The 255956-nt window shown below is 40.0% G+C and overlaps 5 protein-coding genes across 30 annotated transcripts; 2 read left to right on the top strand and 3 right to left on the bottom strand.

Moving 5' to 3' along the window:
* Positions 1-28796: 28796 nt before the first annotated feature.
* On the top strand, positions 28797-37427 carry OLFML1 (olfactomedin like 1). Its single transcript, XM_005531580.3, has 3 exons — positions 28797-29172; positions 31032-31320; positions 35047-37427. Exons 1-3 carry the CDS (start codon positions 29047-29049, stop codon positions 35823-35825), a joined length of 1194 nt encoding a protein of 397 aa, XP_005531637.1. The 5' UTR covers positions 28797-29046; the 3' UTR covers positions 35826-37427.
* A 15646-nt stretch (positions 37428-53073) lies between these two features.
* PPFIBP2 (PPFIB scaffold protein 2) lies at positions 53074-151636 on the top strand. Of its 18 annotated transcripts, XM_088057257.1 has the most exons (30): positions 53074-53149; positions 71079-71176; positions 86265-86479; positions 107808-107897; positions 113094-113207; positions 121209-121340; positions 125733-125912; positions 127280-127372; positions 130042-130150; positions 132121-132153; positions 133872-133933; positions 134450-134525; positions 135167-135264; positions 135461-135525; positions 135772-135840; positions 136269-136329; positions 137842-137883; positions 139706-139853; positions 141134-141166; positions 141771-141909; positions 142553-142681; positions 143158-143308; positions 143469-143580; positions 144799-144887; positions 145547-145669; positions 146496-146618; positions 147403-147591; positions 147987-148157; positions 149713-149778; positions 150437-151636. In XM_088057257.1, exons 2-30 carry the CDS (start codon positions 71110-71112, stop codon positions 150506-150508), a joined length of 3051 nt encoding a protein of 1016 aa, XP_087913383.1. In that variant the 5' UTR covers positions 53074-53149; positions 71079-71109; the 3' UTR covers positions 150509-151636. The 18 variants fall into 18 exon arrangements, with proteins under 18 accessions (XP_087913383.1, XP_087913366.1, XP_087913365.1 ...); XM_088057240.1 differs by lacking the exon at positions 125733-125912 and having other exon boundaries at positions 53076-53149; positions 139709-139853; XM_088057239.1 differs by lacking the exon at positions 125733-125912 and having other exon boundaries at positions 53076-53149.
* A 141-nt stretch (positions 151637-151777) lies between these two features.
* Positions 151778-159030, bottom strand: CYB5R2 (cytochrome b5 reductase 2). The gene is made up of 9 exons (XM_005531573.3): positions 158910-159030; positions 158674-158820; positions 157971-158043; positions 156803-156909; positions 155676-155805; positions 154852-154935; positions 154249-154334; positions 153588-153687; positions 151778-152642 (listed from the first exon to the last, which is right to left on the bottom strand). Exons 1-9 carry the CDS (start codon positions 158922-158924, stop codon positions 152470-152472), a joined length of 915 nt encoding a protein of 304 aa, XP_005531630.1. The 5' UTR covers positions 158925-159030; the 3' UTR covers positions 151778-152469.
* Positions 159031-159857: 827 nt separating this feature from the next.
* On the bottom strand, positions 159858-167623 carry LOC102108472 (uncharacterized). 8 transcript variants are annotated; one of them, XM_088058429.1, is made up of 7 exons: positions 167368-167623; positions 167174-167240; positions 166588-166729; positions 166137-166241; positions 164326-164406; positions 163469-163636; positions 159858-163242 (listed from the first exon to the last, which is right to left on the bottom strand). In XM_088058429.1, the coding sequence occupies exons 3-7, from the start codon at positions 166640-166642 to the stop codon at positions 163211-163213; spliced, it is 441 nt and encodes a 146-aa protein (XP_087914555.1). In that variant the 5' UTR covers positions 166643-166729; positions 167174-167240; positions 167368-167623; the 3' UTR covers positions 159858-163210. The 8 variants fall into 8 exon arrangements, 5 of the variants coding, with proteins under 5 accessions (XP_087914555.1, XP_087914554.1, XP_087914556.1 ...); XM_088058428.1 differs by having other exon boundaries at positions 167174-167236; XM_088058430.1 differs by having other exon boundaries at positions 163587-163683; positions 167174-167307; positions 167418-167623.
* Positions 167624-186406: 18783 nt separating this feature from the next.
* FAR1 (fatty acyl-CoA reductase 1) lies at positions 186407-220330 on the bottom strand. Of its 2 annotated transcripts, none has more exons than XM_014260234.2 (12): positions 220248-220330; positions 209365-209559; positions 205727-205902; positions 204194-204373; positions 202315-202492; positions 201733-201777; positions 201506-201624; positions 200975-201042; positions 199283-199454; positions 192688-192817; positions 191303-191430; positions 186407-189343 (listed from the first exon to the last, which is right to left on the bottom strand). In XM_014260234.2, the coding sequence occupies exons 2-12, from the start codon at positions 209551-209553 to the stop codon at positions 189181-189183; spliced, it is 1548 nt and encodes a 515-aa protein (XP_014115709.1). In that variant the 5' UTR covers positions 209554-209559; positions 220248-220330; the 3' UTR covers positions 186407-189180. The 2 variants fall into 2 exon arrangements, with proteins under 2 accessions (XP_014115709.1, XP_005531629.1); XM_005531572.3 differs by lacking the exon at positions 220248-220330 and adding an exon at positions 217877-218117.
* Positions 220331-255956: the final 35626 nt, after the last annotated feature.

Below are 255956 nucleotides of genomic sequence, written 5' to 3'. Positions count from 1 at the left end.
AAAAATCCCCAATAATTTATAACAGCTTTGAGAACAGCTAGAACAGGAAAATGCTAACTACATTCCTGTTCTCGCTGGTGAACAGAACTTAAGGCATTTATTCCTGCCTCTGAGAAGAAAGTTGTTAAGAACATCTCTAATTTTTTTAAATTTACATGGATTTCAATTGATTTTATTTCTGATTCTTAGTGCACTTCTTCCTTTTGGGGTTTTTTTTTTGTGGCAAAATTGAACGAACACTGGTGGAATCCAGTGGTGATGGAAGGCATATTAACTGCAGCTGACACTAGAAATAGTACAGGGAAGCAAAGGCAGTGGCTGAATTATGCCAGATGAAAAAACACAGTGCTTTGGTAATACATCTCAAGATATGTGCCATATATACATATATATATATATATGGTAGCAGTTTATTTATCTCACTGTGTTTTAATTTTCACATTTACATCGTTCAATCTCCCAGTTCAAGTTCAGCAGTTTGATCAGGCAGTTGAAATTCCGTGTTGGCAAGAGGTGGGAAAAGTTTTTGCAGATGGTTTAGAAAGCTTCTCTGCAGGGACCAGATGTGGCAGATTGTACCAAATAGTCAAACACAGAACCATCTCCCACTGTAGGAATTCTCCTTATGTGGTGCTTCCCTTCAAAATGAGAACAGTCAAACCTTTCCTCATAAAAAAAATTATCCAATGTAACACACAGAACCTGCTCAGCAACTACCAAATTATTCTGGGACTTGTTACTGAAATTAAAAAAAAATATCAAGGCACTGCTGAACCTTGTGATGGTAGAGATAAATCTTTCCAAAGTTAAAAGTAGAGAAAGAGCCAATGGAAAGAAGAATAAGGAGGGAAATGAAGGATGCTCAGTGCTTGCTGACTTGTGTTTTAAACAGTACAAAATGATTTGACTACAACACAGCACTAACACCAGTGCAGTCTTAAGGGGCATAAATACAGATAATTATATAAATTTGCAATTGCCATAAATTGAAAGGAGAAAAAAAAACCCCTTGATGCAGGAAGGAATTATAACTTGATTTATCAGGATTAATTTAAATAAAAGTAGGAGTAGAGTTTAATGCTGCTGTGGAGTAGCTCTCTCAAAAGCTCACAGAAAAAATCACTCCCTAAAGAGGCTGTGGAGTTTATGTGGGAGGGGAATCAGGGAAGTCTCTTGCAAACTTGCAGGAGAAGACTTGCAGAAGGTTGCTGCCCTTCAAAATAAAGATCTCAAATTCCACTTCAGCTGCAGCAGCCTCGTGGTTCCAGCGTGCCCTGGGAGCTCTGTGGGATGCTGGAAGCACACGAGGACAGATGTTCAGAGCATCCCCATCTCTGTGGCTTTTTAGAGGATCTCCTGAAAGAGTTCAGATCGTTCATCCTGCCTGGATCTCTGCTGATCCAGAAACCACGAAGTTTTTACTGGTTCTGCCCTGAAAAAAAGGTCAAATTCCCACCAAATCCCTTACAGTCATTTTTAATGACTCCAATTTTTTAATGATGTGATTTTTAATGATGGAATGATGACACAAATTTCACCACTGCAAAACAGGCCTTATTACAATGACTCAGTTCAAAACCCCAAAAAAAGCAAAAATACATGAATTTTTCATCTAAAAGTATTTTGAGCTGTTTTGATGGTGGGTTATTTTGCAAGGACTACAATAAATATACCATAATTACAGACATCTGTAAGAATGCTGCAAGTCCTGCCCACCAGCACTGGGCACAGCTTTTTCCAGCAGAGTCAAATGCAAAAAGAAATCTCTGTATTTGAGTCAATGGGAAATCACAAATCTCAGCCCAGAGCAGGCAACCAGAAATTAGTTTTGGGTCATCAGCTTATTTAAAAATCCAGCAGGTTCCAATTATTTAATGCTTTACATTGATTTAAAAAAAAAAAAAAGTCAGTGAGAATCCCTTGCACAAAATTCCAGCTTTATCCAGGAGAGAGTGAAGTGCAAATGCCTGACAGTATTTCAAGAAGGATTTGTCAAAAAAAGGGAAAAGCTTTCCCTTTGCTTCAAACAAACCTTTTCTCAAAAGCTGCCAACATGTTCTAATGAAAACAAAATAGAATTTCAAGCACTGCTGTGACAGGACCATAACTCAAGATGATACAGATAAATTGGATAAATCATATGAAATTAGGGATATGACATTCTGTGAAGATAATAAGTGGTTGTGGAACTGTTAACACTTTGTGCTCCAAAGCTGAGCTAAAATCTCACTCTGCTGAGAATTCCTGTCTCAATATATCTTCATTTTACTTGTGAAAAATCAAGACAGAAATATTTTGCTACTCGATTAGATCATTAAAATTCTATTAGATCATTAAAATAAAAGTGCTTCCAAGCTAGAACTGGTATTATGGAGGGTCAATTGATTTTGCCTTTACAATTTGCATGTTTTAGGCTTATTTGTTGTTTATTTCGGCAACAAGCAGTAGCTGGATGAAGCAAGTCACAAACTGCTTAATTTATTTCTCTTCTTTTCCCCAAAAAAAGCACAAGGCATGGCCTGAGCTGGTTCCCACTCTGCCTAAATACTTGGATTTTTCATCTGTGTTCACTGGTGTCAACCCACAACTCTCTTGCCTTTTCTCAACAACGTGAAGACCAAGTGGAAACCCAGAAACACTTTAATTGTATTAAATGAGATGCACCACGTAATTCATGGCAATCAAATGCAAAACCAGGTAAAAATTCATCATTTACTCAGCAGTATCTAAAGGGTTTCAGCACTGGTGAGACACATTGAGTGAAACAGACTGAAAGCTTCAGCACATACCAATTTTTCCATTGTGACAAAGGCTTTTTCTGCCCCTGATGATGATTCCACATGATATAAAGTCCTTTTCATTTCCCCCATTTAAGTCTCTTTTATTCAACACTACAGAAGGAATTCTTTTCTGCTTGGTTTTCCATCAGCCTGAGGGGTTTTGGAGGATCATAACTACTGAGATTATTAATCAGACAATGCTATTTACAGACACGAAGACTGAGCTGCTCCACTGCTGCAGCACAATTACTGGAAATCTGAAACTGGAATTTAATAATCTGAATTACTGGAAATCTGAAACTGGAATTTGATAATCTGAATTACTGGAAATCTGAAACTGGAATTTAATAATCTGAATTACTGGAAATCTGAAGCAGTGTGATGGATTTCTATTGCACTGCACAGCCTTGCTCAGTAATGCTTCTATGGAGACTGCTTCATATCAAAAAATGGTATAAAACTGTGGGTTTCCTCTGTGAAATCGAATAATTGTGCTCCAAAACCCATACCTAGGGTCAGAAGGAACCCAGCATCATTTTCCTTCATTTGAACTCTCTTTCACTCAAGTGTCTAGAATTTTGGATCTTAACCATTCATGTCCCACTTTATTTTCAATGTTTGAAAAGTCAGAGTTGGAGCTCTGACTTGCTATTTCTGTCTTGGATGTATTATTTGGGAATATAAATCCAGAGAAAATAAAATTATTCCCTAATATGATGCTCCTTTGCCTTTACATTTCTTCCTCATAATCGCTTCAGGCTTCAGAGGTGGCAATACCAGGAAGAGGTAATGATTGTTCCAGGTAAGGAATTAGGATCAGGAAGAGAGAAATTCCAAAGAAAGATGGATTTCAAAGCTGTGTGATTGAGTGGGAAGCTGAAAAACCTCTTTTCAGGGATGTCAGTGTCCCTTTGGTCCCAACAGCTGCCCTTTACTTTGTGCACAATAATCCCATTATTGGGGCTTTTGGAACTCGTGCAAGGGTGATGGTGCACAGTTTTATTAAAATTGATAACAAGTGTAAGAACAAGCCCCAAACTCCTCTCATTATCCTTCAGTGCTCATTTGAATTGTTACTCCTCGAGAAGAGATTGGGCTTGCATAAGCAAGCAGTTCTAATTAATGCCAGCTATTTCACAATTAAACAGCAGTAAAAGCAGTACTTTACATCAGTAGTTTAATAATGCTGAGAACTCTGCTGATCCTATTCTAGATCTGGAGAAAATCAGGTGTGGACACTGGAGGGATTGGGCAGACCTGGCTACCAGGAGCTGCATGGAAATCTTGGGCTCTGAATTAACCTGAGGGTTCAGATTCAAAGCAAACTCAGAGGTTGTGGCAATCACCACGAGAACATCACTGGCACAAATAAAGCCTGGAGAGTCCAAAAGCACAAAGATGAGGCCACAGTGTTTGTAATGTGCGTGCAGCCCTGACCTGGAGGGACCAAAATAGCACAGTTCACCTGCAGCTTGCAAAAAATAAAAATAAAATATCCAGAATCACTAATTAGGAGAGAGTCACAGAGCATATTTGCAGTAATAACCTGAAAGAGAATGGCCAGTATGGATTTCAAAGGGAAAATTTTTCTGCACAAAGACGGTTATAAAAGGTTTTGGAGCTGATTATGGCAGCTCATTCAAACTGTTTGATATTCAAAAGGCATTTGATGGCACATCTCCTGCTGAAAGCCATAGGAAAAATAAATTTGGGTCACATAGAAGGAAATATCCCACGGTGAGGACTAATTGCATTCATCTTTTATTTATGCATGGAAACCTCATAAAACATTCCCTACCCCAGTGACATCCAAAGACTTTCCAGACTGAGCTATATTTAGGGCTCTGCTCTGCTCCCTGGAGAGGGAGGTTCTGCCACGCTCTAGGATCTGGCTCACTAAAGATCCTCAAATCCTAAGAGCAGAGGGACTGTAATAAAAAATGTAAATTAATGGAGTTCCACATTAATAACCCATCACATCTTTCTGTCCACTCTTGCCTGACAGATAATAACATTTTTTTGGGCAGACATGGATTTTTTATCCTTTTTACCCAAAGCAGGGTTGGGTTTCAGGAGCTGGCTGTGTGCAGGTGCTCCAAGCCATGACTTAGCAGCATCACTCCACGTTCCAGCTCCAGTGACCCCATCCTTGTGCATCCTGAGCACAATTCCAGGCATTCCAATGTCATTCCCCCTCTCAGGAATCACTTTAACCACGGGTGGCCTCTGCTTCAGTCCTGTTCTTTCATTTTTCTGCTTCCCCCTGCAACCTGGCTGCTCCTGCACCGTCTCACATCCTGCTGAATTTGGCATTTTCCTAAGGATCAATGCCACAGAGAACGAGAGGAAAAAATTCCGTCCTTTTCCTTGTTCCATACCACAGATTATGAACGTGAAGGGCCGTGGGAGAGTGAAAGCAACTCCACTCTCAGAAAGAATTCCGAGCACTAAAACTTCTTCCAAACCATTTCACAGGAGATGAGCTTTTATTTGCAGACAAATGAATTTCTGAGTGATTTCATCAAAGAACAAAACAGCTGCTGCGTATTAATGCTGGGACACTTTTAATTTGGGCATTTTGAAAGGCCTTGATTTTTTGATTTTTTGATTTTTTTTTTTAAATGAAAATTTGAAACGGAATTTCAGAAGAATAAATTTTACAATAAATAAGCAAACAAATAAAAAACAACAAATAAACAAGTAAACACATACATACATAAATAAAATTAATAAAATAAATAAATAAAATAAATAAATAAATAAATAATAAAATAAATAAAATAAATAAAATAAATAAAATAAATAAATTAAATAAATAAATAAAATAATATAAATAAATCAATAAAATAAAATAAAACAAAATAAATAAAATAAATAAATAAATATAATAAATGAAATAAATTAAATAAATAAAATAAATAAATAAATAAATAAATAAAATAAAATAAATAAAATAAGTAAAATAAATAAAATAAATAAAATAAATAATATAAATAAAAAAATAAAATAAAATAAATAAAATATATAATATAAATAAAAAAGATAAAATAAAATAAAATAAATAAAATAAGTAAAATAAATAAAATAAATAAAATAAATGAAAAAAAATAAATAAAATAAATAAAATTAACCATGAAGTATGTCATTGCTATGCTAATAAATTTATATGCACAAGCCTGCTGGTTGGCTCTCAGGCCACCTGGCATGGGCTGGCTCGTGTCACACTGCTCATGTCCCTTCCCTGCCAAGCCAGGCTGAGTTCAGATGGCAGATTGGGAGGGCATCTGCCCAGCACTGATTCCTGAATCCTGCCTCCATCCTCTTTGGGAAAGTGTGAGAGAGCTCAGGCCAGAAGGGAGCAAAAAGGGTGACAATAGAGAAAATAATAACATGATGAACAGTGAAGTTCCTGTCATATATCTATATATATTAAATATATATGTGGATATATAATAAATAAATAAATAAATAAATAAATAATAATATATAATATATAGAGAATATATAGAATATATAGAATACATATACATACATATATTTGTACATATATTATATATGTTGCAAATAATAATATTATATATTATTACATATATTATATATGTAATAGATATAATAATAGATATAATATATAATTATATACTATAATTATAGATATTATTATAATTATAGATATTATATATTATTTTATATTATATATTATATAATATATATTTTATATGCATTAGAAAATAATATTCTGACATATATCTACATATATATGTAGATATATTATATATGTTACAAATAATAATATTATTTGTATAATATAATATTCGTATTTATAATATTTGTATAATATAATATTTGTATTTATAATATTTCATATTATATATAATAGATAAAATATATAATTATATATTATAAGTGTATCTATTATTATAATTATATTATATCTTTTTTATATTATAATTATTAAAATAAAATATTATGCATTAAATATTATACATTATACATTATACAATATATATTATATATTATACATTATACAATACATATAATATATAATATATAATATATAATATATAATATATTGTATATTATATATTATATATTATATATTATATATTATATATTATGTATTATATATTATATATTATATATTATATATTGTATTTTATATATTATATATTATATATTATATTATATTTTATATTTTATATTTTATATATTTATATATTTGTATATTTATATTCATATTAGGAAATAATATTCTGATAAACACTGCTTAATTTAGTGAGAATCAATATATCCTGAGTGCTGTTGAACTGAAAAAATGGTTCTTTGTAGATCAATACCAACAGCAGGTATTCTATACATATCTAAGCACTGCTAATTGAAATAGAGGTTGCACAGGAGCCAATGGCTCAGTCAGTTTGGGGCCTAAAAATTTCCTTTTCTTGTGTCACGAGGAAGGCTTGGAAAAGGAACAGTGGCCACACAGCAGTTTTCCTTCTTTGCTTCCTCACCTAAGAGTTTTATGAAGGTATTTTTAAGGAAATGAGGGAACAGTCAGCCAAGAGCACCAAATCTGCTGCACCAGTTCTGTTGGTGCAAGTTATTGTGTCTTTTGGCATAAAAAACAAGGCATGAAGCTCCCTTAGCCTAAGAAGGAAGTCCTAAAGTTGAGCCAAGCCTGGTTTTAAACCGTAGAAACATTTTCTTGTTCGCTGAAGGTCAGGAAAATATTTCAGGCAGCTTTTATCCCTCTGCAAAAGCTGTGAATGCTGCTTGTGCCTGCTCTAAGGGAGAAAAGCTGAATGGGACAGGAAGAGAACGGGATGCTGCTTCTTAATTTTGGCTGCCTACAAACCCAGCCAGGATCCAGCTGTAGACTTTGAACATAAAGCACTGAGCTTTATGAGATATCCTCACAACCACGAAATGCTTCTTCACCTCTGCCTTTGAAACAAGCACCTGTAAGGATCTCCAAACTCTCACACAGCTCTTGGATCTGATTCTATTATAGCCTCTTGCAACAGCAGATAAAACAGCTCATAACAGGGCTGGAGCAAGAGCATTCAGCACATTTCAGCCCACTGGTATTATTTAAGTTCCAGATAAATTTTACTCTCAACAATTAAATCTTGCTGTTTGTTTTAATTAAACGTTCTCTTTGTTCATTAAGCGAGGTTAAAGAATTACTTCATTTATCAGAGCCCAGCAAAGGATTTTTCCCATGCTAACAGCCCTAATCTTCTGTCTCTTTAGGAACTATTTTTGCTTTTCAATGCTTTCTGTTGAGCTTTTCAAAAGCACTGACTTCAAACCCTTCCCTTCTGCATCCATCTTTCTGCATATATCAAACACTGCACACACACAGAATGATCAGCTCATTCACAAACCCTGAACATCCTGAAAGCTTTCCCTACCACAACTGGAGCCCCAAGAGCCTGCAGGATAAACTCTACAATCCCTAAATGAGAAAAAGGATCTCCTGGCTGGAATTGGTGCATCCAGCCCTTGGTGAATGATCCCAAGATCTCATCCAGAAATCAGGTAATTATTGCTGCTCTGCATGGGCTGCAGTGAGGAATTAGGGGATCAGGCATCTCTGGGATTGAAGATTCCTGGGAAACCTGCCAACAACCCCTTCCTGCAGGACTGCTCCTCACCCAGCTCTTTCATTCTGACAAGTTTTCTAATTGCTGCTCTGTGACCCTGCTCAGTTTTCTGCAACAACTGGGATGGTGACATTAGCATAAAACACCTCTACTAACAAGACCAATATTCAAAGGTTATTTCTTTTGTCTTGTGACACATCACAGGTTATTGCTGCTTCCTTTTCCTGCACTGGCAGAATACTGGCAGTGACTTCAAAATTCCCAACTTTCCTGCAAAGTGCCCTTAAAAAGCAGAGCACAGAGGGGGCTCCTGCTCTCTGCTGCACTCATTTACACCAAGGGATGCAAAATAACAAATGACAGCCAAAAAATTGTTAAAAAATTGTTAAAAAAGCTAACAAATTGCTCAAGTTTGCAGATCTCTCCTTCTCCAGAAAAGGAAAGAAAAGAAACTTCATGTAACTAAATCTCATCTCCATTTATACTGAAGTGAGGGTTCCTAAAAGAGCCTTGCAAAATTATCTGGAGAAGGATGGATGAGGTGCACTGGAAGTGGATTTGTAAATAGCAGGAGAGTAGTTTTGTCTTGATCATCTCAATCTTTAATCATAAAACAGATTTTTATTTTTTTATGTTCATGCTGAAATTCACAGGAAACTTTGCTACCAAATTTTTCCTGTATCAGAATTCTTTTGTTTTCTGTAGGTTTTCCTGTGTACCCTTCAAATCCACAAATATTTCATATTGCAAGGGTAAGAGGGACAAGCTTACAAAACTTAATAAGCAAAATCAATTAATTCAACTTGACTGTACAAGAATATGAAGTCAACTGTCTTACTTAAATCATTGTAATATCAAAACCAAGAGGAAAAAAACCCTCACAGGATCAGGGTGGTATAGCAGATTTAGCATAGAAAACAGTGAAAAGGCAAAATATTCAGTTTTTAATGATGTTCCTAGAACCTCTCATGAAATTTTGGTCCCAATCACGTGACTGAAGGTTTTGCTGCAAACTTGGCTGAGTCCAGATTTGATTTTCCCTGTTTTCTTTCTCCTCCCTTTTACCTTTTACCCAGAAAAGAGAAATATTCACAGTAATTCCTTGATGGCGAGCACTTCAAAGGATGAATATCTACTGAAGATATACAACAAGGAATTTATTTTTTTTTTAATTATAAAAAAAAAGTGTAGAATTTTCTGGAAGTGTGAAAATAAAACTACTTAAGCATATGACAACATTGCCCATTTAGCCTGATAAATATTCTGGAGAAGAACTAACACAATCCAGTGACACAGACTTTAAATTAAAAATATAAAAAATGAAATACCTCAGCATGAAATAATGAACACTGCAGCTCCATCCAATACATGTTATCTAAGATTTAACTTCTTCAGGAGAACTCAGCATGCATGACCTTTAAAAAATCAACTTATAAATACTAATTGGGGTAAGCTGTATAGACATGTATGTCTGCTGTGATGAAAATAACCTTCCCAACCAAATCCTGATGCAGTCTTCCCTCATTTCAGATTTTCATACCTTGGGATATGCCCCAATCCTTCTTCAAATGAGGCTCTATCATGTTGGTAGGTTTGAGATACAGCAGAAATAGGTGGCAACAAAACCCACCATTATTTAATTTAAACAATTTCATGATCTGCCCTCTCAGCTTTCAGTCTCATATAACAATTCTCTGAGATTCTGTGATTTAAGGGAGAAAAAAATTTCTTGTGACTGGAAACCCAAAACCATTAAAGAAGACAAGGGTAGCATGAGCTCTTTCTGCCTAAAAAATATGTTTGTCTTTTTTTCTTTTTAATCACACCCTAACAAACTACAATAACTCTGCTATAGCCAGGTCACAGTGTGAGTTGTTTCAGGAATATTGATGTCCAAAATTTTCCTAAGAGATCTAGAGATCTCAGGAAAAAAAAAAAAAAAAAGAGGTGATATAAATAACAACTAAAACTACATAGTAACCTTTTTTTTTAATGGCAACGTTTGGTCCATGATAATCTATCAATGAAATAATGATAAACTTTGTGGGCAGAGAAAGAAAATCTCTTTTCTTAGGCCAATTAGCAAAGTTCAAAAAGCCAGGCTGGGCAGAGATGGATGAGCATTGCTTGTTTACTTCTCCAAATGCACCAGCTCCCCCTGCAAGATTTCCCCCTCGATGAATGGTTTCATTAGCAGTGATGATTTCATCAGTTTGGCACCTGTCTGTTCCATGCACTGCCAGCAAAGCCTCTCCAGGCACCAAGGGAAGACTCTGGCCCTGGAGCAACCACTTAAACCAATCTGTCATTTTTTTGTTTCTATGGCAACATGCATCTGGCTGCTTTCCCGAGCTGATAGCCGAGTTACCCTCCCAGTCATGTTCCTCGATTTTATCTCTCTTAAGCACTGTAAAGACATCTCACTCTCATGCTCACCTGTTTGGGAGAAATTCTGGTTTGCCTGTCAGTCCTGGCTGCTGTTGGCTCAGCCTTGATGGAGTTTGCAGATCTTCTTTTGGCTGACAGCTCCAGCCCATCACACAAACCCCACACAAGGCAGCTCCTGCCCTCTCATCTGGCTCAGCCTGACAAACCCCATCCATTCTGCTGCCTCAGTTTGTCAAAGGTCTTCCAGGGCACTGAAACTCTGTACTTCTTAATAACTGCAGGCCCTCCATTTTCAATTTCAAGTGCTGCACATCTTTTTGGTTAATGAACTTTTTCTCTGCCTCCTACACTGACATATTCTCCAACCAATACCTATCCCAAAAAGCCAGGTTAGTCTGGGGAAGCCTCTTGGCATATCAACCAAAATATGTTCCAATACCCAAGGAACCAAATGCATCCATTCAATTCCTTACTGTCAGTCTGAAAATTTACCCCAATATTTCATTGATTTTCCTGTTTGCTATAGTTGCTAATGTGTCAAGAGGGATATTTTCTTACCATTTCCATGCCTTATGGTAACACCTCTTAAATACACTCTTGGAATCATCTGAGCTAATTCCCATTAATTTATTTCCTGCACAACTGACCACAGCAGGTCCTTGTCCAGGACCTTCCTGCAACAGACCAAGAAAAAAGCTTTCAAATAAAAATCAGCTGACAGACCAGTCCTTGTTACTCCCAGTGCCAAATGAAAGTTGCTGTCCTGTTCGTATAAATTTGAAGAACCTCTCACTTTGGTCTTTCTGTGCCCATCATGACAAAAAATGAAGAAATCTTCTGCACTTTAAAAATTCTGCCAGTGGCACAGGAACATTTCCTCCATCAGAAAGGGTACAGTGTCCCCAGGAGGGAGCCTGCAAACCATGGATCCTAGATGCTGCTGCATTAAAGGTTAAAAACTGTGAGCATAATCATGATGCAGCTTTTCCTAAGTGTACATTCTTTATGTATTTCCTCAAAATGAATACTTTAAACAGCACCCTGGCTTCACCTTCAAAATTCAAAGCAGTTTTCTCCTGCATCAGCAGAGGGAAAGGTGGGCTTCCCTCGTCTCACCAAAGTGCAGCTTATTGCAGAGGCCCTTGTGACTATGAAGAAAAAAATCTTGATTTCACCACGACTTTAAAACACAAAATCCATCATATTGGCAGTAGGTGAGAGTACAAAATGGGTGTATTGAATAGTTCAGCTCTCCTCTGCAATACTTACAGCTCCTTCCTCTGAAGTCTATCAGAAAGTGCTTCAGAGCTCCTTAAACAAAACCTTCCTTGGTTTGATTAATTAGGGCAGGCAGAACTCTCTTACAAGTCTAGTATTGTGTCTTAATTAATTGCTTAATGTTTCTTTTGCCTTGGGAAATTTGATTAATGGTCTTCCAATCAAACATCTGGTCATACACAGAAGCAATCACTTACCCCTCTAATGGAGTGAACAGGTCAGAAAGGCTGGGGATGGTGCAGATAAGGTTGGTCCTGCACTCAGAGTCCATTTTAGGGGATTTTCAGAAAAATTCCTTCCTGGCCTTGCTGAGGAAACCGGTTCTGTCCTTGTTTGCAGGTGTAAATCAGCGTAACATTCAACAAAACATCCCCCCACACTCAATTTTGCCTTTTCAGAGCTGGTGCTACCTGCTCCCTCAAACCAGGAACAAACCAAAAAATGAAAAACCCCACATTCTTCAAGCTTGGCTGATCCCAACCCTCTCTTAAGGATTTTCTGTCTCTGCCATCCTGATTTCTTTTCCCTCAGCCAGCCATGCCATTCCTATTATTTTTCTGTGGAGAAAGAGCACCGAGCTCTCACGGCGCTTGAGGAAAAATCCGCGGGCTTGTGTGACCACACGGAATTCTCCCCCCTCCCCAAAACCCTGCCAGTGTAGCTCAGACCCCCTCAGGCAGTGAGTTTTACACTTTCAGCCAAGCAGGAGCCATTTCTGCCCAGTTCAGCCCCAAAGTTTCCAGCAGGATCCGTGGCCCGGCGTGGGAACCGCGCGGAAAATCCCGCGGCGAGGTTCCGTGGGGTGGGAGAGAGCGCCGAGCTTGTGAGGTGAAAAGAGTCCACAAAGAGCTCACAGTGGCACCAGCCTGCTCAGAACAGCTTCCAGAACACCTTCAGTCTCTCAAAAACAGTTTCTACCCTTAAACTGCAGCTCTAATTCCTGTAATTTTGAAGCGTTTCTACAGGGACGTTAAATGTTCAGGGTTTTTTTGCCAAGAAAGTATAAAAAAATAAATAGAAAATTAAATTGTAACATTTTGTGGGTTTATTTAAACTTGGGCATCTTGGACAAATCACCTTGAATTAGGAATTCAGTGTTTACATACTAGTTTATAAAATGGGATTTGAGGGTTAAGTATTGGGCTCTAGTTTGCAAATTAAAAGTGATTTTAATAAATATCCCAGTCACTAAACTTGCTCCTAATACTTCCAGATGCTTGTGGAAAAAACAAAAGGACTTTCAAACTCAGAGAAAGATGAAATTAAACTGAAATAAATTTTCTTCTCCTACACATATTATATGACATTGCTCACAATTAATATCCATAGAGTATTTGGAGGTCCCTGGCTATAAAGGCACATGGTGCATTTTTGTACAACTTATTGTGGTTATTAAACACCACGTGAGACTCAAAAAACCCAACATTTTCTGGTACAAATTACTCTTGGGAACGTTGTTAAGCCTTCAGCTTCTCAAGAAATGGGTTGTGTTTGTACCTAGAACAGTGAAAAGAATCAAAAGCAGAGATCAGTGCTTGACTCAGCAGCATCAGTGCACTCCTGTCTGTTCCAGGCCAGGCACTGAAAAGCACCACTCCCTTAATGGGTGGTTCCAAGTGCCCCCCAGGCACAAATATTTAACAATTTATAGAGATGCATTTCCAAAATCCTATTTTAAGCAGCTCTGTGGGAGCTGTTCTGGGTACAGGAAGGCACCTTCGTCTTGTGAGGCTGCAAATCTGAGAAAGTCATCAACAAATGAGAAAGATAAGGTCATTGTTGGAATCAGGACAAAATGAAGAGTAAGAGGTGCTGCCTGAGGTAATGGCTGTTCAGCTATTTAGAGTGCTTTCCATTGACAGTGCCCATTTTTTATCCTCCTGACTCGAAGAAGCCAAATGACAAAATACTCATTTGAGTTAGTCGGTGAGAAATCGTGTCTGAGGCACTCAGGACAGAAAATTTCCTGTGTTGATTTTAGCCCAAATTAGTTTGAAGGACATCTGGGAGGTAAACCATCATCAGGATACATCCCATAATGGACACTCTGATTTATCAACACTGGCAGAAAAAAGAGTTTGGAGATTTGTGGTGACATTTTAAAAAGCAAGAGGAGAAAGCAGCTATTCTTCCTGGCTCGCTTCAGCCAGTAAAGAACTGATCCTATAAATATTGTGATAAATGAATGCAAAGAATTAAATTTTGCCTAATACCTGGGTGGACTTCCATGTTGTTTCACTAAGTAAAATAATACATTGTATGCAATATAAAAATGGAGCTGCTGAATGCCTTTTGAATTTCCTGCTGGTAATTTTTATTGTCAAAACTTTGCATAATACAACTTCCACTGAACAGCAGCAGGACGCAGCTTTTAACTGGAATTGTTGGTTATGTGTTTAGCAAAGGGTGAATTATTCTGCTTATTTATTATTCAGATTAAGTCTTCTAGAAACATTTCCTATTCTATTAATTAATAATTTGAAAGCTACTCGATGCAGAAAGCTGTGAAGAGACAGCTTTTTTAAATTTGATTGTTTCGCGTGCAGAATGTAAAACGCAATTGCAGAAGAGCACATTTTTTTGCTGAGATATGAACAAGCAACCCTGCTACTCATCACCTCTGCTGTGCAGAGCTATTCCTACTTTGTCCTGGCTAGCAGCAATTTACAGGATCCAGAATTAAAATAATCTAAACACTAACATGTAGCGGATCAAATTCCGTCCAGATTATTTCATATTTCTCCACAGCCTGGCTGAAGTACACGGGCAAAAGCTGGCAAATTAGCTAACATTGTTGTAGTTACAATAGCCTGAGGATATGAGCCAGGCAAGATTTATTGGGAGACATGATACCTTTTATTACATCAAGGGATGCAGCTGGAAAAAAAAAGACAAGCGAGGCTTCCAAAGACACCAAGATAAATTCTGAATTATTAGCGTGCACATTGGTGCACATTGGGCCAAGCAGGCAGAGTTTAAAAGCCACAGAACACGGATCTGTGTGCAGATTTAGTCCTTTTTTTGTTTTACTGCAGGATTCCTGTATTTCAGAAATCTCTGAGAGGGCAGAGCTACGTCAGATGGATTATAATCTGTTCTGGGAGAAGCGAGGTTCCTCAGCCCCCATGGGCAGTGCTGAGAATTAAAAGCCACAATCTGTCCAGCTCCCTCTGTTCACCAGTGGTAATTAAACAGACCCTCACAATCTGTATTTTCTCCACAATATTTTGCATACAATGAAGGCTCTGTTAAAATGAGTTTATCAAGACGTGTTTGCCTTCTATTTATAGTTTCTTTCTTTCAGTACCCAGGAGCTCACGCTGGAGACTGATGTTTGAGGTTACAACAAACTCTTTGAGAATTGTAAACTGGCAGTCATTCCTGACATTAGGACAGATGCACCAGAATTACATTCTCCTCACTATTTTCTGACAGTATAAAAGGTATGCCAACTTATAAATAAAAGATTTAAGCACGCTTGCAATTGCAAAATTTATGACTGCTCCTGCAAGCGTGTGTGGTCCAGTGGAATTCAACTCCCTGAATCAATCTTTTACAAAAACACAATAAACTTCCTTCAGGCAAGAGAGCTGTTTGGCTTTTTTTTTTTTATTTATGAGCATATAGTTAATATTACAAGCAGCTATGAAAAAGGAAGAAAAGGGAAATTGAAACATGTGACATTCCAAAAGAGATAAGCACAAATCTCAAAAAGAGGCTTTTAAAATTCAATTGGAGGGCCATTCCATGTTGGGTACTGCTCAGGAAGCTTGCTGTCCTTGGATAACCAGACTTTTATACCGTCACAATTATGTAGTTTATAGCCACCAACACTCTCTGCCATTCCATTTCTGGATGCATCACTCCTGAGCCCTTCATTTGAATACAAAAGCATAATAATATGTTTAATTTTTTATTCAAAAATAATAATTTCTTTTTGAATAAAAAGTGATGTGGACAAGTTTTCCCAGGCTCTCTGATTTGGCTCCCAGGACTCTGAAGGGCTGGGGGAGGCTGCAGCAGGGGAGCAGCACAGACATTAAAGCCTCCTGAGCACACTGCACCACCTCAAAGCCAAAAGGAAACTTTGAACTCCAGCCAAAAGGAAAATAAGCCTGAAAGAGGTGCCAGATGGGAGTGTTTGCCAACTTTTAGGCGGTTCTTTACTTAAAAATACAATTCCATGCAACGACTGTTTACCCTGAGGCTCTAGATCCAGCACAAACTGTCTGCATGCTGTTCTGTATTAAACCACTCTGTGTTCTCTCAAACCAGAGACCCACCACTGTGCACATGAATCCGTGATAAAGGACCCTATTTCCCGAATAACTAATCCCCAATTAACCCCTGAAATCTGCAATGCTGTGCTGAAGCCAGAAGAATCCCATTCTCGTGTCGTGCCTGGCTGTGTCCTCAACTCTGAGGCTGCAGGACTTTCCCCCCCTGCCACTCCCACTGAATCCCATCTGATACAAGCAACAGCAGCACTGCCAGCCCACATATGTCACAACCTGGGAAAAAAAAGGGGTTTTACAGCTGTTCTACAGCATCAAGGATGCTGCTGCACAGAATGGAAGTACATCATACTAATGGTTTACTTGTGTGTTTCTCACTGAGCATAAACTGGCGCTTGCTACCCAGAGGAATCACCCTAGGTGTTCTGGAGTGGGTTGAAATTCCTTTCCAAGAATTAGTCTGTGCAAAAGTCCTGCTGGGCAAACTGATTTTTTTCCATGTGCATTTTTCCATTTTGCCTATATTGGGTTAGATTACAGAGGATGGGGAATTTCTCCTGGGATGGTGTGCATTGAGGAGAGGTAATTGGGATAGCACAGCTTGTGAAGCTTTGGAGCAGTAAGAATAAAGGCGAATGTTCTGTTTGTACCACTAGCACAGTAAAATCTTTACATGGCTTTTAAAGTTTATTAGCCTGGTTGTAGACAGAAAAACTAGGTAATTAGGTAGGTAAAAAAGACTCTCAAGTGTACAATTGTGTTCCAAATAACTACAAGTCCCATTATAGCACTCAGTGGTCTGTGGCATCTCTCATCCAAGGTGTATTTCACCTTCCATGTTTAGGACTGAAATGCAGTAACTGTGAAAAACACAACTGCTTAGTAATGCCAAGAAACCAGGTAAGGTTTAGAGGGAGAAAGGAAAATGGCTTTCAACTCAATGCCAGCTTCAAAAAGAGAGAAATTATCCAGAGCTCACTTTTACCAGACCATCCAGCTGGAGCCACATTCCATGTTTTTCCATGGATCTGTAATTACTGCTGTACTGACCCCCCAGAGTCATCCAAGAGCTCTCTCTTGCCATGCCACACCAGCCCCTAATTGTCACAAATGGTTCAGGACAGCCTGTGGGTGTGCATATCCCCACACAATTCAGCTGCAGTTCTCCCCATTCCTGTTCAGCCTGGGTTTGGGGCTGTGTTTGCACCCCAGGTCCCAGCCCAGCTGGGCAGGTGCCCTGAATGGGCTCACAGAGCCAGCCCCAGAAACACAACTCCAGTTTTCCATACCAGGGATGGGTGTCCTGTAATGGACTTTTAGATTTGGGTTCTTTTTCCCCTTGAACTGAAGATTGATGAGAGGGAGGCAGTTTTCTCTTGTCTGGTCTCAGTTGTTTATTCTTTTCTTATCAGCATTACAAGGTACAAGGAGCTGAGTGCACTAGGATAGAAAAGGGTAAAATGGCCAACAAAGATCTTCTTCAAGGTCTTTTATATGTCCATTTACCCAATTAACAGATGCCAACTAAATTATTTTTCTTAGTGACCCAATGGCCCAACACCTGTGTGCTGCACTGTGACATTTTCTATCCAATCACTTATTACCACCCAAAAACCTCCAGGAGAAGAACATGAAGAAGAAAGAAGAAGGACAAGAGACAACACCCTAAATCCTCCATCTTATCTCCTGTTCTCTAAACTACTTTTTCACCCAGTGATTTAAGAAAACTTTCTAATCCACACACTCACACTTTTCCTATCTAACTTTAACATCTGTTCTCATGTATCACCATGAAAACATGCTCATGAATTTCATATTATACGAAATTCAGTGTTTCTTTGGATCTTAGAACTAAATATTAGAAACAAGGGCACGCACTCTGTATTCCAGACTCCAACAATGGGTTTTAAGAGGCAAGGCTCTCAGTTCCTGTCCCTATGTGCTCTCAGAAACTGCTCCTCTTCCCATTTCAAATTCAAATTAACTCAATTTGTGGATGGTTTTGGTCTTTTTTGGTAAATCAGAGCAGAAGAGAGGAGAAACAATGAAATCCATGACCCGTGACAAGTGAGAAGTCACAACACCAGAGGTCCAGTGCCTCTTGCCTCCCTCCTGGGACAAGGATCTGCCCATCCTAAACTGGAGCAGCTGCTGGGCCAAGGCTGAGATCTCACAACCAGGGCACACAGGCAGCATAAACCATCACCAAGAACTTGATGCCCCTTGGCTGTATATGCAAGAATTTGCAGCAATCCTGTTCAACTGCTGACAGTGCCTGCACCACATTCCTGGTTTTTTTTACCACTTGGCAGAGCTCTCTGCATGCATCACAATACAGAGAGGGCACAGGTTTGGCCATCTGGCCCTAGATGTCAAACTGAGACATGTTCCAGTGGCAGCATCTGGTTGTTCCACAAAAAGCAGTGTGTTTGCAGCTTTGGGCCTGCTGCTCAGTAGGGCTACAGATGCATTATCTGGGCTGCCAGGTCTCCTTGCATTGCTTTCTTATAAGTCACCTTTAAATCTCTATTTTATTTTTATTTTTTTGTTTGTTTGTAAGACTCTGGTGGAGAGTATTTGTTTTTTAAAGGTTTAATAAGGAGCCATGTGGAACATAGACTGACAGGAAATGTGTGGTCCTGCATGGAGGCAGGAACAGGCAGGCTGAGAGCCTAATCTATAATTAACAGGCCATGGCACATCCTCAGCTCTGTGACAACAATGCCCCTTAGGAGGAAAATACATGTGGCAAAAGGTGGCACACAAGGATATCATTCAGAAAAATTACAAATATATCTGTGCCTTCTAATGCCTGGCACGTGCCGAACACGGAGGAAATTGTGGTATTTCCTTAGGAGGCATTTCCAGTAGAAGAAAACACGAAGCCCAGAATTAAAGATTGAGCTCTCCTTCTGTAAAGCCTCTGCAGAAAAGCCCTGCAGGATTTCTTCCTGCATCCTGGGCCACTTCATTCGGTGTGACATTAGTAAATGACAGATGTGCTTCAGAGTTTGAAGGACCAGAAACCAGACTGTACTGAAGGCCAGGAAGAAAGTCACAAAAAATAAGCTAGTGGCCAAATCTGATGTGTCACTTTTATGCCATGTGAGGCAGCGACACCTTTTTAAATCTCCTCTCAGGCAGACACACAGAGAGAGTTTTTCAGAGGATCTAAAAGAATTTACCTTATACCCGTATATGTATTAGAGTATACCTGGTACCTGTACATGCATTAACACAGGCCATAATTCATGTCCTGACACTAACACAGCCCAAAATTCACATTTTCACACTGTCACACACACACATTCTCTGCTAACTCTGCCACGAGTGCAGGGATTGCTTGCCCAGCTCAAATTCAGTTTCTCCAAATCAGCCCAGCTGTGTTCCTGGGCCCAGGACAGCGACAGTGACAATTCCACAGGGACAATTCCAGTCCTTCTGCCAGGGGCAGGAGTGCTCAGGGCAGACAGCGAGGCTGTGGCTGAACCTTTGGGTGAGATGCTCCCATGTCCTGCACAGAAAAAGGGAATGATATCTCACTCAAGCCTGAAAGATGCAGCAGTGAGCAGGCTCCCAAGTGTCAGGAATAAATACATCCCACTGGAGGACTAGGCTGATTCAAGTGCAGAAAAGATATCTCCCCCAAGTACAGATGCTGCTTGTCCTCTGCTGCAGAGAATCACAGCAGGAATTTTATGTTTGAACATATGGACGAGTTAGTCATGCCCTATCTACTCAGAGAAACAAACAGAGCCAGGTTGGATAGCTTGCAGGGCAGAACAGCTTTTCCTTTTTAATTTTTATTTTTTTTTCTCCTATAACCCAGTAAAAGGCCACAATGGTGGCACTGGATTTCTATTTTAATCAGTTAACAGAAACAGTTTCTGATTGTCTGGCCAACTGAGGGCTAGAGAGATGGAAAATTTTACCCTGTGTTATCTATTGCTGAATGGATTCGGTCCTTTCCAGCCTTCCTCCTAAGACAAGGGTGGGTTTTTGCTTTTTTCAGCACTCTGTAAGTTGCATATTTTCATGACAAGACTGGAATGTTTCCAGCAGAAACTCACATTTCAAACCACACAAATTCAGCGTGCACTGAGCCCTGCCAGGTGAAAGGGAACAGACCTAATCCACTCAATACAGCACTGGGAAATGTTGTAGACTGTGCACAGAAATGTGTGACCTTTCTCCTGGATGGAGATAATTAATTTTGGAGATATGACAAAGCCTGGGGAATGGAGTCAGTGCAACAATAGTAGCACTGCTAAACAACAAGCTGACTTCTAAAGAAGAATTAAAGAAATGGTTATCTATTATTCATGACAACTTAACTTGTTTATATCCTTTCCAGGCAGCAGAGTGCATCTGCTTTATTATCCACCATAAACTGGCACCAGGACTGTTTCATCTGATACACCAACTTTCAAATGTGATAGTGCTAACCTCAGAGAGAGCAAACAGGCCAAACAAAATCCATCTCCTGCATATATCTCATGCTTAGAGTTCACTGCATTTGTCTGGAAGAGGCTCTCTAATCTGGAGTCTTCTGTGAAAGTCTTATTTTCTATTCACTTTCAGAGGCTGGGTGCAGCAGAACACACTGAATGAAAATATGGCAGTGTCTTGATCTGGTGGGGTTTTGAGAAATGCCAGTTTGAAAATCTGTACATCTGAATGCTTCAGTGGACACACCCTTTCCTGACCTGCAGCTTGTCTGCCAGGAGATTTCCTGAACTCAGATTAATCTGCCTCAAAAAAAACATCCTCTCCTCTTATTTACATTTTTTTGGGGCTTATTAGCTGACATGCCCCTGCTTTGCACTGTAGTTACTAAGTTTATTTTGCTTAGGTTCTCTGGCATGCATCAAGGATAATTTTGCCAACCAACAAATGGGTTGGCAGAAATAAAAGTTGGAAATAAAAAAGATTGCAATGATGAAATTTATTTCTGGGACCAGATGAGAGAGACACAGAGATCTATACTTGTAGATCACTGTTTAAAGTCAGATATGTCTCTTTGGCTCAGTTCCTGGATGCAATTCTTTATTTTGAATTTGTCCAGAGAAGCTATTCTTAGACAGTGTAAAAATTTAACAAATCTTTCCAGAAGTAGAAATCTCAAGACTCCTGTGTAGAAAATTGAGAACACAACAGGCCTTGTTAATCTTACCTTCAGACCAGGATCTGGGTGATGGCAAGCAGATATAAATAACAAGAAAAAATACCAGATATTTTCTTCTTTTATCACATTTTGATTTTTCTTTAGAAGTTTTGGGTTTTTTTGTTTTTTTTTATTTTAAAGTACCCCTTGCTTTTAAGTGTGACTCTGGAGCTCAGGCTTGGCCTGTCTCCCCTTGTAGGACTCTTTTGTATTGGTAATGTGAAAAAAAGCAGCACAATGAATTTCACCCACCCTCATCAACTCCTGCACGGCCCCTTCAGGGCCTGTTCTGTCCTAGTTCCCCGAGTCCATAGACGTTTTCCTATCTTTTAGGGTTTGGGCAGATTTAATTGGACACTTGCTAGCACAGCTCCATCCCACTCAGCTCGAGCTTCTGGTGCTGCAGCCACCGCCGAAACCTCTGAACGTGTCAGCAGCAAGCACTCAGAAATTCAGAGCAAGTCCCTTAACTTTGCTCTTCTTGATGGCAAAACAAGATTTCAGGAGGACCTGGATGATTTTCTCTCCTTTCTCAAACACTTCTGCTGCTGTGTTCCCCCACACAATGATGTCATCAATGTACTGCAGATGTTCTGGAGCCTCACCCTTTTCCAGGGCAGCCTGGATCAGTCCATGGCAGATGGTGGGGCTGTGCTTCCACCCCTGGGGCAGTCGGTTCCAGGTGTACTGCACTCCCCTCCGTGTGAAGGCAAACTGAGGCCTGCATTCTGCTGCCAGGGGAATGGAGAAAAATGCATTGGCAATGTCAATAGTGGCGTACCACTTCGCTGCCTTGGACTCCAGCTCGTACTGGAGCTCCAGCATGTCTGGTACGGCAGCGCTCAGCGGTGGAGTCACTTCATTCAATGCACGATAGTCCACAGTCAGTCTCCATTCTCTGTCAGACTTGTGCACAGGCCAGATGGGGCTGTTGAAGGGTGAGTGGGTTTTGCTGACCACCCCTTGGCTCTCCAGCTCTCGGATCATCTTGTGGATGGGGATCACAGCATCTCGATTTGTCCTATACTGCCGGCGGTGCACTGTCGAGGTGGCAATTGGTACTTGTTGTTCTTTCACCTTCAGGAGTCCTACTGCAGATGGGTTCTCTGATAGTCCAGGCAAGGTGTTCAATTGCTTAATGTCCTCTGCCTCCACAGCAGCTATTCCAAAACCCACCTGAATCCTTTTGGGTCTTTAAAATACCCACTTCGGAGGTAGTCTATGCCCAAAATGCATGGGGCGTCTGGGCCAGTCACAATGGGGTGTTTCTTCCACTCATTTCCAGTCAGGCTCACATCAGCTTCCACTAAAGTAAAGTCCTGTGATCCCCCTGTCACACCAGCAGCACAAACTGATTCTGCCCCCACATGTCTTGATGGGATTAATGTGCACTGTGCACCAGTTTCGACCAAAACCTCGTATTTTTGTGGTTTTGACGTGCCAGCCCACTACCGAAATCTCTGAAGGTGTCAGCAGCAACCACTCAGAAATTGAGAGCAGGAGCAGGGTTTTGGTTTGAAACCAGGAAACCTGAGAGTCCTGAACTCTCTGCTGCAGTACCAGAGCACATCACCCTGCTACAAACTCTCTCCACACCTGCCACTGACCCACGAACATTTGCATTATTCATCGTCACTAAACGTGTTCCTTCCACCAGCTGGTGGCATTTAGTCAGCTCAGAGGGAGAGTTACTTGCTAAGTTTTAACAGCTTTCCCTGGATTGCACAGAGCCCTGCTTGGTTCTTTTCAACACTTAAGGACAGGTTATGAATTTATTTCTTTGGTGCAACAATAAATGAAACGATGCTACGTGATGAAATGTTACCTTGTCAGTGTTTCCTCCCCCCCCAAAAAAAACCCAACACAAATAATAAAAAACCCCTGAAAAAATAACATCCTAGGCATTCAAAGTTCAAAAATCATCTTTTCAGCTTTTCAGAAGTCATGCCTCACACCTCAAAGGCCTGTTTGAAAAACAAACATAACCAAAAAGCCACACCAGGCATTCTCAACTGAAATGAGTTGGGCAAATGTCATAATCATTTCCTGTAAATACTCTGAATTTAAAGCAATGGCATTTTGACTACTGCACTCCTGTGAATAGGTTTAATGAACGTGAACATTCAAGCAAAACGAATTTTAGTGACAATATTCATGAGCGGATTCCACACTGGCAAACAAGCCAAAAGCAGCGAAAATTTTAATATTGGTTTATATTGAATTGAGTAATTCAAAGTTTATTCAGTTCTGAGGTTGTACAAATTTAAGTTTTAAGCTACTAGGAATTGTCTTTGATCAAGAGAACTGGGATTCTGGGTTTGGCAACAATCAAACAAACAAACCATTCGAAGTAACTGCACAGGGTTGATTTTTATGCCAGGCTATTTCATGATCCGTGTCCAGATGAAGTTCCCTGGGTTATTTTAGGAGTTATAGGGGGCTTATAGAGAAGATGGGAACAGGCTTTTCAGTAGGGCCTGGAGCAATGGGACAAGGGACAATGGTTTTAAATTAAAAGAGGGTAGATTCAGAGCAGATACAGGAAATAAATATTGTAAACTGTGCGTGATGAAACTGGCACAGGTTACCCAGAGAAGTGGTGGATGCCCCATCCCTGGGAAGGGGCTCTGAGCAGCCTGAGGATGTCTCTGCTCATTGCAGGGGGTTTCACTTGATGCCTTCAGTTTCAGCTTTCCTGTTTGCAGCCCCTGCACTGCATTGCTGTGTGAGCTGAACTCCACACAAAGTGTTCAAGTTCTCCTCACAGCTCAGGCACACACAACAATCCTTCTCCAGCCCCACAACCAAGGACACCGTGGCAGCTCCGGGCCCAAAAAGCACAAGCAGCAGCGAATTGAGGAGAGCAATCTGGGAGGATGGGACTGCATCACCTGCAGCTGCAATTGGGCAATTAACCCCAATGTGGAAATGGAGCAGAACCTATCAAAGTGTGAAACTCCTGAGCCAGGGCCCATCTTGGGTCCGTCTTGGGTGGATCCTCAGCCAGGCTCTTGCCCTGCCCAAGCTGCATCCTCTGAAAACCTCTTTAATAAATCCCCACTTTATTCCTTTAACTCTGCCCAGCCCCTTTTCCAGGGAGCCTCTCACCCCACTGAGCTCTGAAGCTCCTTTCCAACACAAAGTATTCCATGATTCTACCATTTAACCAACCCCAACAATAAATCTACACGAATAAAGCACAGCTTTATTTACGATTTCATTCATGGAGCAGGTCCTGAAGCCACCACTCATTTTTCCTGCAGGTGCTGGGTCCCAGGGAGCTCTGGCATTCCCAGTTTGGGGTGGCACAGACCCCAAACACGGCATTCCTAAAGCCTGGGAGCAGCTTTCCATCCTCCCAGCTCACAACACCCTGTTGTGTCTCCTTCCGAGCCTTTGGAATTTTGTGTTCCAGCCGAGTTTTCCTTTCAATTCCCAGAGCTTGGGAGCCGCCTAGTGGAATCCTCTGATGAGTCCCAAAATTCTGCCAATCCTTATCTCTGCATCCCTGGCTGATCCCACTCCCAGCCCTGTTTTTACATAAGGACCTCTCTTGGACTTCCTGTGTTTGTCTTTTTTTTTTACAAGAAATGGGGCTCGCTTTCTAAGGGATAAAACCGAAGGGAAAACAAACCCCAAAAAAGTAAATAGAAATAAAAATAAAAATAAAAATAAATAATAAAAAAGGCAGAACTGGAATTAAGTGTTGATTTCCCTCTGTGACAAAGATCTTTTCTACCCTCCCAGGCCTCAGCATTAGACCGGTAGTAACAAGGAACTTGGTTCTGCAGACCCAAATCTTAGCAAAATTAGAAAATACAGAGGTAGACCGTGACACTCTCTATAATATTCATCTAAAGCATCAGGCTGATTCACCAGCATCAAAACCTACCAAAACAGGCAGCTGCAAACTAAACAAAATTGCAATCACAAACAAAACCCCACATGGGCACACAAGCACTGGGGTACCACTGATGCATCAGGCTCAGCAGCAATTCTCCTGATGCAGGTGGGCACAAAATCACTAGAAAGCTCTGAATCAGACTCTGATTTTGCCTTTTCATCTATTATTGCTTTGCATGCTGAGGTTAATTAGAGATGAGAAACATAATTAACCTTGTTTTAAGCCAGTGTGTAGTTTGGGAGTAAAATCAGGAGTATCTGTGGCATGCTTGGATCTGAGTGATGGCACTGGGGACTTCCCTCTTGTTTCCAGGGCTGTAATAACACAGGGCACAGCTTTAGGAGAGCATCCATGGCTCAGGAAAAGACAAGGAGAAAGGATGAGGGAGCCTGGGAGTCAGGAGTGCTCCCAAAGCTCAAAAAGAAAAGTTTTGTGATTCCTGGGAGGAGCTGAGACACCAGAGCGGGACCAGGGGAAAAAGAACCTGATTTATTGTGGCATTTCTCTAGTGTTACCACCTGAAATGACAGAAAGAAACTGACTTATGAAAAAAAAAACCAACAAAAACAACAAAACACAGAATGCAATCATAGGAGTCAAATAATATCTTAAGGAAATGTCATTTCCCCCCCCCCCCCAAATCAAGTACATGCTCTGAACTGATTTCAACATTGCTTTTAAAACACAAAAAGCTCCATCCAGCATCTGAAATCAAAACCACAAACACAGATGGAGAGGAAAATGCCTACTTTTCATTTGAAAATATCTAACAGCTGTCAAAACAGACACCAAATGGTAAAAATGTGGAATAAATGCAGCAAAGAAGCAGCATTGACAAGCAAAGGATAACATTTCAGCTGGAGACAGAACAAGAACAGTGAAAAGGCATATGCACCTACATCTATACACTTATTTCCTCTTAGAGGTTTGAGAATTCTTTTTAGAGATTTCCAATTCAAGGGAGCATTGGTCATGACAAAAAAAGAGTTCCTTGAGTTAAAAGCAAACTTTTTGCTCTGTTAGAGTGTAATATCCTGTGCACTGAGACCAATGTCTTGCCAGGCATGCCAAACAATCCTGCTTTAAATCACCATCAGACATGTGTATATTTATTTGTTTCTTTGTTTGTTTGCTTGTTATACAGATAATATGTAGCTGGAAAGAAAAAAAACAAAACAAAACAACATTTCTGTATATATCTAGGCTGAACAGAAGATGAAAACAACAACCAAAGCAAAAGAAATGTAAAAAAAAGTGAAGACTTAAGCAGATCTGTAGCCTGCCTTTCCAAAGCTGTGCATGGGACCTGTTGGAGTCTGAAACACAGAGTGTGTGCCCTTTGTGGCTCACTTTGCCTTTGAAGGCACAAAATGGCCCTGAACTACTCAGTTCTTTTATCTTTACACTTCTCCAATTAACAATAGACATGTAAATTATTTTTCTTAGTGACCCAATGACCCAACACCTGTGAGCTGCACTGTGACATTTTCTATCCAATCATTTACTGCTACCCAAAAACCTCTGGAAGAACATGAAGAAGAAGGAAGAAGGAAAAGAAACAACACTCTAAACTCTCCATCTTCTCTTTTCTAAACTATTTTAAACTCTAAACTTTACCTTTTTCACCCAGTGACTTAAAAGAACTCTCTAATCCACACACTCACACTTGTAGCTTTTCTATCCAACTTTAACAGTTGTTTTCATGTAACACCATGAAAACATGCCCATAAATTTCATGTTGTATGAAATTCAGTGTTCTCCTGGATCAGAGCCAAGGGCACACGCTCTGTGTCTCAGACTCCAACAGGGACCTGGACCATGTTTGCCCTTTCCCACAAGATCACAGTTTAACAAGCATGGAAATGCCTCAGTTGTAGAAATCCTTGGAAGCTTCTGGTTTTCTGTGCTGATTCTAAGCTGTGGGTGATTCTGAGAAATGATTCTAAGAAATGATTGAGCAGCTCCACAGAATCCAGCTCCATGTGCAGAATTGTACCAGCTTATCCAGCAGCTTTTTTTACCTTTCAGCTTATTTTACCTTTCAGATCATTTTCCCTGTCTTAAGATAAAGGAAAGAAATTATTTATCTATATCTTGGCCTCTAGTTATGCGTTCTTGAAAGGAGGTTTGGAATTTGAATTCCAAATTCTCGTCTCCCAGTCATTACCTGTGGCAGGCACAGGACTCAGAGAACAACTCTGAAGGATTCCAGGTTCACCTCAGAGGTTAGAAAAAGGAATTTTTTTCCTTATGTTGATCTTCCCTGTTGTTGTGCCTGATTATTCTGTGGAAAAGAAGACAGCATGTGATGTCAAGCTGTTCCACAGGACAGAACCAAGGAAACACAGACTTGCCAAGGTGTCTGCTCTCAGTGTGAGCTCTCTGTCCCCTCGAGCAGGAGCTCTGGAATAATCTCACAGGACTGAAAAATCAAATATTAAACTCTCTGTGCACCACTGACTGTGCCTGTAAGTAGGAGCTGGCAAACTGTGTGCCCCTCTTAGGGTTAAGCAATACTAAAATACAGAATCAAAAAAACAAATTTCACTTGGGTGAAATCTGCTTGCAAAGCACACACAGCTACAGTGCAAAAATCAAACACAGGGAGGAAAAAATCAGCTGTGACACAGGCACACTCCTGAATTCTGCAATCAGTCACATGCTTGCACACGAGGCAGTCAGAAAGAAAAAGAAAGCTTGGTAAATGTGAGGAGGAAAAAGAAAAATATAAAAAACTAGAAAAAGAAAAATTGGGGAGGGAAAGGGGAAGAGAAGAGGTGGAGAATTCTGAGTAACAGCTTGGCTTCAGATACAAAGGGAGCTTTCTAAGCTCCTGACACGTGGTTTTCCAGCAAATAGAGTGTTAGCATGGCCATGGGTTTTTCCAAACAAGGCATTCAGTCAGGAAAATGATGACATCAAATAATGATGCAATAACGAGGCAAATTGCTTCAAATGCATTAGGCTCATGGAAGTTAATTATAATTAATTTTGAAGTCAGACTAAGTAGAATTATTGTTTCAAAAGAAGGTGTTTGTCATGGACCCCACTAAACAGACACAGAGCTGTGTTAAGGGTATGGATTTAAGCTGGAAAAGCACTGCCAAGGGAAAAAAAAAGTAGAAGGAACCTTTTTTAAAAAATAAATTATTTTAAAAGTAATTTTACCTCTGTTTTGCAGCCCTAAACAGGGTGAACAGTGGAAGTGAAACCAATTTCTTCAGCTGGTTTTACAGCCACAGCCACTGAGCACCAGAGCTCCCTGTGAAGGGCTGGCTCCACGGGCTGGGAGTCCACTCTGACTTGCACACAGGAAAGCAGATGGGAGGAGAAAGGAGGGGAAAATAAATTACTTTTATTTGTATTTATTAAATTTGGCCTACAGGCTCGATGTGACTCAGTGCTGAACATCTGGGACCGATCACAGGATCACAAACTGAGCAGGAGTCATCTGGCTCCTCAGAAATAAACACATCCAGTCCCTCTGCCACAACGTTACTTCCTTATTGATAAAATGCAACAGCCATTTTAAGTCCTTTTAATCTCTCCAGCCACAGTTTTTTTTAACTTCTTAGAGGTTTTTAGCATTGTTTTTTTCACTTCAGATGATGGCAAATTGCGTTTGACCTTGGACTGGCGGCGTTTGGGATTGCCCACAGAACCAATTCACCGCTTTCCTCCAGAATTCCCTGGCACAATGGTGGCCTTGCAAGTGCATTTTTGGCTGATTGCATCCCTGGTGAGCAGCGTGGCAGCAGCACAGTCCCTGCTGCAGGATGCAGCCCTGCTGAGCTACATTGACCAGCGTTTTCTGGCTCTGGAGGTACGTGCCTGATGAACCCTTCTGCGGCTAAAGAGGTTTGGAAATGTGTGGATGTTCCCAGCCCAGGGCAGTCTGGACCATGCACCAAATCAGGAGGGTGAATTTCCAGCTTTTCACTCATGAATGAGTAAAAAAAAATCCTTGCTAAAACTTTAACTGCAAAGTTCCCAACTCACCCCATCGTTTTTTGCAGGATATAATTTCATAATATTATTTTTCTATTCTGTTATCATTTGTATTTTTTTTTTTTTTTTCTATTACACCGGTGAATTTAGCTTAAAATTCAAATGTTTATGTAGTAGTGTCACAGGCCACCCTAGGGAGCACTACAAACATATTGTCACATATTCAGGTGTTTATTAACAAGGAGATGGAAATGTAGCAGATATTTTTCCTATCTGCAGGTATCCCTGCCTGGAAGGGTAGTTTAAGACACATTCTTGCAAGCCAGAAGTGTATCTGCACCTTAAATAAACCTTTAATATCTGGGAGACTGAAATGCAGTCCTTTCAATTCCCTGAATTCCTTTCAATTTCTTATATAAATGCCCCACTTCTTGCTTCTTCCTCTGCAGTAAAAAGCTACCAGTACTGCAGAACACACAATATTGGTGTGCTATAACCATATATTGCTTATTTGAAATTATTGACGTGTCCCTGGCTCCTGGCTTGCGCTGGCAGACTTAGAGAGGAGCTCGACTTGCCTGATTTCACCTCCCTTTTTGTACAAAGCCCTCATTAGTCTTATCTTCTCAGCACAGAAGGAGCAGAAGGATTAACCTGATATTCTCTTCCCATTGTGCAGACAGAGATTTACATTTTCTTTGCCACTCCAGGAGAAACTTCACCTGGCAACTTCTATTCCACTAAAAAATGGGGGAACCCATTTGGTGTAAGGGCCACAAAAGGAACAGGACAAAGAGTGAGGCAGATGCTGAAGACAGCACCTGAAATCATTTAAAATGAAAGTTTTGTAGGAAGTCATTTAGCAGCTTCCTGGGGATTTATGGCCTTGTGTGAATGCGGCAGAGAGGAGGTGGAAACCACAAAGAAGGCACAGCTCACAGAGCAAACCAAAGATCTGCTCAGGTTTCTCATCTTCCCAAAGTGCCAGCTGGGCTACTCTTTTCAGGACACCTCTGAAGCAGCTGAGTTGCAGCAGAGAAACCACATTATTTACCTTTGAAAACACTGATAATATGAATTTAGGTGTAAAGAAATAGTTCTTTGGCTTTCTTTGTTTGTTTTGTTGCTGTTGTTTGGTTTTGTTGTTGTTGTTATGCATTTTTTTTTTAACACAGCCAATAATTTATTTTTTTTTTTTTAAAAAAGAAACAACACAAAACTACCTCAAACATAGAATTTTGGTATTTTCATTTTCACCTTTCAGTGGGTGAAAAATTGCCACACTAGATTCTGCCTCTGTCACGAGAGGTGTGTTCATGTGAAGTGTTCATGGCTATAATTTCCTGCAGAAAACCCTTTGAGAGTGCTTCAGCAGTGCTCCCACAGGAGGAGTTCCTGAAAGTTTTTTGGGAAGCAAAAGTCATCAGAGATCATGAGCCTTTAATTATCCCTGGCTGCTTCCATCAGAGCACTTTTCTTTAGGCAGCAAAACGAAGTATCTGGCTGTCAGTAACCATGTTGAGGTTAAAAATGTGGATTTTTGTCCAGATTCTAGGATTTTGCAGCAGTTTGAGATGTTCTGCTGGCACAGACACCCAGCCAGGACTGGGGTTGGGGTGGGTGGGTGCAGGGGCACTGGGAGGGAGCAGCACGGGGTTTAAAGTACGAGTGAGGCTGTGATGTACGCGGAATATCCACGTCTATCCGCGTGTTCTTCCCGTGTTCCCACTCAAGAGGAGGCTGGAGAAATGCAACCAAGACCTGCTGGAGTACGTGGAGGAATTCAGAGAGTTTTCCAAGGCGCTGCTGTCCCGCCTGGCAGCGCTGAAGGCTGGCAAGGCTGAGCTCGGGGGGCAAGTGGAGACTCTGCTGTCCAGGGTGGAGAGGGCACAGAGGGACATCGACTACCTGGGATCTGCCGCGGCTTCCAACGCCTGCCTGGAGGTGCACCAGGACCTGCTGGAACAGCAGCTGCTGGAAGAGGCAGAGGAGAAAAAGAGGATCAAACTCATGCTTAACGCAAGTAAGAGTGTCTTGATGGGACATTGGTGGCTGGGACAGAGATTGATGAGAGAGAGGCATTTTGCTCTTGCTCAGACTTGGTTGTTTATTCTTTAATCTGTGTTACATATATACAGGATACAAGGAGCTGAGTGCACTAATACAGAAAGGTGCAAAATGGCCAACAAAGATCTTCTTCAAGGTCTTTTATATGTCTATTTATATATATTTATATATATTTATATGTCTATATATTTACCCAATTAACAAATGCCCAGTAAATTATTTTTATTATAATTTTCTAATTGTGATACATCATAATATATAAAACATTAATATATATCATAATTACTTATATGTACAGTATATAATAATACTAATTATTAATAAATATATCTAAAATATATATAAAAATATAAATAAATAAATAAATAAATTTAAATATATATTATAAAATATATAAATCTATTACTAATTATATATATTATATGTTTTATATATTATATATAATATATAATATATTATGTATAGAATATTATAATATAATTTATTATATATAATATATTATATATAATATATTATGTATAGAATATTATAATATAATTTATTATATATAATATATTATATATAATGTAATATATTAATATATTATTATATTACTAATAATTATTGAAATAAAAAATTTATAATATGAGTTATAGTATTATAATTGATTTTATTATAATATTAATAAAAAGAATGTATAATACATATTATATATTCGTATATATAATAATTATTTCCAATTATTTTCCCAATAACCCAACACCTGTGAGCTGCACTGCAGCACTTTTTATCCAATCACTCATTGCTACCCAAAAACCCTCAGAAGAAGAGGAAGAAGGAAAGAGACAACACCCTAAATCCTCCATCTTCTCTTCTGTTCTCTAAACTGGTTTAAACCCCAAACTTTAACTTTTTCACTCAGTGACTTAAGAAAACTCTCTAATTTACACACTCACACTTCTAGATTTCTATTTAACAGTTGTTTTCAGGATGTTGTATGAAATTCAGTGTTTTTTTGGATGTCAGAGCCAGCTATCAGAGATAAAGGCACACACTCTGTGCCTCTGACTCCAACATAAAATCAGTTTATTTCTTGGCTCTGAGCCATCCCACGTGTCCATGCTGACACAGGGAGAACAGATTTTGGTTACAGATTATTGCAAGGGGCTCTGGGCCGTGTAAATAGACTTATAAAACCCATGTATATGCAAAAATAATGTATGGGAGAAGGAAGGAGGAAAACACAGTTCAAATATTTACTTTGCAGGAATTCTACTGTGTATCAAATTAATTCTCCAGAAGTTACTTTTTGTTATAAAATAAGGTAAAATCCTCTGAAGGTGTGCTCTTGTAAAGCCCCAGAAAAACCCATTTCTGAGTACTGCAGCTGTACTAAGGAATTAATGGTGGTCTTTGCTTTTTGGACTAAGCAGGGCCAAAAACCTCAACTCAAAAGTAAATTTTTTACTTTTTAATTAATTTTTTAATTAAAAAAATCACTTTAGTTTGAAAATGAGGTGTTATGGTAGCCAGCATGAAGAATATATGCACAATCTATAGTTTTTATTTTTTTAAACAAATGACATTTTGTACTTATCTTCACCTTAAAAGGTTGTGGTACAGGCATATTTAATTTAATAGGTATTATAGGCATATTTAAAGCAGTCTGTTTTCATAGTAGTAAGAAATGAAGAGCAAACAATAAGAAATACAAACTGTAATTTTTTAAAAGTCCGTGAGAGAACTTTAGCATCATCAATTACACAGTTCCACTGACTTCAGCAGAATTAGGCTGATTTAATTTTACACATAAGATTCCAATTTCTTCCTCGAACTTTTCAAGGCAGATGCTTACAGAAGCAATCACCTATTCTGCTCCTGAGCTCTCCTCACACTCCACAATTCAGTGCTCTGAATATCAATAGTTTCTGTTTTCCATTTAGAGAACTTTTGAGCATTTTAGGCATTTTTTTCAGGGAGGAAAAAAAAAACTGGGGATTTTTAAATTGACTGTGTGTGGTTAGGGCACTTTGAAAATTGTATCTTTCTGAGACTTTCAGCTGGGAAAAATTACTTTCCACTTTCCTTAGTTGGAAATTATTACTTTTAACTTTATTGTAGCAGCTCATAGCAACTTTATTTTCAATTTGTTCTCTACTGTCGGTACTAGTCAGATGCTTTTCCCATTGAATTTGATGGCAAAAGTATTCCCTCTGCAGGTTTTTCAGCACTTAGAAAAAATTGGAAGATCCTCAGCTCTAGAAAACAGAAGCAGCTCTGCTTCTATGCTGTTCATATCTTAAACAGACTCTGTGATTATTTTTGCTGAGCCACTTCACAAATCTAGCAGAAAAGAGTTAAGTCCAGCTTTGTTACTGGGCTTGGATCAAGTTTGCACAGAGAATAACAATCAGACAAAAATCTGGTTATTTCCCCTGCAGAGGAAGATGCTGCTAAGGCTGCCTGGGCTTTTTGATTCAGAAGCTTTAATTCCTTTTTTTTTTTAATCTATCTAACCAATAAATGTTAGATTTGAGAAAGCTCTCGTGGCTTGCTCAGGGAAGGCACTTCCAGAGTGAGGACTCCCAGGGAAAAAACCCCACTCTGTAGCAGCAATCTCCAAAAGCTTTGATTAGAGGGTATCAGTGCCCACAAATGACATAAAAATTGCTTTCTACAGGCAGCTGCACTCTTGCCACTGGCTTCAACAGGTTCATATCAGGCCAAATAAGGGGGCTGCTTTTGCTTTCTCCATTTCATCTGCTGCCAGAACTTCCTGCCTCAGAGCTTTGTTTGTCCTGTTTACTGAGATGGCTGCACTCCACTGAAAGCAATTCTTCAAACTTCAAATGCTGAGCCTCCTAATTTATGGGTGCCTGTGGTAAACAAGCTGGTTAATATGTTTTGCAATAGTTGTTGGTTTAGGTGTTTTTTTTTTTTTCCTGGAAAGGATGCTGCTTGATGAAGATCTCAGAGCATAAATGCCTGAGTCCTCACAGGCTCGGTGCTTTCTGGTCTGAAACATCCCTGCAGAGTGCACACAAAATGTAAATTATTAAAATTAATTAAGTTATTAGAGCAGCCACTCGCTCTGCTGCCTCATTCCTTTGAGTGCAGGTGCTGCCAGGGGGAATGGGAAGATAGCCCAGTGGTTTTGCTTTCTGTTATTCTGAACTGTTTTTATTCCTATTTATACTATAAATGCATAAGAAGGAGGTTACCTGAAGACCAGTCCTGAAACAAAAATATTATATATGTGGATAATGGATTTTAATCTGTATGCCTCCAAAAAGAAATAAATCTGATTACTTTACTGTTGGATCTAAACCAGAAGTCAGTTCTCTGAAGTAAAAATTACAGCCCTGTAAAAGGACAGACAAGGATAATCACAAAATCACTAGCTGTGCTCTTGGCCTCCTCTCAGACACAAAAATATCCAAATGTTTTGGATAACACTGGTGTAATAGAACACAACCTAACACTTTATAGGTAGATGAAGACACCACAGCTTTCTTAGCAGCAATATATCAAATAAAGCTATTTTCAGCACCATTTACCACAGCCACGCTGCTGACACCTTTACTGATATATTGCCTCTGGCCTTAGAGATGAATTAAAAGGAAACTAAGTAATTCAAAGAAACTAGAAAATTTACAGATATTCTAATTATCTTTTTTCTTTGCCTTTGGGTATTTCTTTGCAGGTTGTGACCACGTGCTTGCAGGCATTAGGTCCCTAAAGGTGGTTAAGAAGACTGGAGGAAAGCACGGCTCCTGGATGAAAGATCCCGGCAGAAAGCACGCCAAGATTTACTTATTGAGCGGCTCTGTAAATAACGTGTTTTGGGAATTTGCAAACATCATGGCTTTCATGGAAAGCAACCAGACCCTGAAGGCTCGCAGAGTCCCCTTGCCACTGCCCTGGGAAGGAACTGGCCACGTCATCCACCAGGGTTTCCTCTTCTACCACAGACACGGCTCCTTGAACGAGATCATCAAATTCCACATCCAGAGAAGAAGCGTCGCCCACCAGATGCTGCTGCCGGGGGCTGGGAGGATTCCTGCCTACCAGCTCTCTCCACAGACAAAAATAGACCTGGCTGTGGATGAGCAGGGGCTGTGGGCCCTCCACGCAGAGCCAGAGACCGGGGGAAACATCGTCATCACCAAAATCAACCCCGCGGCCATGGCGGTGGAGCACAGCTGGGACTCGCCCTGCAGCAGCGAGGGTGCTGAGGCAGCTTTCATGGCCTGCAACGCCCTCCACGTGGTCTACAACTCTCCTTCTGGAGGCTCCTCCCGCATCCAGTGCGTTTATGATGTTCTGGGAGCTCCAGGTGTCCCCCTAAAGCCAGGACTGCATTTCCCGAAGCGCCAGGGCGGCCACTCCAGCGTGCACTACAATCCGAAGGAAAGGCAGCTCTTTGCTTGGGGTGATGGATCCCAGATCGTTTACAAGCTTCACACCGAGCAAAAAGCTTAGGAATCTTTAAAACAAAAAGTTAAAACCTTCAGCAGCTTTTCAAGTAGATCTGAAAGCCACCAGTCCCAGGCCAACACAGCCATTAATGTGTTTTGAAATTACATTATTCCCATCTGTTACAACTTTCATCCATTTTACATAACTTAAGGATTATGTACCCCAGTAATCTTAATTCTGAATTGAGAATGTATGAAGATTCCATTAATATAAATACCGCACGTGCACAAGCTCCCTACCCCCACCCCCCAAGGCACAAATTAAAGTCTAAGGTTAATTAAAAAAAAAAAAAATACCCCATTTCTGACAGGTTCTCCTCCTACTGAAAATGTTTTCTGCTTCAACACCATGGATATTGAATCAGAAATCCTTCCTGTCCAAAACAGTTTGTCAACCTTCACAGCTCTGAAGATCACAGAAATCCCTCTGGCGAGCAATATGAAATCAAACACTTTCAGGACACTAGCTAGAAGTTTTAACAGGAGAGGTTCATTATCCCACAAAATGTAGGAATAGACACCCCCACAAACATGGCTTACATTTAACATAAAACTCATTAAACCTGTTCCTATTCATTGAACTTCTAGAGTTCATGGAAACTCCACATTTCTTATCCACGTAGCTGTATCCACTGTTGATCCTGCCAGATATTCACTTTTATCAGCTCCAAGTTGCCACTTCTCAGCATTTTTTTGAGCAGACCACTGTTAGTGTGTCGGAAGGAATGTTCTAGGTGAGCTGCTCTGTATCACACACTGCTTTTAAAGGCTCTGCATGTCACCCTTAGGTGGTTTTCTCATCAGGTCTCTTTCAGCACCTACCTGTGAGGCATTTTCCCCAATGTTTCAAGTCACTTTTGTTGATTATAGCAGCTTTCTCATCCTATCCTCCAGGAAAAGGTGGCTCAGATGAGTGCAACAGGTGAGGGCATGGCACTGCTCAGCCCTGGGTTTGAGAGTCACAGATAAACCCCAGGTGTTTTTGTCTCAAAAATAATGTTAAATAATATTAAAAAAAAAATATACTGTGAAATACAGGTATAGACTATTTTTTATATATTTTAATGACAGCTGCATTTGTCTAATAGCAAACAAACAAGGAAACACACCAAAAAAATTCCTCTCCCCCCAAAAAAACCACAAATAATGGTGCTTAAAAAGCAATCCACAGCTTTTCCTACATCCTACAGAAAACCCAGTGTGTTCATTACACTGAGAGAGCTGCTGTTCTGCTTAAAAATATCTTCCAGAAAGCAGCCAAACATCAGGGAATGGTTCTGAAAAGGAGTTCCAGAGCACAATTAGGAGTGTACAGAGTGCTGGGCTGCACCAGTGCTACTCTGCCTTCAGCAAAAGGAACTTCATCAGTCCAAGCCCTCTAATTAGTGAGTGGAGCTCTGTTTCTGTGTCACTGCAGACACAGGAGGCACAGCCACAGCCATCCTGGGGCTGGAAGGGAGGTGGGCTGCCACTGTGGGACCCTGGGATAAAGGCAATACTTGCCCCTTTTATTCCTCTTCTGTAAAATTACAAAATGCAAAATGGCATCAGCCACCTCTGGAATGCTGTGAGAACTTCTACTGGGAAGGATGTGTGACTCTCTTTATTTAAGAAATAAAGCCTCTGGATGTAAATATGGGTTGAGTCTGCTTTTTAGGAAAGGGGTTCTTGGGATGTGGGTGTGTGCCACGTGATTGCAGAGCAGAGAAAGCCCACACCGCTGTTCCAGAGAAAGATTTTAATGTGAAATCCTCAAAAGTTTGGGCAGGGTCATGTCCCTGCATGCTCCTGTGCATGGAGCCCCAGGGGACAGGGCAGGACAGGAGCTGGCATCCTCTGGGCCTCTGTGCCAGCACCACACCAGGAATCTGTGGGAGACCACTGAGGAAAGCTCCTCACTCCTGGAGGTGGAGGCAGGGGAGCATTTTCCAGTCTGAGCTTGGCCTTTGCTCTATTTTATAGTTTTAGGATGAACTTTCCAGCTGCTTTGGTTTCTCCCACTCTCCGTGGGTATTTTGGGTCCCATTCCCGCGCTCATCCGGGAGTTTCACCGCGGACATTTCACCACGGCTGGGACCAAGACAAAAAGCACCTCCTCTCACCTCAGCACTGCTCCCACTCTTGCTGGAGCAGAGCACAGAGCAGGCTGCTGGTCCTGCAGCACGGAACAGGCTGGGGAACGGGCTGTGGGTTGGGGCAGCACACGGATTTCCTGGGCTGCAGCGTCTCTGGGCTTGCAGCATCGCTGACACAGCTGAGGGAGTCACGTCTGTGGGTATGGTCTGCTCTGCTGATCAGGGAACGTCCTTGTAAGAAAAGGACAGCAGCCATTCTCCTCCAGCTTCCTGCTGATGTCTTGAATAGATGTATTCATGATAAATGTATGATTTCATTAATTTTCGTAAGTGATAGCACACAAGCAGATTATTTTTGAGAAAGTCAGAAGAGACATTTGGTTAACTCCCAGATGACAAAGGGCAAAAAATAAAAGACTGTCTGTTCAGCAGCTGAAAGGAAAGAATGACAAATATCTGAACTGAATAATCTGCTCCAAGACAGCAGTCTCCAAAAGGCGAGGACAAAGGACTGTCAGGAGCAGGAGACAGCCATGACAAGACTGCATGAAAGAGGGCATTGACTTCCAGTGCAGGTAGATGCTCTGATTGTTACCATGGAAATGGAATTGCTACAAGGGGATGAACACAGAGGAGTCTTCATGAGGAACAAAAAAACCGCAAATGAGTTTATGACCTCTACCTTCACCATCTAGATAGCATCCATTACTCTCCTTGTTATTCAAGTCCTTTTATGCTGCACTTTCTCCATGTGCTCATTTCTCCTGAGCCACTGGCTTTTGGCTGCTTCAGGTCCTCACCCTCCTCTAGAGGGGAATTCTACACCCTCTGCTCTGACAGCAGGATCATTACCCTCCCAACAAAAGCAGCCCTCCTCGGAGCTCTGGCTGGGATGGAATCCCTCTCCTCCTCACTGGCACTACAGTCACCTCATCCTTTTCCTGCACAAAGTCCTGACTGCCCCTTGCCACGGTGGCCTCCAGTGACAGATGCTCCTCATTCCCCCTGCCCTCCATTCCTTCTGCCAGCTCTTCCACAGAAAGGTGGCTCAGGTCAGGGTAATCTGCAATGATTGCACCCTGTTTGCACTTGGAGCAGTCAGAATTACCACAGACAGAAAGGTTTTCTGCTTTCTCCGTTAATTGACACCCGTGTGATGGATTTAAGCTTTCTGTGCTTTCTTATTTGGGTTTTGTGGGTACCAAGGACCACAGCAACTTACCAGAAGAGCAGAGTGATGCTGGGAGCATGCCAGTTTAACTGGGCTTATTTTTACAGTGCCCATCAGAGATAAGCTTTGTTTGTCAGAAAATAACCTTCCTGTCTCTTGCTCTTCTTCATTCCCACCTGGATCTGGAGGATGAGAGCCCCTTTTAGTATTCACCCAAGCAGCCCCCATATCAGAAAAACACACACTAAATGTTTGTAACAGGAGAGTTTATCACTAAAAAATGCAGCTGCTGCCTGCCTGCTGTCTCCCTGCTCTGTCACCACACATGTTTTTCCCCCTGTGCTGTTTCCCAGCCAGCTGCAGGACACAGAAGTTGCAAAACCAAAACAATTAAAATACAGCTCTCCTAATACTGAAGGAACAGCTCCTCCTGAAGGCAGAAATCAGGACCTGTGGCTTTTCCAGTTGGTTGGAATTTTCTGTGGGTTTGCATATAAGAAGGCAACATTTTATTAGACTTCCACCATACTTTTTTTCCCAGAAAAAGGAATGTACTGAATCCCAGCATCAGTAAAGCTGGAAAAGATCTCTGAGTCCAAACTTTGACCAGGTGCCACGACACCTCCAGGGATGGAGGCTCCCCCACCTCCCTGGGCAGCCCCTTCCAGTGTCCAGCCACCTTTCTGTTGGTGATATCTGGATATTGCTGCCTTCTTCCCTGCTGCTCCTGCTGGCAACGTAAGCCATGGATGTCATTTGTTTGGGAATTTGTTATTGTAAAATTTATCAAAAAGCCCTTGTTACTTTAAATCCCTGTTAAAAATAATTTGGAGCAGGTAAAAACTTGATGTGGAAAAGGTTAATAAAAGAACATTTTTAACTGTTCCCTCTGCAAATTTCTTGCAGATAACTATCTGCTTTTCCTTCTTATTTAGGGCTGACTTCTCCATGGGACTGACCCCATCCAGTGAGTCAGTTCCCACTCCATGATTACAGGACTGGGGCTCCTCTTTTGGCTTTTTGAACTGTTACTTAAGAGTAGGAGAACAAAGAGGGGGAAAAAAAAAATCTGTGGAAAATGTTTTATTTTATAAACCTTTAGAAGTACCTCAAGAAGTAAATCTGAGGTGGCTAATTTTTGAGAGCTGCTACAGACTCTGACCTGGTTTTTTATTTCCCAAAGCTATCTTCATTCAACTAATCTGAAAACTAATGCTGAAAAGATAGGGAATTTTTGGGAGCAGCTGTAGAAATACACACTTTAGGATGTGTGCAAAGAAAAATCCACCTATGTTAAACCTACACAGTCTGTGTAGGTTATTCTGACCTTGGGTAGGGGGAAAAACATGGTTGGATTTACCTGTAACACTCATCTGAATTCAAAATAAAACCACAGCCATGTGAAGTGCTGCTGTCATTTCTGGCTTTACCAGATCAGTTTTTAGGGAGAAATTTCACTCAAACTGTGAACTCAAAAACTTGGTACCCACTGAGGTATTCCCTCACTCCCTGTCATGAGGAGGGCAGTGACATCTCTAATGAACACAGACAGAGGCTCCACTTTTTGCTGCCTTGAGTCCCTGCAGTCAAACCAACAAGTCCAATTTCTCAGTAACAACTCAACTTTTGGCCTGCTCATTTCTATCCAAAATTAATCTGAAAAACAGGCAGAAAAAAAAAAAAAATAAAAGGAAAGGGAGATAACTCAGTGAGGGCAAGAGCAAAGAGCTGCACTTAGGCAGGAATGATTTTCACAGTTCCAGAAGAACCCCAAGCTTCCAAACAAATATTGCAATGCAGTAAATCAGAGAAGAGCTGGTTCCCCACCTCACCCATGGACAGAAATAAATCAAACTGCACTCAGGTTGGACACTGGACAATTGTCTGTCTGCAAGGCCCTGGCACAGACCTGCTGACCCCAGAAATTTCCAGTGACAGAGGACTAACAATTTCCACTGGCTTGAGCAACCTTGCATTTTGTCAGGGGATTGATTGTTGCAGACAGGTAGAGATATTATAAAAGAAGGGCCTTATAAAATATGGTTCATATGCTGTTCTAGCTAAAAATCATAAGAATGAAGGCAGTTAACACAACAGCCTGTTCTTGGAGAGAAAAATAAGTTGCACCTGTGATAGCAAAAGGTCTGTCTCATGAGAATCCACAAAAAAAATATGTAAACATCTATAAATAGAAGTCTCAACACATCCACACCTTTAAACAATGAATTTAGTGGCAAGGAAACTTCTGGTCAATGGGAGTTAAGCATAAAAAACTGTATAAAAGTGAGTTCTGTGAATAAAGAATTGGCTTTTCTAGAGCAATCTTTCTGTATTTGTACATGGGACACTCTGGCTGTGTGATCTGATGTGGCACTCATTTGCCTTTGAAATATGATTGGCATAAAATCATTGAAAAATGGAACATTTTATAGCTCTTATCTGGGTCCCTTTTCCTTTATTTGTGATACCTGAGGTTAGAAATAATATTTTCATTAGGACATCCAAGTAAACATCCCTTTAATAGAGGATTATTGCACTAGCTTGTTCTGTGACCTCAGTGTTAGCCACAATTTTCTTATTCTTAATTAGCAGGAAAAGGAAAGACTCCAACATGTGAACATTAATTGCCAATGCAATGAGTTAGATCATGAACTTCTTATATATTTTTCTTTGCTAGAATTAATCCTCTATATAGAATTTTTTGGGAGCAGGACTGGTCTTGTATTTTGTACTTCTCATGTAATTCCTGAAACTCTTTATAATTATGAACAAATACCCAGGCAGAATTAAGTGATTTTGTGGGCTTTTTCAATATAGATTTTTCAGGCCATTCAATTTAAACAACACGTGTGCTTTATCAGAATATTGAATTTAAACAATTCCTATGACTAATGGCTTTTTGTTTTAAAGGCTTTACAGCGCTGTAAAATCACTGTCCATTTTCTTCAGCTGAGGATTAGGAGATAAAGTTCATCATTTCTTGTGCCCCTTCTGGGTTTGAAACCTGCTCCATGCAGAGGGATGGCTCTCCTCAGAAGAGCTACAAAGATTTATTTTGGCTTTATGCTGGCAGGGCGTTTTCCCAAAAATCAATTTTAACGTGTCTGGAAGCTGCATCCTGCTCCAGTGCCAGCCCTGCAGTGCCACGAGTACAGCTGGGAGAAACAGCTTTGGCAGAGGAGGAACCAAACCTGATGTAAAGCCTTAGCTCCTCTTTATACAGATGCCAGAAAATGAGGAAAATCTCTGAAATCAGGTATTTCAGTGCCATCCATGGTCACCTCTGCAGAGTGTGCAGGACTTGTGTCACTGTGCAGAACACAGCCTCCTGCAAGGACCTCTAAAAAGTTCTATTTCAGCTTTCTAGCAAAAAGAGGAATTCTGCTGAGTGCTATCAATTGCTTGTTTACTCCCCCATTTTCAGAGCTGAGTACACCCAGGAAAAATAAATTTCTTATTGGGTTGTTTGGCCATAAAATGCAAATATAAATTTTCTGGATTAATGACAGCAGCAAAGCCAAAAATGTATTGCTCTAAGTTTAAAGAACTTGCAAACAAACTGAAACAACCCCCAGGGTACCCTGAATCCTTTTGTTTTTCCTTGTGGCATTGGTATCATAAGAAAAACAACATTTTCACATTCTGACTGCATATTTGTTACATTCCTAGTCAGCCCTGTGAACAAATAACTTCTTACTAAATTTCAAAGAAATATTTAAGTCGTGGTTGGTAATTAATGAGAATTACAGAATCATTAAGGCTGGACAAGACCTCCAGGGTCATCAGCTTTTCACCAAACACTGCTGTGTCAATAAAGCCACAGCACCAAGCGCTTTTAAATATACACTTTGAATAAATCTCTTCCTCCTCAAGTTTTAACTCAAAACAATGTTTGTTTTATTAACCAACAGGTATGAAGATCATACTTTTTTCCATCCTAACAATTCAAAATATGTTGGCAATGGTCATATGATTATATGTTTATGTTTTGATGTTTGGAAAACAGAAGAGATCTGATTTTTTTTTAATTTGAGTACTCCCCACCCACCTTCTGCAATATAAACCTCGATAGATTTATCAGTCAGGGCACAGCACTGACATCCAGCTGGGACAATGAAGTTGCAATTTTTATATTAGATATGATTTTACTGACTCCCTCTAACAGAGGAAGAGGGCAAGGAAGGTGCTGCTTATCACATCCACAAGTAAAATTTTTGGTGAAATATTTATATTAACGTTTTCTGACACGACTCACAACACCAAATTAACTTGAACACCGTAAATGTCAGTAGCCATAAACATTGCTTTTCATTTCAGCCCTGCTTGTGTCCAAAATAAAAGAGTTTGTGGGGTTTTTTTGGTGAGGAAATCCAACCTCACATGACTGACCAGAAAAACAGCAAGGAATGCTCATAAACAAGATGATTTTTATCTCATAAAAAAGGTATTTTCTTTAAAGGAATGTGCTGTGTACACAGAAATAGGACCATGATATCTGAGTGATGCACAAGCAAAGCAAAGCAGAAGCTGAATTCCTGTCCTTATTTATTCCATTTCTTCAGAGAAACAAATATTCCATCTGTGTACAGCTGCACTGGGGAAAGCCAGTTTTATGGTTTGGGTTTTATGGTGAGCTAGGCTTTAGGAACCCAGGAGATTATTTTTTTTAAAAAAAAAAGTGAACTTCTTAAATATTTCAGAAAAAAAAAAAAAACCAGAAAAACAATCTTAAGATCTTAAAAGCAGCAAAAAAATAATTTACAACAGCAAAAAATGTATCAAGAGCAGAGCACTTCTAGTGAAAGAAATATCAGAGCCACAATAAAGATGACTGACCATCATTATTTCCTGTTCAGAGAGGATCTATTGGGAGACAGAACCCCCCAACTATTTAATAATATTACAAGTCAAAGAGTGCATGAAGAAGCTGCAAAGAATAAAATAAATCATTATGATAACACACAATAAAAAATAAATTTAAGATTGGATCTGTGTAAAGAAAATTAAGCTGCAAATTACCTGAAAATTCTGGCTAAGAGCCCAAATGTCAACATTTACAGTGCTCATAAATATATTTTTCTAGGATTAATTGTGTTTTTAGTTGAGCTAACAAAGCATGGCAAAGCAAAGTTTTGGTTTTCAAACAGAGACAAGTTTATTTAAGGCTTATGTAGCTGCAATCAGCATGAAATCACGAGAGGATTCCGAGGGCATTGTGAAACACAGATTTGCTCAGAGTCACTCAGAACTGCAGCTGTGGCACTGAAATTGAGCAAAAAACAACTTTTCTGAGAGAGTTTGTGCTGGAATTAACTTGGTTCCCCACCAGCTCCAGTCCCAAGGAGGTAAAATGTGAATAAATGTGAATAAATGTGAATAAATGTGATTAAATGTCAATAAATGTCAATAAATGTCAATAAATGTGCCTCTACCTCCCAAGGTGTAGTCCAGTTTCTAAGCTGGTTAATTTTAAGAAAATATAAATATATAAATTTTAAGAAAGTACAAATATATAAATAACAAGATATTTTCCTGGTTACTTTTAACTTGTGATGGAGTAGAGTGATCAGGATGTGGAAATGTTTAAAAAACATGTTTATATATATATTTTTTTATAATAAAAAACATGTTTACAGCTCAAAGGCAGGGCAAAGGGAAGAGACTCTTTGGGCTTAAAAAAAAAGGAGCAAAAAAAAGGAAAAAAGAAACTTTAATAGTGAAGAACTGCTGAAAACCTGCTGGGTGAACAAAACAGGACTTAGGTGCCAAATCAAATCTTAGAATTATTAATCAGAATGCCTATTTTTATTGTCTATTATTATGTATTATATTTCTTATCATATTATATACATTATTATATATGTTATATATAATAATATAATATCTTATTATTTTTATTATATATATTTTTATGGGATTACAGTTACTTTAACATTTGTTTAGTTTCATTAATGGATACTTCTGTTTAGATTTACAGTTTGGATACTTTATTTTCATAATACATTTTTATGAATCAAGATATTTCAGGACATTATTGATTATTTTCATGGGTTTACTAAAAGAATATTTCAGTTTTATTTGGTGTTTTATAATTTTTTCTTTTATTTGAGGCTTGACTTTTATTTTACTGACTTTGATGTTTTTATGTTGGGTTTTTTTGTGTTCTTTTGGTTTGTTTTTTCCTTTGGAGAGAGGGACAATTTATATATATATATATAAATTTATATATTTATAAATATTTATCATTATATTTATATAAATATTAATATATTTATATTATACATTATTTTATTAATATTTATTGTATTTCATATTACTTATATTAATTTTAATATATAATAATTACATTAATTATTATTTACAATTATATATAATATTAATTACATTAAGTATTATATACATTTTATATAATATGTTATATATAATATATAGTATATACTATATTATATATAGTATATATAATATTATATTAATATATTATTATCGATAATATACATAATAAAATAATAATATATATATTTTATTTTATATAAATAAATCTATAATGATATGTATAATTTTACATATATAATTATATATATTATAAATATAATAATATATAATATAATATAATATAATATAATAATACAAATACATTATATTAATATATATAATTATATATATATTACATATATAATTATATATAATATATTATATATTTATTATTATATATTATTTTTATTCATTATATGTTATATTAATTATATTCTTTATAATATGTAATAATAGGATCATTGTAATGTATCATAATTACATTAATCATTATATATATTTATAATTTATATTAATATATTGTTATCTATAATATATAATAATAAAATAATCATATAAATATGTTTATTTTTATATATAAATAAATATATGATAATATAATGTAGACATATTATTAGAACATATAAATTATGTTATATACAATATAATACAATATAATATATATAATATATTTATTATTATATATTATTTTTATTATTCATTATATGTTATATTTATTAATATATTAAGATATTAATTATATGTTATATTAATTAACATTAGTTAATATGTTATATTAATTGTATTAGCATATAATTAATATGTTTCATATAAATATTTGTATATATATAAATAAATATATATATTATATATATTTATTATTATTTATATATAAATAAATATATGATAATATAATGTTGACATATTAGAAAAACATATAAATATTATATACAATATAATACGATATATTATATACAATGTATATATATTATATATATAATATATTATATTATATACAACATAATGCAAAAATATTTATAATATATCTATATCAATATATCTATCTATAGTGTATTATAACATTATATTAATATACACATATAATAGACATAGTAATATTGTTATTATATATATATATAATTATGAAAAATAATAACGATTGTGTAATGACATTGTGATCATGTTTCTGAATATTTGACGGTGCCCAAAGCCCTGCACCTTGCCCTGCAGAGCTCAGGCCTGTGAGGCTGAGCTGAGTGTGGGGTTGGATAAAGGGGCTCAGGCTGATCCTGATCCTTCTGTCCCTTCTCAGCACCCAGGTCACAGCCAGGGCTGTCCCAGCTCTGTCCCCAACCAAATACACCCAGAGAGGCTCCCTGGGACAGGGGCTGGGCAGAGTTAAAGGAATAAAGTGGGGATTTAATCAAAACCCTTCAGAGGATGCAGCTTGGGCAGTGCAAGAGCCTGGCTGAGGATCCACCCAAGATGGACCCAAGATGGGCCCTGGCTCAGGAGTTTCACACTTTGATAGGTTCTGCTCCATTTCCACATTGGGGTTAATTGCCCAATTGCAGCTGCAGGTGATGCAGTCCCATCCTCCCAGATTGCTCTCCTCAATTCGCTGCTGCTTGTGCTTTTTGGGCCCGGAGCTGCCACGGTGTCCTTGGTTGTGGGGCTGGAGAAGGATTGTTGTGTGTGCCTGAGCTGTGAGGAGAACTTGAACACTTTGTGTGGAGTTCAGCTCACACAGCAATGCAGTGCAGGGGCTGCAAATAGGAAAGCTGAAACTGAAGGCATCAAGTGAAACCCCCCTGCAATGAGCAGAGACATCCTCAGGCTGCTCAGAGCCCCTTCCCAGGGATGGGGCATCCACCACTTCTCTGGGTACCCTGTGCCAGTTTCATCACGCACAGTTTACAATATTTATTTCCTGTTATTTTGTGTGAGAACAGCCACCACCCTGCCACACCGAGCCGAGCAGGGACAGCACCAGGGGGGGACAGCACACAGAGACCCAGCCTGGCTCCTGCCTCCAGGCTTGCAGGTGTGAAAACCTTCAAAAAGTTCACATATTTTTATATAGAATTTAAAAGTTTAATAGAAGGACAATTAGGAGATAAAAATAAAATATACAGACACAGTCAGGTGTCTCTGCATTCAGCCCAGAGAGCACACCTCACTAACAAAGGATTGTCCCTTAAAAACAGAACCCTACTACATATCCATAAATTCTCATACACAATATAAACATTCCTCTGAAGTTCTGGATGTTTCTTTGTTTAGTTTTTAACTTGCCCTCTTCCCAATAAATCAGTTTTCTTGGCTCATTCCCTGATAACAGAAATTCAATAAATTCCTCCCCCAGAGATCTGGTCACTGCTGTCCTCATCTGGATAAGATAATTTAAGAATAGAGGGGGGTCTCTGACCATCTTTTTCAGTCTTTGGGTTATACAAAAAAATAGTTTTTGCTTTAATACTATGCCATAGCTCAACACATACCACTATTTCTAAGTTTCATCAATAACAGAAATAGAAGGAACTATATTAATACTGCAAAGTTTTCTAACCTTATACAAATAACATTTATATTTATATAAATTTATTTTATAAATTTATTTAATAACCTTATTAATACTATACATAATAATATAATATGTATTATTATAAATTATTTATTTAATAACCATTTATGTAATAACCTTATTGATACACATAATAATAATAATAAATGTATTATTATAAATTATTTATTTAATAACCATTTATTTAATAACCTTATTGATATTATACATAATAATATAATATGTATTATTATAAATTATTTATTTAATAACCAGTTATTTAATAACCGTATTGATACACATAATAATAATATAATATGTATTATTATAAATTATTTATTTAATAATCATTTATTTAATAACCTTATTGATATGATACATAATAATATAATATGTATTATTATAAACCATTTATTTAATAACCTTATTGATACACATAATAATAACATAATATGTATTATTATAAATTATTTATTTAATAACCAGTTATTTAATAACCTTATTGATATGATACATAATAATATAATGTGTATTATTATAAATTATTTATTTAATAACCAGTTATTTAATAACCTTATACAAATATCATTTTAATATTTGCGAAAAGCCAATAATATAATATGTATCTATAACACAGGGAAGCTGAACTCAGAGTTTTCCTGCTGTTATGGCCTCTCCTGATGTTTGAAGGTACGGGATTTTGTGTGTCTTTTTTAAAATAAGAAACACCTTTTTTTTAAAAAAAAAAGAAAAAAAAACAAGAAAACGTGGCTGGGAGGTTTCCTGAAGAGATAATAGATAAAATTTCCAGTCAAGAAACAAGTTAAGAACACCTTTTGTAGCTCACAAGTCTCTCCAGGATGTTTTCTTTCTAAATCCAGGGATTTAAAGGCTGGACACGAGGTGGCGCCAAGTCCTCGTGGGAACATCTCCCAAATTTTGGTAATTCCACCTGTCTCAGGTGAGTCCCAGCTACAGCAAACAACATTAATGGCTCGCTTAAATGTTTTTAAAAATGCTGAGAGAAAGGCACAATACCTTCCTGAAAGGGTTTTTCAAGGACTGCGCGTGTCAATGAAAACTTCTGGAATAAAAAGAGAATATTGGGGGGAAAAAAACCCACCCAAACTGCTCAGTAAGTATGGATCTCTCTGGTAAACCTATCTATATATTAAGGAATATTTTTAAGTGTACCTTATCTGTCCTCTATAAAACCTCTATATCGTGTGTTCTGATAAATGATGACAGAAGAAAAATAAATTTTAAAAGCTCTGTTTTCATATCAAGTAGCTGTAGCTATCCTGCAAAATCTCAATATTCTATTTTCTAAATGCAGAATTTCTACTTTTATGTAGGAGAAAAACATCTTTACTCAAGCTCTCAACTTGAATGTTCCAGATTAATTCCACCAAACAAAATAAACCAAGGGCATACCTTAACCATTTAAAAAAGGTTTCCAAAGGGTAAGAGAAGGTTGTGCCAGAGGAAATTGGTAACGTGACTGGCCACAAATCTCTGCTGAAGATAAAGCAGGTTACACTTTCCAGTGAGACATAATGGATTATGGAGTCCAGAGGGAGGGATTCTCCAACACATTATTTCCTGTTTACAGCTGATTTATCCCCATTTATGTGAAAGGAAAAGCTTTTCAGTGGGTGAGTTTGTGGTTTGGTTTTTTTTCAGAACCAAGAGATTAGGCAGTATTGCAGCTTTCAGAGCTCTGAATTACAATGTTTATTTGTTGTTTCACAGCCTGCAGTCTGTGAGGACTGTGATTTGGGGGCAGCAGTGAAACCATACTGTGACCAACCTTTCATAGTCCTGGAGTAAAGATTTCATAAAGAAGGACGTGAGATCTTGTGAGAACTCTTGAGCAAATTGATACTAAAAGATCCCAGTGCTCGGGGCTGAATTTAGACTACTTTAGTTGCAACTAATTTACCCTCCATTATAAACAGGAAAATTTACAGCTTTATAAAAACCTTTCAGCAAATACAACAGCAATTTGGAACACACTGCAAAGTGATGTAGCAAAAGATGATTTATATTTTTTTTCCTGCCTTAGAAGCATGAGTTTCTATCTGGGGAGCACAGATGTTCAGAACCTTCATCTCAGAGTCTGGTTTGGCCCTTAACCTTCAGGTTTGGTACCATTTTACCACTTTTTTCACAATCCAGTAACGGGACAAGCAGCACAGGGAAAGAACATCAGCCCAAGCAGCATTCAGGCACAGCTGCAGGATCAGGAACCTGGCCTAAACTAAAACTCAGCATTGTCAAAGTGACCCATAACGTGGCTGTGACGAGAGAAGCTCTCTCAGCTCTGCTCAGTAAGTTTCAACAGCATTAAAAATAAACCCTGATGATTAAATCTCAATAAGATAAAGCCACAGGTGGGATCTCCCAGGTGGGATCTCACAGATAACTCTGCTTTTTGAGATGGTTGGTGAGGCTGTGCTCTGCTTTGGGGCTCCTAACTTGTTTTTCTCATAGGTCTTTTCCGAGAAGGATGACTCTGCTCCCCCTGAATAAACCCCATTGTTACACAAGAGAGGCAAAGGCCTCACACAATGCCAGCTTTGTGGCAGTCGTGGCTCTGCACCACTGCAGCAAAGACACAGGGCACTCTCATTGAAGGGACACCTCTGGAATGGGAATTAGCCAGGAGGCCAGCAGAGCTGAGGGAGCGCTCCTGGAACCCCCAAACAGAGAGAGGTGCAGAGTTAAGCCACTCATTACAGCGGTATCAAACGGGATAGACAGCAGCAGCAAGCCAGAGCGAGCCCAGAATTAAGATCCTCTCTGCTTTCTGCAGAGCATTACGTCAAGCAATAAAGAAGCAGGGCTGTAAAATCCTGAGCCATGAACAGACAGAGGCTTGTGCTCCTTGCTCAGCCTTCCCAAGGGAGGGGCAGCAAGTGCAGCCTCCCCATCCCTTCTCCTGCACAGGGACAAGGCTGTGCTCAGCCTCCCTCTGCCAGGAAAACCCTGCAGAACAGCGTGTGCTTGGCAATTCCAGGCCAGGAATCACCAGCCCTGCACCACCCAGCTCCCAGGTGCTGCTCCTGTGCTGTGGAAAGCTGGCCAGACACCTGTCCTAGAGCTCCAGGGAGCTGGGAAAAAGGAGGGGAAACTGGGCTGGTTTCACCTGAGCTTTGTCCAGATCGTTCTAAATTCTGACTCTTTCCCAAGTGCTTTGGCAATACTCAACAGTGCTGCCCAGTAATTGTTGGTATCAGTGTTATGAAAGACACAAATGTTATCAAGCAGTGTAATTTTCAGCACTCCTCTAAATGACCTATTTAAGGGGACTGCCTCAAAGTTGAGAGGAAAGGCGAGAAATGTTCAAAAGCCGAATTAATACGCAGCCCGTGGATTCTTGCCAGTTTAAATTATTCTTTAGCGTGTTCAGAGATGTTTCAAAGGCGTTCTGCTTCACTCTCTCCCACCTTGGGCATGTCTGCTCTGTAGGTGAGGCCCAATCCTTTATCTGGAATGTGATTCATAGCCTTGGTGTTTTCGTGTAAGTTTAAAGCAAAACTGAAATAATATCTAATTCTTCCCAAGGTCAGAGAAGTGGCTCAGGGAACAAGTTTTAACACATGGGAAGATTATCCAAGGCAAAAAGAGATTCTGAAACTGAGGAGAAGCATTGTAAGTAACGAAATTAAGTTAAAGCAAGGTGTGTATTAGACATGCTTAAACTATTTAGGTGAAAGACATCATCATCACAGGAGGAAGACAGAAAACTGCGGTGCCCAAAATACAGCCAGTCCGCACAGAGCGAAAAGTGCGCGTTAATTGCGTTGTTAATGAATCTGGAATCTCTTTATCTCACTTTCTGCTAAGGAATTCCTTTTGTTCAGGCAGCTCCGTGGAGAGCTGACATCCCCAGGAGCACTCAGCTGTGAAACAGCACAGGTGACTCCTTTGGGCAACAAAAACCTTTTTATTAGATTTTTGCTCCAAGTGAGCAGGGAGCTCCCAAATAACCAAAACTCTGTGTTTCCAAGAGTGACCCAGGAACCTCCAGAGACAGAAGAAAAGCCACACTTCATGAGTGTGTTTTTGTTTAACATTTGTGTACTTGGAGCCTCCCTGCACCGGAGATTTTTCGGTGATAAACAGATCATTAGAGGGTTAATTTTAAATTTTAAGCAGGGGGTGATATCAGATAGTTATAACAATATAAACCTCACATGCTGTTATTTTACTGAGGGAATTAAAGCAGGAAAGAAGCTCTTTAAGTAGAGAAACCCCTGATTTTGGTGTAAATCAGCGTTTTTCTCAGTTAATACCACGATGCCTGAGCGTAACATGGAAAATCCCCGGCGGGTGGGAAAACGCCCCCCCCCCCCAAAAAAAAAAAAACAGAAAACCGAACAACCAAAAGAGCGGAGTTTTGGTTCCGGCAGTGAGGATGAGGATGGGGAATGGTGCGTGGAGAATTCCCGGAGCGCAGGAATTCCCTGGAGCACCTGCCCGCACGGGGGGGCCGGAGCGCCGGCACCGGGGGCGGCCCCGAGCGCCGCTGGAGACGGGATCGGGATAAAGGATCAGGGATAAAGGATCAGGGATAAAGGATCAGGGATAAAGGATCAGGGATAAAGGATCAGGGATAAAGGATCAGGGACAAAGGAGAAAGGATCAGGGGCCGGGATAAGGGATCGGGATCGGGATAAGGGATCAGGGACAAAGGAGAAAGGATCAGGGACCGGGATAAGGGATCAGGGACAAAGGATCGGGGTAAGGGATCGGGATAAGGGAAAAAGGATCAGGGACCGGGATAAAGGATCGGGATAAGGGATCGGGATAAAGGATCAGGGATCGGGATAAGGAGTCTGGATAAGGGATCAGGTATCGGGATAAAGGATATGGGATCGGGATAAGTGATCAGGATAAAGGATCGGGGATCGGGATAAGGGATCAGAAGCGGCTGCGGCCGCACGAACCCTCGGTGCGGGAGGCGGCGGAGCGCGGTCCCGGCTGGCCCGGAGGCACCACCAGGAGGAGGATCGGGATCAGGAGGAGGATCGGGATCAGGAAGAAGATCAGGAGGAGGATCAGGATCAGGTCAGGCAGGGCTCGGCGGCTCCGGGCTGTTCCAGCGGGGCAGCTCCTGTTGCTGCTCCATCCCGCGGGGCTCCGCAGGGACAGCGCCTCCTGCCAGGGAAATATTCCTTGTCCTTGCGGCCAGCAGAGCTCCGGAACCCGAGTGAGGCTGGCAGGTCGGTAAATAAAGCCATTTACTGCCCTGGGGCAGGGGGCTCAGCAATGACACCCCTCCGAGTGGGAGCCTCCCCTCCCCGGGCTCTGATAATTAACTATTAAATAAATAGTGCGGGGTGGCACAAGGGTGGGAAAAGGGCTGACTTGTTAATTAACTATTAAATAAATAGTGCGGGGTGGCACGGGGTGGGAAGAGGGTTGATTTGTTAATTAACTATTAAATAAATAGTGCGGGGTGGCACAAGGGTGGGAAAAGGGCTGACTTGTTAATTAACTATTAAATAAATAGTGCGGGGTGCCACGGGGTGGGAAAAGGGCTGCTTTGATAATTAGTTATTAAATAAATAGTGCGGGGTGGCGGGGGGTGGGAAGAGGGTTGATTTGATAATTAACTCATATATAATATGAGTTAATATATATAATATATAATTAAATGAAGCGGGGTGGGCTGCCTAGCGGGTGCTGAGGATACAGCAGCTGGAAGGTGAGGCTGGCTGCTGGAGCAGTGCAGGGATGAGGGAGTGAGGAGATGATCCCCAGTCCCACAGGCACGGCTCTGCTGGGATAAAAACACCTCCTCCAACATCTGCCAGGAGGATTAGGAAGCTCCTCGGTGTGGGACAGGTCAGAATGTGCGGCCAGGGAGCTTTGCCAGCACCACACTTTGGATTCCCACTGCCAAAAAGTCGCTGGCAGTCTCAGGGTTTTGATTTTGAGGTTGTGGAAGGAGTGGGGATGGCTGAGGGGAGCTTTTCTGGGCTTGTGCTGTTCCTTTTTTTAAAAAAGGAATGTGTGAACAAGTGCATGGAGGACTTTGTTCTGAAACTTGTATGGAAATGCGGAAAGAACAGGTGGGGAAGCAGAATTCCAGCAGAATTCCAGCTTTCCATGTTTGTTTATGGACTTTCTCTGTGCTCCTGATTTTTTACTTGCACCTGCTGTACGAACTTGTTTAAAACAAATGAATCTTTATGCTTTTCTCCACCTTTCTAATGGAGAAATACTTGGAGTAGAGCTCGGTATATCAGGAAAGTGAAAGGTCAAACCGGGACAAACAGAAGCAAATGTGTGTGGGTTGTTGTTTTTTAAATGAGATGGGTTTTCTACCCACTTGCTCATGATTGCAGCTGAGAACAATCATAAAGGCCGCTTGAAAGAAGCCCAGTGTAAGTTAAAGCAGAGGGAGAACTCAAAAGAACCTCAGCCTTGTCATGAGCACAGGTACCAGAATATGAGAAAAAAACAAACAACAAACATGTGAAAATAATAACAATAAAATTTATAATATATAAAATAATTTTAAGTCCCCTGTAAGAAGATTTAAGCTGAGGGATGACTCAAGAGTGCTGAGGTTGGTTTTTTTCTGTTGTAGAGACTCATGATTTGTCTGGAACTCTTCTGAGCTAATGTTAGCATCGTTTTTGAAAACTTAAATGCTTTATTTGCCTAAGCCAGGTAGCAATCAAGTGTCTTGACAAAACATCCCGCAGCTTATCTGTCACTCATCAGGGACTCTGCCCTGTGGAAAGCCCAAATTAAAGGGAGGGGGCAGAAACTGCTGGATCTGTGTGACTGGAACGTGGTAGGAAATGGGCTTGGGAGCGTTGTTCCCTGATCCCAGCTTCCCTGGCAGCTTTCATCTCCCACCCCAGGAAGCAGGGGAATAATCCCAGGGCACTGCTGCTCCCATCCTGAGTGCACTCCAGCAGCCCCATCCACACCAGGAGGAGCAGGGAAGACACAAGGAGGTAGGGGAGGAACAGGTAAAGATGAGATAATAAGAGCTCTGTTCCCCTCACTCATCCTCTATCTGATCTCACTTCATCCAGCAGTGTGGCAAAGTGCTCAGGGGTGTGTGGAGACACAGGGAGGATGTTTTGGTGCAGGCACAGAAGTGCTCAGAGGTGTGTGGAGGCACAGGGAGGATGTTCTGGTGCAGGCACAGAGAACAGAAGTGCTCAGGGGTGTGTGGAGACACAGGGAGGATGTTTTGGTGTAGGCACAGAGAACAGAAGTGCCCAGGTGTGTGTGGAGACACAGGGAGGATGTTTTGGTGCAGGCACAGAGCACAGAAGTGTTTTCAGGGCTCTTGAATCTGTTCTCCCATTTTCCTGTTGGGATTTCTCCAGACAGACCATGCAGGCTCTGAGGCACCAAAATGTGACTCTGTGTGGCAGAGAGAGTTTGAATGGAGGATGGGAAGAGAACAGATGGACAAGAGGAGAGTGGAGACCTCAATGCTCAGCTTCCCTCAACACTCTGGAAAGGCAGAGGGACAATGTCCTATGAGCACAAAGTGAAAATGAAGCAGAGAACAGGAGACAGTGAGCCATCTCTTTGTTATTCTGTGTGCAGCTCTGCTTCCAGCCCTCATTTACCCAACTTGGCTCCTGTTTGCCCCTTCCTGGTCTCTCTCCTCAAAACAAACTCCCACAAAACCCTACAAGGCACTCATCCCCAGACACTGCTCTCACTCTCAGCAGCCTGCTGAGGCACACCAGGAGCTCAGCTCCTTTTCCCTACAGCCAAGGATTTGTTTGAGCTCAGGCAGCCTTGACCTGGTAGGATTAGCAAAGGTCTGTGCTCACACAGGTAGAGCAGGGCCTCAACAGGGCTCTGCTTCTTAGCAAAAAATCCACCTTCCTCCTGCTCCCTTCCCCAGAAAAGACATTTACAGCAACAGGAGGAAACCTCCTCCTTGCTTTACAAGTCTGTAATGTGATGGTTTAGTTTATCAAAGCAGAGAGTGATGAATAAGGAAATGTGTTTTAGGATAATGATCACTCAGTATAGGTGCAAGACACTCTATACAAAGAAAGGCTTTTCTGTCTTTTCCAGAGACACCCAATGGTGTGGAAATAGCAATGCAGCAGAAGGTGGCATTGTTTAGGGCAGTCAGAAGTCACTTTTCTGTCCCTGAAGTTGCACCATTGCAGTCTCTGGAGGTGTTTATCATTTGCTGCCTCATCCCCAGAGATCACTTCAACCTCTTTAGGTACAACCTTGAAAACCTCACAAGCTGCCTCTTCAGAGGGTTTAGCAGCAGGGGATGTCTCTGGAGGAACTCTTGATCAGTCACCAGAGTTCTGCAGATGTGTATGAAATACCTGTGTCAATATATATGAAATAACTGTCTCAGTCAATGCCCTGAGAACTGCAGAGCTCGAGCAGTAAATTCAGCTCTTTGAAGTTTTCCCCAGTTTGCTTTTGCCTGTTGAGTGCTGTCAGCTCCCCTCTTGTTCTGAAGCTGCTGGAGCTGAGTCCCACCTCTGCTCAGTGTGTTCTTTGACTTTGTCTAAGCACCAGCTCTGAGGTGATGCCTTGGATAGCCTGTGGCAGGTTGAATTTCTCCCTGTCACACCTTTACAACATTTCACTTCTTTTACATAGATGCACATTAAGCCACAAAATATTGGTGTTTTTTTTTCCTTGTAGCTGGATGCCTCTATGTGTTTTAGTGTGGCATTTTTATTTCAAGCCTCTCTGACCTTGTAACATTACAGTCACCTCTTTTGTTTCCTTCCTCACGTGTTTATTCGCTATAAAACCATTTCTCAGTAGCACTTTGCTCTTATCTTGCAATTCACTGATGCAGAGAACAAAGCAGTTCAATTACAAGGATAATTTCTTTCTGAAACAAACATTAAAAGGTAAATCCTGGTGGCACTGTTGCCAGTCTAGGTCAATTTGTGTTTATAATCTTGTGTATCTGCCAAGTTCCAATGCAGTGGTTTAGAGGACTCTGATAACCTGTAAAGCAAGATTTTATGGCTCCTGTGTGGTTCACTAGTATTTCTGCAAAACCTGTGACCTGCTGAGGGGGAAGAGCTGTTATTTTCATACTGATCAAAAAGGAAAATTTGTGTCTTCAAATGCCTAAGACAGGGCATTATTTCTCTGTCAGATCATCAGCAAACACATGGGGAACCACCAGTGTGTTTCTCAACTCTGTGTATGTGACATATAAAATACATTCTGTGTTTCTCTGCTTAGTCGAATCTTCCAGTTAAATCTGAAGTAACTGAGGCTGAAAGCTGAGGATTGAACCCAGGTTAAAACAGAGCACTTTATAGAGGGGCAGAGATGAGAAACCTGATGTGTGTGTCTTTCAAGGGATGGTAAATAATGGATCTGCAGCTATGAACTGGTGGTTGCTTTACCAGCAAGGAAATGGTGATTAACTGATGATGCTTTCCTGAAGCAGATGTGACTTTGGAGAAAAACAGATGAGCTGATCCTCCTTCAAGGAAACCTTGAGTTAGTTTGGAGGGGTGAAATCAGACTGAATGAAAAAAGCCAGGTCCAAAGGATGCCTCTGACACCAGCCTTGCTCTTTTCATGGGAGCAACACAAAGTGCATGAATATTCACAGAGAATCTGCTGCTTTGCTCCTCACACTCTGTAAAATCAACAGGTTGAGTGCCAGTTAAAGTAATTAGTGAAGATAAATCTAAGCTGTTGCATTTTAATCTGGATTTCCAGCACTTCCAGTATGGGAACTCCTGTTTTACCTCATCCTCTTCTGGAAACAAGTCTGGCTGGTCTCTGCATTCAGAGGTGACTTAGCTGGGGTTGCCTCCTTTCTTCTCTATGTACTGCTCAGACAAGGAAAAAAAGTAATTTTATTTCCAATTTGCGCTATTTCCAACCCAAACTTTATTTCAGAAATCTCATTTGGAAGGGGGGAGATATTTGCCAAGTGCCTCTTGAATGTGGTGAATGATATTTTTATTCCTCCCCAGTGCAGATGGTAGCATCTGCCTTAATAAAGCATAATCAGAACATCTGAGTCTAATGGCATTGCAGTAAGATTTATGGGTGTATTTCTGGGATGATCATAAGCTAATGAACATAATCCAGTCAGCTCCCAAACAGAAGAATTCTGATGTTTCAGGCCAGACAGAAAAAAACAAAAATCTCCAGCAAAGACCTTGGATAGGCAGGGAATAAGCACAAAGCACCTACAAAAGTAGGATATGTCCTTTTCTGTTCATTACACCTGGAGAGAAGGAAAAGCAAAATCAGTGAAGTCAATATTTTCTTTCTTTGAAGTAATCTTCTGTAAATAAAATAAAAGTATACATACAGTAAGTAAAAGTACACTTACAAAATGTATTAGTACAGATTGTATTAAACTTATATTAAATTTCAGTCACAGGCATCATAAAGAATTAGTTAAATATCTCTTGAATTAAACTATTCTTCAATTTCTGAATGCATGCAAAGTAGAAACTTTACCTGAAACTGTAAAGTGCAATTTTCAGTCTGCTCTGGCAGGCTTTACATGCATAAAAAGAAAATCATATTAGAACCTTTGTCTCTAAAAGAAGGGAAAGTTGTAAAGTTTTTTTGTGCAAGGTTTGCTCTGGCCTGTTTTGCAGAGCAGTGAAAATACTGAACAACCCTCACTGGTTACTCTGCCCAGTGTCTGCTACATTTCAGAATAATCCTAAATCAGGCTAAGGATTAGAAAACTATTTCAAGAATTGTGGTCCAAATCTGTTTTGCCTTGATTGCCTTCTCCATTTTAATTAGGAACTTGTTAGCATCTTCAGTTTCCTCTGCAGACTGGGAAGTGCAGCTGGCTCTCATTTAACAGGAAAAAGGCAGATTTTAGAAAACTGCTTTTCCACTTTTATTTTTTTTCTTTTTTTTTAGCCTGGGGAGAGGAGTTTGTGTTCAGAGTAAATGGTTTGTTACAAAAGGAATTCATACTCTGAAATTTAGCTGGGATTCACCAGCCATTTGTAGTTTTTATTTAATCAAAGCTTCTGATTATCCAGGACTAATTGCAAATGGGAGCAGCAGCTGCTCACTTCCTTTGGCAACTCTGATTTGGGCACTTAGAAAAAGAGTTTCCAAATTAGGAGAGACTGATAAAAGTGCCATGCTAGGCAGAATGCCCAGTTTGCCAGGCAGAACGTTCAGAAATATCACTTCTCTGTAAATATATTTTATTTGCTTTTCTTAACTGAGGAGTAAACAGAAGTCTTACATGTACATGTTTACAGCACAGCCCTGAAGCAAAATTTACCCTCATCAATAAACACTAACAAAGCAAAATACCCCTTATCAATAAATAAAGTAATAGAAGGAAAAAAATTCTTCATGACAGAACTGTATTTTGGTGTTTGCCAGCATGACCATATCCTTCTTTTCAAGTTGGAATACAGGATCTGTATTATTTTGGAATTAATGAAACTGTCTCGAATATTTCCACTTGGAGGTTTGAAAACAACTGAAACAAAGGGGACTAAATCTCTCTTTTATAATAGCAAATCAAATTTTCCTTGCAAATTTAATGGAAGAGTACAAAGATGCCACAATTACTGATATGGGAGCAGACTTTGATCCATTTTCTGGAAAATTAAATAAACTGCAGAAACTGATAGTGAATTCTGATTCCCTTTTCTCTCCTGAAACAGAAGCAAAAGATAAGGTTATCCAGCAGATGGTCATTTCAATACTACAGTCTTTTGTCTGCATTTTTGATTATTTTTTTGCATTATTTTGTATTTTGATTAATTATTGTATTATTTTGATTTTGATGCAAGTGGCCCCAAATGCAAGAAACTTCTGAGAAACTTTTCATGCAGGCAAATCAGCTGGTAGCTGCTGGGGATTAAAGGACTTTGCAAGTCATTAGCCTGAAATAATTTCATTTTGTGGCTCTATTAATAAACAGGTCAAATAAAGGCCTTGTTATCAAGCATTAAAATCCATGATTAAGTTCTTACCTCAGGAAAATCCAGGGGTGTACTCACAGAGCAAATATGAGTAGCAGGACTTCCAAATAGTTGTAAAAAGCTGCTCTGAGTCTTAACTGTGGAGCAGGACAGGATTTGTGGAAGCCTGACAGTCAGAATGTCCCCAGGATTTGACACAGGATTTCTGTCATTTTGGAATTTCTGTCAAATTTTAGGATTTCTGGCCTTGCCATGAGGACATCCAGGCTCTCTAAAATAATGTGAGACTCCTTTTTTATTATAATATTATTCATAATAATGAATAATTTCATTATAAAACTCATAATAATGTAATTCTCTTTCATTTTTCTGCTATGTCAGTACAAAGGTGTCTATTTATTTCAGAGGCAGTAAAATGTGACTAAATTTATAACAACATATTGTTTTGTCTACAGTTATATTCTGGCATCTGTAATTTTGCTATTTATTTCAACCAGAAGAAAGAGTTCTTCTTGGGACTGGAATTAACATGGAGTACGATTTTAGGTAAATTTTTTGGCAAATCCCTTTGTGTCATTGCTCAAGTAGTTAAATACTTATCAAAACACTTCTGTGGAAAAGAATCCAGAGAAATCTTGTGTATTTTCATTGTAATGGTTGAACTTGTGGGTTTTTCATGCCCTAAAAGTAATGGGAATTCAGAGAACAGAAGGTATCCTTTTTAAATACACCCCAGTTATGGATTATGCTGGCAGCATCACATACTTTAGCTGTAAATATGTGTATAAAACCCAGAATATGCATATAAAACCCAGAATATGCATATAAATGTATGTATATATATAAATGTGTATATATATGTATATACAGAATATGTCTATAAATGTGTATATATATATGTATATACAGAATATGTATATAAATGTGTATATATATATGTATATACAGAATATGTATATAAAACCCAGAATACATGTATGAAACCCAGAATATGCATATAAAACTCAGAATATGTATATAAATACATGTATATATATATATGCATATACAGAATATGTATACAAAACCCAGAATATGTATATAAATGTATATATATGTATATACAGAATATGTATATAAAACCCAGAATACATGTATAAAACCCAGAATATGTATATAAAACCCGGAATATGCATATAAAACTCAGAATATGTATATAAATGTATGTATATATATATATAAAAATGTTTATATATATATGTATATACAGAATATGTGTATAAAACCAAGATTATGCATATAAAACCCAGAATATGCATATAAATGTATGTGTAGATACATATAAAAATGTATATATATGTATGTACAAAATATGCATATAAAACTGAGATTATGCATATAAAACCCAGATTATGCATATAAAACCCAGAATATGCATATAAATGTATGTGTATATACATATAAAAATGTATATATATATGTATATACAGAATTTGCATATAAAACTGAGATTATGCATATAAAACCCAGAATATGTGTATAAAACCCAGAATATGTGTATAAAACCCAGAATATGTATATAAAACCCAGAAGAGCACTGAGTTTGTGACCAGATCTGTTCCTAGGTTGAGCTCTTGCAATCAGTTGATTTGCAGAACTTCCAAAATCTTTCTGAATCGGGTGTTTTAGCAAACCTGAGAGCCAAAATGAGTGAGCTGGAATATTCACAGACTCCTAAATTCAAAAGGCTCTTAAATTGTACTGAGCAATGGAACTGGGGCTTTGATTTTTCTCATCTCTTTCTTGGTCCCTCATATCATGTATAATAAATAAGGAGAAATTTGCATTGATGTGGCTTACCCTTGATAAGATGATTCGACATGGAAACATATTCATTTTACATTTGTATATTATTTTAGATATGTATATTTATATTTTTTAAAAAATTATCTTTTATTATATTTTTTTCAATTTTAGGTAAATTTGTGTTTCTGTCAGCAAATCCAGCTCATCAGGGAGGTCTGTGTATCTTGTCACACACCCATTGTCACCTTCTGATTCCAGGGCCTAATCTCTCTCCAGGCACCTTGGTATTCACTTTTCTTCCAGGTTCTACTGGGAAAAAAACAAGGATTTAGGGTGTTGTGACCTTCTTGCCACCTGTAATAATGCAATAATTCAGCTGGGGGATGCCACGGGTTTCTCTCACCTCTGTGAATTGTAAACGTATTAAATGTTGCTCTTGGATGTCCAGTCACTCTTCTGTCTGTCTTGCAGCATTGCCCATCTGTATAATGCCTTTTTTTTTTCAGTTTATTTTATTTTTTACTCATGCTACTCCACTAAGAATGGAAATCAGTTGTGAGAGGAGGCTGGGATTTAAAACTCAGCTGTGGCACAGGGTTTGATAAAGGCACACTCTTAGTGCTGGCCAGTTCTGCAGCTCTGAGTAATGGAGGAGCAAAACCAACAAAAGATGTCATTTAAAACCCAGCTGAAGGATCTTTTTGCCTCTTGGTTGTGATGTCCAGCTGTAGGAATGACGAGTCACTTGCAGAATTGTCCTGTTAAAGTTTAGGGCTTGATGTGATCAGTGATCCCAGGGGGAACTTAAATCAAAGTTAAAGTAGCTCCTTGAGGAGAAGGAGGTGCCACTGAGAGAGGGCACAAAGAATGCAGAATTTACAGGCCACAGGGACTTGGGGCAGAATTCCCAAGGTAAGGAAGGAAGCAACAAATCCAGAGCATCAGCTGGTGCCACTCTGCTCTGTGTTGGTCTCGTGCACACCAGGTGAAATAACCTGTCTGGGAACAACAGCTGAACCTGTCCTTCAGGCAGAAAAAGAGGGAAAACTTGAAGACAGCTCATTCTCCCAAAGATATTTTCAATAATCTTCAGGGAACAATCCATATCAGGAATGTTTTTATTTATAAGCCCAGGCTTTAAACTGGCACAGCTGTTAAAATTTATATTTTTGTTGATGTGCTGAGTAATGTGGGACATGGTGCTTTTCCCTAATCCATTTGCTGCTCCCAGTTTAGTGCTTTTGATCCAAGTGGATTCAATTTTGTTGAATTTGCTGTTTTCTAGCAGAAGGATGTTTTTCTTCTCTTTGTTTCCCACAGACACTTTCCTCAAAATAGCTACTGAGGCTTCAATTTATACAGAAGTGCTTGATGCTGTCAGTTCCTGTTAGCATGAATTCAGCACATTTGTACCCACAGATGCAGGTTCTATTAAACCAGCCTAGTGATGTTTCCTGTTATTTATAAATTGCTGCACAGAGTGTTTCCAAGGGGGAAAAATACTCTTATGAAAATGAATTTTGCAAAGTCAAAAAAGTTGATTTTTTTTTGTGTACATTTTTAGCCTTTACATCTAAAGCTGAGTTTGGGCTTCACAAGAACTTTCATGTCACATTTGTAAAGCTGAGGGAAGTTCAGGACAGAGCTTTATAACCAGAGTAACCCAAGAGGAGGTCGTTTTGTAATAATAAATATTTAAAAAATATTTTATCTTCATGGTGTCAGTGTTGAGCTGTTCCTCTGTGCAGTCTGACCCAGACCTCAGGTTTTTTCACCTTGGATACCTTGTGGGTGAGAATTGCCTCTTTGGATTGCAGGAACTCACTTTTCTAAGGCATCAGCCTGAGGTTCTGCTGCAGGAAACACATCTCAGGTACCTCAGCACCCACTGGTGCCAATCCCTTCCCTGCTCCTCACCTATTCCAGTGCCTGCCCACCTCAGGGAGCATTTCTCTCCACTCCTCTCAGCCCCCCGAGGTGAGCTGGTTTTGGAAAGATTGGTGCCTTTTGCTCTGCGTGGAAACATTGGAATCACCTCTCGATTCTTTCACGGTGTTTTACCAAAAACCAGAAACACCCTGAGCCTTAGATGAGTCCTGGAGCATCCCAAGGGCTGCAGGGGCTCCAGCAGCTCTGCCTGAGCAGCGTTTATTCCTTGTTGGCAAGGCAGCTGATGGCCACAACCATGCTCTTGGAGCATCAACCAACCCAGGAAAAGGAGAAGATTTGGAAATTGCACCCCCCTGCATTTCTTTGAGATTTAACATCTTCTGGCCCCGTGTTAGCACTGCCTAAATTTTATCTCATTTGTCTAAATTATCAGGAGTTTCACAGAGGCAAGCTTTGAAAATTTTGCTTATCATGATCTACCTAATCTCTGTCCATTTCTATCCAGAGTTTGTCCTCTGCTTTACCCTAGGGCAGAATTAATTTGTGCACGAATTCTGTGCTTGCTTTAGTTATAACTCCTCACCTTCCAATTTACCAGGGCATGAATTTACCTTCACGTCACAGGGGTGGGGAGAAGGTGTGGTCTGAGCACTTTCCCAGGCACTGGAGCTGCATTTATGTAACCTCAAAGATCTCATTCAAATGCTGACCTTCGTGGAAGAAAATTCCGAGCTGTGACCTTGAGGCCAGAGAGGTTGGGAAGGAAAATGAAAAAAACACAGTTGATTTGAAATGTTGACACTTTGAGGATCTAACTTTTCTTAGTTGTAAAACTCTCTGAACTGGATGTGAACAGCAATACCAAATCTGGCTTTTGTATGTGTTTATTTCAAGAGCAGAAATGTTCATATTTTGGCTCAGAAGCTTTCCTTTTGTGTGTTTTATCAGGTTCAGCTGAAGTTTATATTCAAACCATTCATTGTCTTGCTTATTTATTTTTTTTTAATTTTAACTAGCTAGCAGCTGAAACTAGTTAGATGACAGAGAAGTGAACTAAAATAATCATATATATAAGTATATATATATCATAAATACTTTTTGGACTTAATACAGTAACAATTAATACAATTTTGGTTTTAAATTTTGGCAAAGTCAAAAGCTACAGTTTTCCTTTATACTGTGTATAACACTGAAAACTTCATATATCTAATAACAATACAACAATAAATAGATCTGATAAAAATAAAGGGTGAAGGGCTTTTTTAAGCTTTTCTGGCCAAAGTTGAAAGCAGCAGTGAGGAATGAAGGGCTTCCTGCAGTTGCTGGAAGTGTTAGAGCTCCCTTTGCCATCCTGCCAGCATCAGCTGTTCTGTGTGAGGATGAGACTTTGTGCAAACATGAGTCAGGAAATTTGCTTGTGGGACAGTAGGAATTGGAACTCGATATGCAGCAGGCCTGTGGAGGAGTTGCTATGAGGTGATTTGTGTTTTAAAGCATTGAGGATCACTCAGATCTAGAGTTTTTTAAAGGGAGCTTTCTTTTTTCCTTCACCCTCTGTTCCCCCCAAAAACTGAAATTCAGACTTGTATTCCCAAACTTAATGGGTTTATTTTTGAAAAGAGATGCTTGTCTTTGACTTTGTCTCTTCATAATGCAGTAAGTTTAACTGTGCTCCGTTCCCTTCAGATTTTAAATCAAATCATTTAGCATCTTCTGTTTAAAAGCACCATTGCTTTATGCTTGTGGCTCTGGCTTTCATCAGTGACACACAAATCTGGTGGTTTTGCAGTGCCAAGGTACTGGGCTTCACTTCTCCCCTCAAACAAGGACCCCCAGCAGCATTTTGGATAGAGACTTCAGCAGTTCTGCCACCTACCTGAAATAAATTTGCTGTCAGGTCTTTGCTCAACTCTGGCTAATCTGTATTTCTCTTTAGAGCTGCCCATTCTGCCTTAGTGTGAGCACTTCATACTTTCCAGCTGAAAATAAACTTGGGCTCTTTTTCCATTCCTACTCTAGCTATTCTTAAAACCCCTCTGAAATAGCCTTGATTTTATTTATTACAGAATGGGTAAACAATGAAAGAAGGGGGTTTTTACCTTTCTGCCTATTCCAGTGAAACATATGGAGGGAAAATAGAGCAAGTAGTGTCTGTATTAAGCAATAAATGAAATTTAAGCTAGAACCATGGAATGGTTTGGGTTGGAAAGGACCACAAAAGTCATCTGGTTCCACCCTCCCTGCCATGGGCAGGGGATGCCTTCCTCTATCCCAGGCTGCTCAGAGCCCCATCCCACCTAACCTTGGACATTTCCAGGGATCCAGGGGCAGCCACAGCTTCTTTGGGCTGCCTGTGCCTCCCCATCCTCACAGGGAACAATTTCTTCCCAATTTTGAAAGCAAACCTGCCTTCCTTCAGCTTAAGCCTTCTACCCCTTGTTGTGTCACTCCCACCCTTGAGAAGAGCTCCTCTCCAGCTCTCTTTTAACCCCTGCAGACGCTGGAAAACTGCTGGAAGGTCTCCCTGAAGCCTCCTCTGCTCCAGGCTGAGCAGCCCCAGCTCTCTCAGCTGTCAGATTCACAGGATTTGTGGCTGGAGAGCCCTGGATCCCACATGAGGAGCATTCCTCAGGCAGTGCTTCCATCAGGAGTGATTCTGTTCCCTGGGTTGTTAGCTGGGACTGAGGATTATCTTCAATTAGAGACTTACAGCAGGTTCTGTGGGGCCAGGATCCAAACATGAGTTTATAGCTTTTGTCACTGCTGGTGCCGTGAGCTGGAGGGATGAGTCAGTGGCTGTGCTCCTGTCTGCGTGCTGCTCAGAGGGAAAGGAAGGTGGGAAAGAGAGAGGGTGGAAGTTGGGAACATTTCTGCATTCCAGGGCAGGAGTCATCCTGCAGCTGGAGGAAAGCTTGGAGGACTTCTGAGCTTACCCAAAGCACTTGTTATTTCATTGTGCCTTTAGGTACAGAGCAATACTCAAATCTGAGTATTTAAATGGTTTGCAAACATGTATTTGTTCACCCTAGGAAGAAAAGGTGGTGGTTAATTATTATGTGTGCCTGCTAAATGTAAGAGGAGTTCATGGGCCACAAACAAGATCTGGATTTCTGGAGTTTCTGTCAAAAACCACTCCCCTTGTAATTGATAAAGTTGGGAACCTCGTTATTATGAGCAACCTTGGGAAAACATCTGAGTTGCCTAAAATTCCTGTTGTACATATTCTTATCTCTGGGTAGCTGCTGGTTCAAGCCAGCCATGAAAGATTCAAATTTAATTAAGGCTTTTCATAATTCTGAAGGGCATCTTGCTCACAGTGAATATGTCTGTTAAATATTATGTTCCTTTTGGACACAATAAGTCATAGTTTTACATAGAGAATATAGGTTAAGAAATTTGCAATGGACATTGGCTCTGAGCACAACAGTTCTACCAGAGATTTTTGCATTTTATTTGAAATGCAAATCTCAGATGAGGACCTAGAGTGTAAAACTAGCTTAGCAAAACAAATTTCAGAAATTCAGACCAGTTTGCTCTGTCTGCACTTCCTGGAAGATCTCATTACTCAGGCAGTTGTAACAAACAGGGTTGCAATATCTCTGTGGGCTGGGCTCTAAATTAGTATGAGCGTGTGGCTTAGAAGGGATGATAATAATTTAGACTTATGTCTGCTTAACAGTAAAACTTTGGCTATTCATAGCAAGGAATTTTTACTGATCAGGCCAAAAAGTAAATTCTTTTCCTCCTAGAGACCTGAAAAGGTGAGTAGCCTGGTTCTTCTATTTTTCTGGCATAGGAATTAATCTAATAAATCCTAAATTTGATGATATTGAAGCTTGTGTTGTAATGTGAGAGGTAGCTTTTGTTCAGTCCTTGCCAAAGCTGAAAAAAAACTTGGTTTTTTTTAAAATATATATATATTTACATAAGTAAATAAGTCATGGTGTTCTGCATCTGTTGATGTCATTCAGGAATGGAAACTGTAAAAAAGATTTGTGATTAAAATACCAGCAAATAGACGGATCCTCTTTGAGGGACTGTTACAAGTGTGTTCTCATTTAATAATGTTTTAAAAAGAATCCACAGCTGGAGATATTTCTGTAGAATTAGATCAGCAATGGTAGCTGAAAGCCCAGGAGATCTAACAAGCTCTTTTCAGAAGAGCCAAACTGTAAGAAGGGAGTGTCTGGGAAAGTGAGACTTGCCTGCAGCACAAGCAACAGGTCTGTCTAGAAAAAAAAGATGTCAAGCAAGTAATATTACATTATCTCTGCACAGCAAAGAACGCTGCTTTTATTAATGAATCCTTCTTTGATCAGCAGGTTTTGTGCAGCCAGGCAGCAAATTCACGGTGGCTACAGGTGGGAAAAGGGGCTGGCTGTGGAGGCAGGGTGGAGATGGGAGATTTACTTCTGGTGGAGGTTTCCAGCAAAAGTTTCTGGCTTCTGCCAAGGTTTTGACTGGAGGGTTTTTGCCAAGTGAATTTCTGAGTTTGTAATGCAGGGTATCAGCGTTTTCTGTACCTTTCTCACCACCTCAAGTGATGAGGTGACATCTCATCTGTCAGATGTTCACAAGGAATGTGCTCCTGCATTTCTTGTTTGAGCAGCCCACGGAGCATCAGCTTTCATCACAAACAAGAGTGCAACCTAGAAATATAAACTCTGCTCTATATTTAGCACTTTTCACTCCTTTTCTGCCTTCTAATTCTGAGCCAGAAACCTGCTGCCCTGATTTCCCAGCACAGCTGGTGGCCCTGGGTTCCTGGGGGAGATGCTGGTGGCAGCAGGAAGCCTCAGTGGCCCTCTGGCACCTGTTGGATGTAGGTGGATTTCCTGTGGCTGAGGTGATTATTCCTCATGGTATGGCTGCTTTGAACCACAGGAAATACTGCAAGGATTGGGATTATTGCAGCTGAGAGGTTTCTGGTGGCAACAGAAGATGGAATCCTCCCAAAAAACCAACAAGTGGAAGCAGCAGGGTCAGGGGGAATGTCTGGAAAGCTCACGTGTGAAAGGAAGCACTCTGAAATTTTAAGTTTGTATCAGCTGATTAATGACTTTCCAGATTATTCTGAGCACAATTTGCATTATTTCCAGTGCCATTAAATGAAATACTTGGGTGACACGCACTTTGGTTAAATTTAGCATTGCTTGTAGTTAAAAGATGATTTTGACAAAAAAAAAAAAAAACTAAAAAAACAAACCCAAGGGGCCAAAACCACGCATTCATTTAAATTAATTGTAGCCTTGGGTGGCACTAAAGATGAGGCATTCTCACATTGCTCTTCAGATCAATGTGATCTGAAGTTAAACCCTGCCTTACCCACTGTGACAAGCCATAAATGGCAGAGTTCAGACTGGAGCATTGCAATTTCTGACTCATCCCTGCATCTGTCACTCTGGATCCTGGGGTTATCTACATTAACTGGAGCCAACAGAGGATGCTGATAACCCAGAGCTTCTTAATAAATCAACTTTCTCTTGTGTATGTGGAGAAAAGCCCATCATGTCTCAGGATTCTTAGTTTTCAAGGGAAGAAAATAACTTGGATGGTACAAATTTTCGTCGTAATATTTATTTCAGTCCAAACTACTTGAACTTTTAGCACCAGTAATCCCATGATAAACAGGTATTTCAGCAGCACAGGGACAACAGGCCCCACAAACAAAGGTTTTTACATTGCCTTTGCAGGCTGAGTTTATTTATTAGGATTATTTGAATTATTTGAAGGATCTCTCTCTCATCAGACAGGTGTCTTTTGTGATAGCTGTTAAAATTGAGCCAATTTCAAACCCCAGCTGTTACAAGAAAGAAGGCTGGATACCAAAGGGACCGAATTTCAGCCTTCATGGGATAGAAATCCGAGTTCTGTGTGCCTGTGTGGGCTGTGAGAGCGGCACGAGCACGGTGCCAATAACACACAACACCCAGGAGCTGTCCCTGCTCCTCGCCCTGTGGCACTGCTCTCGTGCTTCAGCCATCAAGTGATGTGCACAAGGGCTTTATTCCAGAGGGGATTTTTCCTCTGGCAGTGAAATGGACTGCATAAATTCTTCTCCCCTTCCAAATGTCATCTGTTGGCAGCAGCAGCTGCTGCTTGGCTTGAAGAGTCCAGCGGCACCAGCTCACAAGCAGAGACTCACTCTGGAGGATATTTCTCTTTATTTTTGTTATCCCTAATGTCAGATGGCAACATGAATGCATTTAATCCTGTCTTAAAGTAGCAGCAGCAACTTCAGAGAGCTCATACCCGGGACATTTTGGCTGTTGGAACAGAAAGAATTGGATTTTCAGTGTCACAAAAGAGGGGGTGGAAAGATGGAATGGGGATATAGAAAGGAGGAGTAAAAACTATTTTGGAACTTTCTTTGCTCTTAAGGCAAAAAACCAAAAAGCAGAGCTCCTACTTATATTACTTATATATATTTATATAATATACTTATATTTACTTATATTTACTTATATAGACTCATATAATATACTTATATATACTTATATACTTATATATACTCATATTATATACTTATATATACTTATATCATATACTTATACTCATATAATGTACTTATATATACTTATATATACTTATAATTCTATATTTACTATTAATATTTATATAAGTATATTTACTTATAAGTATATTATACTTATATACTTATATTTACTTATATAATATACTTACATATACTTATATAATATACTTATATATACTTATATATACTTATATATACTTATAATTATATATTTACTATTAATATTTATATAATATAAGTATATTTACTTATAAGTATATTATATAATATCCTTATATTTACTTATATTTACTTATATATACTTATATAATATACTTATATTTACTTATATATACTTATATAATATACTTGTATATACTTATATATACTTATACATACTTATATAATATGCTTATATATACTTATATATACTTATAATTATATATTTACTATTAATATTTATATAATATAAGTATATTTACTTATAAGTATATTATACTTATATAATATACTTATATTTACTTATATATACTTATATAATATACTTATAATTATATATTTACTATTAATATTTATATAATATAAGTATATTTACTTATATTATACTTATAAGATTTCTGCTTATAGGCTAGATGTGTTTTGCCCCATGTCTTCATTCCCTCACTGAACCTCAGCCAATCCTCATTTTTTCCCCACTGAGGAAAAGGATGAAATGCACTGGACTTTGACTCTAGGAAATCCTTGTTAAGGATGAGGGGCAGGAGAATCTCAGGCTTTTAGTACTGGAAATTCTTTGGGGTTTTTCTTTAATTTGCATTTGATTGTTTTAGTAAAATCTCTTTGAAGCAATGAATCAGAGCTCCCAAGTCACCAGTCAAGAATAGGAATTGTTAGTTTTCTATTTACTGGGCTGTATTTTTCTATCCCTAGGCTGCATTACCAAGCTCTAGCGTGGATTTTGTTTGTGTAAGCTAATGTATAATGTGCACAGTGAAATATATTTTGCCATCAGGCTATTTAGTGTAAGAAATATGGTTTCTTCTGTCTTTTCAGTAGAGGGAGTAAAGACCTGAGGAAATCCCAGATGATGGCTTCTGATGCCAGTCATATGCTGGAAGCAGCTTTGGAGCAGATGGATGACATCATTGCAGGTACAGCAATGCTTCTTTCACACCATCCTACCCTGAGATTTAACTAGGTTTAGTTTTTAATAATTATCCTCAATTTATCAAGTTATCTGACATGCACATTTCACTATTCACACTCTGGTTCAATATGTGAAATATGAATTCAAGCTATGTGGAGGAAACTGGAATTAAAACAAAGGAAGTAAAATAAACCCTACAATTTCCCCTCAGACAGGTGAGTATTGAAATAAGAGAGATTTACTTTGCTTTAATTCTCTGTGGTAACTTAAACACATCCTCAGCCACATGGTAACATTATATATTTCATATGTTAGATTCTTATTTATTTATTTTATATATATATATATATAAAATATTTATATATTATAATATATATTATTTTATAGTATATATATTATTTGTATATTATTTATATAAATATTAGTATTTATATATATAAAATATATTATATTTGCAATATATTATTTATATATTATTTATATAAATATTAGTATTTATAAAAAATATATATTTATCATATATATTATTTATATAAATATAATATATATTATATTATATATAATATAGATAATATATTATATATACTATTTGTATATTATTTATATAAATATTAGTATTTATATATAAAATATATTATATTTGCAATATATTATTTATATATTATTTATATAAATATTAGTATTTATAAAAATATATATTATATTTATAATATATATTATTTATATAAATATATTATATATTATATTATATATAATATAGATAATATATTATTTATATATATTATTTGTATATTATTCATATAAATATTAGTATTTATATATATAAAATATATTATATTTGCAATATATTATTTATATAAATATTATATATTATATTATATATAATATAGATATTTTTATATATTTATTTCCATTTTTATATAACATAAATAAATTAATTAATATTTATTATTTATATATATAATTACATTTATATTTATTATTTTATATATATTAATAATTTGCTCTTCTTGCTGCATTTGTGCTGCTCCTTGATCCTCCTCCTGCTCCTCCAGGAAAGCTTTCTGTCCAGAGACTGATATGGGGCTCCAAATGCCATCACCAGGCTGGGTCATTATCCAGGATTTTTAGTTTAAACAATCACCAGGATTTGTTTTTTACATCCTCATATGAGTCTTTGCTTTATTCAAAATGTTCAAGCTTTAGCAGTCTGCTGAGATACACGGAATTGTGAACATGAACGTGGGGATAGAAATAACTGGAATGACTTTCCACACTGATGGAAAAAACTCTAGGCAAATAAGAAAAATCCCACATTTATTTCCTTGTCCTGAATGCAAAACCTTATTCTAAAGTTTCCAAGACTGAATCTTATTCCAAGATTTCAAACAACAGAAGTTAACTGGGATTTTATTTTCCCACACCTAACAGAAGACACGGATAGGGAAGCACTGAGCTTCCCTCAGAGGCGTAAGGAGAGAATAAACAAAGCATAATTCATAAAGCAGGAAAATGCAACAGTTTTTAGGCACTGCAAGGCCAGGGATGTGATGGAAGCTGTCCTCAGGAATCACCTGTGCACACATGGAGCTCCCTGTCTCCCTTCTGGCGTGATTTATTCTCTGCACACTCTGCAGAGCTCACGGGTGCACTGATGGTCCCACCCTTCAAAAAAACCCAGAGAATGAAAAAAGAGCCACTGGATTTAAATTGATTTTCAGATTCAACAGTATTTTTTTTGTGTGTTTGCTTTTTTCCCCCAGGAGCTCTCAGTTGGGAGCCAGGTCCTGGTTTATGACAAGAGGTGTTCAGTGCTGGGTGTTTTTTCATGGTCTGGAAAGACAGCCTCATAATATGTGGCATAACTGATTAAATAGCAACATATGACAGCCTAAGAAAATCAAATTTTTTTCCTAAGTTTTGTGCCAGAAAAATAATTGAGGCCAGAGGACAGCTTTCATTTTTGTTGGATGATTGCTTTCAATATACCTTTCCCCTCTTATTCTTCAGATTGCTCGTGCTGCATCATTCCAGGGTTTAATCTTGATAAATAAGGAATAGAATTAAATTTCTCCAGGCTTTCAAGTGACATCACTTTTACCCCCATCTCTTGCCTGTCCTGGCAAGTGATGGGGGTAAAAAAAGGTAAAAAAGTAAAAAAATTTTTGAGTTTAAAAAAAGGTAAAAAAACCCTTTTTTTAAACTCAAAAAAACTCAGGTGTGCCAGTGGAATGTGGAGTTTATTTATGGGCAGCCTCTTCAGGAGAGCTGAATTTGTGACTTTGCATTAATTATCTTTCCAGTCTCATGTCCAATGCATAACATGGAAAACAGGCTTGAATAAAGATATCTAATGGGAGAATAAAGATATCTCATGGGAGAATAAAGATATCTAATGGGAGAATAAAGATATCTCATGGGAGAATAAAGATATCTAATGGGAGAATAAAGATATCTCATGGGAGAATAAAGATATCTCATGGGAGAATAAAGATATCTAATGGGAGAATAAAGATATCTCATGGGAGAATAAAGATATCTAATGGGAGAATAAAGATATCTCATGGGAGAAGAAACAAAATATTTCCCAGGAAATGCATCTGTGTGGCCTCATCGATGTTAATTAAATGCTTCCCGTATGATTTCAGAGTTATATCTACCTGTACTAATAAAGAAACATTTTGATTTATTCTTTTACTTAGGAAAAAACCTCAGTTCTTTGGAAAGGTTGTTTACCTTATTTCTTTATTATTTTCCTTTGTAGGAATGGATAAACCTTTTTAAGACAGGTTAAGTCTGTTGTCACTCTCCTCTAGCCAATGTTCTGTGTGTTCCAGGACAATTTCTTTCAATATTCTGGCATGACTGAAGGACCAAGTAGATCTGCTGAATATATTGAATATAGCTGTTATCCCAATTTGTCTGAAACTGAGGAACAGGATGATTATTCAAGTTTGATTCTCCCTAATTCAATCCAGCAAGCTTCTGTATGCAATTTGGGCAGAGACTGGAAAACAGGAATGGCCTCTTGTCCTGTATGGTGAGAGATAAAAAAATCAGGTAAAAATCCCCCTTGAAAGGATGAGTGTACTGAACCAAACCAGGAATGAGATTTCCTCAAATATGGGAAAAATCATCTCTACAAATGTAGCTGCTCTTAGAGCTGACAGGAAACAGCAAAAAATAAAAATCAATTGTAAAGAGTTGTGCTATTTCAGTTCCCTGTCCCCAGATTCTGGGGACATCTCCAGGATTCAAAGACCCAGGTTAAACTTTGTGGCTGATGTAAACTCAGGCAGCTGATAAAAAAAAGATGTTTTCTTTTGCAACGAGGCCTGAGTGAGAACTGGGAGAGCCACACGCTTCTCTTGGCCTCAGAAACCTCATCCTGAGGCACAAAATCAGCATTAATCCCATTTTAGAGAACTGAGAAGTCCAGAGGTGTATATCTGACATTGCTTAACTTTTGGAGCTTGAGTATAAATATATATATATATATATATATATATATATATATATATATATATGCACATGCAAAACCAGCACCCTCTCTCTTTCATCAGCCCTCATTTCTTTGCTTTATTATCATTAAAATATTGGGTTGTGGCCTTGTCCTTTAGGGGAATATAGAACAAGAACTATATGCAAATATATATTACAAGTATTTACAGATTTGCAATATATATATATATGTATGAAAATATATATTACAAGTATTTACAGCTTTGCTATATTTATATTTATATTTATATTTATATTTATATTTATATTTATATTTATATTTATATTTATATTTATATTTATATTTATATTCATATTTATATTTATATTTATAATTATATTCATATTCATGTTTATATTTATATTTATATTTCTTTTTATATTTTTTATTTTTATATTTATATTTATATTTATATCTATATTTATATTTATATTTATATTTATATTTATATTTGTGTTTATATTTTATGTTTATATTTATGTTTAATTTATACAAATATTTATATATATGTATATTTATATGTATATTTATATGTATATTTATATGTATATTTATATGTATATGTATATCTATATCTATATCTATATCTATATCTATATCTATATCTATATCTATATCTATATCTATATCTATACAAATATTTATACAAATATTTATACAAATATTTATATTTATGCAAATGTTTCTATTTATATTTATACAAATATTTATACAAATACATATTAGAAATATTTACAGATTTGCACTTTTAGCCTTCCAGTCCCAGAAGTGCCAGCCCTTGCTCCAAGAGGTAACATCTCCACTCCTGATTTTGATTTATTCAGCCAAGGAGCCCCCACTGCAGCCTGTGCTCGTTCTCAGTGCAACACAAAACCTATTAGTGCTCAGACTGCACCAGGGGGGAGGATTGGGAGGCAAGATTAACAAATTGAATTTCACTGATCAAATTTGACAGATAGGTCAGTGTTCCCAAGCCTTTTCTGCCTGGGTACATCTGCACTGATAACCCGCCCTCGTAGCTATAGAAATTAGGCACGCTGAATGATTAGTCTTATTTGACTAAAATAGCAAAAAGGGCTAATGTGATTGTCAATGCACATCACTTATCCATTAGCTGGAGTGGCTTGCACTCCAAACAGAGGCTTCCTCTAAAGAAAGCACCAAATAGCAGATCCATCTCCTCATTCTTCATTTAAGGTGCATGACTTTGGCATTGGCTCCCTCTGAGCTTTAAACAAATCCTTGCTTCTCCTTTTATTCAGCTTGTACCCTTTATTAAAATGTGTTTCTTTATAGAGCATTTTTGGTTATTCTTCTTTGTAATATATCACAACAAAGTAATTAGTTTTCATTTTGCAATTATTTTTTATAAAACTGCTTCTCTCCGACATCGATTTTTAAATCCATTATTTCCCTCTGTGATTAGTGATCATTAATTGCAAGGGCTAAAACCTCCCATCACAATATAGCTTGCTGCAGAATCTCTTCAAATTCACCAAGTCATCAGTGTAATTACTGAGTTCCCTTTTACCCAGAGCTCCTGCAATTATTGCTCACTGGAAAAATAATGAGAAAGTTCAAGGTGTTATCACAGGGGTCTGTACTAATATTTCAGTATTAGCACAGAAAGATTAAAAAAGGAAATACAATTAAAAAGTTGTCCAAGGGGTATTCATGTTTGAATTCCCTTTTGGGCTGGCAGAATGTTGGTGCTCAGTTCATGGCTTTGGCTGCTGTGTTAGAAACCCAACCACAACTTCCCCCAGCCTTGCAGGGAAAGGCACCTCCAGAGGAAATTGTTCTGAAGAGATAAACAGGCTTTTAGTTCAAGTTTAATGCATTTTCCTCATGGGATTTGCCAGCCAGAATTTGAAGGAGGAGCTGCTTGTGGGGATTATTAAATCACCTCTGCTAAGTGATTAGAATGTGGATTCTAAACAAAAAAACCACGCTGACACTCGTTTGAGCTCCTTGGGATGGGCTTTGGCTTGTGTGGAATAAAGTTTGCACCGAGTTCCTGGACACATAAAAATAAAGCACAATATTTCCTGGTGTTCTCATCCCTCAGCCCTGGATAGCCACATGTCATCACAGGACTCACCCAGCCCCACAGCACCTTAGAGAAGAGGATGGACACCTCTTCTGCTTCAGGAGGGATTGAAATCACCCACACAGATTGCATTTAATCCTAATTTTTGTGTGTGCTGGGGAGGTGCTGCTGGGTCTCTTTTGAAGTCCATGCTGGGTGACATGCAGCTGCTGGGCACAGCTGGGACTGTGCAGAATGGCTGGAAAATAACTTCTATTTTTCCTCTCCACTTTGTACAGTCCCAGACGGTTCTGGACTTTTATCACTTAAATCCTATTCAGGGCTCACAATACTTTCAAATTCAAAGTTTGGTTCCTCCAGCAAAGGTGGACTTTATATTTTATAATTAGATTTTATATTAGATTTTATAATTGTAATAGGACTCTTTGTGGAGTTTCACTTCAGAGCACTGAAGTGGTTGTAGTTAAAATAACAATCAGCAAAACAGAACTATTTAAATATCAAGCAATTTCCTTCACTGTAGATCAGAGTAAATGGACAGCAACATTTGCAGTGGTTTTCTTGTATTTCCTAAATAATTCCAATTGTGTTAAAAGGCTGTGCTTCAGTTATGATCAGTGTATTTTCTTTTTATTTTCTGCTATTTTTCAATCAATTATTAAGGCTATTATTTTTCTGAGCAAAAGAAATAATATCTAATATCTAATAGTATCTAATAGTATCTAATAATATCTAATAATATCTAATAATATCTAATAATATCTAATAATGTCTAATAGATATTATATAATATCTATTATATAATATCTATAATATGATATCTATAATATATAATATATAATATATAATGTATAATATATAATGTATAATATATCATATATAATATATAATATATAATATTATATACTATATTTTATATAGTATATAATGTATATTATATGATATAGTATAAAAATTATATTATATTATATTATATTATATTATATTATATTATATTATATATAATTTATAATATATAAAATATAATATGCAATATATAATATAAATAGAAAAATAATCTAGAGCACTTGTTTCTCTTGTTACTGCTATGCATTAGGCAAGGTGAGCATTTGGGAAGTTAGAATATTTTGGCTTTTTTAACCATTAACTACAGTGTGTTTATGCATAGATCTTGAAGCAATAGAGATATAAAAAAGGAAATTGCATAGAAAATTGCTTGAAATGAGGTCTTTGATGGAGGAATACATAACTTCCTCTCATAACAGTTCCAGAAAATCATGTGTCAAGAATGATGAGGGCTTGGGGGGAAGGGACAGATAAAAATTGTGTTTGACCTATAAGCATCCAGGGTACTAAAGGTAAAAATATAAAAGCTTAACAAAATATTTATGGTTTATAATTTGTGGGGCTTTTTTTAATAACACTAAAAATTTGTTTAAGGTGCTGGCATTTATCTGCAGATACTTGACTTCGGAAAAGCTGATTATTTAAATCCTCAGATATCAACAATAACCTATTTAGGGCAATTAAAGGTATTTTAAACATTTGAAAATAGAGCAGTTGATTGTTGTTCTATTTACTCAACTCCTCATTTTCCATGTCAGCTCTCTGTGGCCTCACTTTTAATTCTGTTAACACTACCTAAAACAAATGTGCAGGCTTGGACAACCATCACAGCCACTTGTTACTACACCCAGCTATTTATTAAGGTTTTTATATGTGTGTAGCCTTTGGGTTAAACCCTTGCAGAAGTATCCAAGTGCATTTTTGATCTGTGTTTTAGAAGCCTGTGAAAATCAGGGCGTGCTGTGCCCGTGCAGCCCTGGCCCCTGGTCCCTTCCCCAGGGTTGCCAGAGCAATCTGACCTCTGGAATTTCCTCAATTTTGAGAGTTTCACTTGGCAGGAGGTCACTCCAGCTGTCCCCAAACACACTTCCCATTCTCACTTTCTCACAATCCCAGGGCTCTGAGCACAGCAGAGACTCAAATCTTGTTTGCAGGACCCTGGGTTCCCTCTGTAAACAGAGCAGCACTGCAAAATTTACACAGCTGGAAGCACTGAGAGCATCTTTCCTACAAAAGTCTGATCATCATCTAAAAAATCAGCTGTTTAAAGCTGTTTTCTGTGAGGCAGAGTGGTCCTTTGAAGGTCCAAGTCAAACTGATTTGCTGATCAATTTGGTATTTTACTCCCCTTGCATGTGTTTCTGCCTTTCCAGCAGACAACAAAATTAGGAGTTTTCTTGAAAATGGGAGTTAAAACTAGTTCAAAATGGAAAAAAAAATACTTACAGTTTAAATATGCAACTTGAAATTCTTTATTTCTGATACTATTTTTTCTATTTTTTTTAGTAGAAAAGAGCAAAAGTAGTGTCCTAGACACCTATACCAGCTCCCCAAACTGCAATAATTCATTGCATTTAAACCAAATAAACTCCATGCACCATTTCTGCTAGAGCTGAGTTTTGAGGAAGGGCTGAATAGAAACAGGAACATAAATATCTGCAGACACAATGTGTGGCAAAGAAAGGCAGCTAAACCATGATGGCCAAAACCCCAGGACTGAAAATCTGAGGCACAGAGGTCCTTTTGTAGTTGGTGTGATGTGATCTGTCCTTCATGAGTCAGTTGTCAGTGAACAGATTTCTAAGATTTAAATTTAAAGGAGTTTGATATCATTAAATTCAAAATCACGTCTTGTTCTGTTCTTATTTTAATCTAATGAAATTGATTTGAGGGTCTTTTTAAAAATGAAATCAGTGTGATCTTCATGAAACAAGTTTCCTTCATTTCCTCACAAACTGAATGCTCTTACTTCTGCTTATTACAAACAATTACAGATTTTTGTGCTAGAAACACTCTTTTACTTAGGCTGCTGCTTTCACTGGCCCTAAACACACTCCTTTTTTATGTGTAATTAGAAAAAAAACAAAGAGAGAAAATTCTTGCAATTATTTTTTAGTTCTTGAATAAATAATTATATATTTAATAATATCTATTATTATATATTTAATCATATATTTAATAATATTTAATTATATGTTTATATATTAATATGTTATATCTTGAAATACATTATATCTTGAAAAAAAATCATATAATAAATAATTCTTGGTCCTGTTTTCCCTGTACAATGAAGGCTCAGCCTCAAATTTCCATCACAGCTGCATAATCCATCCTCTTTTTTTTTTCCACCAGGTTGTTTAGCTTGTGTTTCTGGACAGGAGAGACTTCTTTTGTTGTAGCTGTCCCTAAAAGTGCTGCACATCACAGCTCAGGCTCTGGAAGCCTGTAGGAAAGAAGTCTGAGCAATTACACCCACAATTTGCATAAATAATTGTAGAGAGCTCTTGGAAATTGTCTCAAAGATTGCAGGAGTGATTGTAGGCAGAGCTGAGCTGGGTGAAGCTCTCATCTCAATGTGGCCATCGGTGTTTCCAGGCTTGGAAATTTTTTCCTGCTCATCCAGCTTTAATGGTTGCCTTCCCCTGTAGTTAAAAGATCTAAAAGCAGAGATTTGAGGGGAATAATGTGAGCTGTGATTCAAAACAGGCTGTTTGTGATGTGTTCTGCATCACAGTGGGAGAAGAGAGGCTGGTGTGAGCTCTCTCCTCACTCCTTTTGCAGGAGGCTGAGGAAAGAGGAGGCTGAAATATGGCCTGTCCAGCCCTCACTGCTAGTTTGCATAAATTCACATTTTCAAGGCTGTCTTCCTGAGAAAAAGAAAGCTGTGCTTCAAAGAAAATTACACTTTGTAGTCTTGAAGGAGAGGGGAAGAACTTGGACAACCTATATGCTGACTGAGTAAAAATTCAGGTAAAAATGTGTTCTCTAGCTCTGTAATGATTGACTGGCAGGCCAGAGGAAATGTGTGTTTATAACTTTATTCTAACCACCCTTGGTCAGATGTCAGAATTGTCACTCTTCAATAGTTCAGCTTTATAGAAAGTCATCCTTACCCAGCAGAGATGTAGTTTTTGGTGTTTGCTCTGGGTTATTTGTTGGGTTTTTGCTGGTTTCTGATCTAAAGGAACCAGCTCTCTTCAGAAAATCTCTTTTTAACTGCTGATAGTTGAGTTGTGCATTACCTGGAATTTTTTTTTTTTTTAATCCAGCGAGTTTGAGAGTGAAGAAATGAAAAGGATGAATGCAGGGGATGAGAAGTGAAGATGCAAGGGGAAAGTGAGAGATCAGACACTGCTAGGAGAGATGGAAGCTGTGTGATGGATGAATGCAAACAGCTGAGGGGAGGGGATTTTCAAACTGGCTTTTGCCTCTTTTTTTACTTGTGCTTAGTAACTTATTTTTGCAAGCTACTGGCAGCGCTGTTTTCTGAATAGGTTATGTATTTGCCCAAAAGGAAAGCTTCTTTGAAGCCACTCTGCTAATTGCAAGGAACTCTGGAAGAAAAATGTGCTTGTACGGTCAGGGTGTAAGAAATGCGTAACTTAAAAGTTGTTTTGCTTGTTTTATTACTTATTTTATTCTTTCTGCCTACACATAATGTGCAGCTGCCTTTAAACTCCACTTACAGTTTGGGGAGGCCAGGAGTGAGTGACTTGGAATGTCTTAGTTTCAACTCTTCCTTCCTCCTCATTTCTTTCCTTCTTCTTTCTTTGCTCCTTCTTTATTTCCTTCTTCTTTCCTTCTTCTTTCTTTCTTTTCTTTCTTTCTTTCTTTCTTTCTTTCTTTCTTTCTTTCTTTCTTTCTTTCTTTCTTTCTTTCTTTCTTTCTTTCTTTCTTTCTTTCTTTCTTTCTTTTTTTCTTTCTTTCTTACTTTCTTTCTTTCTTTCTTTCTTTCTTTCTTTCTTTCTTCTTTCTTTCTTTCTTCTTTCTTTCTTTCTTTCTTTCTTTCTTTCTTTCTTTCTTTCTTTCTTTCTTTCTTTCTTCTTTCTTTCTTTCTCTTTCTTTCTCTTTCTTTCTTTCTTTCTTTCTTTCTTTCTCTTACTTTCTTTCCTTCTTTCTTTCTTTTCCTTCTTCTTTCTTTCCTCCATTCTTTCCTTCTTTCTTTTCTCCTTTCTTTCCTCCTTTCTTTCCTCCTTCTTTCTTTCCTTCTTCTTTCTTTCCTTCTTTCTTTCCTTCTTCTTTCTTTCCTTCTTCTTTCTTTCCTCCTTCTTTCTTTCTTCCTTCTTTCCTTCCTTCTTCTTTCCTTCTTCTTCCTTTCCTCCTTCTTTCTTCCCTCCTCCTTTCTTTCCTCCTCCTTTCCTGGTGAATAACTGTGTCCCAGCAGTACCCTGGGAAACCGTGGTGTTGGGTATTATATAAACATCATGACAAAAGATTCCCCTGTGTCCTGTTTACCCTTGGGAAAAGGAGTGAGGTACAGGAAGACTTGCTCAAGAAAAAAAACGAGTCCTTTTGCAAGAGATCAGACCTGCACTCATTTTTCCTGAGTATTGATAAAATTCTGATGTTTGAACTGCATTCTTCCCCTCCTCAATTATCTACAACAAACCTACAGACACATGAAGAGCTGTTAATGTTAGAGAATGCTGGTAACAAATAATTTTGTGTGGCACCTCCTTTTCTTTTTATTTCCATTAATCTGCAAGGACATCCACATTCTTACTGTCTGCTGCTGAAACTTTGTGTACTTTGCAGCATGATGATGTCAAGGTTTGAAGCAATGTAAAGAAATGCAATTATTTACTCCCACACACTTCTGTTTTCCAGGGTGTGTTCTTGTCCTCCTGGTGAGCAGTGCCATCCTACTTAACATGAAACTACATGGAAAGCAAATAAGAGAAGCAAGCCTGTGATTCATTTGAATTTTAGCAGTAAATCAGGAAGTTTTCTGAATTAAAATGCTGAGTTGGGCTCGGTATTTCTGCATTTTCTAGTACAAAGTGCATTATTTGCTGCATTCAAAGGAGTTCTCCATTTCCCCTTGCAGCCAGGAGAATTTGCATGTTAGCAAACCATTTCTCAAGTAATTCAGCATTTTGCTAAGTGTGAGGATGCAGAGGATTGTGCCAGTCTGAGCTGTCAGTGGAAGAGCCTGGGATAACTCAAGGATCCAGATGGAGAATGCCCAGCCTCAAGAAATCACAGAATTCCTGGCTGGCTCTGCCTGTGCTCCAGCACTTCGGAAATTTTATCCTGTAGAGAATTCATTTCTTAAAGGTGTCAGTGCACGTGTGAGGTGTTTTCCCTGGTGTTCTGATAGAGGCAAATCAAATAAAATCAAATAAAGGCAGGATGGACTGTGGGAATGTCACTGGCAGGGAATTTCCTGACCTAACCTGGGATTATTTTCGGTGGAAGGTCGATGTTGCCAGGAATGTTGTGGTGATGATAATGCAGGGATTGAGGCAAGAGAGTCACTTGGACTGGGGAACAAAGATGCTGTGCTGGAAAAAGTTCCAGTGCTGCATTTGATGGAGGTGTATATCTGAATATATCAACCACCTCCTGCAATCACCTGAACTCCTGAACAATTGTTTTAAATTTTATTCATTTATTTAGATTTTATTTAGCTTGCCTTTTATTTCACACCTGGAGTATCGGTTGTGGGCCTGTGAGTTTATGTGGTTTTGTTTGGATAGTGTGGAATTTTGTTTGGGTTTTTTTTTTTCTCTTGTCTATAAATAAAAAAATATTCATAGAAATAACATGAAAAAAAAAAAAATCGATAGCAGAATGCTCCTTTCAGTTTTTCCCATTCCATAAATATTTTAAATTGCCAGTTCATTGAAGGGGCAGCCACCAGAGCTGATTATGAAATAGCTTTGAATTCTGCCTGATTTTCTAGGGTGAAATGTCCTAGCTAAGCAAAAAGTGAATATTGGCATAGAGTTTTCTGAAAGAAGGAGTGAGGAATGGCACAGTAACCAAGGAATCAATGCTACTTAAGCAGTCAGTGTCATATATCAGTTTGTGTGGGCATCTCTCAGAATGCAATAAACCCCCGTGGCTGAAGGAAAAGATGTAATTGGTCGTACTCTGCAAACGGAATTTGGAAATCTGCTATTTTTAGCTTAATAGTTTAGTATTAATCTGCATTAGGAGATAGATAAACAGAAACAAGCTGGCCTGAGGAGCTGAGGAGCACAGGAACACGTAAGAAAATATCATTTAGAGCTTGGAGAACACAAGCCCTGCAAGGCAGCCGGTTGATCCTGCCCTCCAAAGGAAACAATTCCGGAAGCCAAGGTCGGTTCACGGGGTGAGGTTGTCTCGTGTGGCAGCCTTTGGAGCACAGGATATTGAAGAAACTTTATCTTGGACCTGGTCTTAGCCAGAAATTAAGATGAGAATCTTGAGCTCCAGGTATTAAAATAAACTCGTAAGCAGCGGAAGTCAACAGGCTCAAAGGGAATATTCTGGGTCTGGAAAGAGATGAAGGGAATATGAAATGTTCCAGTAGGGAAAAGGACTGTAGCTTTAGCAAAATAAATAAAGAAAAATCCTGCTACAGAGCCTTGCAAAATTTCCAGGGAGGGCTTTTCATTATTTAAAACAGCCAGGGAAAAAACCCCACATGGATTATGGATATGGATAGAATATATTCTTTCTATATCTATCCATCTATCTATTTATCTATCTATCTATTTATCTATTTATCTATTTATCTATCTATCTATCATCTATCTATCTATCTATCTATCTATCTATCTATCTATCTATCTCTCATCTATCTATCTAATCTATCTATCTACCTATCCATCTATCTATCCATCTATTTATCTATTTATCTATCTATCCATCTATTTATCTATTTATCTAATATACCTATGAATATCACAGATATTAGAGAATAACATAGAATATATAATATATAATATCATGTAATATATTGTATAATATCTGTATAATAGCTATAATATCATAGGATATATTATAATATATATAATATCATAGGATATATTATAGAATATATATCATCTATTCTATCAATAGAATATATTATGAATATAGATAAATATATTGTGGATATAGTAGAATTCAAGCCATACAATTTTTTGCAAAGACATGACAGACTGCTTTGGATCAGGTTTTTGAAGAAAACCTGGTCAATATAATTGAAATTTTCCCAAAAGCTGCGAGTAAAATTAAAAATTCACTAAATGAGAGAGTATTGTCTTTGTTCAAAAACATGAACATGGGGAATAAAATTAGCATTAAATCATCAATTAGCATTAAATCATCAATTAGCAGTTTGGTTAAAAGCTATTTTAGGTGCAGAAGTTGTTTCTGTTCCTAGGACCCACAGTGCTGGTGAATTCATGAGATGTGAAATGAAACACTGGGTTCAAACACAGTTTGCAATGCCCAGATCATGGTGGATAAATGACCACAGCAGGCAAACTAACACTGATTAATGGGAGGCAGTGTGAATTCAAGGAGAAAATCTGAATTCCTTGTACATTTGTGCATCACATTAGATACATCTGCTCAGGGGAAAAATAAACCTGGATTATTTTCCAAGATCCAGTGAAGCTTTTTTGTTCCTTTCTTTACTAACGTGCTAAACTGTGTTAAATGCAGGAGTAAAAGGAATAACAGCAAGGAGATTATTAAAATCCCCTTGTGTACATCAATTTATAGTTTTCTAATGAATGCTAAATGCTGTGTGGAGCCAGTACAATGTGAATGAACAAAAACCTAAGAAAATTTCCTATTAAGTCAAACAGGAAGAAGAATTATGATTGTTTATGCCAGAGAGAACATGAGTGAAGACATGTGTACAATTATGTACAGGAGGCAATGAATTGTAAATAAAAACTTTGTAAAGTTGAACAAATAGAAGTTTTCTACCTGACTGATTCTTAAAGACACAAAAGCAGATTAAATGAAATCAAGATCTGAAATTCAGGACTGAGGAGAGATTATTTTAGTGTGAAACACACAGGGTACTAGGACAAGAACTTTTGGAGATACTAGAGTTTGTATTATTTATAATTCTTCCACAAGTGAGTTATGGGGGGTTTTGTGCCTATTCTTGTTGAGATAAATAATATTGGTGTTGGAGGACTGGCAGGAGAGTGACACTGCAATTTTGAGAGCTTTTTTGTAATTTCTAGTGCCAGGAAAGTTTGATTTGCCTTTTTTATTGCTAACTTTTGTGGTGTTGCTCACCATGGGAGAGTTCTAAACCTGCCCGTGGTCATTTATATTTTTCTAGCTCTGGTAACATAATCTATTTTGATCCCAGCTTCTTGTCCAAGCCCTGCCATCAGTCATCCTTACATTGCTTAGCTGTGTGGGGACTTGGAGTGATGTAGCTGAGAAGTTAGTGACATCTCATGGTAACTGTGGAAAATTACAGCTGATCTGGGACAAACTTTGGGATTTCTGGTTTGGACACGGCAAATGTCATCTAGGTCAAAATTCTTTTTTGATGTGCATGTACTCACCTCTCGCATTTCATTCTCCAGATTTCGTGGTTTATCTGGAGGCTAATTCAGGTTCAATTCAGGTTTTCAGCCTAGAGTGAAACTTGCCAGTCTGAAGTCCAGCTATTGTAGAGTGTGACGCCTGTTAATTTCCCACCCATGAAGCAATTACATCATTATCTCTCCTCATTTTGTGTTCTTTCAGGCACAAAGTCAGCCACAGAATATGCTAATGGTGGTTATGGCATCGTGTCACCCGCTCCATCCGTGTACCTGGGCACCTTCCAAATCTTGCACCTCCTGGAAGATCTGAAGATGGCCCTGGAGATGCTGGAGGACCCCCAGGAGAAGGAGGCACTGAGGAACCAAATCCCAGGGGCCACAGCAGTGTGTCTGAGGGAGTGGTTTGAGGAGAACCTGGTGAGTTGTTACTCCAGCTTTTCCATTCTGGCTGCAAACAGGGTCTGCTCAAGTGTTTTTATAGTTGAATTATTTTTATAATGACTGAAATCTGAGTACTCAGGAAGCTGCAGGGGGTGGTGAGCAGTAATAGCTGAGGATATCACTGCTTTATGTGCTGATTTCTGAAGGAATGCAGATATAGAAGAAGTTGATAAAATACTTTATTTTGTCCTTTGGGGAGAGAAGAAATAGTAAAAATGAAGTACAAAAAGAGTTACTTTTTCTGTGCTTTTTGGTGGGTTTTTTTTTTTATTTGGTTTGCTTTGCTTCACTCTTTGCTGGAGATCACAAACTTAAAACTCTTTACAGAACTTCTAATTTTCAAACTGCCAGTTTAGAATAGAGCAGCACTGAGTGCTGGAGGGAAGATCCAGCCTGGATGATCCTCCTTTCCTTTTCCTTGCTATCCCAAACCCCCCAATCCAGCAGGCAGTGGGGCTGAAGGCAGGGATTGATGCTGAAGGGGAGGCATTCCTGCTGGGATGGATGGGGAATAAACCCCTGGCTCCACTGGGAAAGACTGAAGTTCACCAGGTGAGGAGCACATCCCGAGGCAGAAGAGCCTCACTGGATGGAAAAGGAAGAGAAACACAACATTCCCTTTCCCCAAACCTGTGTTGCCAGGGACTGGTGGGTTCCCCACCAGTAAAACCTGCTTCCCCAGCTTCAGTTTCCTGGATTAATGCTTTTTCTTTTTCTTTTTCTTTTTCTTTTTCTTTTTTCTTTTTCTTTTTCTTTTTCTTTTTCTTTTTCTTTTTCTTTTTCTTTTTCTTTTTCTTTTTCTTTTTCTTTTTCTTCTTCTTCTTCTTCTTTTTCTTTTTCTTTTTCTTTTTCTTCTTCTTCTTCTTCTTCTTCTTCTTCTTCTTCTTTTTCTTTTTCTTTTTCTTTTTCTTTTTCTTTTTCTTCTTCTTCTTCTTCTTCTTCTTCTTCTTCTTCTTCTTCTTTTTCTTTTTCTTTTTCTTTTTCTTTTTCTTTTTCTTTTTCTTTTTTTCTTCTGGCTTTGTTGGTGCACATGACTTTCCTGGAGCTTTTCTGGAGCTCAGGTTTGGTGTTTACACCTGCTGTGGCTCTGTTCACACTCTGCAGCTGGAAAATCCTCTTTGGGCCCATGTGAGACAAAGGAGACAGAGTTTGGTACCAGCTTAATTTGGATTTAAATTTAATTTGGATTTAAAGCATTACATTTTGGATTTAAGCATCCTCAGGCCAGCTCTTGGTGAATGCTTGCCTCAGCAGAAATTGTAATGATTTTTCTAATCTCTATGATAGCTAAGAGATGAGTTTAGTGCATAAAAGACAAATTTTCAGAGCTGTTCACAGCAAAATTGGACCTGTATGAAGATCAGCATTGATTTGACAAAGCAATGGGGCAGTCTGGATTCAGAACCAAGAAAACAGGGGAGATGTGGTTTGGAGTATCTCTAGTGCAGCTTGTAGAGATGACTGGTTTTAAAATAATTCACACTGCTCTGCATGGAGGGAGGGTAGTGTGTTGTTGTTGCTGTGATTGTTATTTGAAAATGGATAGTGATTTTATGTATTTAAAGACCTTTCTTATATTTCTTTAAATACAAGAATTTGAAATATAAATATTTAAATATACTTATATTTAAATGTAAATAATTTTCAAGCATTCATATAATTTCTGTGGAAGAACTGTGATAAATTTCAGCTCATTTCAGCCAAATGGAATATGTATTTCATGGACTGAAATTTCCTTCTTTCCATCCCAGAGCTGTGAAATATAACAATGTGTGTTGTGTGTCAGGACAGCTGAGGCAGAGAGTTCTAAAGAATGAGGATTCTGCATCTCAGTGAATCCATTCACTCTGGAAGCCTCAAAAGGAGTTTGGGGATGGTTTCTCTGTGAAATTCTGGGGTATCATTAAAAGAATCCTCCCTGAGGTGTGGCACATTCTCCAGTGGAATGTGTTCTCCTGAGCCTTCTATCTAAAGTGCAGGCTGTAAGTGAGCACAGAGATTTGGGGTTAGTTTGAATTGTACATAACCCAGGGTTTCATATCAGCAGCAGTAATTGAATGGCAGCAAACCTTGTTTGTGAAATTCAGGTGAAAAACAGCGAATGCTGAAATGATTCCTCTGAGATTTTATTGTTTAGAGCTGTTGCAGGTCAAATAACAGCCATAGATGTTATGTGATTAATATAAGTGACTATATTGAATATATTATAATATATTATATGTAATTATAATATATATATAAAATATTTATATTTGTATAAATATTTCTATATTTTATATGTTATATATGTAAAAAATATATAATATAATATAATATAATATAATATAATATAATATAATATAATATAATATAATATAACAAATATAATATAATATAATATAATATAATATAATATAATATAATATAATATAATATAATATAATATAAATATTTATGTATGTATAGATATCAATATATTATATATATTATACATACGAATATATTATATGTTTAATATATATTAAATCATATGTATTATATAATATATATTATATAATATATGTATAAATATTCATGTATGTATAACTATTTATATATTAAATATATTATATATAAAAATATATATAGAAATTATATCTATAATATATAAACATACGCATAAATATTTATGTATATATAAAAATATGTATATATAAAATATATAAATATATAAATATTTATAAAGTATATATTTTATATAAATATATAAAATACATATTATACAACGTGTATATAAAAATGTATAATGTATCATATATATTATATATAATATTATGATTTAGATTATATTATATATTATTTAATTATTAATATAAATATAAGTGATTTTCTTCTGTGGGTGATTAATTCCACATCTCTTTATTTTTGGGGTCCATGCACTTTCCTTTGAAGCTGGAGAGCTGCTCTAGCATTTCACTGGACAGGTTCAGAGACTACAGCAATTGCTTTTTTTCTAATATTTTACTCAGATGGGCCCCAAAAACATTCCCAACTTCCCCTGATTAGGCAGACATTAGAAACTAAAGATACAAAAAGCCATTTCATGGCTTTGAAAGCAGATAATTATGCTTTTTTCAAGAAAAGTGTGTTATTCTCCATCACTTCAGTGTGTGGTTGAAAATTGTATTAAAAATCATTTCAGCTGCCATGGCTAATCAAGAACACAAACAATGTATTCTAATGCATTCATTCTAATGGAATAGAAATGGAAATTCTAATGGAAAGGGGCAGGATTTGGGATTGCAGCTCAGAGGAAAGTGGCTGAATCCTCTTTCTTTCTGTGCTGTTTTTATTGGAATTGCATCTAGAAACCAGAGATCAGAGAGGAAAATAACCTCTGCAGAATGTTGTCCCTTGGCCTCACGACTCAGGTAGCTTTGGAGCTCTGGGAATTTCCACTTAATGTGCTGAACTGCACCTCAAATAAATGAGTAAAGGCTGTGGAGTTCAGCCAGGGGTTTATCAGTGGTCAGTCAGGAAGTTTCTGTGGTGATTATGGATATTACAGCTGGGCTCACCCTCCTTCAGGCCCATAGCACCAAAGCCTGGAATTTATCAGGAATCAAATATCACCAAGTGGTGCTTCTGATTAATTTGTTTTTTAACCACTTTTAACTTTTATATTCTTTGTTCCATCTGCTCTAGGTGTGAATACTAAAGATGTGGGAAAATTTAGACATGGTTAGAATAGGAAAAGTTCAGGAATCATGTTTTATATCTGATATTACCTTCCCTTTTAACTCCTTTGAGAGCAGATGCTTAATTCTATTTCGTTATGGAGCCATTGGTGATTTGGTGCTTCCTTTAAGACAGAGGCATCTGTTGAACTAAAGGTGTTCTTTGTGAAAAGGCAATTTTTTTTTTGTATTTTCTGTGGTCTGGGGTCTGTGAACAATTCAGGTTCTGGGTTCACAGAAGAACTGGACACAGTGACTGTGCTGTCCCTGCTTCGAGACAGATGGAACAGGTTTGACAAAGTGAGCAATGAATTTAAAAAGATTCTGTGCTGCATAGAATGAAGATTTTATAGCTGCTGTAGCTGCACAAATCTTTTGACAAACCTAAAATGGAGGAAAACGTGATTAATTATAGACTTTTAACCATTTAAGGATTGCATTAAAAACTTTTACCTCAAAGAGAACATCTGAAGTGTTTTACATGGCTTTATGATTGAAAATTCTTTGGCCTTAAAAACAACACCAAGACCTGGAGATTATCTGGGAGAGTTCATACAAAACAAATTTGTGGAGAGTGTCAGTGTTTCTTGTTAAATATTTCAGTATTGCCAGTGACCACGTGAGCTATCACAAAGCAGATAGTAATTTCAGCATTAAAAATTAACTGCTGCAGGGACAATTTGTGAGCTACAAGGGAATGTATTTAGTTACAGTCTCATAACCCTAAATGAAGTTCCATGCTGTTCATTCTGGGTTTTATTCTATATCCACCTCTATGGAATCCTTTTCTGGGTAAAGAGGAACATTTGTGTCCTTAAAATGGACCTTAAGCCTCATTTTCAGGATGGCAAAACATGATTTTCCTCCTAGGGGAACATGTATATTTAAAACAAATCATCATGTAGCTTTACATAATGAGCCTTAAAATGCCAGTTCTTGAAAACTCAGTAGTATTTTCCTGATTGCTCAAAGGTTTTTTGGAAGCTTGACTCTGAAAATCTTTCTAAATATTCTCAATCTGAGGAAATGAAAGGAGAGCAGAAGAAATAAAGGGACTTGGGGTAGAGGCAGTTTTTAATAGAATGTGATTTGCCTTATGATATGTGCTGTGTTCTGTTTCTTTTGAAGATCTGTTCTTTAGTGGTAAAACCAGAGACTTTTTAGCAGAAACAGGATAAATTCCTTACAGTCCTGATTGCTATTTGTTCATAATTAACGTTTCAAGAAGATTGCTTCCACTGAGGATTAAAACCAAGGAATATTTTTCCCCAGTATCTTCACAAAGACTTGAATTAAAGCTCAGTTCAGAACTCTGACTTGATGGAGCTTGTGGAGTTTTGAAGTCACTTCAAAGTTTTATTTTAAGCATGTGTTAAAGTGCTCTACTGAAACCTAATCACCAGCCTCTCTATTTCACTTGTGTCCAAGATTCATTCCACAGGGCTGTGCTTCCAGAAGAAAGGCAGAAAATGACTGAGTTCAGGGCACTTCCATGCATTTGAAAACACGCTTTCATAAAAGTATCAATAGCATTTTTCAGCAGCAGCTGAGTGGGAAGGGAATGAGCAACACCAGATAAAGGCAGGGTATTTATCTGCTGGTAGATCTGACTGCAGAACTCGGCTGCTGGAGATATTTATAGCTGGATCTCCCCTCTGCCAAGGAATATTAACACGTGTTACGTTGAAAAGGGAGCAGCAGAGCCTGCTTGGGACAGCCTAGAGAAGCAGTCATTCCGTAAGAATTTGTGTTTATTTTTGCCAGCCTGAAACATGAGATGGGTTCTGTTTTCTGGGGAGGACACGGGGCTGGAAGTTGAATATCCCAGCCCTCGCAGGGCTGCAGTGAGGTGAACTGATGATGCAAGGAAGGCCTGAACTGGAAAATCTGGCTCTCTCAGAGTTCCCCAAGTGTTTCAGAGCAATCCACAGCACCCCAGAGCCAGCAGAGAAGTGCCCTTCATGTGTTCAGTCATTTATGAGTGCTAGAGAGAGCCTTGGAGACACTGCAGCTGCACAGAGCTTGCATGGAACTTTTCTAAACCAACCAACATTCTAAAATGTTTCTAAACATTTTTTCCAGTGTTCTGGGGCTGCTTTGTCTGGGACCCAGCCCCATCACCTCTGACTGCTCACTGTAGCAGCCCTCAGAAGTAAGAAGGTCTCCTGTACATGAAGAACTATGAGTAGTTTAAAAGAGTTTTGCAGTGGATAGAACTGACTTAGATCCCTCTCTAAAAATGTCATTTTCTTTCTCCCTGGTAATGATCAGTAATGTTTAACAGAGCCAGCTTAAAGCACAGTGACCAGAAGTGCTTGAACAGGACTGAGTTATGGCCTGAGGCTGATGGAGCAGAGGTGATATTCCTGCTGCAACAGCAGGATTTACGTATTTTATGTAAGTTTTCCAAGATTTCAAGGTAGATATGTGAAGTTTGCCCTCAGGTGCAATCCTCAGCTACGTGGCCTATCCACACCTTGATGCTGTCAGTGGAATACTCCATAGGAAGCCACGATTTTGTACAGAAACTGCACATTTTCCTTCAAAAATAGGATTTCTTCTGTTCCACTTGTGCAAGTCTCATTCAGCTCTTGGCTTCATCACCTTCCTTTGCACTGAGTGGCTGAATATCCCATCAGTTCATTTTCCTTTTGTGTCTGAAGAAATGCACAGAGCCCCTTTTCCATCCTGATCTCCCACTAGAATCTCCAGCTGCATTCATTTTCACTGATTTAAATGTTACACACTGTATTCATTTAGCAAACATTAGTGCATAAATGTCTTGTTTGAGTGGAGCTAAAGGAAACGTTGGAAAATGTTTTCCATAATTAGCAGAGAGATTGGTAAGAGATAATTGTTTCCTTAAACAATGGTGCTGACAGAGAAGGTGTAGAGGCTGCCTAGAGAAACTGGAGACAAAATTCAGTTTTAAAAGGTCCCTGTGTTGATTTAGAGGCTTTATTTGAATAAATTTTGAAGTATTTCTCTATGTAACCCCTATTCACATTTCACTAGTCTGACCTATTGAAATTTGCTAAATCTAATCAGTTGTGACAAACACAGCAAGATTGTATCCACAACAAAGTTATTTCATTTTCTTTTGGATTAGTATGCTAATAACATGAAACTAAATATTTTTTCAACCTTTGTGACCATTCAAAAATGGGAAAAAAACCCTCTTATTTTGGACATATTGTCTAAATTTTCTAATTGTCTAAATTGTATGTTTGCACCCTATTCTTTTCCAGAAGTTGGAAACAATGTGCTTAACTTTCCTCAGTAATGAAATACTTACCAAAAAAATTAAAATAATTTATATATAATAAAATAATTTAAAATATCTATCTATAAATTTTGATTATTTTGATTTATGTTATTTATATTTTATTATTATATATTATAAATATATAAATATTTATATACAATGAAATAATTTTGTAATATAAATAATTGTATATTCCTTATCAGAAATAAGGATTTGTAAATTTTATATTTGTACAATATTTACAAAATCTGTAAATTTTGTGTATCTGCAGTTTATGCTATTTTGGGAGGGCTTTTTTTACTATTTTTTCCATTCTGAAATTTAAAAGAGAAAAGTCTGATGCTCGTCATAGCGAGGAGAGGCAAACTGTTATATATAAAAATATTATATATTAATATTATGATACATTATTATTAATATTATTATAATATATTAATATTAATATATTAATATTAATATATTAATATATTAAATATTACTATATTAAATATTATATAAATGTTATATAAATACCTGGTGTGTGTGCAAATATTTGGTAAATATCCTGTTCCAAATGTCTCATATTTATTTATTTATTGCAGGTTTAGCAGTTTCAGCAGAGCTTTGAAGCATTTGAGACAGGAAACTAAACCTGACCCATTATAATGTGTTGTGTGGTGGGATGAAAATAAGTATCTTTAATTATTTTCTTTGTGTATCAGTGTACTCTGCACACAACTGGGGAAAGCGTTCACGGTGATGTTGATGGTCTGTTAAATATAAAATATTTTTTAGATTTGATGTGAAAACAGAGAACTCAGCCTTGTTCTCTTCTAAATAAGTTTCACTCAAAAAAAAAGAATAAAAAGGCAGAGTTCTTGTAGAACTTGGGCTGGACAAAGTATTCCAGCACAGGCTGAGGAATGTGTGAAAGTGCCAAGAATGTGCAGGAGTCTGTGGATGTGTTAACAGACAGCAAGCTCATCCCAGAGCCAGCAGTGCATTCCTTGTGCCAAGGAAAGGGAGCTGCTTATTGCTGGAGCTGTGACCAGAGGGAATTCCCAGTGCTGGGAATGTGGGATATGGGAATGGCTCCAGGGATGGCAGAACCTGCTGCAAGAATTACCAAGGTGCAATAAGGGTGAGGGTTACCACGGGGAACTAACTAATCACCATCTAAATCTCTTTCACTCCAAGTCAAGTCCAATTCTTGATTTTAATCAAAGAATTAAGGCATTAGGATTGAGTGCATTTATGCTGGGAAAGCATTATTTGTTTGTGCATCTGCAAAATGTTATTTCTTGCCTGTTTCCCAGGATATTGTGTATTTTTCTTTAATTATCACAAGCAAAGCAAACATGCTCATCTACAGAATGCAGGGTATTTTTTTAACCTTGTTCCAAGAGTTTCTTCTTTCTCTGTCACGTAGGCATTATCAGTCAGTCAAGCAATTAAGATCCTAAGACAAATTTTCTTGCTGGAAATATTTCATCTAGATTCCTGAAGCCATTTTTGCCATGAAAAAGGGATTTCTTCCTCCATTGTCTTCTGCACAAATGGCCTGGGTTTCTTCATACACAGCTATTCCCATATTTTCTCCCTCTTTTTTCGCTCTGAAGCTCTCACATTTTTCTGCACACGAGAATGACGCATGTGAATTGGCTGAAAATATTTTCCCTTTTAAGATCTGGTCGTAATCCTTTTGTTTTCAAAGCAGCCCAGACACCAGGACTGGGGGAGGGGAAAAAATGAAAGTGCAGAGGAAGAGATGTAGGAAAAGTTGATAATAATTCTTGGGAACGAGTAAATTTTTGTGGCATGTCCATCCTCCCTGGGCCCCCCTGATGAGGCTGGGAGGATGCAAACCCAGACATTTCATTTCTTGGACTAAGAGAGTTCTTGTAGTGTTTTTAGGGGCTGGTGGGGTTTGAAACCAGAACAATCTACGAGCTATTGATGAAAAGAAAGACCTGGAGAACTGCTCTGATTCCTCCTGTTCCTTTGCCCTCTAATTTTCCAGAAGATTCAGAGGCAATAGAAGAACACAATTGGCCATTTGCATCTGTGATGCACCAAAACCTGTATTTTATCACAAATAAAAAGTAAAATTGCTAAATTTTTTAGTGTCAATAGGGCCCTAGCTGGGTGGGAGAAAGAGAGGGAAAAGTGGTGGAAAAGAAAACAGCTCTGTGCTTCTTCAGCTCAGTGTTGGTAGAAGAGGGAAAACACCAGACAGGACCTTTCCCTCCACAGTTCAAATAGGATTTCTGGATGTTTTTTTGCCTCTTCATAGACAGGAATGGAGGGACATGAGAAGCTTTGCTGCTTTCAGTTTCAAAGCTCTTGCAGCGTGTTTACTACTTAAAAGAGGCTTCAAGCCTTGCTTGGAGTGCCTGACATGCTGACTAAAAGTCATGGCTCATTTATCTGAGTGGGTTTGTGGGTCATGTATCAGCACAAAAGCTCCTGGGCTGGCACCTCTGCTGTTCTGCAAAGGGAGTTTTTAGTCCAATCAATTTAGTTTTCTATGGAAGTATGGAACTGGTGAATAAAGCCTGATGGGTTCTCATGCAGCTTATGGAGTACATAAACTCTGCTAACTTGAAATATTTTACTGCCCTACGTGGCATTTGTGTTGCCATGATGTGTGTGTGTTCTTCCATTTTTGGAGACAGCACTGGAGAAAACACAATTTGATGGGGGTGAGAGAGCAAAAGCTGGATCAGTCTCACTCTGGGGTAACACTTGAGGCTGGTGGTTCTGCAGTGGAAGCCAGGGGGCTTCTTCTTTGTTTTTTAGCTCTCCACTGAACCAGAAACTGGTGCTCAGTGAAGAGCTGCACACAGACATGGATTTCCTGAAAATAAGAAAAAACATACAGCCGATGAAACAATCCTGAGGTTGCAACTCTTTTTCCTTATTTTCACACTGCCCAGAGGAGCTAACCTGCTTTCCCAGTGAAATGGAAGAGCATTCCAAGCAAATCTGGGGCAAGTGATTTACATTCAGCTGGCTTCTGAGAGTTTCAGGCCAAAGCTCAAGCAGGATGTAAAGTTCAGTGTGTGCAGGTGACAGCGAGCATGTGACTGTCTGGAATGTATGCTGTCAACATTCTGGCTGATAAGATGCAGAAAATTCAGACACTCACCTTTTAATCAGGAAGAATGACTAGCAGAAATCAAGACGCCTTTTCATGAACTCCAGCACAAGTGACGAGGCAGAAGTAAGGTATGTTGTCATTTTTAATCCTTTTAAAAGGAGAAATGGACACTGCCCTACATGCAGATGCCACACTGGGGCACTAGGAAGTTTAGTAACACAGTATTTCTGTAGTTTTTAAAATAAAAAACCACAATCATTGGTTGATAAAGTGCGGTGGAATGTTTTGAGAGAGCTATTTCCTTCTTCCCTGAATAAGGCTGAGATGGGAGTCTCAGAGCCAGTGCTTTGGAATGGATGAAATGTGGGACTCCAGGCACCATAGTGATGATACCGTGGGAGATGCAATGCTGAGAGACAAAGTTTGATCTATTTCCTAATCTCCATAATTAGATAACAGGTTTCTTTTGGGGGAAAAAAAATGCTTTATATCTTTGTGCATTCATGTTTAATGTCGAGACAAATTCTATTCAGTCTCCAGCTTCCTCCACGGAGGCTGTCATGAACTGGGGAATGTACTCTACTAGGTATTAAAATTTATTTTAATGCATTGTTGCTAATGCATTAAGATTTTTTTGCCAGATAGTGTGAGCTATTCAAGAAATAACTGTTCCCATCCACTTTCAGACAGCATAAGAAAAGTATATTCTATGCTCAGGGCGGCCCAAGTCAGATCTGTCTCGTAGCATTGCTTTTGGAAATGGACATTTTTTTTCTGCTCACATTTACTGGTGATTTTAGGTATCCCAGCACCTTTAGCAAACCTGTAGCACTGCCTTGCCAAAAATTATCATGTTTTTCTTGTCATGTGACTTTAAGAAGAGATAATAAATATGAAGGGAACTGAAAGCTTCAGTTTATATCCTTCCCTCTTACTTTGTGTTGTGGGAGGTTCTCAAAAGAGCTCCTTCAGGTCAAAAGGACCAAGAGTGGCTGAAATATTAAAAACCCACATCGCCTTGAAGAAATTTTGTCACGTATCTGTGACTCCCCCAGTCTGGAAGGGGGCAGGTGCCTGAGCTAGGCAGGTCCCTGTAGGAAAGGCTTTTTACAGCTTCAGGCTTTGTGTCCTTTGTGAGTAACGTGGGCAGCTTTGACGCTGCCTCTTCCAACCCTTCTTTGCTGCTCCCTGAGCCCAGGGCAGGATCTGAAGGCAGTGAGGAGATGAGCAAATGTTCTGGGATGAGCACGAAGATTCCTTGGGGGCGGCTGCCTTTGGGTCCCAAGAGGACAAGAGCCCAAGCTGTCCTCGTGCGTGTGACAATCGGCTCAACTGCCGTAACAATTCTGCCTCGCTCAAGGCCAAAGCCACTTTGAACTAGAGGGAGAAACAGCACTGGAAACTGAAGTTTGTTGGGAAAAATGAGAAGTTATGGATAACTGCTGTGTGGAGGCACTAGAGGACACCGCAATTACAGGCAGCACTTCAAACTTCCCTTCTTGCCAGAGCGTTGCGTTGCACACGCGTTTATCTCGGTGTTGCAAGTTTGAAAAGTTGCCATGCTGTGAGATTTCAGCTTCAGCAGGAGCAGACAAAGATCTTGGAAGGGTATCATCATCCTCTGCTAGGATGGAAAATCGCCTCTTTGGCAATAGCAGTATTTTATGGGATCATTATCTTATTCGCAGGATTGTCCTTGAATTCCTCCCCTTTTATAATGTCTTTTGAGAGGACAGGCGAGTAATTCAAAGAGCAGAACTTATTTTTAGGTTTAGTCTGAGCCTGAAATAAACTGAGAAGGCTGAGTAGTGTTACGATAAACAGGGAGTAGAACAGAGACAGGAAATAGGGGGTCTTTGGTAATGAGTTCCAGCCACTCTTGAAACAGAAAGCCAGAGAAAGAATTACTTGAGAATAGTTTCTCAGTGACAGCTTAATAATTTTTAGCTTGTTATTCAACATTAAAGGGGAACAGTTCCTGCAGTTTTATGCTGTTCTTGAAAGATCCTTTTTTAAAGATCATTTAGCAAGTTATCTTTTCGGTGTTTTCAGGGTTGCATTGTTCGTGCTGCTAAGCGATCTGCTGTTTAAAAAAACCAGATGTTTGGGGGGGAGCCTGAAGTTTATACAGTTCTGTGTTATATATACACATCTGTGAGAAGCCTTTGGGATAAGGCTGTGGGACAGGGGCAGGGGATTCAGCTGAAAATATGAGCAGGCATTGAAGATTTCAGAAGTTGAGGGTTGAAAGGAGAAGAAATCACAGCTACATCCTGTAGAACAAAGCAGAGCGCTTGCTTCCAAAAGTTTCCTTTAACCCTGGGAATGTGACTGCTGAGATGGGCCCAAAGCATGGATGCTGAGATTGATATTTACAAGCACTTCACGTGGCTAAAGAGGGTAAGTGATTTGCCGGGCTTTGTTTTCACTTTCTAAACGCACGTTTGGCAAAATCTTGGTGAGGATTCTCTGCCGTGAGAAAGGAAACTCATTCAGCGCCTCAGACTTTAAATGGTGTGAGTTTCCTCATGAGAAGTGAATTAAAGACGTGCCTCGGTGGAGGAGGAGGAGGAGGCTTAGGGAGGGGGGAAGAAAATCAGCTGTCTTTGTCTTTAAAAATGAAACTCTAGGATCAAACTTGGAGCAAATGGCAATAGATTCTGGCAAGTGCTTGTGCCTTCCGGGGATTGCAGTGCAACAAAACAAATCCCGCATGGTAACGTATAGCAAAAGAAAGGAAAGACTCCCATGTCGTGCTTTAAAGGGAAAGGTTTTCTGCACCAGCTCTTCCCTTAAGAGAATCTTCATCGGGGTAACTCTGGGAGACCTTTCGGGATGCCTTTGTCTCGGGTAAAAATGGTGCTGGTTTTCTTCTGTGCCTGTTATTCTGCTAAAAATATGTGGTTGTTTTTTAAAAAAGTTAATTTTGTTGATGAGCTGCCCAGACAGAGATTAACTGCATGAAATTGTTTTTGTCTTCCTTTTCTTTTTGGGTTTTTTTTAGAAGAAAAAGCGGGTTTGTGCAGTTCTCTCATCACTTTGAAAAAAAAAAAATCACTTTGTTTCTGTCAGCTTTTAGGTTTTATATTTTAAATATTTATTTTTTAGTGTTAGAAAAATCCATGAATGTGTGACTACATCCCTCAGGACAGGCTGGGTTTTAAACTAGAATATGGATTTACTTGTGAGTCACGAAGGAAGCACATTCTCTCTTTATTCTTTTAAAATCTGCTCTAACCTGTGTGTGTTTTTCCTGCAAATTCTGTCTATATGTATACACACATAAATACTTCTATTAATTTCTTTTAGAATGATCTCTTGGGTTTTTGCTGGCTGTATAAACAAAAAATAGCTGTCAATTCTAATGTAAAATGTGATTAGGAATGTTTATTTTGGGTAGTTTCTTGAATAAGTGTAAAATATTAATATTAATATTAAAACATTAATGGTGTGTCAGCCTTTAATGAGACTGAGATTTAACGAGAATCCTGAAGTTAATTTACCAAATATTTGCATCAGATTCTGGAAACTTTCACATTTCTGGAGTGTGTCTGTGGAGGGGATTAAATGGGAAGTGAGTGGATAGTGAGGAGACAACAGGAAGTAGCTGCTGGTAACTTTATGCTATTAGTCTAACCTGTGCTCTGTGCAGTTAAAGCTAATTACCTCTTTAAAAAAAATATATCTCGAGCTCACATATTAATTTGCTATTTAAATGAGGTTACAGATATGGACTGTCTGCCTCTCCTGCTTCCAGAAATTTCATTTCTGTAAAGACAGATTTGCTAACAAAAAGGTTAATGAGGTCTGCTGCCATCAGCCTGTGGGCTGTGTTCGGAAAGGATGTTCAAAGGTGGCACAAGATTTTACAGGAATTAATAACGCTCCTGCTGCTGTTGTGTGTAATTCCCTTTCTCTCAGGTACATAAAGCAGAATATCAATACTGCTGCTTCTCCTTGCAAGCTCTTTAAAGGGGTGAAGCAGGACTGAAAGGGATCCTGCACTGTTCCCAGGAGAATTTAAGCTGTCTGCTCCCAGATTCCTTGGAGAAGTGATTTAGAAACCAAAAAAGCTGCATCAATCAAAGTTGTTCATTCAATTGTCCCATCCAAGAGTCCCAGGGTCTGGCCCTGAATGTTACAGCACATAAAGATTCCAGTTCCTGCAAGCATAAACTGTTGCTCTTTGGCTGATAATAAAATTAGGAGTTGCTTTCAGAGTAACACACGGCATTTAACAGAGAAAAACTGCAACAGACTTCCACAAAGCCTTGGCCAAGTATGCCAGAGCTGGCTCGAATTTGAGCATTAGCAGAAATCACTTCAGAGACCCAGATGGGTTTTGATGTTGCAGGGTTTGGCTGGGCTGGCTTTGTGTGGTATCTGTGGCTCAGGCTGGGTTGGGGCAGCAAACAGAAGCAAAAATCACGAGATCCAGGCAGGCAAGACAACAGATACAGCTGCTGTTTTTGGATGCTAAGGACAGAGGGCCTGGTTTTAAGCAGTAACAAAATGTGGAGAGCAGCACCTTGCAGCAGCAGCAGCAGGGGAAAAAGCATTATTTAACTCCAACTGGATAAATCTGGCACATTTCAGTTCTTCCCATTGCACTTCATTGGTGTCAGCAGGACCTGTGGGCCAAGAATGGCCAGAGGGATGGACAAAGTGGGCAACAAAACCTGAGAGCAGGTGGGCAGAGCCAAGGAAGGAGGATAGGGAAAATTCCTTGTGTATAAACATCATGCTTCTAAATTCACAGCTTGGGCAGCAGCACAGTCAGAAATCACTGGTGGGTAGCCTGGGGAAAGTGTTTTGCAGGTAATTAATGCTGGGTTCCTTCACAGGGCCTGAGTGTGGATCTCTGAAAAGTTTCTGTTGCAAACTAAGGGACCTGAGATGGCCCCACTACATGAAAGTGTCTGGTTTTTAACAAATATTCTTTTGTTCTCCCAAGGGATTCGGGATTCACGTGCAATTTTGTGTTATCCTGATATTTTATTCTTATCTTCCCACCCTTAATTGGAAGACACCATTCCAAATAAAAACAGCACAACCCACATTTTGGTACATAGACATGTAGTTATAGCCCAAAATGATTAATATAAATGCTAATATTCAATGCAAGCAGCGCAGCACAGAGATGATGGCTGGCCTGAAATTTGTGTTATGTTGGTTTCATGCCTTCTTTTTTTCCTGGAGGAGATTATTAACCTGTACCAGCAAGAGGCTGAGTGATCAAACCCATGATGTAGCCATTAAATTCAAGATATTGAAGGTGAAACTCGTGACTTCTGTAAGGATATTTTCTTTTAAGACACATAACTGTATAGAGGGAAAAAATGAGTATTAGTTTTTAGAAAAAATATCCAGATAAAATAAAAATATTTGTTTAAAATTCATTTGGTGTAAGGACTACCAAAATTTACCTAACTCTGTCTTTCCACAGCTTCAGACTGTGCACTGTCAGCTTTTTCCAAGTGACTGCCACTTTCATTCCACCAACCAGTAACAATGGCAAATAAAAAACCCTGCTGTTGATTTACTAATTGCCTTCAGATGAAAGGCAAGAATTATAGATCCAGAAATCATGTCCCAGCCTTTTCCTCCTCCTCTCAGGTAGCTGAGAATGCCCAGGGGTGTGTATCTGAGGTAGCACTAACAAGACAAGAGATTAAATTTGTATTGCATCCATAGTCAGATGCAAATAAAAATGTTTTCTGTGTAAGCTGCTCACTCACCACTCGTTGCAGTACAACTCCTTGTGACTCAGAACATCATTCTAGAGAGCAAAAACAGCACTACAGAAGTGGAAAGACCACGCACTCCTAAATATTGTGACTGAAATAGGCTGGGAAGAGTCTGCAGTGTGAATTTTCCAGCTCTGAGGTGCTGACTGGCTGCACTCTGCTGGCCCTACTCCTTCCTTTCAGCTTCCAAACTTCAGAAAAAGCCACCAAATCAAGCATGTCCCTCATCTTCCCCATTAATACAAGTATTATCATTGCCACAGGCATCCTATTCAATTATCAGTGGGCTGAAGGTGGTTTATGTGGCTAAGGAAGAGAGGAGGGTTATGATATAATCTGTCTCCTCAGAGAGGAGGGTGACTTGCTGAAAAAGCTCCCAAATCACCACTTTAGCCGACTGCCAGCTTTCTTTTCCCAGCTCCTCCCCAGCCCAGGGTGAATCCGTGGTGTTTGTGACAGATTTCTGAGTCACAGCTTGCTGACCAGCTTCAGGAGTTGGTGGGGTTAGGATTAAAATTGGCTGTGTTGGAGATTCTTGGTGCTGAAAAGGCACACACGAGGAGAACATCAACTGAACAACGTTTCTTGCCATATCCTTTGATACTTTTACTGATTTATCCCCATTTTATATCAAAGCTATTGAATTGTTCTCCAAAGTCTGATCTTTTTCTTCATGTGTGTCACATGAGAAGGAAAATTCAATTCCTTTTCTTGGAAGGGGACTCAGTAATGACTGGACCATGCAAGTGATACTTAGAACTTCCCAGCAACTTTCCAATATTATTTTCATATTAAATCAGGGAGCAGATTCCAAAGAGAGATTTGGAAAATAAAAATGAAGAACCTAAAGCAGGTGATGGAACACTTTTTGACCAGAAAAAGAAAAATTAAAAGGAAAAAGTTATTTTTCTTTTCTTTCTCTAGAACTGTGAGAAACAGCTGATTTGGAACTGTTCCAGGAAATGTTTTATGTTAATATCTTTTGCCATCTGATGGGCACTAAAGTATAATCAAAATTGCTAAGGAGACTGTAATACAGGTGCTCCAAAAAACTGTTTTGCAGCTCCTGGCTTCCTGTGCACTTTTTCAGTGGGTAAATCCTGGCTGGATGTCCTGACAGGGAGGACAGGACACTGTCACCAGTGGTGTTCCCTGGGGATCAGAGTTGGACCCAGCGCTGTTGGGTGCCTTTATTGATGATCTGGACAAGGGGATTGAGTGCACCCACAGCAAGTACCAGGGTAACACCTAGCTGGGTGGGAGAGTTGATCTGCTGGAGGGAGGAAGGCTCTGCAGAAGGATTTGGATGGGCTGGAGGGAGGAAGGCCCTGCTGAGGGATCGGGATGGGCTGGAGGGAGGGAAGGCTCTGCAGAGGGATCTGGGCAGGCTGGAGGGAGGAAGGCTCTGCAGAGGGATCTGGGCAGGCTGGAGGGAGGAAGGCCCTGCAGAGGGATCTGGGCAGGCTGGAGGGAGGAAGGCTCTGCAGAGGGATCTGGGCAGGCTGGAGGGAGGAAGGCTCTGCAGAGGGATCTGGGCAGGCTGGAGGGATGGGCTGAGGCCAGTGGTGTGAGGTTCAACAAGGCCAAGTTCTGGATGCTGTCCTTGGGCCACAACAACCCCATGGGGCACTACAGGCTGGGGGAGAGTGGCTGGACAGTGGCCAGAGAAAAGGACCCGAGGGCTGAGAGTGACTGAACATGAGCCAGCTGTGCCCAGGTGGCCAAGAAGGCCGATGGCATCAGAAATACTGTCCCCAAAGGACAGTGATTGTCCCCCTGTCCTGGGCACTGCTGAGGCCACGCCTCGAGTGCTACCAGCAGCACCCAGGCCTCGGTGCTGCGTTCCAAAAAATGTACACTGCAGACCCTTCCCAGCCTATTTCAGTCAACAACATTCAGAAGTGCATGTTCTTTCCACCCCTGTAGTCCTCTCTTTGGTCTAGAATTGTGTTCTGTGTCCAGTTCAGGAGGCCATCGGGGGCTGGAGCAAGTCCAGGGAAGGGCAGCGGAGCTGGGAGGGGCTGGAGGGTGAAAGCCCCGTGAGGAGCAGCTGAGGGAGCTGGGGGTGTTGAGGCTGGAGAAAAGGAGGCTCAGGGGGGACCTTGTCACCCTCTAGAATGGGCTGACAGGAGCGGGGAGCCAGGTGGGGATCGGCCTCTCCTCCCAGACAGTGGCTCAGGATGAGAGAAACGGCCATGAGAGGTTTAAATTTGATGTTGGGGAAAATTTCATCACAGAAAGGGTTGTGAAACACGGGAACAGACTGCCCAGGGAAATGGTGGAGACACCATCCCAGGCAGAGTTCAAAATACATGTAGATGTGGTACTTGAGGATGTGGTTTAATGGTAAAATTAGTGGTGGTGCTGGCTGGACTCGATCTTAAAACTCTTTCCCAGCCCTAAGAATTCTGTGATTCCTGTAGGCAAAGTATTTATGGCATGCAGCTGATTTTTTTTTATCTGCAGTGGTTCTGCCATCAGCATATTTTTAGGTACCTTGCCTTTCCTTCTACTTTGTTATCATGTGTTATCATAAACATTTTTACACAGTTTGTGCAATCTCTCTCATTCTTCCATTGTAAGAGGCATTGTTAACATATTTGGCTTAGAATTTGTCAAGCTCAGGTAACAATTTTTGGTCTTTCATGCTGGATCTTCTGAAATAGCAGCTTTGCAGGAAGTCTTGCAGGTTCAGGACTTTTGGACCTGTGTAAACACATGACCAGTGTTTATTTGTTGTTTGTGAGTTCGTAAAGCAGCTGGAAATCATCTCTGGTCTCGTGTCTTTTGTGCTACGGGTCCTGTGCTCAATTGCTGCTGATTTTAATGTGTGTAAAAGATCCATCTTTCTCAGTTCCTCCTCAGTCCTGGCTCTCACAACTGCAGAATGCACTCCAGCCATCCACAGATGGCCTTGCCTCATGTTACACTGTTTTATCTTGTCTTTATCCACGCCAGAATTACCGAGTCTCAAACAACTGCTGCACGTCAATCAGACACTTTTATTTAGCAGGTCATTTTTCTGTCCTCTGTGCTTTCCTCTGTTTATCTGAGGCCTTTCTGGCTGACCTCACACCTGCATATTTAGAGCCATTTCTGTGAGGTCTGGAACCTTAGTTGTGCTTATTATGAACTGGTGAAAAAATTGTGATAAAAGTATATTTTGAGTGGAGTTAACGCGTTCATCTTTTGATGATGAAGGCTGGTTGGTGAGGTGTGGAGTGAGCACCTGCACATTCTGTTTTCACTGTTCCTGCTGACCCCTGAAACAGGAAAAAAAACCTGAGATTATTGAATTTAGAGGTGATTCTATTTAAGGCAGCTATGCTAAAGGGCACAATTAAAACATAAGAGCCAAATGCATAGGAAAAGAGTATAAATAATAGCATGCAAGGCAGTGCAGACCTGCTCAAAGTTACACATTTAAGCAGAAACAAAGAGTAAAAGCAGAATGAGGAACAGGCAGACAGCTAAATAAAAGCATTTTAAAAGGATCTGGAAGTTATGGGGACCAGGCTGAAAATATATGAATTTTACTGTGTGGTTAACATGGAAAGAAATATGGCCTGAGAATCTGTGAAAAGGTTTTACCACTCCAGGCAGTTTCAGATGGAACACTCTGTCTCCTCCTAGGCACTTCATTTCAAAAGAAGTTGGGAAATAGTTGGTGAAGAGGAACCAAAAGAAAGCAACAAAACAAATCTTGAAAAATTAACCTATGAGGAAAAGACAGAAGAACTCGTATTTTCCTTCACAGCTTGAAGAGGGACTAATTAGAGATGTAGAGATAATCTTCAAATATATAAAAAATCTCTGAGGTGAACGGAAGGACCTAATTTTTAATTCATAGTGGTGTGACAACCATGAAGTTGAAGAGATGATTCAGGTTAGGCACGCAGAAAAATGCTCTGATGATGGGTAGGTAAGAGGTAGATGGAGAAGCTGTGAATTCCATCTCTGGAGCTCTTTAGAAGAAGACAAAACAAGAATATTGCAAATGACCATCGGCCCTAGGACAGAATAGTGAGCCAGGTGATCGCTTGAGCCATCTTTCAGCCCTCTTTGTTGGTGCTACTGTGATTCAATTTCTTTTAAAATAATCAGACAAGGGTGCTCAGCTTCTCTCATATTTTATATCTTATATCTAACATATGTTATTCAGCACTTCATGGCTGGAAAAGTGCCTTTTGATTGGATACAAATTTGATTTATTGATTTAACTAGCACCGTTTTTATTTTCAGCATCTGCTTTAGGGTTGGGCTTGTTGGCCTCGGTATAGATCAAGAATTTAAATATGAAAATGTAATTATTAATAATTAATATATATTAAACAATATATGTATTTATTCAATAATATATAATAATTATAATTATAATTATATAATTGTATAATTATATAATATAGTATAGAATTATGCATAATAAATAATATATATTAACTAATAATTAAATTAAATAATATTAAAATTTATTTATTTATTTATTTATTTATTTAATTAATTGTTGACTAAAAAATAAAATATCTGTTCTCAAAAGTTGAGTTGAAAAAGGAAAGGACAGCTGGGGAGGAGGATTATAATCTTTTAATTTGTATTATAATTTGAAGGCAGCTCCTTGGGAAGCCAGGCTGGCTGTTGTGTTCCCTGGCAGAAATGCAGCTCCTGCACTGGAGCTGGGACCAAATCAACCTCTGGGTGTTCAGGGTACCTCTGATGCTCTGAGCAAACATTCCCATGTTTTAATGTGCAGGATCAATATAGGAGACTCTTCTAAACTTAAATCTGCAGATGGCTTTTAAATTGTGGTATTTCTATATGAAATATTGAAATTCATAGGAAATGGGACATAACAATTAAGGACAGGCCATGTTTTAAAAGGTTTTGCTCCCTAGAGCCATTTAGAAATCCACCAATAAGTGATTGGTGATAAGAATTTGATTCTGATAAGAATTTGATTCTGATAAGAATTTGATCATTTAAGTCAGTTTTTAATTGCTAACAAAAGCCTTCTAATTTTCTTTCAGTAATTTCCAGGAATAACACACCCATAGCAATTTTTACCACTTGAAACTAAATACAAGATGCATTGACTTTGGCAAAAGACTGTGGAGACTAGATATTTCAAATTAAATGGGTTTTGTTTTGGTAAGATGGTATTTTCCATTGAAATTTTCATTTCTAGGAAATATCAGTCTATTCATTTACCACTCTTGAATGCTGGAAACGAGAAATTATTCAAAATACAGCTAAAAAAAAAGGTACATTCTTAATGTACATTAATTAAATAATTAATTTTAATTAATTAATAATTAATTATTTAATATAGTATGTACATTATATTAATGTACATTAAGTACAGGGTTAATACATATGAAATAAACAGTTCTGGTCTATACACACATTTTTTTCTAGATTTTTTTGAGTTGTACAAGCTACTTAATGTACAAAACTTTCATTAACTGTTGCTTGAAATTTGAGCTGTATAAATTCTCACAGCACTTTGTTTTTTTCCTCCCAGTCACAGGTGAACCATCATCCACCCAATAATGAAACTTATCAAGAAAGGTTGGCACGATTAGAAGGTGATAAAGAGTCTCTCATCCTGCAGGTATGTCCAAAAGAGACAAGAACATTGCAATGTTGATCTCCAGTGCATAAAAGCTGAAGTGGCAGAGTATTTCCTGTGAAACAAATGCCAAGTGTAACTGATATTTAACCAGGAATTAATTTGCAATCTGTATAATCCCTCTAAATGATCTCATGGCAGGGTAACCTGTACAGGAGAGGGATGGAGCAGCAGTAAAAGGGGAGAAGGGGATGACAAAGGGGTTAAAAATAACTCTGTCCCAGGCCCCTGCTGAGATGGTGGCTCTCATCCCAGGTTTGCTAGGTTGTGCCTCTTTTCTAGCTTTGGAGTGGCACCATTTTTAATGAATCAGAAGACTGCCAGGAGGACAGAACTGGTATTTTTTCTGTTTATATGCTGCACCAAAATTGTTCTCATTGTTGAAAAGCTCAAGGGGAAGGGAAAGAAAGAAAATTTGACAGTAAAATGCATGCCTGAGCTCTTCTAGGTTTCCTGTTTCTCAGTTTACCAAGCCTTTTTCAAAGAGATCCCGTGGAAGTTCTCCTGGAGAAAACACATCTTGCACAACTTAAATAATTATTTTTTTCTGTGTATTCTTGCCAGTACTAAACTGCACATTCTGTGCTTTTTAAAAACTGAAGATGGAGATTATTTAAATGGCATTTGCATATTTCCCTTCATGCTTTCAAATGCATAAGCAGATATATTTCTATCAAACAAAAGTGCAGGGTGTTGGGTGGGTGCTCTCCCTGCTTTCAGTCCCAGGTTTCTGTAAACTTGTTTTATCCTGTACCTTCTGCTCACACTTGTGTTCGTTTACAGAGCAGGAGCCTCACTGCTGTTGTTAAATAAACAATAAATGTTTTGAGACACAAGCTTTGGCATGGTTGGATATATTTTTATTTTTTTCATTATTGTTGAACTAGATTGCTGTTTACCAAATTTAGGGGAAAAAAAACCCACCTGGCTGTGAGACAATCTTCTGGTTGGAATTTTAGCATGTGCCACAGATTCTCTTTACAGCTGATATTCATTGTAATATCTTTTGTATTTTATTTTATATTTATATTTACTATAACATCTTTTATATTTTTATTTTAATTTCATATTTTTATTTTATATTTTTATTTTATATTTATATTTATTATAACATATTTTATATTCTTATTTTTCATTTATAGTTCCATTTTATCTTTGTATTTATTATAACATATTTATTTTTATTTTTATTTTATATTTTTATTTTGTTTTATATATATAATTATTATAACATCTTTTATATTTTAATTTTAATTTCATATTTTTATTTTATATTTTTATTTTATATTTATATTTATTATAACTTATTTTATATTCTTATTTTTCTTTTATAGTTTCATTTTATCTTTGTATTTATTATAACATATTTTATATTTTTATTTTTATTTTATATTTTTATTTTGTTTTATATATATATATTTATTATAACATCTTTTATATTTTAATTTTAATTTCATATTTTTATTTTTATTTTACACTTTTATTTTATTTTATATTTATATTTATTATTACATATTTTATATTTTAATTTTAATTCCATATTTTAATTTTTATTTTATATTTTAATCTTATTTTATATTTATATTTATTATTACATCTTTCATATTTTTTATATTTTATATTTTTATATTTATATTTATTATTACATCTTTCATATTTTTGTTTTATATTTATACTTATTATAACATCTTTTATATTTTTATTTCTATTTCATATTTTTATTTTATATTTATACTTATGATAACATCTTTTATATTTTTATTTCTATCACATATTTTTATTTTATATTTATATTTATTATAACATCTTTTACTGACCAGTGGTTGTTAACACTAAAATCTTGCTTCTATTAGTAACAGCAAGCAACTTTTCACTCTGTACATTCATGTTTTGAATGCATGAGCAGCTCCTGAGTGCAGAGACAGTCAGGAGGGCAAATCCAGCTGTTCCCTCCAGAGGTGAGGGTGGAACTGGAGCTCCCGTGGCTGTGAGGTTCTCCTTCATTCCTGATGTTTCTGTGCAGTGCTGTGACCTGAGCATCAGCCCTGGTGAGCTGAGGAGCCCTGCAGGATGTCCCAGCCCCAGGATGTGCTCTCCTTCTCTTCCTCCAGCACATCTCCAGGAATGATTTCCTCATCCCTGCAGGATGTCCCAGCCCCAGGATGTGCTCTCCTTCTCTTCCTCCAGCACATCTCCAGGAATGATTTGCTCTCCCTCTCTTCCTCCTGAACATCTCCAGGAATGGTTTGATTTCCTCATCCCTGCAGCCTGTCCCAGCCTCAGGATGTATTCTCCTTCTCTTCCTCCTGAACATCTCCAGGAATGATTTGATTTCCTCATCCCTGCAGCCTGTCCCAGCCCCAGGATGTATTCTCCTTCTCTTCCTCCTGCACATCTCCAGGAATGCAGGAATGATTTCTTCATCCCTGCAGCCTGTCCCAGCCCTAGGATGTGCTCTCCCTCTCTTCCTCCTGCACATCTCCAGGAATGATTTCCTCATCCCCACAAACAGGGATGCAGCCAGACAAATGCACAAAACACAGGAATTTGTGACACGCTTTGGGACCTGCCCAGAGGGGTTTTCTGGAAGGAATAGAGCAAAATCAGAGCTGGAAAATGTCCCTCTTGCATTTCACTCCCGTCACTTCCACCCCCATCAAACCCAAAGGCTCAGTCAATATTAATGGATTTTCCTCCATGTCTGTGGAGCTGCAGAACACCCCAGGCAAACAGGACAGACTAAAACCTCAGTCTGGAAGATGAGCATCAACAACAGCCAAGATGCCAAGGTGGAGCTGGGCTTAGGACCTGGTTTACACCAGTTCTTCTGTCCAGACACCCAAAGCTGAGGAGCACAGACCAGCCCCAAGCTGAGGTTCTGTGGCCTGAGGGACTGTGCTGGGACAAACCTGGCTGACCTTTGGCAGGAGGGATGAGAAAGGAAGGGAACAGAGCTCCTCTGCCCTGTGGCTCATGCTGAGTTGCACCAGCAGCTACAATCTGGGGGGAAGATGAGGCTGGGAGCGCTCCAGGCTTCCCTCAGACTTACAAACCTTTCTAACACTCGATTTGTAGCTAAATGTTCAATGCCTCTCACTTTTGCAGCAAATACATCACCTGCAGGCTGAGCCTGGCAGGTGTTGCCCTCCTAAGGCAAGCTGGAATTGTCAGCGTAGCTTAAACTGGGATTTTGTTCTGGGTGCAGCCTCTGGGCTCCTTGAAGAGTCTGGCAGAGGGGAAAATATGAGCTCCAAGTGGCTGATGGAACACCCAACACGTGCTTCTAAAGCTCTGTTCTTCACTAAATTCCCTTGCAGGTCACATATAACATCCAGAGTTTTCCCTCCAGTTGTTAATGGTATTTAAACCTGAGCTGATGCTCTAAATAAAGCTGGTTTTCTTTCTCTGGAACTTGCATCAAGGAGAGAATTTGGTTTGTTTCTCCGTGCCTTCTGAGGGTTTTTTGTGTCTTATCCCTCATTTAAGGGGAACAAAACAAAGTGGAGAAGCAACAGATTTCCCTGCAGGGAATTCTCCTGCCCCAGCTTGGATGTGTCCCCCTGCCATGTGCCTCCACCCATCCTCCCTAGCACCTCTCACCCCGAGTTCAGCTGTGCTCTGAGCCAGTTACTTCAATAGAGAAAAAAAAATAAGCAGTATTTTCCTTTTCTTTCTTTTTTCCTCTGTGATTCTTTCCCAGGCATGCTTGGCATCGTGTCTGCAGGCAAAAGAAATGCAGATCTCTCCCTCTGCAGCTTCCCTGAAGTGAACTCGATTGTCCACTGGGTTTTAGACATGCTTAAAAGTTCCATTTCCACACACTGCACATTTTTATTATGTTTTATTAATAAAGGTGTTGTAGGGTTGGATGTGAGAGAATATATAAGTTTATTTTAGTACATTTCCTTCAAAATGGAGTTTAAACACCTTAGGCTCCTTTGTTTGTTGGTTTTAGATATTTAGATAATATTAGATTTATTATTATCTATAATATATATAAATATTACATAATATTTCTGACTCATCAAGGCTTTTATATAAAGAAATAGTTAAAATGAATATACAAAATTTATGTTCTTCTTAGCATAAAAATTATCACTGGGGTTTTTTTTTATATCTTTCTAATGTTGTCCTGGGTGCAATTTTTTCTTTTTATTGCAAGATTTGGGCTTGTTTTAGATATTTTTTCTAGAATCATCAAGGTTTTTATATAAATAAATAGTCAAAATGAATATACAGAGTGCTAGTTCTTCTTAACATAAGAATTATCACTGGGGCTTTTCCCATGTCTTTCCAATATTGTCCTGGGTGCAGTTTCTTCTGCTTTGCAAAAAGCTGCTGGGCTTTTTTTATTGTATTGTATTATATTAAATTTTATATGTTTCTATTTCTATTTATTATATTTATTTCTAATTATTTATAATATTTATTTCTAATTATTTTATTTATTTATCATGTTTATTCTGGCACTCCCTTCTCTGTACCACCATTCCCACAGTTCTTTATTGTTTCTTTTCCTGGGGTTCATTGTCTGTGTCTCCCTGCTTTTGCTGTCATGTTTTGGTTTGCCAAAGCCTGGGAATTTTTGTTGGAATAGAACTTTGCCACAGCTAAAATTTGCCTTTTACTCATTGCATTCTTTATAGCTGCAGAACTCTTTATTGATAGGGAAGGATCAACAGAGTTTTGTTTTTGGAAGAAGTAAATTAATTGGTTGGGTTGGGAGCTAGAAGTTTTCCTGCTTATCTGTTTTAGGGAGTGAAATGCCAGCAGAACCCGAAATGGCGATGCCTGCTCCAAAACCACATGAAATATTTCCTGTATCCTCCGTTCTTGTTTGCTCCTTTCCAATTTTCCAGACTTTTGCACGAAGGGACCCAGGCTACCAGTGGGAAGCATTCCATCTCTTCTTGAAATGCCCTTTCTTTTTTAGATCAAAACAAAACTGTTGCAGGGGAGGGGAGCTGGGAGGGCGGGGTTGGAGCAAAATTGAGGTAAGGCAGCAAAAACTCTGTCTTGGTAGAGCAGGTTGCTGCAGTGCAAGAAAACATTAAAGCACTGAGGGCTTTGGAAGGGAACTTCTTGTCAAAACGTGCATTTGGATGTTATATGCATAAGGTAATTGAAACTTATTTACAGTCAGTTCAGCAGCACTGTGCTTCTCCTCTCCAATTACAGGTGAGTGTTCTCACAGACCAGGTGGAAGCTCAAGGAGAGAAAATCCGGGACTTAGAAATCTGTCTTGAGGGGCATCAGTTGAAGCTGAATGCTACAGAAGAAATGCTCCAACAGGTAAAAATCTGGATTGGAGAGCTTCCTGCACGACCTCCTCCAGCTCTGGGGTGAGCACACATGGTCAGCTCGGCTGCCTGTGTGACAAAAGGATAAAACAGGGAGAAAATTTTAAAAAAAAAAAGCTTCTTTTATTGTTCTCCTCCTGCTTTGCACTTCTCCCCCACCCCACCACTCCAATAAATGTTTCTTTGTTTTCCTGTTGCAGAAAAGTTTTACTGGCTGGTTGCATAATGCCGTACGTGGCAGCATGTGAAATGAAAGTATTGTGTCTTATTTGAACTGTGCTTATTTGGACATGGCTGAGTAACTGGTTAGACAGGTTAAATGGATCTAATACATGTAGCAGTTCTGGAATTAAGAGGCTTTATTTAAATGACTTCTGTTTTCCTATGGCTTTGGAGTTGAACAAGCAGCAATTTGGAATGTATTGCTGTATCAAGTCGTGTTCTATAACCATTTTCGCTTCACTTTGCAGCTTTCCCCTTACTTTGATATGAGAAAAAATTTTTAGTATGTAAGGTCATTTTTTCTTTATTTCAATCAACATTTTCGGGCTGTGTGATTCCATTTTTGCTTTTTGATGTTCTCCATTGAGGGAGCAGAGCAAATGATAAATTAAATACCTTACAGAACTTGCAGGTCTGTTGATGCCAAAGGTCCTTCCCTGTGCAATTTTCTGTTGTTACAGATGCAGATCATCCACTGTTAATGCACATAGATACCAAAAAGAGATTTGAAACTGTAAATAAGCCTCAAAAAATCTATGCCAGAAACTTTTAGGATAGATGCTGCTCTCTATGAGCCTAGCTCTTCTCCCCACACAAATATTTTGTGTTATAAATTTGCTATTTTAGTCCATGTGATATACACAAGCCTTTCTCTGAACTCATCCAAGCTTTAAATTATGATAAGGATCCTTGTGCATATGTATGTAAACAGCAGCAGTTTCTATAAGGTAACATTGCAACCTAAACATTTTAAATGATAATTCTCAGAGGCTCTTAAAGAAAACCTTCCATCTCACACTGTCCAAAATGCTTCCAGCTGGGAAAGGTGGTGTTCTGAGGAGACACCTAAAAATGCAAACAGCGAGTGCCTGTAGTTCTCCAGTGAGATCTGAAGTGAAACTCCAAGAACAGTGATTATTTAAGTGGTGAAAATCTGTTTTCACACTCCAGGAAAGCATTCACAACAGAGTGCAGCATCTTCCTGCTCCAATCTAAAGCTGCCCCGTGACTTCTGCTAAAACTGTTTAGTCTCCCTCTGACTTAAAATTTTTTGCCTAGATAGTCTTCTGAGGAAGCTGTGAATTTAAAGCCTTATTTGCCAGAACACTGAGGCATCTGAAAATAGAATATGATGTTGCATGAACGTTGCCATTTCAGTGAAAATCTTTGCATCTGCTCGTCTGGCACGAACGGCTAACAAAGCTGATCCTGAAGGGATAAAGGTGATAAAGTGAAAAGGCTCTACCAGAGCTAAAGAAGTCAGAGAACCTCCAGATTTGTCTAAAATAAGCCTCAAATCTGAATTTTGGTGATAATTTCAATCTGAATTTGCTGTAGCTGTTGTTTCTCCCAGCAGACAGTGGGATATGGGAAACCCAAGTCAGACCTGTCAGCAGTCAGAGAAATTGAACATTTATTGTCTCAGCAGAGGATCCCATTTAACATCATTCATTCTGAAGGTTCTCTTCTCAATTCATCTTGTTGAAGAGATTATCCTCCATGGGGGATGAGCTGAGATTTGGGCAGAAGAGAATGACCTGCTCAAGGGGTGATTATGACATTCATGTAAGATATGTGGCCAGTGGACTTTCCTGCAGATAATTTGTCAGAGCTAGAGTGAGTGTGTGGCCTCAGGAGCTTAAATAGATGGATCAGTCAGGTTTGGGGGAGAGTTGAGCTCAGATCTCCTCAGCCAGCAGCTGCTGCTGGTGTCCTGCTTTTCAGAATGACTTCTAGAACCCTCTCAGGAGGGGATGTAGTGTAAATTCAGGTTTATTTCATGGCTCTGCTTCCTTATTTACAATATATTGAACTCCACTGATTTTTGTCTTTGTGAACATAAGTCAGCTGCTCCCTCTAAGTGGAAAATGGAACAATAGAGATTAAAAAAAAAAAAAAAAAGCCCTGTCTTTTTAATTTCAAGAACTATAAGAAGAGTGATTCATAATTAATTCTGTGCAAAAAAAAAAACTATGCTTCAATTAAAAAAAAAATCATCAGCTTTAAGATAACCTAATGATGGTATCTGGAAGTTCCACAGCAGAAAGGGTATCTAAGTAGTGCAAAGTAGTTTTTGCTGAATCTGTGCTAGCAGAGACTTGTCAGGGTGGGGTTGCTGGCAAAAAATCCTTCTGGCTTATGATTTATGCACAGTTGTTTTGAACCCTGCTGCAAAGCAATCATGGAACCACTTCTGAAACAGCACCTGAAGTAAAAGTTACACAAATAACATAAAGTGGCTGTTTTGGGTGGGCATCCTGGATGGGGAGCAGCAGCAAGAGAGGAGAAAGCCTCATGCTCCTTTCATCCTTCTCCCTCCTCCTGACCTTGTGGTTTCTGCAAACTGATCTGAGACTCAGCAAAGCTGGGAGAAAAAATCAACTTTAGTTTTTTGGTTGTTTTTAGTTTTTTGATGGTGCTCTGGTGATGGCTGAGTCCAGCAGCTCACAGGACAAGTCACGGTGTGCCAGAAGGGCTTTCAGCTCACTGATTATGGAATCCCAGCCAAGGAAAATGGAGCTCAGCAGCATTTGAGGATCCTGAGGGAGAAATGCCCTGGTGTGCACAGCCACAGGGATGCTCAGTGGCACCAAACACCTCATTTCACTTTTGTAAGGACACTTCTGCCGCCACAGGTTGTAATGAACAAAAGTCGCTCTCCACCTTGAAGGTGTCTGCGTTTTCTTCCTTCCAAAACACCAAAACGAAGCAGGCCTTTTCACAACTCATGAAAGCCAGTGGCCAAACATTCATTTGGTCCTGAAGCATGATTCAGGTTTGGGCCAAGAAACAAGGTCACTCCTCACAGTGTAACAGAAGATTTTCTGGAATATGGCTGGGAGCAAGACACAGGTTTAATCTTCCAGTGGGGAGTCTGTCCTGCCACTGCTGGCCTGTGTGAGCACCTGCCTTTCCCCTCAGCACATTGTAATGGAGATGTCCAGGAGTAAAATTAAAAAACCTCCTAGAGTTATCCTAGGAAAGCAATTTATGCTGTGACAGTCCATTTCCAGAATAGCAGCTGCTTTAAGCTGTAAAGTTACAGCAAGTTTTAGAGAGCAATGATGTGTGTGTTTGTGTCTTGTTGGAAGTCACTTTGTGGCATTACTAAGAACTTTCCTCCAGCCCATTTTAAGAAATAAATGTATTTTTTGGAGAGGAGAGAGAGCCTTGGGCAGAATCTCCTATCAACATGCTGTAGGATTGGAAAGCAGAAGTCATTTTTTGCTCCATGAAGTTGCCTGAACTGTCCCATAGCAGAGAGTACCAGGCATGCCCAACACAGACACATCAGTGCTGTGGAATCCCTGCTGCCAGCTGTGTCCTGGCCAGCTGAAAAGGGAACCTCCTGCACAAGCACCTTCCACCTCCACAGCTCCTTTCCCTGCATTCCTTGGCAATTACCACGAGCAGTTCCAGTTTGTTACCTCTTTGCTATCCCACAGCTGCATTTTATTTATTTAACAGATTGTGATTTCCATTGAAGCTCTCTGGCATGAGGGACAGCAGTTTGCTGTCCTTGCTGTACCTGACCTGAACCACATCCTAGATGTGCTCTGACCGTGTCTTTGTGCCTTCCAAATAATTTCTGACACAACCTAGGGGATTCTGGATGGTTTTGTTGTGTGAATTCAATCGTGTCTTCAAGTGAATTCTCTTGAAAGGTACGAAGGGCTTGGTTTTAGGATTCTCTGTGTCTATTAAAAAACCACACATAAAACCTGAAATGTTTGGTGCAAACAGGAGTGGGTCTCTGTTCTCCTGTCATTTTATGGCCCACTTGTGCCTGGGTGAGAGGGCCAGAGGAAGGTGTGCCAGACAGCAGAGAACCTTTTAAAAAACCTGATGAAAAGAATGCGGGGAGGAGCTGTGTCAGAGTAGGAACTGGATCCAACACAGTGCAGCTTGTACCTGCCCTGGTTTTGCAGTTGTCTCCTGCTCAGAGGAGCCAGAATCCTGTCTTGGTTGCAGGGTATGAATCTGCTGTGTATCTGTTTGCTCCTCAGGAGCTCTGCTGGCTGGCAAAAACCATTCCTTCAACTTTCAGTTGCCTGAGTTATCTGATCTTAGACGAATTTCAGCACTTGTTTATAGCACGGGGGAGCTTCTTGCCAGCAGCTGGCTCGGTGTTTCAGATTTTGAAGTGAGCTCTGGTCGAGCTCTGAGGTTTTCAGAGCTCCCAAGCTGTGCAGATTTATCTCTCCAGGTGAGCCTCCCCCTGCTTTGCTCTCTCACAGTTAACGTGGGCAGGAATCTGCTCCTCAGGGCTGCCCAAGCTGGCAGGGCTGTGGCAAAGCTCTGTCCTTAACCATAAAATGGGCAAATGATGGATTGGAGGGCTGTAATTCCCTGCCTGCTGCTGCCTTGCACCATTTCATGGTGGTTGCACACGTACATCGCTCTCAGCTGTGTTTCCAGCTAAGCAAATATCTTATTTCTGCCACAGCTGACACACAGCCCTTGAGAAGTGCAGCCCTCATTGGGGCTGCTTCTGCTTGCATTTTGCTTCCCAGGTAGGTGGTTTGGTCTGTCTGTGTCTCTCAAGGCTTTTAATAAGGGGTGAAAAGTAAGGAATTTTTCAAATGTTGTATTTTGTACAAGTGCAAAATGGGATCTTTGGGTTTGTTGGGGGTTTTTTTCTCCCCCTCCTCACTTGACTAAAATCTCACTTACGGTTTCTCAATCAGTGCATGGCATGATTGTTTCTGTTTTGTGGAGAGTTAAATATCCTGGAATTTTCTGTGCTCACAGCTGAGAGCCCAAAATATTGTACTTGAAAACTCCTCTTTTCAAGCTATTTTTGCCACGTTACGTTTCATAAACTGCTTTATAAGAATTATATATTCGCAAGACAACTAAATGTGGGAGTGAGCTATTCAGCATGTGCTACAGCTTCATTGGGAATATTGGAAAAGTTGATTAAGTATCTTAGAAATCTCTACAGTGTGAGTTTTAAGAAGTGTGTTGTGTTTGGAAATAGTTTGCTGTTCTTTGATGTGTCTGGCACACGTATATCATCGCTTCTGCACGCCTCCTCACTTTTTAAAGTTAAAAGCTGAGTTTAGAAAAAGGACTTCAGGAAGGTAAATTACACTTACATAGTAAAGTGTAATTTTAAATTTTAAATTTTGCCATTTTGAGACTAAAAACAAGTGTCTTGTTTCTAAAGAAGAGTCCCTAGTATGTGTTCTATATCTGTTCTATTTCTCAGCTAAGATCCTCCTAAAGCTGCTACAGCCTAAATTGCCATTTTGCCTGTCTTATATTATCTTTTTTTTTTTGCTTTCAAACCAATAACATAAATTTGTATTTTCCTTTCTTGCAATTGCATATTTATTCTGGCTGAATTCAAGTTGCATCATACCGCTGAAATACACTATAATTTCTCTGTAACAAAATGGTTCACATTCTTAATGAGCTGTTCACTGTGAGCATCTGCTTGAGGATGAAAATAATTGCTTCCAGATGTTCCTGTTTCAAGAGGAGACATTTACTTTAAAGGGCACTTGCTTTCAAAGCAGAAGTTGGGTCCTGTGGATGAGGGAGGAATTGTCAGCTGTTTTAAATCACTGCAGCTCCATTGAAAACAAACCAGGGCTGCTTCGCTGCTCTGCCTATTTTAAGTCACGAGGTCCATGCCAGTTCACCCCAGCTGAGAATCTGATCCCCCCCAGCTTCAGAGCAAATTGTAAAATTTCATTTGAGCTGATTTAAAAACAAAACAAAGCCAGGCAGCTGCCTTGGTGCTGGCTTGTTCCAGGTGCTGGCTCCGTGTTCACACAGAGCTCCTGAGCTCGGGGTGAGAGGAGTGAGGGTGCATTGCTCTCCACTGCATAACTGAGGGTAATTTAGGGGTCTGGAGGAAAAACAAGGAGTAAAGCCAGATGGTGCACTCAAAGGATAGATCTTTTGTTTAAAATCCCTAGGGAGATGCTGTGGCTCCTTGCCTTATTAAGAAATCTTCCCCCCATATCATGCAATGCCATGTCAGGGTCCAAAAAAAATCCAAAATGTTGTTTTAGCTCGAGAGTGAATAGAGTCTGTCCATGGGGCCAGAGCTGCCTCATCCTGCCTGTCTTTCTGATGTTCTGGGGCCTTATTTCATATCAAACCTCCCATTTTTAACTCTGCCTTAACCTGCAGCAGTCTCCTATCTCAAGAGCTGTGCAGAGCTTGTCCCAGTCTGGACTGAGATGTGCCTCTGAAACCCCTGAAAATTAACTTTTTTCTGGAAGACAGAGGAGTTATTTGTAATTATAACTGTAATTTATAATCACCTGTGTAGAAAGCAGCTCCTCCTGGGGTTTCATTAAGTGGCTGCTCCTTAGAGTTTCTCAATCAGAAAAGTCAGTGCAATGCCTTTCCCTGATCAGTGCTTGGTTTATTTCACTGGGAGAAGAAAAAGAAGGGAAAAAAGCCAAAACCATGAATTTCCATTTCTGTTCATTTTCCCATCCATCCCCAAATATCATTGCCAATGTCAGCAGGAATGGGCAGGGCACTGGGAATAGTGGGTGCTTTAGATAATTGGTGTTGCAATACAGATGCAAGTTTAGTACTATTTTTAATTTGTGCAATATTGCCCACCAGACTAAAATAACTTACATGTGGAGCAGATTTTGAAATAAACTTTAACTCTGTAATCTTTGAAATAACCTTTGTGGTTTGCCCAAGCTGTGGTGTACACTGTACTCTACAGTTTGGGGCAGAGGAGATGAGAAAAGGGTGCAGGACGTGGTGATTTCTGATCCCTCAGTGACACCAGTTCCAGATTCAACTTCAGTTCAATCACTCCATGTGAGTCTGCTTTGATTGTGGGATTCATATGATCAGCACACTAGTGGGATTTATGAATTATCATAAAACCTTTTAACCATTTGGAAGCCTGCATTCTCCTGTGAAAAATCGATTTGCCACTTGGAAAATTTAAGTGTGAATTTTTCAGGAAGGCTCAAACTCCCGATGGGGCTTTTTTCTTTTTGAAAACGGGGGTGACAGAGGCATTTGATATATGTAATGCACTCTGTTAAATTTTGGATGGTTTCTTGCCTTGGCTTTCCTGAAAAATGAATGATCCAGTGAAGGTGTGAATGTTGATGCTGATATGACTCCACCCAAAGGATATCTGCTCTGCAATCCGGAAAACAAACTTGGGGCACACAAGCAAAAGCCACTAGCAGCTGTTTTTCCTGTGGAGTGTTTCTCAGTTTAGACATTGCCTTCTGGGCTCCTGTTAGGACATTTCACTCACTGCAGTTCCCTCCAGCAAAAGCCAGCAGGTACTACAGGGTGTAAGTTACTATTTGTTGGTGCTGCTTGCTTTTGCTACTCAGTTTGGGTTCAGGTGCTCATCCTGCAATACATCCTTTATTGGAAGGATTAACAGTCCTAAATTATTATTAAATATTAAGGATTAACAATTTGAAGGTCTGCAAGGTAATCCTAAACCATCCCTTGGGCTGATGAGTGTTTTAGGAAGACGCCAACTCTTTTGTAATGTGCCATTATTTAGGTTTGGGTCTGTTCAGCCTTAGTATTGTTCTTGATTTCATGTCCAGCCCAGGGATTAACTTTGCCACACATTTGCCTTGAAATCAGGAGTGGGACACGGTGGTTTGGTGATTAACACAGAACATTTAGATGAAAATAACTTGCAGCACTTGAGAAAGACGCTGAGGGTTCAAACTGAGGGTTTAATGTGAATGAAATACGTGGCAGGCTGTCAGTGTTCACATAAATTACTGGGGAAAATGTTGTGTTGTGCTCTCAGGAGCTGCTGAGTCGCACGTCTCTCGAGACCCAGAAGTTAGACCTGATGGCTGAAGTTTCAGACCTGAAGATTAAGCTGGTTGGAATGGAAAAGGAGCAGAGTGAATATGAGGAGAAACAGAACAAAGCTGAGGTGAGTTTTTTCCATTGGCTTGTTTTAACTCTTTTTTTCATCGCGTGTCCGTGGTGCTCTGCCCCACACCTGAGCTTTTGGGCTGAAATCAGCAGGGAACAGGGTTTTCCTGTGAATTCAGGGAGGAGTACCATGGTGCATTTTTGCAGAAAACACTGCCAGGGGTACCACAAGCACTGAGGTCGGGGATTTTAATGTCTTTGTGTCACTTGGGAGGGCATTTGCCTCAAATGTCTCTTTCCCCTTGTGGCTACACAATAAATAGTGCCAAAAAACATCATGGGCCGGAGGCAATTCCAGCCCTTGGTCCCTTTCAGATGTGGGAGAGTTCTGGACATCAAAGGAGCTTTGGGTCTTGCTGTATTGGTTAAAAAAGAGAGTATGGAACAGAGAATTCATCTGAGCAACATCCATATCGTGGTGGTGAGCAGCAGGTGGGAGCTGGGGAGGAAAGAGAGAAATTCATACAAATTGCCATGTATTGTCCTACTCAGTGGTGCTGTAAGGGGACCAGCTAGCAGGAGAGGACAGCCTGGAAAGGAAGGATTACTGGGTCTGGGATGTATACATTGCTGAGTGAACAAAACAAAAAAACAAACCAAAAAAAAGCCCCAAAAACAAACAAAAAAAATACAGAAAAAAACCCCAACCAAACTCTGTTCCATGTTGATTTAGGAGAATATGAAATCCAGGCAGCACCAGGAACTGTTTGCTCTCCACAGCTCTGCCAGTGGAATAGGTGATAACTGTGCATCATTATGTAGCTCATTTGGGGTGTGTTTGCTTCCAGCTTATTTATCCTCTGAAGTTTTCTTTAGAGATTCAAAGATAACATAAAGAGAGCGATCTCTGGCAGAACCTGCAAGCCAGAGAGGCACCAGCTGCTGGTTTTTACCACCTGTGGCCCTTCTCGTGCTCTTTCAGGTGTAATTTTCACCTGAAAAATTGTGAAAAATTTTTTTCACAGTTGAAAAATTGTGTAAATTTTTCAATTTGTGTACCTCGTGCACCCTGAGCACTCTCAAGCTTCCCAAAAATCTGCACTGGTCTGAGCAGCACCTGCTGGCTCCAGCCTGCTCCCAGTGTGGAATTCAGGAATGGTTTTGGCAATCATTGCAGGCACAGCCTGGCTCCTGGACAGCAGTGCAGATTTTGGGGTGTGTTTTTATGGACAGCACTTGGGGGGTGCCTGGGAGCTGTGAAATTCTGCAAGTGAGGTTTGTGTGCCCCCTCGGGTGGAAAAGCTGAGCTCTGAGCAGCCTGGGTGGCATTGCCAAGCCACAGGGACACGTTCCTGCTGAGATGGAAAAGGATCCTGATCTGATGGAAAAGCTGAGAATCCTTGTGTGGAGCGTGCTCTGAATTATTTACCACCCCGAGGTGGGGTTAGGTTTCTGGAGTGCTGAAAGTGGCAAAGCTTTGCCAGGGGAAAAATGGGTGTTCTAAGGAAAGCTGTGGGAAACAAAACCAGTTTTTGGTTTGCTTGCTGAGTTATTTGTGTATTTATTTCAGATTCCCCTCAATAAGCATTCATCTCATTTATCAGGAGTTGCTTTCAATCAGATTGGAAGTTTAGTTGAATTCTAATGATTTAACCCTGTTTCTGCTCCTTTTCCTGTAAATTACACTAATTTTTCAATACAGACGCAATTTCAAACATCAGGATGAAATTTATGAATTAATTAATTTTCTTTCTTAGACTACAGCTTTGACAAAACCAGTCTGCCTGTAGTTTGCTCTTGGTTTTTGCATCCAGCAGTTAAACCATTTTAAACAGCTCATTCATGATACTTCATGGTTGACCCTGTGATTTCTAAATATAAGAATTGAGGTTAAAAAGTTTAAAATTCAGTGTGGCATTGCAGGATCATTCAGCTCAGCCATGTTTTCTCTGTACTCTAATTTTGTGTCAGCTTATTTCACAGCAGCTGTTTGCAGTCACTTAGAACTCATCTGCAGAATTATTTTTCTGCTTGGGCTAAGAGGAAAGGGAGCAAATTAAAGCATCCTTCTGAATATGAGCAAGTTTTAATGTGTAAGATTGGTTTCACTTTATCTGGTGCAGCTGTCATTTAAGTTTGGTTTTAGCTAGCAGCAAAGAGTTTATCAAGCATCTCCAACCTCCTCTCAAAGGTATTGATTTCACACTGAATGCCACTTGTCTCTGGCTCTTCAAAAGCACATGCTAAATATAAAGTGTCCTTTATTTATATATATTACAGAGGGGCCAGGAGAATAGCTGCTTGTTCATGGGCTATGTCACTCCTGGCTTTGTCATTTTCATTCCGTTTCTGGGGAATAATGTCCTACTTTTGACAAAATAATGCCATGAAAGCTTCTGGAGCCTCACCTGAGGGGGTTGTGTAGCTTTCCTCTTACCCTAGAAGCCTCAGAAATTTTTAAAATGTGTTTCTCTTAATGTAGCAAGGTATGAGGAAGCAGCATTGTCAAAAGATTTATGGCTGCCCAGATGTCTGCTCTACCTGAACGTGGACAAAAGAGACTTTCTGTCTGTCCTGCTTCTTCCTTTTGTGCCATGGCATAGGTCTGTGGGCTTGGCTGTAAGCTGCTGGCAGGTATTTTGTGGCTCTTGTAACTTCTGAATTAAATATCTACTTGCAATTCCAAAGAAACCTGAGCCACTGACTCGCTCTGGGGAGTCTGCTGCGCTGTCCCACCCGAACCAGGGCGCTGTAGTTATTGTTAATAAGTGTTTGTGCTGTGGAGGAACCTCAAAAAGGCCTTTTCTGCCTCAAAACTGGAAAGAACTGTGAAGGCAGGAGCAGGAGCTCAGCTGGGATGAGGATTTCTGCCATTTCTGTACTCTCTGTGGGCAGTCTGTGGATGCAGAGTGCTTCCCTCTCCCCTTCTCTAATGGCACAGGGGAGGATGGCAAGGTGGCAGCAGAAGAGTTTCTGGTTCCCCCCTGTCCCCACAAGCAGAGCAGCTGCCAGAAATCCCTGTTGGATTCTGGATCCCTGCCCTTCTCCACATCCCCGTGGGGGTTAACAGAGCTCGTGCCAAAGAGCAGCACAGACCAAACCTTGGTGCCCAAAAGGAAGAGATGGGAGTGTGTGTCCTGCCCCTTCCAACCCCAGCTGCTCTGGGAGGATGGCAAAAAAACCCAAAGCTAACCCTCATTTATGTCCATTAAAGCTTTGTTGGGTGAAAGAGGATGAGCATCAGATGCTGAGATCCTGACTGAGCACCATTTGTATAAAGTAAAATGTATGTAATGGCTTTTCTGAATTTCATCTTAAACTCAGTGAGCTGGAAAATCTCACTTTGATAAAACTCTTCTGTGTGAGTTAGGTAAATCTTTGTGGGTGCTGTTCCTGCCCTTGCTGTCCCCCAGCTCTAAGACTCCTGATTTTACTGCAGAATTGAGGTAACAGGAGGATTGTTGGCAGCTCTAATGAAGAAAACAATAAATAAAATTATTTGCCACATCATCTGTCGTTCCATCCACTGAAATCTTCTTCTTTCCTTTGGAGGGTGGATTAAACTCCTCAGATTTGTTCCACTTGAGGAGACTGAGAAACCACAAAATTTATGTTATTAATGTGCATGGAAGCTAAGAGCAAGGCACTTCAAACTTGTGAGAGCTGTAAAAATACTCAGTGCTCTTTGCTACAGAGTTGGGGAATTTAGGTGAAATACCATCTAGATTTTCATACTTTGCTTTGCTTTCTAAGCTGGATTTTTTGTGTGTGTGTACCACTGATACACACAAATCCAAGAAGCTGGCCAGCAAAACAATGCACTTTAAAATAATTATTTTGTCTTCTGGGTTATCCTCCTGATTTCTCCTGCATCTATTGTTTAACTCCTCCTCCACGTCAAGATCCTGCCCAGATAGAGAGGAGAAATGGAGTTATTTTTCTGCCCCCTGCTAGGCCTGGAAACAGAATTACTTTGCTTGTAAATTCTGAAAGAGAAGGCTGCAGCCCCAGCTGAGCACTTTGCAGCTTCTTCCCACTGGATGCTTTGGAAGTGCAAATGAATGCAATCAAGTCCCACTTCAGCAAAAGCTTACCTCTGAGCCAGCATATTAAAATCTGTGCCAAATCATCCCTCACGTGACTGTAAAACTTTCCAAAAACAGTTTCTGATCTTAACTTCAGAGTCAGAATCATGAATTAGGCTGGAATGTGGATTCAGCTCCATGTAAACTCTGCCTTTGTGCAGTATTCCAGGTTTATACTCATTCACATCTACTTTATCAGAAAGAAAACACATAATCTGTCCTTTTTTAGTTTGCCTTTGATGTGCTTCACATAGTTCTTTGTGCTTCAACTGTAGAAATATATATATATTTTTTTGCATAATTTTTTTCTCACCTGTCTATTTTTTTGTCTTTTTTTTTTCCCCCCTTTCCTCCCGTGTTTTCAGTCAGTTGTGAACCTGATCAGTGACCTGCAGGAGCAGATGTGTAGACTGCAGCTGGAAATTAATAGTAGGATCCAAGAAAGGAAGTCTCAAGATAGGAAAGCAGAGCTGACCCCCAATGGTTGTCCCTCTGGTGCAGGAGCAGTAGAGCCTCTGGGCCAGAAGAATTGCTCTCGGTGTGAAGTACGAGAAGCACCCTTGGCAGAATCCCCTGCATTGCCTCTTCCCTCTCTTGCACAGACTAAATTCCACTAACCAGACCTGCCCTGGGAATGTTTTGGCATTAATCTTTGTGGCTTCCATTAGCAAAGAGTGAGAGTGCTGTAAAAAAATGACCCAAAAAAAAAAAAATAACCTCCCACCCCAGACTCTCCACCCCAATTCCTGGGACAAATTTGGTCACTGTTGTTGGCCCTCTCCCAAAGCACAGAAATCTGTAAAACCCAATCACCCCTTTCAGCTTTTTCACAGTTTCCATTTCACTTGTAAGTCTGCAGTGCTGGTGTGGGGTTGTTTTGGGGATTTGTCTGATGTGCAGCATGCTGGCATGGTTTGGTAGTTTGCTACTTTTCCTCATGATGATGCCACCCCAGCTGTGCTTAAACACAAATTATTGATTCCTGGAGATCTTAAAAGCTTAACACAGGTATAAAACAATTTCAGCTAAGACTCTCTGACATTTACCCTTTCTTTTTCTATCCAAAAGAGCCACAGTAAAAATAATCTGCTTGTACTTTTAAAATAGGAGGTCCAACACAGTTTTGTTTATTCCCTGACATTAGGAGCTGCCAGAATTTACATAACAGAACCTGATCAAAAATGTGTCACATAAATGGTTTCATTTCACTGAAGGTGGAATGATACTGGTATGCCAAGAAAAAAACCTTTTAATATTTTACTTCAAATCAGGTTGCTACCACATCCCTTTGGTGAAATTTGCATGCCCAGAACTCATAAGTAATCTGCTTGTATTGTGGGGGATTTTTTTTCAGTAATTCCTCTCATAGGTTTATATTTTAAAAGTAACTATTTTGCATTTTACACCTATTTTGAAAACAGTGCCGTTGTTTCTGGACTTGTGTTTGTGCAGAGCTGCTCAATGGGCTATTAGAACTACAAGCTGTAGGCTGGAGAAATAATCTAAGAGTCAAATCTAGGAGTCATTCCAAATAAATCCTACTGAAATCCAAGATGCAAGTGTGGTGCTCAATGTGTGTGCTGTGCAGGAGTCCAAAATTGGGATTCTCCCCCAAACTTTTCCCTTCTTTGGTTCATTTAAAGACATTTTGTCTTGTCAGAGCTCCATTGAGGTTTTAATAATACTGTCCTTTAGAATGGGCAAGATCCAGTTCTGTCAAGGTGTGGGAGAAGGGATACTTAAGGGAAAACTTCTTTGAGTAGGTCACAGTTTTTAGTGTGGCGGTTCCAGTGTTGAGCACCGTGTGGTTCGTGCACGAGCTGTAATTTGGAACTGTCAAAAATTAGTATCTGTCAAAAAAAGAAAAAAAACCCAAAAAAACCCTAACCTTTAATTTCTTCTTCCTCTGCAGGGTTTGTTACAGGAGCTCCGACACCTGAAAATTAAAGTGGAAGAACTGGAAAACGAAAGAAATCAGTATGAGTGGAAATTGAAAGCGACTAAAGTAAGCAGAGTCCTTGGCATTTTCTAACTGCAGGCTTCTATCAGCTGGGAAGGGATGTGCTCCCCTTCTCATCAATATTTACTTTTCTGGCATTTACCTTGTGGCAGGGTAGCTGTGAAGTCAAGAATTCTTTAACCAGGTTTGGGACAAATACCTTGGTTTGAAGGTGTTGTGGTTTCCTTCGTGCCCTTTGCTCCCTCCGTGCACTTTTCAGTCAAGTGCTCCTTGCAATTCTTATTTTAGGAAACCACAAAAGGCATTTTGACTTGCAAAAAGTTGCTCAGAGTAAAGGATTCTTTGAAGGCTGGATTTGTGTAATGGTGACAAGCCTCTGTGGGATTCGCTTTCCAGCCTGGAGAGACATGCAAAGTTTATTGGGTGTTTGCTTCCTATGGAATTTGTTTTCGTAGAAATTTATCCCAAAATACACCATGAGATCACCTGCTTTGTGTATATCAACTCCTGTTGACCTTAAATCCTGCAAAGCTGTTGGATCATAATCTGGACAAACCTGACATGTTAAATACTTAATCATTTTCCCCAGTAATTAATTTTTCTAGTGGAACATTCTCTCTGCTATTCCTAGTTTGAATTTTTAGCCCTTTTCCACTAGATTAAAAAGCACCACACGATTTTTCCTTCTTGTGCTGTAATCACATCTCCTTTCTTTTGTGTAACAATCCCTGTTTATATCAATGACTGACTCTTGAGTTGTGGCTGAATCTTGGAGAAACATTTCAAATTATTAAACTGAATTTTCTATTTAATGCTTGACAGCTTGATCCAGACATGACAAATAGCTATTATTTGTATTAACATTTCTTTCTTTTGAGAATTCTTGGATGAGTAACAGAATGTTGCTGTCATGTCTTTTTTTCCTCATGAAGATAATAGTTCTTCAATCCATGAAAATGTTTTCTCTGACGTGGTGGAGATGAACAGTCTTTGGGAAAATATTTTCTCAAGCAGTGTGTGGCCAGCTGCCAAGACAGATAGAAATCATGGAAAAATGTAGGAGCAGAAGGAAAATGGGAAAGAAGAATCATAAAACTCACTGAGGGAGAGAAGATACAGGACTGGAAAGGAAGAAAAGTACAAGGAACGAGAGAGGAAGAAGAAAAATAATCAAAGAATTAGATTTTAAGGGAAAAGAGAGCTTTTAAAAGAGCTTTGAGATCGAATAGACCAGGGGAGGCAAACCCAGATCTGGTACGGAGAGGTCTTCAAGCTTTTATCTTCCTGTTGTTCCAGCTTCTTAGATGAGAAACTGGAATATATCCATGGCTGGATATAAAAAGCATATTAGTCAGTGGGAAGTGTAGGAGCCCTTGAGAGGTGCAGCAAGGCAGATTCTTCTATTCCACGTGGAATTTTAGGCAGAGCAGTGACGTTATCCTGCAGTCCAACCCCTTCGTTCGTGGTCAAAATGAGTTTGTGTGTTAATTAATCTGTGTTTGTCCCTATTTGGGTAATGTTGTCTGGTGTTTTGTGTCTTTCCTGCTTTATTTTAGTATTTTGGGAAACTGGACACATTCATGATTTTTGTTTTGTCCTTGTTCTTTGGTTTGTTTCTTCCTTTTTCCCCCATCTTTTTGTTTGTGGTTTTTTTTTCTTTGTCCTTTATCTGCAAGGAGGTTTTGTGTGCTCTTACATGGCAAAAGCAGAACTTTGATGCCCAGAGGTTTTGAGACTTCTGAAGAAAATCTTACCAAACTGACTTAGCAAAATATGCTGGTAGCAGTTTTTCTCATCAATACAAAAACCAGATCAGAATCACTGAGTTTCAAGCTGAACAATCACAGAATTCTTCTCCCTCTGTCTTGCTGAGCTCTTTCATGTGGGATTTTCTATCCAAATCCAGGGGCAGCCCTAAATTTCCAGAAAATATAAATGAACACTGGGATTTTGTTGTATGTCTGTTGTTGCTTTCCAGGCTGTGCTTTCCTGCTATCCTCTTTGGTGTTTTGAGGAAAAACAGTTTTGTTATCTTGCTGAGAAGGCTCAGCATTAATAGATTCTCAGTTACTATTATTATTATTATTATTATTGTTGTTGTTGTTGTTGTTAATAATAATAACAACAATAATCATAATAATAAATAATAATGTTTATTGCTATTATTATTGATATTAATTGTATTATTATTTTTTTATTAGTAGTACTATTGTTGATATTAATAATATTTTATTAATATTAATAATATTGTATCTATGTATTTATATATATACACTTATTAGTATAAGTAGTAACTAGGATTAAAAATAACCACTATGTTTAAAAATCCTTTGATATCTTTTAGAGGTCTTCATGCAGAGTTTGAGCTCCCTATAATAGTTGTTGTTATTATTATTATTAGTAGTAGTATTATTATTATTATACCAACTTTGAAGCATTGAGAGCTTTCCAGAGTTTCCTTACCTGCATAAATCCTTGGAAATTTTACCTTTCTCTATATCTATCTCCTCCAAGAACTGATTGCATGGGGAAAAATGAAATTCTCTAGTAGCAATAGCAGCATAAATAAATATGTCCAGCTGTTTGTGAAATATCCTGAGTTGGTAACTGGCCTCAACCACAGGTGCATGCTCTGAAATCTTCTAGTTTGTGGGACAGAATCCCAGAAACAGAGGGTGGGGAAGTTATTCTGACTTTTCTGGGCTCTTTTTCAGGCTGAGATTGCGCAGCTCCAGGAGCAGCTGGCTCTCAAGGATGCAGAGATAGAGCGCTTGCAAAGTCAGCTCTCCAGGACCTCCTCCTACACAGAAGTGGCAGAAAGAGGTAAGAGGAAAAGAACCAAAATTAAGAATTCAGAACCCTACTCGGACTTTGCTTTGGTGGCAGCTTGGCTCAGGATTGCAAAGGGATACAAAGAAATGCAAGAATGGACTTAAAATTAATTAAATTAATTCTGTGTTCTGGTAGAGGCCTTCAATGTGTGAAATTCTATTCCAGTCTAGAGGCAGCACAAATTGAAACAAGCATCCTCAAGGCCCTGAAACTTTTTCTGCTGGTGTTTAATTTATTGTTGTAAAGACTCATTGTGGTCCAATGGGAATTCATTTTTATAAATTATACCTTGAAAATGTCTTTGAAAAATCTTTAGAGTTTCTGGTTTTTAAGGGTAAAAGCCTAATGTTTCATCCTAAAACATAAAAAAAGACAGTCTTTACTTCCTTTCTTCATGGCTGTGTCTCATTCAGCTCCCTGTCCCATGAAAGTTTGCACCAGATGGATTTTCAGTGTCCCTGCCAGCCCAGGCTGGTTTAGGGCTCTCTGACATTGCAGGTTTCTGGTTTAATCCTGCACTGTTGACACAGGTCAGTGGTAAACAAACCAGTTTGTTTGGCCTTTGGCCTCAAGCAGCAGTGCCACAGCTCTCTGAAATATCCACTGAAAACTGTCCACTGAAAAGTATCCACAATTCTCTGAAATAGCCACTGAAAGCTATTCACTGAAAACTGTCCACAATTCTCTGATATATTCACTGAAAGCTATTCACTGAAAACTAGCCACAATTCTCTGATATATTCACTGAAAGCTATTCACTGAAAACTGTCCACAATTCTCTGATATATCCACTGAATATTCACTGAAAAGTGACCACTGAAAACTGTCCACTGAAAACTATCCACAATTCTCTGAAATATCCACTGAAATCTATCCACTGAAAACTATTCACTGAAATCTATCCACAGCTCTCTGAAATATTCCCTGAAATCTATCCACAGCTCTCTGAAATACTGAAATCCATCTACAGCTCTCTGAAGTATTCACTGTAAACTATTCACTGAAATTTATCCACAGTTCTCTGAAATATTCACTGTAAACTATTCACTAAAATCTATCCACAGTTCTCTGAAATACTCACTGAAATTTATCCACAGTTCTCTGAAATACTCACTGAAATCTATCCACAGTTCTCTGAAATATTCACTAAAAACTATTCACTGTAAACTATTTACTGAAATCTATCCACAGCTCTGAAATATTCACTCCCTGGGGCTCCTGCCAGCTGCTGGGCCAGGAGAAAATGGAATTAGGGACCTTTTCCTCCCCTTGCAGGAGTGTCTGTGTGCAGTTTGCACAGGGCACCAGCTTTGCTGCTCTAACAGCTCCTGTGGCTCTTCCCTGAGGTTTTCCAGTCCTGCCCTGGCTGGGATGTGCATTTCCATCTGTTCCTCCCTTCCAGGGCATCCCAGGAGCCTCCTGAGGTTCATTCCAGCCAAGTGATGTCTCCCTGTGCTGACCTCACTCAGCTTGTGCATGTGGAGAGCTGCATGTCTAACCCAAAAATGAGTTTGTCTAACAGCAGTGCTCGGTAGAGGAACCCTTCTGCTAATGGCATTTTGTATTTTCTGGGAGATTCCCAAAGAATTGATGGTGTTTCAAAGGAAAGATAGGGGTATGACAGTAAATCAAGAGCTCACTAAGCAGCGTTCAGCTTCCAGAAGTGTGGTGAAACTTGATTCCAGTGGCAAAAGAATCAAACCCTCTACAAAACCTGTGGGCTTCATTCAAGGAAAATACTTAAGCCTATTTGAATGGAAACAGTAACAATCCTTCTGGGAAAAAAAAAAAAAAATTAAAATACTGATTTATCAGAATTTTAAGTGGTCTTCTCAAAGTTGAAAAATTATGTCAATGTCCTTGTAGCATGCTAGAGTGCATATCCTAATTAAATTGCAAAATTAATCTAATATGTGCTTTTTCTACATACTTTATTTGACTCTCACCACTCACCACCGTAGAGGAAGTTTATAGGAGAAGGCTAAAAGAAAAACGTAAGCCTTGCAATTCCCTTTTGGCTTTATCTCACTGCTCCTTTCACACCAATGTTAACCCAGATGCAGCAATAATTCTGTGTTTGTTAAATCTGGCTGTCTAATTGTAACCCACACCAGCTCCCACTGCTTGCAGCAAGCAGACAGCTCCTTGTTCAGCGAGGTTTTACTGCAGAAATAAAGGCCAGAGGTTCACAAATCAAATTGTTGGGCTTCAAAGGGATGTTGTCAAGGTTAGCAGAGCCAAAATTTAACATTTACACCCTTTTATTTATATTTCCCATTTAATATCAGGAAAGACAGATTTAATTGAAAGCCTCTCTCTTTGGAGGGGACGATTTAGGCTTTGTTGTTGTGGTTTGTTTTTTTTTTTTTCAAATCACTGCATTAAATTTAAATTAAATAAATATATGTAAATTAAATAAAAATAGTCTGAATAAATGTCCCCATACTTGATGACATTAATGAATATTGTAAGTAAAATCTGCTTTAGTGTGCTTAAATCTACCTTGACACCAGTCCTTTTTGAAGTTTAATATTTATCAAGAGAAATTCATAGGACTGTGATTTTTTGTAAGAAAAGTCTCCCAGTTGCTTTCCCACTGCCTGGCTTTAGTTTTTTATTTGGCTGTGCCTGTGCATGTCCTGTGTCTCTTCTTTGGGAAAATGCCTGTGAGGTTCATTTACATGTTTTAAAACTTAATCATTGCAAGGTGTGTGCTTTCCAGAATCCCTGCAATAAAAACTAATTACAGCTTTTTCAAATAGCTTAGCTATGACATTGTGTGTTCAACATTAAATTGTAAAACCCTTTTTCACAGATGCTCTTTGGCAATGTTGATTTTCTTTCCCCTCTCTCCCTCCATGCCTGCTGCCATATCTGTGTTGATGGATTTTTTTGGGATCAGTTGTGTCTGGTTTAATGCCAATTAATAGCTTGAGAGGTAATTACAACAGAGGAACTATTTCAGCTCCTGCCTCCATCACACTTGGTTCAGTCAGGAGGACTTGCTGGGGTTATTGTGCAGAGAAAAATGAGAGATTTGGTTCAGCAGAGTTGGGGTGTGATAAACAACCTCACACATTTTCAGAGAGGGTGTTTTAACTGGCTTGACATCACTAAATTGTGCGGGAGGAAATTCTCCACTCGCTCGTGACGTAGATTTTAACCGAGTTGCTCACACTGAAACATTTAGGTAAATAAAATTTTACAGAATTTCATTGTATCAGACCAGTTTTTGGTTATTTTTCATTCCCAGGTTCATGGATGTACTTTACTTCTCAGATGGAATGTATTTTCAATCCTACTTAAAATTATTTCCTTAAGTATGACAGCAAACACACCCTCATCTTTTGCAAAGTTTCTTTTCTTTTCCACTGTTTGACTTCCATAGTTTAAAACAGTGTTCTGTAGTCTTTTGTGAGCAAAACCAGGATGTGTGTGTTGTGCAATGCTCTTAAAAAAAATCCACATTTAATTCAGTTTAGTTGTGCACTGGCCATGCCACAGACATGGTTTTGGTTGTTAGTAAGAACATGGGGAGAATATCACAAAACATCTATTTGCAGTAAAGATAGCAAGTCCTATTTCTCTTACAACATTTTAATCTTATTTCTCTTACAACATTTTAATCTTATTTCTCTTACAACATTTTAATCTTATTTCTCTTACAACATTTTAATCTTATTTCTCTTACAACATTTTAAAACATTTTTAGACCAAGAGGTTCAGCGGTTGAAGATAGGAATGGAGACGTTATTGGCTGCAAATGAGGAAAAGGTGAGAAGATAATCCTTGTTCTACGTATTAAGAATGAAATTATGGGTTTGAGTCTCTGAAATGTTCCAAACAACACATTTTTTGTGCAAGGACTAAATGAGAAAAGGGATTAATTCTTCAGGAGGCTGTAGCTTTTGTGGTAATAAATCCAGCCATGGGATTTTCCTGGATGGTGGCACACTCATATATGATCACAGACAATAATATGCATCCCTAAAAACTTCCTTTTAGTTAGTGGGGAATCCAGACAGGGCAGCATTCATTCTGGAGAACATCAATGTGGCTCATAACATTTCTTTCTCAAAAAAGCTGGGATGTCAAACTTCTCTGGTTTCTTTCCATCTCTAATTTCACATTGTCCAGCAAATATTGTGTACAAAGGCAGATAAAATTCCTTACAAGCATGTGGAAGACTGAGCCTGTTTTCATGAAAATCACAGGGATGTAGTTGAGTGTTTCTGCAGTTAAAAGTGAAGGGGTTTAAATGGAATTTTATTTATTTCATGTTTTCCACAGGACCGTCGGATAGAGGAGCTGACACTTCTGCTAAGCCAGTACAGGAGGGTCAAGGACATAATGATTGCAGCTCATGGTAAAATGTCTTGTGAATAATTTCCTGCTTTATTTTGAGTTTATGTGGTGTTTCCTGTGACCATCAGCAATGTTTTACAGCATAAAATGGTAGCAGGAGAACTCATTTCCCTTCCTGACAGCTGGCTAGACAAGCCTTGTTTGGAAGTAACAACTGAAAACCCACATTACTTTGCTGCACACAATTCTGTGTATTTAACTTCAAAATCTGGGGGGGGAAAAAAAATAAATCTTTGTCCCTTTTCTCATTTACTCTGTAGGAAGTGGAGTGGGTTTTAGGACAATCTCATTTTAAGTTGTCACCATCATTTTCAGCACTGAATTTAACCTTGGGAAACTTGACCTTCTGAAGGGACAGTTCTGTTCCATGCACACCATCACATTAACAAGACATAATAACAACATTTTTAGGCCTTGAATGGCAGAATGGAAACTTGTGTTTAGCACACAAAAATACAGAATGAGAGTAAATGTGTTTAATGCACAAAATGGGGAATGAGAATAAACCTCTCTTAGAATGTTCGTTAAGTAAATAAACAAAAGAAACAAGGAGCAAGCCATGATGCTCTGGGTTATTGAGCTGATACTGCAGAGAGCAAACTTTGCCTTTTTCTCTCTTTTTCTGCTCTCCAATGCTTTCAGGCTCTTCTGTCTCTGGTGCCAGTGAAGAGGAACTTGAGGCAACTTTAAGGAAGTGGAATCTTTTGAATAATTCTCCAGGAGAATTCCTGAAAGCAGAGGTACAGAGATGTTCTAGAAGCAGGTTCTGCTGTATGTAGATGTGTATATATATAGAGAGAGATGATTTTTTTGCTGTTGGTTTCTCTGTAGTAATGTAGAAGAGGGTTCAGCCCTGGCTGAATTTCTGTATTTCTTGGTATGGGCACAGTAGATTCAGCAGCAGACACAGGATTGAAACTCTTGTATCTTCCCCAGGCCTCTGCAGGAGAATTGTCCCCAGCTGTGCTCCCTCCAGTGCCACACAAAGCCATGGAAATCAGGCAAGACCTTCCTTTCTCGTGTTTCATGTGGGTGATGCTAAATTGGATTATTTAGACTGTTTAAATGCTGGCACCTTGTCTTGACTGTTCTTGGCTTTGGGCACTTGTGAAAGCTCTGCTTGTCGTGGGGGTTTGCAATGCTCAGATGCTTAAGGTTTAAATTATAGGAATAAATCAGCATTTTTATATATCAGCAGATATATGCACTGTAATCCTTAAAACCATAAAATTTATTTCTATTTGAAGTGGAAGTGTTCCAGCACCTTCAAGCAGTTTAACCTCTCAACAGGAAGAATCTTTGGAAATCACAAATAGGTAAGAATGAGTAACTTCCATTGAAATGTAAACCAGTTTTCCTCTCTAAAATCCCTAAATGTTGCACATTGCTCACAGAGAGCTATTGTTATTATATTATAATATTCTTACATTTAATTATTATTATTAAATTAATATTGCTGTGCTTGTTAAGAGCTTCTAAAATCATCTACAGATCCAAGGCTAAAGCTGCCCACTGGGCCTGGCTGCCTTTCAGTGCTGCTCAGAGGATGCCTTGTTGTAGTTTCTGCCTTCATCTCTCTCAGTTCTCCAATTTTCAGACCAAAAACACAATAAAATAAACGAATTTCTTAACTCTGAGCTGTGTTTCATGCGGGCATTGTGTGATTTACACAGTTCTTGTGTGTGACACACTCAAAAAAAACCATGTATTAACTGCTGCTTTTTTGCCTGTCCCTTTCTTCAAGGGTTCCACAGAAAAAAAAGTCAAGTAGTTTAGAAGACTTGCAGAGCGAATCCTTGGAAAAGGTTGGTTTATTTGGCATCACAGCTCCTGGTGTTCAATGTCACAGCTCAAAAATCAAGTATAAATATTCTTTTTGTTATTCATTTAATAACTTTAACCACCACTAACTCTGTATGTGGGGAAAGAGCCCTAAAACAGCTCAGGTTCTTTTTCCACCCCCAATTCCAAGCTGGTTGACACACCCATGTGGACACACCTTCAAATTCAGTTTTTGCCCTGAGAGAAACAAAAATATTTAAGTGAAACACAATCAATAATGAGGAGTCATTCTGTTAAAGTGCAGTATTATTTTATTTATGAGTGTTCTTAAAATATATATATTTATATATTTTACTTACAAATGACCAAAAATATTGAGGCAGCTAATCCTGAAAGTAGCTAAAAGTTGGGACTGGGTATTTGCACATAGGATTCCTTTTTGGGTGTTTGCATGGAGCTGTGTTTTCCCTTACCTCTCTGATGCAAATGCCATTCCTGAAGATGGCAGTGATGCTGCCTTAGCTCAAGCAGCAGGAGCTGGTTTCATTCCATTCCAGAATAAAACTTCCCAATTTCCCTTGTTAGACTGTGGTGCCCAGTCCTGTTTTGTCATTATGCACACTGACATTTCTCTGCACTTCTGTAATTCTGCTTTGTGGCATTGTTGTTGCCTTCTGTACTCAAATCAGGCTTAAATACCAGGTTACCTACACCCAGCAAGGCCATTTAAACCAGATACCACTCATATCTTAAATTGTTAAAAAATTTTCTTAAATATTTTAATATTTTTCTTGAATTGCTGGAGATGATAGTGACTGAGTGTGTGAAATTTGTGCTGTATTAATTAGATTGTAGTCACACACATCACAAATCAGAACTAGCATTTCATTCCGTGAGGAACCGATGTTTTCTCCTCTTAACTTTCAGTTATTTTCTTGTCTTAAACCAAAAAATCTGGATTTGTCTCTGTGATATGCTGTGATAAGGCTGGACCTACACATTTATGCTGGAGTTATTCTGCCCTGCTCAAAGCTCAAATTGCCATTGCTTCCAGCAATAATAATAATAATAAAACAATAAACCACATTGGTGTCCCTGACCTAACCATGGTGGAATTTTTATAACTTTGTTTCTATCAGAGCTCTTTATGGTTTCAGCTGGACCCATCCAGGATTGTGTGTGTTATTTTATGCCAGTTGTTTTCATATTGGTCTGTTAAACAGCTCTTACGTTCCCAGCTCAAAGTCAGTCTAAAGGGACCACCCAGAAACCTGAAAATAACAAAAATTCCTTTGATCACGACAGAACTCAAACAGGAATTGTGCAGAGGGGGGAATGAACAAACACAGTCTGTATTAAATATTGGATTGAGACAAAATTAAGAGGTAACAGCCCTTGTAAAATATTGTCCATACATTAAGCACCATCTCTATAGCAGTAAGATTTGATGTTCCATGTATGTATGTTAATACTAACATTTGTCTGTTGCTTTTTTTCCATAAAACCTTGAAATTGCCCTCCCCGAAACTCCATAGTATGTAGATGGAAAACCAGCACAGCCTGTTGTAGAACAAGAGGTATATTAACTGCAACCTTTCCTAACAATTCTCTGGTGTGATGTGGTGTGCTGTGATGGTATGGCTGGTTTGTGTTTTATATTCATCTTCTCTCCAAAATGTTTGCATAGTTCCAGTGCTGACAAAACAGAGGGTAAAGGTTTGAAGGGGAAATCTTTGGCTTTCTTCCTTTTATATCTAAAAATATGCTACATGAAGCTGAGGTCAGTCAGTCTCGGAATACACACTGGTGATGCAAGACACAATTTCTCTACTCTTACAGTATTTTTGGTATTTGTACTCCTGCAGTTGCCAAAAAAAAAGGAGCAGGAGTTGAGGAATCTGGCCTGCAGTTGTAGTATCCAAAGAATCCTCTAGACCTTGGAACAAGAACAGATAAAGCAGTGAATATCTCATTGAATATTCAATGTATCCTCCTGTCACAGGCAACGTTCCGAGACAATTTTGTTGGAATGGGATTACTGAGGGGGAGCACACTGTACCTTCCTCCACAATAAATATGATTTGTGTGTTTCCAGTGCAAATTTCTCCTCTGGAACCTCCATTCTGATACTGAAACATTTACCAGTGTGAGTTTATTCCAAAACACGTGTTGGATGTACACCGTTCCCCCTAATAACATCAGGTGGAGCTGCAGGTCCAGTGCATGTCTCAAAAATCATCTCTGTCCTACAGCTTTCCCCCAGGGCTGGCTTGTCCATCTTTTCATCTGAATTCAGTGCTGGACAAATGCCAGCAAGCCATTTCCAAAATTGCAGTCAAAAGTACCTCTGTGAAACATATGCTTTGCCTGGAAAAGTAACTGATTAGGCTCAAAACTATTTATGGGAACATTTCATCTACCCTTGTAAAAGGAACATGGTACCCAAGTAGATACCAAGGAAAATTAGGTTCTGGAATAGAACTGGCAATTCTATTATTATTATTATTATTATTTACATTATTATTATTATTTACATTATTGTTATTATTATTATTTATATTATTATTATTTACGTTATTATTTACATTATTATTTACATTATTATTTACATTATTATTTACATTATTATTTACATTATTATTTACATTATTATTTATTACATTATTATTTATTACATTATTATAATTTATATTTATAGTTGCTATTATTAATGGCTGTAATTATTTTTAAAAAAAAAAAGGCAAAAAAACTTCACATTTACAATTCTGTCTATGCAAAGAGATTTTTTGTCCTTAGGAAAACTAAATTTCTGTACCTTGTCTTTGGTCTTGATTCTTTTACTGTTATTAATGGTGGTGGGAAATATGTCTGAGGAAATCTGAGGTGTACAAACGTTTTTGGGTTAAATTCCAGCGAGATACAAAAGTGAGGCAGAAACAGAGAAAGTCTGGTGGAAAACAGGGGAGGAAAGAAATGATCTGAAAAGTAACTAAAACATTTTTGGTGCTATCAGAGTTGACCTTGGAAAGAGCAAACCATTAAATAGTGCCAGGGTCCTGGAGGAAAGGGAGACAGCTAGAAAAATTCTTATGGCCAAACCAGGTGATATTTAACACCTATTTCAAAGCAAAGCAGAGAGGATGGAGTGGGAAGGGCAGAAGAGGGAGGCTGTGGGGTTTTTTTGCTGGGAAGCTGGCAGCTGGTGGATGGGTTTAAATTGAGTTAATTTAATTTAAATTAATTTTTAAAAATTAAAAAAAATTAATTAAAGCAGAACTTGCAGGGAGTGGAGCATTTTGAGCCGCGCTTTTTTCCTCAGCCGCAAGAAATCGCGTAGCGCGTTGCGGATTCCGCGGGCAATTCGATCCCGGATTTATTTGCTCTTCCCCTCTTTTGCAGCAGAGTAAGGCAGTGGGGAAGAGCAGCAAGTACCAAACGCTGCCAGGAAAGCTGCCCCGAGCGCTGCAGAACGGAGAGCAGGGGATGTACGGCTCCCCAGAGGGATGTGGCACGAGTGACAACGGTGACAGCGGCGTCCCCGGCCTGAGTATGTACCTGTGCCTCTCCCAGAGGGAAAATCCAGGCTGCTCCAGGGCTTGGGATGGGATCTGCTGGGCCAGAACAATGCACATGGGTCACTTGGGGAATGCCTCACCACTTTTTTATAATTTATTTTTTTTAACACAGATATCAGAAATATTCCCATATTCCCATAGCTCACGGCGGAGTGAAGGATGAGTTTAATTTAGAGGGTTTGGGTTTTTTTCTGTTGCACTTGGCAACACCATTTGAAACTTTACAGTACAAAACTGAACATTTTGGGTAAAAGTCCCTCTATCAGCACTGTCTGTTGCTTAGCTATGGGGGACCCACTAGTGAAAATTCAGTTTACTACATGCAAAAAAACATCTGTGGATGTTGGAACTTCAAATATATTTCCATGCCACAGCCCTGTGGAGGCCTGTATTAATTTCTTTTCAGTGGCACCTTAAGCACAGATTTGTTGACAAAAAGGTGCTGAGAGTGAGGCACAGGTATTTTTTTAGGACTGAAGAGCTTGGGAGCTCGGGCACAGGAGCATCCCTTGTGATTCTGAAGTCTCTGCACTCTAAAAGTTACAGTGTGGGATTTTTTGTTGTTTGTTTGGCTGTAATTGGGGTTTTTTTTCCCCTTTGGTGGGGGTTGGTTTATTTTAAGGCCTCGTGGTCCCTAAAGCTGCTAGCACACCAAAGTTTCAAGGTTGCAATAGATTGTGGTTGTTTCGAGGTTTTGAAAGAGCTTTTTTGTGATTGATTTCTTTGTAGACAATGCATGAGTGTCTTTAACTGCAGGATTATCCAAGGGTGGGTGAGCTTGTAAAGGAAAATGTTCTTTTCCTAGAAACAAGCAATAGCTTCTTAAACACACTGAGTTAAGAGAATTTTGTTCTGCAGGTTGCTTTGTTTCTTGCATTAAATTCATTCCACCTCCAGTTCTGTATTTTGGAGCAATTTGATGTAATCTCAGCCATTGCTTCATTTCAGATCCGCTTCAGGCTTCGTAGACCTCTTTGCTTAAAGAGCTAAAACTTTCCAAGAATAGTTAGGAAAGCCCAAACAGATCCATTTTCATCCCTTCGTGTTTAAGATGATCTGTGCAGAGTTCTTGGGGCTCGTGCACACCGATGCAGATTTCACTTCCACGTCGAGCATAACTGCTTCATTTTCTTTCTGTTCCTGCTTTTAATGCTTAGCTTAACTACTTTGCCCTTCTGTAACTTTATTTTGCTGGTGTTTTGTATCTTCTTTGCTTCTCCATCTGGCTTTCTGCCTCTTGGGATGACTGAAGATCGCGTCAGGAGTGTCAGTGCGCCCGTGCTAGGTACTGTATCCAACAAGACGCAACTTTAACGCTCATTTCGCTGCTTCCTTCCTTCCTCTCCTTTCCCCCTCCCTTTCCCTGTGGAATACTAATCCCAACTGAGCTCCTTAGGTGCAGTACTGAAATGAAGTAATAGCTCCTGCTGTGTGGCATTCACGTGGGGTTTCTTTTTGTGACACTTGTTCCTGGTTTCATTCTGGTTTCACTGAATTTAGAAAAACTCCCACGGATTTTGGTGGAGGAGTTGAGGTATTAAGAGCAGGCAAGAAGACTTTAAATGAATTCAGATAGTGTAGTTAAATAGAAAATACTCAAATAACAAAATTATTTTACCCAATATTTTAGTATTTTTTTTTTAATTAGATGTCCAGCTGCTTTTTCACCTTCTGAGCTCATTTTTGGTTTTTTTTTTAAGTACAAGAACAATTTTATAGGTATCTGTACTTCTGTAAATTTAAACATCAGCGTCCCAGACAGCACCTTTATCAATAATTGGTATAAAATTATTGATATAAATATGTATATATTTACATACATTATAATATTGGTATAAATATTGGTATGATTGGTATAAAATGTGACTAAAATACTGTTCTTAATCCAGGAGAAACAGAGAACATGGATGGTACAGTGGTCTCAGATGACCTTTCACCTCTCTCTTCGGGAACGGATTCAGGTTCACAGTCTCCATGGTCGCCAGAGAACAGAAAGAGTCCAAAAGGGATCAAGAAAATCTGGGGAAAGTAAGGTCATTTTTTTTTATTTTATTCACTGTCAAAGCATTTCAGCTGAGAATGAAGCCACTTCCCAGCAAAATCTCCAATTATCTGTAGCAAGAATTACCTAAAATCTGGGGAGAGAAAGCAGCTCTGGGATGGCACGGGTGTGTCCCTGTGTACACAGGGGATGGAAAAATTGTTGGGAGCTTTCACAGCGTCATCCTGGTGAAAGAAATAAGGCACTGCTGTCACCTTAATGCTATTAATTTAGCATGCCAGCAGTTTTATTAGCCATGAAAAATTAAATTGTAGCAAGCTGATCATTGCAAAAGACACCAGGTGAAAAAACGAGGGAAAACGGACGGAACAGAAAGCAGGGCAGAGTTGCACTGTGTCCACTCCATCTGCTTCAGCAGCAGCAGCCATTCCCAAGTCTGCATTATTAATTGGATCAAAGAGTTATGGCTGCTCTGCAGAGCTTTTCTTTTCCCTCCAGAGTTAGGTCCAGGCTGAATTTCCTAGAACTCCTTCAGCTGCCTCTGGAATTTGGCATTTGCGGTTCCCAGGGAGATGAACGGAGCTGTTAGTTGTCGCTGTAGTTTCCATGCAGAGCAAACCCCCTCTGTCACCAGCTAACAGTCCTGTCGTGGCACTCTTGTCTTGCAAGAATACGAAGAACTCAGTCAGGTAACTTCCCTGCAGACGACCTGGGCCTGGCAGAGTTTCGGAGGGGAGGTCTCCGCGCCACGGCTGGTCCTCGCTTATCCCGATCCAAGGACACCAAAGGCCAGAAGAGGTAACGGCTCCTCCTGTCCCTGGCACAGCCTGCTGCTGCCAGCTGTGCCCCACAGCCAAACCCTCCTCTTGGGGAGCTTGCCCAGCATCCCACCTGGAATTCCACAACAGCTGGAAAGAATTTCCCTGGTAGCAAAAGTCATCCCAAGGATCTCCCCTGCCTGCACTCCTCCAGCTGCAAGCTGCAGCAGCCTCAGAAATTTCACCTTGTTAAAGAGGGAGGAGAATAATTATCTCCTCATCTGCATAGCTATGAGGGTTCAGCAATTCCCTTTTCCCTCTTTTCAAACAGAAACCAGGAAATTCTTCAGGTTGTGAATTCACAGGTTGTGGCTGGGCTGCCAAATTCCCAGGAGACCCCAGCACAGGGCACACCGACAGATTTGTGGTGGTGCTGCCCCTGGCACACGAGGAGCTTCCCACTATGGACATTCATTCTTTCCTTTTAAGATTTTCCCAATTTCTTGTGCTTTCCAGCGACCACAATGCCCCGTTTGCTCAGTGGAGCACTGAGAGAGTTTGTAACTGGCTTGAGGACTTTGGCCTGGGCCAGTACGTGATTTTTGCCCGGCAGTGGGTGACATCAGGCCACACGCTGCTGACAGCCACACCTCAGGACATGGAAAAGGTAAATCACTGCTCCTCAATACCTGCTGATTCTGTCCAACCCCCTCCAAAACACTGGCTCTCCCTTTCTGGAACTCACAGTGCCAATTTTCTTAGTTACCTCATGTGAGGAAAGGAGCCAGAGGCAGGGCACACTCTTTGCTAATGGTTTTTTGTTGCAGGAAATGGGAATAAAGCACCCACTGCACAGGAAGAAATTGGTTTTGGCCGTTAAAGCCATAAATGCGAAACAAGATGAGAAGTCTGCACAACTTGATCATATCTGGGTGACACGTAAGTGTTTGGGCTCTCACAGAATTGTTTGGGAAGGAATTTCTCCCACATCCCTGAAAGAGTAGCCCAATTCACATTTAAGCAGTTACCAAACACCCTTTAAAAAGCACCAAGTTTCACCACAGGAGAGTTGAGGATTTTTTTGTTGCTGTTCTTGACATCCAAACACACAGCTGGTGGTGTGCTCTTTGTAACTTTTCTCTGGTTTCTCTCAGCCTCCTTTGGGCTGAATTCCCCAGGGATCCTCCCTCGTGGGGAGTCCCATTTATCTCAGTCTTTATGATTCAAAGAAAGCTCTTGGGCTCATTAGATTCTGCTTTCTGGTGTTTATTGAAGGATCCTTACAGAAACCTGGCAGGTCTATCCAGGCTGGCTGCACAAGCCTAAATCACCACAGCCTGGCTCATTTCCTTCTGATGATACAAAATGGCCCCAAACCACGCAGTCTTTTCACCTTTATACCAATTTTTACCCCATTAACTACAGACAGGTGTATTGTTATTATATCTCAACAAATAGGTTTTCTGTATCTACTCACGTAATTAAAACTGCAACTCTAAACCAATCATTCTTTGTGCTTCTAAAAACTGCAGAAGCATGGAGAAGAAGGAAGCAGAAGGATTAAAAACTACACCCTTTTTCCTCCATCTTTACTCCATGTGTGAAACCCTCTTAAAATCTATATTTTCACCTCAGTGATAAATTAAACATTTCTCTACTTTCTATTTAATTTCTTACAAATTTTGGCTCGCTCGGGGATATTTGGAAGCCTTTCTGTCAATATTATATATGATTGATGTAATTTTTAAAGAATTGAATAGCATTCAATTTTTTAAAGAATTGAATAGACAGAGAAATGTCTCTGCATTTCTGGGCTCCTGCACTCTTCCATGGGGAACTCTGTCAGACAGCAGGGCACTGAATGTGTGGGCTCAGTCTGGGAAAGCTCCTTTATGCTGCAGAAGGTGTTGAAGGCTCCTTCATCATCCTTCATCCTGCAGCTCCATCACGTGCTGCCTGCCAAGTATCACAGGGCTGGCGTGCAAGAAGCTGGTGGGTGGGAATTGCTCCCAGGCTGCTGGCAAGAGGCTGTCCTCAGGAAAGGGGAAGAGGTAGAATGAGCCACCTGAACACCTCAAAAGAGGCCAGGCAAGAGGGGAAGAAGGGCTTCACTCTCTCTGATCTGGATTTGGTTCCCCATTGCTCTCACATCTGCAGGGTGGCTTGATGACATTGGCTTACCTCAGTATAAAGACCAGTTTCATGAATCCAGGGTAGATGGGAGGATGTTGCAGTACTTAACTGTGGTAAGTACAATCCTTTTTCCTCGGTTTTATCAATTTTAACTTCAGAATAAGCAAAAACTTTCAAAATTTTCCTTTGAGCGTGAGCAGTTAAAGAATTTTTGCAAGACAGAAATAGTGCCAGTAACAACTCCTCTGTGCATGGAATCCATAAAATAAGTCAGATGCTAGGGCTAACTTCTGCAAAGTCCTTCTTTAAATATCATGTAGCACACTGGGACTAAAAGTAAAATTTTTTTGTTTTATGTGGAACCTCTGGAGCTCTGCACACCAAGGTAGAAACAATATTCAGCAAAGTAAGAGCAGGAAATCCAGTGACTTGTACAGCTCTGTCCACATCCACAGAACACCACGAACCACACGCAGCCACCGTGTTTTCTTCCCATTCTCCTGCCCAAGTCTGGATAGTTAAGACCTGGATTTATCTTAACAGGCTACAATCCTGCCTTCATTTTTTAGCCAGGTCTTGCTATGATGCAATGTTAAAAAAACCCCCAATAAATCAATGACAGAACCCCCCCAAACCTCCACCCTAATAAAACCCAAACCCTCTTTAAAGGATAAACTTTCATCTTTCCTAAGCCACAGTTACTGTAGTGTTTTATGAAACTACACAGCAAATATAAACTCTTTCAAAACTAAAATCTCTCTCTCCTTCACAGAATGACCTTCTCTTCCTGAAAGTCACCAGTCAGCTGCACCACCTGAGCATTAAATGTGCCATTCATGTGCTGCACGTCAACAGCTTCAACCCCAACTGTCTACGCAGGAGGCCTGTTGAGGAGGTAAAAGAATGTTGAAATAAATTAATTTAAGCAAGCACAAATCACCTGGTCCCAGCCAAAGGGGACAGAAAGTCAGCAGTGTTACAACAGAGTCATTGCTCCTAGGGACCTGCACCTAAAGCAGCAGTTATGCCACTAATTAAATCTCGTGCATTTCTCCTCAGAAGTTATTTGCATAGTGGGGATAAAAAGTTAATTCATCTTCCAAGAGAATAATTTGGAATGATTTGTCTTTGCCTGACCTCATATTTAAAATCTGTAAGGTTTTTTTGCCTCTACCTGACCAGCATAGTTTTGTCATTAACCCTGTTGTCGGGACATTCCCTTTTGTGCTGGTATTGTCTCGACATTATCAGTTAGGAAAAAAAAAGGTTAAGCAGGAGAAAGAAGAGTGTTCTGGAAATTTTATTCCAATGCTTCTTATTCTTGTAATCATGTTTATACCTTTTAAGTTTTAAACCTGTTTTGCCCTTCTCCTAATGCATATCTCACAGCAAAAAATAAATGTGTGCCCTGGTGATTTTAGCCAGCGCTAAAACCCAGCACGTTATTTAGTGCTTTAACCAAAAAACCCAAATTAGCAAAATGCATTGACATTTTTATCCCTGTAATCTCTGCTGCTGTTGCACTTCTTGGTGCAACACACTGGGCCAGGTCTGCCATCTCATCAGAGACTGCTTGAGAGAGGCCTTGAGGAGAAACAATCCCCCAGCCAGGGAGGAAGAGGAAGAGGAGGGAGGCTGTTTCGATCTGAACTGAGCCAGGAGTTGTGCACACTCTGACAGGGCAGGCAGTGGTGTCATCACCTGTTGTGGTCCCCCCACAGAACATCTCTCCTTCTGACGTGGTGCAGTGGTCCAACCACAGGGTGATGGAGTGGCTGCGGTCGGTGGATCTGGCGGAGTACGCGCCCAACCTTCGAGGCAGCGGAGTGCACGGGGGCCTGATCGTAAGGATTCACCTTTTCACCATGAAAAATTGACAGATAGAAACCATCTCTTATCTGATGTTCATCAAGCAGAAAGAAACAAGCACATCTGCAATATGGCAGCGTGGTCAGGCCTTTGAAGGAGCCTCTTTATCTGATCCGCACATCTTTATTCTGCAAAGGAAACCTAAAATAAGAAAGAAATAGCTAAAACACTTTCTGTAATCAAAGCTGAGCTGTGCACAAGTGTGTGACGGCAGCACTTAAAGGAAAACCTGAAATGTGCTGTGCAGAAGTTGCTTTTTGATAAGGCATCTCTGAGTGTTTCTTTGAGTGATTTACCAGAGATCTGAGCCACGCTAAATAACCACCCTGAAACCACAGCAGTCAGAAATTACATTTTTTTAACTCAAAACATTCAGAACTATTTGCAGCTCTGTAATGTCAGGGTTCTGAAATACCACGATTCTACTGCTGTGGAATTTTTGCAAAAATGCAGTGGTGGAAATTGTACTAAGATTAATTTCGTACTCTGAGTAGAGCAGAAAATTCTGAAGGGAAACTTGTTAAACCCAAACAAACATATGATACGGTGACAAATATAAACACATATTTGCCTGATGGCACTCAGCATTTTTCCTTGGCTCTTTTCAGGTATTTCCCATTCAAACCCCCGTATCACAAGTGAGCTATGAAAGGTCTAATGTGAGCAGGGACTTAGTGAGAAACCCTCTGCTAAGCACTGCAGTTAGTTTACTGTTGCAAATATTTATATAAAAAAGAAACATCCTGTCCTTTTTCCCAGATTCTCGAGCCTCGCTTCAACGGCGACACGCTGGCCATGCTCCTGAATATCCCTCCCCAAAAGACCCTCCTGCGCCGCCACCTCACCACTAATTTTAACGTGTTAATTGGGCCAGAGGCACAGCAAGAGAAGAGGGAAATCATGGAGTCAGCAGCATACACGCCTCTGACCACCACTGCCAAAGTTCGGGTAGGTACTGCTGCCAAAAAGCAGAGGTGTCGGTGTCAGGCTCCTCCACTCTGAATTACAGAGAAAATAAGGGACAAACAGGGGCAGGGAGAGGTGAATTCTAGGAGTGCTGCATTTCCTTTAATTCTAGAGACAGCACCTTTCACTCTGTACCTGTTTCATCAGGTCCTGAGAACAAGCATGCAATCTGTTCTGCCTTTTCTTAGAAGGAACATGGTGCAAACACATTAACACCCACTGTAACCCCAGTTTGAGAAGAAATGCAGTTAATTCAGAATCCACGTACTTGAATGACCAGGGTATAGCCATAAGTGGAAAAGGGGAGGATTTTGAATGTTTAAAGAACAACCTTACTTGTCTTACTCAAAACTACTTGTGTTGACTCCTTATTTCAGCCAAAGAAACTTGGATTTTCGCATTTTGGAAACTTACGGAAAAAGAAGTTTGACGAATCAACAGACTACGTTTGTCCTATGGATACAAGCCCAGCTGCTGCCAATGGTACCTCGAAAAACTATGGTGGCTACAAAGGCCTCAGTCCTTTCACTGACAGGGAACTGGATCAGGTGGGACAGACAGACTGATGCCATGCTCATCTCATCCTCTCCATGCATTCCAAAGCTTGCAAATAACCAAATGTTCCCCTGTAACAAACTCTTTGCTACATCCGCATGAACTCACTGAGAAAAGCGTTGGCTGTGGACGCTGGAAACCAGAGTTCCAGACTAAGAATGTTGGGTTTATTTTTTTTTTATAATCAGCATCTCATAGTAAACTCATCCATCCTCAGGCCCTTTTTCAGGACTATGGCACCTTTACACTCCGAAGATGGAGGTATTTTGTCAGTCCAGGGCGTGGTTGCAGTAAACACAAGACTTTTGTACTTACAGCTTTCATAATTTTAGTACAGCACACGATTTTTTTTCATTATCTTTATGGGCGGTTTTAATATGTACTAAATTCATATGGACAAACTTGTACAAAGCTATCAAGTTATATTAAAGTACAACTGGATTGTATTTTTTAACAGTAATCAGAGAATCCAACTGAATTTTTCTTTCATGGTGTACAGTGGGGAGTAGTTCTGCTTAGACAATATATGTGAAGAAAATGCATCAGCAATGAACAAATTATTAATAAACTGAGAGTTAATTCACTTTTGTAATGTAGTAGTGAACTTGTGAATGAAACTGTCTAGATGGCATCCAGAGAAATGCTGAAGACTAAAAACTATCAAATTTTATTTTGACTTTGCTGTTGTGTGTAAAGGGATGTAAACCCTGAAAAACGGAGCGCTCCTGGAGCCTTGTGTGAGCTTTGGCAACACACAAGAGCCACACAGAGGCAGCTGGAGTAAACTGGCCTTTCTCCAGCGACATAAAAACAGTTTAAGACTGATAAGAGAATGGTCACAACATTGAAAAGACTAACTGTGAAGGTAATTTTTTTCACTTGCATGGTTTAGAGCATCTAACATCTCATTTGTGTCCATTGGCTAACCTTGGTCTTTTGCAATGTACTGCTCCTCAACAGGGAGAGTACCAAACCCTGACTGTGAGTGTGGATGTCCACTTGCTCAGCTAAGGGTTGTGAGGGAATGCATTAACTTTCAGCCAAGAACTGTGCAGTTGTTGAAGCATGACAGAAAGACTGGGTTTTTCTCTAGGAGCATGGTCTGTCTATTAAGCATGACTTCTGAGCATGTGGCCCATTGCAGGAAATCACAGTGCCCTAGATTGTGACATTTCTGTATAAAAAGAGGTAGGACTGTATCAAAGACTTCTTGCCTGTGAAACAATCCCACCAGAAATGTAAGTGGTTTCAGGCCATTTGGAAAACCCTACTTTTCATTGAAAATATCAGTTAATCTCTCCCTTTTTTTACTGTGAATTGGAGACCAAGTCTCACAGAATTATTGTCTCTTAATCAGGGTCTACTCTTCCTATCTATCATTAAATGCATTTTCACATACCTTGTAGCACGGAGGCATTTTTGTTAAGGAGCTGCTAAACTTACCCCAGCTTCATTTGTCCAGGCACAGATCCCTCCCAAAGCTGCATGTAGAGTGAATAAAATTGCACATGCTGTCTGATTTGAACTAGTTGCTGACTGCTTTTACAGATGGAACACTCAGAAGGCACAGTAATGCAAATAGGGGCTCTTTCCCAAGGCATAACCCACCTCACGGTACGTACTCATTCCTCTCTGCTTCCAAAGTCACCCGTGTGTTCTGCCAAAATTCACTGGAATTGGTCATTGCTGGTGGTGATGAAGAGTAAGAGGGTCTCTGCTCTTGTTAAGCATCTCTTTATAGCTTGGTGGGACGTGCAGTCAAAAAAAAACCACTGCTTTTAAATTGCTCTAGAAATTAAGCTTCATCTAGGCCCAAGTTTTCATGAACTCTGCGGTCTCTTTGACAAAATGACAGCTATTTACCCCCTTAAATAAAAACAATTCTTCAAAGATTTTGCAGGTAACCACCAGCTCAGTCACAGCATTCACAGCAGGCTAGGAATGAGGTACAGACTTTTGAAAATTTACATGAGCTGAAACTCTGTGGCAAACATAAAACAAAACACCTGACTTTTGCTTCTTCGTTCCACTGAAGTTAATTTATTAAACAATAAGTGTCTGGAAGACATAATGAAGAATTATAAAATATAGCTGAGTTGCATGCCAGACACAAAATCTCTAAGAATTTCCTCAAGCAAAAAAAGCTTATTTAAAGCTGGAGAAATACCCTTTGACTGTGTGTGGCTTTCACCCCCTGTGTTGTGAGGCTGGGTCTCTGGGAGCACAGGCCCCTCACCAAACACCCTCAGTCCTTCCCAAACTGCTCTTTCAGACGCTGCTGAGCCAGGATGAGATGCTGAATGACAGCAGGTTTCTAACACCGACCTTTGAAGACTGGAGATGATGTCCCAGCAGGACGGAGAGCGCTACCCGAACCTCGCGCCTGCAGGAGCGGCCAGGAGCAGCTGGGGGCCGTGCAGCAGGAGAGCTTTCCCTCTTTTCTGCCTCTGCCACCTCCCATGTAGCATTTCCTCACCTCAGGGCAGCCCCACCTTGCAGGTAACTCTCCTCTGTGCTGTTTTCCCACCTCATGTAATGGCAAACAGGGGCTGGGAGAGGAGTGGGACTCTTATCCAGAGTCTGGAAAGCCAAGACTGGCAATGTTTTGTCCTTTTATTCACTTGTCTGTTACGTGCTGTGTCGATGTACTGTTACACGAAAAACCTTCTGTCATTTTTTATTTTTATAATTAACTTGGAGTGCAGGAATCATTAATACATAATTGTACCATGGGGGCAGATCAGAGGTACCTGGAATTCAGCTGGGTGCTGGTGAGAGCAGCAGCAATGGCTCACTCACCACTCCTGTGGCCTTGCCAGACTGGTCCCCAGAAAGGATTTCAATCTCTTCCCCCCTTTCACTGTCCTGCTCTCTTTTTATCCAAGCCAGGGCACTGTAGGGTGGGAAGAATGGAACATAATACTGTCCATCAAGCCCTTGCTTTTATTAGGATAACAAGCTACCACGTTCACAAATCCTTACCTAAGGCAAGAACAACTGCAGCAGGAAATTGTAACCAGGAAAGTACCAGAATAAAAGATGTACTTCTGTAAAACACCTGACAAAATAAATCTGCTGCTGTTGTACTGGGCTAGACAGGACTGCATCAGAGAGAAGTATTGAGGGGCTGAGGTTGAAGCTGCAGTTACTTGTGATATCTGTTTACATGTACATCTCCTGTACTAATGAGCTATTAAAAAGCTCTCTCAGTAAACAGATAAATGCCAGAAAAAAAGTCTCCTTAATTGTAAGGAAAAGTACTTTGTACAGGGCTGGTTTGCATTACTCTCTCCTTGCTGGCTGCAAGTGTTCTTTAGATTCTAATATAGCCTCAGGGCAGGTCACTGCCAGCCACAACCCTCCCAAATTAAGAGGGAAATTCCAGGGCTGGCCACAGGATGCAGCAAGGGCTCTTTGAGAACTACCTGGGGTGTTTTTAACAGGTGATCTATCCTGGTCCTCACTTCACCAGTGTCTCCTGACAGACCTTGCATTGTATGGTCAGGTGTAAGAAGATAAACACATGACTTGAATGTCCACAGTGGTAAAATCAAGACAAGCTCTTTTCAGTCACTGCAAAGTGCAAAAAAGGAAAATTCAGAAGGATGAGAAATGAGTCTATGCATGAGCAAACCACTAATGTTTAATGTTTGATCAAAGCTGTTAAATGTTCCAGTCTGGCAATGCAGTCAGTGCTAGCGACCAGCTCAGGTACCACAGGCATTTGGAATACTCTGTTAGGTCAATTAGCCAACAGACTTAGTACAGCACTGCAAATGGGATTGCTGCTCCAGCAGCCCTGGGATATCCCAAACACACTATTTCCTATTTCTTTCAATGCTGTATTTACAACTCAGTGCGTTGTTGTGGATAGCCAATCCACAAAACAACTGATTCTTCTTTTAAATATACGTAGTAAGAAATCCTAATTAGCATAACACTGGTATAAATGCTTATTTTTTGACTGTTATGAATAAATTGTGAATGTTCCCCTCTCTTGCTGACCATGGAATGATTTAACACAAATTCATGTGGATGATCTCTCATCTTAATTTTTTTTTTCCCCTCAGAAATGTTTTATAGTAATTTCAGAGGTTAGACTAAGTAACTCCCACACAATCCAAGAGGATTTCTCAACTTTCTTAGTATTAAAACACACAAGGTAATTATGAAGTTATAAACCACAGAAACTACATCAAGGGGTTAAAACACACACACACACACAAATGCTGCACAGCTGCACATTATCTGTTCCTGTAGAAAAATATGCAGTACTTCCAAAAAAGATATCAGGTGCCATCAATGTTAATAAGCAAATGTACTGCTCTTGGGATAGCCAAGCTTGTCCAGGTTGGGCTGACAGGCAAACTGAATCATTGGTGGTGGCCCACACATGAGAATGAGGGTCTCGCTGCCAGGGGGAGGCAGGTGGGCTTCCAGCATCTCTGCAGTGACAAAGCCAGAGCTGTACTTCCAGTCTGCAACAAAGAAATTCATTCAATTACTTGGAATCTCTCTACAGGCTGAAGCCTTTTAAACCACATTAAAATAGCTGAAGAATCAAGTTATGGCACCATCACTGCAAGCCAGGAGAGGGTGAAATTCCTCACTCAGCTCAAACCTAGTGATCCCCTTCCACAGGGACAAGCATGTAGATAACAAGGATCTGGCTGGTAAGACATGGAGGTCTTAAAACAATAAATTATAAAATGTAAAAGAAATGAGCAGGTAGGAATAAAAAGGAAGAGTGAATCAGCTTCTCCAGTGAAGAAGGGTCACCCAGTGGCAGGGAGAGGTATTGAGACTTGTACTCTGTTTTTTTGAGATGGGAGTGGTGAGGTGACAGAGTTTGGTGAAAACAAAAGCTCTGCCATGTAGTTTAGTGATAAGAGAGAACAAGCTAAAAGAGGAAAGAAATGCTAAACTATTTCAAGCAGTAGAATTATTGAATGCATCTGCCACTTGAAGTCAGAAAAACGATGCCTTAATCCATACACATGGCAGCTGTTTCACCAGAATTTTTTCTGGAGCTGCTGCAAAACAAAGAAGTGCACGTAACATTTACAGGTATTAAACAATTATATTAAACAATTTAATGCCAACAACATGTTAATATAACCTGATTTGGGAGATAGCCCAAAATAGAGCTGAACTTTTGATGAAAACTCCCAAAAACTGAAATACATGAGAAGATGCACTGAGTGACATGTCTGACCCAAATGAGGTAAATTATGAGCTCCCACTTTTTAAGGCTCACCTGGCTTAATCCCTCTTTAAAGCAGGGTGTGGGGTAAGATTTGTTTCTGAGGAGTTTAAAAGTGTAAGACAAGAACACCTGACATTGCTCTGATGTCCCCTTGAGCAAGAGTGAAGCTCTGACTGTTTGCACAGGGATGAGCAGAGGCATTTCCATGTGTCCCTACCTTTTGGAGGTCTGTCCAGTGTGTACCACAGCACAAACTGCTCAGGGTGCCTCTTGGCAATGTCTTCTAGCTCAGCTCTCAGCAATATATCATTTTCTGTCTGCAAAATGAGAGTGCTGTTTAGCTCCAAACCATCCCAGGCGCCCTCTGACAGGAGCTCATCTGCCATTCACAACAAATGCAACAATAAAAATTATGCAGATCAAGAAAGTAATTTGGTATTTTGCCCCTTCCATGGTAGCTATCATCATTACAGGCTTCTGTAAATTGAGGTTAAGAACAACAAATTGTGAGACTTAGCAGTCATCTAAACACAGTCCTGAAGATGGCAATTAGAACAACTTTTTAATCCAGGCTAAAATCACGAGCTGGATTTGGCCCTGGCCCTGGCAAATGGCCCTGGACTAGCATGGTGAAGGTTAACTGTAGAGATTAGTGGAAATAAATCTTGTTCCCTTGAAATCAGTGAAGGACTAAGATAAGCAGAGGGATCAGGAGCTGGTCACAGTGTTTATTCCCTAATGTAGGAATGCAGTGCAACTATGAGGAGATACCCAAGTGTGAAAGAGTCTGAAACACGTGCCATCAGTTTAAAAAGCTCAGAGGCCCAAAAACAAGTGGGCTGTTAAAGAAGAACAAACAGATGGGTCAGAGTCCTCACCTGATTAGCAAAAAGGAGGTAACATTTTGTGGAGTCCTTGGGGTCGCTTGTGATCTGACGGATCAGCTGCAACATAGGAGTTATTCCTGTTAAAAACCAGAATGGTTATAAAGTGGGTGTTCCTTTCCATGGCTCCAGCTTCAGTATTAGTGCTGCCTCCCCTCAGTCTTCAATGGGATCTCAGTTTGCACTGGGCTACACATCTCTGGATTTCTAATCCACATGGAGTGCAGAGACTGGGGGGGTTTCTGTTATGACAAACAGTTCCAAAACAAAAACAACAATTCTTGTATGCAGGGTTTTTCTCTTCAGGATTCACTAGTACATCATTTTACCCTCGAGACATTCTCTTAAAATACTTTTTGTCACTGATGGAGTTCTCTGAGGTCACAAGGTAAATCAGTATTCAAACCCTCAGGTTGCTACTCCCCAGAACTGAGCTCAAACCACTGTAATACCTCAGTGTTACCACCATGAAAATAAATTAATGGAAAGAAATGCAGTTGTAAGTACTCTGCTGCCGAAGTACAGTGATAGTCCTCACAAATACCCACAAAGACATTTTCACTCTCTAGACACTCCATATGATGGGGTTAGTTTTACCTGTTCCTCCAGCTATCATCCCAAGGTGCTTTGCAAACTTTTTCTCTGCCTCAGACTTCTTATTAGGCTTGATCAGAAAGGTACCTAGAAGAAATATTCCAAACCTATAGGTACATTATCTTCCAAACAAACATGGATACACATTCCTTGGGAAGAAATCACTATAGATGATCAATTAATAAAGACAAATCTTCTGGAAATCCCTCCCTTCTGCTGAGAGAGGTTCATCAGGAGATTGCTGATCACAGGAGGTCAGCATCCAGAGAAATGCTGAGCACTCTGAGGTGAGACTCAAGTGCACAGCTCCTCTCAGTCGAGATCAGTGCAAAATCTTTCACTCGCATCCTACAAGAGGATTACTTCCCTGAGCTTATTTTCTCACTGTCAACTCAGGCCTGGTTTGATTATGAAATGGAGCTGGCTGTCAGTCAGCTGCTTTTTCAGTAACAGCACTGAGATTCTCAGAGGGCATTTGAAGTCACAATCTCACTTGCTTAGGAAGCATCTAGAGCATCTCCTTCCATATGTATAGCTGAGGTATTTTATTTCCAGTGCACACTTCTTAGTCATGTAATGCAATAGCAATTTTTTCAGATTTACAGGCCCAGGAGTGAGACACTCATCAGTTATTCCTTACACAGAGTACTCTTTCCCATCATATCAACTCTGACAGGCTCACAGTCAAGTCTAGAAAAGGTGGCTTTTCTTCTTTTCCACTTTAAAAAAAAAAAAAAAGAGATTCTCTACAGTTGTCAAGTTTTATAAAACACTTCTGAAAATAACTAATACCTCCCTTTTGCTCTCCCACCTTTGTGTCACAGTACCTGTCCCCTTATAGACCAGGAGTCCATTTGGCCCTCTGAAATCAATGGTATCTCCAATCTTCATGTTATCCAGATACTGGGACATCTTCCCACCTTCTGGAAACTTGGGGTTCACATTTTTGTGGTAGACCTGTAAGAACAATCATTTGCACTTTATCAACCACTAACTTTCCTGCAGACATTATCACAAACTGTAGAACACAATCCTGCAGGCCTGAAATTTGGCACCTGAGAAAGAAATCAAGAGAATTCTTTGCTCTCAGTTATCTCTTGAGCAGGAAGCAGCCAAAATAAGTCAAATGTGCTGTTGGGCACGTGTCCCTCAGCTCCCTGCAAACAGCCAGGATAACAGGGATGGGTGGCAGGCAGATTATGTGCTGCTGCCCTCATTTCACTCTTGCCTCAGGTCACCCCATTTTTGTAGCTGCTCCTTCTGGAAACAGCACTGCTGCATCTTTTCCTTCTAAAACTTTCCCACACAGACTCACAACAGCTTTCTAAGAAAGAAGCATTAGTAGTTCATAGTAGTTAATAAAAGTAAGAAGCATCAAGCAGTTCATAACCATTCACCACCCATGTGACATGAAGAACAGAGCATAAAAAAAAAAAGCGCCTGGATTTTTGCCTAGGGATAAATTCTATCATAGAAAAGGATTAGGAAATCCAGAAGTCCTGGGATCAGATAATCCTGCATCCCTTGGCTTATAGGATTTCCCTTGTTTGACTTGCTTAGAGCTGTTTGCAGTAAGCACCAGCAGCAGCACAGGCATCTAGAGGGAGAGAGGTCAGTATCCATGCACTGCCAAATAAAAGGTATCAGGGAAATTCCTGAAGAGTTGCCAAGGAAGTGATTCCCTCCTCCCTCTACTCTTCCTCTGCCATCCCTCAGTGCCACACAGCAGACAGGATGCAACTTACAACTCAAGGGCAGTGTGAAATGAATTGTTTGCCATGCAGTCACACTACTTGAAAGAGATGAGATCTGATGACAATGAAATTTAATGAAATTTGAATGAAAGACGATGAAATTTGATGACTAAATCAAAACAAACCATTTCACTAAAATGAAGTACTTGCCCTCCTTCCAGTTACCAAACTCATCTATATTAAATGAAAACAAAATTTACCTTTATAATTAAATCAACATAACCTTTTGTCTTGTCAGTGGAAACTGGGGTATAGGCTCGGATCACCAGATTCCCATCAATTTTTGCAGAAAGGTAAACATGTTGGCCTGGGGAGAAAGAATTATAATCTGATTTTTATTTTATTTTTTTTTTCATCCCTGGAGGACAAGAGGGAAAAGCAGGCATTGTAACCTGCTATGCATGCAATCACAGAGAAAATCTTTGCCATACAAATGCTTTAAGAAACATTCAGTTTCTTCTCTTTTTTCAACCCAGAGCAGGAATCTCCCAGGAAGTAATAAAGTTTCAGGATCTTATTCCTAAATTCTTAAGAATGAATCTGGATAAACACAAGCACTGCAGAGCACATCTCAGTTGGTTTACCATTTATCTAGTAAATTCCATTACTCCTTCCCATACAAGGCAGAAGAGAGTTTGGAGAAGAACAAACAGCATGCAAGGACATGCTCACAGCATGGAATGGGATGACCCTGACACCTGCCATACAGCACAGGGAGGTGCCAAACAGTGCAGAACAGAGCCACATCTGCAGATCAGAGAGAGACTTTCCCCTGCACAGACAATCATTGATCCAAGGTCCAAGGTTCAGTGCTGTAAGTGTACCAGGGTACAGGAAAGAAGGCAAATCCTAGGCTGAAATTAGTGCAACAGAACTGCAGATAAAGTTGCATGGACATGTGTGTGATCCGAAGGTAAGTGCATGCACAGAAAAGGCTCTGAATATTTCAGCATCTTCCCAGGCAGCAGAGTTGTCCCCTTTCTCCTTTACAAGTGTGACTGCATTTGCCAAAACCATGAGGGCAATTGCCAACAGACTGAGGGGACCAGATGGAAGTAGAATGCAAGTAAGAAACATGAAAAAGCTTTGACAGATATCACTCTGGCTTATATCCTGACTGGTGATGAGTTCCATCAGGCTCACTTCAGTTTCACTGCTCCATTTCTAACCTACACCACACAAGTGGACAAAGCTCTCACAAAAGATCAGAAACACAACCCTCTGGGAAACCTGACATTTCTCCCTGAGACAGCAGCATTCAGATGCAGCTTTCAACTCCTTGCTTTTCTGAGCCTTAAATTCACAGTCAGAAGTCCAAGAACTGTGAGAAACCAGAAATACGAGTAATTAAGTGTTTGCAGTACTTACCTACAGGTAATCCTAATATATGATTTGTTGAGGGTAGCCCAAATCTGAATTTCTTAGTATCGTGACTGATTTCCTAGAAAACCAAAGTTAGAACGAGGTCAGCATCACCACTACTTTGAATTTCAAACTCAACACAATATGCTTTAGCAAGCCTGCTCCTTGTTAGCATGCAAGCCAAATGCTGGGAAAGGACACAGAAAAGGGCTTTGATAAAGAAAGTTGAAATAACCAGGGGTTTCAGAAGCAGTTTTCTCTTCCTTACTTCTACAAGAAGTGATTTTTGCCTGCCTGCGCAATCCCTACAGCACTTTAGCACAGATAAAATTAGGAAACCCGGTGCCCAAGGCCAGTGAGCACATTCCATGCTTGTGGCCAAGGATCAGGCAACTCAGGGCGTGCAGAAGCTCAGGCTGCTGGGCTTGCTTCTCACGGTGCACCCAGGCCAGCAACCGAGGGACGAACACAGCCGCCACTTAAACACGCCAAGCATCGGGAAACAACACTTCGCAGCGTGGCAGAAACGCTTTTACACACCCTGCTCTACACTGGGAGTATCACAGGGCGGCTTCGGGGCTCACAGCCTTGGAGGGCTCTGTGCCCTGCTCTGGGGATTCGATCCCTGGGGTGGCCAAGAGCCCCTCGGGCCAGCGGACCTACCGCCCTCGGAGCCCCGCTGCCCCACGTCCCCAGCGCCCCCGGGCACCTCCTTGTCCAGCAGCCGCAGCGGGTACTTGGCGAGCGGGTCCTGCAGCGTGACGGGGCCGCTCGGCCTCCGCGCCGTCCCGCGGAGCAGCAGCAGCAGCAGGGCGGACGCGGCCACCACGGCCACGGCCACGGCCACAGGCGCTCCCTGTCAGGAGGAGAAGGGCAGGCGGGGAGGGCACGGCCGGGCCCGGTCCCGGCCCCAGCCCCGGTCCCCGCCCCGGCCCGGTCCCTCACCGCAAGCGCCTCCATGGCGGCCTCTCCCCCCACAGCTCCCGCCGCGCCGGGCCCGCTCAGCCCCGGCTCCTCCCGGTTCCTCCTCTCGGTTCCTCCTCGGGTCCCTCCTCCCGGTCCCTCCTCCTGGTTCTTCCTCCCGGTCCCTCCTCCTGGTTCTTCCTCCCGCTTCTTCCTCCCGGTCCCTCCTCCTGGTTTCTCCTCCCGCGTCCCTCACGCCACCGGGAGCCCCGCTCCGCCCTCAGGCCGCCCCTAGAGTCACATTCTTCATTTCACCGGTTGTGTGAGGTTGGAGAAGCCAAATTCTTCATTTCACCGGTTGTGTGAGGTTGGAGAAGCCAAATTCTTCATTTCACCGGTTGTGTGAGGTTGGAGAAGCCAAATTCTTCATTTCACCGGTTGTGTGAGGTTGGAGAAGCCAAATTCTTCATTTCACCGGTTGTGTGAGGTTGGAGAAGGCTCTGGGGTCACTGAGGACAGGCTGTGACCGGACAGCCCCGTGTTAACCAGCACTGAGTGCCATGGCCAGGCTTTCCTTGAACGCCTCCGGGGACAGGGCATCACCACCTCCCCGGGCATTCCCTTCCAGTGCTTAAAGCTTCTTTCCGCAGGGATAAATTAAAGGAAGAGAGCAAAGTCGAAGTAATCACTTCAGATGAAGAAGTGGCAGTGTTTCTGTGCACTCAAGGCACAGCAATGAATGGGTTCCTAAATGAGAAATAAACCTGCCCTCGTGGCCACTTCTGGAAAAGTGCAAGGGAAACAAAGCGAGGATAAAAGGAAACAGGGAAGATGAGAATGGGGATGTCGTGTCCTTTTGGGCAGAGCCACAGCGGGAGAAGGGTCAGGAATGGGTTATCTCCACAGGCAGAGGAGCACAGAGATAGCGGGACACCATTCCAGGACAAGCTATGGTCACAAATCCTCGCCTCAAAACTAAAATACAACCCCTTTACATGAACCCCCTTGAAAGTATTTTATTATTTTTTTTCCAGTTCTTGTTTTTTTCAGTTGTTTTTAAATCAAGATTTCATTTGCATCAGAAAACAGTTCATATTGTTGCTAAAAGGTACCGGCACTTTACAAGAGACTAGAAAGATAAGACAAACAAAAACAAAACTAGGCTCCTCATAAAATCATACTAGGAGAAACACAAAAGGCCAACATCAAGCAGCCAAGCAAAAAGTTAGTGCCATAACAATCAAATCAAAACCAGACATCTTAAGACAGAATTTAAGACAGGAATTTTCATAAGAGATATCAATTTACCAGCATATAACCACAGCATTCAATATCATCACAGCTGATAACACCTGTAGTTCTCCCCACACGATTTTTGCTGTTTTGAACACATCCACTTGAAATCCTTGTCTTAAATTAATAAACAGATAAAAGTCACTGTGTTCCTGTTAAGCCAAACAGGATAGCAGAGATAATACACATTTGCTCCCAACATAAACTGATACAGTCCACCATAACCAAACATTAACAGGCTTCTATAATAAAAATTTAGAAAGGGTATTTTCCCCCCATTTCTCTCTGAAGATCTCTTCAGAAAGTTTAGCAAAGATAGAACACACATTCTGTATCAATAATGTAACACAGGTGTTAATCTGAATCTCAATTTGCCCCTAATCCTTCCCCTGTTAAATATTTTCATAGCTTCACAAAAAAACTCGTGCTCAATGTCAAACTTTACACTGAAGAGAATGGTCAAATATCTTTACCTTATTAATTGGAAAATACAGTCAGTGAGATTATTATTTCCCCAGCTACAGAATAAAATTAAAAGTTAAAAAAAAAACCTCAAAGAACCAAAGTTCAAAACTAATATAATAAAAAAGGAGGGTTACTGGCACCAAATGCTTGTATGAGAAAAAACTCTCTAAATATTTTTGCCATTTATATCAACAAAATCTAAGTGAGATACATTCTGGTTATTATCTACACCACTGAGTCAAAGGAGGATTATTCTTGTGCTACCTGTTGTACTACCCTACTAATCCAGTTTTAAACTCTGAAGCTGAGAGCAGGAAGAGTCTGCAAAGCTAACTGGTGCCTGTCACCACAGATTTCTGTATAAGCAGCTTTTTGGACATTAAACAAACTGCTAGTTACAAGTTAATTCATGGATTAATTAGGATAGCTATCCATTCTTGCATGGTCCCTTGGCCTGTAACACCTGTCTTTTCAAACACTTTTGTTCAAACACCACACAATTTGTAAAACCAGAAACTGGATTAAAAATATCCTGCAGTATTTTTATACTCTCCAGCATTACATTCGAGGACATGCTTGGCTCATGTGGCTTCTTTTCCCTCTTTTCCCTTCTAAAATGGATTAACAGAGCGTCAGGAGCCTGCAGGTAACTTGTGACTGCTCCAACACTGGTGTAAAGCCAAAGAATCAGTTCAGGTAAATCAGCAGTAAATTCCCCAGGGTAAATATCAGCTACTCTGAATCTTCATCAGTCAAAAACACGCTCCCACCAAATTTTGTTTTCAATGGCATTTGTGCTTTGGGAGTGTTTTACAATGGGATCCATCAGAACTCTTCTTTTGACAGTCACACAATGAAAACAGGGAGAAAAAAAAAAAAAAAGGAAGAATAAAACAGGGTAAATGTTGAAAAGATAATCAGTAAAGACAGGCTGTAAACTTGTCAAAGTGGGCTTAGCTGCCACCTTGTGTCAGTTCATGCTCCTCCCAACCCCAAGAAATGAAGCTGCAAAGCCACAGCAAGGAAAACATTCATCCACACTACAGATGCATTCAAAAGCGGAATAATAATAATACAACTGGAAGAAATAAGATTCAGAAGTTACTGCTGATTTAAGTTCGTTTCTTTTCTGGGCATTCAGCTAGGGATATTTTAAACAGCCAAGATCTCAAGGAGTGCTGGACACCCAAATATAAAAATGGCACCCTGGAAAAGACCTCGAATTAATCATCTAACAATAATAAAAGGATTAATTTAATTATTTTGTTGGGGGTTTTTTGTCATACATACCACTACTATTAATATTCTTCTTGATCCAGTCAACAAAAAAATCAACATTGGTGTAAACTACTGAGTAGCTCTTCTTTCCACATCCCAAACCCCAGCTAGTAATTCCATGGAGGGTATAAATCCCCGAGTTGTCCCACACAGATCATCCCCTGGGTCACTTTACTGGCATTATTATTTTACACAATTATTATTATTATTGTGTAATAGCCCTGACATCTGTCAGGTGCCAGGATGGGGACTTCCAGCTCCTGCAGTTTTTTCCCCTTTTCCCTGTCTTGAATTAAAGCACATCATGCAGTAGAGGCATGAATTAGTGGTTCCAGAAGGAAGCTTTACTCCTTTCCTTTTCAAACGGTCTCCATCTAAATTATCTGATTTCTCTCCTCCTACCCATGTTTCTTCACAGCTAGCTGAGCTTACACAAGTGAAAACTTTTCAACATGTCTGTTCTCCAAAACCCAATGTACAGACAGAAGGAGAGTTCCAGCACAGGATGTGCTATTTAAAACACAGGCACAACACGCCCAAGCAGCATCATTGCTTCAGGTGCACCCCACCTGTGAGCACACACATCCCCGAGGGCTGCAGCATCTCCTCCTCGGCAGGGAGGCACACTGGGAGCACGGAGGGGCTGAATTCCGTGGGCTCAGCCAGTTGCAGCAGGGCAATGTCAGAGTCCAGAGTCATTAAAACTTGGGTGTATAAAATACTGCTTGACTGAGCTTTTCTACGAGAGCAAAGACATTTCCTGGAAGACTTGGGAATGTGAGGCTTTAAGTAACCTTGGTGTTATCAATTTCCAAGATGCCTTATGAAGAGAACACATTTAAAGGCAGCTCCAGAAACCGCCAGCTTTCTGATATTAACAAGTCAAGATTATGCGTCTGTGACATGGAACAGGGAACATGCAGAAAACTCCATCCAGCAGCAAGGGTAGGAAGAGAGTCTTGGAAAAACATTTATGCAGTGTGAATAAAGTGGCAACTCATGCCCTAATTGATTCTGTCTTGGTGACAGTCACCAGTGAGTACAGAGACAATGCACCTCTCACTCCCACATCCTCCAGGACACGGAGCTTTAGAGCTCAGTGAAGGCACAGACCTGTGTTGACAGCCACACAAAAGCTGTTGTGTAAATGCAGATTAGGATCAGTGTGCAGGCTGTTGGATTGCAGCACCACAGGACAATTTGGGAATCGCATTTACATTAGAAGCTATTTTGCAAGATTGATTTGTAGTTCAGTACTAAGCGGAGCACACAGTGCCTGTCTTGCTCTGCAAGATCATGAAGTCCTGTTACCACCATCCATCAGTCTCTGTATGCTTCCCTAAGGAAAAATAAAAAGTTCATTGTCAGGCTGATACAAGAGCAGATTTGAAACCCGTGAATCTTAAAACCTGCAATTTTCCAGCACACGTGTGTGGAGCAGAGGAATCCAGAGGCAGTGTAAGCTGCAGCCAGGCCTGTGGCACCCTGGATGGAGCCAGCAGGCTGCAGGGACACGCCTGCAGTCACAGACATCCCCAGGGAAGGGCTCATCCCAGTGCACTCACCTGGAGTGAAAGCAGTGGGCAGCTGGGACGAGCCACTCTTGGGCAAGGATTGCTGTTCTAAAGGTGTGCTCATCTGCCAAGGCCACCAGCCGGGCACAGCTCCTTCACCTCCACTTACCCTACTGAACAGGAACCTGGGCTGATTTGAAGGCATTCCACAAACATCCTCTGGAACAGAAAGCACTGATGTTCCAAGAAGCCTTTAGAGGTTAAGACTGGGAGAAATAAAGAACGTTCCAGTTAAGGGCAACCCCACAGCTTCTCAAGCTCCACCTCCCCCTTTTTTGCTAAATCTTCCAACTTCCCTCATTAAAAAGTATCCAAATGTTTACACCACTGTGAGGAGATGATCTCAGCTAAAACAGAGCTTCACCAAGATGAAAGCTACCACCTACCTTCAAAAGTTTTAGCCTCAAAACTACAATGAACAGAGGCTCACCTCGTTTTCCTTAGAGCACTAGAGGGGAAAAGGGCAGCTCTAAAATGCTGGTTATTGTTTTCAATTGCTGTGTATTTGCAACTTGCAATTGCAATTTGCAATTGTTTTCAACAAAGGAAGTAGGTGTAGGAAGTAGGTGTAAACTGATATATAAGCTGAAATGTTACTGAATTGCTGTACATGACTTAGCAAGATGAAAGAAACAAGAAAAATTAGGTTCTGCTAAAGCCAAAGCATGTAAATGTCACTGTGCATATTTTTATTTCCTCAAAATACCTTATTTAAAAAATCTGGACCAACTGCAACTATTAGGTATTTTGAGAATTCGTAAATTCAATTATAAATTCATAAATCAGTTTATAAATTCCAAAAGGTACTGTCTATTCCCATGAAGGAAGCATAACTGAGGTTGTCTTACCTGTTGTAACCTTTATTTCTTCTTCAGTAACATTCAGGTTTTCAAAATCCTCTTCTCTAGTTGAATTCAAAATATTTAAATCTAGCAAATGAGTGTGGTGAGTGTGTTAGCAGGATGATTTCAGTTTTATTTGTATTATAGTATAACTTTTATTTTCTTATTTATTTTTGTAGAAGAAACATTTCTGTTGGAGGGATCTGTGCTAATATGGTAATAAAGTGCTATTTAAAATGCACCACAAACACAACTCTCAGGTTTTGGCCAGATTTATTGTTTGTCTTCACCCTTCATTAGCCCTTTGTTTAATTCCTGAAGAGGTTCACAATCCATTTTTTTTTTTCACTGAAACAATTTTTTAGATGAGAATCTCCTAGAACAAATTAATTCTGATCAGGCAATTCACTGAAGAGCCCTTTGTGCTGCCCCAAGGAGGCATTTCCCCAAGTTCCTATTTAGTTTTCTATTTCCTGTTAAATGAACAAAGGACACTGCAGCTCTGAATCCTCCAAAGGTCTCTGTTTCATCAGAGTGGAAGACAGCCAGCATCACAGCAGAGGAGCTTAGGACAGGTGCTGGTAGGGCAAATCCACAAGACTAGACTAAAAATGAGAAAGCAAAGGCTCAGAAATGAACAGGTACTGTTTAATCCTTCTCTCTGACAACAGTGGGTGCACAGTATTCTGCATATTCCAGGTTTCAGACAGGAAGGTAAAAGGTAGCCATGACCAAGAGCTGAGCAGGCTGAGGCTGAAGGTCTGATCCATTGCTGGAGCCTGTCCTCGTTCAGCAGGGTCCCTTCACCATTTCACAACACTCCATTGCAGCACCCACAAACTTCATTACAAATTAAACACCCAGCTACCTGATTTTCCCTAATCTAAGCAGCAGCTTCAAGCAAGTGCTGAAAACAGTTCTTTGGGATGGGCTTTCCTCTCATTCACTATAAGGCAAGTGGCAAAAACTCCATGAATGATGCTCTGGGATGAAGAGCAGCTGGACTCTGAAAAGGAGAAGTCTCAGGTGCTTTGTGCAGGATCGTTCCTATAGACCCAAATTACTGTGCTATGTGTTTTCTTCATTGGAATTATTTCAGAGCTGCATTTCACACAGAATTTAAACACTCAAAAATGGCTCACTTCAATGTGGCTTTGCCTCTGTAAGTGGAGGAGAATTAGCAGTACCTGCAAGCATTTTTCAGGGTACTGGAACTAGTACCTATAACATTACCTGAGACTCCACAAGTAAACTTTATTTACACTGGACAATAGGGCTGGTGAAAGTCATAAAAGAAATAAATTATCCCCAAAATAAATAAAAAAAAACTTAAAAAATCAAAATTCAAACCAATTTTCTCCTCTTTTCCCACATCTTCATACACACTCATGGTATCACAGGAACAATCTTCACTCTCTTCTACTTCAAAAGATTGGTATGTAAGTTTTAAATAAAAAAAAATTAAAGAGGGAACCTCGTGAGAGTCATCTTGAAAAAATTCAAAGATCTACAGGGCCTTTAGTATTGTGAGTGATTCCTGCAAGGTTTGGTTTCTGAGACATTCAGACCTCTCACAGGTGATACATAAATATTAAATTTTCTGGAAGAATCTGCAATGATAAAATTCAAGCCAGTAAATCCTATTTTACCATAACCTATCAAAGCTAAAGCTGTCTGTCTTTTGGGATGGATAGTGATTCCTCTACATCCAGAGCATTATTCATGCTTGATCTTGTTTGTCTTTAGCTGCCCCATTTCTTGTTAGCTCAGTGCTGCCCATTTCCATCAGGTAGACACAAAAAGGATTCACGTTGTACCTTGGTTTCGTGGTTCTGTGGGGCACAGACAATCCTGCCAGGCTGCTCTAGTGCTCTCCAACACTCCTTCTTCAAAAAGGACAGCCAGGGACTCCCAGCCAGCGTCTGGAAATCCAGGCAGGAAAAACAGAAAGGAAAGAACAGCTGGAAATGCTGCCAGAGCAGGAACAGAGGTTCTTTTAAGGAGTTCATCAGGAGGTTCAGCAGGAATTCTTTCAAGGCTCAGCAGGTGGCCCTTGGGCCCATCCTTAGGGATGGTGAACTGCTGTGCACAGCAAAACCAAACACAATTCCCCATTTCAGCCTCAGCTGCCTCCCTCAAGGCCCCCCATGAAAGCATCACCCACACAGAAATACCACAGGAGCTTCCTCTGCTTTATTTTCTCCTGACTTTTTTTTCCAGGTCTCCACCCAAGAGTGTAGGCAGGCACATTACTTGGCTTAAATTTACCAGGAAGAATATCTGGTGTAAGAGCTTTGTAAGTAATGGAAAAAAACAGTTCCATAATCCTCGTTGTCAGAAACAAATTTCAGCCTTATGCTATTGGAGCCAAATAAAATAGGTAATGGAATATCTCCTCCACAGAATTTCCCTGAAAAATAACATTAGAGAATAATCGCTGTTTGAAGCCTTCAGTTACTTGAGAAAACTTGCATGTACCATTTTTAATACTTTGATATCAAAATTTTAGGATGCAAAGGAAATTTCCTATTCATCCCTCTACTTTCCCTATTAACCCATTAGCCCAAATAGATTCACACTATTAAAGAGTGAAAATCATTGACACCAGAAATGTGATAACAGTTCCCTACCAGGCTTTTTCCAACCTCTTCACCTCCCACATGCCAATTTTTTTATTTCAGATCCTACATCTCAATGTATCAATCAAGCAAATACAGGTGAAACATAACAAACCACCACATCCTCACAGGGTGTGCTTGCTGTTAGAGTAAGGAGTGCTCTGGCAGGTTATAGATCTTAAAGGTCTTTTCTAACCTGAATGATTGTTTTAAAGAACAAGGGGACAAAAACTCACCACCAGTCTGTCATCTTTTTGAATAGACTGATAAAGAATCACAGTCACAGGATGTTTCTGGCTCTACCTCAAAGTGGGAGAAACAAAGCAGTATGTAATTCCCTTCTGGCACAAATAGAGTCCATATACACAATCTGGAAGAAGAAATCAGTTCCCATTCACAAAAATGCAACCAAAACCACCCCAAAACCTACCCTTGATTGGGGAATATTCTCTGGGGGAAGACTTTATTTTCTCTTCTTACTGGTGGTTTTGACAGAAGTGATCAGGCCTTCCAGGAAAATGCAATTCCCCTTCCCTGTTGCAGAGTTTCCCATCCTGAGCACTACAAAAGGCTGTGAGTTAACCCATAAAGGAAGGAATCAGGATTGACTCATTTGCAATCAGCTGTTCCAGCAAAAAGCTCAAACATCTGGAGGCTGTTGTGAGAGAGGATGGCTCAGCTGCACTTTGTTTCTGCTGGCAGACTGGTGCTGTGTCTTCTCTTCCTCTCTTTTATTTGGAATGATGGTAAATCAGCTTTAAAACCCATCATCTGGGAGCAAGGATGAAGCCCTGCTAATGGGCTCTCATTTTTTTTTTGTAAATGGCAGGGCTTTTCTTTTACCTTAAAGAAACTCTTGGCTACATGAAGATTTCAGTACAAATAATTTTCTGTGAGGAAAAATAGATACCCCAAAAAATAACCAAAGTGTTCATGGCAGCCCATCTGTAGCAATGCCCTTGGTTATGCTACAGCAGGAGATTTTTGCAACAGTTCAATTTGCTGTTAAAAATTACTTTCATAGGAGAAGCAAAAGCTTTCCCCTTCAGCCAAGTGTCAGCAGAAACACAATACCACAAAAATCATCTCCTCTTGCCCTTCCTTCTGCTTGCAAGGTAACCCAGTCAGAGCAACATCTATCAAAACTATCTAAACACAAACACAAACAAATTTAAAACAAATTTAAAGTCAAGTACTTTTTAGATTATTTAGATTATTTCCCCTGCAGCATCCTGGGAAGACTAATAAAAACTTGCAAAAATGTTTTCAAAAAGGTTTCTTTCTTTATAAATTATATAAACAACTATTTAATACTTTATATAAGCAACAATTATATAAAAGAACTACTTTTTTATGCTCTAGCACAGATAGAAGATACTGGGGAAAAGTAGTGTACTCACCTGTGGAGCTTTTCAATTTCAGATCTAATAGAGGAGGGATAGAGAAGGGGGAGGAAAAAGAAGAATAAATCACTGTGGTTTCATATTCACAATTTTGTTATTTGCAATTTTGTACCACTGGCACTGAGGCAAATCCCAGGAGTTTTCAGGGACTCAGGGCCTACAATAAACTAGGGCTTAGAATCAAAATAAAAATTGCAATGCTGATGTTGGAACAAACAGTTCTGGAGCAGCCCCTAACAGAATGAGCCACACTGTTCAGTCTGAGCAGCACTTTTTCACAAGCTAAATCCTTTTCATTTTTCTCTGACCCTTTATGGGGATTCCTTCTTCAAATCACCAATTGAAGATGGTTTTTAATAGGAAATTTTATTTTTCCCCTCCCATTTTTTTTCTTCTCATTGACTAAATCTCATAAATAACCCTCCCCCAGTTTTTCAGTTCTCTGTGTAAGTTTTAACACAGTCTCCAAAACCCTTTAATGAAATTGGCCCAAACTAGGAGAAAATATCAGTTGCATTTCTTGTTGCTCTCAGTAAAGTTCACCCCTGCCATTCGTATTTCCAGCTCTGTGACTTTGGCAGTGGTGCCTGATGGTCACACAGAGTTCCCCAGCACAGGGGGAATTCATTCATGGCCTCTTGGGAGGAGTGAACAAAATCACTTCTGAGCATGACTTGTCCCCCTGTCGTCAGATGTCTGATCCAACATGTCTGAGCCTAGAAAAATGACTCAGAAAAGAGCACATGGAATCTCTGATACTTTCAACTGGTGAATTTCCCCTTAAAAAAAAAAGGAAAAAATTCCAACAAACATGCTAACTGGCTAGCTGCTTAATAGGATCATTCTTTAAAAAAAAATAAACAAGTCCAAGTAGGAGGCAAAGTGGAAGAGAAGCAAACATTTACGATGCTCTCAATTTGGTTTTGACAAGTGCCACACACTTGGAGGGATTGTGCTTTGACAGCAAATCATATAAGTGCTGTATCCTGATAAAAGATAAAATTCAATCAAATGTTCTGAGACAGAGGATTTGTCACAAGGGAGGGTTTTTAGGGTGTTAGTCAGGACTGTCAAGGAGGGGAGGGACAATTCTCTCATGGGCGCATCCCTGACGTGCTTGAGCACGCAAAAAAGGAGTGAAGAACAATCACTCAACCTTTATCCCACTTCCTTTCCTTCCTGTAATCCCATTCTTTCGACTTTCACCCTCAGGATCTTTCCAACATGGATAAATTTATCAAGTGTTCTGAAGTTAGAAAGCCCTGAGCATTATTGCACTGGGGTACATTGCAAAACTGCTGTCAGGAACCTGTCCTACAACCCATACGATAATTAAAATGGAACCATATCATTAAGAGCATTGCCCCACAGGGAACTTTTGAAAGAATTCATCCATCCAAACCTCCCAGTTTACGGTGAATTTGTTTGCTTTGGCACACAGGGCTCCTGAGAAGCACTGCTAGGCAGGCAGGGTGTGCTCAGCTGGCCTGGCAGGAATCTCCTCCTCCCTCTGGAAATTCAGCACACGTGATGGGTCACCTTGGATGGGTCCCTGTAGGGCTGGCAGAGCTCTAAACACTCCCTGCTGCTCAGGATTGGGGCTTCGTGCAACACCTGAGGGAGCAGTCCATCTGAAACACAGATCAAAGTTCAGAAGGAAAGCTGAAAAACTTTTAACACGCCACAAAAATGGGTTGGCAACTGGCTCCAAGCCATGTTGTGGTTACAAGCATGTTCTGGCAAACATCCAGTGGATCATTTTACTTGAAAAAAATTCCAGAATGTTTCAAAACTCAAATGCAGGTCTAGATTTTGTGATTACCCATTTTTGAAGTAATTCACAGGCAGGCATATGAGAGAAATCCCATTTTGAGATGACATTTCTTAAGGCCAGTTGAAGGCCACTTTTGCTCTGGCTCTGACCTGTGCAATCAGGCTCTTAATTTCAGAAAAGAAATAAAAAATGTGAGTAGCTTACTTTCATTTAAACAGCCCCAGCCTCAAGCAGTGCAGATATATCCTGCTTCAAACTTTTCACTTTTTCAGGCTGAGGAAGACATGCTGGCAAAACTGATGGACATGAATTTTATTGGCAAGCATTTGAAAGAGCAATCACAAAAAGCTTCCTTTGTAAGTGTTGGAGGGGTTTTTTAACAAAAAGAAAAATGTAGTTATTTTTGTGGAAGCTGTAAAATTAATCTCGTACCGACAATACGATATGAAGAAAATGACAATGCATGTGAAGAAAAATCCCTTTTTCTTTGTGGAGAATAAAAGCACAGCTAACTCTGGCCTTACTGAAGCTGAAGGTGCCATCCAGCTGCTCTGGGCAGCCTGTGCTTCACAGTAAAGAACTTTTTCCTCATAAATATCCAATCTAAACCTACTCTCTTTCAGCCTGAAGCCATCCCTCTGGTCCTGTGCTCCATGCTCTGGTAAGAATTCCTCCCCAGCTCTCCTGTAGGCTCCCTCCAGGTACTGGAAGGCTGCAAGGAGGTCACCCCACAGCCTTGTCCTCTCCAGGGCTTTGTTCTGCAGGTAAAACCACGTTTGCTTCTGCAATCTGCCAGGGATGTGAGCCCTCCTTTGCCTGGTTGCCCCCAACAACCCGAGTGAAAAGACAAAATAACTCCAAGGGCTGCTCTCTTGCACCTTCTGTCCACACCCAGGGCTTGAGGGGGAAAAGGGGGAAGAGAAGGAAGGATTCAATCTGGATTCAAGTTTTATTTCTGTTTTGCTAACACAGAATTGGAAGGCATGGCCTGGTGCAAAATTCAGTTTTTCTGCCATGGCTGGAAACAGATCTTATAATCCCTAGTACAAACTGCCCAGGTTAAAGCTAAACTGGGCTAAGAAAAATATGTGCAGATATTCTCTTTCAAGCAAGTTTTGGAATTATTTTGGAACTAAATCACTGTTTCATTATCAATTTCTTAAATCCCTTTACACCCAGCATTTGTACTGAAAATACCTGTGATGAACAGAGTCAAAATGCACAATACACAGTAAACCTTGATGACCAGCAACAGCGGCTGGAATAATCCAGAAATAACTATGCCAGATTTAATCCTTAACTCACTGTTCTCATCACCTACCATGGCTGAGTGAAGCTGCTAATCTTTATGTGTTTCTAAAGGAGAATATTTATAGAAACTATTATCTGCAGTGATAATTAGTCATTTGGTTGTCTTTTAAGAAAAACAGAATCAAAGCAGCCAGTTCTGCCCAGCAGCAAATTATAAAAGAGGAATTCTTTGTAGTGCACTTCTCAAAGCCAACAGTGGTCACAAGTTTATTTTTTTTTTTATTTCCTTAAAGAGGAAAACTTCAATGAAAACACACCTCTAATAGATTTTACTACAAATTCTGTTAAACTCTCCACTGTGAAAAATTTGCAGCCACAATCATGGAGCATTTTGTTGTTCTGAGGATGAAAATCAACCTTGTACAAATTGTCTGGGAAATGTGGGATTCTCTAAACTACCAAGTGAATCCAACACCTCCAATAAAAATTGTTTGCTGTCACCTCAGGATTAGCATGGGCTGATGCAGTGACACAATGCTGCTCACCCCAGCTTTTAAATAAAAAAAAAATACAAAATAAAAAAAGCTTTCTATAGAAATGAACCAGTTCATTTGTCTGATTTTTTCCATTCTTCCCTAATTATCATTCCACACACCTTTTTCCCCTTGTGCAAAGACACAAGGATGAGGGAAAGAGGAAACAGACAGAATTTTTTTTAAAAAAATTATGTGTTGCCATAAAAAAATTGGTATTTGGGTACTTGGCCCCATATTTATATGGGAATAAATAAATAAATAAATAAATAAATAAATAAATGGAAAAATCAGATTCACAAAAATAACTTTTTTTTTTCCTTTCTTTCAGCACTGAATAATTTTATCCTCCTATGCAAAATTAGTTTAAAAGCGATAAGTTAATTTTTTTTTTTAATTGATGTTATACCAAACTCTTATTTTCTGTGCTTTGACAAACACTAAAAGCCCCTATGCTTTGCAATTTTTAATCCCAAGAGATTCCTGACTGTTTTACAGGCTGCTGCTTTCCATTCTTGTTTGCTATAAATTAATAAATGAACGAAGCAGGAAGGAAGCTGATAGCAGGAACAATTTCTATCATTAATTGTTGCAAAAAAGGAATACTCTGGATTTTAAGCTATAAGACAAGGGAAAGGAGGACCCTCTGTGTTCTGTTTGTACCCCATGGGTACCAACATAAATCATGACCTCACTACAAATTTGAAAATATTTCACTTTATTTATTTAATCATAAATCAGGCTTAACATTATTTGTTTTGAACCATCAAGGAATCAGGCAAAAGTTTTGCAGGAATTACCCAAGGACAGAAAACTTTCATACAAATCACTCACCTCCACTAATGAGTTCTCCAGATTTAACAGAGTGTGGTTCTCCTGCACACCAGCACTGAAGTCTTTGCTGTAAAATTCTGAAATCCTCTCTGAAAGTGGCTTTTCTTGGAGGCAAAATGAATTTACCACGTCATGCAACTCTTACCCAGGCAGATCTACACATGGAAATGGAACTCACATGAGGAGGGGAATATCAGTTGCTATTTGACCCAACAATTTGCTTTATGTTCCCTGCAGACTTTATATTATTATTATTATTATTATTATTATTATTATTATTATTATTATTGTCTAATTATATAGACCTGAGAAACACACCACAAGTTTATAATGTTGAGCAGCATGCTCAGTGTTTTATAGATTATTTTTTGATATTTAGTAGTAGTAGTACTATTTCCAGTACTATTATTATTATTGTTTTGTTTATTTTGTTTATTATTATTTTGTTTATTATTTAGTTTATTTTATTATTATATTATATTATTATATGTTTTCTGTTTCATGTTTTATGTTTCATGTTTTATATGTTTTATATTCATGCTTTATGTTTTATGTTATGTGTTTTATGTTTTATGTTTCATGTTTTATTTTTCATGTTTCATATTTCATGTTTCATATTTCATGTTTTATATGTTTTATATTCATGCTTTATGTTTTATGTTATGTGTTTTATATTTTATGTTATGTGTTTTATGTTTTATGTTTCATGTTTTATTTTTCATGTTTCATATTTCATGTTTTATGTTGCTGGATTCAAAGCTTTTAACCAAGAACTGATTGCCAGTGCTGATGCAAAGGAACAAAAAGCAATTTTTGTTCTTTCACATGTAGCCCTCACTCACAACTGAAAGCATCAAAATCCATCATGGAACTTCAGCCAGGCTGTTTTAGATGTCCTGAGAGCAGATCCAGGATCTTCAGTTCTGTTCCAAGCTCCTGCCCAGTCCAGGTGAACAAACAGGTCTCAGCCAAGTACTCTGAAATGTTCAGGTATCACCTCTCACACTGCAGGGAGGATGAAATAAATCCCTTTTCTTCAGGGGTGAAGATCCCTGGAAGGGCAGAGCACACAGAACAAAGTGCACAATGGCAAAAGTGTTCAAAGGAGCATTGGGGCAGCAAGAGCCCACAGAAAACCCCCAAGAAGCTGTTTCCCAGAACACTTGGTCTTTAATTCAGGATTCTGGATGTGCATCAAGATCTAAGTCTCCTGTGTAAAAAATAAAAGGAGCTCAATTATAATGGAAAACTCACTGAGCTCTTTTTCACCCTGCAACGCTCAAGAGTTGATGCAGCAGCCAAAAGTAACTGGGAACCAAGAATTAAAAGAAACAGCAGCTGTTGGCCTTTGCCCACTTCTCACTGCAGCTCCATTTTTCCATTTCCAGGATATGAGAATGATAGATACTCATATATAGATATAAGTTACTCACATCTGTGATGGGCAATTTTCCTTTTGCAGCAAAGTCTTCTCCCAGACAGAGATTTTGCCTTTCAAAGCAAACAAGACCAAAAACCAAACAAGGTGAAGAAGTCAACAAATACAGAAAGAACAATGAGATACCAGCCAAGGCTTCCCTTGGATGGAGTCCAGCCTTAAAATGATTAATTGGGAAAGGACAAACGAAGGAAGAGACAGGGAACAAAATTGTGCTTAGCTGAAGTACTTTGACCTGAATATCCCAAAATGCTCTGTAAGGACAGATCAATAGTAATGATTTTCAGCTAAGATTTGGCATATGGATTAAACAAATCAGCAACACTCAGAAGCAAGCTGGTCACTTAACTCCCAGCTTGTTCCCCTTGGGAATGTTTTGTGAAATGCAAAGTCTTAACAGCACAGTGGCAGCTCCTCAAGGTAAATAGAAATAAAAGACAATAAATCCAGGATATCACCTGATTTTTGGAGAGCACAGTGAATACATTTCAGTGCCTGCTTTTACCATGGCTGAAGAGTTACAGCATTACAGTGCTTACAGAATACACTCAAAATACATAAAATACATAAATACTCTGTCTCAGCAGCAATCCTTGCAGATTTTTTCAGAAACAAAATAAAAATATGTGCCACCAGGCTGGCTGTGCTGTCAGTCGTGTTTGCACTTCACATCTCAGCAGGCAAGGAGAGAACTCCAGGTGGCTCCAGGTGTCCCAGCACAGCTGTGGGATATGGAGCTGGAAGAAGAGATGAATGACCTGAGAAACCAGCTTAGAACTCCAGGAGAAGGAGCTCCAGGGGTAATCCATGGTTTTGCTCTTGATCAGCCAAGTGAGAGCAGCTTCCCCTCTCACAGAAAACTGGCCCAGGGTCTGTTTGCTCTCTTCCAGCCTCGGTCTCCAAGGTTAAATCACTTTATCCAAGGCTAAATCACTTATTTTCAGGACCCACAATCAAATCAAGAGCAGGCTCAGCTGCTGGGAGATGAAGCCAGAAAGGAGGAGAGAGCAGTGGAGAAGCAGCATGCTGATAAAGATATTTAAGTTGTGCCAAAACTGTAGAGAGGTGGATTTAAAACTCTTTAAATTTTTTATTTGCAGGCTGAAATGGAGGGAGTGGGTTTGGGTTTGTAGAAGACTTCAAGGTGCACAGTTCCCACTTGTAAAGGTGGAAATGGAGACACAGAGAACAAGAGAGGCAGAGGGGGGAACTGCAGAAAAGTTAAAATCAGAACTTTGTCTTCTGCTCCTGATGCTCCACATGAGAGTGTGGGAATCACGAGCCAAGCACCAAGGGCAGGGAGATGGGGGCAGCCAGGATCCATGAGCAAGGATGGGATATTCCCTTCATTTAAAATAATTCAACTACAATTGAAAGACAGGCAGCAGCAGGATGCCCTGCAGTGCCACTGATGCTGCTGGAGACATTCTGTGGGATACAGCCACTCTGGAAAAGGCAGGACCAGGACAGGAGTGCTGTTCTGTTCCAGCTCTGCCATCAGATGGCAGAGCAGCACCAGTTCTGCTGGAGGTGGGTACAAACACCCCGTGATTGTTTTATCCATGATTTATGGACAGTCAGTAAAAATCAGCACAAATTCATTTCCCTTTGGACTGCGAGGCAAAGCTCGTTCCAGCACAGTGAGGTGTTTGAAGGCACATCAAAAGTTTTGCTTCACAATCCTCTCGAGGCTCTGTGGAAATCCATTTCAGGCTCTTTCCACAGAAAGCTGAAGGAAAACTGAGAAATCTGCAAAGTTCTGTGGCCATAATGAGGAGCCAGATGACGAACATCAGTGCCACAGCCAGCACAGATCTTCCTGCAGGGATTTTATCTGGTTTTGTCCTTTTTGTGTCATTCCCAGCTCTGAGGGTACAAAGGACAGGGATTTGCAAACCCTTTGTGCCCCACAGAGCAGGATTCACCCTGCTGCCAGCACCCACACAAAGTCACCTGGGCTCCAGCTGTGCAGAGCCTGGAATTCTCCAGCTGCATCCATTCTCCCCATAAATAAAAATATGGATATAAATTTAATTTAATATATATTTAGTATATAATAGTTATATATTTAATGTATTTATTAAATATATATAATATGTATATATAATATATTATAAATATAAATATATTTAATTATATTTAAATATCTAAAATATAATATATTATACTTGTATAATATTATACTTATATATTTATATAAATACACTTCTATAATATAATACTTTGATATTATATAATAATTATACTTATAACATATATACTATACTTATTATATAATATATAATATACTATACTTACATATATTATACTTATATAAATATACTTCTATAATATAATACTTATATATTATATAAGATAATTATACTTATAACTTATATATATTATATAATATATTATGCTTATATATAAAATATAATATACTTATATAATATACTTATATAATATATATTATATATAATATAAAATATATAAATACAATATAATATCTATTATATAAATAATATATATAATAAAATAAATATAATATATAGTTAAATATATAAAATTATATTTAAATATATGTTTATAATATATATTATATTTATTATTTCTTTATTATATCCAATATATTTAATTCTATTTAATATATATTTAATATATCTTAAATATATTTTTAATATATTTAATATGTAGTTTATATGTATTTAATATAAATTTAATATGTATTTAATATATTTTAATAGGTATTTAATATAAATTTAATAGGTATTTAATATAAATTTAATAGGTATTTAATATATTTTAATATGTATGTAATATATTTTAATGTGTATTTAATATATATTTAATATGTATTTAATATAAATTTAATAGGTATTTAATATAAATTTAATATGTATTTAATATATTTTAATATGTATTTAATATATATTTAATATGTATTTAATATATATTTAATATATAAAAATATTCCATATTTTTTTCACTTTCAAAACCAGACTCTGCAGCACCTGCTCAGTGTCACCAGCAATGAAATTCTGCTTCTTCCCTCCAGGAGCAGACACTGAGCTACAGTAAATAGCACAGCAGGACGAGCAAGGGGAAGTGGAGAACTCTTGTGTTGAAACCAAGGGGATTCCCTGTCTCTGCAAGGGTTGGTGTAGCCATAAATAATGAGGAGGAAATCAGAACCCTGCCTAAAAAATATTCTGCGCTTTGAATGTGCAAACACGACTGAAGCCTTTGAAAAAATAATTGGGAAGAGGCAAAAAGAGTGAAAGCAAAAAAAGCTAAATAGCAGAGCTACAAGAAAAATAACCCTAAAAAACCCCTTTGTTTGTTTGTAATGTGATCATTCAAGCTGTGAAGCTGTCGTGGAGGTACAGCCACCCCAGCAGAGGAGTGTTAAAAGCTCAAGAAAATGCATTTGAAGGAGTTCCAGGGCTGATGTGGAGCTGCAGTGGGTGGAAAACGGAGCTGTGCCACTGAGGTCGAGCCTCTTGAGCAACTCAGCCAAGGGCTGGAGGCCTCTGGGGACATCACAGAAACCACAGCAGGCTCAGACACACCAAAGGCTTTGCCTGCCATCAGCAGATGGGAGATGTTCACCCCAGCAGCTGAAAACACTGAATTCTTTACAGAACCACTGCACTGGAGCCAAGATTTAATGGAGCCCTCATTTCTGACAGGGTGGCACAAGGAGATTGGCCACCACGTTTATTCCTGCCTCCAAGACACGTGAACTCAAGCAAGGCAGACACATTAATTTAAACTGGACGAGCTTTGCTCTCAATTTGATGTAAACAGGAGATGTAAAAAGGATGTAAAAAGGAAAGAATTGAGCCACCTACAAATTCTGTGCGTGCCCAAGACTTGGTGGCCCTGGGGGCTGGCCACGAGCTGTGAGCAGCACTGCTGATCCTGCAAGAGCTTTGGCCAGCTCTGAAAAAATGAAAAAGCCGAAAAACCAGCCAGACAACAAAGTAGACAGCAAATACCAACTCCCTGCAGAAAAAAACTGAAAGACAGTGCCTAGCAGCGCTTCTGTCACAGCTTTGTGCACAATGCAGCCCTTTTCGTGGAGGAAAGTGCCAGGTCAAGGCCACAGCTCACAGATCCTGCAGAATTCTCTTGTTTTGTGCCACCCTGTGCCATGTCAAGCTCCCCAGCTCCCAGCTGTGGAGAGCTTAAAATTCTCCAGCTGGATCCATATTCCCCATAAATAAAAATATGCATATAAATTTAACTTAATATATAATTAATATATAATAGTTATAGATTTAATATATGTATTAAATATATATATAATATGTATATATAATATATATAATAAATAGAAATATATTTAATTAGATTTAAATATATAAAATATATTATACTTATATAATATTATACTTATATAAATATACTTCTATAATACTTATTATATAAGATAAATATACTTATAACTTATATATATTATACTTATTATATATTATACTTATATTAAAAATATATTATACTTATATAATATACTTATATATATTATATATAATATAAAATATATAAATAGATAAATACAATATAATATCTATCTATTGTTTTGTGCCACCCTGTGCCATGTCAAGCCCACAGGTCACACAGATCCTGCAGAATTCTCTTGTTTTGTGCCATCCTGTGCTGGTTTGTATCGAGTTAGCACACGCCACTTTCTGCACTGCTCCTTGCCCTAATGCAATATGGATGGGGTTCCATCACTAATTCATGGATTAGGAACTCTCTGCTTTCTCTGGAGCAAGGGGCAGGGGTAAAATGTGGTTTTTGGTGTCTTTAAGAGAAAAAAAAAAGCCTCAGCACAGAAAGCTTGAGCTGGTGTGTTTGTTTGGGCAGGTGGAGAAGTGGAAATAGGGGTAGGAAAACAGCACAGCAAACTTGAGTGAGCACATCCAGAGGGGAAAGGGAAAGGAAAGGGAAAGGAAAGGGAAAGGAAAGGGAAAGGAAAGGGAAAGGAAAGGGAAAGGAAAGGGAAAGGAAAGGGAAAGGAAAGGGAAAGGAAAGGGAAAGGAAAGGGAAAGGAAAGGGAAAGGAAAGGGAAAGGAAAGGGAAAGGAAAGGGAAAGGAAAGGGAAAGGAAAGGGAAAGGAAAGGGAAAGGAAAGGGAAAGGAAAGGGAGAAAGGAAGGAGACAGAAAGGAGACAGAAAGGAGAAAGAAAAAAGAGAAAAAAAGAGAAAGAAAAGAAAGAAGAAAACAAAGAAGAAAAGAAAGAGAAAAAGAAATAAAAGAAAGGAAAGAGAAAGGAAAAGAAAAAGAAAATAAACAAATTCCCCAAACAAACAAATAAACCACACCCCAACATTTCTACCTGCAATGTTAGATGTCCTCTGTGGCCTTGGTGGAGTATTTGGCAACCTGAACTGCTTCAGGCAGCAGGAAGGCAAAGGGAAATGTTGCTGCAGGCTCTGGAAGGATGCTGTGAGGAGTTAATCGTTCAAGTGTCAGTGTTACAGGAGAGGAGTGCTTGTGCCCAGGGGTGCTCAGGCACTTTCCAAGCAGCACAGAGGAGTCAGAGGCTGCAGCCCCCCAAGGCTCTCCCAGGGGCCAGGATTCACCACGGGGAACAAGGAAATTCCAGCTCCAGCCTGATTTCCTGGGCTCTCACAGCTCCTGTCACCTCTGAGCTGCCTCCAGCCAAGGTTCTCCTGCCCAGATTGAGTTAAATGTAAAATTGACACACACAGAGCAACTGCCCAGACTTAATAAAAGTGGAAAAACCTCGACAAAATAATTTGGCTGCACTTTGGCTTAAAACTTAAACTTGAAATTTTATTTTATTTTTTTTTTTAGCTATACTCATTCATTCCTCCCTCTGAAGCCCATGGTACAAGACTGTGATATTAAATGAAACAACTGAATAAACAAAACTAGGATTTCGTATCAATTAGTGCTGTATGAGTGGCCACTGCAAAGGTTGGAGAAAGGCTGAAATAATTAAAAACAAGAGAAGCAAACAAAAAAAATCAGTTCAGAAGCTCTGAGATGCCACTCTTCTGTTGCATATTTTACACATATTTTTGACCATCTGGACACCCAAATACTTCAGTATGTTCAACTCCAGCTGAGGAGCTACAGAGGAGTTGTAGAGGAGTTGTGAGAAGTCCAGCTGAGGTTTAATGATCTTGACATCAAATGAGACCAGAGGAAGCTCCATTTTGCCATAATTTGATTGCTGTTGGCACCCAAACATCCCAGCAAGCACTTGAACCAAAAAGTGCTGCTTTTAGAATTAAAGTTTAAATTTAATCATCTGCTGCTGGGTAGCTTTAATTGGCCAGCCTCGAATGGCACCTGAGCTGGGTGGTTTGCCACTTTTTTTGTCTCCTTCCAGGAAACTTCTCTTTAATCAGAGCACTCCTCTTACCCAGGAAAATGGGGAATGTTACAGAGCCCAGGATGGTGTGGAGCTCAGGGGTGACCCCATTCCAGCCCCCTGGAAAGGAGCAGTGGAAATCCTCTTTTCCACCTGGCACTGCGTTTAAGCTTTTGCTACAAAGAAGGACATTGGAAAGCCACTCATACATTTGTGTGTATTTATATTTATGTGTGTTTGTGTCTGTGCTTGCAGAACTTACACCTAAAAAAAGAGAAAATCATGTGATTTAGAGGGGATGGTTTTTATTTGGAAGCTGGCACTAGCATTTTAATCTGCTTTTTAATAATGAGATAGAAAATGTTTAATTTTAATACAGTTCAGCCTGGCTAAATATCACAATCTAGCATGTAGTCTGCAAAGTGCTAAACTTGAGTGAATTGGAAAAGTATTGCCTGTGTAGATTATTTACTCAAGTACTTTTAAAGCACAACGTTAAAGGAAGCACTTACAAACAGTCCCCCGAGGCAAGACTCTGCTTAAGAAGTTAATTACCAGGTAAGAGTGACCTGGGCTCTGGTTCTCAGCTCCCAACACACAACTAATCTTCAGTCACTGCTCTCCAAAGAAAAAGAGGTGAAAGAAGAGCAGTGTCAGAAAATCTGCTCTGATAATGTTGCAGCCTGAGTGCATGGCAAGGGTAATTGCAGGTCACTTCTTTAGAATATTGAATATTGCTTTTCTGGTAAGCTTAATGGCACACAGCTCTAAATGTCAGTGCAGTTAAATCCAAGCAGAGCCGACCAATTCACAGGGTATTCAAATTATTTCAGCCCAAAGACATCCCAGACAGTGGCCAGGAGTCTGTTGTTCAAAACCTGCAATACAATCAAATTTCACTTACAGCCTTTGGAGCTTTTATCTTCCCTCATTTTGGCAGAACAGAATTCAACAGCCTGAGACGTCGCCCTGCAGCAATTTTAGAGTGAACCAAGAGCAATTCCCGCAGGAGCAGAAATCAGTGTTTGTAATTTGGTAGTGTTTACTTCCCAAACACGATCTCTAAGGCAGTTACAATTTCCACCCTAAAGGAAAGGACAGCAGTAAAAGGATTTGTAGAGAGGTGATTCACCATCTACCTTCCTTTTTAACCTTCATTTTCCACTCTTCTTTCAGCCAGGTGCAAACACTACCAACAAGCTCTGCAGGTTCCATTTAATCCAGTTGTATAAAATCTATAAGGATATTTTTTACCACTTTCCCACTCCTTTACAGCACGAGTATTTCTTGCTGTCATTAGCAGGGCAGAAGGCTTTAGACAAGTCTCAAGCAGTAATTTCTGCAGAAAGGCTGAAATGTTTCCTCCCATCTCCTGCCTGCATCCTGTGTGTGACTCCTGAGGGATGCTGTGACACTGCTGAGGGGACCAGCAGCACTTTGCAGAGGGGTGAGGGGTGATGCAGCAGCTCCCAGAGCCCAGGGATGGAACAGCAGACACCCTCAGCTCCAAGTTCTCCTTCCAGCACCACTGGAGGCACAGCTGAACTCGTTCTGCTCCCAGCCCCAGGCAGTGACTGTGCAACACCTCTGTCCTTTGGCAGCCCCACACACCAATAATCACCTGCCCCAAACTCTCCCACCTGCCTTCCTAAAAATAACCAGCTGGTCTTGAAGCTGATCCACCAGCCACTGGGGCATAGGTGGGAAGAGGAATTTAGATGACCTGTTTGAGGATTTCACGCTCTGGAGATTATAATCATCCCTCATGATGCAAGTCATCCTCTTGGCTTGTCATGTTTTAATAGCTTTATGACAGCAAATGCCAAAAACATTTCAGTGTGGTGACAACAGCCTCTCAGGATTATGGAGGGTGTTACTGAGAGCTTGCAGGTGACACTGGCTTTCCACTTTCTGTTTTTCCTGGCTCCCAAGTGCCTGAGGAAATGGCTCTTTCAGGCAAGTTGTCACCACATGCCACCACACACCCAGCTTAACCCCAAAAAACTCCTGCCATTAAAAGGTTCATTGCTCAACCTGCAGGCCAAGCACCCGGAAAGCTCCCACAAGTGAAAGGAGCATCTTTTATTCCTTCATCCAAATTGTTCCTTCAGCTCCCAGGACAGTGACACTGGTCACTGCTGGCTCCCAGGAAAATCACATTTCAGCAAGACTGGAAGCAAAAACCCCAAGTTTCCACCAGAATGACTCAAGTGACAGGACTGCACAAGTCTAAAACAAAGGAAAAAAGAAGTGCCAAGAAGAACTGGCAGATGTTTTTGCACTTGGTTTAAAAAGTTCATTTCTAATTAGAAGCAAAGTTATTTGACAAGGTGTTAGGACAACCTGTAAGGAGAAAAGCACCAACTGTTTCCATATTCTGTGTCTCTGAGTTTTCAGAGCATTTTTCTTTTTACCAAGCCATATTAAAAATATTTTAGCTCATTAATTCAGACATAATTTAGCATTTTCTACCAACAGTTTAACACCTATCTGCACTTTCCCTGCAGTCATGGCAGAGGCTGATAAAACAGGGAGATCACTTAACATCTGAAAACATGGAACTGTTCTGTCTCTCTCTAACCAGAGCACTGCTCTAAAAAAACAACTTTGCAGAAGACATTTGGAGTAGAAATCCCTACGGTATCTTCAGCCACCTGAGGTCCCAAGGAATTTCCAGCTGCATTTCCTGCTCTTGGAGCTCCTGTGCAGGAACCAGCTGGAATGCAGGAAGCAGCAGCTGATGTGTCCCAAAGGTGACTTACTGGGCTAAGAGCAGCACATTGCTATTAAAAATGGATAGACTTGGTTTTCAATTGGAGCCACAGAGTGGGAGTTACCTGGCATGCTTTTCTTTCCAAATCAAATATTTATCAGAGGAAAACCACAGGTGTCACTGACAAGGAGAGATTAGCTGTGACTTAAAACCACACACCTGGATTGAAAAGTGGTGAGACATGCTCTGCTTACCAAGCAGCCTCAGAAGTGCATGTGCTAGCCCAGGCAAATTAAAAACCTTTCACTTGTTCCCAAGAAGTAGAACTTGAATTTAAACTCCAGAGTGGTGTTTTCCCTACAGTGCCTGGCATTAAGCAAGTGTTTACAGCTGAGAGCATCCAATCTTTTTGTCTCTTCTCAGCTGAGTGGGTGGCAAGAGCAGAGGCACCAATGGCAGCAGCCAGGGTGGGGAAGGAAAATGAGAGTTTGGTTTGCTCAGTGCCATCTAACACTCCCTAAGATACTCCAGCACCAGAACTTCCTGAGGCATTTTTAAATCCAGAGCTTGGCTCTTCCTTTTTAAAAAGCTTCTTCAGCAAGGGGACATGGAAGCCAAGACCTGAAGGTGGAAGCTGCCTGCTGGGCTGTCACCACTGCAGTGACACAGAGGAAAAAGGTGATTATTGGGAGTCCTATGTTAAATCTGGCCTCAAGTTCACTTGAATCCTTCCCCTAGCTCACCAGGATTCTGAATCTGTGCTGTGTGCAGCACATAACAAATAGCAGGTTTCTGACCTAAATTGGGAGAGCCTTTATGAAACAGGGAAGGCAAGATGGGTTTGAAAGCAAACAAAAACCAACCAGTAAAAAGGTGATTTCACACAGTTGGAGAAAACACGAGAACAAATATTAGCCATATTCAGCCTCCTTCTCCCTTAATTCAACCATTTCCTTTTGTTTCCACAGGTCTCCCTCTCTCTCCCACCCCACAATGTGACTGCTTTTGCAAAGTCTCTGCTTATTTTAGGCATTTGCCTTATGATTCTGAATCATACCAAGAAAGCTGAATACTAGAGGAAGTCAGGTCTCCTAGCTTTAGATTCTTGAATTCCACCCAAGTAGGTGCCTAAAACAGCAAGCAGAACTATTTGTGTCCTGGACACCCAGTTCTGGGATCATTTCATCAGGAATGAAGCAAGAAAGGGTGAGCAACTGAGTTCCATAAAGATAAAAATAATTCAATTATGTTATGCCATCTTGAATGTGGATGAAGGCTGACATACAAATGTTCATAGTGCCCAAGTACTGAATCATTTTCACTGAGGTGACAAATCAGATGTTTTATTGATGAAAACAAGAATTGCACAGCCCCTTTCTGGACTGGACTGGAAAGGACACAGCAGAAACTCCTGCCATAAGGGGCAAGGGCAATTTAAGATTTAACACTCATTCTACACCCCAGAACTTTCTAACTAAGTGGTGGTTTTCATTTTTCCATTTCTCCAAAAGTGAGAGCAGCTCCAGAATCCCAATCCTCAAAGGCACAGCAGTTCAATTAGAATGACATTAAAGGCTTAGGGTAACAATCCCAACACTTTAGGTTGATGCCTGTAACCGAATCAAAAATCAAAAAAGTCCCATTCACCCCACCTAGGGCCAGTGCTCCGAGCATCCCAGTGCATTAATGTGTGGGAACTCGTGCTCTCACCAATTAGGCACAGCTCCTCCTGCTCACCCCAGGGAGAATAAAAGCTGTCATCGTTCCCTATTCCAGAAGAGACAGTTGCATAATTACTAATTACCCATCAGTGAGTCACAATAGCTGTGGAGCAGGGAAAGCCAAAGCTCCTGCACTGAAGAAAAGCAGAGATAACAAGAAGGAGAAAAGCATTTATAAATATCTGGGAAGTGGAAGCGGGGTTAAATTTAGTTTGAGATGGCAGAGCAGCAGCTCGGTTACACAACCTTGAACTGGAAGTGCTCTGCAGCAGAAAGGAGGCCAGAGCTGCCTGAAGGGCTGAGCAATCTCCACCAGACAGGAAGGAAACCTGGAACTGAAAGTGCCAAGTGAGACCTGTCAACCTGCACCTCTCAATTTAATGGTAGGCACATCTTGAGAAGAAGAGCTGATAATTCCCATCGCTGTTTCTACAGATTTACTCCAACACACAGAGAATGTCTCCAGCACAAAGAGACTGACAAACAAAAATACACTTAAATACATTTCTCCAGAGCAGGGATTCTTTGGTGGCTTTTCTTCATTTCTGTTTTCAAATCTGCTCAACAGGCTGGGAAATTGTAAGGTACAAACGTTATGGGAAGTTTTTGGCTCCCAGCTCCGTGCTGGGCACTTCTCAGTCCAAGTTACCTTTACAAACCTGTCCTTTGCTTCTCAACAACACAGGATTTAACTCTGTGCTATGAAGAAAGGGCAAAGTGTTCAACAGCACAAGGCAGAGGGGACAGCATCTTTAAACCTTTCTGCTCTTTGTTCCCACGTCTGAATTTCGGACCAACAAAAACCATCTCGGTTTGGTTTGTTAGTCTTAAAGGAAAGGCTGAGCTTAAAGCTGGCAGACCCCAAACCCCAGGGAAGCTTCCACATCTTTAGGATTGAAGTCTTGACAAAAAAAGGAGGAAACTGAAAACTGAATATTCCAAGAAATGAAGGTTAAAAACGAAAAACCCACAGGATTTTGTTAAATTAATGCTACCTTTCCCTCCCTCACCACAAAATGTAGATGCCATAAATAACTGGAGTTGCTTGAGATGTTAATTCTAAATCTTCTGCAAAACCACAGTACCTTTTTTAAACCAGTGGTGAAAATGCAGATAGGTTCATACCTATGAATTTGAAACTAATAGTAGAAATGAACAAGCAATGACAGCGAGGGGACAAGAGGTTGACACATAAAAAAGTCCCTGTGACCAGGGACACCTCACCCTGTGCTCTGGTATCATCAGCTCATGAAGGTTTAGATTCTGGAGGTCTGGTGGGTTTTCTGGGGTTTATGTTTTGGTTTGTGATTGTGAAGATTTCCTGTTTTGCTTCTTTTTAAATGCACATTAGTCAGTAATTAAATTTTCACAGTTCCTCCCAAAGGAAAAAGAGTGTGTGCACATACATTTACATTATCCAGGTATTTTCCACAAATTAGACAGAACAACATAAAAAGATACAATGAACACTGTAACAGCACTTTCAAGGGATTTGTTTATTTTTGGTTTACAAACAAAGGCACCCAATATTTCTGTTTATGTCTTAGAAAAGCTCACAGATTTAGCATTTGTTTCCAAACACCTGTTCCTACAGCAGAGAAAAATATTACAGGAAAATGTCATTTTTTTCCTGGTCCCCAATTTAAATACCAGTAACAGTTCAGTGATAATGTTGTTTCAGTCTGTTCCAGCTGATGCCCCTCCTGTAACTCCCTAGTCAAAACACTGAGTCTGCCTTCGTGGACCAAAATCTAGTTCCAGTCTATTTCTGCACAGTCTATTTCTTTATGTGCAATCACTGGTGTGAAGAACTGCAGGAGGACAGGGCTCCCTATGGAAAAAACCCAGTAGCTCCAGGTAGAATTTCACAGACTGACCATGGGAAGTGACAAAACCAGCAGAATAAACGTGACACTGAATCTACTGTCAGTTCAATAGGATGACTGATGAATTGGTGTAAAATACCAACAGGGCACAGAACAGTCTCCAAGGAGGGGGAAAAAATGGGTTTCTAAATTGGCAAATGTTTAGTGTAGAGGTTAAATAAGCTTAGGCTTAAAGTAATCCCTCTCTCTGTTGTTTATCCAAGACTAAATTTCTAAGCAGTGTCTTGGGCCAGAAGTAATCAGTTCATTGGCTTCATAGTTGATTTCAGTATTAACAGATCAACGTTAGCAGTATCACGTTATAATGTTCATTTATTATGTTTACAGTTAGAAACAACCAAAATCCCTACGTGGATTGTTTCTCAGAGTAACTTTCAGAGTATGATGAACTCATCTTTGCAAACTTCAGCCACGTGCCAAGGTGGGACAAGGGGTGTCACTGGACAGGAGCCCTTGGAATAAAGTCTCTAATTCAGGAATGCTTAAGCATACTTTCAGGTCTAGTGAGATACTTGGGGAGGCAGCTAAAAATACACCTACTGTATCTGTAAAAGTGTAACATCTCCAACAGAAGCCTTAATTGATTTCAGCCACACTCAGAGGTCTCTCACACAAGGTGTGGTCCTAGACCATTTAGGCTTTTCATTGCTAGCTTTATATATACACCAGTAATTTTAAAAAGGAATTACAGCTTTACTACTTACTACAGAATATTTAGCTTCAACAAGGAAGCCATTATCTTTTCAAAATGAGATATACACCTGCAGGAAAGGTGTTCTCTTTAAAGTAAGAGGTTTTAGAAGAATAGCAAAATAAGTTCTTTACAAATTTAATTCAATAGGACAAAAAACTAGCAAGGGCAAGTATAATGTAGTTCTTGTGTAATTAAGTCATTGTTTGCCTTTGCAGGCAGATTCAAGAACAAATTCATCAGTACAAACTGATTTGTATGAACAAAACACTGGGCAAGGGTGCTGGTCAGTGCATGACTTAGAGGAACACTAAAGTGTTCTCAAATTTAAAGGGATTTTCACATATTGCCTTGGATTAAAGAAACAAGGATTCAACCTTTTCTTACAACTTGCCATTTTTACAAATGTCTTCCCTACTGAAACAAAGTAAAATTAAAAAAAAAAAACAAACAAAAAACCCTCCCCAGAGGTTTAAACCTAATAATTTAAGTTAAAAGATAGATGGAAGAACTGTTACTATCTATTAATTTTGGAGCAAGGTGCATCTTACTCTGCTTGCCCAGTGAAATGAGGTTTTACCAGGGCAGGGATGAGAAAGTGTGCTTGTGCATTGGTGTTGCCCATGCTCAGAGATTTTGAAAAAAATGATTAATTCTTGAAATATTTGCTAACATTGCTTACAACTGGAAAACAGGTGTATCTCTTAATGAATGTCTACAGCTTGTCCAGCTACCATTACCAGCAATATAAACAGCAACCAAGCATAATAAATTCCTTTTCATTACATTTACCCTTTGAAGTCAGAAGAAGTGCTGGCTCTGTGTTCTCAACATCAAAAAAAAAGTCATTAAAAAGAAGACAGTCAGTGACTTTATTTACCCTTCTCTGGGCAACACTTGCTTTTATCTGCTCAATGCAAGGATCAGTTCTGCTCTCAGAGTAGCAAATTGTTCATGTTCAGCACACAAATGCAAGTTGGACACAGCCAGGTTCAAGCACAGAACCGAATCACAAAGTGCATTCTGAAGCCCAGATATACAAAAGGCCTTTCAGTAAATAAGGAAGGTTGGTTCATTTTTTTTAATTTCTTTTTTTCCTTTTAAAGCAAAGGAGGCACCATTGTTGCATCCCTACTTTGAGGGGAAGGGAAGAAGTGGCAAAACCTAAAGACAAATTACAAAAGTTCTCAATTATTTTATTTCAGGAGATCCAGAGTCATTTGCACACTTTTGCGACTCACAAAACCCTTTGTAATTTAGAAGAATTTCAAATAAATAGGTCTACAGCAACTAGTATCTACTATGCCAATATTTATCTTGCTCAATGTGGAGTAAAACTTAAAAGAAAAAAAAAAATCATGTTAAGGCAGATTCCAATCAAACAAGTTCCAAATTGCACAGTTATGTTGGTCAGTGGTCTAATATGTCTTCCTCAGGTGAAAGAGTTAAAGTTATCTAAATGCTTTTTTAAGCCAATTCAGTGTGGCACTTGCCCTTTTTATTTGCTCTGTTTCCAGAAGATACACAGCTAACGTTACAGATACCATAGAGGTTATTTCTCACTTCAATTCAAAATGAAATTATGCCTGACGAAATGTGAGATGACTACATGGGACAGGGTTTGTGCAGTTAGACCACCATATGCATAGATGTCCTAATGCTAAATTCTCCTCCTCAGTATCTCATCGTGCTGGAGGCTCTGAAGTAGGAGAGGAACTTGTAGCACAGACTAACCACAAAGTACCAGATGTTCCTTGCCATCTGCGACCTCGCGATGAAGATACGCCAGATCAGGATCACCAGGATCGTGTTGAAGCCGTAGCGAATGTTCCTCAACCTGGGCAGAAACAAAAGTGATCACTGAGGGCACAGGTACAAAGACTCTGAGGAAAAAAGGGCACTCTAAAAATTAACTTCTGGTGTAGAATGCAGTTTGTTTTTCTATTCATCTCAAGATACGTTATGAGTAATGACAAAAGTGAGTAACAAACAGAGAAGGTTTCTCACTGCTGAAATGCAGAATGAAAATCCAAGGAGCAGAGTCTCTTGCTCACATGGACTTCTGCTCGATGGAAACCTCCTGAAGCCAACATCACAGTGGTAACTATAGAAGGCTGCCAACAAAAAAATATTTAACACTCTCAACTTCCCCTTCTCCCCCCACCACATACTTAAAACTTCTTAAATATGTGGAAGTAACTGTGACTGTCGCTGATGACAATAACAAGAAACAAAACCAAACCACCTCACCCCATCACAAGAATCATCAGATTTTCCAGACATTTCCAGCCAAGGAACCCAAGCCTCTTCACTGCAATTTTAAACTCCTTCCTCCTCAAGGAACTCTATTTAAAGTGTAGGATAAACTAAGTCACCTTTCAGAGCAACTGTGCTTTTTAGCAATCTTCTCACACACAGAGATGGAAGCTTCAAGAAAAACAGCAACCAGAATTTGCTCAGATTTCTTCAAAACACAACAATCTCTTTGGCTCAGTAGGTCGTGACAATTTATATTTTAAAGGCAGCTCATTTTAAGGAAATACTGCCTTTATCTTGTTTACAGGTAAGGCTGGGCTCCTTTACAGATCTTATTTGCTGAGAAAAGCAGGTTAAATGTGTTACAAAAACAACACTGTTCCACTTGAGGAACAAATCTACCCCACGGTTCCCTGGAGAAAAATGTCCCCTGGGCTGCCAAATCTGGTTAATGCTGTGGCACTGGACTCCAAATTCAGATTAGAGTCAAGAACTAGATGGTAACAAGAGAGACAAAATTAATACCTCAGAGTAAATGTAAGTCAGAATCTAAACCTCTTGCTAAACAATCCACTTACAAACTTCAGAGCTGGGGACAACCAGAGGCTGCTCCAATACAAGATTATTTCTTTTGTTATTTTCACAATGCTCCTTTGGCACAAAGAATAACTATGTGATCATTTCTGTGCACTTTTTAATGACATCTAAATAGGAATGTTAAAAAAAACACCCAAACAAAACAACCCAGAAGGGACACTCATTTAGCTATTTCCACAATTATCACAGATGCTATCTTTCCAAAGTGTATTTGTCCTTTTAACACACACCAAACCCCTCCACAGCTGCAAATCCTTGTCTTTAGAGTGACAACACAAGTCATGACCTGGACAGTTTCTCTTTGTGCTGTCAGGATTGCAGATGTGATGTAGCATTGCACAACAAGATGATTTTTATTTCACTCTTAAAAGAGACAAGTCAAAGTCTACAGCTTGATGAACCAGCCAAGAACAAAAGAAGGGTGACCGTGCTAATAAAGTTCTGGACAGTACCAATCCATCCAAATGGCAGGAATTAAACCACAGGAAAAAGGCTAAAGGAGCTCATCCTAGAGCACCAACATCAAAATGTCCTGCTCTGAAGTGCAGAGTCCCTGCCTGTTTCCTCACCTGCCTCAAAAACTCACAATCCCAGAGCAGCTACTGCTCCATGAAACCTCCCAAAGCAGCCATTCTCACCTGTGGAGCCATCTACCTTTGACCTTCCAAAAGATCCTTGGGGAAAATCAAAAACCTGGATTACAGCATCCACACCACTGATCCCAAACTGATACTGTAACTATGAATTCTGGCAGCAACTCAAGAGCTACATATTTGCTTTAGAAAATGGTTCAGACCACGGGACTGGAACAGAAGAATTGTGGAAAGCCTGAACAGTTGTTACTAACAATTAAGTCATTACATAGAAAAGCAAACCTGGATAAATGCAGGGCACAGAAAATAGAAAATTATACCTAAAATAAAAAAATTAAGATTATACTTACTTATTTAAGTGTTTCCTAGCTGCAGGGAGGCCTGACATTTCTTCATTCAGCACGTATTTCTTGGTTCCCAGGCAATAATTTTCCATATATTCTGCCCAGTGTAGTTGTCGAACGTCAAAATTAAATGTCTGCATGAGAGAAAAGCTTTCACTGTGAGCTGCCTAAAAATTCACCTCTATATAATTTAAATGAAAATAAATGTCTTCATCCCAGATAAATTCAATTTGCCTATCCTTAATCCTACCAACAGTCCAGATTTAGGTTCCATTTCTGATTCAACCACCAGCTTCTGACATCATCTCTTCCAAATTTCAATCACTTCATGCCTTATTTTCCCTCCTCTCTTCTCTCCACTTCCCAGTTTTCCTATTTCATCTGTCTGTAAGGAATTCCATTCCAAAAATAACTATCTTCTAGTATGTTATTTATTTTTAAGTAACTAAATAATTCTAATATGCTCTAAAATAAACACTGCTCTGTGCCAAGTTCACTGCTTGATAAGTGCAGGGTTCTGGTAGCTGTGCTTGGAGTTGTACAGTTATATTTGAAATAAAACCATCTGAGTGCCTTCTGCAGGAGAGCAGATCACTATGATGAATTTGATACATAAGGTTTTTTTTACTGATGTATTGATTCCCTCGTCTCAAGATTCTACAGTGCCAGTGTTCAAATCCCAACAAAATGCAGCAATTTAAAAATACTGAAAGTTTGAAGCTCTGGTGTCTGGCATTTTGTTTTTAAGATTTCTCCTGAACTCAAGTTGCTAGGAGGAAGCAAGAGGACAGGAAGGGGTGCAAATACCATCCACACAAAAAACACCAAAAGCTGTTTTATTTCCTACTTTTAGACAGCTTATTTAGAAATTTGGCAGCTTTTCTGCAATGTAACTACTGAACCGATTCTGGAAAACACTTCAGTAGCAAAGACATCTTCAGAGTGACAAAACTGTTCCAAGGGTTTTAGAGTATGAATGTACTCCTTTGTATGAGTACATTCAAACTCTAAATCTGAGTCTTTAGAGCTATAGCTGGTGATTTTTATTCTGCTGAATATTAACCAACAAAGTCATAGCAGAAGGGAAGTTTAAATTCAGCTGGGGCAGCTGAGCCATTGCTGGTGGAGGAGGTAGAGAAAATTAGGAGCAAAGTTAAACCTGGGAAGAAACAACTTTTCCTCGTCCCTCAACAAACTGCCATCCTTCTTTCACTTCCCCCTGGCCTTGCTCATCTCCTCATGGCACTGGTGCAGCTTTTCCCACAGCCCTGGCCCATCTGAAAGGATCTCCAGGAAGCTGCAGTGCTGAGTTCCAGCTGGGTTAGGTCATTTTATTCCATCTGGAGTTGCTGAGCTGCTGCCCCCCCGTCAGCCTCACAGCCACTTCTTGCCTTTTTGTCCTCGGGGGTGAGCTGGTTCATCAGCATAGTCACGTTCTCAGTGCTCCAGGTCCAAGAATTGCTTGTAAAGTACTCTAAAAACATCATGGACTTATGGAGACGTGTTATTGTCTTCATCATCCTGCAGTCCGAGGCACGGAATGGACAGGTTACAAGGAGTGAAGATTAGTTCAAACAAGTGAAATAGAAAATAAGGGGTTTTACCCTCCAACCCCCATCCCAAAAAATCCCACCTTGCTCTGTTCCTAAAGCATATTATATTACATCTATAAGATATTTCTGCACAGTATTGAAGTGAACTTTGGCTGTCCAATCTCTCACAGAAGCAGAATTTATCACAGCCCTTTTTTTCCTAATCCTACTCCCCAGTGCAATTGTAAATTACCACCACTTCTTTTTTATTAGAGGGAACAAAATGCTGTCTTCTGCTGACATCTCAGTTTGGGACAGGGAGATGGAACCCTTTTCCCTTCAGCACCCTGGAATATTTAGCTGTACTCAAGAGTGTCTCCAATTGCAGAGAGCAGAATGTCTGTGCAACACCTCCCCCTCAAACAAGGGAGGAAGTTGCCCTGACCTTCCTGCACATTGTGCAAGACCACATCTCTAACAGAACAGAGGTTTTCATTATGGTTACTGAGAGATCAAGGCTTGAAACCACAGACTGGCAGGAAAATATTTAAGGGCACAGACAGATCACAGCAGATCGTGTTCAATGCTACTTCAAAATATGCAGAAATACCTTCCATCATCCTTTATTATGCAGAGGAAGAAACTATAAAATCATCACTTGGAATACAGAGAAATTATGTTATAAGGATCAATTTGGACAAGTTGCTCTTTGATCATACCATCCAAAGTGGCCAAAAAAAATAAAAAAATATGAGTCATCCAGTCGCACATGCAAAGCTTCCACATTTATGACAAGAACATTGTTTCAAGTGTCTCAGTGCTAGAGATGGCCACTCAGTTTTAGTATTAACTAAATAACCACATGGCCTAATGCTATTAAATTTCTGTTTTGGGTGCTCAAGGTGTTTCCATCTCACAGAAATGGAAAACTGCTTCCAATTTGATCCTTATAGCAGGACACTGATCGTTTCAAGCACAATGGTAAGGGGGAGGCAAAGAAAGCAGAACCCAGTACTAACAGGAAATGGTTTTCTGAAGGTAAATTTTGCCAACAAAGATCATAGAAGCAATAAAAACAAACTTCTTTTTCACATTGTCCCAGAAAAATGTCCCATTGTCTTCTAAAGAAATTATTTTGCATTGCATTAGTGTCCCCTACTGTCACTAGCAGCTGGCAGCTCGGTATCTAAAACATTAAAATTTCTTCTTTTTCTTCTCACAGAACAGAGCAAGACAAACCACAGAGACCACTGAGAAATGTAACTTCTAAAGCACAAAAAGTATAAATATTGTTTTAAACCTCAGAGAAATATATCTACTAATTCAGAACTGACTTCAAATGTTAGACCAGCAGCTGATTTTATTACTAAGCAACTCTAGGAACTTTCAGACACCTGCTTAGAGTTTCACCAGCTGGGCAAGGTGGCACCAGTGGGGGCTGAGTTGAAATGAAGCTTCTGTGATGCAGAAATAATTGGGAATATAGACTCTGCATCCAACTCTGCATCCAAAACACATCCTGTGCAACCAAGTCTAAACTGAACCAAAAAAAAGGGATGCTAGTTATGTCATAAAATTAGGAAAGTAACTCAAAATGTGGAAAGCAAAGATCTCACTGGGCAGATAAGCCAAAAAGACCTCAGAGCTAAAACGCCTGGATAAAATTAGTGCCAAACAGCATTTAAGCCTTTTTGCAGAGCTCTGTCCACTGACAGTCTGAAGATTATTTAACCTGACTTGCCCTTTTGAACCTTCCCAGTCTGTGTCCTTATGCTAAGCTGGACAAGCAGCTGCATTTTAGAGTGCTTTGACTGCTACAGTTTAAAAACCTTGTGCCTCTGCAAAATACTAACTGAGCAAATGAAGATCTGCTTAGATAAGTGATTATTTTTAACTTGTTTCTGGACACTGATGCTGGCTTTCATTCTTTACTAAAAAAAACAAACAAAAACCAAACTGAATTTAAACTAATGCAAAGACTCTGCTGGGATTCTTTTTGTCTCTGCTCATGGATATGATTTTAGAGCTTAGCTAAGCTGATTAATAAAAAAAAAGGTTTATTTCCCTCCCTCCAACTCAAATTGGATTTAGCGACTGACCACAGAACCAGCTGATTCAACTCATCAAGGAAAAATTGTTTTTCTTTGTAGGGTTAGGTTCTTTCTCTACCAGCCCAAAGAATCCAGTTCCCCACATTATCTCAGCTGCTCCATCAATGACAGAGCTGGCAGGAGCAGACCAAGTTTCTCTGTGACACTTTGCTGGTTTGCACTAAATCAACAGGAAGCTCCATTTCTCTTTGGGAGGAGGAAAAAGCAGCCTGGTGACATTGAGAGATGTCTCTAGTGGACACTTGTGTAGCTCTGGTACACTAAACTTTAATTGCAATGGCACCATATTCCTGCTGGGAATGGCAACAGGCACGACTCAAAACCCAGCACCAAGTCACACAATGGAACTCAACGTGAAGTTTTGAAGGGTTGTTATTCCAAAGCCACGAATCACAAATATCAACAGCAAATATATGCAGTCAGTACAAGATCAAGCACTGCATCACACCTTCTTCATCAGGACAGAAAAGGTCAGCCCTGCTCACAGAGCTGAGCATTAGTGGCAGGCAGCCAGTCTGGGTGACTTTCACCCACATCCAAGGTAGAATTTTGCCTCCTGCTTCTGCAGTCCTTACTGCCATCAAGACCGAGCACATGACAACAGTTCAAAGAGCCCATCACAGGAATTCAAGTTTAAGCAAGTTCATTTAATTAGCCATAAGTTAAGTGGGCTTGTTTCTCTACCAGGCAATTGAAAGTGACCTGGCTTAAGGCTATAACTGCAACTTGCAGAACTGAGGTTACACATAACCTGTTGTCTCCAGGTTAAAAACAGTCCTGATGCCAAATACTGATCCATCAGTGGATCTACAGGCTGCCAGTCTGCAGAAACATCACAGATAATTACTTGGGTTTTTTTAAAGACTCCTCTAAAAAACACAGAACAAGCTTTTAGATTTGTCTTTGTTCAGCTTTCACCTGGCTGTAAATATTGAACTGTAAGACCCACAACTGAATTCTTATCTTTCAGCAGCTCTGTGGTTGCTTTAAGCACACAATTTAAGCACTGTGAAGAGATAAAAATGCATTGATCTATTTAACATGATTATGCTCCTAACTCATTTCTGCTTTGTAAGACAGTAACTACATGAAAGGTGCTTCCAGTTTTAAGAAGCTTTAAATTGAAATGAGAGATGTAAAGGACCTCATTTCACACCTCCCTCCATACATCAGCCAAACCTTTCCTTTAGCTTTCTAAGAAGCAGTAACAGAAGAATTGCTGCAGAAACCTCTTTAAATATTTCATGTCACATGCTGTTTTCTCAGAGCAACTGGGGAGATCTGCTTGGTGCAAAGGCTTTAGTATTTCAAATATACCAAACTGCTTTTAAGTGACACACAGCTCTGTCGTGCTAAGCACTAAGCAAAGTTACAGGAGCAAACTATGCCTTACATTAAAAATAATTAGACAACTAATAAGCTTTGCTATGCAATTAAGTATACATGGCAAGCTACCAACAACACTACCTTTAAATTTTAATGCTAAGGTTTATCACCACTATTTACATAATTGCACAATGCCAGAGCATTACTTAGTATAAAATATTAATTCTTCATTATGCCAGTCCTTTTTGTACATGTTCTTTCTATACAATTTTGGAAGAAATATTATATAGGTTATTTCTTCCTTCCCTTTCCTTACCTTTTAATATTATCAGAGAATCGTTAAATTCAAGAACCTTCAACTAGATGCAAAAACAGCAAAAACATTTCCATTTCATCAAAAACATTGCTTCCACAAGTGAGGTGCAAAAAAATGACTTCCCATTGCAGAAAGATTATAACAGATAAGTGCTTTGAAACTAGGATGATTTTTTGTTTTAATTTTTATTATTATTAACATAATCCTTTAGTTCTGAAGGATCTATTTCTAGTTTCTTCCTTTTCTTCTACTTGATACAAGTTTTCATTCAATTGCAGTACAATATCCTGATGGTATGACAAGAGTGTACTTAAACCAGAACAGTGATTTCCTGCCTTATTTTTCTTGCATTGAACAGAGATTTCAGTGTCCTCAGCACAGAGAGGGCAACCACCCACGTAAAGGCAGGTTAGCAGAGTATTTGTATTTTCTTGTGCTGATTTTATTATATTTTTACTATACTGCTGCTCTGCTAAATCACAGTGGGAAAGGTCACACTTTCAATTAAGCCAGCCCTTCTTCACCCAGAACAGCATTATTTTGAGTTGAAGACTATCCAGTGGTGTTTCCAAGTCTTTAGGAGTTTCTGAGTACATGCTACCTGGTAATTAATACCATTCCATCAGCTGACAGAATGACCACAGCAGTACAACCCTCCAGCCCCCCAGCTGAAGCAGCTTCAAAGCACTAGAAAAAAGTGCAAGAGTAAAGATCTGCCTCAAAATTCTTGTATTATTAAACAACACAAGCCTGTTCCATTAGGATTTAACACTGCACATCTTCCTTGCACCGAGGTATTAATTTGCTTTTTACTGCTTCTATTGCAGGTCCCCATTTTTAAATACTTTTAGAGAAGAGTGGTGTCTAATGAAAGCTGCATTCCTGAAAGTGGGCTGTGCAGCCAACTTAAAAGCTGTGACTGAACAGTAGCTCAGGGTTTAGTTCAATCTGCCATCTTTTCTCCAAACTGCAGTCTTGTGCATCGTAGGAAACTCACCCAATCACTGCTATAGTAAGCTAAGTAGGACTATTCATATCAGTAAAAATTTATTTTCTATTCTGCAAAGTCTTAATGTCACCAACTGTACAGCAGTGATCAAAGTCCTAAATTCCATCTTTAGATATCAACGAAGAAAAGCAAAAACAAGATTCAACACTCTCGATGTTAGAATATAAAACTAAGCTATATTCTAAATATTCTAAACAGCATGATTATTCACAGCCTCATTTTACTCCCACTGGTCAAATCCTCAGCAGACCAGCTGCCTTTCAAAGCCTGACAAGATTCTGGCAGCACTCCTTCCCAGCCATGCAGAACACAGGACGTTGGCATTTATAGCATAACTGTTTAAGTGAGAGATGAAGTTTTCATATCTGTCAGGGAATTTCTATCCATTTTTATTAAAAATTACTCAAAAAATGCAAGAGAATCTAAAAGCTAGGAAGTTTTATGTGCAATACCTTCTTCAGAGTTGAAAATCTTAAAGATTTATCATGTGGGAAAATTATTATACAGGCACAGGCGACTGCCACTGAGAGGTTTTCCCCTACAAACCATTTACACAGCTCCTTTCTACTCATCCAGTGCTGTGTCACAGAGCTTCTGCCCTCCTTGTAAGGCAGGCCTAGACTACAGGACAACAAATGAATACTCACTTGTTAATACACTGTCACCACAGCAGAGGCTTTATAGTCTGAAGGCAAATGCTTGTGAAAATGTAATATAAGCAATGAGTTAAGGCCATATGACTTGGCAAATCTGAAACAAATTGAAGGGGTACCTTATATTCCTTCTATATGATTTTGTTATTATTTCCACCACTTTAGTTAGCCAAATACTAACCTAAATATTATAAACTGAACGGAATGCTGAGATGATACAAACCAATGTACTGGGTCAAATTGTATCATCTCCAGGAATAATCTGCAATTAAAAGCTCACTCCCCCATTCCGTTTCCAGTTTATAAAAGCAACAACAATCTTAACAAGCCACTGCTTAGAGTTTAATGACTGACTAGGATTCTGATCCAAGACATCCCATGGACAGCATCGTTAGGCCAGTCATTAAACTCTTCAAAATGCAGCCACTGGATTCTTATTGCTCAGTTAGTAAACCTGGATAGTGCCCAGGCCATGTCTTCTTCACAAGTCTCCACCACCCTATGGGCAAGATATTTGTAGCCCTGTCCCTCTTACCGTGGTTTCTGACCTGCCAATATGAGCAAAACATCATAGGAAAAAACCACTATAAAGCTCTCTGCCCACCGACACTGACGAAAGAGGGGGTTGGAGGAGAACTTAAAATTAGGTACTGCTGTTATATTGTCTAATGGATTCCGCTTGTAATTGTTAACCATGTAGTATTCTGTAGGAAAAAAATAAGGATCGACATATTTTTAGTATTTATTATCCAAGAACAAACATCACTTCTTCATCTTCTAATTCTCTTTATCTTGACTACTTAAACCCCCAAACAATCCAACAAAAAACATTCTCATTTTTGTTAGAAAGTTCAAAGTCACTTTGAATTCCAGCACCTGTTCTCAGGGAAAAAAGGTTGAGTTTTAGTCACAAAACATTCAGGGAAATAAAACACACCAAAAAAAAAAAATAAAAATTAAAATCAACATACATCACAGTGGAAGCATAGCTTGGTTTGAAAGTCAGAGGAACAAACAAGGCAGAGTCAGTCACAATTACCTTGGGCTTCTTCCAGTAATCCTGAGGTAGGTATCATACAGGAATGCTGGGGCCTTATGGCTTACAGCAATCCAGTAATGATATAAAAGGTGATTGGAAGTTAGATTTACATTGGGCCGTCTGAAGGCCTGTTCGAGAGGATTCCTCTTGAAAGTGGAAATTACATGGTATTCTGAGAAAGAAAAGTTGCACAACAGCTTCGATAGGCACCATGTAAAATGTAATTCTTTTCAAAGCACATTCCAGGGTACAGCATCAACAGCAGTGGCTTTGTTAAATAACCACCCCAACTCTGCCACAATGCACAGCAACTATAACACTTCTAAGCTTTTAACTCGAAATACTGTTGAACTGGTTCTTACTATAATGAAGAGGTGGTTTATGCCATCATCTTCAGATTCCTATTTTATTGTAGCTTCTCTCTTTCTGTTCCTGTTCCCTACCTTAGAAGTTGGTGGTTTCAAACACTGACAGCAATTTTGGTTTACAAAGCGTGTAAAGCTATTTAAATAGTCATCTACATTTCATGAAGAGGGTTATTCTGATCGCTTGTGTGAAGAATTTTAAAACAGATTGAGGACTCTGCAGTCATCTGAAGCAATTTTAAATTACATTTTCAAGCAATTTATCCAAATTTAGGCATTAAGAAAAAAACAGTTAGGGTGGGACTCCATGAGAATTTCGTGATAACACCTGTAAATTCAGTATATAACAGGTACTGCAGGATCAGGGTCTTTAAACATTATGTGGAAATTCACCTCTCCTTTTAATCTTCTCTTATCACTTTATGCTACTGCTATAGACAGCACTTAAATACCTTGATTCAAACAAGTGAAGTCAGCAATTTTCCCAGTTTAATTGAAGCAGTAATATTCATATCCATGTAAATTGGGCAAAAGCAAGTAAAATAGATTTAAATATTGACGTTAACAGAAAGAAAAAAAATAATCTGAGCTTCAGGAGTCAATTTCTAAAAAAACCTGAAAACTAATAAATGGTTTTATTATGCCAAACAGCTTATATTGTTCTTTGTAACATAAAGCATTACAAAGCTGTTGGCCTGGGGGTTACGTCCTTGTCAGGATATCTTAGAGTTGTAAACAGGTAGTGATATCCTTAAAGGCTACTTTTCCCTGTACATGAGCTGTTGAAGTGTCATGCAACAATCTGAGTATTAAAAAAGCCACCTCAACCAACAATCAACTAAACAGAAAGAGCTACACAAGGGCAAAACTGTTACCAGACCTCTCAATTATGTAGCTGTACACAACATTTAATTGTGTTAATGTTTGCTCATATGTTTTTTCATATGTATTTACTGATGTTGGCACTAGAGCCAGCATCACTACTGCTCCTCTGAGAGACACTTCTCTCCACACACTGCCTGCACTCTGTGGATCAGGTCATGGCAGCAGCAAACACAAAAATCAGCTCTCCCATAGTTCAGTCATAATGGAGTAACAGTAACAAAAAAAAATACCAGTAAGAACCAAACTAAATGGAGGTAATGCTGCAGGGGGAGCTGGGGGAGAGAATAAACAGTGGAAGCTAATGAGAAAGCACAATTACTACAAAATTGAGAGGTATGGCTAAAACACCAGTTTCAAAACTAAAAATGCATTATGGTTTACTGATTATAACCTGTTTATTTTTTTTTATTAAGGCTAATGAGAAAAAAGAAACATGGCATACCAACTTCACTCCAGTGGAAAGGATTGGTGCCACCTGTTGTACAGTTATACACCATGACTTTTCTTGGTCTGGGGCAAAAGAAGATAAAAGAGCAAGTTAGAGGAAAAACAACCTTTTAGAAACACAAACAGAAGAGATGCCCAAAGTTATCCTTTCCCTCAACAGCATCATTTATATAAAGCAAAAAGCATCAGTCTCATGGTCCAATCTTTGCTTTAACATCTTTCAGTATTCTTCTCCTTCTCTAATTATCCTATTTCTTTTATTTCACAGAAAGCATCTGCAGGTTGTATTGATTACAAACAAGACCCAGGAAGGAATTTTCAGACACAGCTTCATAATATCAGTGTGTGTTGTCCTCCTCTGGCACAAGCAAGTTACACTTTGAGAGACAAACGCTGTCTGAACCTTAAATTCCTTTGTCCTGAGGGAACAGCAGGACACTGATGAGGATTTCAATACAAGACTGGTTTACTAAATACACACTATCATTTCCAAATATTCACTACCCTCTTTTGCCACCATTTATACCTGTTGATTGCAGAATACCAGGCTGCAGCCAGTGTGGTATTGACAACAACATCTATTGGGACAAGATCTGCTAATGCATCGTTGGAAGCTCTCATTGTTCGAAGAATTCCTTTTCCTGCCTTGAAGAACAAAACAACAAAGAGAGACAGAAGACCCAGCAGTAAAACATATGAAGCTTTTCTGCCTTCCAAAAGGAGGGGGGAAAATTAAGTATATTCATTACTTACAGCAATGAAGATACCACTAGGTCCATTGAAGTTATCAATCCAGCCCTATTAGGAAGGGGAGAGGGAAAGGATTTGGTTAGAGTATACTGAAGTCAGCAGCTTCAAGTGAAAATTTGAGCAGTTTCTACATGTGTAAGGGGTGGAGGAAAAGGAGACCAAAGAGGAGAAAAATTTTTAATTCCATGTCGCTAAATAAAGCTCTTCCACAGCAAACTCTGGTGATATAACAAGTTCCTATGACTCAGACAAGAAACCTACATGTAGGACACCACAGTCCTTCAGAGAGAGCTGCTTATTTATTTCTTAGTGAATGAACTGCAATTGTCCATAAAAACACGTTTAAGTTCAAAGGATTCCAGTTTACAATAGATCAGCAACTCAAGTGTTTTTAATTTTTCAACCAAAACACGTTCTTGCTCAGCTCTGATGAGGGTATTTAGGCACTATATACTGTTATCGTTCATCCAGAAGCAACCCAGACACAACTGCACGTCCCAAGAGACTTTCCTCTGTGAAGATCACTGGATAAAGAGGTTCCCAGTGTGTACTGCAAGATGGCCAGGTGACAAGTCAGGGACTTACAGGAAAAGGCTCCTTCCAGCTGGCACCGATGATGGACGGCCTTACGATGGCAATGTTTAACTCTGCACCTTCCTGCTGCACCACGGATTCAGCCAAGGCTTTCGTGTACGTGTAGGTATTGGGTCTTTTGCCTAACAGTTTAGGAGTAATATCATTCACTAGGTCATCATCCATCCACCTGAAGAAACAAAACAAGGAGCAAGTGGAAATTACTGCGTGCTGCTTCACTGGGGAGGTAGGGTGAGAAATGCTGAAGTTACTGTGACTATTTTTTTCTCATTTAAAGAAAAAGGAACACACACCTAAATGAAAACAAGTTTCTCAAAAAAACAGAGGATTGCACGTTCAGTGTGCATCAAAAGAAGCATACTGGCATTTATTTCTTGCCCTGGTAATTCATTTATAACACACCAACTACAGAGCAAGCAGTACATTTACAATAACCCAAATTGTGCCAACCAAGTTCTCAAAGATGGAGTGCACACACAGCAAATTAGTCTTTGGAACACAGGCTCACTGCATTATGATCTACAAAGTGATACCACTGCATTACCAGCATCCCCCCCATCTCTGAGCAATCACACACCACCCCTGAAGCAAGCTGGTCACAGTGTTTCTCCCTTTAAATTAGTTAAATCTTGCAATTTCATCTTCCTTCCTAATTAATATTAAAAATGTAACAATTTTCAGTTACAGCACACAAGTAAGAAAGATGTGCCTCTGCAACTATTGCTACTTTGGTGTTCTTCACTGCAAAACAGGACTTGAATTTCATCTGCCTTGGTCTCTTAGTCACAGAAATGGAATTTACTGGTTTTCACCACTGTCATGTTACCAAATGGACACACATGGGACTCCTTTCATGATATGAACAAGGTGAGAAGAGGGGTAGTGAAGGCTGGAGATCACAATTTTATAACTTTACAAAAGCTTCCCCTCAGGAGTTCTAAAGTACACAGCTGTGCCAGCCCACACCAAACAGTTTAAGTTACATTTGTCTCTTCACAGGTCAGATATTCAAAAATATGACTGTTTTGCAATCTCTCATTTTCAAGTGTGTTTAAAGTCAACATGATAAAAAAATGCTCGCTCAATGTGCATTCTGTGTGGCAGCTCATTTGGTTTTAATGTGAGCACTCTTCCACCTAAAATAACAAGTTAAAGTAGGTATTTTACTTCTTAATTAGTATTTTTCATTTTTGTACTTCTTTTCCAAGAGGTGATATTTTGTACAACAGGTAAGGCAGAAGAGACTGATGTAGAGTTACATTACACTTATCCCACATCACCACCTGTTTCACAGTTAGACACCTACTAAGACCTCAGCACAGTTAATATATACACAGAAAATAAAATACCAAATGAGTCGTTTTTCCTACCCGTAATGCCCAAGACTTAAAGCTACAGAAAACAGATTTTTAATGGCTGGGCTCTCAGGATACTTAACAGAACCACTTCTCCAGTAAGTAATATTATCTGAGCATTTCAGTCTCATCTTGCAATGGAATTTAGGTGGATGTAGTAAAGGCAGCTGTTGAAGGCAACTTAGTTTTATCCTTTCCTTCACAACGCACGAGTTACCAGAATCTCCTGACTCAGGCAATCATACAGCTGCACTCTCAGCACAGAGGAGGCATCATGAGCAGACATGAGCATTCCTCTCCTTCAGTACCCCTCCACACCCAGCTCAGCTTGAAGGAACCACAAACTTTAACCCATCTCCCTTTCAGCAAAGGGGAGTGTCAGCCACGCTGTCTGACCTATGGGACAGCATAAAACAACTCTATCTTTACAGCTCCTAGCTGTTTTTGGGTACTTCAACAGCAGGAAGAAAAAGGAGACAGGTTACCCAAGTAAATTCATAAAACATAGCACATACTCAAGGGAATCTATCAGTTTCTTGGGATCCACAGGAGGTGGGTACACGACTTCCTCAATCTGTTTCCGATTGCAATATGCATAGGCGGTGGAAACGTGCATGAACACCTCCAGATTCTTCATTCTCCGTGCCAAGGAGAGGAGCTGTTGTGTGGCAACCACATTTAACTGCACAGCATCTCTATTGATTAAACAGAAACTGCATTAGTAGAAAGCAAGACAAAAATAAGCAAAAAGAAATTCATTCCTAAATGCCTCAGTGCTGGGTATATAAAGTGTTCCTGAATTCTCCACCCTATCCCAAAAAAGCAGCATGGAGACTGCCCTAATTTTCTGCTTAGAATAATATACCCAGTCCTACTCTAGAACAACGTTCAGGATAATTCTTCTTGTACCCTTTTCTTACCAGCACCCTTTGATTTCCTTAACCTAAATCCCAATTGTACGTTTTCCGTAAAACACGAAGGAAATAATCCAACACAACACCAAGCTTCCAGAAGATGCACCTCTGAACTTCCAAATTCAAGTTGAGTTAGGCCAACAACCTGGAAGGCTTTGTGGGCCACTAAGGTGGAGCCTGGCATCTTCTTGTAGGATTGTAGAAGGCTCCATAAGGGATGGAAGGAAGGGGGGAGAAGAACCACACCTCCGCTCCAGCTTCACCACTGCTCATTCCTGTGTTTAAGGACACCACAGCAGAGTATCTCTACAGCCCCCAGCAGATACCAGCTGGCTGACCAACTCCTATGGTTATTTTACAGTTTAGATCTTCTCTCCAGCCTGCTGACTTGCTGTGGGCACCAGGTTCCTTGGAAATGTTTTACTATCAAGTTTCAAGAGTACACCAAAGCAACACTTCATCAAAGCCTTTGCAATAAGTGTTACATTAGGGTTGGTTTAGCATTGGTTTTAGAAGCAACAACAAAATCGGTATCCCCAAACAATCACTAAGTTCCAGACTGCTTTATCTCACATTATTAGTGGGGGACAGGAAAGGGGAGCATTATCCCAAAGCAATTAACATCAATGCTAACTAATTAGTTTGCTACCTCTTTCAACAAGTCAAAGGGAGCTCATAATCCCAGCTGAGTGCACCACTTTTTCCACTTCTTGTTTTCATCTCTCTCCCTGTGCATCTACATCCCCACAATTCTTCCAGTGCAAACCTCCATTATTAATAAAGGACTTTTAAAAGACGAGAAGAAAAGCTGAGCTGTACTTCATCTCCTTTTTTTCTTATCAGGTAAGAGAGCAAGCACTAAAACCTCCCCACACACAACTTTTCTCACAAAAATCTATCCTCTGAAAATACACATTCCCTTTCTAACAAGGCAGGCCAAAGGAATAGCTTGGGCTGCCCTTTATGCACCAGGAGAAAAACTAACATTACTAGGAGCACAGTACATGTAGCTACAGCTCATTTGTAGCCTTTCTACCCATATTTGCAACGCTGGGCAGACACCTGATTCAGCCCCTGCTTTTGAACACCATTAGTTTGCCAGACCAGAATTTTTAAACTGATTTTTAGACTCACCTTAGTGTCTCATTGAATCTGACTGTAGCAGCACAGTGAAATATAATATTAATGCATTCTATAAGTTCTTCCTTGATTGGTTTACTAAGATCCAGTTCAGGCTGTGTAAGTTCACTCACAACTACTATTATTTTTTCTTTGAAGTCTGGTTGTTCTTCTCTCAACCTGTCAAAGAGCTGTCAAAAATAACAGGACTATAAACTCGGTGAAGGTAAGAGAAACATTTCACTTCAGTGAAGAAAATACCCACATCCTTTGTCTATACCTCCTAACTTCTCAAGATCATCAGGAAGTTAGAACAGTGCATTAGCAATACCATAAGAACAGGTTACAGACTCCTCATGAAGTAAACTATATTTTTTTCCAACATAAGTTGTGGGAACAGTCTACCCACTTCCCAAGCTTGATAACAGCTATTCAAATTCTTATAAAAGTCATGCTGGATTTTAGGTTTAGAAATCTTACATTAAGATTTACACATTTCCAGTGATTTAAGAAATACTATCCTCAAATTATGCCAGTCTTGGAGAACTTCCAGATTACTAATAAAAAAAAAAAAAAAAAAAATCAAGAAATTGTTTCTCTGGCTGGTTTAAAGAAAAAAAGGTGTAACACATTAGAACATCTGATTTAGTTTTATCCAATTGGTGTTCAACCATTCCCCCTGAAAAAAATCTCACCAAAATTATATTTCATCAAGAAATCTTCTCATAAATGACTGGGTTCTAACCAGGTGGCTTAACACATGGATCAAAATTCTTGCCTCATCTTATTTACACTCATTAGCATGCAAGTTTTCCTGAGCCACACAGTACTGTGGGAATAAAACAACCTTGAAAGCTGCAGAAGAGCAGACCCTTCTTTCCTGTCCAGGGGCCAATACCTCACAACTGCTTCAACACCAGCCAATTGTATTAAAATCACAGCAGTACTTTCCTTTTTCCCCCCAAGCATGCAGTTATACCAAATACAAACAGGCAAAATACATTTCCTTAAAGAATGATGTTAATTTTAAACTATAAATTAAGTCACCTAAAGGTGCAGTTTCACACCATTTTAGGCAATGAATGTTTATATTTCTACCAGAGAGACTGGTCCTTCTCCTAATTTCTTTATTTCTGTTGCTTCTCACACTGGCAAGAGCAAGAAGCCCCAGGGCTGTGGGAGCAGCTGCAGGTCCAGCATTTTTTTTTTGAGAGATTTTTTTTTTCAGCCCAAACATGAGCTAATGCAGCTCACTGTGTGGCCACCTGAAGTAGCAGTGCTAATTCCACAGTGAGAACACAGGACACCTCCACTTTTCCAGGCCTCAGCTGGACTTGGCAAACATGAAGCTTCACTTTATAGGACAAAGCTGCCAAGACAGCATTTAAAGCCTCTGCAACTCTTCTGGGTACAGCAAACAGTTCTCACCTAAGGGCAGAAACTTTGTGTCATTTTGAAAAATAAACCTGCTATGCTTTTGGTTGGAATGATGCCACCTTCCTCCAGGGAGCTGAAGCAACTGCCTGTTAACCATATAAATGTGTGATATTGCATTAGAACAGAAAAGCAGTACCATGGATGAGCTCTTAAAGAGCCAGTTTTTATTTTTCATATGTCCATCACACCTGCTATACCCTTTTCACATCCCTATCATGCACAACTCTTCCACACCTCTCACTAGCACTGACACCAGTACTGAGGAGGAGAAATACCTGGACTGCATGCAATACATATGGAAAATCAGCAGAGGAATTAGATGCGTGGAGTCCAAAGAAAGTAGAAACCTCAACACTGTTTTGTTACTTGTAGCTCAGTTTATTTCACATTTATTTATTACCCATTCACCCATTTGGATTTCAAACTCTCCAATGAGTCCATCTAAATTGTGAAGAATTACTGGCAGTGTCCTTGCAACTGGACAGCTTAAGACAATAGATCTGATTGAAATTTTCATAGACTTTCAAAAGAATCTTGATGACACTAAAGCCATTTAAATGATGGACTTTCAATCTTATCTCATCATTTGATGAAGACAGAACAAACATCTGGCCCTATTCTACATCTCTGCAGAGATGAGCAACTCCATCCCTGCACATTCCTGCCTCAAGCAGTAACTCTGCCTACCAGGGCTTCTGCTGTGAACCTGCTCCAGCAGTAAGTGCTCACCAAGCCTCAAATCACATCAGATTTTTATCTCAGTGGGAGCTGGTACAGACTATAAGCAGCCTTTGACTCAAATTTAAAAGCCTTTTACAACAGGTTTCCTAAAAGCCACACTGAGCCTCACAGCTTACCAAAGCTGAAGTCAGTCCACACCAGTGCTGCTTCTCTCTCTGCCCAAACTCTCTACTTTTCCTTGGCTAATATGTATACAAAAGTGGATTGAGAGGTTTTTCCCTTTCTCATCTCAGAGCTTACTGTGGAGATCTTTTCCTTGTTTCAGGGCAGTGACAACTGAGGGTTTTATATAGAGAGAACTTGCAACTGAGTTTTAAGATAGAACCCCACTGTAACTCATTCTGTTGTGTTTTATGACATTGCACAAGACTGCAGGAAGATGCTTTTGAAAAAATGAGCTAGTTTTGACTGGTTACAGAAAATAATTGACTAGGGAACAGCCACCCTCATATCTGCTATGATCCCAGCTAATCAGAGTCATAGAAATCCACTGCCTTACTTTAAACAACTTAGCCCTATGAGCATTCATAGTTCCTTATTCATTCCCCTTCAGCACCTCCTAAGAACACATTTTGTACAGACTACACTGCATCTCCATGAAAAAATTAAACTGCTGACACCTGTGTTTCATAAGAGAAAGGCCTAGATAGAATAAACAACTCTGCTTTAGCAAAGTTCATGCTAGAAATCTCTCTTCATCCTTTTCATCCTTCCCATTGTGGACAGGATACTCTCTAAGGAGAAAGAGAGGCAACAGAGATGGATGATTCTACACTTAGTAAGAATGGCCAGACACCAGAGTATCAAGGCAATGAGTTTTCAGGAGCAGAGTATTTGACCCAGCAGGCACAGAGCATCGTTTAGAGAGCCACTTTGATAATTCCACAGCACAGACCTTCAGTGCCTTTCTAGCTGTCACAGGCTGACCAACAGAAATCTGGAACAATCTGCTAAGCCAAGCACTTCTGTTCCACTTACAAATATGAATTCCTGCTGACATATTCTTATTTACTGCTAGATCCAGTAGCACATTCCAGAAGAAAGCAGAAGGCACAAGGTGAAAAACGGACTTGCTTGAGATCTTAAAAAGTCTCAATCCATCTTACAACTCCCAGTTCTCTACCTCTTGTACCTGATTTTATATTCTCTTAACAAGCTCTAACACAGCTTTTTACTTCTCATTTCTGCATTACAGCTGAATATCCTACTCTTGAATTAAATACAGGATAATTTTCAACCACTGGCTTTGCTAGAGACTAACAGCTTGAAGAAGTTAGAGAAGCACTGCCAGGTCTTAAATTTTGTATTTCTGTTAGAACAGGGGAAAAAAAATAACAAAACCACAACCAAAAAGAAAAGAAACCCAAACATTTACAACAAGATTTTGCTTTAGACAAACTGAAGCTGCTCTCAAAATTAAATGGGACTATCATCTGGAAAGACAAAAATGAACTTTGTGAGCACATGACACATACCTTACAGCTGGTAATTTCTTCTATTCGTTCTTCTGCTGTCTGACTTGCTTTTTTTCTTACCAGCACATAAACTGCTTTCACTTTAGGACAGGATCTGAGCAGCTTTTCCAAAAGCACTTTTCCCACAAAGCCTGTAGCTCCTGTCAGGAGGATCTTTTTCCCTTCATAGTATTCAGGAATGGAAACCATTGTGACCTTTACAAAAGATAAAAACAAAAAGTACATTAAAGAACTTACAGAGCTCAGATTTGCAGAAGATTGAATAATTGTATCTGTGCTGTTTATACCTAAAAGAAATGCTCAACAGATTTTTTTACCTAAAACCAGTACTTGAAGCTGTCTTTTTTCACTGCATTCTGAAAGACTTCCACAGGGTCACTACAGTCATCCCAGATCTTCTTGTAAACTGCCCCTGTTAACAGTGTTTTAAGGACTGAGACACCCACTCAGCCAGGAAAATAGCTCAGCTTCAGTCTGGTTTTGCTTCTGTGTGCACAGTCCTTCACCACTCCAAGGGGCTCTCCATGTAAACTAGAGGTCAGATAATTAAAATCTAATCACAAGTGGATTCTGAAAGTCCACTTGTGATTACATTTTACTATGTGAAATCCACTTCTAAACACACTGACAGAAGACAGGGAGCCAAGCATCCCAATTGCAGGCCCTGGAATTTTGACTGTGCCAGCAGAGCCCCTGTCACTGTTAGGATGAGCCCCCCTGACAATTAAATTAAACCAAAGATAAGGTTGTGTTAGTTGTTTGGAATTGGATCTGATGGTTTTTCATTAATTACAAAAAACCCATACAGATCCACAGATAAAGAGTTTTCCAACTCCTTCATTCATTAAGTCATCTGTGAGGGAAAGAAACCAAACAACAAAGTTGGTAGAATTCTCAACAAACTAAGATTTGAGTTAGCCACAAATACACCTCCTAAGCAAATGAAGGGTAAGGGATTATTACTCAAATTCAGCACAAAGCTAGAAAGTATTTTATGTTTTCCTCCAGTTAGTAAGATAGCTTTGAGAATCATGATTATTTCCCCTCCCTTCATCCACCTCCTGGAAATGATGCCATTCTTGCTAAGAGAAACTGAAACACTTTTTAAGGACAAATATGGTCTCATAATAAAGTGGGAACTTGACCTTTAGGATCTCTAGGAATCAATCACAGTGCAGCATCCAGAGCTGCCATTCTTTAAATCAGATATAGCAACATCTTTACTGTGACCCTTAACTGGCTTACTTTCACTAGGCAAGGATGTAGCATTATGGATACATTTCCACCACATTTTACCAATCTTTCTGATTAGACTCCTAAAACTCCTGAGCTGATGTAGTGAATGTCTAACTATAGTCCTCTACAGCAGTTCTACACAAACTGTTATGACCAAAACACTCCCAAAAGGGACCACAGAGAGTCACAGAATGTTCTGAGTTGGAAGGGACTCTCAAGGATCACCCAGCTCTCAAGTGAATGGCCCATAAGGGGATTGACCCCACAACCTCAGTGTTATCATGCTCTGACCAACTGAGCTCATCTCAGGTATAAATTCCATAAAGCCATGGTACCAAAAAAACCCCAAAAACAAGCATACAAAAAAAACAACAAAACTGAGAATCTTTAGACACAGATGGAACGTTTCTTAGGCAAATAAGGATTACAACCCTGAATACCTTAACAAGGTGAGAACCTTTCTTCACCTGACACCCAAGAATAAAGGTGTGACTTCTAAATACACTCAGGTCTTTCAAGACAGCAAGATACTGCAAGCAGGGGCTTACCAGGAATGCACAGAATGTATGTTAGAACAGCTAATTTGTCCTTTTTGCCTGAAAAGTAAGTAAATATTTTTGGAACACCTATTTGTCAGGTACCCACCATATCAAAGCAATTGTGCTCTCTTTTCATGTGCTCATATCTCAACAGTCTCTGAACAAGTTCCAAATGATTGCTAGAAATGAATTACTGCCTGCACACGTCCTGGTTTCACAAGTCTGGGTACCAAGTGCTATGTCAGATACTCCAAATCCTTATTTTGACTCCCTTCTCTGAGAAGTGAAGCATCAAACAACTGATAGTAGGATACAGCAGCAAGTTTAGAGCACAACAAGCAGTACTGTTTCCACTGACCACAGTATCCAGAATTATTTCTTTGAAGGTCAAGAGAAAAAGCTATTTACATTAAACCACTTTTAGCACACAGTTAAGAGACTCAAAGGCAAATTTGAAAGCACACTCCTGCCATAAAGCATGGAGTGCAAGACACAGCATGCCTATGAATCATTTCTCCCTGTTCAATTAAGATACACGCCTGCTGTCTTCACCATGGCTCAAAGTCACAGTTCATGCTCTCCAGGTATGTCTTCCCCATAACCTTTGTTTTCCTGGTCTTTGGGCACACCATTCAACTCCCTCCTGAAGATCTGCAAGGTCACCCCCACATATAGGACAGGATTTCAGTTCCTCAAAGAGGGAGGCGGAAACTCACACAATCGTTACCGCAGCAATTTTGTCACTAAGATTCAGTTTTGTCATGGATCCTACATAACCTTCTTACTCATTTACCTAAACTAGCCATCATTTCTATTTGTTTACACCTTGAGACTCTAGGAGAGCATCTAACACTATCCATTAACCCGTACTTCCTTAAAGAAAGGTTGAATTGTGCTTCTGACGCAATGCCACAACCTCAGCCTGCAAACCTGCTCCCACAGGCAGAGTCTTTGGCTAGGTCCACACAGGAACCTTGGACAACACCCAGGACCTGGCTATGGTCCAACATCTGTTTCTGAAAGCCAAAGCAATGAAAAGTTTTGCTGCCAGTGGAAATACCTGTGTTGTTGTAGCCCAGCTTTTTAAGTGACTGCAAAATCTGACAATACTTAGGCTCATGTGATGTAAAGAAAACTGGAACAAAATAGATCAAAGTTTCCTGCCTCGGTCATTTCTGATCATATTCCTTTGTAAAACAGACTGAAATCAGAATACCAGATCAACAAAACATCGACATCCAGAGCTACAATGAACCAGAATGATGAAATGGGTTCAATTAAAAAGCCAGGAACTTCCATAAACACTCACATTCACACCTGGGAGGCAGCAACACTTCTGTGTTTGCAGGCTAATATTTTATCCCTTTTCTTTAAGGATTGAGCAATGCTTCCTTTAAGAAACTTTCAATCCCATTTCTCTTTACCCTGTTCTCCAACAACCAGACTTTGGTAGACCTTATTCACAGCAACTTTCCACACTGAGATTGTCTTCTACTTCCACTACTCTGGAAGATTCCAGCTAGAAAACATAATTGATGTCATTTTTCAGAAGTACACATTGCTGTCATCATTACAGCAATAAACACAGGGATTGTGAGAGAACTGTCTAAAAGCACCAAAATGGATTTAAAGGATAAAAACCATGTCTGGAATATACGTGTGAATGACCCAAGTCTGAAACCAGCAGCCTACGCTTTGCTCTGTTAGAAAGAAAAGTTATCTCAAGCACAGGGAAAGGAAAGAATGTTCCCATTCTCCACCTACCTTTCCCTGCCTTCTCCAAGAATGCATCTCCACATGCCAGCTAGCACAGCACTGCTGGCAACTCCTCATCTCAAACTCAGAAAGGTCTTACCTCACTGCTATATTATTTTAAACAGTTCTTTGTGGCAGCAAATTACTGAAGAATCACAGAATCACATGATTGTTAGGGTTGGAAGAATTATATATATTTATATTTATATATTTATATATTTTTTTATATTTATATATAAAATATATATTTTTATATTATTATATTTATAATTCTGTTTTAAATAAAACAGTTAAGAAATACACATAGCTCCTATCAGAAATATAGTTTGGTCTCTAACAACTAACAAGCTGGTGCAAAACAAAAATATCTACCTTGCAAGACACCACAGCAAAACCAAATTTAACATTTTAAGGTTGTTAAGTGTCAGCAATCACTTTATCTATCTGTTTTAGAGTACATTTTATATATTAACCAGCAATACATATTGTCACCAGTTATCCACTCCTCTGTTAACAGCTACCTCTTCAAACACACACAGAGAACTCTCACCTAACACAAAACTGTCTAATGCCCACTGTGGAATATCTAAAACTCTGTGTCATAGACACTTTCTTGAGCTAATAAGCAATAAAGAAATCTGACAGTTGAAAGGCTTAATAAGAGTTCTGTAAAGAATTCTTGCTCTGGAACAGAAATGATCAAAATTCCCACATTACCCACAGGTATAAACAGCTTTTGCTAGAGGAATCTTATGTGAAGCTGCTACACAGCAACTGCTGCTGGGATCCTTCTGAATTCACAGCTTCAGGGCTAAGCCCACGGCGACACTTTGTAGATATGCTTGTGTGAAGGGTCCTCTGATAAATCAAGAGTTCACAAACACCTCAGGAAAAAGAAAATCCACCACCAAACCAACACTCCAGGATCCCAGCCAACATTCCCCATCTTGTAAAAAATTCTCGTGTCCAAGGCTGAGCAAGTGCTATTATGGAGCAAACAACAGCAGCTCTGTTTGCCTCCAGAGCTACTGCAGCAATATTTAACTCACAGCTTCAGAGGGCTCTGACTCCCAAAACAAGGACAATTCTGTTCTTAACAGGAAAATGATCAGTTCCCAGATTTGTCCAAACACAGATCAAGACGCTTAAAGATGTGCTTTCCAAGTGCCAGGAAAGCCTGCTGCAGTTCCACTGAATGTTTAAATGCTAAATCCAGCAACTAGAGAGTGTGCATGTGTGTCCTTGCCAGAGATTAAATGCTCTGTCTTCTAGTTTTATCACTGACAAACATTAGGTCAACAGCATGCTCCCTCCAAATTCAATCCTATTATCGCTCACAGGAAATAGAAAATGTGCATTTCCCAACCTCTCAAACATCAGCAACAAGCCACAAAGTTCTGCAAAAACACAACCCAACAAATCAATTTTCTCTTTCCCTCTGGCAGCTGGAACCCAGCAGCAGCAGGAGTAAAAAGCAGAAAAAGTAAGGTGGTAGGAGCATTTTGTTTATGTATATTCAGGAGATAAAATTCGTCCAGACATCAAATCTGAGAGCATCAAGTATGTTTAAACACCACACACACCTCCCACTGCATCCATACCAGACAAAAATCATTACAGAAGTCCCTCATACAGAGCTCCAATTGCCACATTGCAAGGACACCATTGCAAGCCAAAAAAAATAAATCTCTGGGAACTGGAGAGATTGGAGAGAGACTCAGGCAACAAAGGAAATAATATTTAACTCATCTAAACAAGGTGACTGCCAGGAAGACAACTCTGGGTCATGTCATATCATATCATCATGTCTCATTTCCACTGGGCCTTGTTTCCACAAAAGCAAATCAATGAGTGCTATCAGCAGAATGCCCACATTTTCAAGCACCACAAGGGCCACTGACCTGCCCTCTGTGGCCAATACCCAGCCAGCGTATCTCCAAAGGATACAGTCTGTTTGTCTTTGTGGTCCAAGGTTATATCCATTGGGAAACCTTATCTGTGAAAGATACTGCTTGAAAAGATGAGTAGAGTCTGTAAACTGCTTTGGGTGCAAGTTAACCTTAAAGCATACCTATTCCAAACTTCCCAATCACGTGGAAGACTTGGGATTCTTCCCTCAACTGGCAGAAAGACAGGATTATCCATGTTTCAGCATTCTTATCTACTCTCTGCAAGTGCATTTTCTTTACTAGCTGTAAGCCAGGGACCAAGAAAATGTAACACACCTCCAGGAGCTGGAAAACACACTGGCAGGCTTGGAAGCAAATTAAAACAACTAAGTTTTGAAGAATTATCAAAATGGGCCCAGTAATCCAACATCAGCGAGCCAGTCTTCGGCTTGGCCCTGGTAATATGCCAGACCTCAAGTGTCTCACCACACACTTTCCACACAATAATGGGGATGGATTCAGGGGAATACTGTGCTCTCTACACCTGAAATACAACTTTAAATCAATCTGAAGGACCAGGCCCAAGTCACAACTACAGCATGGATAAATGCCACCAGAAAACCCAAAACTCTGTGGCAAAGCACATGGCAAACTTGTGGCTGACACTCAGTGAATTACGAGAATTTCTGAAAAATAACAAGGCATTTCAAATTAGTTGAACATCTTCAGGACTGAAGACTACAAAGAAACTTCCCAACTACCAATGAAGAGATTTGTCCTCTTTAAATCATTTATCTAATGAAACACAATACCAGTTCGAGTAACCAATCTAGTTAGGTTAAAGTTTACATAGCTGAGTGTATAGCTCTATGTACAAAAATAAAGCAGACTTGCTTTTCAAACAGTTCTCCTCACTATTCCTAAGCACTGAAAGCTTGCCCTAGAGTGTGTGCCCCTCAAGCTACATTCCTCCTGGATATATTGCCACTTCTGGCAGCACATGCATTCAAGGTAAGGAGCATTATTCAATGGATTTAGGTGAGACTCAGCTAATACTGCACGTGATCCATTTAACAGCATATAAATATCAAACTCCAGATCGATACCAGACATGGAAGTAGTTCTGCCACTTTCTTTTAGATGGCAGTGACAAAACCCAAGTACACTCAATTGCTTTGGGAAGAATTGGGACCAAATAACCCACAGCCACTCAATCACTTGTTAGCAGAATTCAGCCCAACTCACCGACTGCTTCACCCAAGACACCCTTGTGAAATAAGAGACTCTGAAGTGAGGGCTGTGCCCACAATCATGGAGCATTTAAACTCTTTTAATCCTTTAGTCTTACAGAGCAGAGCCTGATTCCAGTGTGGGCAATGCTGAGCTGATCTCAGTAGAACTCTGGCATCAGAGACATTCACTGCATGTGGTTACACAGACATTTCTTAAATATGTGCTCACACACCTTCCTTCAGCCAAAGTTCTGATTTTACCACAAATTTCCACTTACTTGTGCTTCTCCTCAGAGGGATTCTTACCAGATGACTTTGTAATTACTTCTCAGAAAGTAATCTGTTCACAAAGTACATACTAGGGAAGTCCCCTGCATTTCTGGAACTATGTTTCTCTTACAGACACTCCCTCCTTTGACAATTAATTAAAATGATGTAGAAGGTTTTTACTATCCCTTTATAATCACATAAAGTTGACGTTTTTTCTAAATTGTTTCCTGTTTGAGCTTAGTCATCAAGTGCACGTTGAAGGTAAAAAAAAAAAAAGGCTCTTTTGTTATAGTTAAACTCATTCCTCAGAATTGCACAGAAGGCACAGATCAGGTCAAAAATTAAACTATTCCAGGAAAGCATATCCCACATGAGAACATTTACTGTACTCCATCTCCAGTTCACATGAAAACATGTTCAACACATATGCAGGGAGATTTTAAACAAGTTCTAGGAAATCAAGGGGCAGGCAGACTCAAGATTCTTTGTACAAAAGCAAAATTCCAGATAATTTTATCTAATTTAATTGGAAATCTGCGTTAGAAATCTCACTTGCATTTATGGTTATGAAAGGATTACAAGATAAAGCCTCACTGTTTATCAGTGTAGTTGCATAAATCATGGCTCTTACTTTGCATAAATCATTGCTGTTAACCCCAAGAGGAGAACAGAACCTGTCTGAAGGACACATCTACAACACAATGAGCAGATCAGCACTCACAGCTGACTCTCCATCACTCAGCTGTTATTCACTGCCTTAGGAAAACAGGCCAAAGGCATCACCTCGGTGTGAGCCTGCTGATATCCAGCCCTGGTTATCACCAGGGAAAGCCTTAGCAGCAGCAGCAGGATTATTGCTCCAGTGGCTACTGTGATACTGTCATTTTGCTGGGAGGGGAAAGCCAAAAATCAAGGAAATGGAAGGGGGTGGAGGAACACACAACATTCAAGTGCTCATCAGTTTGTCAAGTTTCAGTGGTAAGAGATGTTCAGTCTTTAAATTTCAGGCTTAACTCCTTAATCTTGGTAATTAAAACTCAGGTTTGCCTTTTTCATATTGATCAGACAAGACAAGGATAACTAGCCAAAAACTGCACCTGCAATTATGTTCTGTTCAAACTTCTTACTCACAAAGCAATTACAATTGGAATACTTAATCAAGAACAAAAAGCCCAGCTCTTATTCTTCTCATGTTTTAAATTACATAGAAGGCTTGAATCACATTTTACAATAGACATTACATGATGAATTTGAAGTCCTAGGAATCAACACTCCCAGACTCCTTCCATACTTTCTCAAATCTCTTACAGTTAAAAATGCTATTTTCCCTTCTATTATGCTCCTGCAGGAATTCACAATAATTCTTTTGAAACCTCAAAATTATTCATTTATCTGACAACTGCTCTCCCAAGTTTGAAACATAATCACCTTCTAAAGAAAAACCCACGCTGGTTTACCTTTCCTTTCTTCCAATGTGTGGAACAAACTACCACCAAAAATAAAAAAAAAAAAGCCCTTTTCCACAATTTTCTTATCTTTAAAAGTGACTTATAGAGATACTCAAAGCAAGCTGTACCAAGAGATTGCCTACCTGTCTTCCAAACAGGATGCTCGCAGCCTCCCTCCTCCTCCTCCTGCTCAGAAGAAGAGCTATTTACTCGGCAGGATGGCAGATACTGATCGTGTAGACGCCAAGAGCTCCAATCTTAATTCCTACTTATGCTAATGGATGTCTTCTTCAAATCTATCAATTACGCCTCTTGCACAAGGAGCTCTACAAATTTACAAACATCACGCTGAACAACGGCACGGAAAGGCATGAGGTGGTGTGCACACACAGATACCGACACCTCCTGAAAGCACAGCTTTTGTCACCACACTGAGGGGAGAAGGTGACAGGTTACACCCCTGGGGTCCTCCCTGCTGGGGAAAGCTCAACAGAAGAACAGTGCTCACCACAAATCCTGCGCTGGAGATGCTCAGAAGATCCAAAAAAAAAAAAAAATAAAATAAAAATGGGAATACCTGGTTTATTCAGATAGACAGGATTTGTTACTACAGTTTGCAGCTGCTGAACTGTGCAAGTGTCGAGGTGAAACAAAGCAGGGCTGGAAGATTTATTGCTGCAAGGCTTGGAAGCAGCACCAGGGAGAAACACCATGGATGTGTGTGATGGTACTAACCCTGCCCTGACACCAAATGTTTACATAATGCAAGTCCTCCACACAACCCACCAAACTAGCCAAGCACAAGCTTTTTGCTGATATTGGCTCCTTTTCAGAATTTTTAGCTTGCCACTCAGCAGCTCTGCTTCCTGCAGAGATGTGACAAGCAAACTACACTGAACATCCTCAAACACTGAATATTTTGCTACAAATAAACCAAACGCACACAATTCCTGGCTGAAGAAGCCAACCAAGCCTGCTGTCACCGCAACAATTCATGTCTTCAACAACATCCAGGACCTTCTCAGGCACTCAGACCTTCCAAAGGGCTGTATAATCATTGTTTGTTGCGCATCCCCTTCCAAGCACCGGAAAGAACAACGCTTGCAAGGGAACTGGGAGCTCCTCCAAGAGCTAGAACTCAGAAACAGGATGAGGACAGAGAAGGAGATTCAGTTTGCCCTTTCAGGAGCTGAGAGAGGTGGGATGGATGGTTACAGTTTTGCTTTGATGTTAAATTTTATCGACAAGTATCTGCTGCTATAGATGACTAAGATGTGGACAGGCTGGGTTATTCTGGAACTGTAAGGAGAAAAACACTTACCATGTCCAAAATCTATGGCCACACTTAATTTAGAACAACTCCCCCAATGTGCTTTGATTGTCAAAATTGTGTCTAGTAAAGTTTCACTATACCTACAGTCCAGCAATAAAGACCAAATATGTGCAGTAAAAAGTTAAGAGATCTAGATTTGTGATAACTTTATGGCTCTTTATTACCACTTTATCTAGAGGTAAAAAAAAAACATAAAATCAATTTTTCCTATCCATCTATAGGTTTATGTTGGGAAAATGGTTTAATTTTAAGGCATCTATAGGTGAGTGGAGGGTGAAAAACAGGGCAGAGAAGCTGAAAGGTGAAGATCCTAGATATCTACCCTAGAACCTAGTATATAAGTTCCAAATCGCTGAAATAATGGTATCTCAGTTAAGAAGCACAGACATGATACACTAAATGGGGAAGTTGGGGATCAAGAAATTCTGCTGCCGTACAGATGGATGTCACAGACAGTAAAACTCCTACACGCTCCACTTCTTAATTATTACCGAAAGAGTTACTAAATATAAGGAAAAAAAAAAAAAAGTTCAGTTACTAAAGCCGTGAAATAGGTTAAATGAAATTAAAGGTTTCTATTTTCATGGGATTCAAGCTGGTTTCGATTACAAGCTCGCTCCCAACCGCCGCAGCCCTGCAGTCCGCCACGCTTTCAACTTCACTGGGGCAGCCTTTAGGAGCACCGAGCTCCGTGTCCGCAGGGCACGGGCGGAGGAAGGGCTCTCCTGCTCCTGAGCTCGGAGCCGCGGCCCGGGGCTGTGCCCACGGCCCATCCCGGCTCTCCCCGCACTCTCCCGCTGCCCCGAGCGCCCCCGGACCGCGCGGCCGTCTCTGCGAGCCCGCTCGGGGCTGCCCGCGGGGAGCGGCCGGGCGCTGCCGGCGGGGCCGCGGGGCGCCCAGGGCCGGGCCGCCGCTCGCCGCAGGCCCGCCCGGCGCCGAGGGGATGGCGGGACCCGGGCCCGGGCCCCGCGCCAGGCGGACCGGGGGCTTGCGGCCTCGCCCGCGCCCCGCTGAGCATCGACCGCGGCCGCCGCGCTCCGCCGGCCCGGCCGCCCCCGCGACGCGCCCCGGAGCCCTCCATCCTTCCCTCCCGGAAAGGCGCGGCCACCCCCTCCCCGGGGCCCCCCCCCACCCCAGCACGTTCCCCTCCCCGGGCGCGGGCGGGGGCGGGGGGCCGGGACCTGCTGCGGGCCCCGGCTGTGCCCGCCCGGCGCTCGCCGCCCCGAGGGTCCCGCACGGCGGCCCCGCACGGCCGCTCCCGTTGGCCGCCGCGCGCGCGCTCCCCGCGCGCCCATTGGCCGCTCGCGCCGCCGCTCGCGGGACGGGGGCGGCTCCCATTGGCGGGAGCCCGGAGGCCCCGCCCACCAACACCCCCCCCCCCACTGGCGGCGCGCGAGGGGGCGCGCGCACCCCCCTGACACACACAAACACTATATATACATATATATATACAGATATCTACACATATCTACACATATCTACACATATATACACAGAGAGAGAGACAAACACAATATATACATATATATCTACACATATCTACACATATCTACACATATATACATATATATATACACATATATACACATATATACACATATATACGCATATATACACAGAGAGACAAACACAATATATACATATATATATACACATATCTACACATATCTACACATATATACACATATATACACAGAGAGACAAACACAATATATACATATTTATACACATATATACACATATATATACATATATACACATATATACACATATATACACATATATACACAGAGAGAGAGACAAACACAATATATACATATATATACACATATCTACACATATCTACACATATCTACACAGAGACAAACACAATATATACATATATATACACATATATACACGTATATATACATATATACACATATCTACACATATATACAGAGAGAGAGACAAACACAATATATAGATATACATACACACATACATATACACATCCACACACACAGAGACAAACACAATATATACATATATATATATATATATACACACAGAGACAAACCCAGTATATAGATATATACATATATACACATATATACAGGTATACACACATATATACATATATACACAGACAGAGGCAAACACAATTCATATATATACGGACATATATACACATATATACATATATACATATACACACACATATATATGTATGTACACATAAATACACACACAGAGACACACATACATTCATACATACGTACACACACACATATATATATATACATATACACACTCACACTCGCACACCGCCTCCCTCGCTGTGCAGCCTGTGAGGGGAAGAGTCCCCACAGTGTTCACCTGTGCCCCCGGGTGTCCCCCGGGTGTCCCTGGGTGTCCCTGGGTGTCCCTGGGTGTCCCAGAGTGTCCCTGAGTGTCCCCCGGGTGTCCCTGGGTGTCCCAGAGTGTCCCTGAATGTCCCTAAGTGTCCCCGAGTGTCCCCCGGGTGTCCCTGCAGTGTCCTTGAGTGTCCCCAGGTGTCCCTGGGTGTCCCAGAGTGTGTCCATGTCCCCAGTGCTAGATGCTGCCAACACAGTGTCCCTGAGTGTCCCTAAGTGTCTCTGGGTGTCCCTGAGTGTCCCTAAGTGTCTCTGGATGTCCCTGGATGTCCCCAGGTGTCCCAGAGTGTGTCCGTGTCCCCAGCACTGGATGCTGCCATCACAGTGTCCCAGAGTGTCCCAGAGTGTCCCCAGGTGTCCCAGAGTGTCCCCTGGATGTCCCCAGGTGTCCCTGGATGTCCCCAGGTGTCCCAGAGTGTGTCCATGTCCCCTGGATGTCCCTGGGTGTCCCAGAGTGTCCCTGGATGTCCCCAGGTGTCCCAGAGTGTGTCCATGTCCCCAGCACTGGATGCTGCCACCACAGTGTCCCAAAGTGTCCCTGAGTGTCCCCATGTGTCCCAGAGTGTGTCCATGTCCCCTGGATGTCCCTGAGTGTCCCCTGGATGTCCCCTGGATGTCCCCAGGTGTCCATGTCCCCAGCACTGGATGCTGCCACCACAAACCAGCGTGGCTCCAGCCCATCTCCAGCGCTCCAAGCGCGGCCGAGGCTCTGGCCAAAGCCCCTGAGCACGGAGCCGCGGGGCCACGGCAGCAGCAAACACTCCTTTGATTCTCTGGGAGAGCCCCCAAGGCTGGAAGAGGCCTTTGAGACGGCCAGGGCCGGGCACCGAGCCCGCTGTGGCTCGGGTTTGGGGCCAGTGGGATGGGACAGACGCCGTGTTCCCGTGCCAAAGCCACCGCTTTGCCTCACCCCTGTTACCAAACTGAGCAACGTGATGGCCTCAGCTGCCCGATGCCACCGTGTGCCATCGCTTTCACAACTGCATATTGCACAGGTGAACGTGCAGCAGCTGAACAAAAAAAAAAGAGAAGAGGTATTTAAAAGTTAGGAAACACCCTATATAAACTGGTGCAACCTGTACTATCCAGACGGCTGCTCAAATAAGGAATTATATGGGAATTGTTGTAAGCACGGTCTTGGCTTGTGCAAGGGCAGGTTGGTTTTTCAGAGTGGTTTGTGCTCAGGCCATGAGAATGGGAGCTCTGCTCAGATCCTCCACAGCAGCTCAACCATCATTTTATTTTTAGGTGTGTGTTCCCATGATTTATTCACTCCATAGTGGTTACACCTGGTACCCAGGTGCCCCTCAACAGAGTGTTGGAATAATTCTATTAGTTTATTATTATTAATATTAGTTATTTGATAATTATTTTATTAGTTTATTATTAGTTGTCATTATTTTATTAATAATCAGTTATTGACATAACTGTAAATTCCTCATCAAGGAGGAATGTCTAGAGGACAGCTTTCACAGGCTGTCCCTTGGAAAACACCTGCTCACTGAAGCCAGGACATCATCCAATCATTCATATAGCAAAACCAACTCAGGCACACAAAGATTTGAGTCTCAATCTCCCACCATCCTACTGAAAAGTTTTAACATTTTATTTTTTTACCAAGGGTTCCTTTTCTGTTGCACTGAAACCCTCACATGTGGTAGGCAGCCCTGCAGACTGTGGGACGAGGCTTTTCCATTCCACATTCCCAGGAAAAGAAGAGTCAGCTGCAGCACAGACACAGAATTGCAGCCAGCACACACAAACTCATAAGAAAAAAATATATTTTTAAAAAACCCTAGCTGGTATATGCAAATTGAAACTACAGCAGTTAAATTTAGGTACATTTTTCAGAAGTGGCTCAGTAAAATGTGTCTGTGACACCAAACAGAAGCCATGGGGAATATCCCAGCAATATTTCAGTGTGGGAAAACCAGCGTCGTTTGGCCAGTCTGGTTTTTAAAAACAGCTAAAAAATGGTGGGGTTTAAACCTTGTCTCTAATAAATATCATATCCTCTGAGCATTGTTGTCCATTAAAGATAAATTATAATGCAGTGACAGTGGATTAACTGATGCTCTCAGTATAAATGGTCAATAATAATAATAATAAAGAAAAAAAAAAGAATTTCTTTTTTCAGGATTACTCTTTTACAGTCACAATTAATTTATCCCTCCTAAATTATTTATCACCAGGAAAACTTCATAGCGACATAGTATCGTGATGCATTTGCATTTTAATGCAGTAACATACGGTTACTTCTCAAAGAACCCACCAAACTGGGTATCCAAGGCAGCATGGTGAATTTTTCATTGCAGGAACGAGAAGATATCAACACCAGCGTGGCCTAGTCTGGGAATGCTGAATAAATTATTAAAAAAAACCAAACCCAACCCAACCCTATCTGAAACTCTATTACCCAGCACAGAGATAGCGTGACACGAGGTTGTGGGAATCTAAGGGTAAATAACTGCAAGTGCTTGCCAGGCAAAATCTTGGTTTGTTCTCCGTGAGGGTGAGAGAAACACCTGAATGCTCACTAGCAGGGGGAAAATAAAAGAGATTCGGATCCTATCTTTACATTGATCCACTTCTCTAAGCAATACTTAATTAAATTACTTCATTCACAGGAACCTTTTAGAGCTTTCCACACTGCTTGGTTCTGTCTCCAGTTTGAAGCAAGGCCAACAGCTGTAACAATTTTGTGTCCTTTATTGACCAGCTCGTGGAAAAGTTGAATTTTTCACCGCCTGCCTGGACAAGGTTCCCCAATGTTCTTGTTTTGGGGACTGAGAGAGGTGTCAGCAGTGGGCAGAAGTGTGAGAGGAGGACTCAAACCACCAGGAAGCAGCAGGAGCTACAGCCATGCTGCAGGAGCAAACCTTGTGCATCACTGTCTCATTAAGGACTTTTGGATTAGGTTCTTTTTCCCTTTGAACTGAAGATTGATGAGAGGGAGGCAGTTTTCTCTTTTTCAGTCTCAGTTGTTTATTCTTTTCTTATCAGCATTACAAGGTACAAGGAGCTGAGTGCACTAGGATAGAAAAGGGTAAAATGGCCAACAAAGATCTTCTTCAAGGTTTTTTTATATGTCCATTTACCCAATTAACAGATGCCAACTAAATTATTTTTCTTAGTGACCCAATGACCCAACACCTGTGTGCTGCACTGTGACATTTTCTATCCAATCACTTATTACCACCCAAAAACCTCTAGGAGAAGAACATGAAGAAGAAAGAAGAAGGACAAGAGACAACACCCTAAATCCTCCATCTTATCTCCTGTTCTCTAAACTACTTTTTCACCCAGTGATTTAAGAAAACTTTCTAATCTACACACTTACACTTTTCCTATCTAACTTTAACATCTGTTCTCATGTATCACCATGAAAACACGCTCATGAATTTCATGTTATATGAAATTCAGTGTTTCTTTGGATCTTAGAACCAAGTATTAGAAACAAGGGCACACACTCTGTATCTCAGACTCCAACACATCACTTTTTACAAGCACATCCACAGTGTACCCACGCATACACCTGCTGTACACCTCAGGAACACAGCTGGTTCTGTGCAAAGCGTGTTTCTAGCCCTGTTTCTCTGTTTCTGTCACCTGTGGGCACGCCGCCACGCGTTTTGCGCAAACCAAGGCGCGCGTTTAGCGCCCTAAACCGCCGTGAGGGCCGGAGGGATGCTCGCTGCAATTCCTTGCTAAATGCAGCCTGTTTCATTGAAAGATTAGCCAGGAGAAATGTCCCTTTCTGCCAGAAGAAAGGGCTCAGGCAGGCTCTGCTCAGCGAGATTAGACTCGTGTAATATTCCGTTTGTGCTCGTGCTGGAAGGGGCTGCCAGCCACACGGAAAGAAGGATATTTATTCTTTATAAAGGATGAATTTGTGATGTAATGAGCACTAACACTTGTCCTCAAGCTGCAGTGCATCCCAGGCACAGTGATGTAGGCTGGAATTTGCAAACTTAAGCTCTGTACAGGATGCAGTGAGAAGGAAAGTGTCCCCCAGAAGCTCAGAACCTGCCTCACACGAGCAGCAACCAGCACAGTTAAGGCTTGTTTGCTTTCTAATTTGAGGTACTATGGTTCAAAGATAAGGGTCTGACCAAAACGAGTTAAACCAGTTTAGGAAAAGCTCAGGAACTTATTTTTAGCTCTGGATTAAAGCTAGTTGGTGCATTTAAAGATATCTTTGGATTCAAAACAGGGCAAACACCTCCTGAGAGGAAAATTTGTGATTTTACTCTCCAAAGAGTCGGTACAGTTTTCTGCCAAGTGCCTCTTCAGTCTTTTACTGATGGATTAACATATAGAGGCTACTTATTTAGTGATCTGAGTGGGTTTTAAATCCAACCCTGAATATCCTGCTCATTAGATATCAGCTTACAAACAGGATGGGCAACAAATAAATTGTTTGTAATCGAACCCATTCTGCTACCTTTGTAATGTGCTAATTCTTTGGGGTTTGGGAGCAGCTGTTAGGATGACAATGAATATTCAGCAAGGATTACTCTGTGGATTGCCTGGTCCACCCTCCCTGCCCAAAGCAGGCCTGCCTAGAGCAGGTTCACCAGGGCTGTGTCCAGCTGGGCACTGAGCATCCAAGGACAGGAACTCTGCACCCACTCTGGGCAGCTCGTGCCAGTGTTTGACCCCCTTTGCAATAATATAAAAAAAAGGTTTCTTTTTCCTTTTGTTTTGACAGAAATCCCATATTTCTCTTTGTAGCCCATCCTATCTCTGGGCACTGCTGAGCAGTGTTTATCCACTCAGCTCCCAGTCAGAGTGCTGGCCCCTGCATCCCCACCAAGCTGCTTCCCACCCACCTCATCCCCAGCCTGTACTGCTGCTTTGGGGTTTTCCTCCCCAGAGCAGGGCTTTGCATTTCCCTCCTTCAGCTTTACAAGTTTCCTGTTGGCTGATTGTTATCTTTCCCTGCATGACTAAACACAAACATTCTGCTTTTGCCTCCTTGCCACGTCACTTAAAAGGGGCAGAAATACCCGCCACGAGATCCGGACGTGAAATTTCATTCCATAATTCTTATTTCGAAAAAAGCCCAATTAAATCACCTCTTAACTGTACTGGCCACTGTGGCAAGCCCTGCTAGCTGAATATTAATGGTATTTTTGTTTGATATTTCCTCTCTTCTTCTTCTTCTTCATTGCCTTTTGGCATGTCAATACACTTAGCCATAGTTTAGTACACTGAGTACATTGATAAGTGTGTGGGTGATGGAAACAGTTGCTAGGAAAGGCTGACATCCACCAGGAATGCTGCAGGGGGAAGGGATCCTTCAGAGCAATGATGGAGGTTTCGTTATAACTTGATCATCTGAGGCTTGGCTCATCACTTCATTTAAAAAGGAGGCTGGCTGGGTCATATGACTAAAATAAAACCCTTTATACAGAGCAAATGTTTGCACAGGATAGGCTTCTTGAAAGAGCCTTCAAAGGTATTGAAGGTGTGAAAGTTGCTGCTCAATTAGAAACAGCAGACTGGCTAGAAAAAAAAAATATAAGACACACCCATCTTTGCATGCTTTTAGGATTAAATTTGTAATTTTATACAATATTCCAGATAGTTTCACTGAGATCTTACATGGCAAAAATATTTTCGTACCTCTACTGAAATCAGATCTCTTGATGGCAGCTTGGGCTTATATTTGTTTTTGGCATAGCTACCTCATGTCAGCAGTTCATAAAAAGTGTGATTTTGAGGAGTATATTTTGGGTTCCTCTTCTGTCATGTCAAGCTGAGGTTCTAACATATAGTGGTGCTATTTGTTGCACAGCACAAAACTACACATTTGTATATAAATAAAATTCCTTCTCATTTCTAGCAGTCTAGGCTATAGGCTTTTTTAGTATTAATTCTAATTGTTAGCCATTAATTACTTGTGTTAATGGTGTTTCTTCACTTCATCAGTGAATTCTTATTATCATGTATCCAACATGAGCATTACTTGTAGCTATTTTCTTTTATGTCAGCTCATTTCACACTTCACTTTCCCCCTTTATTCCATTTATTAGTTTTCCACATCAAAAGGTTGGAATCTGCTCTTTCTTTTGCTCAGTAACTACACCATGCACCCCAAGTCGTAACACTTGAATTCATGGCCAGTTCTCCATTCTAATTCTGTTTTGGTTTCCCTTTCCTTGCATAAGCTGTGTCATTTGTCCTCAAGCACTGATGACACACAGTCACATCTGGCTCCCAAAAACAAGGGTGATCATTTATCCCTCTGGGTAACTTCATAAACTTTACAGGTTTGTTATTGCTCACGGTGATTGCTTCACAATTTCTCCTGTTGTTCAATTAAACAGTCTAATAATATACTTTCATATAAGCAGAACATCCTGCCTCAATGGTGTTTTCTCCAATGAATTTCTCTTGAACTGTCTGATTTTGTAGGTTCAGATTTATTTGTGTATTTCTCACGTTTGCTCTGTTCAAAGGAAGGCATTTTGTGCTTTCACCTGTGCAATAATCCATTCTTCAGACATAACCAGAGTTCCAAAAGTCTGCAGTTTGTCCTTTTGGTAATGCTGCACTGCATTCATTGCAGCTTGTGGATGCCTCTAGCAGGCCAGTCCAGAATCCAGAGACACCAGCAAAGGACAGAGAGAGTGGAGAATTAGGAACACTCATTTTTTCCTGGCCTGCACTGAAAGAAAAGTGGGTGAAGAGAAGCTCCTGCTTGTTCAGCTGAGCCCAGGGATGGACTGGAGAGGACTTTGAGTGCAGACCAGGTGTGCTGTGAGTGCTGGCCACCAGCCTGCTGCTGCCTGTGCAAACCCTGCCTGCTGGGACAGCCCAGAGAGCCTGATCAGGAACTCTGCTTCTCCACAGCCCTGAATTAATTGATTAATTTCTGTTTCTAATTGCCCCCTGCTTTCCACCCTAGAGTCATTTCAAACGGCGTTACGCTTACTTTGGTTTTACTCAGCTGATACAAGGAGCTGCTCGTCCTGGTTGCGGTGAGGAGAAAGTTGAAGGCAAATCTCTTGCAGAGTTTTCTGTGGTTTTTCTGTTTTGTGAACTTGGAAAGCCAGCTTGACATGGCAAAAGCAAGTAGATAAAGAGCCAGGAAAGAAAAGTTATTAAAGAAAGAGAGGGGAAAAGGCAACAGAAACTAGGGCAGGGAAGGATTTCAGACACAAAGATGTGTAGGTGGATGAGGAGGAGCTGAAGACTGGCCATCAACAGGAAATGGAGTTGTAAAAATGACACTTGACTCTTGAATTAATTTGAGATGTGCCTTTGACATTTTTGTCAAAATGGAGATGGAGAAGGTGTTTAGAAAACCCACCAGGCATGGAAACACAGAATCATGCAAGCTTTCCTTTAGTTTGAGTGTGAATCCTTGAATGGATGAGGAAAAAAATGCATCTTCTCTCCTAGCTGCACTGTCAGCACTCAGTTGATGCAATCTACAGAACAAAGTTTTGTTATTCCTCATAAAGGTTTCCAGCACAAACAGCCTGTGAGGAGTGGCCTCAGGCTCGTGGCAAATTACAGCTGCAGATCCCTGCTGAGGATACCTGGTTGTAACACATGTGGGGGTATGGAAAAATGCAAGCCCTGCCTTGGGAAACCACGTCATGATAAAGCAAATGTCGTGCTGAAGTGATTCCTGTCGCTCCTGTGAAGGGGTTACTCTGCCAGCATCTCTGGCCAGAGCCTGGAAACTGTCCCTAAAAATCTGCAGCACAAAGGAGAAAGGATCAGCCTGGTGTATACTCAACTTCTGGCTCTTAGGCACAGTCCCAGCACCCATTCTGAGATTTATTTTTACTTTATTTACTTTATTATCTAGAACCTCATGTGAGCCATTGAGTCATATAACCTGGGACGTGATTTCACATTTGAAATTAGTAAAATCCTTGTAGCATTAGGAGAAAGACCACTGTGAAACTTCATCTGAGTAATTAATTTACCGAAAGAGACCCACAAGTCAGCAAGGGCAAAGCAAGATGGTGAAGGCCCACAAACAGGATTAGGATCTGTAATTAACCCCTCTTCTTTTGTCTGCATTTTGCTTTGTGACATTGGTTGTACACAGCAGGGACCACACACATGGTTTGAGATGCTACTGCAGCTCCAGTAAATATTTAGCATTGATTTAGAGCCACCAACCTTAGTGCCATTTTCAGTTTCCAGATAATTTATAGATGATATGTGAGTAGCACTGGAAAAGAGAAGTTGAGTGTCAAGGAGAACAACACCCTGCCTTTGTTTCTTACACTCTTGCTTCTTTAATCATCTGCTATTGGCCACACTTAGGGTAGCATTGAGAAAAGAAAATATTGGCTCATTTGGCAGTCATTACCTTCACTAATATCACTGAGCAGATTTACAAAGGTTGAGCAACACTCTGTTTATGGGAGATGGTTGCAAGATGCCACTGATGTTGAGACAGCCCTGATAAGATTAATATCTCATCAGCTGATGAGCTACATGAATTCCAACCCCGAAAAATCCTTTCTCCAATTAGGTTACACTCAGCTGAGCCACTATTAGAGATCTGCTTAAATTCACCTTAGCATTCTCCCTATTAGAACAGAAAACAATATTCTTGGCCACACAGCAAATTTAAACTCCGCCAAGCGCACTGTTGTAACACTCAGTGCCATGAAATGACATTTTTAAGACACTCGAATTTACAGTCTGTGATTTAATTGCAGCTGTATTAGCACCACAATATTGCTGCAACCTCCAAAGGGGCTTGACACCTGAGGCAGAGCAATCAGGCCTGTGGGGTCCCAAGGTTACAGCCTTTTGGGGCTGAATTTAAAGGACATATTGGACACCTGCCCAGGGTTCCTGGTGCCAGCATTCAGCCCTAAGCAGAGAGCAGGGTGTTCAGAAGCCCCAAAGGCTGCACCAAACCCCCTGGCACTGCCCAGGAGGGTCACATCTAACCTGCTTTTACCATAGCTACCGCCTGCAAGTGCACAGCAAACCCAGCAAACTCCACTTTCTAGGGGTGGAAAAAGCTCCTGGATTGCCTGTGAGGAATACGTGGAGGCTGTCTGCTGCAGCAGACTGGCACCCAGAGATCCTTCCCCCAAAATTGTCAGCCTAAATGCAGCAGCCCCTGGTCCAACAGGACTCAGCAGTAACTCTGAGCTGTGAGCTCATTTCGAAACAGGTTAAATATGCAGTAATCTGGAGATTAAGGCACTGACAGCGGCGTTGACAGGCCTGATTTCAGTCCTCAGTTGGGTTGAGGAGTGGCTTTGGTGTTAATTCTGTGTCTCCTTGTCTGTGAGAGTGACCTTGGCTGCCGTGCACCCCGAGTGCCAATCTTGTGGGACCTCTTTTTCACTGCTGGGCTCTGTGTGATGGGCTCTTCAGAGCAGGGATGTGGCTGAGAGACAGAGTGGGGATTAGAAATCCTCTGCTTCTAACCAGGATCCCCCTATGGGAGAAGACCACCCCCACTCTATAAGGGGAGAAGCACCTCTGCTCTTTGGGGTGTCATTAATCACATTTCTCTCTGCTCTTGGCAGGACCAGCTGCTGGGATTGAAGTGGAATGCACTGCTTGGAGAGACAGGGTTTGCCACCAGGACCTGGGCCAGCCAGACACCTGAGAGGCAGCACCTTTGTCAGCCTTATTCAGGTCCATTTGGTGAGCTCTGAGGCTCTGCAGGAGGAGAAATCAAACTGGGCATTTCTTCTGTGAGACACTTTATCAGCAGGACCTCTGACCTTTGGCCATACTGGAATTTAACTTTGTTTCTTCTTTATTGCTACTTAACTCAGGACAGTTTTTTTTTTCCAAAACTATTATGCCATAAAATATCATTTTGTACTTGAGTTTTTTTCTGTCAAATCCTGGTTCTGGTGACATGATATCAGCTGGATTTAGTTTAAATATTTCCATTAGTTAAACAACTTCATATTTCTTGGTGTTTCATGGAAAGGAAAGCTGTAGCACTTGGATTCACTAACTTTACCTGAAGGGCAGCAGTCCACTTTGTAGATAGAATGCAAAATAAATCAAGTTTCCATATTGTCTTAAAAAAGCTGAAGGTTTCCTTTCATTTCCTCCATGTACCATTCCTATTTGTTCATTCCCTTATCTTCTCTTTCTCCTACTAAACCGGGTGCTACAATCTCTTGGAATCTTTTAAAGTCACAGAAAATTTGTTTATTCCCTTATCTTCTCTTTCTCCTACTAAACTGGGTGCTACAATCTCTTGGAATCTTTTAAAATCACACAAAAAAATTTGGTTGGAAGGGTCCTTGTCTGGTCTGATCCCCCCACTGAAAGAGGAGGCAACCCCAAAGCTTGACCAACTTCAAAAAATCTGTTTTCTCTGGCTGCCTCTCTGCTGCTCTGATTTCCACTGATCCCATCTATTGTTTCTGTAAATGCTAATGCAAGATGAAGGAGCTGTAGCTGTTTTGGCATTAACTAGACCTGCTGTAAGCACAGCTCCTGAGTGTTTAGTTTTGCTCTGTGCCTCAGTGTGTAGGTGGTGAGTTCTGAGGAGCTTCTGGGAGCACAGACTCGTGTCCAGCCCCACCACTGTGGACAAAATACACCATGGAGATATTGAAATTCATACTCAACCCAAGCATTACAAAACAAGACAGCTCAGAAAAACAGAGAAACAAACCATGTCAGGACAGAGCAACGCAGCTCTGGCTGTCAGTGGTGACACCAGGCAGAAACCATGGGAGTGGCAGTGAAGACACTTCAGGCTCTGTGATCTCTGGCTGGGTTTGATGGTGTAGCATGAAATGCCTCTATCTGTGTGATGGGAGGAAGATAAGGACGCAGGCAGCTCTCAAAGCATGGCAGCAGCACTGACCTGGTGGCTTTTTTGCCAGGGTCAGATGTTTGTCAGAGTTAGGGGACCTCCAGCCAGCTGTGTGGGGAGCCAGAGGCAGAGCAGAGCTGCAGCACAAACCATCAAGAGTTGCACTCCCAAACGCCTGTGCTCTGGACAAAGTTGTGTTTTCTCTTCAGTGTGACAGAATCTCGGGGGAAAACAATCAGGAAGCAAGAGTTTAGTCATAGTGGAGCTGAGAAACAGTGCTAGGCTTTCCCCACAGATCAAACTGCTGGACATGCAGGGGGTTTGGCTGATGCTCAGTATTCCTGTCCAGGTGTAGATTCCAAAGGCTGGGAATGCCTTTGGGCTCACAGGTACAGGTGTGAGACTGCAGCACCCAGCAGCTTCTCTGCCTGTGCCCTCCTGGGCAGGAGCTCTGAGCTCCACCACAGTGCACCCCTTCCAGGCTTCTGGAACAATCTTCTTGGCTTTCCCCTCATGTGCTTTTTAACAATTTTCTTCCCATATAGCAGTCCTTTCTAAATTTTTTTGGCTAATTTTTTTTGTCCAGAACAGTTGTGAAAGCCTATTTCTAGTCCCATGTACCCAAGATTGTAGAAAGATATAAAGAGAAAACATTTATTCTTCTTCCCTTATTTAAGTACGTGAGATCCTTTCAACATGACAGAACTTTTTTTTTTAACCCTGCTCTGGTGCAAAAGACTTTGAGTTTCTGTTAGATGACTTCAGCTTCATCAGGCTAAAAAATGTTTGTGTGTTGATTAGGGTTTATTTTTATTTTTCATTTTGGCTTTCACCCATGATATGCAACACAGAGTTTTACTCATCTTCTCTTACATGGAGCTCTTTAATCTCCTTTGGGGACAGCTTGCAGCTGCTCTTTATCCCAGACATCACGGTATTTCTTCATGAGTGCTCTGCATTGCCATCCAGTCAAAGGTGCTATTGCTGCTGCTGGTTTTATACTATTCTTAAGCAGGCTAATCTTGTTTATAATTTGTATTTGGGGACACAACTTATTTCTTCATCAAATGCTTTTGGTTTGGAAGTTCTGCAAGGCCTTACTGTCGCTGGGCACTCCTTTTGGAAGGGCTGCTTTGCTGAGCCTAGCTGTAATAACTTTTTTTGTTAGGAGTTTTTACACTGCAGGCTGCTGTGATTGATGAATGCAGCCTTGCCCTTCAGTGCCCAGCCAGCCTCGCCTGGCAGTGCTCACCAGGCTGCCCAAATGACCAACCCTCACAACTTCATTTACTCCTCCTGATGCCTCAAGGTTTAGCTTTCAGATTTTTCAGATGCTGAGCTGCCCAGCTGTGGAGTTTTGAGCTTCATGTTCAGTGTCAGTGAGCTCTCTTCACACAGCAGGCAGACAGAACAATTCCTTCTCCAGCTTGGTACCAAGGACAATCACTACAAGTTTCAGGCCCAGAAGCAGAGACAACGCTGGGCTGGAGAGAGAAAACAAGGATGGGACTCCATATTCCTTAATTAACTTCCTTAATTAATTCCTTAATTAACTTCCATAACCTGAAGCTGTAATTGGACAATGAGCCCCGATATGCAGCTGGACCAAAACTTATAAAAATGTGAGGCCTTGTGAGCAGTTGTGCATTTTGTGACCATTTTTGGTCCATCCTGGGTGCAGCCCAGGCTCCTTTACTGCCCAAGGTGTGTCCTTGGAGGCCTTTCAATAAATCCCTGCTTTATTCTTAGCTCTGTCCAGTCTCTGCTGCAGGCATCACAGTCTCTGGAATAATCCCACCACACCCATCAGCATCCTCTGTCCTTTCCTGAGCTTCTATCCTCACTTTCTCTGGGGTGTTACGTTACTTCAGAGCTGTGTCTGTCTGTCTGAATTTCAGATATTCTTACAAATGGAGGCTGATTATTCCAGAGCTTTCTCCACAGTGCTGTATTGTTCATAAACCCACCTCATCTGCAGGTCCTGAACCCTTTCTGATTGTGGTTTCCTCATGATGGTGCTTCTGGGTTTCAGGCTCTGCCCTTCTCACCCCCTCCTTCTACTGCCCAGGCAGTGGTGGAAGACTTGTTTTCAGAAGCAATTTGAAGTTACATAATCTCTATAATAAATAAAGTTATATAATTATTATATAATTATATAATAATAAAGTTATATATAAGTTAAAGATATCATATTTCAAGTAATAAAATATTCATTTGCTCCCACCGACATTTTAAAACACATTAAAGAAGCATCCATACTGACACCCCCATTTGTTAAAACTGGTGTTTAGAAAACTCCCATCTGGATCATCTTTACTCTGATGGCTTCTCTTCAAGCTCTGAGAGCGATGGCTCACCTGTGTGAAGTGAAAATGCTGTGTTTTGAAACAGATTGTGATGGTGAAAATTTGATTTGAAAGCGTAAAATTGTCGTTGGAATACTCCAGATGGCTGCTGATGTTAAATAAAGCACTACTGCCCTGAAACAGAGAGTCTTGCTCTTTGAGGGTGACAGATGCCTCAGAAAGTTGTTACTTGGCACACTTTGGTAAATATTAAAGAGATAATCTTGGGTGAAACCAGGAATTTTGTTGATAGAAATACCTCACAAAGTACAGAAGAAAATTCATCACTGCAGAGTGGAGTTCTCTAGAAGGAAAACACTTCTTTAGGAATTCTTAACAAACAAAAGAAAAAGCTCATTAAAACAGCTGACCTAACTGTCTTGCAAAATCCAGGGAGACTTTAGGAGGAATGTATTTTCTTGCTGATGTTTGTGTGATGGAATCAGCCCTGCCCACTCTGAGGGAAACACAGACAAGTTGCTTGCAGGTGTGAGGAAGAAAATTGAGAATTCTGTGTTGCCAGGTACAAATGTAACTTTGCCACAGAGTGCCCTGGGGAGAACAATTGGTGCAGGAAGCTCTAAGCAGTAACAGAGGCCACAAAGTTGCTGGAACTTGTTATTTTTTGAGATATTTCAAGTTGTTCAATGAGGATAAGGAAGTTTTTGGTTCCCAGAACGTTTCCTCTGTGTTGAAGCCCTTCTGTGAGGGAAGAAGCGGCAATGTTAGAGAGGACTCAGAGCCTTGTTTTCCTGGCAGGCTTGAAATGTTAGAAAATAAGAGTAAGCTGAGTACTTCTGCCAGGAAAAAGAAGATAAATATCAAAACTGAGTCAGAAAGGATCCTCTATGCCACATCCAAAGCCACATTGCAGAGCTGAACCGAAGGTAACCCAAGTGCACACTTGGAACCTCACTAAGGTTGGCTGGCAGTGAGGCAGAGCTCAGCTTTTGGCTTTCTGATGTCTGCAAGCCCATTCTCTTGTTAAGAGCTGCAGAAATAACTCCCTGACTTGGAGGATGATGGTGGCTTTTAGGTTCCCAAGAGACAGAAGGTGAAAGCAGGCTCAGAATGAAGAGTTTTCCTGCACAGATCCCTTTCCGTGGCTGACACAAAGGAAGCCACAGGCACAGATGTGAGTGTGGCTCCCTGTTCATGTCCAGCCCCACTGCCATCTCTGAGAGAGTGAATACTCACCAGGAAACAAGTGGAAAAGCACAAAATCCCTTTTCTGAGTGTGCTGGAATGGGCTGTGCTCCTCAAGGCTGAGACAGGATCACAGGTGGAGGAGAGTGTATTTCATTCCAATGGCCAGCAAATACCTGCTTGCAAATGTTGATCCTTCCCAGAAGATTTGGTTCTTTGCTCTCAACAACATGAGGTTCAAATTTCAGTTTTACCTGTAGTGAAGCTGAGCTACAGAAAATTTCACAGCTGAAGGCTAAGCAGCCTGGGAAGAATAAGATCTAAACCCACAGTTGCTGCTCTTCTTTCTAAGCCAAACTGAATCTGACTCTGTCCTACATACATATAAAAATATTATAGCATTAGGTTTATCTAAAGACTTCAGCAAATGCAGCCACGAATCCTGAAAAGCTGAAAACATGGAAAGGCTGCAGCTGAAAGTCCTACAGCCTTGGAGAAAAGTTGCATTTAGGAGAAGGAAATATGTGTGGCATATTTATTCAAGAATTGCAGTAGTTTAAGGACCCTTTTGTAGAGATGGAGGGGCATTTGAGTTGGTTCTGCTCTGTGGGATCAAGTGACTTTGTGTCCTCTCTCACAAGACATGTATTTTTTGTTTGCCTTTTGTCTGAAAGGTGACTCTTTTTGAGAACATTCACTGCCCCTCAGTTGGGCAGGTTTTGTCCAGAGAGCAGAAAAGTAGCTGAAATGTCAGTTTTCTTTAAGAGTTCATTTTTCTCCATCCCATTTATTGTGGACAAGAAGTTGTAGACTCAATAAAGCCATCCACAGGAGGGAATATCGTGTCATATTCATGATGAGCAGAGCAAAGTGCGAGTGTGGCATCGTTACTGATGAAAAACTCAGTTTTAATGACAAGAAATGATGCTCTGTACTGACCCTAGAAAATAGAATCCACTGGGATGGATACACAAATACTTGTGTGAGTCATGCTAAAGGAAGGTTCTGCCTCTCAGGGAAACAATGAAGCTCATTCTTAGAAAGGAGGAAAGAAATGTCTTTCAATTGACAAAGCTGACTCAGACAATGACTGTGCATTAAAGCACGTTCATCCAACGTGCCACTGGTGTCTGCCACCTCAGCTCTGCAGGGAGATGTAGGAGCCCAGAAATGCAGAGACATCTCTCTGTCTGCTCAGTTCTTTAAAAAATACATCAGTCATATATAATATTGACAGAAAGGCTTCCAAATATCCCTGAGCGAGCCAAAATTTGTAAGAAATTAAATAGAAAGTAGAGAAATGTTTAATTTATCACTGAGGTGAAAATACAGATTTTAAGAGGGTTTCACACATGGAGTAAAGATGGAGGAAAAAGGGTGTAGTTTTTAATCCTTCTGCTTCCTTCTTCTCCATGCTTCTGCAGTTTTTAGAAGCACAAAGAATGATTGGTTTAGAATTAGTCACACTTTTAATTACGTGAGTAGATACAGAAAACCTATTTGTTGAGATATAATAACAATACACCTGTCTGTAGTTAATGGGGTAAAAATTGGTATAAAGGTGAAAAGACTGCGTGGTTTGGGGCCATTTTGTATCATCAGAAGGAAATGAGCCAGGCTGTGGTGATTTAGGCTTGTGCAGCCAGCCTGGTTTCTGTAAGGATCCTTCAATAAACACCAGAAAGCAGAATCTAATGAGCCCAAGAGTTTTCTTTGAATCATAAAGACTGAGATAAATGGGACTCCCCACGAGGGAGGATCCCTGGGGAATTCAGCCCAAAGGAGGCTGAGAGAAACCAGAGAAAAGTTACAGGGAGAGAGAGCTGCTGAGCCATTTCTGGAAGATTAATAACATTTCTGCTATGGAGGATGCTGCAATGCATCTCACCCTGAAGACATTCCTGCTAGAAAAAAATAAATAAATCTAATCTGTACCCCTTATTCCTAGTGAAGTTTTATAAAAAAATACTTCTTGGTTAATGATGTCTAATTGTACAGATAAGACTACATGAGGAGTGGGAATGTTTCAATAGACTTGTATCTTCCATTTAATTTTTCTTTCCAAACGAAGAATTCGGAGTAGTAGCTGCTCCAACATCAAAGTCACTACTTTACTACTTTACTTCCTGAATATTAATATTGGAACATGGATTTTCACAATTCTGCTTGCACTGATTTCCTGGCAGGTTTGAGTTCTGAAAGATGAAAAAGAATTGGTGTGTTGATTTCAGGAGATACCTTTTCTGTTTGTAAGAAGCACAGAGTTTTTCTTGCACCAGAACTTGGTCTGGGGCTTTGATTTTACAATTCTATTATGTTGAGGTGATTTAGTGTTTTGTTCAAGTTCAGAGATTGAACTTGATGACCTTGATCCAGCTCAGGATATGCTATGATGCTGCCATGATTTTGTTTTGAAAAGTGGCTAGTGGAGCAGATCCTAGAGAACAGAAGTGAAATTATTCCTGATCTCAGGTCACACAGGAAAAAAATTCAATCCCAGAGCCATGAGGGAACAAATATTCTTGAGCATTCTCTCTGCACAGCTTCAATCACCAGCAGTGTCATGCTGAGCGAGAGGAGCAGCTCCTGAGCCTGGATTTCTGTCAGGAAACATCACTTCACACAGAATTTTCTTCAATCCTTCCCATTCTGCAATCTCCAAGTTTCAGTTTTCTCTATTGACCAGGGTTAGCACAGACTGGAGTCTCTGCTGCTTTTTATTCATTGCATTTGTGTGTTAAAGGTAAAGCTGGCAAAGTAAAAGCCAGCTTTGTATCACTCACAGATCTGATCTTGTGCTGCCTGAAAACAAACAGGATCTTTGTGTGTGGGAACAGCCACATCCTGATCTTCACCATGAGCAACTGAGTGCCCCATTTTACCTAGAACTGGAGCAGCTGGTATGAACAGGAGGAGGAAAAGAAATAAAGAATGGTGTGTCTCAATAGGGCTTAGCCTAACTTGAGCCTAGAAGGAAAGGAACCAGGTGAACCCTGCAAGGAAAGGAACCAGGTGAACCCTGCAAGGAAAGGAACCAGGTGAACCCTGCAAGGAAAGGAACCAGCTCAACCCTGCTTAATTTTTTCTACAGGGCTGACAGGGAGGGGAAAAAAAAGTTTAGGATGGATGTTACGTAGCTACAAAAAGTTTGCAAAAATTCTCACACCCTGAGAGTCAATTTAAATTTTGGACTTGTCAGCAAGAAAAGTTGGCCTCCAAAATCTTCCTGTGTTTCATTGCTAACCTGAGGGCCCCTGTGTGTGCCACAGCCACACGGGCCAGAGGAATCAGGGAGCAAATGGTGGGAGCCAGGGGAGCTCTCCCTGGAAAGGAACGTGCAGGAGGAAGCTGCCTTGCTTGTTGGAAATAGGATTCACAAAATCTGCTCCAAGACAATGGACATGGTGAGAAATGTCTGAGGCACACAAATCACTTCTCCCTTCTGGCAATACTTGTGAAGGAGGATGGTGAGCAGAAACACGCACAGAGCACAGGGAACAGCAGGGTTTGTTCTTGAAATAAATCCCTCTGCCTTTGTTTTCCAGTTTGTAATGCTGGATGATCACCCATTTGGAATGAAGTTATTTAATCATAAAGGTTATTATTCTAAAAATGTTTTAAATTTTTCTGGAATTTTTACCTTTTTATGAAGCATCGTGGCTCTAGTGCTGATTTTCCTAGAATTAGAATCCCTTCCTTAAGCCACCTGGGGGACATCAGTTATCTGAAACTTCCATATGGCACACTCCTATGCATTCCAGAAAGTTCTTTTCCCCTTGCTCTTCTGAAAATGTTGACAATTTTGACTTTGAGAGAAATGCTTAGCTATTACTCATCAGTTTTGAGACTTGTGATAAAAAGCTGATGGGATTGTTTGATCTCAACGTGAGAGCACCATCTAGAGTCAAATAACATCAACTGTAGCATAAACCCACAATCCCCTAAGAAATGACATTTTCTTTCAGAATAAATATTGTATTAAACAGAAATACACCTAATTAAAAAACACTCTCAGACAATTACAATGCTGTTTGAGATTTGCAATTAGCCAACTACCTACACCTACCCAGCCCAGAGGAAAGGTCATTTCAGCCTGGTCCTAGGTCCATCCACACCAGCTGTAAATGACTGCCTCAAGCCACACTGGCATCAATAAGAACATCTGCAGAGAGCTTTTCTTTTTTTTGGCTCGTGTCCCTTCATCATGCCTCTTTTATTAAGAATTGCTTTTATTAAGCAGCTGGATTATTTAATTTGGCTTTAATTGTTTTTGCAGCTTCACCTAGCTCTGCAGAGATGCCTTAGATTAACATTTTACGGCATTACAGTCTCCTTTATAAATTCAGTGTATTCCCACTGATACTGATCCAGCAATTCTCAGTGGTTATGAAGGTTCCTCTAAACCAAGGGGATGAATTATTGAGCCTCTTGTTTCCATTCTCTGCGATGTCAGTATCTCCTTTTCTGCCATCACAAAGTAATGTTGCAATCCTAAGGTAGGAAAGGTCTTAACTTGATTATTAAAGTGCTTCTTACCCTTTGTACTTCTGGAGCTTCCTAAGTGTTTGCTAAGGAGGACAAGATCTAAGTGGTCATGGATTTCTTTTCCTTTTAGGTTTTATGCCTGGAAATCGTGTCAGCTGCCCACAGCACCTGCAGAGGATTGAAGATGTAGCTCAATGCGTGGTTCAGCTGGATTTAACTTCCCGTGCTAGGAAATCACCTGTCAAAACATCACAAAATGCACTTTTGCCTGCTCCTTGTAACTCCAGCAGAGAGCAAAACCACCTTTGAATGTTGCAGGGGATTTAAGGCTTTCCCAGGACGGCAGATGAAATTTCCTTGAAGGATAATTCCAGGTTTGAAGGATAATTTCAGGTCTAATGGTACCAGGAGATCACTGAAACCAAGGACTTCCAGCCCCCGAGGGGAGCCCAGGGGACAGGTTGTCCTGTTTCTGTAGGGACAGAACAGGGGGAAATGGCTTCAAACTGAAAGAGAGTAGTTTAGATTAGATATTAAAAAGGAATTCCTTCCTGTGAGGGTGGGGAGGCCCTGGCACTGTTGCCCAGAGAAGTTTCCCCGTCCCTGGAAATGTTCCAGGCCAGGCTGGATGGGGCTCTGAACAAACTGCTCTGGTGGAAGGCATCCCTGCCCATGGGGGTGGAACTGGATGGTTTTTAAGGTCCCTGCCAACCCAGGACATTCTATGATTTTTCTAATATCCTTGAGGGTATTGTGGCTCTCCACAGGGAAATCAAGATAAAAGTTTGGTGTGGTTTAACCCCAAGCAGCAGCCCAGCCCCACAGAGCTCCTTCCTCACCAGTGGGATCAGGGGGGGAGGAAAAATCAGAAGGGTAAAAGCTACAAAACTCATGGGCTGAGATAAGGACAGTGTAATGGGGAAATCAAAAGCCACAGGCACAGAAGGAAAGGAAGAAATGGAATGAATTCCCTGCTTCCCAAGGGCAGGCAGGAGTTCAGCCTTCTCCAGGAGAGCAGGGCCCCATCACAGGTGAGGTTTGGGAAGACAAACACCACCACCCCAAATGTCCCCCTTTTCCTCCTCCTTCCCCACAGTTTCTGTGACATCCCCTGCTCTGGAATGTCCCTTTGGTCACTTGGGGTCACCTGTCCTGGCTGTGTCCCCTCCCACCCTCCCAGGCACCCCCAGCTCCCTCTCCAGCGTGGCTTTACCAAAAGCAGAGAAGGCCTTGGCTCTGTGCAACAACAAAAACATCTCTGTGTTATCAACCCTGTGTCCAGCACAAACACAAACACAGCCCCACTGCAAAGAAAATTAACTCTAACCCAGCCCAAACCAGCACAAAGACATGCAACTAAAATTGTATTCTCATGCCTTGGGTTTTAGGGGATGGTTTTTATACTGGAACCAAGGAGGAACTAAGCAGAAGGTGGGAAAATTACTTTATCACAGATCAGTGCCTCTCAAGCCTTCTACATTGGATCAAATGATATAACTCAAGTCCTAAGAAAGCAGAAGGAAAACATTTTCAAAAGCTTGTTAATTGTGTGCTTTAAAAGCATTAGAAGTTATATTTTCACAGAAACCACATGCCAGCTCTGAATTAGGAACAGTTTGGCACAGTTTGTTTTCAGACTGGACAGATGTTTGGAGAAAGCTGATTTCTGAGGTTAAGACTTTATTACTGCATCAGAATACTGATATAAGTGCTGTTGTGTAAGGTACTGTGTGAGTCACTACCACTACTTCGTGCTTCTTATATCTGATTTCTCTCAAATACTTACATTTCTTTTTTCATATAAGCCCAGTTTCTGCTAGGTTTTTCTGTCCAGGAATCTGTCAGTCTTTGCAGCTGATTAGAAATACACATCTGCCCTGTCCATGCAGCTCAGTATTTGTGGTAGTGACCTAGCTGGGAGGAGAAGTCAACAGGAAGGTGGGAACATCCTAAAGCATTCTTTCCAAATCTGTAGGAGTTCACCTGTCAACCCTTCAATTGAACAAGAAATTAGCAATATCACAGTGCAGATCGAGCCTTTGTGCAAGCACAGCTCATTCAGTTCCTCAGGATTGCAGCAGTGACCTCAGCCCAGTTTCTCTTCGTTGTCACAGCCCCTGTGGAAAGGTTCTGTCACACCTGGGCTGCACCAAAAGCAGCGTGGGCAGCTCTTGTGAGCGAGGTGATGCCTCTCTGGTGACACCCCAGCTGCCCTGGAGGGACATGGGCTGCTGCAGCCAGCCCAGACAGAGGTGATCAGAGAGATGGAGCACCTCTCCTGCCGGGAAAGGCTGAGAAAATTGGGGATGTTCAGCCTGGAGAAGGCTTTGGGGTGATGTCCTCCCAGCCTGACTGTCCCTGAAGGGAGCCTGCTTCAAAGGTGGAGAAAGAGTATTAACAGGAGGACACAGGGAAATGGCTTCAGAGTGGAAAAGGGCAGGTTTAAATTGGATATTAGGAAGGTCCATATTATATAGGCCATTATATAGGCCCACCTTCCTGGGAGGGTGGGCACAGAAGCTGTGGCTGTCCCTGGATCTCTGGCAGTGTCCATGGTCAGGCTGGATGGGGCTCTGAGCAACCTGGCACAGTGGAAAGTGTCACTGTCCTTGGCTGGGCTCCTGGATTAGAGACCTTTAAAAGTCCCTTCCGACCCAATCCACACTATGATTCTGTAAACCTGTATTCTGAATTATTTAAATAGAAAATTGTTCCATTATCTATGTTTTATTTCCTTAGGAAGAGGAGTTTTGGCTGTTTTCTTCTCACAAATGTGAGAGATTTGTCTCTCAATGACATTGATAAGGAATCCAGTATTACTGGTTTCAGCAGCAGAAGCAAACCCACTCACTGCCGGTCCCCTGTGCCCAGGAGAGGGCAGCAGTAATAGAAAAAGATCTTTCTAATATATTCAAGAACTGAAGAATATCCGTGTAATGCTGATAAGCAATTTCCCCTCGAGTTTCTTACCATTCTTTCACATTTCCCCAGCAAGTAAACCCCTATCCTTGCTGGCAGTACGTGGGACTCCTGTAATTTTTATTGTGGATGTCCTCAAAAGAAACAATCATAGAAAAGAAGGTCCTCAGGCCAAACATCAATTAAACCCTAAGTTCCAGAACTTATCCCTGTAAGAGTTAGAGGAAGTCCCTCAGAAAATGGCCTCTCTAAAATGTCACCAGCTCTTCAGGGACACAATTTACAGGCCTTTTTTTAAATTTAAACTTGTGTGGTTTTGAACAAAACGGGAGCCTGTTGATGCCATCAATACCCTCCCATATCAGGATATCAGGACTGCAGGATTTCATACAGAACTTCCTTTGCCCAGGCTGATGCTGTGCATCCCTGCCTCTACAGCATTTAAAGAGCTGTCTTTGCTAGGGAATGCCTGCCTGCCTCTCAGGACAGAAAGCTGGGAATTTGTTCTGGAGGCCAGATTCTCCTTCTGAGGTCACTGGCACAGAGAACATTTCCCAGCAAGAACTGCTTGTGGGAGCAGTGCTCTCACAGGAACCTCACACCAGAGCCTGGGCTTTTGAAACTGTGCCAATAAAAAGCACCCCGACACCCTGGCAGTCTGCTTTCCAGAAGCACCCAGGAAAATTTGCTCCAAGGAATTTACACCAAAAGGAGACACTGCCACTGAACTCTTGGAAGTGTTGTCACAGTTGTTTTGGGTCAGCAGACTGAATTATTCAACGTTTTGTGTGCTTTGTGCATAGACTGAGCAAGGAGAGGCATTTTAAAGGGCTGCTTCTCCTTGTTGCGTGTGCAATTTGGTGTGACAAACTCAAACGCCTCCTCCCGCATAATCTTTGGGACTTTTGCTTTGTTTTTCTGGTTCTGAGACAGATATCTGGAGAAATCAATTAGATGTACAGATGTAATGATAAGATGAGGCAAGAAAAGTGCAAGTTAGGCAAAAAATGACCTTTGTGATACCTCCATCTCAGCAGATCCGCCCTTGATTGCAGATATTCACAACTAATGGCATCATTTTAATTATAATGGAACACTTGTTGTTGAGATGCTGCAAACGCATCAGATTTTCAAAAGCTTTTGTATTTGAATGCTTTGCCAGTGCCTGCTGAAACTCCTTGAGCTGCAATAATTTTCTGTGAAACTTGCCAAAGCCAACTTACAGCCAAAGTAATGTATGATAAAAACTCTAAATGAGGTGAAACACATTGATGGAAAAGCTATTTAAATGTACGAGTGATCTTTGCATAAATACTTTCACATAAATATTTTTTTCCATGTCTGGATTCCTTTTCTGATGAAAAGAGAAAGTCAGGGGCCAAAATCCTTGTGGGAAACTCATGCACTGGTGGATGATATCTCTTGACATGTGATATTCTTAGGAACACAGAATTTCTGTATCAGGTCATCCTCAAGATCCATCTTCTCTATCTGCCAGTTTTTAGCATGTTCAAATAATTCTGAGAGATGAGTGAGGCAGGAACTTCTTTGTTTATGTTGGTTATTCTTCCAGTGGTTTCCATTTTAATTATTCAGGCAACCAATGTACCTAAATAAATCTTAATGATGTATAATATATTAGATTGTGTTGTATAATATATTAGATCAGCTTTTTTCAAAGAGTGACACAACCTGCTCACTGTCCCCTGGAACAGAGGCTATTTCTAGCCAATGTTCTGCTTAGTGTAAACAAAACTAAATACTGAAGATCCTCTACCTACCTTACATAACTTGTTTCTTTCTCTGGTTACTGCATCACTTGGTTTATAATTAATTTGAAATGCCTAGTTCAATTTCCTTTGCACAGCTAGAACTTTATTATTTTCAACCTTTTCATCTTTAAGCATGATGATTGCTTTATTTTCCCCCTTGCTTTTTATTTTTCACTGGAAGCTGCTGTGTAATGACCTCAGCCTGGAATCCTTTAAAAAACCAATAATTGCTTCAGAGACACGATGGAGACTGATCTGAGTTGTTTGCACACATTTCACATGTTTTTTTTTTTTTCCCTTTGCTTCAAGAAGGATGAGCCCAGAAATGGCAGGTCAAAGATTTTCAGTGTTCCTGTGCAATCACAGCTTGAGCTGGACCTGTGCAAGATAATTCACCTTGCAGCAGTAGTGGCTGGGCAAGGAGTGGCAAGAAAGAGCTCTGCTGCTTGAAGTTTGGGAGATTCTGACTAAGGGAAAAAGAAAAAATGTTTCCCTCAAAGGTCATTAAGCAGCTTGCCCAGAGAGCTTCCAGGGTTTTTCTCTTTGCAGATTTTTAAGACCCAGCTGAATGGAGCATGTTGGGTCTGAATTAATTGTCGAGCCTGCTTTGAGCAGGCACTTGTGCTCCAGGACATCTGAGTATTTAAGTGTTTCTGTGAAACTTGAGATAGCTGAAAGCCTCCTCTTGTAAAGATGTTACATGGACTGTGATCTCTTCTGAACACTGATGGATTTGAAATGCCCTTTACATTCTCTTATGGTCTGTACTCAGGAAAAAAAAAAAAAGAAAAATGTGAGATATTTCTGTGGAAATGCAAAATATTGATGTGATGTCATCACCTAGTTAGTCTAACGCTATTTACAATGCAGGCACAGAAGCTGAGCTAACACCTGTGTCTCACCATCACAGGAGGAGCAGGATGTGAGCAAATGCCTGTGACAAAGTATTTATCATACTTGTGCAGTGAGATAGCACAGAGAAGTGTTTTATTACATGGAGGTGGGATTGGCACCAGAAAGAACAGCTGTCAGTGTGAGACTCTCCAGAAATCCAAAAAATGACAATCATTCCAATCAGTGTTCAGTTTTGCAAGGAGCTTTTACATCATGCTTCAAAAGAGCAGAGTTTTAAAAGAAGCAGAACAATATTCATGTTTCTTCAGAAGTTTGGGATGTAGTGTGCCATAGGGCTGATTATAAATCAGGAATAAAAATCCCAGAGAGAGCCTCTACAGAGGTGGATAAAATAGTGAAGGCTGATGGGAAGAACTTAAGTGTGTCTGGATAGAACAAAACATAGACACACATAAAGTGAAAGCCTAGAAACACCCAAAAAGCTTAAAAATCCAGGCTGCAAATTTGGTGTAACTCCTGTGTGAGTACAGGGAAGATGAGATGAGGCTGCAGCCCTGGCACAGAGGGAAATCTGTGCCTCTTGCAGGGTCAGACCCCTCGTGCCCAGAGCTGGCACATGTTCCAGAACAGAGCAGCTTTTCCTGCTGGTGTTTGATGAGAATTCCCACCAGCAGGAGCTCTGCTGTGGCATTAGTGCTAGCACAGCTGTAGGACACCCTTCCCAGAAGGATTCTAAGTTCTCTAGGTGTTCCCTCAGTGTGATGAGGTGTATTTGAGCATATCCACAGATCTGTCCATTCCAATGCACTCTTTACATTAATTGTAAATTAATTTTTGTCAACTCCGAACAGGAGTTTGGAGATTTGTCATCTCCTCTCTTTACATTAATCGGGGTGCTGGGCCACAGTGACTGCTCAGCCTGAGGAGGCAGAAACTGGACAAACATTTGCAGGCATTAAGGACTCCTGGGATATTCTCCTTGCAAGTACTTCCAACACACAGCTCCACTGTAGAAGGCCCTAAGAGATTTAGAGAGTTAGAATTTGATCCAAGAGCAGCTTTTTCACTCAGCATACTCCAGCTCCAATGCCTCCTTTAAGGACAGATTTCAGAGCTCCAGGATGAAATCTTCCTTTTAAGCATATGATAAATATACTTAAGTATATTATATATACTTACATGATATATATACTTTTAAGTATATTGCTAAACACTAAGGGTTTCCAGAGGAAAAAAACACTTCTCTGGCTTCTCTTGCAACCTTCAGTTCAAGGCCAGCCTTGCAAATGTGCACAATTCTGTTTGAATATTTGCTCCCCCTCATAGAACTCAACCATCCTAGTGCATCAAAAATATGTCTTTTGACCCTACCCAGCTGCACTTTAGAGTCAGTCTGATCTTTCAGACCTGCTGCTCTTTCTAAATGTTCTTCCATCAATATCTGCAGCCCGGGCCCAAATCCTCAGGTGCTGAAAATCAGCATTTGCTCCTTTGAGCTGGTGTCAAGGCAACAGCTGCTCCAGCAAGTGCTGAGTGTAAACCAGAGGGATGCACTAATTTTAAAGTGGTGTGCAAAGAACCCAATTTGCAGAGTGAATGAGGATGTTTAGAGAACAGAGTTATGTAATTCATCTATTTTGGGGATTAGCCATCCCCGAAGTTCTGAAAAAGGTAACTGGGTTGGGCTATTTATAGTTCCTGTTACAGTACAGATGCCAGCACAGAGCAGCATTCAGCTCAAACCACCTTCTCTGTGCTCCAGGTGAATTTATACACCACAAATGTCTCCAGATCTCTGAGATCCAGCGAGATTCAGGGCTCCAGGATGCGCTCCCACCTCAGCATCTGTTGGCACATTAGGATGCCCTATTTCCCACCAGCTTCTGACCATGCCTTGGGTTTTCAGGACATTTGTATGAGATGTACACAGAGATTCTTTTTAGGATTCCCGATGTAGGAAAGAGGAGAAGGGGCGCTAATCTTGGGAAAACTAATGCAGCAATTGCCTAATTTCAGTTATCCTGCTCTGTAATTTCACAAGTCTGTAGGGAAGATGGCTTGGGATCCTTCCTTCCCACCCTTCTCTGTTTCTAAGATGCATTTGTGGGATCACTGTGAAAACATGAAGCCCATTGTTACTGCTACAGGATGATAATTGTGCAGAATTAATAAAAAACCATAATCTGTACTCAGAGTTCTCAGTCTTGAAGTCAAAACTGTGCAGCTTGAAAGAAGAGAAAGAACAGTTTGTAGGAGGATTGTATAGGCTTGGACTGCTTCTTATGGATTCTGCTTTTTAGATAAAAATATTTGTGTATATACAATAATTGTTATCTTTTCTTAAATGTTGAGAACCAGCCATTTGTTTGGGTAGTGGGCAGTGAGAAGAGGGCAGAGGAGATAATAGGAGGAAAGTTATCTGGGCAATGGTGAATGATCTGTTCCTAAGAAAGGTTTACACACAAAAAACTAATTTAAGGACTGGATTCTATAGAGTTGTCCATTTTAATATTGACTAGGGAGCATGGAAAATGAAGTGATTGCTTGGGCAGAATTGGTTAATTCTTCCCCTCACTAATCTATCCCATGAGACAGGGAGATCACAGTGTGGAAACAAAGAAAATGAGAAATACAGGGTTAGGTCCTCAATTTCTCATCATTCCAGTTTGTCATTCATGCCCAGTACAAGCTAAGCAAATTTTGATTTTTTTACCTAGTCCAAACTGCAGAGATTAAAATGACAATGTGCAGTGCATGCAAGAGGTGATCTAGGCCTTTTATAAAAAGCAGAGAAAATGAAGAGCCTGAATCTTGTATGGAAGGAGACTATGAATAGATTTCAGTGGAGGCTAAGCAAAGAAAAACCAGTTAAAGATGAAAAATATTAAATTGAGAAAGTCTGTATAGCATTCATATAAGGTGCTACTTGTTGAACTAGATTGTGAGAATTACTATTAGATTTTCATGTTAGTAATGATATTTCAGGAGATGTTAGGAGAAAAACTTAGTTTTGAGAAAATTTCTGACCAACGCAAAGATTTAAAAAGTATATATATAATTAAAACAATATGCATGGATTTGAAATGAGGAAAATGGTTAGTTCAAGAATTTCATTTTGACAAATATTAATAGTCCAGCCAATAATTTAATGAGAAGGTTGTATTAAATGAAGCAGGGAAAGTACAGAAAAAGTGCTATCCCTCTAGAAAATAATATAAATATATGTAAAAATACATTAGCAGATTATAGTGAAGACACTTCAGGTCAAAATATATATCTATGGAGTTAATCTTTGATAAGCATTTACCTAGAAATTTTCATTTAAAGGGGTTTATTTCTGAGACAAGGTCCTTAATACATAACATAAAGCATTTTATTTGCTGTAGTTTATAGCTTCAAATAATGAAAAGCTTTTTATTGAATACAATGTATTTTTCATTCTTAGTGTCACCATTATTAGAGGGTTTACACAGCACACAGCAGGGGATTTTCTTTCAAAACCCAAACTGATTTATGCCAGTTCTGTATGTTTATGAGTCTTTCAGCAGACTGTGGGCTAAGATTTTTTTCAGGATAGTCGCTGGATTGCAGGAAAGGTCTGCAATGTCACCCTTCTTTTGTGAATTGCACTCCTCATTCCCATGAGATTTCATCAGGCTCCAGACTTGCTTGGCTGCTATCTGCTCATCTGCAGTGGCTGCAAAAAATGTGGGAATATGAACTTGAGATATCTTTTCAGGAGAAAGGATAGAAAAATACGTGGCTACCTGCATAAAACCTGCAGTCCTTCCCTGTTTTGTCCTGTGTCATCCTCGGTCTTCGTAGATCTTTTATGCAGAGCTGGCACAATCATTCTTACAGTGGTTTTGGTAGGTCAAACCTGACACTTGCAGCTATCTGCTGTTCCTAATATTTAAATACTCAGCCCTTTTTTTTAGCAGATGTCCTAAATGCTTTTAAAATGTTGATTTCATAGAATGTGCACGTATGTAATTGTGTGTGCAGATTTGTACTGGAGAGAAGCTCCTGAATCCCCAAGTCTTGAGTGCAGTGGTTGAGACTGGCCAAGGAATGGGGGTGCATTTTAGACTCTCCCCTGTTTCAATATTAGATGCATTTCCCTCTGGGATTACTTGTGCTCCAGGAACTGGTGTCCTTGTGTGGCTCGTCAGGGATGCCACCGTGGTTTCAGGGGTGACACCAAAGAACCCGAGCCCTGGTTAGAGCTCCAAGTGCCCTGCATGGCACTGGAAGGGAGCAAAGCACTCAGAGCCACCAAAGGCCTGGAAATATTCTGGCCCATTCATGACTGTAGTGTGAGTATGCATATGCATAATCCAGTTTGGTATTATCCCTCAAATCCAATGATCCAGCAGCAGTTTTGAGTTTTGAGTTTCCTATCTACTGGAAAAGGTCATAAAGCACTGTATTGCTCATTATAGCATTGAATTCAGCAGAGCATTGGCAGCGTGGTGTTTCAGTGTCATGAGGGATAATATTTATTAATTACTGACTGTAAAACAACTTACCAGAACTTTAAAATCCAAATCAAAACCTAGGCTTCCACTCACAATTCTATGGATACTTACATATTTAGTGTACAACTCACTGACAGAACTTTAGAAGTGTGCTTGTTGAAACAAGTACATAAAATCTTGAAAATTAACCATGGCTTTTTCTATTGTTCAGGATGCACAACAGCATTTTTGTTACTGACCAGTGAAATATGTGGAGACTCAGAGGTAGCTCTCCCTCATGACTTCCCTTGACAGCCATTTTAGCATTCCTCCAGGCTGCTCTGGGCTGTTTCACCAAGCTTCAGATTCTTCTCATGAGAGAGAGATGAGGTAAGCAGGAGGCTCCATGTGGCCTTCAGAAGAGCCCTGAAATGCTGTGTGACATTCTAGGCAGCCATCACACAGGGTGGCATGCAGAGAGCGAGCACCCGTGCATTCCTGATCCCATCAGCAAGGCCTGCCATGCCCATCATAGGTCAATAGGGAAATTCTGGGATAAGCTGGGCATGGCTGAGTTGCACTGAGGGCAAAAGGAAGTGTCCATTGATTGTGTGTGTTCCATTTTATTATTTAACTCTAGAAATAACCTGGAACACAATTATCATGGCAGTGTTCCGTCCATCTCCCCAGGTAAGCAGGTGAACTTAAAGTCAGGTGAGTGGAACTAGAATCTACCAGCTTCTGCTCTCCCTCTGATCCTTCTCACTGATGTTTGCATTTAATCCATCTTTGCCTAAATGTCCATAGCCCAGAAAAAAGCATCATCTGATGATATTTTCTTTTGAAAGAAAGCAGGGAGATTCAGCAATACTGTGATTCTCAAGATAAAGATTTTATATAACTGGGGAAAAGATATACTGGGAAGCAATTATGCCCAAATGCACAGTTGCCAGTAGCTGCTAAAACTAAATTGTATGAAGCACACTGGACACAAACTGGAAGTGTCACAAGTGATCTGAGAAATCCTCATGTTGTTTTTTATCCATTTGAGAGCTGTCTTAGGGTTGAAGCTTCATCTGGCTGCATGAACCCAAAACCTGCCTGAAGATACCCAACATTGCTTACATCAATTACCAAACATGCTGCTGTGGTATTTGAAAAGCCACAAATCTTGTCAATCAAATGAAGTTCTAAAGAGTTTACTGACTGTCACTTTGGCTCTTCATCGTGTCAAGACAGAAACATTCCTTGGACACATTTAGAAAGTTGCCTCACCGATCATCCAGTGTGTGTCATCAATTACTTTGTTCCCTTTCTCAATGACCTACTGATATTCTTTAAGCAATGGCTGCAGTTAGAAAGCATTTTATCTGGAGCTACCCTCTGGAAAAAGCAATGTGGGAACAGCCTGCTGTTGGAAATAGCACTGCAGGAATCTGACTGCAGCATTGAAGCTTTAAATCTAGAGAATGGAGAGTTCTGTAGGACTATTAACACACCAGATAACATCATTCATTTTTGAAAATGTGCTTTAGTCACTAAACAGTACAATTCTAGAAAGTTTTGTGTCCTTTAACCATATTCCTGTGATGTACCTTAGGATTTGTTTAATTTCAAGATGTGGTATAATATTTTCCCTTGACAAAATTAATAGGATATGCAAAAAAAAAAAAAAAAATAGTTTAAAAAACAATTCAGGAATTTGGCAACATGGTCATCATTCACCTACCTGGCTGTAAAAATCTGTCTCATTGCTTTCCCCTTGTTTTCAGCCCTGGAGTCTGATTACATCCAGTGGCACAAATTGGACGTCAGTGGCACAGCGGCTGCAAACAAAGCAACACGGATTTCTTCATGCCCAATTGGTTCAGGTATCTGTACAATCTATAAGGGAAGGTCAGGGAAGGGGAGGTTACTGGCTGATCAAGAAAAGCTCTTGTCAGAGTAAAACTCTTTGGTTTTTCAGGCTTCTCCTTCATCCTCAGGAGTGCCATGGTGCCTGGTGTCTGCAATGCACAGAGAAGCCTTCCCTGTAATAAACTTTTGAGACTATATCATCATATTTCCATGGAGCATCCTGGGAGTTTAGGTGAAGGTAAAACACCCTAGTCAAGCTTAGATCCAGCCTGAGAAACTTTGCTGTTGTGCATGAAAAGATAGTCCCACATTTGAACTAAAATTTTCAAAATGTTGTTGTATTTCAGCCTAAAAAGGTGCCCATGCTCCATCTTCCAGAGGGGAAGAAATGTCAGTATTGCTACTGGAACATCGACACCAAGAGTTTGCCACCAGTTTCTGAATCAGTTGCCTTTGTCTGGCAGGTACCTGGGACATTTAATGGTTCATATTCTCCTGACTGCTCTTGTTCACTTGTACCCACTGATTCCTGCACTTCTACAGTGTGGAAACTCAGAATCCCTGGGAATTCCCTCTTATTCCAAGAGGAGCAAAAATTGTCTTCCATAGGTCAGGTCTCATTTGAGGCACAAAAAATTCCCTAAGAAGCTGCAGCTCTTTTTCATCCAGACTTTGTTTTTATGGGCCCAGTCTTATACTTACAAAATTTCATGAAATGCCTTTCAATGGAAGAGACAATATTTAGTTTTTCAATCTGTTGTTTCTTTTTTCTGGTAGTGTCTATAAATTTGGGTATTTTTAAGCCTCTTACTGAACAGCAGTTCAGCAGATGTTAGCCCTGGTTTCCTGGGATTGGTTCAGCAGTGCCCAAAAGAGATCTGAATTTTTAAAAGGATGCTTAAGACAGGGGAAAAAATGAATCTGAACATGATTCATCCTCTGACTGAAACACTGAAAGAGCTCAATAGCATTTTCAGCTCCTCATTAAACACTGGATACACTGTGTCCAAAGAAAAGTGTAAACAATTAGAGTATGTGTTAAAAAAAACTACATTCACTTGGTCCATTTTCTGTCATGCCCACGTTTGATATGCCAAGTTTAGCAAACAGGGATGACATTGGATAACTTATTAGCAGCTGTATTTTCAAATAACATAATTTCTGGATGTGAGGGAGAATAATCCAAATCAAGTAAGTTATTTTTTCTGCATATAAAGCCATGCCAATTTTGAGCTGCCATGCAAAATTTCTTTAATTACCATCACAGATGCTATTTGTTTACAAATAATGGTCACACATTAATTATTTTTATTTTTTGTGTCTTCACTATCCTGAAATAAACTACATCTTTTTCAAGGTATCAAGTTAAGCCATCTTTGTTTGAAATTTTAGGTACAACCCATCATTACCTTAGAATAAAAGTGATGCTGCATTTTCTAACACTTGTCCTTTGCTTCAGCCTTTGCTGCCACTTGCTAAAGGTTCCATATGAATGTCAGGCCTCTGTAAAAAAATTACCTTGAGAGTTTCATTAAAGGTTTTGCATATGTTACAGTAAAATCTAGAAAAAAAGGGAGTTTTCCATGACCAACTGTGTGGAGACTTTAAAATCCTCTCCTGTTATGCCATTGCACTGTACATTTTTAGTCACATTATAGCTAGGGATATCCTTTAATAACAGCTTAGTCTTGTTTTAGCCTTCAGGATAATGTCCTGCTGCTTCCAGGAGATGCAAAATCTCCTAATAAAACATATTCCCATGAACCCTGTATGCTGCATTTAGGGGGAAGGACATTGCCAGCTTGACATTGACATTTATTGACAGTATCATGCTGGAAGCTGTCTTTACTCTGTGTTCCCTGAACTTGTTCAAGTGAATCACTTCATCACCTCTCACTTTACTCACTAATCTCTAGACTGAGGGAACCATGAGATCTCTAGAGCTTTCTGGAGTTTCTGGTTCTTCCCTTCCTTTCCCCACATGATTTTACAGCTCCTTATGAAATGCAACAGGAATATAACATAAACCAAAAGCATTCATGGTAAAAGCAATAATACCTTACAAATTCTGGCTTACAATGTGCAGATGCAAACTGGTTTTTGTTTGTGGATGTTTGCTATGGATTTTTTGGGCACAAATACACTGGAAGTCAGAAGAAGCATCTAACACAGGAAAAATATCTTGCAGCAAAAATGATCTTTCTTCATGCATATGGACAAGTACTGCTGATTTACACATTTCACTTCTTAGAAAGCAGGCAGAATTCTGTATTTCTTTCCTAAAATTTATAAAGTACTAATTTCTATCTCAGTTGTTTCAAATGTCTTCATTCTACTTAGCACATTTGGGATATTCAGGGCTATTCACAGGTATAGGTAGAACAGAGCAGTGAGGGTCTAACACCATTTCAGCAACATTTCAGTGGCACCAGCTTCTCATTAAAAACTTGATCCTCTATCATTCTTGGGGCTCCTGCTCTTTTCCAATATATTCTTTCAAAAATAAACCTTGCATCTGACCTGAAGTGACTCTTCTTATTTCCCACAAGTATTGTAAGTATTATCTTCTCAGTGTTTTGTAAAAATATTTAGTTGCAATCTTTCACTTGTAGATCACTAACCTTAGTGTCTCATTGAAGTTTTACCTGCCTCCATTTAACAACTCAAAGTTTTCTTTGCAAATCCTTCCAACAGCTTCAGAGCTCACATTATCTTGGGCACAATTGTGAATTTCAAACTTCCCAGGACTTTCTTTCTGTTGAGGCCTCTTTACCCTGTAAATGAAATGTCAAATCAACGAAAGCATCTGAGGGTGGGTACATGAGGGTCAGGAGGGTGTGTGTGACAGTGACATCAACTGAGACAATAAAAGGGCTTCCAAGGTGCTTACAAGCTCTATTTTAAAGTTACATTTAAGGGGTCCACTAAACCAATTCAGTGGTCTTTAAATATACTTGACATCAAGAGACAGTCATCTGCTGACATACCCAAGGCAGAAATCTCTTTAACATTCTGTCTGGTAAGTATACTCTACTTTTTTCCAAGTTCTCTGGAAGACTTATTAGAATATTTTATCATTGATTCTTTACCCATTTTTGTGTTAGTTTCTTTTCAGACTGTCTTAAAAAAAAATAAGTGAATATTAGTAAGATCAAACTGTTCTGTTATCTGAACTAAATTTGTGAAATTAAAAAGTCAGGGACAGCGAACAAGCAATATCATGAAGTGAATTCAAGTCCTGAATTTATAATCCTGGGTTAGATGGACTGCCAGGACCTCACTGATACTGCCATGTAAGAGACCATGTTATAAATGCTTTTCTGACCTAGAGCAAAGCTGCAGAAACTTGCAAAAAATGGCATTGTGGAGTTTATATCTCTTAGGTTTCAGTTAGTCCGTATCAAATTTATTAAGTGGTCACAAAAAATTCCTTTTCTGCCTGCTACTACTGAAAATCCAGACTAAAAACTGACATCGGAACTGTGTCATTTCTGCCTGTTGTAGCATCATCAGTGGTAAATATTTTCTAAATATATTCCAAATGGCAGTTCTGATGATGATGTAAAAATCAGAGGGGAATTCATACAGGAAATGTAGGATAATCCCTGAAAAAATGAGGGACTTAATTCTGGTTTCTCTTCTGTAACTCAACTTCTGCCTCTATGCAAAATCGTCAGGGAAAGTGTCAGCCTCTTCATTCTAAAGAATATGCAAATGAAGTAGGGAAATAGAGAAGGTTTAATCTACAGAATTTTTCATTTGAATAGCTGTACACAAGTATTCCACTGGACTTGAAGGCTACAAAGTCATTATTATGATGGTGATGACAATAATAATAATATTGGAAGAACATGGTGCTTTTCACTCAATTATGCAAG

The sequence above is a fragment of the Pseudopodoces humilis genome, chromosome 7 (assembly GCF_049639895.1).
Source record: "Pseudopodoces humilis isolate 2021_Gansu_Grassland_sample_001 chromosome 7, ASM4963989v1, whole genome shotgun sequence".
NCBI classification, from domain to species: Eukaryota; Metazoa; Chordata; class Aves; order Passeriformes; family Paridae; genus Pseudopodoces; species Pseudopodoces humilis.
The sequence above is the reverse complement of the archived record's forward strand: the minus strand, read 5'-3'. Positions and strand labels throughout refer to the sequence as shown.

What these genes read in the sequence shown, in the direction of transcription:
- OLFML1 (XM_005531580.3), top strand. Translation starts at nt 29,047, where the DNA reads ATGGTGGCCTTGCAAGTGCATTTTTGGCTGATTGCATCCCTGGTGAGC. An exon ending in AGCGTTTTCTGGCTCTGGAG is followed by an intron (nt 29,173 to 31,031) that starts GTACGTGCCTGA and finishes TTCCCACTCAAG; the next exon opens with AGGAGGCTGGAGAAATGCAA. An exon ending in CAAACTCATGCTTAACGCAA is followed by an intron (nt 31,321 to 35,046) that starts GTAAGAGTGTCT and finishes ATTTCTTTGCAG; the next exon opens with GTTGTGACCACGTGCTTGCA.
- PPFIBP2 (XM_088057257.1), top strand. Translation starts at nt 71,110, where the DNA reads ATGATGGCTTCTGATGCCAGTCATATGCTGGAAGCAGCTTTGGAGCAG. An exon ending in GAGAAGGCTAAAAGAAAAAC is followed by an intron (nt 132,154 to 133,871) that starts GTAAGCCTTGCA and finishes AAACATTTTTAG; the next exon opens with ACCAAGAGGTTCAGCGGTTG. An exon ending in GCAGGAGGCCTGTTGAGGAG is followed by an intron (nt 145,670 to 146,495) that starts GTAAAAGAATGT and finishes GTCCCCCCACAG; the next exon opens with AACATCTCTCCTTCTGACGT.
- CYB5R2 (XM_005531573.3), bottom strand. An exon ending in TATATTAGGATTACCTGTAG is followed by an intron (nt 156,910 to 157,970) that starts GTAAGTACTGCA and finishes CTTTCTCCCCAG; the next exon opens with GCCAACATGTTTACCTTTCT. An exon ending in GATGATAGCTGGAGGAACAG is followed by an intron (nt 154,335 to 154,851) that starts GTAAAACTAACC and finishes GGTTTTTAACAG; the next exon opens with GAATAACTCCTATGTTGCAG.
- LOC102108472 (XM_088058429.1), bottom strand. Translation starts at nt 166,642, where the DNA reads ATGGAACTGTTTTTTTCCATTACTTACAAAGCTCTTACACCAGATATT. An exon ending in CACAGAACCACGAAACCAAG is followed by an intron (nt 164,407 to 166,136) that starts GTACAACGTGAA and finishes CTCATTTGCTAG; the next exon opens with ATTTAAATATTTTGAATTCA. An exon ending in AGAAATAAAGGTTACAACAG is followed by an intron (nt 163,637 to 164,325) that starts GTAAGACAACCT and finishes TTTCTGTTCCAG; the next exon opens with AGGATGTTTGTGGAATGCCT.
- FAR1 (XM_014260234.2), bottom strand. Translation starts at nt 209,553, where the DNA reads ATGGTTTCCATTCCTGAATACTATGAAGGGAAAAAGATCCTCCTGACA. An exon ending in AGATTCAATGAGACACTAAG is followed by an intron (nt 204,374 to 205,726) that starts GTGAGTCTAAAA and finishes TTTAATCAATAG; the next exon opens with AGATGCTGTGCAGTTAAATG. An exon ending in TTTCCACTGGAGTGAAGTTG is followed by an intron (nt 199,455 to 200,974) that starts GTATGCCATGTT and finishes TTTCTTTCTCAG; the next exon opens with AATACCATGTAATTTCCACT.